At 41.8% G+C, this 286,722-nt stretch overlaps 10 protein-coding genes across 22 annotated transcripts; 5 read left to right on the top strand and 5 right to left on the bottom strand.

The window, feature by feature from the left end:
- Positions 1-91,882: 91,882 nt before the first annotated feature.
- LOC130610257 (deoxycytidine kinase) lies at positions 91,883-102,650 on the bottom strand. The gene is made up of 7 exons (XM_057429960.1): positions 102,483-102,650; positions 101,100-101,218; positions 98,911-99,104; positions 98,208-98,355; positions 97,006-97,121; positions 96,427-96,526; positions 91,883-93,180 (listed from the first exon to the last, which is right to left on the bottom strand). The coding sequence occupies exons 1-7, from the start codon at positions 102,550-102,552 to the stop codon at positions 93,154-93,156; spliced, it is 774 nt and encodes a 257-aa protein (XP_057285943.1). The 5' UTR covers positions 102,553-102,650; the 3' UTR covers positions 91,883-93,153.
- A 1,232-nt stretch (positions 102,651-103,882) lies between these two features.
- MOB1B (MOB kinase activator 1B) lies at positions 103,883-145,328 on the bottom strand. Of its 3 annotated transcripts, none has more exons than XM_057429977.1 (6): positions 145,188-145,328; positions 122,317-122,483; positions 118,109-118,202; positions 111,950-112,083; positions 109,748-109,911; positions 103,883-109,155 (listed from the first exon to the last, which is right to left on the bottom strand). In XM_057429977.1, exons 1-6 carry the CDS (start codon positions 145,199-145,201, stop codon positions 109,078-109,080), a joined length of 651 nt encoding a protein of 216 aa, XP_057285960.1. In that variant the 5' UTR covers positions 145,202-145,328; the 3' UTR covers positions 103,883-109,077. The 3 variants fall into 3 exon arrangements, with proteins under 3 accessions (XP_057285960.1, XP_057285961.1, XP_057285962.1); XM_057429978.1 differs by lacking the exon at positions 145,188-145,328 and adding an exon at positions 144,683-144,925; XM_057429979.1 differs by lacking the exon at positions 145,188-145,328 and adding an exon at positions 144,436-144,552.
- On the top strand, positions 144,834-159,744 carry GRSF1 (G-rich RNA sequence binding factor 1). 2 transcript variants are annotated; one of them, XM_057429976.1, is made up of 13 exons: positions 144,834-144,980; positions 146,731-146,847; positions 148,918-149,012; positions 150,312-150,469; positions 151,247-151,391; positions 152,147-152,302; positions 152,595-152,735; positions 154,145-154,274; positions 156,602-156,762; positions 156,914-157,038; positions 157,775-157,910; positions 158,144-158,226; positions 159,611-159,744. In XM_057429976.1, the coding sequence occupies exons 3-12, from the start codon at positions 148,985-148,987 to the stop codon at positions 158,200-158,202; spliced, it is 1,239 nt and encodes a 412-aa protein (XP_057285959.1). In that variant the 5' UTR covers positions 144,834-144,980; positions 146,731-146,847; positions 148,918-148,984; the 3' UTR covers positions 158,203-158,226; positions 159,611-159,744. The 2 variants fall into 2 exon arrangements, with proteins under 2 accessions (XP_057285959.1, XP_057285958.1); XM_057429975.1 differs by lacking the exons at positions 144,834-144,980; positions 146,731-146,847; positions 148,918-149,012; positions 150,312-150,469 and adding an exon at positions 150,651-150,848.
- Positions 159,745-161,480: 1,736 nt separating this feature from the next.
- Positions 161,481-207,372, bottom strand: RUFY3 (RUN and FYVE domain containing 3). 9 transcript variants are annotated; one of them, XM_057429969.1, is made up of 20 exons: positions 200,749-201,370; positions 200,490-200,677; positions 189,335-189,388; positions 181,880-182,053; positions 181,039-181,156; positions 179,050-179,151; positions 177,925-178,048; positions 177,201-177,262; positions 176,041-176,106; positions 175,867-175,936; positions 173,772-173,864; positions 172,987-173,067; positions 172,329-172,496; positions 171,514-171,611; positions 168,153-168,272; positions 165,747-165,849; positions 164,478-164,554; positions 163,535-163,562; positions 162,946-163,020; positions 161,481-162,386 (listed from the first exon to the last, which is right to left on the bottom strand). In XM_057429969.1, exons 2-20 carry the CDS (start codon positions 200,665-200,667, stop codon positions 162,243-162,245), a joined length of 1,935 nt encoding a protein of 644 aa, XP_057285952.1. In that variant the 5' UTR covers positions 200,668-200,677; positions 200,749-201,370; the 3' UTR covers positions 161,481-162,242. The 9 variants fall into 9 exon arrangements, 8 of the variants coding, with proteins under 8 accessions (XP_057285952.1, XP_057285949.1, XP_057285951.1 ...); XM_057429966.1 differs by lacking the exons at positions 200,490-200,677; positions 200,749-201,370 and adding an exon at positions 207,075-207,372; XM_057429968.1 differs by having other exon boundaries at positions 200,490-201,370.
- A 4,234-nt stretch (positions 207,373-211,606) lies between these two features.
- Positions 211,607-213,329, bottom strand: UTP3 (UTP3 small subunit processome component). Of its 2 annotated transcripts, XM_057429962.1 has the most exons (2): positions 212,930-213,329; positions 211,607-212,887 (listed from the first exon to the last, which is right to left on the bottom strand). In XM_057429962.1, the coding sequence occupies exons 1-2, from the start codon at positions 213,288-213,290 to the stop codon at positions 211,677-211,679; spliced, it is 1,572 nt and encodes a 523-aa protein (XP_057285945.1). In that variant the 5' UTR covers positions 213,291-213,329; the 3' UTR covers positions 211,607-211,676. The 2 variants fall into 2 exon arrangements, with proteins under 2 accessions (XP_057285945.1, XP_057285944.1); XM_057429961.1 differs by having other exon boundaries at positions 211,607-213,329.
- A 3,909-nt stretch (positions 213,330-217,238) lies between these two features.
- Positions 217,239-222,976, top strand: JCHAIN (joining chain of multimeric IgA and IgM). Its single transcript, XM_057429964.1, has 4 exons — positions 217,239-217,423; positions 221,008-221,143; positions 221,986-222,066; positions 222,554-222,976. Exons 1-4 carry the CDS (start codon positions 217,360-217,362, stop codon positions 222,753-222,755), a joined length of 483 nt encoding a protein of 160 aa, XP_057285947.1. The 5' UTR covers positions 217,239-217,359; the 3' UTR covers positions 222,756-222,976.
- Positions 222,977-226,331: 3,355 nt separating this feature from the next.
- FAM47E (family with sequence similarity 47 member E) lies at positions 226,332-232,040 on the bottom strand. The gene is given in 11 exon segments (XM_057429980.1): positions 226,332-226,372; positions 226,375-226,455; positions 226,458-226,476; positions 227,065-227,142; positions 228,287-228,438; positions 228,855-228,947; positions 228,950-229,068; positions 229,626-229,766; positions 230,219-230,253; positions 230,255-230,380; positions 231,533-232,040. Coding segments are annotated over 11 exon segments (1,248 nt in total). The 5' UTR covers positions 231,896-232,040.
- Positions 232,041-236,612: 4,572 nt separating this feature from the next.
- Positions 236,613-249,844, top strand: SDAD1 (SDA1 domain containing 1). The gene is made up of 22 exons (XM_057429953.1): positions 236,613-236,715; positions 236,817-236,921; positions 237,246-237,344; positions 237,505-237,615; positions 238,238-238,309; positions 238,403-238,503; positions 239,092-239,149; positions 239,481-239,555; positions 239,823-239,924; positions 240,263-240,332; positions 241,074-241,177; positions 241,810-241,867; positions 242,456-242,514; positions 242,882-242,958; positions 243,708-243,805; positions 244,196-244,272; positions 244,586-244,718; positions 245,225-245,322; positions 245,781-245,974; positions 246,498-246,582; positions 246,962-247,123; positions 249,573-249,844. The coding sequence occupies exons 1-22, from the start codon at positions 236,626-236,628 to the stop codon at positions 249,621-249,623; spliced, it is 2,079 nt and encodes a 692-aa protein (XP_057285936.1). The 5' UTR covers positions 236,613-236,625; the 3' UTR covers positions 249,624-249,844.
- A 1,496-nt stretch (positions 249,845-251,340) lies between these two features.
- On the top strand, positions 251,341-266,116 carry NAAA (N-acylethanolamine acid amidase). The gene is made up of 11 exons (XM_057429935.1): positions 251,341-251,555; positions 252,056-252,220; positions 253,946-254,072; positions 254,577-254,667; positions 255,843-255,919; positions 257,335-257,507; positions 258,368-258,430; positions 263,270-263,336; positions 263,875-263,903; positions 264,852-264,933; positions 265,753-266,116. The coding sequence occupies exons 1-10, from the start codon at positions 251,341-251,343 to the stop codon at positions 264,925-264,927; spliced, it is 1,083 nt and encodes a 360-aa protein (XP_057285918.1). The 3' UTR covers positions 264,928-264,933; positions 265,753-266,116.
- Positions 266,117-266,223: 107 nt separating this feature from the next.
- PPEF2 (protein phosphatase with EF-hand domain 2) lies at positions 266,224-286,241 on the top strand. Its single transcript, XM_057429936.1, has 17 exons — positions 266,224-266,354; positions 271,739-271,926; positions 275,273-275,400; positions 275,860-275,917; positions 276,961-277,136; positions 278,144-278,258; positions 279,034-279,080; positions 279,481-279,647; positions 279,732-279,768; positions 279,864-280,013; positions 280,548-280,883; positions 281,885-282,070; positions 282,753-282,895; positions 283,361-283,467; positions 284,227-284,390; positions 284,941-285,028; positions 285,638-286,241. The coding sequence occupies exons 2-17, from the start codon at positions 271,866-271,868 to the stop codon at positions 285,814-285,816; spliced, it is 2,142 nt and encodes a 713-aa protein (XP_057285919.1). The 5' UTR covers positions 266,224-266,354; positions 271,739-271,865; the 3' UTR covers positions 285,817-286,241.
- Positions 286,242-286,722: the final 481 nt, after the last annotated feature.

The following is a 286,722-nucleotide window of genomic DNA, read 5'->3' as shown; positions in this document are numbered from 1 at the left end:
ACACATCACCATCCGAGCAGGACCTGCGCTCTACTATTGCCATCTGTCTACCAAGTTACTCCAATGCTTCCCGCTTCCCGCGGCGGGCGATGCCCCCGGGATTCTCCCCCCCGGAGCAGCCCGAGGCCGGCGCCTCAGTTGGCCGCAGCACCTCGGGAGCTGCGCGGTCCTCGCCTGCGGCGGCGGAACAAAAAACCCAGCCGCCGGTGCCGGCACCGGCGCAGCCTCCCCGCCCTGTTCCCACCGCCCCGTCCCTCCCGCCCGCCCCGGCCCGGCACAAGTTGCTTGTGGGATAGCGGAGCCGCAAGTCGGCCGCCTCCCCTCGCCCCGCACCGAGCCGCGCGGCTCTTGGCGCCATGTTAATGACGTACTATCTTATTTCCACTAGGCAGCGACCTTCGGCACCGAACTGCTCTCCCGCCGCCTCCGGAGCGACAAAAAAAAAACATCAAATATGGCTGTGCTGGCGGCGTTAACTGTTGGCGGGCCGGGCCCGTCTCGCAGCCGCCACCCGCCCGGCAGCTCGCCGGCGAGGTGCTCCGCAGCCGGTTATGCCCACTTGGCCGGAGACCGGGGAGGCGGGGGCGCGGGCGCCTGGCGCCAAACGCGTCCGGGCTGGTAATGGAGCGAGCTCGCAGAGGACGAGAGGAGCCGACGGCGCAGGGCTGGCAGCTGGGAAACGAATGGTGTCTGCACCCAGGTCCCGCCCGTGGCACTGCTGGCGTTACCCTGCGACCATTGCTGCTTCTCTCCCCAAAATTCCAGGCTATTTCACAAGCAGGAACTACAGTGCTGCACAGGCTCCCTGTGAGTAACACAGAGTGTGCTGGGTTTGAGGCAGAGAAACTGAGGCACCCAGGAGTTAAATGGCGCGGCCGCATACACAGCGAGTAATTGCCAGGGCAAGAATAAAACTGCAGGATCCCCATTTCAACCCCAGCGCTACCCCTCCAGCTCCCAACTTTGACACTTAGCAAGGACCAGAAAGAGCTAAAGAGCTAACACATGCTGCGGTTCAGTTCGTATCTGTCTAGCAGGAAACCAAATTATCTTAAATGGGCACCCAATTACATGCTAAAGTTCCCATTATTAAAAACAAAAAGTATGCGTATTTATTTTTCACATAAATCACTTTACCTCATGCCATGCACCTGTGCTCCCCGACTGAAGAACTCCCCCTTTTGAGCAGAGTTCCTGAGCAAATGCAGTGTGAGGTAATGAACACCATGGAGAAGATTCGGCATAATCTCAGAATTAAGGCAATCTGTGGAACATGATCCCCGTAACTGCAAATACAAATTAACGCAGCCTCCACAGCAGTCTGCCAGAGAATCCCACCTTAGCTCAATAGAGGAACTGGGTCATTACTCATCCACGCAAACGGAGTCATTCATCTTGCCATCTCACCCACCTACCTACCCAAGAATGAAACAGGACTTGCATTGCTACGCATCCCAAGAAGTTGTACTTCACTACAAAAATATCCTTTCCCTGCCCCAAGATATTTTTTTACTGTGAAAATAGGACAGTTGTGGGTTTATACGTAGAACAGCCTGAAGCATCTTCAGGTTGTAGAGCCTAAAAGCCTTTGATTCTCTTTGTTTTCATCTCCATGAAAAGCAGAAAACACACCAATTTGCTATAATCTCCTGTACTTCCCTGGGTGTCCAGACCAGCACTCCAGTTAAAGTCTTTCATATTCACAGGATCAAGGCCTCAGCTCTTTGCTATTCAGGGCACCTGTGATCATCTCTGTGACAGACCAGGCCAAACTATCTGATAAATAATCTCCTTATTGCCAGACTTATCCACATACCCATCATCTCACTCCTGAGCTCCCAGGAACCTCCCCATGCATGCGCTGATTGTCAGTACTGCCAAGGAGATCGGGGACTAGAACTTTGTTGATCTGTATTATCTGAAGAGCATGTGCCATGCTGTGCTATGAACCCTGGGACAGGTTAGATCAGAGGATTTTTTCACTCGGTGGTCTGCAGGCCTCTTGGGGGCTCATGGACTACTTCTTACTTTGTTATAATAAATAATGTCATTTGACTGTGTGCCTCCTTCAGTCATCTTTGTCTCAGTATTAATACCCATTCCAGGAGCATTCTAAGAATATGTATAAGGCTTGGAGTCAGGCTTTGTACTACCACACAGAACTTCTGGTCCCTTCTCCAAGTTGTTTCATCAGATATAGTCGCTCATATTTTTCTTTTTTCCTTGATTTTTTATATAGTTTCTTGATTTCTCTTGCTTGACTTATTTCTAAGCAAATTCACAAAGACAAGGAAAGAATATTTGCCTTTTCAGCACTTTTTTTCCCAGCCTTTCATGGAAATCTGTTGCTGCAGCAGTGTCTGATAAAATACTTCAGCTTCTTCCCCCCTTCCGCTCTGCCCACCCCCCCCACCCCCTTTTGAGGGGGAATCTTTTCCACTAATTCTTGCAGTCTCCACACAGGAAGATGGAGCTAATGATGTTGAGTTCTTTCCCACTGTTAAACTTAGCCCAAGTATTACTCAGAGCCCAAAACTACTCTTCTGCTCTTTTAGTTCCAGTTCTTAGGAACTTCTACTTCCATTTTCTTCTTCTTTATTTGGAAGATTAGAAACTTGAGGGGAACAACACAGTTCTGATCCAAACCAGCACTGCCAAGACTTTAGCTCACACTTAATCTTCAAGTGTGAGAACTTACAGAGAACTTTAGCATCTTCTGTGAGATGTGTGTGTATTGCAGTGAGATAAGGTGGATACATAATTGAGCCAAATCCTATTGAGATCCATTTTGTCTCTAGTTGGTCTACTCACATGAGCGGGGGGGACACATCATTTTGAATCATGCATATGTGAATCTATACTGCTTACAAATTGCCTAAGCACAATATTTTTTACTCCTGCAGAAATAAAACTTGCTCACACAGCTCATGTATGGGCTGTAGAGGAACACAGTTATCACAGTTCTGTCTAATCCAAATACAGCATTTATGGCAACACAGCACGTGGCCATTTCACAAAAATTAATCGGTTCTCTGGCTTTTTCTTCCTTCTCTTTATCTAGAAGCACTGAATTTTGGTGTGTCTGGATTAGGGAGGCCAAAAAGACTAAGACTAACTAAGTATGTTATTGCCTTTTACTCTGAAGCTGAGGTTTACAGCTCCCAGGATTGCTTGTAGGAGTGATTTGCATATTCACAGGCCGTACTCCAAAGATGTGCTTTCTCCTGTGCACATGAGCCTCATTTTTCTGTTTTATAGTTCCTTTGTTTTATTGAAATATAATTGTTGTGACAGGTTACTAACTGGGTGTATGAGCCAGCACCCCAGTAAGGAGAAGTTGTACCATTAAGGGATGAGGATGGAGAGGGATGAAAATGAATCTTTACAGCGGAACATTATAGTTAACATACTATCAAACATGGTGCTTGTAACAGGGAGACTAGTCTAGTCTCTTTAATGACAATATTTGAGAAATAGAGATTATAATATTCATTTTATGTTTTGGTAGGCAGGGCATACAAAGGTTAAGTCATTTGCACAAGTCACATGTTAAGTCAGCATTAAAACCAAGAATAGAAACCTAAAGTCATGCTCCCCTTCCAAGGTTTCTAATGATTAAACTATACCCTCTCCTTTGGCCTGGTCTGTAGCACATAACACAGTACAAAGTATCCCTCCATGACATTTGGCACATAGATGTCTTAAAATATTCTTGCAAACACAGTCATTACATGGATATGCATCTGCTGACATTGTGTATTCATCTGAAAGTGAACTGGTAATGGGTAAGTCCAATAGGTAAAATTTACTAAATTCCCAAATCTAAAAGAACAGCTACTGAAACAAAGTGTTTCTAAATTACTTGAATTGAAAAGCGGAAGCTGACAGGAAAACAGTAGAACAAGAACCTCAAGGGAACAACTAGAAGCAGGCGGTTAACTTGCAGATCTGTGAGTTAAGCAGGATGAAGCTGATGCATCACCTTTAAGGTAAACACCACCATTTTGTACATGATGAGAAAAGTAATTAGCAGGCAGGGTAATGCCCTAAGTACAGGAAGAATGGATTGTGAAAACCTGAGGCAAGTGCGAGTTTAGCAGTAGCAGATCAAATCTCAGTTGATGTATATACATGTGCCTATCTGGCAGCTCATCAAGAGCCATTACACTGGCTAATCTAGATGAACTTCAATATTAAATTGTGTTTGTGCAGGCATAAATCATGCAGGGAAAGAAAGGTGCTGTGACAAGACTCATAGAAGGGTTCAAAAGAATCTGATTACAGATTTTCTGATTGCAGAGTGCATCCTGATAGCTGCTTGCTAAAAGTGGAGTAGTGGTACCAGTTTATTGGGGAAACACAAAAATACCAATTTCTTTTTTCAGTAACAACCTGGTGCCAAAATGACCTAAAGAAAAAGGCAGCTTCAGCTCTGATCCTTAGGAGTCAGAAAAAGATTTAACTTGAAAAAAAAAAAAAAAAGTCAGCTGTTGAAATTGCTCTGAGCAATTTGTGGTAACATTTCTGGAAAGAGCAGAAACCTTTGAAGTATCTTCCCATGTGGCCCTTTTGGGTTCCACTTGGTACTTCATGGAATTGCCCCAGAGTAGTTTCTATTTGTGGTCTCCTCCGGGACAGCCTCTTCCAAACGTGATGACTCGCAGTTCATTGAATTTAAAGCTGTTTCCAGACCACAAAACTGAGGTGTGCCACGAGGGCCAAGAGATCATGCACTCCATGGCAGAAAACATGCCTAGGACAATTAGGCATAAGTTACAATGCAGAAGAGATTCTCTCTTCAACTTCAATAGCTGTAGCTCCCTCTCCTCAGTTTACCAGCTTAGCAGTTTCCATCCTTGAAATCCCCCTTAAGGAATGTGTCAATCATAGTTTTGACAAAGGGAAAATTTTCTTATAGTGTCATAGAATCACAGACCGGTTTGTGTTGAAAGGGACCTTAAAGCTCATCCAGTTCCAACCCGCGGCCACAGGCAGGGACACTTCCGCTAGACCAGGTGGTTGCTCAAAGCCTTGTCCAGCCTGGTCTTGAACACTATTTTCTGGTTAGCAGTCCAGTAATTTCAGATGCAGTTGTCCTGAAATCTACTTCAAATATTAGTAACTTTAGCTCAATAGTACACAGATGTAAGGCCACAAGGGTGTAAAGAAGCCGTTACTTGTAAATAAAGAAAACTTAAGTCAAACAAATAGGCAACTGTTGTTTACTTCAGTTATTTTACTTTACCAATTACAGGTTTAGAAATTAAGTTATTCAGGGTTTAACACATAGGAAAACTAAATTGAATGTCTGTGGCAATATTGATTGCTGAGCTTTTCTACAGTTTCACTGCATAAGTAAGGACAAAAGAAAAACAGTTCAGAAAGTTGTAATTGGCATAAACGTAATAAAAGCTGCCTCACATACTTCTTTTTCACTATTACGTATATTCAGAGGTTCAACACTAGCAAACAGGACTTGCAACAAGAGGCTCAGAATATCCAGCACAAAAGAACCCCTACACAACAGAGGGAGTTGAGCCTTTCTCTAACCTTCCTCCCAAAAAAGTGGGGAGAGTATTGGGATACACAAGGCAGTTTATCCCATAGATCAGCGAGCCACATAACCTTGCAGCAGATGGCCTTAGCTGCCTCTCTGATCCAGCCAGCGTTAATACATACCCAACGCAACACAGTCTCATGCTGTTACTCTTCCTCTTTGCTAAGAGCTTTTCAGAAATAAACAGGAGGAAATGCACAAACATCAGAAAATCCGCAGTACCCTTATCAGGTAGAGAATTATTATCTGTTTTGCACATAAGACATTGAGACATAATGGCAGAGAGAGAAAAATAAAAGCTGCACCTGGCAAAGCAAAGAGACTCAATCTCATAATCCAACCCTAACTTACTGCAATAAGTTACTCCTTCAGAGCTGTTTGAAACTAAACAGTGTAAAAGGTCAGCTACCCTTAATGTTGCATTTGAACACTGGATGTGTCTTAAGCCCAAATTTCTGCTTCAGACTCCAGGAGAGCAAGGAGAGTCACAGGAGGTAGCAGAGTTTTTGCACATGAAGATGTTCATCGGCAGAATCTCAAACAGCTGCACAGTAAATTTTCACTGCACATACTGCAAGCACTCAGGATGTAAACGGCCCTCAAGTCATTTTGTACCATCTATAACAGCAATTCTGAAGTTACTTTTTTTTTAATGGACAAAGGACAGTATAGCTTATTTAGAAGTTTCATCTCCTTTGCTACTGCATAGCTGAGACTGCCACAGATGTATATCACTAAGCACACAGTGAAGAATGAAGAAAAGTCGGACATCAAATCATTACTCTGGCTCCTGTGAACTTTGCTTCACTAAGCAAAAAAACCTGCAGCAAACAAAATAGGCTCTGACCTTCCAGAACAACATGAAAAAAAAAAAGTCTGATCTGCTTATGTGGGCAGATTTTGGCACCAGGTAAACATCTATGTTTGCTCCTCAAATTACACAACTCGGAAAAGACTCCCTCTTTTATCGAGGACATGCTTCTACACCATCACCCATGTATGTTGTATGTTTCTTTGACAATATGAGGCAGATTACTTTCCTTGCATGGAAGTGCGAGCACTGGGGCAAAGTGCCAAGTGCCTGTAACCTGGTATCTCTAAAGGAGGAATGGGCACATCCTACATTGAGCACACGTATCCTTTACGTAACTGTCAAAACCACAGTTCCAGCCTACTCTGCTTCTCAAATACTCAGCCAACCGTAGCAGCATCTCTGCCCTTGGCCAAAGCTAAAGGTGACCCCACAGTGTCTCAGATCTCTCCTGGAAAAGGGCCTAACTACTTAAGGGAGCCAGGCAGAGCCTTCAGCCCCAGCACACTGGGGGGGGGGGGGGGGGAAGGTTATAGAAGATAAAGTCAGGAAAGCCTGAAAGAGCTCCAGGACCGTAGTACAGTCCCATGCCAGAGTACAACTTGTACTGGCACTCTGCTGTAGTGCTCTGGATTGACAACATCTGTAATAAAGCACATATTAACTGACAGGCTGGACAGATGCGCAGCAGGAGCTAGGGATTGCTCCTCTCACACATGCTGGCGCTGGAGCCTAGAGCTCTGCCTAGGCTCTACCTTTCCATGTTTATTTCATGCTTTACAAAGAGCTCCTCCTGTGGGTTCTTTGGGGTCCCCCCCCTTTAGAATGAAATTAAGCATCTTTCATGACTGCCTTAATGAACTGCTGCAGGTGTTGTGCACTCAGTAGTGCCTGACACACACCTCAAATATTCTAGTTAGCTTGTTTGCAGGAGTTTGATTGCAGTGAAGGAAACCAGTGACAGCAAAAAGGGCTCAAACCTCAGGTAAAGTAATGAGAATCCAAGATCACTGACTGCATAAGCCCGGTTACTTTGTGTGAACAGGATGATTAAGTATTGAAATGTGTACATCATCTGTCATATGCTGTCCCCAGCAAGGGAGCCCCAGTGACTGAGCTGGTTACCCTTCACAATACAATGAACATCAGCTGGTTAAGTGTTTTAAATCCTTTAAAGGTTGCCAAAGATACACTAATACTCAAAATTCTGTATTTTTCCATGAAAAATAGCAGTCCAGAAAATCAAGCTGCAGCATACACACAAAATCTTTCTCTGCTACATACACACATGCATACTTTGTTTTTGCAAGTATCTCAAAGTCTGGATATCTCCAAGCCTAGCTAAGGGAAGAAGACATCAATACTTGTCTTACTTTAAAAATTCCTTGCGTGTACCTACAGTTTGTAAGCATCCATTGGAACCAAAAGCAGGAGTTGAAAGACTCTTCTCACCAGGAATGAGTGTTTATGCCACTTACACCTGTGGAGCCAGGATTCTTCCTGAGCCTATGTTTTATAATTGCAGAGAATTCTATGTAGCCATTGCCGTTCAAACTTTGTGATGTTTTAATAAACTGATTTTTCCAACACAACACACTACCCTGATTGAAGACCAACATCTCAACTTGAACATCCAACAAGGATTTAATTGACAGAGGGTGTAAAAGCTGCATGTCATTTCTAGCACATGCACCAAATGAAATCATACTGCTACACTAACCCAGTTTACACTTCCTGGCACAAAACCAGACACATTTAACTCTGAAAATTTAGTCCAGGTCCAGGAGTATTAAGCACAAGTAAAGTGAAAAATGTTCTAGGTTATGGAGACTAGGTTCAAAGGACTTTGATGTCCGAGGCTAAAAATGTAGTTCAGCAAATTCTTGCTCCTTTGTCTGACTCTGGAGTACTCTAAACTTACATAGTACCTCCCTGCATGATTGCAACATTCCTTGAAGATCTGCAGCTCTTATTTGTTTGGCATGATCTGAACTGCTTGAGTTTGCATAATGAGGTCATAGCTCCAGCCTCAGCCCAGTGAAGCCAGATGCGATGGTCTAGGGCTACCTATTGGTTAGATGCTTCCACTTGCTCCACGCTGAATTTCGCAACCCAGTGCCACAGAGCCAAAGGGCCTGCTTGTTCTCATCCTGCTTCGTGACTTGTATGCACTCTGTTGCACAATGCCTCAACTTTAATAAAAGGGATGGAGAACACACATCTCTGCCTAAGTTTGGGGGTAAAACATTATATCTCATATCTTTGTACTTACTTATTCTGTTCTGGCTACACTGCTTTTTTACAGGAAGAAACTTAATGCTTTATTCATTTTTTTGAAACAACACTACTATTTAAGGTCTGAAACTTGCATAACACTTTTGCTAGCTATGCTACAGACACAGGACACCAATTAGGATATCACAACTCTTTTGTATTTTTAACCTATATTAATAGTACCAGTAATTCAGCTCACACTTCCCTATTGAGCAATCATTTTGTTCCCTGTACAGGAAAGTCTCTGGCATATGGAGGCCACAGCTTGCAGGAATAAACAAATAAGACATTTTGTAAGAGATGAAGTTCATAAGGATGACACAGTGCTTCACAATGACAGCAAACCACATGAATTTCTTTTAGAAACAAAAAAAAAAATAAAAAAAACCTTTTGAGAGAAACAAGTGAAGTTGCAATTTTTTTTTTCTTTGCACTGAGGTTACGTCACTTATCTCTTGGGTACAGATGACACCAACAGCCACTTGCCTGGACTCCAGTTAAAGTATCAGTTTCCTTTAAAGAGGTTGAGGGAAGAAAAACAGCAAGAAGGCTGCATAGGGGAGGAGTAAGGCCTGGTCTTGAGCCTAATTTTGAAAATTCTGTCAGTTTGGCCTCCGTGTGTTGTTCTAAAGGTTTTCATATACAAATATTTCTCATTTGTGCATGCAGACTCGGTAGCTGCATATGTAAGTACCCAAACTGCACAGAATGCAGGCACAGCACCTGCACACACTAAAGCTGTCTCTAGACAACTTGTAGCTTTTCAGCCCAAGCATTTTAAATGATCTCCACCCATCAGGAGACCACTCTTTACCTTTATTTAAGATTCTTATTTTAACCCTGAAGTCACTGGTCCTCATGAGTAGCGTTAGGTTTTCCAATGACATTACACAGAAATGTGCACACCCAGCTGTTTTTAAGTCAAGGTCTGAAGAGGACACCTTAATCCCTAGACTCCCATAAAATGCATCACACTTCAATTGTCTCGTATAGCTGATATACAGAAGACTTGAGAAATATCAGGGAGGTAAGGCTTCCAAAAAAAAAGAAACTGAACAAAAAGAAACACCAAAAAAGAGTAATTCTGTCAAATTTCAGGTTGCAGAATGACCTGCATCCCTAAATTAACTGCTGATGCTTCAACTGAATCCACCATGTCTCTGCAAACACTACCAAAACTAAGGGAGTATGCATAACTCAAGGTCCTATTCATGATCAGAAATTCACAGCCAAATACAGGTAGTACCAGGAGCATTCCAAGATTTCTACAGCAAAATTTAATGACTTCATGTTAATAGGTAAAGATGATGAGCTTTACAAATGACTGCTGAGGCATTAGAGATCATTAGTCCCACAGAGAAAGCACTAGCATCCTGCAGTATCAAATGGTTTATCGCTAATTCACAGAGACTGAATCCACAAACACATTTCTTTCACTTTGTAGTTGCTTGATTAATTACATATATTAAGCAAATTAAACTGAAGGATGCACCGGGTACTCTCAAGGCAACCAATGGCTCTGTCACCAGCAGTTTGCTTCTTTTCTGTTCAGAGAAGTCCTCCCAGTTTTCTTTTTCTTTTAGCAGCAAAGAGAATCATGAAAGCATGAAAGCTGTGATCTCACTAGCACAACAGAAATCAAGAGAGACTGCTGTTGCATTGAGATCAGGAAGATGACTCTGAGAGAAGAACTTCATAAACATGTGCATGAGTGAACAAGCAACCAAAACTTTGGGGGAATCTTCAGGTGGCAGTCAGTACATCCCAGTGCAGCTTTTCATCATGATAAGACCAGAAGCAGACCACAGATAGCAATAAAGGACATAGGTATTTGCAAATTAATTCTAAACTTCCTAAGTGGAGTCTTCTAGAGCAGTATGATTTATAAAAGCTAACATTTAGATAGTTTTTTAACATGTCAGATTAACACTAATCACTGTAATATTTACTGATTTGTTATCTTTATATAAAATATAAATATAAATATATAAAAAAAAAGTAGTAAGCTGGTAGTTAACTTTTTGGATAAAGCTGTTCTGCTAATTCAGTTTCCTCTTGTATAAAATAATGCAAATTAAAAATCAATGCTCAGATCTCATGTGATTAAAAACATAGAATGTTATTTTGCATGAAAATAAAGCAAAAGCAACAAGAAGAAAATGTTTGTCCAGTATTTTCAGTACCATACAAGCTACTATGAAGAAAGTTAACTGCCTGCCAGACAGACTCAGTACCTCCACAGACACATTTACACATTTATGTCCAGAAGCATCAACTAGACTATTATACCTAAAATTAAACAACTTCCTAAGTTCTTGGCAGACGGAGTGCTAAAGTGCCCCAGGCAATTAAGAACTTAGTTTTTAAAAGAAGAGAAAACAGTTTAGTGATACTTCAACTTAAATGTTTAGGAGGTAGTTCTCCTTTTGATAGTATTCCTTAACACACGTTCAGTCCTTGTACCATGTTATCCCTGTTGTGTGTACATACGTATTTTTGGTCACACAGACAAGAGAACCTATACGTGAAATATTACCACAGTTCATTTTAAATGCACACCCATTTTTGTAACTTCAAAGATACAGATCTTTCCTGATAATCCAAAATCATCTTAGAAAAGCAATTGCTGATATATGTGGAGCTCTATTTGGATTTTGAAAAAAAAACCCAGATTATTGGCATTAATTTTTCTTGTACTGTGAGGGTAGGGGATATTTGAGCATCATGTCTTCCCCTCTCATACAAAAAAATCACCTCAGAAAACACAAACAAACAACCAAAACAACAACCCACCAAGAAATCAAACCAAAAAACAAGCGACCCCACCTCCTAGCCCCCCCAAACTGAAAGTAACACACATGAAGGGCAATTCCACAGCTATATTGTGGTAAATTCTAAAACCCAAAATGTCCCTTAGTGGATGTGCAGAATGTGTGATTCAGAATTCAGAATATCCTCATTTCCTGACACTTTTCTGGCTTTTCCTCTAGATAAGAACTGCTGACTGTTACACTTAATAGGGAGGGGCACCCTTATTCTGCACTGGTTTAGGTTCCAGACTTCAGAATGACTAATTCTTCTCTTCTAGTATTCCAGACACAGTTCTGAAAGGAAAATGCCATAAAATATAAAACTTGAGGGTTAATGGCTTTCCCCCCCTTTTTTTTTTTTAAACCCAGATTTTGGGACATAATTTCTAGAATGTTCTTGGAATACTCCATTAAATGTTAAACTTATTCCATGGTACAAGATCAAAACACTTATTCTATACTCATTGATATCAGCCTTCATACTTTGAATTAAAGGTCAAATGAATCAAGTGACTTAAATCCTACACAACTAAAAGGAAAACAGAAGAGAAGTTGATGACTAGAACAGCAGAACATTCAAACTCTTTCACTCCAGACCTTTGTAGTGGTTTTACTTTAATGTCCACATATATGCCATGATTACACCAAACCCTTCTGTCCTTTGATAAACAGCAAAACCAGCAGATGAATTAAAGATTTTAATTTGTATAGACCACAGCAATAACATTTTCAGGAGAAAGTTGCTCATTAGGTATACCAAGCTCCAAATGCCTAAGAAAACAATCTGCAATTTGGTTTCTTTCTTCAAAGTACGAGCTGGCTATAAAATTTTCCTAGCTTGAACCCAAAATCTGATGAGCCATCCCTTCCTGTGAATAGGTAACTAAAGCCTAACAGCATTTTACTAATATAATCTACATGGTCAAAGTAAATAGCTCTTCCAAAGTATCTCTTCACCAGAAATCACAGGCTAGATCTGGCTGCCAAAACACAAATTACGTGTTCCCTCAAAGGTTACTCTGCTTCAGTCAATATAAAATTTCCTCATAAAAATTCTTCCATTAATCGAGGAGAATCTGTCTTGTGTCTTTTCTTTCATTTTAATGCTTCTTATTTCCTGTTCCTCATGCTTATTCTTTATGTAGTCTTCATTCCTGGCAGTTGATCCTCCCAGCAGCTGCAACAGCAGCAAGACAGGAGTCACTTGGACTCTGCTGGCCATGCAGAGTCGCACTGGCGGCCCCCTGGTTACTAAATGCAGTATGGTTAGTTGATCAAGAGCACCCTCTTTCTGAAGCAATTTTTGTGCCGGGGACCTTGCTGGTATCCACAGTGAGTGAGTATCCTGTGACTGAATTGGATTTGGACTTCTCCAGCCAACTTGGTGTCATAAACACGTCACAGTCTGAAAGTGCTGTCAAGACATTCATCAAGCTGTTAGGTTTCAGCCCTCCTTATTTAGTCTACATGTGTCTAGGCTGACTTGGATTGAACAGGCTTAAGTATTCGCTCTTTCTTTGGCATCTCTGGTACATTTCCAGGGCACTCACAACCTCTCTCTCAGTCACTCTTTTCGTGAGACTTCCTAGTCCAGCCGCTGTCTGAATCAACAAATACTGACCTTCCTCGAAACAGGCCCTTTGCTATATCTTTGCCTCGGGATACTCAGATTTTCAGCACATTCAAGGGACACATGGCTACTGAAGCAAACTGATCCTTAACCCTGTGTGCAACATAATGCCTGCAGATCTCCATTTTAGAAATCAACAAGCGGTTTGTAGAGTTAGCTTTTAAAAACATCCTATATTCTGAATACACCCATGTACATACCTACCCAATTCTCTAAATAGCCTAAAAAGTGTCCAAGACTAATCTTAAAGTCCTCTAAGAAGCATATAGTTGTCTACATAGAGCTGCTCCTCTGAAACTGAAGGCCCAGCAAACATTAGCTTTACGTAATCATTTCTGTAGGAAAGGCCATACGCTGATCTCAGCGAAGCTACTCAGGAAAAAAAGTTGCATAAGACTTGTGGAACTCTTCATAGAAATAATGCAGAAGTGTCCTTATTCTTTGTACCATAAATCTGACATTTCTCTGAGTGCATTTTCTCAATTATCGTCCACTTTGTAAGAATTGAGGAGAATTCAGAAAGTAAATGGAGTTTACTAACCAGCAAATACTGAGGTTTATACCCCATAATAAAAACAATCTGCAGAATCAGACAAAAATTGGCAGAATACTTTTGTTTAGTTTGAGTGGTTTCAGTAATGAAAGTTCAGAGAAAAATCACAATGGCAATCTTTTAAAAAGCATCCATGCCATGGTTTGAGCTGTGGCAGGAGTTCTGCTATCTGTATTCTTACAGTTTAGAAGGAAAGCCACCATGTAAACACAAACAGCCCAAGATTTTAAACCAGAAAGTTTTTCTCTGGAGCTCTACAGTGCCAATGGGTAAAATTCAGATCTGCAAGTCCAGTTCCATTGAAGTCACCATCCTTAAGAAGCGGCTCTCCTGCACTTCAGAAATGTGTTCCCTTGACACAGAAAAGAGTCCTTTGCATTTATTTTAGTGGTGAAAATAAGACCCACTACTCCTTGAATTCAGCAAAGAATGTCTGTGAAAGAACTGAATTATATTTCACTCTGGTAACCATCCACAGAACTCTCTACTAGCATCTGATAACATCAGGATGAAACAGATGCTAAATATTAAGCATCTGCTTTAAAGACTTAAGATTCCAAACTGCTGTGCTGATGACCTATATTTTTCAGTAGGCTTTATTGATGATGGTAAGGTCTAAAACAAGCTTGTAGGCTATCGCTGATTAAAAATGCTATTCCGTTGAAATTACCAACAAAATGCCAATATTTAAGCTTAATTTTAGGATTCACACCTGACTTGAGGTAGACAAAAATATAGCATAATTGTGGCTACCCTTTCATTAGCAAGTTGTGCAGCACAATCAGAGCAAGTCTGAAGAGCATAGCAGGTGTTACTGGAAGCCAAACCCCCATGCTACAGACGTTTCTGGAGGGAAGGGGAAATGCTTTATACTAGCTGTACCCCAGGCTCCTGCACTGAATGACCATTAGCAGTTAAAGCACTTTAAATACGCTTCTGTAGCCTGCCTCTTGTTTTAATCGAAAAGGAACTCAGTTTGTGTTCTCCAGGACAATTTGACAAGACAAACCAACACGAGGTGAGGAAGGAGGATGGAAAGATTCATGTCACTAGGACAAGCCCTCTCTGAAGTAACACATTAACATATATGCACCTGGTGATGATCAGCAGAAGTACTTGAGGCAGAAAACATTTAATATAGAATAAAACGATAGAGAAATGACATATTTTCCATGAGGGTTCCATTCTTAAAAGCTTTCCCTCATTTAGTAACCTAGTACCTTTTCAGGAACATCACAAAGCCTGCTAACTTTGGAGTAAAGATTTAGGAAGGGCAAAAAAAGGTTAGAGCCAAGATGTCTGTTTAGTATTAGGGTACACTAGGGAAATTTAAATGGGACTATGGTGGGAAAAGTAAAATTAGAAGAAAAAGTTGTATTTCTCAGACATTTTTCCTTTGAAAGAAAAGCAATTGTCTGTAGCAATATGGACACAGATGTTTTCAGATATAGAAATAAAATACAGATGCTAGAGACTAAGTGAACTTCATAGATGTATATGGGTATAGACTGCCTGAAGAAGAAGAATCAGATTCTGCTCTTCACCTCATGTGTGCACCATCACTAAAACATCAAGGTGCTCCCCAAGTTTTAAATTCATTCATCATTACATTCAAGCAAGGGACATCTCGTAGGTCTGACCATCCAACATTCATCTCCACTAAACTTAAAGGATATAACAAGTCAGTGCAGCTAAACAGGAATTCTAACATATTCCTGAGAGCCATTATCGTCTTTTCATTGTAAAGTGAACCCAGACCCATGGCCCAGGAGTTCAGATTTCTGTGGTCTGAGGCTGAGTTCTGCAAAGCACAGAGGTGACTTTGGCTCAGCACTACTGAAAGATTATTGTTGAGCTGTGGGAGAGTATGCAAGATAAGAAGTAGTAATAAGTAAAAACAAAGATTAAAGTGATTTTTTTTTTTTTTTTAGTTGGAAGCAGTAGCTGAAGGGCTCGAGAGCCAAATACAGCCATGAAAAGGTATAAAAGTCCAAAGAAGTAACAGTAAAAAGTCAGCCAGATCAAGGAACAGTTTGTTCCAAGAAGCCACAGAGGCCAATGCACCTCCACCTGACTAGTGAGAAGAGACTTACCAGTTGTTTGCATTTGGGGTGGTGAACACATTTCCGGTTGGCCTAATAGACTGTTGTTCCAGCCAATGTACTAGCCAATAAATAATTACTGGTAGCACACTGGTTGTATATATTCCCACTTGCAAGTCTTTAGGCATAGTAAAGATATTGATGCTATCAGTTTTGATACCTATATTGCTATCAGTGGCATTGCTACTAACTGATTTCAATACTCAGTGGCATTGCTACTCATTGATACCTATTGGTTTCACAACTTTGGTATCAACAGGACCTGATGAAATCCATCCATGGGTCCTGAAGCTGCTGGTGAATGAAGCTGCTAAGCCACTGTCCATCATATTTGGAAAATCATGGCAGTCAGGTGAAGGTCCCAATGACTGGAAAAAGGGGAATATAACCCCCATTTTCAAGAAGGGAAAATGGATGACCCAGGGAATTACAGACCAGTCAGTCTCACCTCTGTGCCTGGCAAAATCTTGGAGCAGATTCTCCTGGAAGGCATGCTAAGGCACATGAAAAACAACAAGGTGCTTGGTGACAGCCAGCATGGCTTCACTAAGGGGAAATCCTGCCTGACCAATTTGGTGGCTTTCTATGATGGGCCTATGGAACTGATGGACAGGGGTAGAGCAGTTGATGTCATCTACCTGGACTTGTGCAAAGCATTCGACACTGTCCCACACGACATCCTTGTCTCTAAACTGGAGAGACGTCAATTTGATAGGTGGACCACTCAGTGGATAGAGAACTGGCTGGATGGCCGCACACAAAGAGTTGTGGTCAATGGCTCAATGTCCGGCTGGAGACCAGTAACGAGTGGTGTCCCTCAGGGATCGGCGTTGGGACCGGTCTTCTTCGGCATCTTCATCGCTGACATGGACAGTGGGATTGAGTGCACCCTCAGCAAGTTTGCTGATGACACCAAGCTGTGTGGTTCAGTTGATACGCTAGAGGGAAGGAATGCCATCCAGAGGGACCTTGACACACTTGGTGAGGTGGGCTGATGCCAACCTTATGAAGTTTAACCATGCCAAGTGCAAGGTCCTACACCTGGGTCGGAGCAATCCCAGGCACAGCTACAGGTTGGGCAGAGAAGAGATTCAGAGCAGCCCCGTGGAGAAACACTTGGGGGTGTTGGTTGATGAGAAAATAAACATGAGCCGGCTTCAGTGTGTGCTCGCAGCCCAGAAAGCCAACCGTATCCTGGGCTGCATCAAAAGGACCATGACCAGCAGGTTGAAGGAGGTGATCCTGCCCCTCTGCTCTCATGTGACCTCACCTGGAGCATTGTGTGCAGTTCTGGTGTCCTCAACATAAAAAGGACATGGAACTGTTGGAACAAGTCCAGAGGAGGGCCACGAGGATGATCAGGGCACTGGAGCACCTCCCATATGAAGAGAGGCTGAGCAAGTTGGGGCTGTTCAGCCTGGAGAAGAGAAGGCTGCGTGGAGACCTCATAGCAGCCTTCCAGTATCTGAAGGGGGCCTATAGGGATGCTGGGGACAGACTCTTCATTAGGGACTGTAGTGACAGGACAAGGGGTAACAGGTTAAAACTTAAACAGGGGAAGCTTAGACTGGATATAAGGAAGAAGTTCTTTCCTGTGAGGGTGGTGAGGCACTGGAATGGGTTGCCCAGGGAAGCTGTGAATGCTCCATCCCTGGTGGTGTTCAAGGCCAGGTTGGACAGAGCCTTGGGTGACATGGTTTAGTGTGAGGTGTCCCTGCCCATGGCAGGGGGGTTGGAACTTGATGATCTTAAGGTCCTTTCAAACTCTAAATATTCTATGATTCTAAGATTCCATAATAGGCATTGATACCTATATGCATCATCACATTTTGATATCAATAGGGATCAACAGGCACCAATGCCTGTCAGTACTCATCAGTACCTATCAATACCAACACCTTTCAATTCTGATGGGCATCAATATCTCTCCATATACCTCCTGGAGCAAAATATTGAAGAAAACTCATTTTATCCTATGAGATATTTTCCATTCAGTCAAAATCCTGCACTGTAAAAGTCAGTGAGCATCTGCAAACGCACAGATGAAGGGGTCATTTGTTAGTAACTGGTCCTTGATATTTAGATGGAGAACAAAAATATAACAGCTTGTTATTTCATTATTTCCAGGAATTCTGAGTACTTATATGTTGCTCAAATTCATTTGGTTTTTCTTGGAAGTCAGTTATCTTTGAAACTGGTAAGTTTCCATTAAGCATCTCTCAAAATAGCTGAGTTTCAGCCTCTTAGAGGTGCACTTCCTCCTCTCAGGTCTTGCAGAGTTATTAGTTCTATTTACATTTCTCTCTACAGTGCTGCCACAGTTTTATTTCTGAAAGTTGACAACACAGACAGCTTTTTCACTTTCAGCTGCAGAAATCATTTCTCAGTCCCACACACACACCTTCAAACCCAGCAGGGCAAGACAGACCTGCTCTCACATAGCTGCCCAAGAAGCTACTGTGCCATGTGGAAAGACAGTTGGATTTACTGGCATTGCTTCTCACTTTCAATGTTTTGTCAACTCTGGATTTTGGGTTTAAATTTGCTTATGTGACTAAAGGAAAACTGATAGCTACAAAAGATACTGCTCGCTCATGTTAACTTATAACAGATCAGTGTTGCAACTAGAGTAGCAGCATATGTGGTGTCACTGGCACCCCCAGAAGAGGCAAGTTTTCAAAGTTCACCTCTTGCCTGCTGGAGAAGGCTGGGATCCTCAGACTAATGCTTCTTGCTGAAGGTAAATGTCACCATGATATCACATTACTACAACTAGTTTAAAAAAGTCTGACATTTAAAAGATACCAACTTAGAAACCACCTCCCAGCCACACCACTGGTGAAGTACTGAATAGTAGCACGGAAAAAAAACTATCTAGCAATTCAGACAAACTTCCCTTAGTACTTTCATTTGGTTTTTTTTTCACCAAAGGCATTTCCCATGCAAATAGTGACTCTGCCCTAATCCTGTTACCTTCAAAACATTAACAAGATCGCAACCTTAAGGAGCCCAATAAGTATTGGCCCTTAAGGGCCAGTACTGAATCAGGTCAATCAGGATGGATATGATACACTATAGCAGCACCTGCCACACCAAAGCTGAGAATGAAAAACAAGATTGGTCTTCTCCCTTAGGTAGCATACACCAATATAAATGGTATCCCGACAGCTGTGCAGTTGCTTCATTAAGAAAACAGTCAGAAAGCGTGACACAGGTTTTTAATAAAAACTGGCATCGTTTTTACAAGTTATAATGGAACCCTTTATGAGTATTTAGGTACAGAACCAGGGTGATGTACTTTGCAACAAAATGAGTTAAGAGTACAAGATTAAGTGGCTAAAAGGACTGATGGCAAGGACCATAGCTTTTCATAGTCATAGTATTTCACATCAGAAAATAACTGAGCCCAAAGCAAGCTGTTCAGCAGATCTATGAGGCTGTGGCTGAAAGGCCTCTTATCGCCATTGTATTTTGGTTTAGGAGGGCTACTTTGGATCAGAGCCTGGCCAAGGGCCAAAACGTCTTCACAAAGCTGTTCAAAACTTCCTGAAGGGGTGTTATCCTCCAGGGCTTCACAACCTAAACTACAGGTCTGCAAGAGGCACTGCACCGTCTTCCCGTTTCTTACAAATATTTCAGCACCACATAAAGATCACTCATGAACACAGAAAGCCACAGAGATAACAGATGATCATTTGCAGCTTTTGGGTGTCCATTTACACCACAGGACATGCTACAGATGCACTATGACATGAGCTCTTGTGCTGGGTATGTCTGGGATGGAGTTAACTTCTGCCATAGCAGCACACATGGTGCTGTGCTTCAGATTTGCAACTGAACCAGGGTTGATAACAAAGCAATGATTTGGCTATGGCTGAAGAGTGCTTGCAGAATATCAAGGCCACCTTTCTTTCTTCACTTTACACTTGAGAACAGACTGGGGGTGGGCAAGAAACTGGGAGGGGGCACGGCCAGGACAGGTGACCCAGCTACTCCAAAGTGATATCCTATACAACATATAAAAATTAGGAGATTTTGTATACAAAGGTAGCTGCATCTCAGAGGCTAGTTGGGCACTGGCGTGATGATGGGAAGAGGCGACTATTTCAGTTTCTTGGGGCCACAAGTTGCAGGCTTCCAAGTTCTATGAAGTAAAACAGGTAACTAGAAATTTGTCAGAAAATGGTGAACAAGGTAGAAGAGCACTACAGAAGTGGAAACTAAAAGAAATAGGAATTCAGCAAGGGAAGATGGCAAAAGATGGTCAGGTTCAGGAGGGAAAGGATTTCAAATCCAAATAGGTACAGATGAATGAGGAAAGAGTACCAGAAGTGCAAGAGCAGAGGGCTGGCAGTCAGCAGCAAATCAGAAAGCATTCATGGCATTTAGCCCCTTGTAGAGGCAGAACTAATTCAGGGTGCTGTGAGAGCCTTTTAGATCCTCATATTGACCCTTGTGTATCAGGTCTTCCCAGATGACCTCATGATGGCAAAACCCAAACATGGGGATAAAGCGTAATGAACTAAACCAAAAATCCATCACTGTAAATCCTAAGGACTGTGAAATCCTCAGTTTCATGGTGTTAAAATAGGAAGGGTCACATGCAGTGTCTGACCTACACAGTCACACCACATACGCATTTATGAAAATGCTCCAAAGCTTTCCAAAGGCACAAGGTTCTAGAAAAAGAGCAAGGAGGGGGCAATCCCAAAGTACAAATCTCCCCAAAACCATGTTGGCCACAGCTCTTGTGTATACTTCATCTGAGAAAGCCTTTAATTGCAAAGCAGTCCTGATCTACTCCTTATTTGGGAGCCTCTAGAAAATGAAAGCAGCAAGCTACTATTCAGCAGCTACTAAGAACATACAATTATTTCCCTGAATAGAGCTGAAAAGCTCACATAAATTTCAGTGTCCTTGAGATACTGTAACTGCACTTAAGGTTGTTTCCAACTGATGCTGGTCCCACAGGGAATTTCTTTACTGTTCACAAGGCTGTAGTCATTCCTACTTTTTGTGTGAATAAATCATGGTATTCACACAGCCGGTCGGAAGTAGTTGTGGCCTGACAGGCAAGTCTCATCATCATACTGGGATCTAATATAATTTAGATAACCGGCACAGAAGAGACCAAACCATGCTAAATGAGTATTTTGTCCAGGATTTAGACATGTTCACTCAAATCCAGTAAGTTAATTTTTGATAGATTCTATGCTAGCTACAATTACATTCAACCCAGTATTTTCAGTCTTGTTGAAAACCAAGGAGAGATTGGATGCAGAGTTCTAATACCTTTTTCCAATAGCTCGCTTTAAATAATACATCTTCTCCATTGATCTAAGCAAGTCCCTGGAATCTCAAAAGCAGATTGAAGAATCAGTGAAATTAACCTATTGGCCTTCCTGGACTCTATCTGCTTACCAACTCCTAACTTAGGATCTATACATATCTTTGCAAATACATTGATACCGGCACTGCTTGGGATTTTACTATTACTATTGCACTCACCCATTCAACTGCATCAGGACTGTTTGTCCTGTTGAATAATTACTTTAAAGGGAAAGTTTAGATTTGTGATTGATACTTACAAAGACTATCTATCTGGCAGAATGCAGTTTATATCTTAAGATACTGCACTTCTATCAGGCTCTTTCTGTGAAATGTTTAGGTATGATAATGTAAGAAATCCTAGATACACACCAAGACAAACCTGTATCATTTACAAACATCAGAATTGTGGCGATTCTTCCTGTGATGAGTTCACCACAAGAGCACAGCTTAAAGATAAGACCTGGTTTATTTTGAAACCTGCCAAACTTTTGGTGTGAAGTGGCACATTTTTTGCAATGCTTTCTTTTTCTTCAACAATAGACTTTCTCAAATATCTTCAAGTTAAAAAAAGAGAGGGAGAAAAGAAAAAAACCTACAAGGCAATTCTAGCTTTTGAAACACACTGTTTCATATTAGAGTTACTTCAAATACTGTGAGCCATCTGGAACATTATGGCTCTGTCTTGACTGCCAGAAATGGGTTTCTTTTGTTTTTGCCACTAGTAGAGACAGCTTCTAGTCTACAGAGAGTCTTTAGTCTTATCACAAAACAAAACAGGTAGTCAGCCATGAGGAAATGAGTAGAGTGAACCCTGTCCTTAAATTTCTTTTCTTTTTTGTTCATCTACCGTAGGTGGGCAAAGCCTGAAAATCGCATTATTATATGTTAGAATTGGGGTTTCCTTTATTTGATTTTTCTGCAGAGGCAAAGCCCAGTACTTGAAAACGTGCCATTTCTTATGAATTTCCTGGAGAAAATAAAGACTCTATATAGAAGGATATCATAATGCCTATGTACTTCAGTGTTAAAATATGCAATGCGATCAAGATCTTTTGTTTTAGCTCTCAAGGAGGTATCGAAAAATCTATGCTAATATAATACATGATGCAAATACTTTAGTGTATGTGGTATGGATCTAACATCTATGTTACTCAAATCTAAAGCAAGCTAAAGAGCCCCAAAACTCCATGGTTTGTAAACTTACCACTTTTTTCATTATTAGAAAGCAACACACATTAAAATAAAGCTCTTTGAAAAGGAAAAAAACCCACCCAAACGCACCACCTCAAAACCAGTCAACAAAGAACCAAAACCACACAACTGAGACAGAACATTTTTGGTACCCTCAGCCAGACACAAAATGGAGGTGCCATGTTTTACAAAGTGAGGTGTTTGACTCAGACAAGCCTGTCCTGCCCCGGTGTGTTCTCATGTAACCTGAGGCTAGCAACATACTCAAGGCCAAGTGTGATAACTACCAGACCCCAGAGGAAATCTTCCTCTACTGGAAATCATGCCATTTTAAAGATTATGTATGTTCTTATCATTGTTTGCTTGTAAAGCAATAAACTTAATTTTGCCTAATCAATCTCAGCTCTTAAGAGTAAATATATTTGCTTTAAACATGATCTTTGATGTTAAGCTACTTCAGCACCTCTCCCTCTTTCTCCCCCCTCCTTATTTTTTGAGGATATAAGAACATTACTTTATTCTCACCCTGTGAGGAAGCTTCTGCTGGGAAAGATGGGAGAAAAGACTAAACAAAACCAGAAATCAAAGCAATTCCTTTTTCCTTTTTCATTCACTCCTGTCCAGTAATAGCCACAGACAGTAGGTCTTTGCAAATCTATTTCCTTTTCTCTTTAATCCTTACAACTTTGTACACAGAAACTTAATAAATTACTATACCTGAAAAACTGTGATGTCCTACTGAATTTTAATCTTGCATCTGCAGGACAAAAAAGCAGCAGCCAATGCATTTCTGCCACAAACCAGCAAGAGGTTAACAGCTCCAACCTAACCAACTTTTTCCTCTGCCATTAGATTACCAGAGGTTACATTAGATTATCAGAGGTTACAACTCAGCTACAGTTTTTCCCTTCCAGATGAACTGCTATGTGTCTGATTCAATAGCCACTTACAGCATCAGCATCCCATTTGTTATCAAAAAACACTTTTGATCCTTTTCTTGATCTCTTGTGGCCATGGCATTTAAGGAGCTTATTATTGCCAATTAAATTACTAAATTACTACTAAAGTACTAAATTAAATTACTAAAGTATTCAGGAAATTTGCCTTCAAGTGTTTAGGAAAAGCATGTATCTATAAAAAAACAAGCCAACAAAAAACAATTTCTTTGTACCAGACTGCCAGCAGCTGAGAACCACGGCAGGAATGCCACTAAAAGGAGGCAGATGTGCACTCTCTGCTGGGGCCCCCCAGTTTGGGCACTTGCACCCTCGGCCCCTCCAAACTAGTTCTAGTCTATTGACTTTCAGGGTACACTAAAAGGCCCATTTGTTTTCCCTAGCTGTGAGAAGACTGGGAGGACCCTGGTGAGAGATCATAAAATTGGTTCCATTCTCACTTACAACGGTAGTGATTTGTATGTTAATAATAGAAAAACCAAGGGAGAGGAGTCTCCAGAGAAGCCTGTGTGTAAAACTGTTCCCAAAGTGTGCCACAAACAAAGCCAGACACTTAATTTCTAAGCATTTTGTTAGAAAGAAATACATCTTGATGCCTAAATAAAAAAAAGCCCTCTAGTCCTCTTATTTTCAGAGGTGCAAAGCAGATACAAAATGACATTAGCCCAACTGCCATTTGTAGAAAACATAATATTTTGCTCATCTTTTTGGATTTGTCCAGGCAGGAAGATAAAATTATGCCAACCATTAAACTAATTTAGTACATGTGCTCAATGTAAGAGTACCGTAGGTCTGCATTTGCCTACACAAAATTTTCCAGTGCTCCAGTCTCACTTCACTCCTTCAGCCACATGAGGTTTCAAATGTGGCAGCATGACTTGATTTAGTTATTTTGGTCAAATTAGAGATCTTTTCTCCACTACAAGCTGCATGTGGATCAAATTTAAGCTGGGGAGGGAGGAAGATGAAGGAAGACATTCTATTTTAAAGCATTTCTCTGTATGTCTACCTGAACATGAGAAGTCTTGAATGATGTGCCAAATCAGTGAAAACTCTTGCTAGTGTTCAAGCCATAAATGGGCAGAACCCAAATAATTTTGGTGAGAAACAAAAGTGGAATGCAAAGCATTAGTAAGTGTTGCATTACTGGAGGAGTGAGTAAAAACAGGTAGTGACAAACACAGTACAGGGACCACCTGCAGTTACCACTGGAAGGTAGGAGCTACTAGAGGCATCATGGCAGACAACCTAACCTACAACACACAAGAACCCTACACCTTTGTGAAATGGAAAATAAAATGAAGAAAAAAGATTTTCAAAGCAGCAGCATTGAGGAAAGAACCTGTGGGAAGTGAAAGTGCAATGAAAGAAAGGAATATGACTAACACTGAAATAAATTTTGGGTTTGAAAACAAAGACTTCTCAGAAGCTAAACTGTATACATTTTATTTTTCTCTAGTCCTTGCGACACATTATTTTAAATATGCTTATTAGCTAGTATGTATTTGAAAAAGTTATGCACATATTATGCTCTAGAGAAAGAAGAGAATGAGAGGTAATTGCTGCAAACTTTCATCACAGATGAAGGTACAATAAAGACCTTCCCTCAAGGAGGCACATCAATGAGAGCCCAGGATAAAAGGTGTGGTAGTAAGACAGCAAAAACGGATACTTGTTCTGTTGGAAGAAATGGCTAGAACAATTTGCAAAGCTAGTTGTACAGCCTTATTTTCCACATTTAAAATAAAATCGCTGTAGAAAGTCCTTTTTCAGTTAAATCAGAATATAAAAATATCTCACTGAACAATACAGATCCTCAGTGGTTTTCTGTTTAGATATGAATGTAGATTCTCTCTCCTAGGTCATTACCAAACAGAAAGCAACTGCATCATTGGAGAACAAGAATATTGTATAATTACAAATGCTCAATTGACAGTGCTTAACTATAAGAACAGGAGGGTTTCATTATTAAAGTAGACCAGCAAAATAGATTTCTGTTATGAACTAAACCTTTCCAAAGGGTCAAAACCATGACTGCATGCTGATAAGAGGTCAATGTGGAATTAGCCATAGCTACAATGGCAGTATCAACATTTATCTTCAAGAGATGATGGCTGAAGTTATCAAATAACAACCAGCAAAGATTTCTTTACTGAGGGTAGATAAGTTCCACCTCTCAAACTGCATATTTTATAATCTGCTTATACAGCAGCTCATCAGTACAGCTGTCCCTTCATGTTAAATCCACCTGCTGTTTTAGCTGCTCCTAGTGTGATAGCCAGTATGCAATAAAGTGCTGAACTGGGTTTTCAGGATAAAGAAAAATACACAAGCCCTAACAATTCTAAAATTACAGGTAAAGCAAGCTGTTTGCTTTTCTTTTAACTAAATGCTTTTACTTCATACCTTCAGAAAACTTGTGGCAGGAGAGAGGCAAATTGTAGTCTACTACATGATGCAATGCTCTGCATGATGTAACTTAAACGCTATTATAAGTATGATGCTGCTTGCACTCATCTCCATGTTCACAGGCCCCACCAAGATGCAGCTGGGCACAAAGGTCAGGCTGAGAACATCGCATTGTAGGATCCATTGTTTTCCTATGAACTGTGCCTTGTCTTTCAAATTAGTCACTTAAAGAAATGAAACAGTTACTTGGTTAAATGACTGTTTCCCCCAGCTATTAGACAAAATGTATTACATCTCCAGGCCTGTGATCAAATGATTTAGAGTTTGACCTAAATTTACTTACTGTGCTAAACAACCAAAGGAACAAAAAGAATTACGCCTCACTGCCTGCCTACTGTCAGCTATAAAGAATATTGAACAGTCTGTAACTACAGATAAAATGCAATTCTATAGTTTTCTGGGCCAGCTTCTTGGAGCAATTGCAGATCAGGTGAAAAAAGAAGATGTTTCAAGGAGTTTAGGGCTTTTTTTTGTTGCTTGGTCATTGTTCGGTTTGGTTTGTTGGGTTTGGGGATTTTCGGCTGGAAGCTTTATCGCAACTGTTTTTGCACTTTGGGGACCCTAAAATGAAATTTTTAGAGGTGCCTTGACATCAACATAGCTAAGCTTATATGGAATTTCCACTTAAGACAGATGCAATTTGAATCCTTCCAAAATACCAATCTCGAAACAGCAGAAGTACAAACAGATCATAGTCTCACACATTTGATAAACCAGACTAAAAACACATGCACTTTTACGAAACAAGCTTTATTTATGGGGAGGGCACATTCTGAAATTTCATAGACTCCCTTGATTTGAGCACCTGCTAGAAGCTATTTACATGCAGCCATTTGAAAACAGGTTGAGTTCTTTTATCATGATATCATTTAAAAGAAAGCTGGCAAAATAATACGTTCAGTTAACAAGGCTGAATATTTCCAATTGAAATTCAAATGTTTTGGGCACCCAATTCCCTTTAATTCTTTTATAAATAGATTTTCACATTCTGGTAACAATAGTTTTTCAGTCCATAACACCTCTGAATGTGTGGCTCGTGGCCATTTTGAGAAACAGCAGGGAATGAGAAATAGGGCTAAGGGAGTGATCTACACCAACAAAATAGTACTTATGTGCCAAGCAGAAAATGTACGTGTGTGCAGTCAGTCTCCTTCAACACAAAGGCAACCTGCAGTTTTACAGAGAAAAAGAAGGAGAACTATGAAGTAAACACTAGTGTGTAACAAACCTGGATGCCACAGTTCAGAGAAGCCCAGGGTCTAACATGAGTGGGGAGTGATTCTGCCAGCAGGAACTGGTTCCAGTCTATGAGATTAAAGGGTCAGGTCCATTTTGATAGAAGCATCAGTGCCATGCTATGGGCAAAGCCTGTCAAAGAAGAGATTGCTACAGGACTAGAGGCTGTATCAGGGTGATACTATCAGCAGAACACGGGAAAACAGAGCATGAAGAGGGTTCATGACCATGCAGCCCATACTGACACACTTGGATAACTATGTATACGAAGTCTAAAACCTGTGAGCTTAAGTGACTCTATTTGCAAAGGTCATTTTGTATAGTTTTTCCCACATGTAGCTTTGCTGTTTGGTCTGTTACAACATCTAAATTTATGAGTCACATTCAGCATTGAAGGTGTTTTAACTTGACAGAAATATAATACAAAGTAAGTTTTATACACATTCTTCCCTTCATTTGCTCAACATCTCTCAGCTGAGGCTTCCTCTTGACACCTCTTACCATGCTGATAAAAAGTGGCTAAAGGAATAACCAAGAATAAACTCTTTTCTTCCACAAAAAATGCTATCCAAAGCTTAACATCAGCTCTTAAAGGTTTGTAGGATTTATTTTTTTTTAAGGGTTTTTTCTCCATTTTTCTGTGCATATACATTTTTACAAATACATACGTCTTTTTTCCCCAAGATGCAAAGGGATAGGATTGACAAAGGACCAAGTTTATTCCCAGTCCTTGGCACAGCTTGGCTTTTTTCCACAATATGAAACAGGAGGATAGTCAATAAAAAGCAGGGTAAGGGGACGAGGTACATGTCCTGACACACTGACAGTATGTTGACAAACTTCTTTCAGCAACAAAAGGCTTCCTTCTTTTTGCAACTCATTTAAAGCTCCTGCTGAAGGTTTTTGAACAAATGGGTCATTGGTGGTCCCTCAAGGATTAATTTTCAAAAATTGTAGGCCTCAAAAAAGCAGTGCTTCCAGATAAACATTTACTTCTGTGAGTCAAACCAGTGCCCCTCCTCCACACACGCATAGACATACATTTCAGATTCTGGAGAAGATAAGCATCCAAGCCAACATTTTATAGGCACTTTGACTATACCTCTGGTGGCTCAAAAATGTCTCAATCAAATCAAATGTTCACATTTATCTGATGTTTCAGATTATTAAGCCTGGATAATAATTCCTTCCTTCTGGCAGAGTGAAATTCTCTCCACCTGCCCCAAGCCCCCCATGCTCCCATCCACCTCATAATGCAAATCTGTGCTCTTCGTATACAAATAAAGATCTGCAATCAGAGACAATGGAGTTTGCCTGCAGCTCAGCTGACAGTGACAACTTCAGGTTTTGCAAAAGATCTCCTTACAAGCCATGCCAAGCAGTATTGCAAGCAAAACCAGCAATCTGAAGCAGCAGCCATCTAATTCTCACTGCCTGTGCTATATTCCTACCTTCAGCAAAAAAAAATCCTTCAGGGCAGCAAGAACAGCAGTAAACCTGTCATTAACAGCCACAGTACTGTCACATCAGCGACTCTTCCATGTCAGCTACAATGTTTAACTGAGCTGTTTGCCTCTTTGGGGAGAACTTTCCTTGACTGTCAGGAAATAGAACATGCATGTTGGTCCTTCATAAGCATATACAAGCACTCCAGGGCACAAATAAACAAAACAACCCTATTCTTTGGGAAAATATGTTGATTTTTAAAAACAAGCCCAAAAGATGCCTCTGTGAATAGTCCTATATACAAACTAGCAAGGTAGAACTTACATGTAAATATGTCAGGTAAAATAAACTGCTGTCACTTGTTTTCTTTCCCTGCACCAGCACTGGAAAAGAGATTGTTTTTACCACATGCTTGCTACAGAACTGTGTTTCCAAAACACATAGCTGAAGTCCTTGAATCACAGCCAAACAATTGGCTAAAACCCTAGAAACCTACAGATCATTACCTTGGGCACGGTCATCCAGAAGCACACAAAAAACCAATCTTTCTCATCAGCCTTTGTGCCTCTGTCAACATCAGTTGGAAACTATGACCACATAAATGGGAGCCTCTCTGTTCAACAGACAATCCAGGGTTCTATCCATTAGATAACAGCATCTGAAGAGAAAGAAAATGTGTGAAAGTAACTTTTCGGTACAGCCAAAGCATTTACACCCCAGCTGAGTTGTTGCAGTGGCAAACTAACAGCATTCTGGTAAAGTAACATAAGCTTCAGAGAAACTTGGAGCATTAAGACAAGAGTTTTGAGACCACAAAAATTGCTGGACCTTATTCATATCTCTGCCCACCTAAAATACAGCTGCGAAGACAAATCACATGGGAGTGAGCAGAGAAGTAAAGATGGTATCAGAATGTACTTGGTAGAGCAGTTAAGAGGCAGAATAAACAAGAAGTATAAACATCTTCAAATTACAATCCTCCACAGTACTGAAGACTGTAGGAAATAATTTCAGAGCATACGTTGGAAGGCTTGATTACCTAAGTACACTCAGAAATCCAAATTAATCTAACAGAATACTTAAACTATTAAATCCTTGTATGGGTACTCTCATTTAGAATTATGGTGGATTTAACATTGTTCATCTGGAATTAATTTTCACGATTAGCTGCTTGGACAAGTAGACTTCTCATCATCTACAAGGCCCATTCTTACAATGATTTACATAGTACGCCCAAGAGGAACCAAGGTGTGACTGAGTCTGTTAACAGCACAGTGTACCTGAATATAAGGCCCTTAAGAAACAGTAGATGCATATGTGTGCCCCCCCACTATGCATGCTGGCTTTCCACAGTGTAGCAAACCAAATTCAAAGCTTCAATACTCAAAAGCAATCAATGATCTAAGCCCAGTGAATACAAATAAGTGATGCACTGGAGACTATGAAAGAAAAGAATTTCCTTCCCAACAGCAGCTCATCTGCGCTGGAGACACAGGAGTCTGTGGAAGTAGCTTCTCATGGGTACCAAAGTCCATGACAAGTCCAGAGGTCTAACAGCAACAAACCAAGACAGGATTTATATCCAAGTATATGCCAAGCAAGGCATTCCACCTCCTGCCTGCAGGAAAGAAAGAAGGAAGATGATAGCTGTAAACTAACACCCTGTATTAGGATACTCAGGTAATTAATGCAGACCCTGCAGTGAGTAGAGCCACTTAAAAGGGCTTTGTCAGCCCAGTCATGATAGATGGCTGATTTCTTTTATGTCTCTCAGCAGAAGAGGCTCAGGTAGTAAAAGAGGAAACAAAAACAAAAACAAAAACAAAAACAAAAACAAACAAAGCAAAAAACCCCCCACCAAACAAAAAACAACCCCAACAGAAAATTATAAAACTGTTCAGGGCCTTATAAAAAAAAAAACTAATGACACGATGGGAGTCAGGGTACGAAGATGGAGAAGATGCAGTTCAGACAGAGATAAACTAAGCTATATAAAAGGGGAGTTTCCACAATCAAAAAATGAAGATACCGTTACATATCTGGTGCTGGCAAAACACAAATGTTGACTGCAGAGTAAGTGTCACAAGCTCTACAACACAGCAGTGCTCTCAGCCACTCATTGTACCTTTTTTTGCGATGATGTACGTCTGCATTAGTGTGACAAATAGATATTATAATCCACAAATAATGTATACACACAATGTGGTTTTCAAGCATTACACGTTTTAAAGAAGGTTTTAGCTTTGTCTGTTCCTTAAATTAGAACTACTTTAAAATAATTTATTTAGCAAAGCTTAAGTAGTCATGAGTTGAGCAGAAGACGGAGGACCACAAAAAACTCTAGAAGGATCTAAGATAGCTTTCCTGCTAACATAATTACAAGAAATCCTACAGAAATTCTGAATGTCTTCTAGGAAGTTCTTTTCATTAGATTCACTCAGCTTTACTTCATTTTGGTTAAATGGCTGAAAAGGAACCTTCTCCCTTCACATTCCTGTTGTTCCCTCAACACTGTTTGCAGCAACCTTCTCTCTAGTCATAACCGAAAACCAGAACCCCAAGTCTGTACATAGATACACCATAAGATTCCCCTATCTGTCAGCAACTAAAACACATTTGAAAGAAAGTTCAAAAATCATACATAATTTAACAAGGATTGCAACTCTCATTTTCTTCCCATTTTGTCCTCCAAACACACTGCAAAGTACTTAGATATCTAACCACCTTATTTCTGAGGCATCTCACCTACCACTGGATTATGTTTTGCCAAGAGAGCCTGAACTTCTAGGATCTTGCTAAAAACATGCTTGCTAAAGACTGCCTCTTCCACAATGTGCATTTTACCTGTGAATGAACTTGATGGTGCTAGCAGCAGGTGTTGTGGGAGAAGTAAAAAGTCTAGAAGATCCCCTGCTGTCCTTTGTATTCTTAAGGTCTCACTCGAGCATACATCTGAAACAGCTTCAACCTACACAAGCTGAACAATATACCACGTTATTTGTTTGCTTTACACATATTTCAAGACTGAGAACAAACAGTTGCCGCAATGAGCAGCTTTATATAAGGGAGTTTGCCAAGTTTTCTGCCCCCTCCCCTGATTATACTTGAGACAATGATGTTTGCTTAAATAAAATCTTGGGTTTGAATCCCCTGTGGAGAAGTTCTCCACTTTTCCTCTCTCAAGAAAAATTTCTGAGATCCTTCTATGATGAAACAGGCATGACATGATTATAGCAGGAATACTTATATGCAAAAGAATACAGAAATTAATAAGCAGGAGTGGGGCCTCTCCTTCTGAAAGATCCATCAAGCTGTCCTGCCTGGCTGCATCATCGGACAGGAACAAGCATCTCTGCAGGACCATCCAAGCCCACCTCTAGGTCAATAGAAAAGCTGTAAGAAAACTGACTTTTTTCCTTCACTGCATGACTTGGAGTGAGGGGATGCAGGAGGAGTCTAAATTAGTACATTGGTTTCTGTTGTAAGAATTTAGTTCCCTCAAGAGAATGCAAAAAAATCTAAAAAAAAAGGGATCTTCTGGATGAGTCTTTTTCAGAATTTTTTGAAGTTTCTCTCTGAACATTGATACGTCTCAATGTGCCAGACACAAATTTATGAAATGGTTCTGTTGGCCCAAAATAGAGCATTTTGGTTAAAAGTAAATCCAATGAAGAATTCACTTAGCTCTACTCAGCTGTAGAAAGTAGTTGATGCATGTCTGAAAAACAATTATATGAGGATCTTGCCTTCTTTGTTAGATGGAAGCAAGAACCAAACCCTGAACTAACAGAAATTCTCTTTGAAGACATTCACCATGTGAAAGCCCTGCATCTGGAGTTCCTCAACAACTAAATGAAAATAAGCGTTTTGAATTCAAAGAGTATAGTAAGGATACTACAGGTCAAATACACGGTTACCTACTGCCAGAAACAGCTGCTCTTACACTATATTAAAAGGTTTTAAAAGCTGACAGAACTGAGGATTCTACCAAAGTACATTTGGAACATGACAAGCATCCAAGACAAAATTACCTGGAGATGAATGTAGCTTATTTTCTTTTAATTGTGAGGCATGAGTCTGAATCTATAATTTTTAGAGTAGGCCATTTCTCCAGAGGAAAAAAAATTCAGATGATAGCTTGTGTCTCATTGCATGCCAGGTTTTGGCCTCTTACAGTACACACTGGATGAACTGTAAATACTTTCTTTTATTTGTCTGTCAACAACTCCCACTGCTTTTATTTTCAGTCCCCTGATTTTCATTTCACATGGTTTGACTTGTACAAAAATGCAGTATATATTGATCCAAGATGTTCACATCTGTAACATGATATTAATAGGATTATGCCAACATGGAGAATATGTAGAAAACACGGCAACCTAAAAAATACATTTTGATACCAAGTAAAAAAAAAAGCAGCCTGACTCATTGGGTTTTGTGATGTAAAAATATTTTACAATCTCATTCATGGACCGGTCATAATAAGCAGTAATGAGAGAGACCTCAACTTTGTTTAAAAATGGTATTCTTAGATAAAAAGACACTGAAAAAGCTATCACCTGTGATGTATAATTCCACAGAGACTCATATTTGCTAATATACCTATGAAGGAATTCAGAGTCAATTCTATAATAAGAAACAAACTGACAGATCTGGAGGAAAAGGTATAGACAGCATATAGACAAAAATAGATGTAAAGCAGAAACAAAATTAATACAGGCTCTCATATATGTTGTTGGGGCCTGAAGAAAGCCTTTAATATATATAATTATAGTGTAGATTCTCAGACACTTCTACTGATCTTGTACCCTGTCAGGAAAGTGAGCAAGACTGCCCACTTACCTATTTCTATGTTGTGGAAACATGTTACATCGTAAATAATTACATTAATGTGCATCGAAGAGTAAATATGCTTAGGTCTACATAAAATACTGATCTAATGCATGCTGCTTTGTTATTTAAATAATCTGGCCTTTCTTATGTTAACTGGGTCAGAAACACTTTTATATCTGAAGTCATATATACTTCTTATCTTCATGGAAATATAAGTAACTTCCCTCTTTCTCTCTTCCCAAAGAAAACTCTCCAGCTTTTAAAATTTTGTTTAACACCACCACCACCCCAGCCTAAGGAAATTCTGAGTTCCAGTTCTCAGCTCCAGCATCGCAGAGAAAAGAAGTTGAGTCTTTGACCCCAAAAGCCAGATTCTTAATTAGTACAAACCTTAAAGTTACAAATTCAATTAACATGAACCACTGCTTCCAACTGCTGACGTAAATTTAGTATACATCAGCAGCACAGGATCTCTTTCTACAAATGAAGGGAGAACAAAGGGAAGCCAGATTTTGAATAAGGTGCTGCACTATCATTTTTTGCTCATAGTCTTCAAAAGTAGAAACATTAGCATTGATTGACACAATCCACATCTAGACAGGTTTTTCTGCTGCAAGGTAAACTAGGTTGTTTCAATACACTTCTTGATGGAGAACTTGGATTTGGCTGACATTAGGCTCTTACATGACAACTAACTTTAGCAGTGTTAAGAATGCCTTTAGTTATTCATATTATTGATATTTAAGCGGGGTTTGTGGCATCATTGTTGCTGTTCCAAATACATTGTAACTAAAAGCAAAGTGTTTTCTATTCTTTCTTCTTAAAGGAGTCACTGAAGCGAAATTTCAGTAAAAGAGAAGATAAATTTCTAACAAACAAGAAAAATGTAGTGTTAATTATCAGCATGAACTGAAAGTTCTTCTTTAGAACGTTTCTATCCTGAGTTTCCAGTGTAAAAGGGAAGAATTTGCCTTTCATTATCTCGCATACTAAGCTAATTAATTTACTTAAAACAGGAGATGATGGTATTTCCCCAGCTTTTCCTCTCCTTGTTGTATGTTTCATTTCACAGATTTTAATCCAGAGCTACAGGTTCTAGGAAACATTTGGAAAGGAAGGTATGATTTGGCTTTGAGGTACAGGCTTTGTTTTGCAGCGATATGTCACTGATTCAGTAGCACACTTCAATTATGATTCTTCGAGTATTTACTAAAAAAAGCAGAAAATGCTCAAGAGTGGTAAGGACAAAGCTCTCCAAAGCAACAGGCAAGGAGAAATACATATGTCACCTTTACAGAAAGAAAAGCCATTTTAGGTTTCATAGTTCCTCACTGCACAGAGGCAGAACAGTCTTTTACTTGCACTTCAGTTGTGTTTTGTAAAAAAAAAACACAATGAGGGAATGCTACACTGTAAATAAGTATTAAAGCATGAGTGCCTTAACATGCCATTTTTTTCTGAACACCACAATTGTTTGGCATATCCCCCTTCTTTTACCCACCCTTCAGAGATTGCTGTAACTGTATTCCATGAATACAAATCTTTTCCTTCACCTTATGAGCTAATTTTCTAGTTTTCCTTCCTTCCTCTTCTATGTGCTTAATTTTCTGTTTATCTTTATAGATATACATCTCCATCTTGTATTCTCTCCCTCTCTCAGAAGAATATGTGCTGGCTGAAACATCCAGCAGAGGCTGCACAGGTCTGAGCCTCACCTATAGCCAAACCTTATGAAAAGAATGTAAGCACACAGTTTTCACACTAGAAGCATATCCTGAGCTATGTTACTGCTTCCTGTGTATGCAAAGCAATGTATTTTAAAGGCAGTTTACAAAGAAAAAGACCAGAACAGAAACCTAGTACAAAAAAAGCAAGCCCAAATAGCCTTAATCCTTTTTTACTTCCTTATGAAGGAATGACCGAAACCAGAATTCTCATGTAAGACTGCATTAAAAATAATTACCTTGATACTGACCTTCACTGCCTTATAACTTATTATGCCAAGGTTTACCACAGAAATAATCCTTACATGCTTGCTCTCTCACACCAGGAATTTCTGAATCAATAGACTAATTTCCTCAAAGATTATTATTTTCATTAAACTTTATGATATTAAGTAGTTAAGCTAAGGAAGGAGAATATCAACACCTCAGCAGAGAGAGAGGCTGTAACTTGCGTTCCAGCCTTGTTCAGCTCCAGAAAATGCATGCGTAGCAGAGGTGTTGAAATCGCCCTATCTGCAAAAAACCTTCAGCTGGATCTCACATCTTCCTAGACACCAAAAACTCCAGCTACTTGGGCAAATCTGTAAGAAACCAGGGTTTATTTACTGTGCTGCTGGTAGCGTGACTTGATTGAGAAGTGCTTTCACAGTTTTTATAAAGGCAGTTCAATTAATTTACACCTGATTAGCTGGTCTAATCATCTGATTTAGTTTATCTAAATTCTTTTTATTCCTCATATTACCCTACTGCAGCATTTGTCCATGCTTTGAAAACACACGCATCATTCATCACATCTGTAAGACAACCGGGACAGAAATAGTTCTTCCTGTGGAAAGCTTATGAAACATTCCTCAAAACCATCCACGCATCATAACATAAAATTTCGTGGGGGAAAAAAAAAAAAAGCCCATGTAATTTAAGCACATGACAGTTTTGATAGAGTGTATAAGGTGACGCAGATGTCTCCATTCAGGTTATCTTCTGCCAGATGTCTCAGCTAGCAGACTGAAGTGATAAAAGTGGAAACTCTTATAAGTACCTTCAGCACTCACAGTCATTTTGTCCTTGTCTGTTATTTCATTACTAATATTGGTAGAACTAAACAAACACAAGACATTTTTAGAATGGCAAGAAAAATTTACAATAACCAAAGTATTTGCTTGTCACCCTCACTGATCTAGTTTTGGCAGCCAGAGAAGTTGTCTAAGAAACTGTTTATTGTCTTATTTGAAAACTAAGTTTAACGGTAGAGCTGGACAAAACCAAAACTGACAAGTTGTTGCATGAATGACAGTGTGATTCTGTATGCCTTATCCAGCGCTGGGAAATTTGTCAGTGTGCAGAGTGTGGAACCAGAGTTATTCTTGGGGTAAATAATTCATACTACATACTGCTTTAAGGGACTTGCGTGCAGCCCACTTTCCCCTGTAACAAAGAGTATAGTTTAGCAAATGAATAAAAGCTTTCAATCCTTACTTGCAATTGTGCAAGGAAACAATGAATTCACAATTAGGTGAACAGGTTTTTCTCACCTTTCCCTGCTCCCCTCCCCCATATATGAGCAAGTGTAACCCTTTTGTTCAGCTTTGTTTGATTTATGAACAGCTTTGATGATTCAAGTAATAGTCAACACAAATTAGCAGCACAGAGTCTCTTACCCAGCCTTGCTGAACTACAAATTTAACATAGTATTAGCAAACAGTAATATGCCGAAATCATCAGTCTGCTAAGTGTCAACTCTTGTATGAAACACCTTAAACAGTTTTCCTGTTATTTACTACTTATTTATCCCTACAATCAAGCTGTGGAACCAGCCCACTCTAGAAGGTCTTTCTTTTATTTATGAGTAATTCTGATAAAGCTTGTCTTAAAATTAGGGTATGAATTAAAGCTGCCCTACCAGATTTGACAAGAACGAAGCATTAGCCTCTTGCGTAGCTGAAGCATACAGTATCTGTTGACAAAGTTCAGAAGTACAATTTGTCAACATTTGTGAAAAGAACACAAACACTGGTTACATTTAAAGGTCAGCTGGTCACTTTTTAACTTTCAAGCACTTAATTGTGCAACCCTGTCTGTGCTAGCAGACATACTAAATAATATCAAAGTTTTGATAGAGGCTTTGGGAAACACAGTCACCCCATGTCTTGGGGATTTACCATGTCTGCTTTAAAAATAACCTTCTTTAAAGTGTTTGTTGTCCAGTAACAGGTGTGCACTTGCAACCTCAGGTTTCCTTTGGGAGGTCATCTGGGGCAGGAGAATTAACAGTGTATGCCTATGAGACATCCTCTCTTAAAATAATGATTCTAATTGTCATGATCACTGGAAAGATACTAATTGACAAAACCCAGTATAATTTTTGATATCTCCAAAAGGAAAAACTGAAAAGACAGACAAGGCTCTACACTGGCTTGGCACGTGTGAGCATTTAATGGCTCTCAGGTTCAACTAATGGGAGACTGCCTTTACCTTGTAAATTGATCAAATATTTTCTTCTCCTTTGCTACTTACTACTATTGCATTTCCATTGTGCCAGGCTAAGCAATTGCAGCTAGCAATCACTTCAGAATTAACCTGACTCTCTCTATTGAGGAGTAAAATGTGATAAACATGCATTGAATTGCAGGAAACACCTACAATCTAGAAGTGACTGTAAAGTGCTTGGAAAATATATGGAAGGAAGAAACTTGCCACAAACCCCAATTCCTTTCCTAACTCAAATACTATAAAAATGAAGACACATCCACAGCAGGCTACAAGGTTACACCTTATTCCCATGATACATGTATATAATGCCATATAGTCACAGAGGATCGCTCTCTCACTGCTCCTACACTTTTATTCTGCTCCTGCCCCAGAAACCCACAACCCTCACATGTGGTGTCCTGGGTTCAGCAGTAGCAGTCATGTTTCTCCTTCTTGGTAGCTGGTGCAGTGCAGTGTTTTGACTTTCAGCTTGGGAACAGAGCTGATAACAATGATGTTTTGGTTTGGCCAAGGACTTTGTGAGCCTCATGCTCTGCCAGGGAGGAGGGGAAGCCAGGAGGAAGCAGAGACAGGACACCTGACCCAAACTGACCAAAGAGGTATTCCATACCACAGCACGTCATGCCCAGGATGTAACTGGGAGTGAGCCGGAAGGGCTGGGAGACTGCAGGGTTGGAGGAGGTATGGGTCGGAGCTTGGTCGGGCCTGGGGGGTGAGTTATCGGTTGGCTGGTGGTGAGGTGTTGTATTCTCTTCCCTTGTTATTTCCTTTATCATTATTATTATTGGTGGTAGCAGTAGTGATTTGTGTTATACCTTAGTTACTAAACTGTTCTTATCTCAACCCGTGGGAGTTGCATTCTTTTCAACTCTCCTCTCCGTCCCTCCGGGAGCAGGGAGAGGGCAAGAAGGGGGGGAAGTGAGTGAATGAATTGCCTGACTGGGTATAAACCACAACATGTGGTCACCCTCAGAACATGCATGGATATGACCCACAACTTGGCACATGTAACAGATTTGTGTGCTCTTGTTTCTTGGACTCTTTCATGCTCTTCCTCTTTGACATTTAAAAGCAGACAAACAAATAAACAACATGTTCCTCTTCAGCCTCTACCTGAAATTCCCATGGCTGCTAGCGGCATAGGTATTAGGATAATAGATTTGAAGATTTAACACTGCAAACATTTCACAAACCCTAGGTTTCCAAGGATTTATTCTGCACCCTTTTTCTTACTTTATAGCAACCAACCACTGTTTGTGTTGCTTGTTTTGTTTAAACACACACAAAAACAGAGGAGCTACTTGTTTTGAATTCTTCAGGTAGCTCACATAGAGAGGAGTATATATCACAGTTTAGCAAAACACCAGCCTGGATTACCATGGTATCATGCTTTTGCCATGTGCTGACCTGCGCTCTGTCACAGAGCAGAATGTCCTCTTCCAAAATACAATTGGAATACCTCTTTTTCTGTACTGATACCAAGCCTTCCCATAGTAGGTGGTGAACTATATGCCTTCTGAAGCTATGTTTGTCCTTACTGTTGCCTTCAGACAAGGCATTCTCTGAAGTTCCAGAAGTGGAAATAAATCTGCAAATATTTATACACTATGGACACATCCAAGTGCCACTATTCAGACTGCTTAGTGCTTCAAATTTTGTTCCATGTCTTTCATATTCTCTCTCCCCTCCCTCTGGCTTGTAGGGTTTTAATTTTAGATTCAGATAATTTAAGTGGTTTAGGTTGTTTTCCTCCTCTCCTCCCATTAAGCAAAACAGGAAACACTTACACTATACACATTTCCAATTCTGTGCACTAAATGCGAATGTTAGCTGAACTATGGTGCAGAATTGCAATCTGCTACAATGGTGCATTTTTTAGTTAGAATAGTAAGATTTTCATTGAAAACGTCTAATTACCATATAGTTTTCTACTAGTTGGGATTTTAACATTCATTTTTAAGGAATGAAGGATTTTGTGATATTCCTGCAGAGATGCACATAGATGTAGGAGTCCAAGTAACTTCTGTAGCCATTGGGCTGTTCAGTTTGGGGAAGCCACAGGGGAGAGACACATTATGAATAATGCTAACCCAATAGAAGCTTTAGATGGAGTTTACACCATGTCAGATGGCAGAGGACTTAACCACTGAAAGCTGTTGCCATAAGTAAGTCTTCCTGTGGCTTACAGAATAAATTCTGTGTCACAGCACTGCAATGAGCAGAGAAAAAACAAAGGGTCAAGATCCCTGGGGGCTAATTTTCTTTTCTCCTGGTTATATCCACTCCCAGGTAGCTGCTGAGAGTAAGGGAAGGAAGAATAGGTAGAAGCAGGGAAGGGAGGCTATTCAAATCTAATGCTGAAAGTTAGAGTAGATGCATCCTTACACCAAAGACTCTCCTCTGAAAGATGGTTCACAGTGCAAAATCACAGGAATCTCTCTCCTCACCAGCCTGAAGGAAAAGTAATTCCTGAAATTAAGTGGCTGACGTGACCATCATGATCTACATTTAAAGAAATAATTTTTATCCAAGTCCAATCACAGAATATAAATATGGGCACAGTCAAGTACTTCAGTGTTAACTATGTCAGCAAAAACAAAATCAAGTCCAGAGGTGAAAACATACTCCATGGTCCTATTTTATGTTCAAATCTTATGGACGTGAAGCCAAATAACAAGATTTTAAAAATAAAAAATAGAAATTGAACTTCCAAAGTAGCCCAGAACCCAGAGTAACTATGTCTGCCATTTCTTTGAATGACAGAATATAAGCTGTAAGGGAGACTCCAGCTTCTCCTGCAACTACTCTACAGTCAAATTTCAGGGCAACACAGCTTGCCACTGTTAGAACTAAACATGAATTAGGCAAAATACATATCCAGTATGTTTAAGCAACAGTTAAAGCTTGGTATTAACTTGTTTGAGTCTCTGCCAGCATCTTAAAATTTGGGTACATATTTGAAACTTACTTTAGACACCAAATCAAACATGTACTAAGCAGATTTTCATGCATAACCTTCTTTTCAGCAATGATGTTTTGTCTGAATTGCCTCAGATTTTGGTAATTACTCTCTTCCAGCTTAAAAGCACGAAAGCTATGAGAAAAAGAGGCAAAACCACTTTGCTATTCAACTGAAATCAATAGCATCCAAAGTATTTACACACTTTAAGAGATTCTACGAGTAAATCTATACTGTCCCAAAGTGATTATTTCATATCATATTTACTGCATGTGACCTGCTGTTCTGTAAGAGTGGCTACCCTGAGCCAGACTTCCTGCAATAACAGCCAGTGGCAGGTATGTGGAGAAAGAGCCCAAGAGTAGGGCAAGCATGAAGTGATGCTGTACCGGTTTATTCCTTTGTTTTTCAGGAACATTCTGAGCCCAAGAGGACATCTTTGCGCTCACAAGGCCCTCATGGGCTGTCATTTGTCTCATTATTTCTGAACCTGAGCATACTTAAAGGTATTCGTATTACTGCATGGCAATGACCTCCTCAGAACTATCTTCTTTCTTGTATGTTTCCAGTGCACCACCTGACCAGTATCATATGAGGCTACTCCAATCCTTGTGTTATGAGAAAGTGCAGTTACTTGTACCTTAGTCACTTTTTCCATGTCACCCAAGGATTTTATAGTCTTCTGTTATGTTCTGTTGACAACACTTTTTCCAGCTTCAGGGAGGCCAGATTAATCAGCAGGGGTTTGTGCAGAAGTTATTCCACATCTCTAAGTATCCTTGCCCCTTTTCATTGTGCCTGCTGTAATGTGAAATGAGGAAGTGGGCTGAGTTTTAGATGGGGGAGGCACAGGTGTTTTAAATAGGCATGAGCCTCTTAACTCAGTTTCTCAGTCAAGACTAGAAACTTTGCAATCTCTGCCTGGAACTGGCTGATTCTAAATCAACTAGCCCAAAGACAGGAAGTGATCCAGCATATTAGAGTAGCATTTTGCAAGCGCTAATTAACCTAGTTTCACATTTTTAAGAAGCAGTCTGAGCTAAGTAAAACAAACATGTTTCATGCACATTCTTCTGGCCATCTTTTCTCCTCATTTCCACTCTCCCAGAAAGCTGTCATAAAAGGCTCCCTCCTTGGAGTGGTGCCCTGTTTTAACTCTACTTGTCTTTCCTCCCCCGGAATTGCAACACACAGAGAAACAACTTCTGCAATTCCTCTTCTCTAGCTCTCATGCGCCTGGCTTCTGCCCAATAATTTTACAGCAAGGAAAAACCCTACTTAACTCTTTTCTAAGCCTCCAATTTCAGCTTTCTTCCTCTTGGAATATTTTTCCCTCTGTCCTGAAGTTGTTCTCAATTTTGAGATCTCAAAAATGAAGAATAACATGTGAGAAGGAAAACAGAATTGGGGAATATAATAGTCAAAAATATCAGGGAACAATTTTTATGACCCCACAAGTGAAAAATAACTGGGGGTAAAGGAGAGGAAATCAAGGTCTATATCATATGGTGATATTCTGAAGAACATATATCACTCCTAAGTGGTATGAAAAACAGGAACTGTGTCTGAAGGAAGCTAATGAAGTCAACACTATCACTTCCTAGGTTCAGAATTCATGTCTAGAAAAATTAGTCTTATCTATTGGTAGTCGAGAATTTCTTAACCAAAGTTTTAGAGGCCATAAAATTGCTTTTCAGACTGCAATTCTAATGTACAACTAACTTTATATTAAAGGAAGAATAAATTTCAGTCGGTATTTAATTGTACAAAGTGGGAAGACTACAGTGCATAGTTCACAAACAGAACAGTATTTGTAAAATGCTAGGAAAATAAGTAATTGTTCTGTAACTTCACAACCTTAAAGCAGACTTATGAAAATGCTTCTGAAATGGTCTTATCTCATTAGCAAGGAAATTATTTCATTTTCTCTCATTCTCATGTTAAATTCACTCTGTGCTGCTCAACATGAAGACACAGGAATAAACAGTTGAAACAGTAAAGCTAAGCATGTTTCTGAGCTCTGCTACAGCAGCTACCTACAAAAGCAAACCCCAACTCTGTTCATATATTGGAATTTTCTGGAAAAAAAAAAATCTAAATTCTAGCTGTAAGCCTGTGTCATGGTTTAAGCCCAGGTAATATGCACTAATCTCTGCATGCTTGGGTCATATGGAGAAAGAAAAGAACATGCAATCAATTTACAAAGCTAAGAAAATTCAAGTGCTTTCAGACATGAAGGAATTTGACCTATACAATGTCATAGTGATGTTAGACTTTTCTGAAGATACTGCCCATATGATCTTGAGCTAAACCAAATCAGTTTAAAGAACTCCTTAATTATTCCTAAATATTGATGTTTTGGTTGTAGCAAAAATGCCTCCAACTCCTCTCAGTGCCTATTACCTAGATACCCAGTTACCTAAATATAGTTCCTCTATACTGACCAAGGAATGATTTCTTGTACAGCTGAATGAAATAAGCAGAGACTGCTGCCTTCAGACCTCTCCACAGCACGCAGGTCACAGACACACCCAGCCAGTCTTCACTGAGGACTGCATATGCTTCAGGCTTCCAAAAGTCCTCTTGTTTAACAGAATATGGTTTGGGCATAAATAAGACCACTGGCCTTGCTGACCTGGAGGTAGGTTAAATCAGCATTAGAGGGCCTGGTGATCCATTACCTGTTCTCTCACTTGCTACCTGACTGCACATCACTTAAACATGTTTCTCCTCTTTACATGTGCAGTTAGCAAGAAGTGGAGAATAGTCCATACTACAGCTGCTGTAAGCTATATGCACTGGACACCGAATGGTATAGCCAGAAATCTTGCAGGATTTAATTTACAATCATGCATGTTGTAAGCCCCTCAGGACAGGAAACTCTCATGTTTTATATATCTATAAAACAACATGCATACCTATGAAACTGTATAAATAACAGAGGATCAGATTAAAAACATCTGTGGACACTCTGGCTGATCTATCATCTTGCTGCCTGCTGTCTTCATAATTTTTGATGGCAGATGAGCCATTTCAAGCAATAGGATTGCTAGAAGTGCTGATGCAGCTACCTATACATCTGTAGCAACATGTTAACAAGAGACTGGATGAAGAGAGAAATTAAAAGATAATAATAATCTGTCCTTCAGGCGTGATGTTCTGACAGATTTCTGTGTGATTTTTGTTTACTTTCTGTCAAGAAAAGATAGAAAACATGGATGACTCAAGCAAAACAGCTTTTGAAACATGGTAGAAAGGAGTAAGGACAACATTTCTTTGATTCAGAGCTAAGTCTGTTGTGATACAACTTTTCTCTCACTGCCCAGAACTGTCAACATCTATTCATCTATTGTAAATTGCTTCTGTGAAAGCAAAAATAATGTATGTCCGCAACATGGTGATAGTCACAGAAGATATAAAGAGATTCACACACTGTGCAAGTATTGACTGCAAAAATAATGCTAAAAAGGAGGCAGACTGTTACTGATACCAAGCAGGAAAGGGAACAACTACATTTCCAAGAGAGAGGCAAAGAGGAATCCTAAATTTAGAACAAAATTCAGAACTGAAGCCAAGATACTGTCACCACCAGAGCTGCGTGAACATCTCACAGAAGATCCTTCAACAGTGTTAAACCCGGATCCCTTAGGTTTAGAAGGGGGGGGGAAGAAAAATCAATTCCCTTCATGTGAACCTTCCCTGTGTCCTTCAAATCACTATCTAAAAATTAGTATTGAAACACCTTTCTCTGTGCCCAGCTACATACTTTTCAAAATTGATTACAAGGCTTTCACTTTGACTATGTGTTCAAACTTTTGGCAGCTGGTCACACGGTAGGTCTGCTGAATTGAATGAGCCTGGTACTTTTGCAGAACACCTCAGGCTGCTTTCGCAGAAGACAAACATTAATTAAAAGTCATTCCATCTAATAAGAAACTTCACTTTTCAGTGAGAAATTAAGAGCAGTTTGAAAGATAGAGAAAAATGTCAGAAGTGTGAAAGTGTATGAAAAATGTTTTCTTCGAAATGAGATGATCCAAAAATATCCAGGCAGATCATTTCACATGCGAGTGCTTCCCTCCACCTTTCCACATTAGTCTTTCAGACCTATCCATACTTATTCTTGCCCAGTTTCCTCTCTCCTTCCAGCAAATAAGTGATCTAGTGATGATATCTTCTACAGTTGGAGAAGGTGTTTTCTATTCGACTTTTGTCACTCTTTTTCAAACACTTTGAAACCTAACATAAGTAAAACATTACAGAGCAGAACACTTCTGCCCTCAGAGAAGGGGAAGAGAGTGGCGGACACATATGTTCATATGTGCATACAGAATCCATATAGCTTTCAAACGTAAAGCATGTGAAGTGTTTACAGTAATAAGATTTTTGTCTTTCATGCCACAAGTCTGGATACCAGAGATTTGTGTTCTGCAAAGACGATTGGACGCTCAGTTTTGGTCAGGACACTCACTTAGTAAACAACCTCCATAAAACCTGAGATTGTCTAAAACTGAAATTAGAATGTGATCAAACTGTACTGCCTGCTGTATAACCAGAGCGTGACAGATCAACTTGCAAGCAAGGGCTTGGCAGGTGTACAGTATATCTGATGCACCTGGCAGCATTTTATGAGCTGCTGCATGACTGCAGGTATACTTAAACTCCTCCTCCTCACCCTCTTCCCTGTGCCCAGGAAGGGACTGACAAGAAAAGTAAGTCAGAATCTTAGACAGTATATTGCTTACCATAAGAGATTTTTATTAAAACACATGAACTGCAACAGTGAAGTGTCTTAATGATTAAGGACAGAATCAGGTTACTACTTGCACCAGCAAAAAGGGTAGAAGCTTTGTCATGTTGCTTGTGCTGCAGTAGCAACCAGTAACTGAGGAGGAAAGAGCTAATGAAGGCAACTGAGTAGCTCTGAAAGCATCAAAATGTAAGACAATCCTAGATTCTAATCCCACAGCATAACACGACCTTTCCAGCTTTACACAGTGCTGCAGCATTTACTAAAATCCAATAATGCTTTTAAAATGTAGTTCATATTGGGAGTACCACATATTTGAAAGAATTGCAAGTCATTAACTCAAGGCCTACTAGTCTCTCTGGAGTCATCCTAGATGAGCTGCTGATTTGCTCATATACCACTTTGTTTCTTTTTCAAACCCTAGAGAAAAGAAAGCTTACAATTTACAATAAAATTCTGCATAATGCCAGAAAGAGTTCACAAGGACAGTTCGGAGAGGAGAATCGAAAGAATGCAACTCCCACGGGTTGAGATAAGAACAGTTTCATAACTAAGGTATGACACAGATCACTACTGCTACCACCAATAATAACAGTGATAAAGGAAATAACAAGGGAAGAGAATACAACACCTCACCACCAGCCAACCGATAACTCGCCCCCCCCAGCCTGACCAAGCACCGACCGATACCTCCTCCAACCCTGCAGTCTCCCAGCCCTTCCGGCTAACTCCCAGTTACATCCTGGGCATGACGTGCTGTGGTATGGAATACCTCTTTGGCTGGTTTGGGTCAGGTGTCCTGTCTCTGCTTCCTCCCGGCTTCCCCTCCTCCCTGGCAGAGCATGAGGCTCACAAAGTCCTTGGCCAAACCAAAACATCATTGTTATCAGCTCTGTTCCCAAGCCGAAAGTCAAAACACTGCACTGCACCAGCTACCAAGAAGGAGAAAAATGACTGCTACTGCTGAACCCAGGACACTATGTTATCACAGAGGCACTACCACTGTCACTGATGGGCTTGGCCTTGGCCAGCAGCATGTCCACCTTGGAGCCAGCTGGCATTGGCTCCATCAGACATGAGGGAAGCTTCTAGCAGATTCTTAGAGAAGACACTCCGTAGGCCCCACACTACCAAAACTTTACCATGCAAGGCCAATACACTTGTTATTTGTCTTCTGATTGCATTATTAATCCAGGAATGCAAAGCAAAAAGTGTAACTAGTGAAAAGTTTCTACCTTTTTCTAGAACAGTAGAAGGCTGTTGCATAAGCAGAGAAAACAAACTAAAAAGTATCTCAAGGATGAGTTTCATTTCCCTCAGACAAAATACATAATCATTTCCATTCTACATTTGTAGTGTTTAAACATACAAAATACCACAAAAATGCATAGAAAACTAAAGCACATACTCACTATTAGCAAAAAATGATGAAAAACATCTGCATATGAGGATACATGACATGAAACACAAGGAGTCATGTAAACAATGCTCTATGATTTATCCTAATACTGGGAATTGCAGGATGAAGGCTTTTAATCAGATGGCCTCTAACAACAGCCCTGTTGTCTGGGAAGTAAACGCACATGTCAGTGTTTTTTTATAAAGGCATGATACAGCCTGTATTATAAAATGAGCCTTCTTTTTGCATCTCTTTATGTCTCAAACTGTGTTTACATTCATCACAACTATATGCATGTAAAGATACAAAGGTTTTGACAGCTTCAGTCCTGCTTGTACTGGTAATTTACTTGGGCCATTTGTGTGTGTAAATTCACCTACCAACTTCCAGAACACAGAGAAAGGCAAATGACAAAACTTTAGTGAGAATATAAGGATTTCCCAATGAATCATTTCTACAAAAGAAGTATAATAAGCTCTTTAAGATACAAATCTGTCTTTATTTTCATGTGATATGCACCATGAAGCTATCAACAATAAATCTTAAGAGGGGAAAATAAGTAAACATAGTTGATTCAATCTCAGATCTACTCTATACTTTTAGCAAAGGAAGAGGGAATCCTCGGATGCAGAGTGGCAACATTTGAGGGAGATATAACAGTACTACAGCGTAACAGTTGAACAAGAGCAAAGCTGGATGCCACCCAGTTCCTTTGCACTTCACTGTTACAGAGATTTTAACTGCTCAACAGCAATTTGCCCAGGGAGCAGAGACTGGTAGACTTATAGTGGTAATTGCTGGGATTTTTTAATGGCAAGCTGCCACATAAACCATAGGACAACACAAACTAACATATCACATAAACTAACAAGGAAGTACTACAGATGAATAGCCAGCCCACTAGTGTGAAAACTAATTGGAGAGATGAAAAGATATTCACATGTACTGTAAGCACGTGAGAAGGAGAGGTGAGTATGACTGTCTGAGTTCATACATCTACAGCATCCTGATAAGCCATATTGTATCATTGCTTTTGATGTGACACGTTGTTTAACCCCAGTCTAATCCCAATTTTGCACCTTCTAGATCCCAGAACAGTTTTAAGTCATCACCTTTAAAGGTAAGGAAGATGCCCCAACTTCTGCAAATTCTTTTCCACTGATCCAAATGATCACGGATTCTCAGGATTTCTAAGCATGCTTGATTTTCTTAATCAAGTACCATAAAAATCCAGAGGCATTTTGAAGAATTTTCTTCTGTAAATGTTTACATAATTATAACCTCTAAACAAGCCCCTGTTCAGCAGCTTAGGCACTCTGGAAGTGTTCTGCACATTATCAGACCAGATACAGTCAGTGATTCTACTAGATGAGCCCAGGGCAAGCCTTTCACTGATCATGTCATTTGTCCCTTAAACAAACAAACCAATAAAAATTGCTATGCTTTATAGCAGTGTCCCAAATCCCTCTGTGACAAACTATCCCTCAATATCAAACACAGCTTTATAAGGACTCCAAGAAACTGCAAAATTTGCAATTGCAAAAGCTTAGTCCTTTGTATTTAGGAATGTTATGTTCCTGAGGATAATTTTGGAAATTATTCATAATAAAATAGCAAAATATAAACTTGAACATGAATTCATCCTTGTATGAATAAAGGATGTACATATAAAAATAGCAGTAGAAAGCATGGGAAGTAGAAAATTAAATGTCATGGGGAAGTGACCAAGCACATGGCAACTGGGACAGTCTGATCTTATGCTTTGCCTTAGTACCTGGGGTAAGGGTCAAGAGAAGCATAACCCAGAGAGGAGGGTTTCAGGATGACAGCTGAAAACAAGTACTAGTCAATAGGGCACAGAGATTTAGAGTCATTTCAGCATGAGAGCACAGAGACCCAAGGTATTTGAACAATACAGGAAGCCAAATTACACTTAAGAACCACCACACCTTCAGCTGTAGTAGGTTACTCATCCCAGTTACAAATTAAGAAAACACTGTGCAGTCTCTTCTACCAAAGAAAGTGTCTGTACCTGGTGTGACAAACCAGTATTATACACTGCACCATCACTCAGTTTCTTTGCTTAGATGTTTAGGAATCTTACCTAGGTTGACTGACATACACAAAGTAATTTGTACAAGAATAACGATGAATTTTTAACAATAGGGTGCAGATTCAAGAATAAAATCAATATAATATTTAAAATAACAGAAAACAAATTTATTAACCACTGCCAAAGCTACTCAGAACAAAATATTCATGTAGGTCAAGACCTGCTAGTTGTTGCTTATTTTTTTAATGGTTTTGTATATTTTTGCATGGTTCCTTTACCAGACAGCTAGTGGTTGCCTAGAAGAACTGTAACATCCTCCACTGATTTTGTCAGAAAGCACCACTCCTGAATGCTGATCTTTCTGGATATGGTCATTGGAAAGGACGAACAAGCAGTTTGGAAGATATGAAAATTTCTTTCACACTCTATCAAGAGCTGAAATGGTGGACTTCAGAACCAGACTTCTTCACTAGATCAGGATGATCATCAGTACCTCCTGTGGCACTACTTCTTCCTAAAACAAGGACATATGAGCTTTGATGTTGAATTTTGGTGTGGATATGAGTCTCTACCCAAAAAGTTTTACCTGGAAGGAAATAGCTCAGAAGCCACATTAAGAAAACCATGCCTGAATTACTGACCCATTCTAGTGAAGAACAAGAGGATTCTTGAAATGAGTTATTTATCAAAAGAGTTTCAAAGCTCCAAATTGTGAAATTGTCTGTGTTCATGTGCTGTGTTGAAGAAAGTCAGACTTGGCACACGTTTCTCATTAACTGTACTAAAGCATCTTAGTTCCCCTAGAAATCCCCAGTTTCTCCTCTGCAATAGGGTAATCTAGAAGGCCCCTAATTTTTCCTCTTCAGTCTGAAAGGGTAGCACATACAGAAGTAGTGCTGAGTGAATGCTGCAGAAATGTTTATCATTATGTGGAATGCTAAAGCAAGTTGGCTTTCTTGGCATATATAACATCATTAAAATCTTCAGACTAAAGTCTAAAAGCAAGGAAGTCTCATAGATATTTGTATGATATATTTCACACATGAAGCTTTCACACAGCCATCTTTAATATCTGTCAGTGCACAAGTGACACTGTGTTCCAGGATCCCACTCACACAACTTGTTCCAGACTGGTAACAGCAAAAAGCTAGCTACTCCACAGCCCAACAAGTCACCTATGCCCAAAGTATAAACCAACTTTTGCACATTTGCAGAATCATCATGGAACCTGGACAAAAACAAACTCCTAAATTTGTTACTACTTCTGAACAGGAAAAAGTAGAATGGGCCAACTACATTACATAGTTCGTCTAGCACTCATTATAACAAAAGTAATATCTAGAAAAGTAGCGCTCTATGCTTTCCTCTGATTTTCTCATTTTCAGGCAGATTAAACCACTTTTGAACTATTTGTTGAGAACAGCTTTCACGATGAGGTAATTAAAGGAAATCTATCAATTTAGTATATATTTTCAAGTTAATAATGTTAACATACTGTTCAAATAAAGCTCCAATTTACTACAATCTGGTTTTAGACAAGCCCTCCATTTTAACCTCCAAATGGAAAGAAAATGAAGTGACTTTCCTCATCTCACTTAATAGAGAACATATGTTCAAAGATAATACTGTACACTTGTTCTGAGAAGCTGTTCTTCCTCTGACAGAGATGCAGTGAGCTTGCATAGTAACACTGATACAGAGAAAGCGCATGTTGCCATAAATCTTATGCACTGCAGAGGTCACTTCAGAAAAAAAAGACTACTGAGTAGAGAAACACATACACATGCACAACCTAAAGCACCCTGGTCGCAGGTGATAAAAGAACTAGTTATGCTTCCTATCAGCCGGAAGGATCAGAACTAAGAGCCACATCAATCTTAATTTAGGGAGGGAGGGGCTAGGAGTGGTAGTGAAGGGACAGAAAGAAGATGGAAATCAAGGGATCTCTACCATCACAAAGCACAAGCAACAGCTCTGAAAAAAAAACTGCTTTAAATTTTTGCATCACAAATTTTCTGGAATAATTTCAGATGGAAATGCTACAGCAGTATCAACAATAACTTTTTTTTTTGAAAAATAAATATGGTCTACATAAACAATTACAACTTGCACAAATAATGTAACTGTCACTTGCTTCTTCAGGTCTCAACTTTTTAACCTGCAGGTTAATTCACCTGCAGGTTAACCTGGCAAGTTAATTCACCTGCCAAAGCGTCTGTACTTGATGTTGTAATAAAACTCACATTCCTTGAATCCCAATCAATTTGTGATTCATTAGCTCATGCCTATACACAAGCCAACATTTTACCTGTATCCAGAAACAAATCAAAACTACTTCATTCTATCGTACTCAATGCCATGCCACTAAGATGAGGGCCAAGTACCACCACTTACATCCAGTAATAAAAGCAAAGATCCATCACCAGACACTATTAACACTTAGTTGCAGATTTATCTGATCCTACAAAGCCATGCCATGTCAAACCTTTTAAGTTCGTATCACTAAATCAAACAATAACAAGAATCACTGAACAATTCTTCAGCATGCTTTGGCTCACCCCATGTTACAAGCACTTGTCTAAAAACTAGAAAGTGTAAGTTGTCTTAGCACCAAGAAGCAACAAAACTCCATGTTTAGCAACTGGCCATGTGAGAAACCTGAAAGCTACATCCTCTGTTCATCCTACACAAATCAATCATTCAGCTCAGATCATTTTAGATCAGAAGAATTCTACCCTGAAGGGTACAGCTAACATAGCCTAGACCATCCACTCAAAGTCACCGCTTAGAGCCAAACATACCAGTTCAGGATCAGTCCTTATATCTTTAGCAGATAGCCAGCACCAACTGCACAATTATCCCAAATCTTGAACAACTGGAACAACTAAAGGTAAGTAGGCTCATGACAGAGTCACAGGCTGAACAATGTAACATTCACCTAGACATTCAGAGGGACAAAAACCAACCAAGAAACAAGAAACCCCATATACACACAACACAAACAAAAGTCTGTACAAAAAGATTTTGCACATCTAACAGTGAAGCTTCCAATGGTGAATGGTGAAGCTAGCCTTAAATCTCGGGATTCTTGAGCATAAATCTACATTGACACATAGCCATGGCCCTGCTTTTACCTCAAGAACAAAATTAAATACTAGCAGAAGTAGTGAGAAGCCATCCTTTGGTAAGCCCTTGATACCATTCAACTTACCAGGGGGTGAGGTATTAGTTCTGTAACAGGCACTGTCACTTCTTCTCTTCTTCATTAATTGTTTCTATCAAAACATTGTTCCATCTGTGACAGAGTTGTGGTGGAGAAGAACTTACTTTTTGTTTATTTTTAAAAGATCATCATCCATTTCCTTACTAATAAGCACAAACAAGGTCTTGAGTTTGGGTGGGAGTTTTTTGTTGATTTTGTTGTTGTTGTTGTTTTAAATTTGGAGACTATCTCAGGCAGTGTTGCACACGTTGCTGACAGAAACCCCACTTAAAATGCCAATAGCACTGCAGCTTGTGTTAGGAGTGACCACAGTTCAGATTTCAAAGGTGGCACTTCAACCTGTGGTGTCTAAGCCTACACTTAGACACCAAAATTTGGACATAAATGTCTATGTAAATAGTTTGTTTTACAAAAGACCCGAATCTGTTCTGGTCAAGGAACTTCCTAACACGTGCACCCCCAGGCAGATACTTTAAATGGTTCAATTAGCAGAAGTGCTTGTGCAAACCACTTCCATTTAACGTAGTGGTAGCTGCTGTACATCACTAACTAATAAGCCTCAATAGTTACCAGGGGACTGCCTTTAAATCACAAGGCATTCACTGGAAGAAGTCGTTTTCTGCACAGCCTACCAGTCTGAAAACAATAGGAAAAGAATGCAATTTAAGTCAACCATGAGAAGTATTTTTGTTTTTAATTGTTTGGGATGAAAAATAAATGGTACCACAGAAAAAAAACAAGTTCCTTGCAAGAAAGAATTTAGTTTACAAAACAGTATCAGGAGAAATAGGCTTTCACACAATAGTTTAGTAATTTAGATATTCATAGAGGTTCAAGCCTTTCTTCAGCCAAGATCTTAACCCCAAGCCCCTGGTCTTCTGTTGCTGCTGTTGCCATGTGTGTCCTAAATATTTATCAAGACACAAAGAACAAGAAGTACATCATTACAGAACCCTCAGCATGGACACCGCGAGAAAGGGGGCATTTAACTTGTGTTTGAAACACTAGCCTGAGCCAGAGCCTGAAATTTATACTGTATTTATACACAATCTCTTGCTCCAGTACAGACTTGGTGCTCATTACAGATCATGTCAAAGGAGAAAACTTAACCTTTTGCCAAACCTTTGCACAGGGATAACCAACGCTGAAGTCTATATATAGACTGTACCTACTCAGACCAATTCCCCAGCCACACAGATTTTGATGTTGCAAGTGGTAGCATATGACAGACAAGCAATCCCGAGCTCCCTCTGGGTAAAACAGAGGTTCAGATACGAAATGGGTGGAATGTTTCATTCCACATTCCTAGGTAAACATTTTATACAGTTTCCCGGAAGGTTACAAACTAAAAGGTAGAAACTGGACCACAGTTTCTACACACAGAAATGAAAGCTTGATGAACAGCAGTTCACAAAAAAAAATCTCATCTGCATATTCCAAAAGGAACTTGCATTTTTTAAAAAAAGTCTTGCAATACTTTTATGTCATGGGTTTTTTTCATGCGCTGGTATATTACAAAATGTTTTAAAATATAAGGTGGTTTGGACTGCCTTGCTGCTAGGAAATCATCGCAGATCGGTGTACACTGAGTTGTCTGGGCTCAAAAAACCAAGCTTGGAATATCACTGTGAGGAGGAGATTAACTGTAGCGGAGGAATATACACAGAAATTTCTCTAATCAATCAGGATGACTTACTAAAGAATAAATTTGTAAGCCCCAGCTGGTTTGTCACGGTCATTTTTTCAAAAATACAAAATTACATATTGTTAAGCCACAGCCCAAAGAGTTCAACAAACACAAAACCTTGATGAATGCAGAAGTTAGAATAATTTTTAAATTTTGTATAAATGACACAAAAAAAAAAAAAAAAGACAAGCCAGCTTGAAAGAAAATTGCCATAAAGCACTTTAGATTTTATAAAAGACAATTTAAAAGATTTTTTTGTTTTGCATTTGGGAGAGATTTGTTTTAGCAGAATGTTTGCAGTGTGTCCCTACACAATGAATCAGTCTGGCATCAGTAGATTTTACTCAGCTCAAAGCAAACAAAGCTAAGAGTAAGAGCAGCTTCAGCTGCCACTGTATGCAAGTTGAAAAGCTATTTATCCTGTTATTCTAGTTCTGAAGTAATATTTTAAGGTTCATAGAGCATAAGATCCTGGGCACTCAACAAATTAGCTGTACATGTTTTATGTATGAGTCCTTGTCTGTATTCTACCCCTACAAAAAGTGAGCAACAGAAGCACCAAGTGAGCTGTAAATCAACAATAATCTGACTACAGAGTTCACATGCAGAAAAGCACCATCACCATTATCAGGAGCACTAAACACGTTTTCTTGAGTTCTCTATATTTCCAGAGAGGTTCCAGATCACTCTTATTGCAGAAGTCAAATGTTCCCAGGATCCAGAAGCTTCCCATTCTAGAGACTGCTCTCCTTAGCCCCTGGTCATATACTAAATCCAGGAAATTTCAGACAGCCATTGAAAATAGGGTTTTTGCAAAATGGTACACTGTAACTTCAGAAACTGGAAAAGTACTTTAGAGAGACACAAGAGTGCCTATGTTTCACAAAGCATTCATTACATTGTTTTCTGGATACCTGATCATATCATAATTACAATCTGAAGCTTAAATAATAAAATCAGGTGTTAAGAATGTTTATTGCCACTTATAATAGTAAAAATTGTGAAATTTAAAAAATACGTATCTTTGAAGATCTGGGGTCCAATGCTTACAGATAGGTGCTCAAGCTTATTTTATAACTGGTTGTTAAAATGAAAATTAAGATACACCAGAAGATAAGTGAAGTAAACATACAGCTGGCATTAAGATGCGATTTTTTTAAAAGTGCCAGCATAATGTGAAGCAGAACATTTTCCATATGCTGTTTACATCTTAGTATCATCATCTTTTAGCTGACCATTAGGAAATACTCAAACACATCAAAGTTTGCAATATTCTTTTGAAAACTGAATGTAGGTCATTATTAGAAATCATCCATATAGATAATTCCAACCATTTGCCAAAAAAAAAAACCACCAAAACCAACAACAACAAAAAAACCCAACCCTTTACAACATTTTAATTTTAAAAACTAACAACATCAGGAATAAATCATAAGCTTTAGCTCAAGAGACCTTTATCTTTCATTGCTGCACAATACCAGAACAGGCCTGATTCTCCCCGTCTGCACATTCTCCATTCTGCACTGTCTATTAAAGCAAAGCTGCTGGGTCAGCCAGCTGCAGGCTCCTCTGATTTGGAGACTTTGCAAAAACTCACTTCCTTTTGGAATGAGTCCCTCTTGCCTTTCTCATTTTAACAGTCTCAATGTAGCTGCAAGGCTATTCTCCACTCTCAAATCAAGCTTTGACCCTTTGACATTTGGAGTCATGCTAAGTAGTCCATTTGTCTTTAACAAGATTACCCCTTGATTATCCCTTTGGAAGGCAACTGATCAATCAATACTAACAAATTCATTTAGACAAAAGATCTAGTATCCAAATGCATGTATTCAAAATTGAATGTCACATTTACCTTCAAGTTCTTAAATATTTTTAGTAAGGAGTCTATAGAAGTGAATACCTTATTAGGTGCCAATGGCTTCATTATAAAATATTAATCATCTTTATGGTTTCTTCATACCAGTGCCTCAAGTAAAACTGCTTTGAAATATGGACAGCAGAATTAGGAAAGACTGATTTCCGATAGATTTAGCACTCACAACTGGATTCTACCATGTCTACAAAAGCACTAATCTGACAGAAGTAATGAGGGCATTCATACCACTGCTGCAACCTACAGATTAGTTGATGGCAAATGGAGATTGAACTGACACTGCCACATTTTCCTATGAAGACCACTGACTAGGATAGATGGATTGTATTTTTATGAAGCTCATAAAAATCAAGTAGCTTGATGTCCATTGTCAGCTTTGGCTGAAATTAATCAATAGCATAAAAAGTTGTTAGGGGACATCAAGAGATTACTTTCTTAGCCTCCTTTCCTAAACAAGGCTTACAATGGTTAGTTTACTATCACATACACACCTTTCAAATGGGTTTCATCTGTTAGATTATTATAATGTCATACTGCAAAATTTTTCAGATTGTACTTCCTTTAGGAGAAACTTAGAACCCTGTCAAATGAATGTGACCTAATAACTCCAGAAATCTTACTGGGCCCTGTTCAGAAAAAAAAAGCCAGCTGTTGAATTCTTTACTCTAAAGGATGTCATTCTCCTCAATAAGACAGCTCAAGACACTGCAGACTGAGTGTTCTACAAATACTTGCATTTTCCCCCTCAGCTGACAGAAACTACAGAGATTATCAGTTGGTTGTTATCCTAGAGCAAATCTTATTCCAGGCACTCAAACTGGCTTTTTCAGATGTCTCAATTTCAAACACCATTAAAAAAAAAGAAAAACCCCAAAATAATAAAGAAAATCACAAGTTGTGTGGAAGCGTTACTAGTATGAAAACAGCATATGACTAATTAACCAGAGTAAAATGAGCCAGGCTCTCACTATAGCTGAGCAATATTGCAGAAGGAATGGTAGAAGGTAGGCAGCAGTGACACCTGACTTAAATCTTTCTCAGGTACTGAACACAGTTCTTTTTAAAGACAGTAAAATATTCTTTTCTGATATTTACTTCATTTTCTGAAGTTCCTTGTCTCAATTTCCTGTCTTTAGAATTTGAACACATCGGTAAGCATTTCTTTCTATCCTAAGCCCAGATCACTCTGCCATGTTGTACTTGCAGCCATTATCAGTAGAAGTAGCATTATCCCATTTCTGAAGACTGTCCACATTCACTTAGCGCAGTTTTAAATTAATAAACGAGAATCAAGTACTGAGTCTGCAAAACATCCTTTTTAATTTCATTTAGGACTCCCAGCTGTAGTAGTCCCACACACTTTTCTTCTTGTTATACGCATTTTCAACACATCCATGGTATTTCTCTGAACCACAGAAGGCTGCCTTCTCTTGCAAGCTGCAAGGTGACTTTTAGCTCTGCAGAAATCTGTAAAGCTTCCTGGCATCAGTGTCCACTGTCCCCAGGCCAGACCATTCTGTACCCTGAAGCACACAGCATGTGAGTCTCAGAGAGCCTTTTCACCAAGTTTCCCCTCCACTACTTTGAAGTGTGTGACCAGACCCATTTTAGCACCTTTCTGAGGGATGCTTGGGAAGTCTGACACTTACCAAGCTGCTGGTACACTGAGATTTCAATCAGTTTATTTCCCTTTCTTCAGCTGACAGCATCTAATCTTCCAGCTAATCAGTTTCAGAATCTCAGGTAAACTTCATCCAGCCCCGTCCTAAAAATTCTTTGCCATAAAAGGAAGCTTCAACAGACTAGGATTTAAATTATGATATATTTCATGAGGTCAGCATAACTCAGCATAATGTACTCCTAAATATATTTAACATTGATTTCCTCCACTTCACTAGCAAAGTAATGTTGGACAGACCGCCAAAATATTCATTCATTTTCTAGGCATTTTTGTCCTCCTAAGATTGATTCCAACAGGAAGATCAAGCAAATTTAATCTATCATCTCTAAAAATGTATTCTACATTCAGGTGTTTTTACTGTTTCCTTCTCCTAGTATCCTCTGTCACTTTCATCACCTCAAGTATAAAACCTGGCTCTGAGCTCCTTACAGCTATTAGCTTCAGCATTAAACTGTCTATTCAGTGTTTGCCTTGCCTTCCAGGTGTTGCCAACGAAGAATCCGCTTCTCCTTGGTGGCAGGCCAAATCGGTCCTTATCTAATTGACTGTGAGGACATTTTAAGCCCAGAACTGTTTTCCTCAAATACTTGCAGAAGTGTTTTTCCCAGGAAAGCTTATCATTAACTTCACAGGTTCTGGCTAAAACATGTCAGCTAGCATCTGTTCACAAGCTTGCACAAAACACACTTCCCATTTTGTACAGATAGTATTGTATTCTTTTGATCAGCTTTTGTATAAGATTACACATTTTCAACAAAACACTGAAGTAGGTGACCTGACCAATGCATTTCAGCATCTCCTAGACACAACAGCAGCTGTGAAGAATCTTTCGTTGAAAACATCTTGATTTGCACATGCCCCTTACAAGCCAGCTTAAGGTTTGCTACCTTTCCATAAGGCTACATGAAACAGTACCAAAAGATAAAATGAAAAACCAACCAAACTTATCCAAAAGCACATCTTATTTCTTTCATTCCACAGAGGAACTCAAAAAGGGAAGGGTATCATTTGGAAACAGTAATACTAGCATGCAAAGTTTTCTTGAAATACAACCACAAACATTACTTATTTGTGAGCAGTGAAGATAACATTCAGGGAATTCAGGAAACTCAGATGATACCAAACCAGCAGTAATTTCAGTTTTGATGCTCTTCATGCATGTAATGTTTTCTATACCATTTAGTGTGTTAACATAACACATAAATTAGAAATACACAGTCAGTGCAACCAAATCAGGTTTCTGAAATGTTCTCTTTTACTTTTTCAAGTATACATCACTTATTACATGTTAAATTATGTATTTTTAATATAAACTAGCTTTCTCTTCTTCATTACTAATTCCAGTGTATTTAATTAGTTGCACTGCTAAAAGTTTGCCTGCATAGAATCTGTTTTTAATGAGAACAGAATAAGCTTCCAAAGCTCTGTAATAAATTGCTCTGAAAGTACACTGCTTTTCCCCAAATGTCTATCATTTACCTCTTCCCAGCCTCTTTTAACTGGCCTCTCCTTCCGTCTTGTAGCTTACTCTTAAATATGTCTAACATGATCTCCTAGTAAAAAAGCACAGTTTAATATTTCACAGGTGCATTTATGCTCTCTAGGGTAAATGTATCACCCTGTCATCACCATGGTCAACACATTCCTCACAATCACATTATCAGCTGCTTGTGTTGTTTCTGTCCTTATGGGGTGGTTGGGAATGCACAGAACTGCTGTGTGAAAGATTTCCAGGTGCAAGGTTATAGCTTTGCATCTGTTTTTCTTCTCATGAGAATTTTTTTCCCTCCAATCTTTATAAGATTTCCATGCACTCTTATTATGTTATCACTAGCATATGAAATAGACATAGCCTTTTAAAAGCAGGCTAAATATTATGCAGAGTGAAAACAACACTGAACTGCCAAATAAGGGTGATTTTCCCAGGGTTTCATTGATACAAACACTTTAGTTAAATTAGTCCAGTCCTATTCTTCACTATGATTATGGTATCCACCTTTGTCTGCTGTCTTTCCCCGTCTTTTAAATTTCTGTTACTTATCTCCAAACTTCCTTTCACTCAAAACCTTACAGAACATCAGTGTAAAAGGCAATCATCACTTAAGAAAACTCTATACGGGAATCACCAAATAATTTCTAACAACACTGCCAATTCTAGGTTTTTTTTATGAACTTTAGTGGCAGTTGGGTCCACATCTGGGCTTTGCACCTTTACACAAGATGGGAAACAAAAGATCTATTCATTACTGAACTTAAGGAAGGCACATCTGCATTGAAATGTGTGTTGCCTCGCAAATGTCAGACTGGAAAACTGGAAACACGCTAGAAACACGGTTACACTCTCATGGAAGACATGACCTTGCAAATGGTTGGTTCTTATTTTCTGTAGCTACATACTTGGGTACATTAGGGTTTTTGCTTTGGCTACCAAATTGGTAAGAATTTATATTAAATTTATCATCTCAGGAGACATGGTGCCTAAAAGATGTCCTTTGGTCCACCCTGTCTATGCAGATGCACAGCTCTTCTGCATCTGACTTCAAGACTGCATGTTTCCTGGTTTGAACCATGAAAGCACACTACCAGCAGTAGATTACAGAATCACAGAATCATTAAGGGTTGGAAGGGACCTCTGGAAACCATCTAGTCCGAATCCCCTGCCAAGGCAGGGCCACCTAAAGCAGGTTATACACTAACCCAGGTGGGTTTTGAATGTCGCCAGAGGGATTAATAATATTCTAGATTACAACTGAGTAACGGAGAATGACACCACAAGTACAGATGCAATCCTAGGTTAAATCTGTTTATACAGTAAGGGCAGTTGTCACAGAAGGTTAAGACTTGAAGGTTTTAGGAGAGGAAAAACTGATTCTAAATTATTAATTCTTCTATTTTCAAGGCCTATGCATTTCACTTGTTGCAAATGAAAGGGATTTTTGTTCCATCTAAACCTACTTTTAAAGGGTTCCTTCTCATCAATTTCATTCACATCTGAAGAGCACTAACTGCAAATTTCCATGGCTAAATAGATAAATGGAAATTTTATGATAAATTATTAGGGTCTGTCTTTGAGTTTTTCTAGAACATCTCAGTCTCATCTATAAAATGATTTGTTTAATGCAATTTTCTTCACTATGTGTGGTAAGCAACTAGAGTGCATTAGCCTTCCTTAATATCTCCAAGTACTTTCATTTTCCAGAATTCATTCACATACTGAAGTTGAAAGGTGAAGATTCTGAAATTATCTCATAAGCAGACCAGAATTTCTACTGCATGTCAGGAAAAAAAAAAAAAAAAATCAAATTATTTTTTAAAGTCAGTGTATACTTTAAACTCTCTCCAGTGAATATAGTAGACATGCCTATGATTTATTTGTAGGTAGCAATCTTTGCATCTCTTGTCACGCAACTAAACAGCACACACATTTTTAGTAGACATTGTGTTAACAAAACAAGACTCAATTAGATCATGCCAAAATTGGAAGTCCAGAAGATTTACACTCTGCCAGATTGCATATAATACTCTTGTTACAGCTAATGTACAAGCCAAATTCCAGTGAATACATTCTTATAAAATGTCTTGAAACTCTATAACATTAATCCTGCTTTGGATTGCAGACTTTGCTAGTGCCCCATGACAAATAACTTGCTGTCACAATATCAATATGCTGCTTTTAGCATAGACTATACAATCATATTTTCACTACAGTTTAGAGGAAAACTCATAGGAAGGCCACAGCCACAGAGGAGAAAAAGGAAAGATATGCCCAAAGAGGCCTATTTTGTTCCAGGGTTGATACAGCTTGATCAATACTCAGCATCACCGAAGAAGGTAATTTTACTTATGAAAAATAGTAGATATGAATTACTTAAATGCAACTATTTAAATGTGACTGTTCAAAGTTTTATACTTTGAATTTTGAAGAGTCCTCAATATTACAATCAATTGAAACAGCAAAAAGGAAAAAGGAAAAAGGACTACATTCTTATGGAAAATATTTTTAAGAATAAACTTTACTAATTTAATTGTAAATTAAGAAAATTGTGAAATAAAAGTACTTTAAACTTAGGAAGAATGCGTTCTACATATAAGAAGAATATTACAATAAAGTAGTTAACATTTACATGCAAAATAGAAATTCACTTCAGCAAGGGACTTTTAAATAGCTTTACAAAGCATGTGTAAGCAATATTAAAATCCACTTTCTATCTTCTGTGGATACAAGCCATTAGAGAACAACTTGTAATATATTTACAAACTAAATCCCTGGGAGAATAATTTTGTTCATTGTGCCTACATTTCACCATCAGATTTACAGTGTTGGGATTTAACAAGAAGAAAAGTAACAGCTAGGTATTACTACTTTAGTTCTTCTCCTTTTTAAAGAGGTCAATCATGTAACACATTACTTTCTTGCTCAGAACAATTTTAATTTTACACACAAAATAATATTCCACCCTCTGAAAAAAAAAAAAAAAAAAAAAAAGAAAAGAAGACCTTCACATTGCACTGTTTTATACTGAAATAACCTACACTGGTGTCCTGGGTTCAGCAGTAGCAGTCATTTTTCTCCTTCTTGATGGCTGGTGCAATGCAGTGTTTTGACTTTCGGCTCGGGAACAGAGCTGAGAACAATGATGTTTTGGTTTGGGCAAGGACTTTGTGAGCCTCATGCTCTGCCAAGGAGGAGGGAAAGCCAGGAGTAAGCAGAGACAGGACACCTGACCCAAACTAGCCAAAGAGGTATTCCATACCACAGCACATCATGCTCAGGATGTAACTGAGAGTTACCTGGAAGGGCTGAGACAGCAGGGTTGGAGGAAGTATCGGGCAGAGCTTGGTTGGGCTGGGGGGGCGAGTTATCGGTCGGCTGGTGGTGAGATGTCGTATTCTCTTCCCTTGTTATTTCCTTTATCATTGTTATTATTGGTGGTAGCAGTAGTGATTTGTGTTATACCTTAGTTACTAAACTGTTCTTATCTCAACCTGTGGGATTTGCATTCTTTCCAATTCTCCTCTCTGTCCCTCTGGGAGTAGGGGAAGGGAAAGAAGGGGGGGGGTGAGTGAACGAGTTGCCTGACTGGGTTTAAACCATGACAACTGGTTTTTAAGTTGTTCAGGGAATACTCCCATTTCTGTAACACATCCTTTGGAGATCCTACTGAGTAGATTAGAGAGTCTGAAAAAGCCACCGAAGACTAAGCCTAAAAACATTAAGCAAAGGTAGCCAAAACACTAACGATGGAGAGAAAAAGAAGGAGAGCTAGCCAAATGGCCTCTGATGCCACCTAGTAACACAAAGACACAGAAGCTGCTGGACCATCAGGACTTAGATATTTGCCACCTGCTGGGGTGGAACTGGGGGCATTCTTTGAGAAATGCTGCAGGTTTAGGGAAAAGTCTATGCTAGGTTAGAAGTAGCTTCTAGATAAGGTATCTAGATAAGGTTGTTCTGTTTGGCTGAGAGCAGGTTGAGACTTAGTGAACAGGCTCCTTGGGTTAATTAGATTGAAAGACGACACATTTTCTAAGCATGGAATAGGGTTTCAGCAGGCACATATGATCCCCTACAGAAGGTTTGAGCTCAGTTAGGAGCTTGCTTTAGGAGTATAAGCTTTTCAGACCCAAAGCTTATACTTTGCTCTCTGCGGTCCCAAAGTTCAGTTGGAATTTTGCTGGGTTATAGGAAAGGACATGGTAAGGGGTATTTCAAAATGGGATACATTGTCACTTTACAGAATCTGAAGGTCCATGTGCTAGGTTTAAAAGTGATGACTAGAAGGATGTTTCTGCTAGGAAGCTGACAGACTACTTTGGAGGCAAAGGACTAGGTGACAGTGGAGGTATTTCATAAGGCAAATCAAAACATCCATTGTAACCTTTGTTCCAGTCCTCATGGGGAGTATGGGCCGGAGTACTTAGGCTCTTTCTGAGTTGATATAAGATAATCCACACATGCTTCTAAAACTACATAGTCTTGGTAGGAAAGCAGTACAAATCATAGCAGGATTCCTATGACAATGAAAAAAGCAAAACCAAAGCTCATCCACATTTCACTGAAGAGAAATAACTGAAGAGTTTGTGGGGTAGTACAACAAAGAAAACAACAGTAACGATTCAAACCTCTGCATATACAATATCCTTTATCTGGCACACAGCAACATCAACCAGTCTCTGATGCTGTGTCCCAGTAGTTAAAGCTGAGACCTTGAAAAAAATCACAGAGCTTCTTCATCCATGACACAGTGCAAAGGGCAAAATTACAGTGTGGTTTCTGGCCATTTTTTTTTTTTTTCAGCTCAAAGGAAAATTAATGTTTCAAGGGAAAATAAAAGGAAAACTGTTTCCCAGGGGAAAAAAAAGCATCCTTCTTTCATCTTTTGACTAAATTCTATAGTTGTAATAAAATAAAATCTTACTTTTATAAGAGTTTATGTAGTTTTGGTACCTGCTAAATATTTGAATGATAATGATCTATTTGCGATTTTAAACTCATTCCCATTATGTAGGATATTAAGAAATAAAATGTTTCATGGCTTTGAATTGGAAATTCATATACTGATATAGAGCACACACTGCTCTGTATTACATTGAGTATTATTTAGTATCCGTTTTTCGTATGCAAATCCAAAGTGTTAAAGCGCAATGAGAAACTGAAAGCTTAGATTTTTACCACCAATCCAAGGAAAACTAGGCTAAAAAGTTGATACATAAACAAAGGCAACAAGATGGATAGAAGGATTGATAGTAGGATATTCAGATGGATAGATGGAAAATGGTATTTTGCTTTTCTGTTGAAGATTGTCAGTGGTTCAGCACTGTACAAAACAAAAGGAACAGAAGAGAATATTCTAGATTGCAGGATGGTTTGGGGATTTTTTAAGTGTGCAACAGTCATGGTAAATCGGACGTACTAGCAATGACAAGCTTGGCAGAAACTGTGCTTTAAGGAATAATTTGAATTAAGGTAGATTAGTAATTTGCTTATAAAAGGTGAGAGAGAGACCTTCAGAAATATAATATACACGTTATAAATCCATTGCTTTTCCCTGGGAGCTCTGAGATTTATGTAGAAAATGGAAGAGCCACTAGGGATCAGGGCTCTCAGTAGTGGACTCTGTACCTCTAATCAGTCATTGAGATGTGGTTTTTGGGGACATGGCAGGAAAATTGTGCTGTTCACATCTATTTCCAGCCATTGCAGAACTCTCAGCTTCCTTCTTTCAGGCTTTCTGCTTCATCCCTCCAATACCTACCACCCCTTTGAGAAATTCATGCTGTACTGTGAAAAGCTATTCAAACAATATATTGACATAAAGCACCTTGAACCCACAGAAATTCCTGATGACCATAGGCAGGACATGGTAGTGTTGAAACAGCCAAAAAGGCTGGTTTTTACAAAGGGAGGAAGACTTTAAAGGCGTAATAGACTTGTAGCACCCTATTGTAATGATCCTACGTAACTAATGAACTGGGGCATGTACAAGAAATCTATCTTTTCAGAATGTTGGAGGGCTTGTGACAGGCCTGATCTCTGCAGCCTGAGAGTGCAGGGTCTTGGCCACAAACTGCAAGTCACAAAAAAAAAAAGGAAGCAGAAGGCGGCATTGTCAGTCATTTCTGTTTTCAAAGCAAGGTTGAAGAATGAGAAAGGGAAGAAATCTACTTCATCCTTACTATATGATAGAGTATGCCTCAGAGAAGTGCAGACACTTCTACAGATATATTAGGCACAATCTCTTTGCTACAGATGTATTAGGCACAATCTCTTTGCTACAGAGATTTCCTTTTCAAGGAAGTGCAGCTCTTCATTGCCTCCTGTGAAATATTATTAGAAAAAATTCTCAGGAGAGATCATAAAATCTTTCACAAAAGAGAAATCACAATGTGAAAGCACAAAGCTTCCTCAGTTGTCAAGTATTTGCTGTTAACAGAGACAACACCAAGCACTGTGTGGTAAAATTAGTTGTAATGAAGAAGTATATGAAACTGTATCCCTTAGGAATTGATATCCGGTATTTTATTGAAATAAGACATGTCATCTATAAATTTGAGATTACTTATACTAATGGCAAAATCATGTCGGACCTGTAAAGGTGAAAAGTCTCAATGTTTGGAATAAGTCCTGTTTTAATTCTCAGGACTTACAAGTCATACATGCAGGTGAGCAGACAGATTCTGAGCTGGTACCTGAGAGTATCTCTGTAGCTTTTGTCAAAGTTAGGCTAAACTTTAATATTGAGATATCCATGGGAATACACAACACCAAAGCTCTAATACCACAAAGCCCTGAAGTACATGCTCAAAATCAAATACAAGTTTTGCACAGTGGAATAAATCTATACATGTGTTTACAATTAGGAGTGTACTTTGGGGCTTTGTTGAATATAAGCCTAAACATTTTAGGTTATCAAAGGTGCTTTTTATTTCATAAGATTACTAATAAGAACTTTATCTGAACAGATGCTTTAAACTTTTCTATATGTGAGATACACTTGGTACACAAATAGAAATACATACATACAGATACGTAGATATTTTTCCCCTAAGTATGACAGATATATGAAATATTGTCCTGCCAAGCTAAATTCTAAATTAATTTCTTCTGACTGCCATAAAAATATTCATTGAAGTAGAAGATGATCTTTAAAAGAGCAAAACATGTGTTAGAATTCTAGATAGAAAATATGAGGAAATTCTTATCCTTCAATTAAAGATTATGAAATATTAATCTCCTGAAGAGAATATCAAGATTTAGTGACTCAAAAGGTATGTATTAATGAAAGAAAACTACCTAATGCAAATTACTGACTGATCACACATATAACAATGACCTACATAAACAACTTGGTAATTATTGCAGGGAGCACCATTAAAGCAGAAATCTGTAAAAATAGTCTGTCTGAAGCATTTCACTGCATTTGCATATTTACTGTCTCTTAATGATCTTTGAATAATGTGTTTAGTTAGCACCTAAAAAATTATGTCCCCATATCTACAAATATAATTCCTATATTTCACGTCCTGTATTAGCTACATAGAAAAATGGAAAATCACCATGGAAAATATATATGGATAGATTAATTTCATTGTACTTGCTGTTAAGACCTGTAGGCTAGTTTCTCCACTGAGACAAATTGGTGTAGTTCCACTAATTTCAACTGAGGTATATTTCCTGCCAGCTGAGCAGCTAGCCTTGTTCTTTTTGGTTTGTTTTCTTTCAATAACCAGATGGAGGCAATTTAAAACACAGATATGAGACTTCTCAGAGAAATTACTAACAATGACGTATTATAACATATCTGCGTTTTAAACTAAATTGGAAAATCAGGCATGAGAATAGTTAAGATTTCAGATGTAGAGTTAACTTGCCAGTTTGTGACATTGTAACAGATAGCCCTTTCCACATAAATTCCCCTTTCACCTTAGCCATTCAGAAATTCCCTGTACATACTTTTGTTGTCATAGCTTAGTTTTTGTTCCTCCCCAGCTGAAGTAACAGTTGACGTCTGGATCATACTATGGCTGCATTTCCCCCACAAGATACAAATTCTTGGATCAAGTAGGAAAAGCTCAAAACTATCCTCAATAGGGATAGGAACTAATAACTGAGGGAGGAACTAATAACTCAAGGAACATGACGTTTTTATTAAGCACCATGGTCTAGGATTCTTCAGGAACCAGATTTAATAATTTGGTTGTACATTGCTCTGAAGGGATTAATATTATTTACTTATAAGCATGGCTTGAAGGAGGACTGCTAACACATCCCGTACTCTTTCATCAGCTCTGCATCTGATTTGGGCTACACATAATTCAGAAGAATCATCACAGACTGACTTCCCAACTATCTTTGTGCCTCCAAGCACACACAGGGGAAAACTCTACCAAGCATAAAAAATGGTCTTTAATATCACAGTATACCTTTTGAGATGCCTCCCTAAACTAATTCAGAAAAGCAGATGAGCATTTCAGTCTGTTTGTTCAGAATAATAAAGCAAATTCTACACTGTCATATATGAGAAGATCAAACTGGGACCACCTTCAGTATTAATCACTGCTGTCCATATAGATTTTACTTGTTATTCTCCGTGTTTTATTAAATAGACTGTTCACTACTGGTAGTCAGAGAATGGTAGACTTTTAAGAAAACAGCATAGTTGTAATACTTTTAAATAGTGCATTAAAATAGAAATAATACACTCAAATGTAAGTGTTCTTAAAATGCCATTGATATGACTAATCTAATTTATCATCATTCCAAAATGCCTTATAACTAATTTTAACGGCACATCAGCATCAAACTCTTCCAGAATCTTTTAACATACTGTTATTGAACATCCAAAGTTATGGCAACTGAGTAGAAGCACTACTTCTCCCCATTTAAAATTTGTTTAGCTTTTTATTTGATTAACAGAAGGATTCATGCCTACTGGAGTTCAACAACAGGTTTAAGAATACACACTTTTAGTCTCTCAGGGCATATGAGAACTAACTGATCTCCCATTATCACAGTGGAAATTCAAGAAGGAACTTTACATTTAAATGACATAATATAAACTAAAAATACTTCTCATCCAGCTGTGTGTGTTTGACACTTCATGTAACTTCACAAGCACAAAATCTGAATGTATATGTGCTGCATGGCTTCAGTGCAGAGCAGTACAATAAAACAACAAATCACCCTTCAAGAGTTTCACTTGAACAGCAAAGTACATACGAAAGAAAAAACGGGAGTATAGACAGGACTAAAGCTTGCAGTAAGGAAAGTAAAACAGTACATGCAGAAGACAATAAGGATATATCAAAAGGTTCCCTCATAAAAAAAGGGAAGAGGAGAAAGTTTGCTGAATGAATAACTCCAAGCATGAGGAAAAGGAAGTCACTGTCTCAGCCAGGAATGAGGAAATCAGCTGTGGATGATTAGCAAACTACTGCCTCACTTACATGAACTCAATGTACTTCAGAGAGTCACTCTGATGATTAATTAGTTTGGGTCTGCTGCTGATCATAAAAAGGCTTTCCCTGATACCTGGTAAGATAGATAAGTATGGTTTAGAGATTATAATTTTGTGGAATTTTCCATACTGGATAGTCAGAAATGAAAGCGATACTTGTCAGGTCAAAACTAATGGCTGGTGACAAGTGCTGGGTCTCTGTATTTACACTGCAGACACACCCAGAGCAGCCTCCCTCAGGGCTGCAGCCTGATGCTGTAGAAAGTACTTTACAAATAAAGGGCTTGCCCCGTTCCTGCCTGAGCACATATCACTAACAGAGTTCAGAATACGTCATGATGTTACAAATAAATAAATCGATATACAGTTATAATAACACCAAAACACTGTTAGTGCACAGCATGTGGAAAATAGGAAAAAAATACAGAAAAATAGGCCTCCAGATTTAGTACATGTATTAATGTAGCTAATTCTACTTTGTCAATTAAACATTTTGAGACAGACGTGAAGGTAAAAATACTTGGTTTGGCTTGAGCCAATACGAGAGCTTAATACTACCAAACGGTAAGATCCTGCTTTTTTTCCCTCCCTTTCACTCCCAGTCACAGGCTCTTCACTTTGCACTGAGGCCCGCTTCAGATCCCATGTGCATGTATACATGCATGGATGCAAACACAAAGAGCTGATTCAACTCACAAATCTGACAGAAGGCTGCTTGCATATTTTTTCTGTGTCAGCAGGGAGAAATTCCTGTCTTTCAGTAATGATGTCCCACTAGATTACTAATTTGAACTGAGCCATATAATTTAATTTCATCCCAAAGATGTATTATTATAAGACACTTCACTGAAATGATCTGGGATTAAAAAAGAAAAAAAAGATAAAAAAAAAAAAAATACTAAACACCAGACCCCAAAAAGCGGATTTTTAAGCCAGATCATTTTGGTAATCCAAAATTCCTAAAAAATACTGTATTGGCAGAACTAAGGAAGCAGACAATCTGAACACATGACTGGAAACAAGCCATCAAGGGAAGGAGACAGTCTCTTACATTGGCTTTCTTGGGAAAACCAATGGCTGGCAAGCCCACACCTTTAGGTGCATGTATCTTAAGAGAACAGTTACTTCACTGCTGCATACTTCTGTCCCCATTATCTATTCTTAAAAGTGAACTTTTTTAGTGACTCTTCTTTTTTCCAACTTTGCTTATAGTGTAGGTTTTCACAGAATGGCTGAGCCAATGTAACATCATTCTGCTACATGAAGCAGCCATCTTACTTCATCCATTCACCTTCTCTTTCCTTGAACCAGTTACAGCACTGGTGTGAGCCTTCTGAGAGGTGTTTCAGCTCCCACCATATCACAGAGAACGATTCACTTGTTTTGCTGGATTAGTTTTTTCTGTTTTAGTGAGTGGAACTGGCTTATGGTAGGATCAGAAAAACACAATAGCCAGCATCAGGGAAGCAGCAGGAATGTGTGGCCAGGAGAAGGGGGAAACTGAATTGACCCTTTCAGCAGTGGCAAGCTACTAAAGCAGTTCAACCTCAGAACAAGAAAAACAAAGCCTCACCCTGACTGAGGATAATAACCAATGGCTCAGTTACTATGGGCTGTAATATTTGGCACAATAGCTGAATTCAGCTGTTTTTCAAAGAAAGTCCTGTTACCTTCCATGTTTCTGGTCATGAAGGGTATAACCAAAGAGAAATTGCAGTTCTCTCAGTGAGAGAAGCCCACGTTCTTGGCAATGAAAAAAATACTCCTGCGTCATTACAGGCAGTAGTAGTGAAGAATATAATTTGTCTATTTTGTAACACTGTCCGTAGTAAGTGCGGTGATACAGGTATGTGATTTTTGGAGTAGAATCAATGCAAATGACTTTATCAGATAAGGGACTTTATCAGAAGAGGGACTTCTCTTCCTGTCCTTCTGTCCCCTCTCTGCGTTACTTATCATCCTTAACTGCCTGCTAGGATTCATGTTCACTCACACCAAATGTGAGGTGGCTCAGTTCTCTTTGGGCCCTTTCCTTGCTAAAAGCAACAATGCTCCTGGCCATGGGAAAGGTGGGGTGAACATTTCCATTGAAGGAAGACAATCACTGATATGATACAGACCCAACCCTCTGTAGAGGCCAAAGGAAAAGGGAACGGAGAAAAGGCAATAGACAGGGGCAGAGGCACAGCTATGCTCAGAGCCAGATCCTGCACACTGTGACAGAGCACAGCAAAATCTAGTGCCACAGATACAATCCTGGCATTGCAGGAACTCGTAAGTGTATCATGTACATTTAGAACTGCAGTTATTACTGTACATCACCATATGCTGTAACCACCCACTGCTAATAGCAAGGATCCTTGTTTCTTTCAAGCATGAAAAAGGGATTCATTATTGGCTGGATTCTGCCTGAAGGTTGTGGGAGAATAATGGCCACATGAAATAAAACATAGCTATTGCCATCTTAACACCTGCAGTTTTACTTCCATTAGAGCATGACTCCTCTACACATAAAAATCTACATGTTTGAATTGTACCCTTCTCTAAATACAAGATGATTTTACATGAGCCGTTTCCTGTATTTTTCTTAAGTAGAAGGATTAAGCAAGTCTCAGTCCTGTTATATTTTGCTATGGATCCTGACTGATGCCAATTAAGCCACAAGCATAACTGTCTGACTTTGGTGATGCAGCAACATGCCATGTGAGACTACAGCAAGAGATACAGCCCACAGCCCAGAATGCAGGACTGTCTGTGAGTAGAGAGGGAACTGGTGAAACAAGTGCTTTTCAGACTTATTAGAATATTTTATTTCATGTAGTCTTGTGTACTTATAGAAAAGCCAAATGTAGCCAAAAAGGGATTTATTTTCTTTTAAGGACACCGTTTCCTTGGGTGTATTTGAAGAAAAAGTGGATGTTAAGCACTTCAGAATGAGTACTGGATGGTTCTGAGGGCTCCAGGCACCCAGTAGCGCGTGGAGTACTGCCATCTTTTGGTCATTTTCTGCAAAAAAACCTTTTACTTTTTTTAGAATCTCACCAGTGTATAACATTCTTTTCCCATAAAGTCCTTCTGTCTTGGAAATTCTCTCTCCCTTCTTTTAGCTGAGAGGTATGGAGAGATATTTGGAAGGATATTTAATATCCCTTGTTGTACATGATTATTAGGTAATTTTCTTGGTTTGCAAGTAGTCTTTTTTACAATACTGAGAAGGCTTTGCATTTGATCAATGTGAAATAAAAACATACTGTTACCGTTTTATTCAGACTCACACCAATATTGCTATATGTGACTGCAATCTTTAGATAATGTTATCCCAGAGAGAGTTATTAAAGAGATCCTTCTTTAAAACAGGTGTCACAAGTAATAATAACCAAGAGCCCTGCTCTAAAACGACAACACTGGGAACCAATATCCTAAGAAATTTACAACTTTCAGTGTGATACAAAAAGCAGCCCACATCCATTCACTCCAAGAGATACTTAATGCAGGGGATTGTTTTTCTGTTACAAAAAAGAGCCACATATTGCATTCCTCCGAAGCCAACAGGAATTCTGAATAAGATGACCCAGGTTGAAACTTTCCAGGTTGTACTTGCTACCTGCATGAATTACTGGATTTCACTTAACTTTCTATCCAGATTTACATACAATTCCTTCTCTAGGGAGAAGAGTAAAATAACAGTTCCTAAAATTTCCAAAGGTCCTACTCTTTGGACTGAAGGAAATAGGAATGGAAGGAGAACAGACTCTACCTTGGATGGTCAGGCAACAGGAGAGTAAATTAGCACATTTATTATTACCAGTTTAAATTGTAAAGTACTCAAAGTGACCATTCTTCTTCATCTCAGGAGCTATAATCTTTTTAGGTAGGGTCTGTTGCAACAGGACAAGGGGTAATGGTTTTAAACGAAAAGAAGGGAGATTCAGATTAGACATAGGAAGAAATATTTTATGATGAGGGTGGTGAGACACTGGAACAGGTTGCCCAGAAAGGAGGTAGATGCCCCATTCCTAAAAACATTTCAAACTCAGGATGGATGGAGCTCTGAGCAACCTTGAAGATGTCCCTGCTCATTGCAGGGAAGTTGGACTAGATGGCTCTTACAGGTCTCTTCCAACCCAAACCATTCTATGATAACATTTAGGGGGGCACAAAGGGGAACTGGTATTTTCAGACAGGTAAGAAGTAGACTTGGGTTCTTTCAATAATTGCTCTTTCTCCTGCATTTAGTTATGATCTTATATCCCTGAAGCCAGAAAGAGGATTCCCCAGGTACAGGACATTTTTTTAGTTTAGTGACAAATATTTTTACAAAATTATTCTCTTTTCTCAGAGGGTAAAAAAGTCAGTGCTTACTTTGACTGCTGCATTAGACCTTTATGGTTACATTTTCAAAGCAATCCTTGTGTTGGAAACAAAATCCTTTTATTGTTACAGGATTAGAGCACATAACTTTCCAAATGGTGCTTTGAAAATGGAGCCAAGAAATATTATTTGTGTGTACCTTCTGGAAATAATCTAGGCTGTGGTTATGTGCCAGTCTCACAACAGCACTGTTCCATACATGTCTTTTAATGTACTATCTATAGACACTCATTTAGACCTGTCTGAATTTCTTTAGTAGTTGGATGTCTATTTTAAAAAAGAACTGCTAAGACACCAGTTTCAACCTACCTCTTTCGTAGATTAGCACAATTTGTCTTGCCTCTGCTAACACTTTTTCTTGCCTTTTTTCCAATTGTCTCACAGAAATAAAGCTAAAGAAAAACTCTTAAAACTAATAACTTAATCTTTGTTTTGCTTAGTTCCACTAGAAACTTAAAACCTGCACTGCAGTGATGGAATCAACCTGGTGCTGGCATTGTCAATTCCCCAGTTCCTCAAGTCTGATTAGAATTTTTCTCTTGCTCTGAATTAAAATAGATTTAGAATCTTATTACATTGGACAATTGCCTCAGGTGAGAATTAGTTGTCTCCTTCTGTTACTGTACACCACCTACTGCAATCAGTGTTAATTTCTAACCATAAATGTTTAAAATTGTCCTCCGCTTGTATCAACTTTTAAACGAGAATGGGCCTTCTAAACTTTGTTTTAACCACCAAAATAATCAGTAATGGTCTTGAAAAAGAAATAGAGGAAAAGAACGTGTCTTGTAGCGGACAGAACATGTAGTTTCTGTGCCTTGATTACACCAAAGCATGACATGCATCACCTATCCAGCACCACCAAATCTAAAGAAGTTCCTGACATGCCTGGTGACATATCACTAAGCACCTCAGGCAGTTTGAGAGAGCTAGAAAGCCTAGAATTTGGGTGCCACATAAGTAGGCATTTTTAGGATTAGAATTTTAGCCTTAAGTGCCCAGTTGTGCATTCGGCATACTACAGGCTTATATATTTATCCTGATTTGAATTTAATTCCTGTCTTTTTTTTTTTCTGTTTATACAATAAAGTAGGAAGCAGGGTAAGAAGGTGTCATCTGGAGAGTAATTCAGTTACCTGTGATGAATTTTTCCTCTGATTGGCCTTTGAGTGGTAGAAACCTCTTTGCCCAACAGAGGCACTTCCTTTGGAGTGCCTTAAATTCAGCTGTGTGAAAAGCACCCAGAGTTACAAAATAATGCCTCCCTTGCCTGAGTAACCCAGCAACTTAGAGTCATAGAATCACAGAATCATAGAATGGTTAGGGTTGGAAAGGACCTTAAGATCATCAAGTTACAACCCCCTGCCATGGGCAGGGACATCTCAGACTAAATCATGTCACTCAAGGCTCTGTCCAACCTGGCCTTGAACACCACCAGGGATGGAGCATTCAAAACTTCCCTGGGCAACCCATTCCAGTGCCTCACCACCCTCACAGGAAAGAACTTCTTCCTTATATCCAATCTAAACTTCCCCTGTTTAAGTTTTAACCCATTACCCCTTGTCCTGTCACTACAGTCCCTAATGAAGAGTCCTTCCCCAGCATCCTTATAGGCCCCCTTCAGATACTGGAAGGCTGCTATGAGGTCACTACACAGCTTCTTTTCTCCAGGCTGAACAGCCCCAACTTTCTCAGCCTGTCTTCATATGGAAGGGGTTTATAAAAACAAGTAAATTATGGTCTTCTTCTTTGATATTGTCATGCTCACATCTTATGCAGAACTAACATGCAGTCAATATAAAATACCATTTATCCCACAAGCCACATTTCAACTATTTCAAGACTTAATCTATCACTGACCTTAGCTTTCATCTTCCTCTTTTGTCAAAATTTTCTAGGATTTAAATATAAGCCAACTAGAAAGAACAGAGATTATTTATTCAGTAAGTAATGATAATTTCTCTTATGTTGGTGTGAATACAGACAGCATCCAAAAGTCTTACCACCACTGGTGTAATAAAGTTCTTTTTTGGTGTGATTAAAAATCAAATAGTTTTAAAGAACCTGGTGTGGTATGAATACAGACAGCACCCAAAAGTCTTACCACCATTGGTGTAATAAAGTTCTTTTTTGGTGTGATTAAAAATAAAACAGTTTTAAAGAACCCATTTATAAAACTTGAATTTCGAATGCTTACTTCACTGCTGAAAATCTTGTATTATGTTCAGACAGCTGATCTGTAAATCCTCCCAATCCTTAAACTCCAAAGCACTATCATTCATTAGATAAGGATAGTGACTACCTCATTTAAAATGAATCCTAGTAGATGACAGGCAGTGGAGGGAATATTTTCTTGTGTAACATGAGCCAGAAATAGAGTTACCTAAAGGAAATAGGTAGTATTGAGAGGTAGTAGATATTAAACAGGGAAAAAGCCTGCACGATGATGACTGTGAAGGAGGCCATTCAAAGCTTCTACACAAGCAATATTTCTTACACAGTCTTGGCTACAATCCAAGGCTATACACTCACACACACACACACATATATATGTATAAAAAATATACAGGCCATCCTGGTGAATAATTTAAAACCTAAATTATAAATCCTGACATAGATTAATCCAACAGTTGTGGGCTACTTACTATGAAGGTCCACTGTCAAATGTTACAAGGAACAATATTATTTTACTGTATTGTTCAAATGTATTTGGTCTTGGGATATATAGAAAACTGATGGTGCAAATCTGGGTCTTAAGTCTCATTTGGCAAGAAGTAGACATATCTAAGGGTTTAATCCTCTGAGGACAGAGTAATAATTCAGTTCCAATTCTTGCAAGTTATACTCATGCCTAAGTTCTTGCATGCGATATAAAAAATCAATGAGAATGTTCATGTGGCTAGATTTCAGGCATACCCATAAAGTTGAAAGAACTATGGCCTTAGCATGTATGGATAGAGGTAGTTTCATAACAAAGTGGAGAAGAAGGGTCTGTAACAGACATGATCTCCATAAAACCTGGAGTAAGGTTTAATGACCTTAAATTAAACATATGCTTCAAAGTGATAGTGAAGTACAAATAACAACAGCCTTCAAGATTGCTTCAGTCTGGTATTTAATTAAGGTTTCACTTTCTCTACGTTTGCAGCTGATTTTCACCTAAAAAAAAACGAAACTAAAAGAGCAAACTTGCTATATATATTTTAGGTAAGTAAAACCTTTTGGAGATGAAGTATGCATTTTGAAATTACTGTTTCTCCTTTAGCGCTAGTGCATAACAGAACAAGTTTGCAACAACTTAATGGATATACGCAAGCACATCATAGATACCTACCTGTATAAATGCCATAACACACAGATGTGTTGGGATGGAATGCTGGTGTGTTTTGCAGCCAAGCCACTCATCTGTACAGCCTGACTTAAAAAAGGACTCTGTCAAGTGTGTGACAGCAATCCTAGATAAAGATTCTGGAAGGGAATGGGCTCAGAAATATTGTAACAGTTTTGCTCTGAGAAGGTGGAACCACCCTCTCTGGCCAGTTAGTATGGAGTATATTAGTGCTTATGTAAAGACAAGCCTGTGCAGGATACCCAAAGGCCTACCTGCATGTGATTGATAACACTTTTGACAACAACTACTTTTACAACAGCAAGTTGGATGGAGAAAAGCAAAGGATAATATATTTCCATAGAGCAAAAAGTGAAGTCTTCAGACTTTCCAAGTAAAAGTTTGAAAGTTATTTTTCCCCTTCATCAATCCCCAAAAATAAAAAAAAAAAACAGAAACCAAAAAAACCCCCAACATCCCAAACCAACCAATCAACCAACCAAAAAAAAAAAAGTTAAACTACTTAAATAATACAAAGCAAAAGAAAAAAAAAGACCCTCACAGTTTAATACAGAAAAATGACAGCTATTTCTATCACACGAACCTAAAGTGACACCATGAGTGGTGTGACATGTTCTCCCAGTGCACGGCTCAGGCAGGAATAAAAAGCTTAGCTCAAATGCAGTCTGGAAACAGGAGGAAATTTCTTTCAGTTGTGTTTTGGTCTTGTCCAGAACAGTTCTGTTGGCATTCAGGATGTATTCACAGTTTTAAAGATATGGGGTACCTCCTGTCAATGTTTTGGATGCGTTTCAGCCTGGATTGCAGCAGTAAGGTCAAGAGAAGTTTGGAATTTATTACACAGAAAAGACTGCTGCTGTGGGACCTCTCTGGCATCAAGCCCCGGTGAGCAGAAAGCAGCTCCCCCCCTTTAACTGCTGGTCGACACAATCTCCATTGTTCTCTCAGGTTTCACAGCTGCAAAGGTTGCTTCCTCTTCCAGAAAGCAAGAGCTCTCCTCTCTGCAAAGCTGCATAGCAACTCCATGACAGGAAGGATTTTTCTCTTTCTGTCTCATTTGTGGGGACTGAGGGTGCTGACCTTATACACTCTTTACTGCTTAATTCGCCCTGCCCCAGAACCAATTAACCTAGCCTTAATAGCCCAGTGGGCCTCAGGTGGCTGCGGCTTGATAAGGCATTTCCTCCCTGGTAGTCGTGATAAAAATTACTTGAAGGATACACCTCCTAAATTATTTTTTTATTTTTTTTATTTAATCAAAAAACAACTTTTGTCTTACATATAGGAGTTTCAAGATAGACCAAGAACATATGAATTAAATATTTTAAAGCCCTGTTTAATTGATTGTGCTCCTCAGAGACATTCTTGCTACTTCCTAACAGGATCCTTCACCTAACGTTTTCCTTTAATGAAGGGAGTTTAGGCTAAACATGTTTCCCAAACATTTTAGTAACTTGATCCCTTTCTATACTGGAATTCCCCCAAGCCTCCTAGCAGGAATCACCGGCAATTCCCATCTGATGACAGTCTGAAACGCAGGGTATTTGTGCCATAAGGTAAATACAGTTTGAACAAATCTCTGGAGTTTAAAAATGGATATTGGCATGCTGTAAAACCGGAACTTTAGACCTAGTATCCTAAACCCCTGCTATGGCGTAGTGCCATCTCGTGGACACTAGGAGAAAGCAGATAGGCGAAAGTGGAGAGGAAGATGGAGGGAGAGCAGGTCGTGTCAGGAAAGAAACTAAAACCCATTTTCTCTGCTGTGTTCCTGATGTAATAGCGCAACTTACAGGCATCTGATTACCTAATTGCCATTGCATATGTTTATCCTCGAGTGCCTTCATGGTCTTTGCGCAGGCAACATATTTGTGAAATCTGTGTGTGACCACTCCAGAAAGCTCAAACGTAAAGTGAAGATATGGCCCAAAATCTGAAATTTAATCGTGAGTAACTCTAAGTAACAAAGGCAATAAAAAAATACTAAAATAAAAAAGATCAAGACGTTATCATAGTCCTTATATATAATTACTATTGTGTATTAATATCTATGCATAATTTTTCATATTTAATACAACTAAAAGAAATTTACCCACAAAACATTTCTGTGAACTAGGTACCAGGAAAACCTAGAGGAAAAATGATTTGGTTTACTTCACTAATTTGGTGGTCTCAGAAAGACAGTATGTCATTGGGTTTTTTTCTGATGAAGTGATTTCACATTATTTCCAAATGATCCTATTCCACATGAAAAGGACATGAAATAGTTTTGATCTATAATGATTTAAAATCAGACTTCCAGTGGAAAGCTAAGCTGTCATGCTTCCGAATTCTCACTTCAGCTACGCCTAGGTATTTTTTTCTCAGTCCAGTAAGCTTTTAGTGACTCCCACAAATAAATGCAACTCTAATCAGCAACTAATAAAACAGCATCAGGTCTGAACCTAACCTTTTGCTATAAAGTAATAAATATTTTTCATATTAAGAACTACTTTGTTTTCCTAGGTAGATCACAGTCTCCTCCACTGCTTTAGTTAAAGCATGACTGGAAACTTTTACTAAAGGAAATGTATCTGCCTTTATTAGATTAGGATTTGGCAGCAAAATCTGAAATATTAGTCTCTCCGATCAGATGGCACCAGGGCTTAAAACTTTCCACATTCTTTTAGTTATACTTTCTAGTAGAGCCCTACAAAAATTCTCACATTTGAATTTTTAAAAAACCTCATTTTTGGTTTTTGCAAATGAGCACAAAGAACTCTGGCGTTTTATCTTCTTGTGAAAATGCAGTTGTTTTTAGACTAGAAAAAAAATAAATTGGCTTATTTCCAACATGGATGTATGTGTTGCAATAAAATTTACTTTCTTGAGAGAAGGTGCCCACACACATTAAGTGCAGGGACTTTAGGCATTCAAACTAGCAAATTTAATGGATTGATGCTTATGCCACCAATAAAAGATGACAAAAAAAAAAACAAACAAAAAACAAACAAACACCAAAAACCCACAAAGAAAAAAAAAACAAAAAAAAAAAAAACAAAAAAAAAACAAAACAGGAGAGGATCTAATATTTGCCAACCATAAGCTGTTAGAGGCCTGTCTTTATTCAGCATTCACAGATACTGGCTCTCTTCTAGAGCTGTGTCTATGTCCCATCAGCCCCTACTCATAAAAAATAAGAGACAGAATACAAAGTATTTTTCCCACTTTGCAATACTTGGTAACTTAATGGTTAAAACATTTGCTTTTGTCAGGGGAACTCCATGTTTGAATTCTTCTGGATAAACTGAAACATTGATTTTTGTTCTTCCATGACTGATCTGAGTTACCAGCTTTTCAGGATACACAATCAGTATTATTTTCTCCTTTCGTTCTGGCTCCAAACCAGAGAACAAGAAATTCAAACCCTCTGCTCTAGGAAAGAGCTCTGATTACTGTGTTTGCAGGGAGGAGGCATACATAGAAACTTTTCATGTCTTGTTCCTACTTATTTTTGCATAGATGGATCTAAACTCAGTTGCCATTAAAAACAAAACAAAACCAAAAAAACCCCACTAAAAACCACAGTCCTTCATGTAACATTTCCAAGATTCCTTAAACTAGTGATAGTGTTTGATTTTATGCTGGTTTTGTGAACATTCCTTAAAATAAACTAAGTTCTTTAAATTCTGACAAAAGGACAGACTTGAAAAGGTTTTTTTTTCACTTTTTTAAAATGGAAAGACTTGTTGGTCAGGCACAGAAAGATTTTAGAATGCTACCCCAGTCTTTGCATATATAGCTGACACTGTCAGAATGTTTTATGATGTGATCTCTCTCCCCTACTTCCATATAAGATTAATAAAGTTCTTACCTCCCCTTTGGCCTCCAGATCATATTCCAGCAGGAAATCACACTTTAAGCTATCCTGCCAGATGCTTCATTGAGTCTCATTATCAGTGAAAGTGGCAGGCATGTTCCATCACAGATCTTCCCAAATGTATTGAAGTGAAACAGGAAAAAATAAATTAGATGTGTGTTGTAAGTATTGGTTGTCGTTATAATTAGTATCCTTTATTTCTAGGCAATACACACATAAGAATTTGGTTTACCCTGAAGTTTTTAGGAGTTTCATTTTGTATGCTTACGCCTGTATTACTGCAGCCAAGTAAATTATTTCATTAAGACCTATATTTTAAAATATCATCTTAATATATACAATGAAATACTGTACACAGATACATTTCTGAGCATCGTTATGCTGCCCGGTACAATGTAGAGTGTATTTCTCTGAAACGCACCTAACTGCAGAAATATTAACAGCATTATGTCTTCAAAAAGCAATCCACTGGGAGGAAAAAAAACGCCCGAGTAAACCAGAATAATTTTAGCAGAGATGAGCCAAAGTACATGAGGGACTCTGTTAACCAGTTATTACCTATTCAGGCTGGGCTGAGTGACGGGACTGGGTTCAATGCATGACTGTCACTTTTAAACATGCTAAGACAATGCAGCCATGTGTTCAATCAAGTTTTTGCATTACTCTGGAAAGTGATATTAAATCTGTATTTTGTAAGCTTTTTTCCCTTCTTCAAAAAGTAACATTTCCAGGATATAACTGATTTATTGTTCTGTATAATGAGTTATTGTTCTAGATTTCCAAGGGGAAAGGACTGGTATCTTTGCCTTCAAGAATGCTCTAAGAAAACACCTGCATTTAGAATAAAAAATTTTATAGACTTATGAGATATTATCCAGGATACAAGTGGAAATACTAAGAGTTATATCCCATCTGAGGCTGAAATTAATATATTTCAAATTTCTGTTTCACTCTTGCACACATGGAATATGTTTAATATAATTCTCAATGCCCTTAGACTTCTTTAAAGCCTAACTGAAATAAATTTACTGTCAGAAGAAAGAACTGTGTATTCACACAGGAGTAATTATTTTTAGTCTTTTAACACGTTTTAGCCTGAAACCTAGTGAGTGTTTTCGTTGCCACTACGGAGAATCTGACATGAAGAAAACACCTCTAATTGTAATCCTATAACCCCTAACTTACTTGGAACTTAACTCTAGCTGTTATTATGACCGAACTATAAAAAGAACTACTGGAAGATCAATTGTGAATGGCACCGGAAAAATAAACTTCTTTTACTTCTCAATTCATATACTATAGCAACATAGATGAGATTTGACCAACTAGCCAAGTTCAGCAAAAGATGTGGATATCTGATAGACTATCAACCAAAACTGTCTAGCATGTTTCCTCAAGCCAAATTTAGTACTAGGTAGCAATGTGCAACAACATGCTGGTTCAGTCCTTGTCCTGGGTTTAGCAGTAGCAGCCAATTTTTCTCCTTCTTGGTAGCTGGTGCAGCATTGTGTTTTGATTTTCAGCCTAGCAACAGTGCTGATAACACTGATGTTTTTAGTTGTTGCTAAGTAATGTTTACCCTGACCAAGGACTTTGTGAGTCTCATGCTCTGCCAGGGAGGAGGGGAAGCCGGGAGGAAGCAGAGACAGGACACCTGACCCAAGCTAGCCAAAGAGGTATTCCATACCACAGCACGTCATGCCTAGGGGGGTAACTGGGAGTTACCCGGAAGGACACAGAGTCTTCTGGGTCAGACTCATTTTTCGGCAGGCGGTATCATATTCTCTTCCCTTGTTATTCTCTCTTATCATTGTTGCTGTTGGTGGTAGCAGTGGTGATTTGTGTTGCACATTGGTTGCTGGACTGGTCTTGTCTCAGCTGTGGGAGTTGCATTCTTTTGATTCTCCTCCCTATCCGTCTGGGAGCGGGGAAGGGGTGGAGGGGGGAAGGAAAGAAAGAGGGATGAAAAGGGGGGGGAGTGAGTGAATGAGCTGTCTGGCTGGGTTTAAACCACAACAGTCCTGCTCCCATGACAGGACTTTTTTCAGGCAAAAATGCATGTGAGGTGCAAGAGGCTGCCTAGAGTCATTCAGGTTCCAGCATAACAGAGTCACATAGCCAGTCCTATACTGTCACATGCACCTAGAAATCACAGCTAAGCCATAGTGCACTTGATTTTTGCGAGGGCAACATATTTTACTAACAGTACTACAAAATATTCATGTAACATAACAGTGTTACAAAGGTAATTCTGACTGGAGGTCTTCACTGTTTTATAGATTCCACCCATACTTAAATGTCAGAAGTTCTTCTCCCTACCTTTCAATCCAGGCAGATACTGCCTTTTTGGTCTAGACCTTTAACCTCTGTTTACATGCTTAAAACTCCTTCAGACTAACTATAGTAAATATGCAACATCCTTCAACATGATCACAAATCGTTTCTTATTACTACTATGCTGCACAATATGAAAAATAGATATTTTATAGAAATATTATTTGCTGGACTGAGTTCAAGCCTGCTATCTTTGGCCAATACACAAAATATGCTGTTATTTTGTCTTTTTCATTCAGACCAGAACTCTTCCTCCTCTGGGTCAAAGCAAATACGGTTGGACATTGTCACTCCAGGTCTGCTTACAGATTTTAGAGTAATCTGCAGAGCAATTTGCAAAGGATAACATTTTATTACTGAAGACCATGGATTATTTTTCAGGAGCAATTTTGTTCAATACCCTCTTTTCTTGAATGTCACTGACTGAGGTTATTCCTCCTTTCTTACTAACGACTGTCACTGTATGGAATCTTGAATTCTTAGTCTTAAAAATTGCCATGAAAATAGATCATCCCGTTAGTCTGCAGTGCATAATATATATTCATGATCTTCCTAACTTGCTTGCTTAAATATGTACTGCTTTAACATATTTTCTTGGTTTATGCTTCAATTTATATACTAACAGTATTTTAAAACCCAAGATTGTTCTTTGTAACATCCAATTACTATAGTGTTACAGCCAGGAAATATAGCCAATTATATTGAATAAGCTCAGAATTCCTATTTGAGCTACATCCATGAAACACCATTATATGCACCTGTCTGTGACAATGACAGAATATGTGTTGTAAATGTTTACAGTTATCATTTTAGTGTCTAAATTTGATTTCTCTAGGAAACACCATTGGCTTTCTCTTGTTATTTATAAAGGAGCCCTGCTTCAGAGAGACTAGAAAACCAGCAAAACCAAGCAAGACACTAAATTCATCTCAGGATTCTGCTAACATCAGAAACCACACAAGATTACTCAAGAGGCTCTTCATGTATTTATCACCCCATAGCTTACAGTTTCCATTCCATTCCTTCAATTTCCCTCCATTTACTCTATGCATGGGTGACCTATATGCATATATACGTGACAGTCAATATGGATCTCTAAGATGCCAATAGTGAGCTGCCTCATGTTAGGACACATATGTCAATCAGGTTTGAAAATGTCCTGGACAAAAACACTTACCATGTTCCAGAAACTATAGGAGCTGCCTGCTAAATACTGTCCATAAAAACAAAACAACTAGAAAGTGAGGATGATAAGATAAAAGTAACTTTAAAAGCATGTTAGAGATGAGAAGAACATTTGGGTTTTGCACAAACAGTACTGTTTTTCTTTATTAGTACGTTTCTTGGTTAATAGCTCCTGGTGAGCCCCAAGGCAGGAACTTGTGACCACATATTCAGCCTTTCTTCAAAGCCAAACACAGCTGTCCCCTAATAAAATAAATAAATAAAAATCAAAGCAAACAAACAAAAACAAAACCTGAAGCTTTACAGTAAGAGGGTAAGATGTAGATGGCATGTAGTATCAAAATTCCAAAATTCAAGATCCAAAATTCAGGTTCCAAAATTCAAGTTCTGAAAATCCTGTCCCAACAAAGGAGCTACTGGGCTATTGTGTTTTGTTTGGGTTTTTTTTTCCTTTTGTGTAAGTTGTGGTTTATACCCTGTGAAGATGAAGTAGCACTACCTGCAAGTGACAGTTGGAATGACTGAGCCTACACCACTCTTCATGTGTGCCCTGAAGCACATACTCTGCCACACTTCCTTCAACTGTAAAATGAGCATATTGTAGTACCTTCCTCAGAGCAGGGGTGAAAAGATAACCAGTAATGTAAACATGTAAAAATTTTGTGATCCCGAACTACTTCTAAAATGAGAAAGATGGTGGGACTGGCAGCCTTTGGTATACTGATTTTTGTCTGGCAGAAAAATTACCAGAACATGAAGATCATTTGTTGTTTAATCTTTCATTAAATATTTGTCAGTTATCAGTTCCTGGAGGCAGGATTATGGGAGACCGAGCAGCTCCTAATGAGCAGTACCCAAAAGTCCGCCAGCTTTGTCAAGAGATGATTCAAAGGAAGACCAGGTGCCTACACCTCCAGCTGCCAGACTGTATGCAAGCCAACAGGAGCAAGCAAGCCACTAGATACCGCCTCCAAACTGAAATAATTAAGAACCAGTTTATGACTCATCTATAATATGCTGTCTCTTCAGTCTGTACTTCATTCATAAACAGATGGACTGTAAATATGCATGAAACAGATTTTTCAAAACCGACTTGTAACTTCATAACCAAACACCGGTTTGGTTAAAAAATCAAACTGGATAAACTGGATAAAAGAAACTGGATAAACCTCTATGAAAACAGAACTGAAACAGATCTCTGAGTTAAGTGTAAGAAATACAGAACATAACATCAGGTTTCTGTAAGCCATGGCTGGACTGCCTTTAAGAACAATGTCAACACCAATTAAAGCACCTATTTCAATCCAGTCAGGGGAACAGAGGCTTAGGCTACGGCAACACATTTCCTTGCACCAGGGAGGTTGATTTGGGGAATTTAAGACCCTGAGAGGATGCTTTCTGTGACTTTACATGGCACATGGGAGATTCAAGATGCTAACCCATCATGATTTCTGAGGTACAGCCAAAGAGTCTATGGATTTTCCATAATTCTTTCCTGTGGGAGAAGCAGCAAAGCAGTAACCAGCTGCTGACACTGATGCTGCTGGGTCACCCAGGACCCACTCACACATAGGTCCTTCCACCAGGCTGGCATCCTTATGGTACTCAGACCTGCAAATCCATCACCTCAGCTCTCCTACATAGATGGCATCTGCCCTATGTTCCTCATCATTACAGATTCAATGGCGAGGGTGTCTTGGCAGCTCTGGTCCTTTGGAACAGCAACACTAAAAATTTACCTTTCTTCAAGTAAGCTTATAAACTTTACTGGTTAAAACAACGTGGACCACACCGACAGGCCAAAAGTTACTGAATCCTGATGCCAGATAACCCAGAGATATGAACACCCCCAGAGTCACAGAGCTGAAGCTGCTTACCAACGTTTCTTCTTCAAAGATCAACTGCTTGTCTGTAAACCTGACACACTGGTATTCAACCACTGCAGAACAGCTAGTAAGGAGCTGTTTGCTCCCTTATGTATAACGTATCCTACTCATTCTTGTGTTCTCAGATACTGCTGGCAGAACACACGGAAATAATTCTAAAGAACTGGGAAAAAAGCCCTGTGATTTCAGAATTCAATTTTACAATCCCATAGTTAAAACTGAAGAAACCTCTAAATCGCTATAACTGTACAAGAATAAAAATACAATAATAATAATAATAATAGTAATAATAATAATATAATAATTCAGGGATAGATACAGTATCATAAACCACAGCGGTCACTATGCATTTTTTTAATTACTCTGCAATTTTCCCATTTCCCACCCAAGCTTGCAGGAACCAGAAGCACAGAAACAAGAGCTGTTCTCACAGAGCTTCTGACCATCAACATACCCGGGAAGACAGAAAACATTTAAGAAAAAAAAATGGCCCTGAGGCATTTCACAACTTTTGCTATGTTTTGAGATAACATTGATTAAACTTAAGCTTTGATATTTACATCAAAATGAAGGTCAAAAACAAGGAGTGGGAAGAAACCAATCGGGACTCTCAGAGTTGGGTTTTCTTTACAATATACTTAGCATTTGTGGAGGTAGACTTAAAGCATCCTTTCTTATGAGCCACTTGGAATCATGATATACCTGCTGCATGTTACTGCCACATCCCGCAACCTCAACACAGCAGAAGCCAAGCACAGTTAAGTAAGTTAGATACTCCAAAAGGAGGATCCCCAGCTTTTCCTCTTGCTGCTGTTATTACAAGCCAGGTTTAAGACCCCACTTACCTCTACAAAGTTCTTACCAATGTGTTTACTCATAGAGTGAGGAATGCAATTCAGAAGACTCATTAAAGCTACATGTATTAGTAACCATTCTCCTAATTAACTATTAGCAAGCCAGACTTAGAAACATCTACAAATTCTGACTGAATGCTTGACAGGAATCTATATGCAGGAGGTAAACACATTGACAAAACAGGACAGAAGTGATCAAACTTGCTCACATACATAGTATCTGCTATGTGGTGAAGACATTACTTTGTTCATAACTCCCTCCTTGATATGAATATTTAATAAGTATTTCTATTTGGAAAAGGCAAAGCTGGACCCAAAAAAAAAAAAAACCAAAATCAACCCAGGTTATTGTAATCCTGAAGCCCATTACCAAAACCCAGAGTTCCTTTGTCTTGTATGATGCACTTACCTAGCTTTTAAAGGTTGCACAGACACTGCTAGCTCTGGGAAAACTTTGACAAGCTTATCATGTACCCATAAATGAAAAGACTGAAACATGACACAGAGATGCACATGGCTGCTTTGCAAATCTGAGCCAATAATACCAAATGAAGAATCAGAGAAGCACTTGAATAACTGGTGTCATGCAGCTCAGTGAGGCAAAGCAAAGCTCCTGTCAGTTTCTATCACCTATGGGTTACAGAGTGCGAGAGATTAAACATCTCCAGCAGAGTTACACCGATCTGGACAGGTTCATCAGCTTGTGAAGATGGGAATACTGGTGGGCTGCTCTCAGAACTGGGTGTCCCACCCTGGATATCCCACTCAGACCAGCCCATGGGTTTGGGCGAGCTGCCGTTCCACCCTGGATAGCAAGACAGCATGGAAGAGATGGATTTCCACTTGTTCAAGCCTTACCATAGAAAAGCTAAGTCCTGGCATGGCTAATGACCAAGAAGGAACTAAGTGTGGCTTCCATAAAGCTTTGAGCAAGGGTAGAAAATACTAATTCTATTTCATTTTTTAAATGCAGTTTCAATGTGTTTTATTCAGAAGAGCTACATTATGCAGCTGTAGAGAAAGGCAACTGCTGAAGGTATCCTTTTGTTTTCTGCAGACTGTTCTAGTGGTCTTCCAAATTTCCAGTTCTGGAGTAGACAGACTAAAATCAGGGCCCACAGCTTTCAGAAAGGTAGGTAGGGTCTTAAACTTGGCTTGTAATAACAGCAGCAAGAGGAAAAGCTGGGGATCCCGCTTTTGGAGTATCTAATTTATTTAACTGCTTGGCTTCTGTTGTGTTGAGGTTGCGGGATGTGGCAGTAACACACAGCATGTATATCGTGATTCCAAGTGGCTCATAAGAAAGAATTTTTCCAGATTACATTTGTTTGCTTTGTTTATTAGATGTCCAAGGCTGGATATTTCTAGGAGATAATTACCCTTCTTCCCAGAGGAAGCAGCTGATGACTTCACTACCTCTTGCTAGCAGCCTCTTACCCACATTGTGATCAACACAACCACATCATCACACCAGCTCTTCTTGAGACATCTCATATTTATTCCCGACCTGGACAGATCCATGTGCCAAAACTTATCTGTCTTTTCCAGTTTCACCCCTTGATTTCATAAACACACTTCCCAACAAACGCAACTTGGAAATGAGGAACTAATTAAACCACTCTCAGAACTGAAGTAAAATAATGGCAACTACAAAAGTTAGAACTTGCTCCACTTGTCACAGCATGCATTATGTGGCTTTGCCTTGAACTGAATCATGAGGGAAAAAGGCTTCCAGGCCCCTGCAAAACCACTCTCTTCCCATCAATTCTCTCCTTTCTGTTCCCTTATCCCAATGTAGAAACAAAAAATAAGGTAGCCAAATTTATTATGAATCCCTATTGCACGGTACATCTCCCATTAAGATGTTCTCTTGATTACTTCAGTCGACTTGCTGATCCCCAACGGCAAGTGGCAGCTCCAATTTGTCTACTGGTAACTTTCATCTGTGCTAATAATAAAAGTTACAGGGAAAGGGAGGCAGAAGACACATCGCGTTTGCCTCCTCAGTAAGTCAGGATGTCATCCTCTCTGCACTCCCCAAGAACTAATGCCTCTTCAGATCACAGGTGGGGAAAGCCTAATTCTTCCACCCAGACTCAGAAACTAATGATTATATGCACATAGGTATTGTTACACAAAATGTTTGGCAAGTGGTTTATTTCTCTAAATTGACAATTTTCTGTAAGTCATTTTTTTTTAGTATTTTTGGAATACTTCCTTCAGAACAACATGTCTTTCTTCATTCAGTTTAACCTCTCCATCCAGCAAGTATTTCTTCCCTTCCATGTTTCTGATAGAACACAAATCAACAAAGAGAGCTCTTGCAGTTTTTCTTTCCTGTGTGTCACTACAGGACATCAACCAAGTCATGATGATTAAATAATTCTGGAAACCAAGTCTGCAGGCTTCTTGAAGATCCCCATCTGTCTGACTAAGGCTCTGGCCCACCAAAACTACCACACTCGGAGCAGTGTTACAGCAACAGCAGCCACTGAGATCACCTGGAAATTAGATTTGAGTGTTGTAGAAAGATATTGAAGGTGACACCTCAAAATGACTTCAAAAAGAAATTTAATGTTTGAGGGTTAAAGTTTTGGACCACTGACATCATTTGAAATCTTGTGCTGAAGCTGGATGTATTTCAGAAGGGAGGGTTTTTTTTCAGGGGAGGGGGGTGGGGGGGTTCTTGTATTTCTAACCTTTGCAAAGCTGTGCATGTGGATACACAGGCACACAAATAAAGGAAGATCAATGCCACCATAAGCACCTACACAACTAAGTTCAAAGCGTGCAGAGAACATCAGAGGCAGCTTTTGTAATTCTATGCCTTACAAACTAGTGCAACACCTGACACTGGATAATTTCATGCTAAAATAATTTTGAGCCTGCTTCCTGAGATTATAATTCTAAGCATTGAGTGTTGTGGGCAGTTTATTTCATTTTGTTTTAAAAACCTCTTCACACGATGGTCTCGAAATTCTATGTTTTGGTCATATGCACCTCCACTAGATGGCGCACTTTTAAAAGACATTTCCCTGTTTCTTTCCTTCTTGTGCATCACCAGGAATACGGAACAGCTTTCAGCAATGTCACCAAGAGTCATCCCAGGCCACAGCTCTTCGACTGAAAAAAAGCTGCCATCTCCTTCAGTAGGGTGAAGCAGCAGCAGGTACTGCGGCTGCTCGTCACCCTCCTTCACTGCAGGGAGGGCCCCAAACCAAACAGAGCCTCCAGTGGGCTACCACCCCGGGACCTCATCCAAAGCAGCCTATGTGTTGATTATATGGCTGAAACTGCAGTTGTCCTGCACTTGCCAGGTATCCCTGTCCTGAGAGAGGTGGCCTTTCACATGATATGTTTCTGATAAGGAACGTAAATTCAGTCAGTGTGTGCTATTCCTTTCACACACACCTAATGAGATCTTAGGATATCTACTTCAGGATCCAAATGATTCTATAAAATCACCGAAAGCAGTTCAAAGTAAGCATTGGTTAGCACTGAAGTTGACTTTTACTCTTCTTCCTGAACTGAGAGCTCCTTACATTTGTCATCATTCTCCATGTACTTTCTAGTTGTCCCTGTTACTCCTTGGAGAATTACTTATTTATGTTTCCTCTTTTATTGAAAAAGCAGTGCTTTTTCATTAAAACCATCCTCAGGGTTAATAGAAACTTGTAGGAAAAAGCTGAGGGAAAGAGCTAAGGCGGTTTTACTTACCCACCACCTGAGGGAGAAAAGAAGCCTTCATAACCCGCATTATCGAGCTTTTCTCAATACATGTCCACAACTGAAATAAGCTGTGCAGGGATAAGGTGGCCACATGATGTTTGCTCCATCACTCCTCACCTTGTTCTACCTTCTCCTCAAACTTCATCCACCTACAAGAGGGCAGAGCAATGAGTGCAAACATTCAAGAACTTGGCCATCCTCACCAGGTAAATCAATTATGAACATCAACAAAATGAACAAGGAACACCCAGTGATCCAAATCTTCAGGTTACCTTTTAACAGCAATAAACCTTCTCTTTTACTGCTCTATTTCTGATGTGTTGACTGGGCTTTGCTGTGACACTTTGCGCACACTAAGTACATTTCTCCAAGACAGCCCTTTATTGTGAACCATGGCTCAACATCATGATGAGCTAAGAGACAACAGGACCACTCAAAGGAATCCTCGAGCCCTGGTCATGGGCTGATCTTACCTACCACCAGAAATGTCACCGTGTGCGGGGGAAAAACTCCAGCCTGTTTATATGGGGGATGTAACACAGGCAGCTGAACTCAGATGAGTCAAGGACCATGATGACAATGAATCAAGAACCAACTCAAGGTCCCCTCTGGAAATACCTTTTAAACAGTATCTTTAAGGTTCTGGCTAGAAATTTTCTATGACATGTATCAGTTATTTTTCTATTGACCCAAACAGCTTTGCAAGGGATAAAATAATTTGCTAAAGCCTTTTAATACAAATACTCTTCCTTAACAGCTTCCATGCCCCCCAGGTCTTCAATCCAAGGCCTGCAGCTAACTCCCCTGCCCTTGTACATCTAGCAGCAGAAGGCTCTTTCAGCAAAATTCAGTCATTTCAGGAAGATACTGAGAAATCCTGAGCAACCATACACCATGCAGGATCACTATCAGCAAGCAGGATGCAAGTCAAGAGGTTTGGGCTGAGTGTAGGAACTGCACCTCAATGGGATGCTTAGAGCATGTAATGTACACATGTATCTTCAAAGATGAAGCATGTATCCAGCTCCATCTAGCACTTCTACCAGAGACATGTGGAAGCACATAAACCCAGAAATCTTTTGCCAGAGAAGAAAGAAACCTCCCGTTTTCCCTACAGCCACCTGACAGTATGAGGAGTGAAGGCATATCCCACTGGAAGGTCCTTTAGATGTAAGAGTGAAGGGCTCCTGACCAATGTCCCTCAAGAAACAGCAGAGCTTTGTGACCTGCCATGCAAGACACAGGGCATCTTTCTTCCAATGGCTGGCATTTGTGGACTTATGAAAAACAGAGCTTTCCAATATTCTTACTATAAAGGAGACTGAAGGAACTGCTCAATACAAGGTATCACACTAAGATCTGAATTGTGAAAAAGCTTTAACAATTTGCCATTAAAACCCCTTCCCAAAGACCTACACATGGACAGAGGAAAGAATCTTTTGCTATAAAAGCAGAGCTGGGCAGTACAGATGACAAAATGCAAGTACCAAACTAATGACAAGAGGGGGGAAAAACAATAAAGGGAGAAAAGCATGACCAACAAGCAAGAAGTTAAAGAGTAAAAAGCCTTTAAACAGGTTCTCCAGGTGACTGAGAAGTAAAAATAAAAGATAAGGGGGCAAAGGGGTAAGTGGTGGAACAGCTCATTATATCACAGGTAAAGAAAAGGTAAAGATAACCTGCCACAGAATTTCTGTGCGCTCTATGATGGGTTCAGAAAGAAGTCTCTGTTAGAGCTCAGGCTTGTTTACGCCTGTCAATGAGCACTGTCATTCCAGTTCTGTAATTAAATCCACAATTTTGACAGCTGAAACTGTAGGAATAGTTGCAGTTAGTCAAAGTAAGTTGCTACTGTTCAAACTGTTGCCAAGAATGTTTTAAAAGCTTCTGCTTTGTACTTCAAAGAAAATCTGAACTCAATCTTCAACCATTCCACCTCACTTCATTTCTGGAGCAAAGATCTGAAAAGCTGTCCTTTTCTTAGGCAATCTGGAAGTCCAAACCAAGACTTTCTACCATATTATTGATACATTCCGCAGTAACATAAATACTATACAACCATTTTCACTGATCAGTAAATTATACATATGACACGTTTTATATAATCCTGTATTTTTATCCCATAAACACATTTTCCAGACGTGAAAAAAAAAATCTGAAGCCAGTCAGTGTTTCAGAAATCTTACAGGACTTGGGACAGCCAATACACTGAGAACAAGTACTCCTAAATTCCTTTGCTGTAACCACTACAACATTCCAATCTACAACATCATTTCTTTTATGAGACAAGAGAGCCAACACTATCAAACACTGAAAAAGTCTTTTCAACCACCTTTATTTTTCAGTCAAGGGTTAGAGCACACCAGCACAATACCAACCACAAAGGAATTTGAGATTGCATCTCAAATTCACAGGTAACGCAGGCATCACAGCAAACAATAAAATGCTTTACAATCAACTTTGGCATTCAAAAGCCAACTGTGCAATCATCCAGAAATGTTTAAAGCAGAACAAAGCAGCTCATAAAACACCATGTTGAGATGTGTACCCTGTACCCTTTTCTGCACCTGAAACAAAAGTGTCTCAGTCAATAAAACACAATGCACTAGAGCAACAGCTACTCCACAAAAGTCTCTCCTTACTACACGAGGATGAGAAACGAGAGGGACAGCCTACTGCCAGTATCGCTGGATCTCATGTAGGCACTTAGAAGGCCCAGTGAACAAATGGAGAAGCTGGAAGAAATGCAGGAAGCCACCCCTGACATCCAAAATGTGATTAATGGAAGGGTTAGAAACATGGCATTTACAAATAGAGGCCTTTTGTAAAATGTTCTTCCTTTTATGGTACTCATCAAGCAAACATAATCCTCCACAGGAGAAGACGACTTAGCAACAACAAAAGCATCTCTGTTGTATTAAGAGCTTGGGAAAACAGACTAAACATGCTGAACAATGGAAAGCCTCTCAATAGCCTCATCTGCATCACACAATCAAAACCTCATTTGATACCTGCAGCATTTCAGCCACATTTGGATTTGGTTTATTTCAGTATATTCTGGGCAGAACTTCATCTATCAAAACTGTCAAATGAAACTTTCTTATAGCTTACAATTTAAAACTCCAGGTTATATTAAAATTCCCTCAGCAGCAAAAATGGGGTTTACTTTTTCCTTTCTCAGAACAATGAGACATCCATTACAAGTCAATTCCACTAAAAAAAGTCAAGAGATCTAAAACCCCACTACCTTCTTGAACATTAAACAGCTATTGGGCACAAAATAAATTTAAAAAAATAAAATTAAATACTCCAGAACTTAATGGTCTGATTAGAAACAGGCAAAACATTTGGGAACTCTCGGAATTTGAGTATCTTCAGAATTTGTGTGTATTACTTCATAAAATATTGAACAGACCTAGTGATTTATTAAATAATTTCCTATTCACAAAGCTTGTTTGTTCCTCACAATTAAATCAACAGTATTGAGTCCTGCCTCTCCAGAGGCCTTCTATAAAAGCAGAAGCTGCACTTCAGGCTTTGGTCGTGCAGATGTTTGGAACAGTTTGACTCTGCCTGCGCTTCAAAGAGGATTATAACATGCTCAAAAATTCTTTGACCTGCAAAAAAGAAACAAATATGGTCAATCAAACTAAGTATTTATCAACAGAAATACACAGCAACTACATTTACCTCCCCATTGCCTTATGCTTTACTACAACCTACAGAAACAGGAACTGGGAAAAAGAATCTTAGGCTCAACTATGCCATTTCTTGTCTGTTGCAGAATGACTCTAAGAGCAGGACCATAGAGGTCTGGAGGACTGTGCAAGCAAGGCAGGGGGTGGCCCCCACAGGTGGCCGGAGACTGGACCTGGGAGGAGAATGTGGAGGAAGCTCTGTGGGGGCTAACCAATACTGTTGTGCCAAGAAGGAGTGGCTGAATACCACTCCTATATGTGTGTGAACTGCATCACAAATAAAGTAGAAGTTGCTTATCACCCATATTGGGTTGGCCTGTCTGCTTCTCCTCGCCGCTTACACTTGTCCATCAAGAACTTTTTCAGCCATGATACCTGTAATTTAGCAAGTGCAGAGACACACTCAGTGGAATGATGCTCGCTCCTCCCATGGTCCTAAACTATGGCCCTATGTCGCAATTGATTTATCTTAAAAGCAAGTCTAACCTAAACATGAGTAAGATAATGAGCACCTCAAAACACGAGCATTTGGAAAACTCCAAGTCACACCCACTGCCAGAACACTGCTCACATTTCACGTCAATGAACAACCCAATGTATGTAATTACTGTGTTCCTTGGAATTTGAGGGTAGCAAATAACACTACCCAGCAAAACCACAGTTCCTGAAAAAAAATCTGATACTGTAGAACAGTTCCATAAAGAGCTCAGGTACTGTTGAACTCCACTTCCAGTACTTGAAGAGTGGTTCAAATGGCTACAGCTACCTAAAAATTAATAGTGGCCCACAGAAAGCTATCTAGAACCCTGGGTCAGAAATCCCTGATCCCACAGAGAGCACCAAAAAAACAGCAAAGCACGTTAAATAATCCATGCAATGGCATGAGAACAGGATCCAAACCAGGCAGTGTGCTACCATTACACTCTTAAGTGTGTGGTCACTTCAGACAACATCTTAAATTCAGGTCACTATCAAAGGTGGCAGGAAGAAAACATGCAGAGAACTTGCTTCTTCCCATAGATACGTGTGCTGTCTTGTCATGCCCCCTTCCCAAAAGGGTAACTATCCCTCCCTTTACAGTCTTGGGGTAGGAATATATGGCAGCAAGGGTAAGATCACCTTTTCTAAAATATAACAAGACCCAAGAAACATACAACTCCTATCTCCCAGTTTCAAGAACATCCTAGCAACTAGCTGCAATACAGCCTGAACTGGGAGCATTTTCTTCTCTGTCCCCTCAAGCTAGACTACTGCCTGAAAAGGAGTCGACAACGTACTAAAGAACATGGTATTAATCCTTTGGCAGAGCTCTCATACACCGAGCGCATCTGTAAGCATTTAGTCCGAATTCTTGATGTGAAATGGAAACAGATCTTGGATCACATTCTCCACCTGTGACCCTTCCTTTCCTAGCTGAGGGTTCAAGGAGGCAATAAAAATAAGAGGTCAGAATGATTTCCTGGAGAGAAGGGAACACATAACTGTGCCAGCTCTCTAACTGGGAAGGTATTATGAGAAAGCCCCCTCCACTTCAGGAAGGACCAAAAGCAGTAGGTACACTATGAAGCTTATCACTAGGCACAGTTTCAGGACAGGTCTCTGCATGTCAGCATCACAGGAGAGGTAAGAAGGAAGCAGACAGGTTTTAGGTCCCCACAGGACATGAGCGTACACTGAAGTCCCAAGCACTCAGCCTCATGAAGAGAGTAACTGTTCTGGGACTCCATTTGGAATCTGAAAACTTAGAAATGCCAAAAAAAAAAAAAAAGGCCAACACAAGGCTTAGGCTGCTCCCAGATAACCTGACAGCCCTGCACAAGTAAAATCCTCTGAAACCCCTGCACAGGTGCCTGGGCTTGGCCTTATCTCATGGTGCAGGTGGGAAGCATATTCACTCCACAGCTGTGATGTCCAATCATTCCATCAAGTATCAAACTTTAAAAGAGCAAATACTGTTAAGACTGGTTTTAATCAGATGAGCAGCTCTACTTCTCAGAGGATCAACGAAGATCAAAGCTGGTCTTCTTGTGAGGTAAACAATTTATTTCCAAAGAGCAGAAATATGTGCACGTACCATCACTAAGATCTGTAACTCATTGCAACTACTCAAATAAAAGTCAAGTTGTCCTCATCTGAACCCCACCAAGCTTCAAATATCAAATACCTGAACAGCTAAAATGCTGATGGTTTGGCCTAGCTTTAAAATATATATTACATCTTTTTGTGCTAAGGATTAGATCTTAATGCAAACACAAACCTCACCTTGAATTCTTTGTATATCAAATAGTCCGCATTTTTTCCATGCCTTCAAATAAAACTAAAAAATGCTTCTGATGAATATTCTGCATTACATCCCAAACAAAGTTAGAAAACTACATTTGAAAAGTACTGCCTCAAGTTTCAGACCCTGCTTTTGAGGATTTTGACTAACACTTTCATGAGCACAACTGAAGGAAAAAACTTTCATGATAGTTCCAATTTAATTAAGAAGGCTAAAAATACTGCAGCAGGTTGTAAGACTGTTCATTATCTGAATGCAACCCCAGGACTATTTTAGAATTGATGGCTATACACTGAAGTGCATTTTTAGAGCAAAGGATCCCTGCCTGCATCAGCTGTACTGCCCTTTGCTGTGACACAGGAACCAGAACAGGGGGCAGCCTGTACTTTCCTTCCTTTAGCTAGAGGCACCTACAAAACCTAAAATCATTTGCCACTGGCTCATTGCTTAAGATCAGAATTCAGCTGTGAGTTCAGAAAACTCACCCTTCAGTTTCCCCTTGTACTGGTTTTGTACTGTATTTTCACAGTACCTGGAACCAAAGTTCTTTTATTCACTAGTCCTGTAGGTGAGAACTTTCACACTTAAGACAAGGAAGACTTTCCAACAGTTGATGGATATTTAAATTGGAAATTCTATTTACAAACAAAGCTACTAGTGTCAAAGTCTTCTCAAATATGCCTGAAACATTTCCTCCCCTTTTTTTTTTCCTTTTTTTTTTAATGGAAATTTTATGTAGGAAATACTATAAAGAACCACAGGTTCTAAGCCTAGTTTGACTTCAAACAGTGCTACACTTCAGGATGCAAGAAGTGTACTGAGTTCCTTTTGACATGCTGGCAACAAACCTCACTCATCAGTTTGTTCTGCTTATTAAATCCTACCTTTTCAGTCATGTGATCATATCTGTCCTTTTTGCCTTTGAAGTCTTCATTAACATCTAACGTTAAAATAGGTATTTCCTGGAGATACTCAAAATCCGTTCTGTATTAGGATAGGAACATAGAAAATGTTAGCAGCTGAAAACAAGTACCCATCATTCAAGTCTCTGTCAGCATTTTCCTTGCTAAGAATCCCATGAGAACTGCACATATAAACTACAGGCACAAACTCTGAATATAAAGCAGCTTGAAATTACAGTGGCACCTAAGATACATGATTGATTCTCAAACATCCTCTTCCCCCAGCACCTAAAGTTAAATTTAATTGCGTATTAAATTAGCTCAGCTGAATCCTCTGCTATTCAGGACTCTATGTAAAGAGAACTCAAGGCACATTGCGCATCCTAGTGATAATTAACATGTTGTCAAGCCAGTACTACTAAAGAACTACAGATAGAAACATTCCTAGAGTTTAACTTTACATATTGTAGGAAAAGCTGAAGTTTCACTGGTGGAAAAAGTATTATGGAACATCCTTACAAAGATGTATCCATCCTTAAGTAACCATTAAACAAACCCTACCGCAGTGTCCTATGCTGAAGCCAACTTTCATGTTTATAGTGAAGCTTCTCCAGATATTCAATGGGAATTTCTTGCTCTTCATCTCTTCCACGCAAGTAAATCCTATTTAAGCATTTCTAAAGGCAAAAGATAATAATTTAAAAAACTATTGTTTTTGCAGAGGAAGTCTAGTTTGTGAAAGTTTCTTTTGCCAACCCATCCTACTATGTTCGATATGCCACTCTCTGCCAGAGATGAATATTCAACTTGCTACCTATCTTACTAGCATAGAAACACTATTCCATGTTCAGCTGATGAAGCCCAGACTACAGTCAAAAATCAAAGGGGGACTCAAGGAAATGTATCATGTTATTTCTTCACTACAAGGAAAGTCTCCAGTAAGCTTTTTATTAAAAGAAGGGGTACCTGTGTATTGCATGAAAAGAGCACAGACTGGCATTACAAAATCTCATTATATATTTCACACTCTTAGGAAACCAGTTTTCCCATGTAGTATATATATCATTTGTTTCTGTCCTGAACACATCCAGAGCTTCAGTAAGAAGCAAATCAAAACTGTTTAAAACTGTTGTATTTTCCTGTTTATATACATGTTCTTTACTTAAAAGAAAAAAAAAAAAAGCTCTCAATAGCAAGCCTAACAGGAAAGCTCTCAGAGAAACTGTAGTTTCCAGTTCCAGTGGTATTTTCTGGTTTACTCTTGTCATATGTTCTGGTTTTATAATTAGAAAACCATTATCATTACATTTTATTTAAAAATACACAGGCTACATTTGAAAGAATATTCTTTTAAGTATTTCCAGACTGATTAGTCATACTCAAGCACTGTAGCTGTCAGGGGAATACTGCAACCAGAACTACACTGGAATCAGTAGGACTGTTACAGCGAAAGATAAGGGTAGCTCAAGATTTTAAGAATATCACATTTCAACAAGCATTTTTCAACTGTTTCTTTGCCTGAGACAACTGAAGCAATCCCTAAAACAAAGACACAGTGACATGCAGTGACACTCAACTGTGACCTTACTGGAACTGACTGCAAGCACATTATTCTGTTATCATAAAAAAAGTCTAAATCATAGTTAAACACTATACTTAAAAAGCCAAACAAACAAACAAAAAATCCTATGGAAGCATAAACAAAGATCAAATTTTACAGGCAAGGCACAGAACATGCACTCTCATTTTCTGTAAGGTCACACCTCGGGAGTGGCTCTGAGATAAATGATGCCATCCAGCATCAACCTCTGACCAAAATGCTGATTCATCCAGTAGTGCCAGTCTTGGTAAATAGTCCACTCAGTTTCATTCATGCAATCAGACTCATATAAATTGGCTGCAAAGATGTACCTGTGAACACATAATAGTTATGGAAACAGAAGTTAGCTTGAACACAGTTCTTGCTTTGTTTGCCTGAAGTACTGTACTGTAAGTAAATAAGAAGCTGAGCATAGTAATTTTGCAACTTCCTTGAGGTAGGCTTGGAGTGGAAATAAACAGCTGGTATCCTCATCCTCTATGTCCATTAGAGCTGGCCAGAGATGTGCCCACGAGAATCAGTAACACTGGCATCTCGGATATAAAATCTAACCTTCTTAATTATCAAATCTAACCTTCCAAACCCAGAAGCACATGGTACAGCACTACAAAATAGCTACATCTGTAATCAAGGACCATAAAAGAAAACAAGGGTAAGTGACAAAGGAAGAAATTGTTTATGACTTTTCTTGATGCCTGCTCCTCTCCTTTCTCTGAAGAGAAACATGCATGCACAAAGCATAAAAAAACCTACCCTCAAAGAATGAAGGTTAATTGAGGGTATACAACAAAATTACAAACCCCCTAACCAGTAGTTTTACTTAGGAGAATTCTGATCTTCACTTGAAGGACTCCAGTCCAAAGTACCTGTCACTGTAGACAGATCGCTCGAAGAAAACAACAGGATTCTCTGCCTCCCTGAGCTTGCCATCAAGGGACCTGAGCTGAGCCCGGATCCTGCTCAGGCACGCATATGTTTGGAAAGTGAAAGACCACCTCTCTGGTTTTTCATACATCATCTGAAGCACATTTCCACCACTCTTCTGTGATGTGGTCAGCTCCTGGTTGTTAACAAATACAGAAACACCTTAAGTGAAGAAGGTGGACAGTTACGGTGAAACAGAATTTCTCTACAACATTAAAGCTGTTCAGCATTTACTTCAGGTTTACAACTGCTTCATTTACCTCTCAACCCTTTTTGTAATATAAGGCATAAATGCCAGAGCAACTCCCATGACACTGAGCTGAATGAGCAATTCTCTGCAATCCACAATGCCAAAATGCCCAAGTACCAGAACACTTTAATCAGTCTTTACAAGGTAAAAAAAAAAAAATCCTATCAGTATAAAAAGTCAACAACACAGTAGAAAAATCCATGTTCCTCTTACTCTGGCAAGTGTGAGCTTAAAATTGGCCTTATTTTGGCTTCCATCTATTAATTACAGTTCTTCCTACGGTAACAGCTACTGACATAGCATCTTCAGACCTCTCACCTTACCTAGGAGGTTCGGAACAGACTTGAGAGCAAAGATCTTCCTCAGCCAACAATGGAGATCCAACACCTTGAGAGAACCACTGAAGCTCACGGAAACAGAAAGCTGTGTGACTCAGGATACCAAAACCCCAGTCTACCAAAGACAACTGCTTTTGTCTGAATATTTTTGTTACATTAACACTAAATCCAAATACTGACATATTTTCAAAAGATTCTGGAATTCCAGGTTTCATCCTTGCCTCTAATTCCCTGCAACAATACTTGCGGTAGTAAACCAAACATGCCCACCACCATGCTCTGACACTGGCCAAGCAGCATCCTAGAGCACTGTTCACAGCACACCACCTCCAAAGCCTCCAGAAGGACACAACTAAGTGCAGTGCGCTGTCAGCAGGGCCCTGTGCTATTCAACTGCCCAAACCTGCCTAGGAACTGCTTGGAAGAGTCCCAGCTGGCATAGGACAGAAGTCTGTTAGAATCAGGGGACACAGCCTGGTTCCACTAAGCAGGATATGCTCCTCAACTCTGTCATCAAGCAGAGAAGATACAGCTACAGCAACCTCTCACAAGTCAGAGGACCTTTGTCAGGAAGGGGAAGGAAAAGGGGAAAAAACAAAGGCCTGTTGTTTGGGCTGTACAGCAGTCATACAACCAAGCTGGTGTGCAGTCCTGTGCTGTTCTATGGCAGCTGCTGCTGGTACTGTGTGAATAAGACAACAGCAAGAACACTACAGGCTATTGACAGGGCAGAAAAGAGTGTAAGACACCCACAGACACATCCACAAACAGCTTAACACCGAGCATTGTCTTGTTCTTAGGAACCTTTTTGTGTCTCCTGTCTAATTTTAGGAGTCATAATGTCCTCAAGCCTTTCTCCCTTTCCCACTCTGCCCCCTAGCAAGCAGGCTGGGGTGGGCAGGAAGCTGGGAGGAACAGAGCCAGAAGAGCTGATCCCAGTTGCCAATGGGATATTCTACATCATAGAATGCCACACCTCCATTAAAAGCTTCCACTTAAGTTTACCAAAACACATTGTACTTTTTGACAGAGCTAAAAAAAGAAAATCATCTACAGTTCTTCAAAAGCTCCACACAGCCAGCAGAGTGGCAACTTGGTAGGAGCTGGATTGCCAACAAAATTACAGGTAGCTGACTAAAAAAAAAGCACCACTACAAACCATTTAGCAGTTAGTTATTTCCTAGACATTTTAAGGGACAACTTCGAGGTCACCTAGAGAACCCTCTGCTCAATCACAGTTGGTAAAAGTAACAAAAGTACTCTCTTTTTTCCATCCTTTGCTTTTATACATAGAACAGGCTTTTACAGCTTTTATCATTTATATCCTGACTATGAATAACATTTATTCTACAATTCACCAAGCTAACTGAAAAACAGGAACTCAAACACTGAAATAAGAATCAGGAAAAAAGTTGCTATCACATATGTTTTCTAACAGACTTCATCTATCACACGTACTGGTCTTCTGAAATTAGGAGAACATACAACTGGGGTTCGGGGTTTTTTTGTTTTTAAAAAGAAACCTCAGTTTATTGTGCCATACCTCACAATCCTCTTCAGAGCTGGGCTGGACATTGCACCATCTTGCTATAGGCTCAGGAACAACTTCCCACTCCTCATCAGCTTGTTTGAGAATCTCCACAAACGTCGATTTCCCTGCAGCTGTAGACAAAGCATGCAGGGAAAACAGCAGCTAAAATCCACATTTTTTTACCAGGAAGAGTGGCATTATTTAACCACTATACAACTCCAGCTTCAAGTCCCATAAGGAAGTCTCTGACACCCACATACGGTTGACTTGATGTCAAGCACCAGAGACCATCCAGTACCACAGATCACCAACTCAGTAAGCATTGGGTTTTCTTTTTTTGTTGTATACCACACCAATAGCCAACTCAACAACAAAACAACGACAAGATGTCTCAGGCCAGCTCAATTATCTACATTATAAAAAGTTATATTTGCAATTAGAAGTCTTACATTTCTAAGGATACCAAGTGGTCCCATCTCAGGCATGGAGTTACAGCCTTCCAAGTTTTATTAGGAATCTAAAACAAACCCCACAAAAAAGGCAAGTAACATTGAAAGAAACATAAAGCAGAAGTGATGATTTCTCAAATGGAGACACCAAGGTGTGCTACTAGTCACTTCCTCCAGCACGCAAGTCATTCATCTGTCATTAATCTGCCAATGAGCTCAGGAAAATTTAGAGAGAGACACTTGAAGCTGGCAGAGGCCAGCAGTTGGCGCTATCAATTGCCACAGCGTGGATCAGTAAATGAGCTGACAGCCCTCCAAGTCGGGTACTCGATTTTAAGCACATCCTCTTGCCAAAAATTAAAAAAAAAAAAAAACATAAAAACAAAAAATAAAAAATTTCTAAAACCCCAAGCACCAACAAAACCCAAAACAAAGATCCTCAAAACCACAACAAACAGAGGAGAGTGTCTTATGAACAGCCCCTCACTCCCGCTCTTCATAACAGACTTCTGCTGCTCATTAGGAGTCCTGAACATGACAAGTTTGACCCGACAGTCTGCACTGACACCGGTGTTCCACCCTGCAGTCAGAAAGGCTGTGAGAGAAGCCTCATCCAGGACTCCAACGCATCTTTAATGATGTGAATAAACCAAAACCTCAAGTAGAAAATTCCACCACCCCCCCCACCCCCATCCCGCCATTTTTATACATCGATTCATTAATTCCTACGGTGCCAACAAAGTTATCAACGTTACCGGCGGGCTTGGCGGCACAACACACCCCGCCGGCCTGACTCACACCTCATTACCTCACGAAGCGCCTTTTTCGCTGGGCAAAGGCGAGGAAGAGCTCGGCGAGGAGGGAGAAAGGAGGGAGGTCCCTCGGAGGGGGGAAAGAGGAAAGGAAGCAACGAGGGAAGGAGGGAGGGATGGCTGGCCCGACTCACCGATGTTTCCCTCAACCGCGATCTTCTTGATCCTGCCCTCCAGCCGCCCGCGCTTAGGAGGAGTAGCCATGGCGGGCAGCAGCCGCGGCGTGAGGGGACAGTAGCTCCGGAGGCCGCCAACGGAAATAACGGCCGCCGCGCTTGCGCCTGCGTTCGAATCTGGCGCGCGGCGGGCTCGAGAGGCGTCATGAGGCGCTGCGTACGGGTGGCCGCGAGGTCCGGGGCGTGCGGCGGGGCGGTCGGTCGAACCCAGCGCTGCAGAGCCGCGGCAGGAACGGAGCGCTTCGATGGGCGGGCAGCGGCCACCGGGGCGCTGCCCGAGGGCGACGCTTCGCTCAGACCCAACTGGCCGCAGCCAGAGTGGGAGGCGCAGGGAGGAGACCGTACGGTGCCACGAATTCAGTATCGCGGAAACATTAAAAGTCACAAGCAGGTTGGTTTTAAGAGGGACTGAAGCACTTGTTTACAGTTCAAAACCCCCCAAAACCCGCTGAACCCGCACTTGACTGCTTCCCAAAATACCATACCAACATAGCGCTATCTTGGTTCCTGGGGGTCCAACAGGGGAAAAACCCTCCTATCAATAGAAGGGAGTAGTGACCAGCACACACGCTGGGGTAAAACTCTGTATGAGCCGCTGCTGGCACGGTCCGTCAAACATCCCCAACCCCAAAACATGGGGATTAACATAAAATGTGAGATTTTCCACCACCTTTTCAAGCCAATGGCACAAACCACTCGTCAGGTGCTGGCAAGAGGTGACTTAGCACAGGTACGGGCATGAGTAGAGAAGGCAGAGGGAATCGGATGGTGGTAGGAAACCTGGAGTGCTGGGACTGGCAGAGTCGTAAGAGGCTTTGGGGAGAAAGAAAGAAGGGGAAAGAATAAAAAAAGGTGCCTGTGCTGCAAAGCATGGCCAAAAGCAGTCTGGATTTGGGGAGAAAGGGTGACCTGAGGCAGCGCACTGCAAACCTTTCTAGTGGCCCCGGGGGTCAGTGCCGAGGTAAAGCCATGGCAGACCCCTGATCTGGCATCCCAGACCAACTCCATCCAAACTGGGTCGAAAGGGTGACCTGAGGCAGCGCACTGCAAACCTTTCTAGTGGCCCCGGGGGTCAGTGCCGAGGTAAAGCCATGGCAGACCCCTGATCTGGCATCCCAGACCAACTCCATCCACACTGGGTCGACTCACGTCATGAAACACGGCACTGTCTCCGGTTGGTTTATTGCTATGGTGTCTGCCTGCAATACAAATATTCACAGATTCCAACAATGCAATTACAAATATCTGATTTGTAGGTGTAATAATGTTCATATGTGGACAACATATAGGAAAAAAAAAACAGCTATCTACAAGGAGAAGATAATTTAGAAACAGGCTCAAGAAGGAAATCAAGACAATCATGGTCAAACATAGCTATTTATTTTCTCTTATAAACAGCCTTGAGCTTGTCATTGAAAAAAAGCTAGAATTTAAATATTCTGTCCCATCACATACAACAATCTGTATACAATATTTACAACTCTCAAATAAACATGGTGCAGATTTTCAGACATTCAACTTTTTTCCTTTGTAATTAAAAGCTGTTCTTATTTAAAACTAAAATATTGATCAGTGACTACCAGCGGAAGCGGTATTGGCACAGTTAGCTCACAGTAAGGGTTCTCATCTTGCACTCTATAATTTACAACACATTTTATCCCAACTATGTTCAGGATTCTAAAGGAGGAGAAAAGGTTAGTGTTGCTTTCATCATCTCCAATTTCTTTTCTGCCTTCAAAAATGGCCTTTTATTGAAACTTCATTCAATTTATTGCCTTCTTCCTCTCTCATGCATGGCACATCAAGGCATGTGCCTCTAGGTACATAAGTAACACCACCACAGGGTAGCCAAGTAGTACCACAAGCCTTGGAAATAAATGTTTCCTCAACAACACATCTCTGGAAAATGTTCTAAGTTGCAAATGTACAAAAATAATGAGTATAGTTTAGTGGCTATAAAAATTAATTTCCCCTAAAAATACAATACTCTATGAACACTTTAAGGAGCTGGAAAACAGGAAAATCAAAAGATTTTACACTTAAAATAACCAGTATTAGTCTCATCCTAGAAGAGAAGATGTCCAGGGCATAATGAGGCATCCATAAAACTGCTAGTGGTTTTAATAGTGCAGCTTGGAAAAAAACAACTGGTATCAACAGTGAAGGAAACTGGACCTGTCATAACAGGGAATCTTTTAGTGAAAGGAAAGCAAGGAGCCTGTGTTCGAGCCACAGCTTTTTAATAGCTCAATGGAAAGGGGGTGGTTTATATACAGTAACAGAGCACTCCAGCAGGTAGGAGGGGTGAGAGGGCAGTGAGATAAGGCCAAACTATCCAAAAGGGATGTGTTTATAGAGTGAAACTGTGTCTGGTGGTTCCAGATAAAGGGAAGGTGATAAATTTGGAAGGTAAGTAAAGTCCATAGCAGCAAATAAATATCCTTACCTGTTAACATGCATGTCAGGGAGACTGGGAGAGTATTCAGTTCCTAAATACTGAGTAAGGAGCGTGCTCCTCTCTATCTTAAAGTAAAAGCAAAAGTCCAAAGCTCTACATTGCATAGTAAGCAATAAAGGAAACTTGATACTTGCAGATGGGCCACCTGCCCATGGAAACCTGTTTTCTCCCTTCCTCTAGCATTCAGCTACCTGCAATGGCGGGTTTATTTTCTATGTGCATGATTAACTTGAATCCCTGCCTTGAGTTTGAAAGACTAGAACATGATGTATCCACACCACCTCAGCAGTGCCACCACTGGCAGTGGTGGCTCAACTTGACCCGCTTGGCAGCACCTTCCCCATCCCATCTCGAGGTAGATGAACCTCCTGAAGTTACCACTAAAGTCACTGATGTGCTCCAAGATGCCGGTGGCCAGAAACCACCACAAACCATAGGATTTATGGACCCGCTTACACAGGAAGGCCTCAGGCAACACTAGCAGCCCAGCCTCGCTCAACCCCACCAGCACCTTCCACTCCCAGTGACAGCAAAGCTCAGTTTTAGTTTGACGACACCACAGTCCGCTTTAACGTGGCCTGGAGCAGCGCAGGGTTTGTTCAGGATTCGTTTCTCTGGGGTTTATTTGGGAGTGAGAGGGTGCTCTCTCCTTTCCCCCCAATAAATGCACTATTTTATCAACACATTCACTTCACCCAGACTCCATCTGTACATCATGGCAACTTTTGTGTACCATTTCTATGTGCCCTTGCTTCAAGAGTGTAAACATGCATCAGCTTCTGGTCCCACACCTTTCTGAAGCAAAAAGCTGCAAACATAAACAGCATAGGGATACTAAATCCCAAATGCTGCATACATGTCTTCAATATTGTTATTTTCAAGTGTTGTTGTATAATTAAACAATGTGTTCATACAGCTGTCAGGCAAATCATGATCTCCAAGCTTTTATTACAGTCCTAGGCACTAGTCTGTAACAGGGTTTTCTACTGCCAGATTCTAAATCCAAAGAACACACTATAAACATGAGACTCATTTTTTGCATAAGAAATTCTAATTCTGACTGGCTGAACTGCACCAGATGCCTCTAAATTTCTAGAGCTGGCTATTTAAAAGAGAAAAAACACTTTCCAGAGCTTAAGTATGCCAAAAATGAGAGCTACTGCATTGGTATCACTCCAAGCAAATCCTAACACTTCTAAATATTTTTCTTTCAAGTTTCTTGCTGGTACATGACACCAAACCAATGAGACAACTTGACAGCTTCAAATCTAATGGAGGTTATCTCCTATTTAGCACCTTGGAGCAGGCTTCCGCCATTCTCCTGTGTCTTGCTGTGATAACTTGAGCTCTAGGCATGGGTCAGAAGGCTCCCCTCAAGTGCCACCAGCACAGGGAACATGCACATACAGCCTGTCCAGCAGCACTGACTCAACTCAGCAAAGCAGTTTTCATAGGTAAATTTACAGGACTTTTTAATATCAAACTGCATCTGCAGCACTCTTCATGCCTCTGTAGCAGGGAATTTCAGTCATTAGTCACTCCTCAGACAGAAGCACACTCTTAAATTCAGCTTCCTGCATGACCGGAGTCCTGCACACTGGAGAGACAAGATCCTCACTGGCTGAGAAAGGATAAGACCTTACTCAGCCTTTTTTAAATTAGCAGTTTGTTAGAATACTTGAGGGAAAGCTGTTTTTGCACCACCAGCTTAACTCAGTGTGGACTGTGGTAACTCCAGTCCAATCCCAAAACTCAAGGAAACCACCATATAAAAGCTCCTTCCTTTGACATCTGCATATTAAGAAAACTTGGTAATGCTGTATGATATCAAAAAATTAAACATAAGGACAACTGAACATTTCACTTGTCCTTTGAGGAGATTATAATGGGCAATGACATTGATCTGCCAAGGAGCCAAACGCAATACGTCTCCTTGAATGAGTCGTTCTGAATTAAACCAAGGGCTGTCTTCATGACAAATGCTGAACTGCAGGTGGTTTGCAAGCAGCCTCGCTGTCTAGTATTAGTGTAGCCAAACCTGAATGCAGTGAAACAAGCACAGAATGCCAGTTTCTAGCTCAGTACTCTCTGTTCTCAATTGTTCTCATGTCTGTCCAGGGAGGAAAGAAAAGAGAGACAGAAGAGGTAACAAACCATTAAATTGCTTCTCCAGGAAGCAGCTTAAGGAGACCAGGAATTTAACTGTTGAAGATACCATAGTTCTTAAAATACCCTTCTGAAATATATCGTGTTAACACACAAGTAGTGATTCTAGTCTCCCAAATGACTACATGTTTATTATGTGCTTAGATGTTTGTCAGAGGGCTGTACTCATGGCCACCTGCATATTTTGCAGGCTGCTGAACAGTATTTTTCCCTTTATTCAGCATTTTCAGTCAAACAAAGGTGTACAAAAGGTAAGCTCAGCTTCTCTTGCATACTAACTGTGGCTTCACCTGTAAAGTTTAGAGGTTCAAGGTCAGTCGATCATATGCCAGTCAGTTAAGGTCTTTGTAACTGAAGTCTAAAACTCGTGTTATGTGTAGTCACAATCTAGCAAAAGCCTGGCACCATTAACCACAACCTCACGTACTCTGGCAACCACCGGTACTACTGGAGAGCACACTGAAGAACCTAGCACAGATTTCTTTGAATCCAAAACACAATGGCTTAGACGATACATAAATGAACAAGAGCTACTCATACAGGCTTCGGCAATGGGAAACCTGACTGATGACAGACCTCCAGCAGAAATCCCCAAGTCACTGACTGCGGATCATTCCGGAAGTCAACTTCTCCCAGGCCGTTCCCGTATCTGGTTTGAGAAAACATAAGGCTGGAGAGGCAAAGACATGAACCAAGTGGGGGAAGGCCACATTTTGATTTGGTTTTCTCAGAACCAGAAGATGCACTTACTAAATGACAAAGCACTGACAATTCACCAGTACATTCCTATTACTTTTCCCAACTGCTGTTCTTCCTTGGAGACAGGCTGCAATTTTAAGTGGAGGAGAACACCATTATGCCAATGTAAATCCAAAGTGGTCCACGGAATTGTATTTCCTCCAAGACACATCTCCTACCACAGAAAACACTGGCCACCAGAGCTCCTCCATGGAGCTTTATATTCTTAACTTACAGGTTTTTATCTTAACCAAGCTTTTTATTCTTAACTTAAAAACATTATTTCACTAATTATTTTTCAAGCTGTATCTTTCTTACTATTACCCCAGTGCACTTTTTGTTTAATATTAACTATTTTTCCTAACCATATTTGTGCAAACTAACTGTTCCTTTGGCAAATGCGAGGAAACTTCACCAAAGTGACAGACCCCAGTGGATGCTTCCCTGTTAAAAAAATAAAAGCAACTATGAAAAGCCCAAAGCAATGGCAACAGACATGCAACTACTTGCTAAGCACAAGTTGTCATTTTGACACACCTTCATCACTCTGCTTTAGCAACGAGAACTCCACCATTGCTCTTCTTTATAAGAAATATCTACTTTTGAAAAATTTTATATTAATCTCTACAAAAATAAGACAGGTATTTGTATTAAAAGCTGGAGATCACTGATTTCAGCAAGTTATGGCTTTTTTTTAGTGTAAGCATATATATTTTTTTCCTAAAACAAGTAAGTGTCCTGGGTGTTAGTTTGTATTTTCTGTTTCCAGCAATGTTCAGTATTGTATGTGCTTTGCACCTCAGAAGTGAGTCTGCCAAGGCACTTAGAGAATGTAAGCAAGTCTTTCAGGGACTTCATAAGAATGGGCTACCACTGACACAATACAGAACCCATCCACCAGCAGAGTCAATCCCCTAACCAAGCACATTTCCTTTACAAACACTCAGCACCTGCTAAAATTCCACAATGAATAATAATGATGAAAAATAAGATTTTTTAAAAAAAGCTATTTACCACGTGTCACTAACAGAGAAAATATTTCCCGAATAAAAGCACAGAAAGTGGATTTGGCTGTTTGAAGTAACAGCTCAGGGGGTTGTTTTGTTTTTTTTTTTAAAAAACAAATGAACAAAAACCAAATACCACACGGTTGCTTAAAGAAACAAGTGAGTTCAAGAAATCCTTTTCCTTTTATCTGTCCTTAGAGGTGAGTTTTTCAATCAGTTCTTGAAGAGGTGCAAGTTCTCTTCTATCAATAAGGTTGAATTCCTGCAACAAGCATGAGGAGAAAGACAGGGTTTTATATGTACAGCTCTGGTGAGAAGTTTTATTCAGACAGAAATTATTTGATAGGAGGCTTTTAGAGCCCAGGCTTCGCCACTACAGTATTTTCTGCCTGCCTGCCATTACCTGAATAGCAGTGCTCAACTGCCTGAAGTGTTTTTTTTCCACTTAAAGGAAGGAAATTTAAGAAGATGCTCTTTTTCTTTTAAAGGGAGAGGGGGAAAGGGGAGAGGGGAAAAAAGAGAGAGAAAAATGTAGCTTTGAAGCTTTGTAGCTTTTCAGTCTGGCTTCTGATGCCATCCTCCCTCTTTCTTTTGTTACGAATTCCTGTTCTATTGTATCATTTGATAGGGAACACTTTTCAGTATTCAATTTTATAGGAAACAGAACTTTTACGCTCCTTGAAAGCTTCTACCAGTAAATATACATAAACATGGGATAAGATACTAGCTTAGGGTCCTGGAGGTATCAAGTCTCCTATGAACATACCAGCTGTTACAAAACTGAAGGGGCATTACTTTGGAACTTCACTTCTTCCACAATATTCCTGTAACCATAATGCTCCTGCCACACGTACCTGAACAAAAAATATAAAGTGCTTGAAAGAAGTGTTGAGGTGTGCCTCTTCTTGTAGTTGGATCACTGGATCAAAGTGCTGGTGATAAATGTGAGCATAAACTCTGAAGAGCCGCTTTAAAATTGTCTTTGCCACTGACATGAAATTCTTTGGGAATGGTACACCTAGAAGTAAGAAAACAGATGGCTTATTTTTCAACTCCCATACCATGGTCATGTCTTTTGAAAGCCACTCTAACCCAACCGCATGTCTTGCACAAGAAGGGCTGTTCCGTTTCACTCAGCAATTAATTTGGAAATTACACCATGTACTTGGGCTGAAGCACAGCCACAAGCTCACTGAAAGACCACAGGGGAGGTTTCCCTCCCTTCAGCAGACCAGTAGCTCCTGAACTTTTACCAAGACAAATCTGACTATGTTTCTACACTGAAGCCTTCTCGCTTCAGCTTCCAGCTACTAAACCTTGTTATGCCTCAGTTGAGTTCCCTGAAGAGCCTCCTCTGAGAGAGGATCTTCCTCCCATTCTGGCAGGATTCAGATACCAGAACAAAGGTATCTAATGTGCTTGTAGGTGCTCTCCAAGTATCTACCTGGCCTCTGAGTGCCAGTGCTGAAAAAGGGAAGCCTCCTGCAGGCTCTCAGCCTCATCAGTGGCCCTGTGCATGTGTCCAGGATACCACTCCAAGGGACACCAGATATCTTCGAGCTGGTAACTGAAATCACCTTTGGTATCAGCCACTGAGTTTTAACGCTTCTCTTGGCTGAATTGGAATCAGAAATAGGTTCTCTTCCACCTGTCTTGTGCCCAGCAAAAGAGTCCTGTTTCCACCCTGCTAACCACCATCCCTTAGCCAGAGGCTACTGAATGCTTTCGTAACTGCCTAAGTACTCTGAAACATGCTTTTTTCAGTCATCTCTATGAAAGGACCTAACAGCAGATCTTTGTCAGTGCACAAGTTTTATTAAAATTGGTTAGGAAACAGCAACCAGCTCCTGGGAGCAATGATCTCTTTAGTTGACACATCCACAGGCTAAAAACGGTATGTAGCAACCATCTAAAAAGATTAAACCTGTCTAGCTTCTCATCAGGGAACAGTTTCCCCAGTCAGCTCAGTTCTTCTGCAGTCTTTCCAACTGCTGAAGTCCTGTCTGAAGGCCAGAGGTCCAAGCTGGTGCTCTATGCCAATCATTATCCTACCAACACTTTAAAACCCTAGCAGTAAAATTTTCATACTCCTATTTAAGCTTACTCTGCTTACATGGACATTACACTTCCTTCACCCGCTGCTGCATCACTTGGGAAGTTCATACTTAGTTGGTTACCCACTGCTGGCCTTTAAGTCTCTTTCTGAATTGTGACCGTGCAGAAAGGCATCTTCTTAAAGCCTTCTCTGCTTATCTGCTTAACTACAGGTAAAAACAATTGCCCCTTGATCATGACAGGTGACCCCGTTTTTCTGAAGAGGCTTACTGACAGTGTGTCAAATGCTTCAGAAACTCTCCACAAAATAAAAGCAATTAAGAGATCTCTGTTCCTTTTTTCACAATGATCATAAGCCTAAGAGTAATGGTGGACTGGAAACCTGCCAGTTAGGAGCTTTAGAACAGTCCTTCACGCCTCTAGAAGCAGGGTTTCATTCTTGTTACTGTTTCCAAACTGGTGGCAGATCATTATTTCCCTCCTGCTTTTCTGAAAGAAACCCCTCAAAAATGTACATCTTTCATTTTCACTTGAAAATATATTGTTAAGATCAAAGAAGCCATTCAGCTTCTTTGGAGGTAAAGCCTAGGAGAAGTTCTTCCTGAGGACCAAACATCTTCCCTGCATCAGAAAGCTGCCAGTTTGTACCAATTACTGCTTATGTAGTTATTTCTAAGGTAAAAACCTACCGTTCAAAATGTAAAATCAACAGATTTGATTAACAGGGTTATTAAATGGAAACAGTACTTCCCACATTGAGAACTGTTACAGATAGTTAATAACATGTTATGTATGCAAGTATTAACACATGGTTCAGAGTTCATGTACTACAACATCAATTTTACCTTTAGTGATACAAGTGCTTTCATAATATGTAATGTAAATTTTTAAACTTGCTCTATTTGTCAGTCATTCAGAAGATCTTTCAATGCTCTAAGACTTGAATAATCCTGTACAACTGTAATCCAAACACATTGTTCAATTTTACTTATTTACCTTACCTATTTTAGAAGGAAATAGCGTTTCATCATCCAGCTGATCCTGGACCCAAGTCATCAGGTAATCAATGTACTTTGGTGCAGAGCACTTAATTGGTTTCTTTATGTTGGTCCCATCTGCCCAGTGGTACTCATATCTGGGTTGGGTCAACAACAAGAAGGTATTTCTTAACACATGTGAATCATGCACATGAAGCCTGGAAGGCTGCCCTCCCTGGTCCTCATTACCCAGCACCCTCCCACAGCCCTTCCTTGAAACTACAGTCCAGGTGCTCCGAGTCATCTGCAGCTGCTCTGTGCCCCACCTTCCCCACTGTAATCCTGCCTTAGCCAGGTCCTCTTCGCAGTCTGTGAAGGCCTTCAAAAACTTTGTCCTTTACAGCACAATTCATTCACCTTGGGTGCAAATCTCCTGCCAATATGCACATGACAGCCTGAGGTCAAACTTGCATTCCTGTATGCCAAAAGGTGCTGTATGAGTAGGTTTCCAAGTCCTGAATGGCCAATAGCTACTTAGTCTTTTTTAACGCTTCCCCTCCTCTGAGGGTCTAGAGAAGAGGAAGCTCAGGGTGGACCTTACCACCTCAAAGGAGGTTGTAGTTTGGGGGTCAGTCTCTTCTCCCAGGTAGCAAGCTATAGGTAACAGCCTCAAGCTGCACCAAGGGAAGTTTAGACTGAATAATAGGAAAAATTTCTTCACAGAGAGGATAAATCAGGTATCAGAACAGGCTGCCCAGGGAAGTGGTGGAATCACCGTCCCTGCAAGTGTTCAACACCTGTGTAGATGACGCCCTCAGTGACATGGTTTAGTGGTGGTCTTGGCAGTCCTGAGGGAACGGTCGGATTTGATGATCTTCAAGGTCTTTTCCAACCTACTTGATTCTATGACTCTAAGAAAAAAACATTACAGCCTGTTGAAGTGAAACATCCACTAGTTACATGAGATTCTCACTCTCCAGGGCTCAGATTGGTCAAGGCACCTGACTGATTTCTAATGTGAAACTTCACCCGCTCCCTAGCACTGAGCTCTTTACCTCCCCTGGCAGAGAGGAACTGCAAAGTGAGTGGCAATGCCCAACCATAATACACTCCTAAAATTTACCTAATTTCTTTATATTTCAAAATATTCTTACAGATTTTTTTCATAACTAAAGTCCAAGCTACATCAGTTCTTGCAGAGATCTCAAATTATGTTTGTATTAGAGACAGGGAAGAGATTCAGAGGTAGGTTAATATCTAGGAGTACTCTTGCACAACTGGAAGCTGGTATAAAATGCCTTTCAGCTAACAGTTAGAAAAAAGCTTCTAGTCTAACCAGCCCTCCTTAGGAAAGGTTCATATCTGAAGATCTTTTGCAGATTCTTCTTGCAGCAAACCAAGCTTCAGAAGAATCTCAGTAACTGGAATCTCAGTTTCAAGTTACACCACTGGCCCACTTGATGGTTGCAGGCCAGTAACTGACTTGTAAATTAACTCTTCCATCTGCAGATAAGCTGATATCACCCCTTTACACACCACTGACATGACTCTGGAACAGTCAAACATGTGCTCTCTTTACCCTTTTCCATCCACAGAGCTAGTAATGTTCACATCTCATGCTCTATTTGATTGTTATTTCTTAGGACAGCAGTAGCACACCACAATGTCTGGGCTGCAACCACCTTCCCTTGCTATTTCCAGTTAATACTGTGTGGACAGTGCAGAAGGTGTTCTATTTTAAAGATCACACACCTCATTTTATGCAAAGCCTCACCCTATCTGATAAATCTGGCTCTTGGTTTTGTTTAATAAATTCAGTTTTGTCAGAACAGTACCTGGGAGAACATTGTCACAATAAACAATTTTACAAGTGATCACGAGCACACTACTCACAATGGTATAAAAAGTTCCCATTTTTCTAACAGCAACAAATCACGAAGCTCTGGAAACGTTTTCACATTGCATCTCAAACACATGCAGAATTTCCATAGACACTAAGCAGACCACAACATGTCTGGATTTCTGAAAAATGAGTATTTCTCACTACCCAGCACTACCTACCACTGAGGTTTAAGTGGTATTAACATAGGACAGGTATCAACACTCAGCTGAGGTGCCAGTTTCGGCCTGGAGACAAAGACAACAAATGAAATTGGACACTAAAAATCTCATCCAAATAACATATATCCCTAAGAAGCCTCCTTCTCTCCCCACCCCCCAATACTATGGCTTAACTGTGTATATTTTAGAGGAAGAAATGCCAGGGAAGGACCCTTTGAGAAGCTCTAAAGTAAAAAAAAAAAAAAAAAAAAACACCCTGGGTTCAGCAGTAGCAGTCAAGCAGTCATTTTTTCTCCTTCTTGGTAGCTGGTGCAGTGCAGTGTTTTGACTTTCAGCTCGGGAACAGAGCTGATAACAATGATGTTTTGGTTTGGCCAAGGACTTTGTGAGCCTCATGCTCTGCCAGGGAGGAGGGGAAGCCAGGAGGAAGCAGAGACAGGACACCTGACCCAAACTGACCAAAGAGGTATTCCATACCACAGCACGTCATGCCCAGGATGTAACTGGGAGTTAGCCGGAAGGGCTGGGAGACTGCAGGGTTGGAGGAGGTATCGGTCGGAGCTTGGTCGGGCTTGGGGGCCGAGTTATTGGCCAGCTGGTGCTGAGGTGTTATATTCTCTTCCCTTGTTATTTCCTTTATCATTATTATCATTGGTGGTAGCAGTAGCGATTTGTGTTATACCTTAGTTACTAAACTGTTCTTATCTCAACCCGTGGGAGTTGCATTCTTTTCAATTCTCCTCTCCATCCCTCCGAGAGCAGGGGGAGGGCAAGAAAGGGGGGGAAGTGAGCGAACGAGTTACCTGACTGGGTTTAAACCACGACACCCACAAAGAGAAATATTCCCCCCGGGTTAGAACCATCTGAACTGCTACAGGAAATGACGGGTAAAAATCACGTTTCTAGCTCAAGCTTGTGGTAAGACGACTACAGTTCTGGTGATAGAAACTAATAAACTTTATCGTGATAGGCAGCTTCCCTACAGAAAATACATTTTTAGAAACCTCTAACAGCTCAGTAAGAGGTTCTTAAGGACAATGAAAACACTGTGTCGAGGATAGAGAAAAAAAAATACACAGTTCACTCCAGCAAGTGCAAGGGAAAAGCTAAGAATTCACAGTGACTGGTGGAATTCTCTCATGCTAACAAGTTATTTGCCATCTATAAATAGAAAACCCAACTGTGCTTCTCAAACTAGAAAATATCCCTATGTATAAACCAGCACAGGACCAGCACCTCCACCACACAGCCCCAGTTTTGACATCCAGCTTTGCAAAATGCAGTAGCCACGTCCCTCCTTTGGGCTCTCACTGAACACTTGTAACTAAGGAGGAAAATAAAGAAAATCACCATCACCCTATGCTGGTTAATAAGCAAAATACTTCTATGCATGTTCTTAACTTATCATCATGCCTGCTGCACCGATGGTGATCCTGCAACTGACATAAGAATAGCACAAACCAAAAAGGTTCCAAAAACCAACTAGGTTTGATTGGGTAAGAAATGGTTGTTCTTTACTGAAGTGAAAAGAATGGACCATTACCCTGAATAATCATGTTTTGGGACAAATTAAACCATTACTTTATTCAAACTGTTAGACAAGGCGCTGTACAGCAGGAGAGGGAGAGATGTTCTTGATCTTTATGTCAATCCTGAACTAACTCAATGTCCTGCCCCCTGATAAAAGCTAAGTGAGCACTCCTTACAACAGTCAAGTCCCTCTTAAAGGGGTTTCGAAGGCAAACCCCTCTTAAAGGGGTTTCGAAGATAAAAGTTAAGTGAGCACTCCTTACAACAGTCAAGTCCCTCTTCAAGGGGTTTTGAAGGCAAAACACCAGCACCTGGCAATGGATACAGGAACGTTACACTTCCACTCTGCTACCCTCTCACTTCAAACATCTGGTTTAACTTCTCCATAGACTGCTACGAGTTTGTCAGTTGTACCTTGAAAACTGTGATTGAGCCATAACTTTGAACAGTTACCTCTGAATGCACCAACACCTTACAACCCTTTCTCAAGACATCAGCCATAAATATTTCTCCAATGGAACACAAAAATCAGACTTTAAAGCCACAGAATGCTTGCTGTTTTTGTTCTCCCCAGCTACTCATGCTATGGCCACCTAACCTGATTCAAACAACCCCATTTAAGCTGTTTCAGCTAACTCATACCCTTTCTCTGAAAGAGGTGAAAACGGAGCCATGGATGTGAGCAGACAGCAACCTTCAGCCTAGAAGCACTAATGAGTACCTAAGGCTCAATGCCTTTTCAATTAACACAGATTGAGCCAGAAGAGAACAGGACAGAGGTGTAAGAACCAGAAGAAAAAAACCATACATCTCAGTGTTTTCATGCTGACAGGTTCTCCAGCAGTACTTCCCTGAAAACAATGTTTTAAGCAAAAGCAAGCCACACTCACTCCAACTAAAGAACAAGATCACCTAATAAAAATCTTGTCAGAATGCATCTTCAAGCATCAAGCATCTCTTTTCTACCCTGCTTCATAACTACTTGAGTAGGTTATACATTTCTGGCAATGGTTATCAGCCTCTTTGGAGAGAAACTCTTTAGCTTGGCAACCAGACAGCTAAACCTTTAATAATTAACCTCCACCCCCAAATAACTACTTCACAGCAGGCAAACAATAAAGCAAAGAAATATTTTCATGCTCTTATCTAACAATTGAAGAGTCCACTCTGCATGCCGAAGCACAAAGCAGACAATAGGCTATGGTACTGCACAAGTTCTTTTGTATACTGGTGAACTTGCTCTCCCTTTCATACTTCACCCCTTCCCATGCTGCAGCAGCGGGTCTGGTTTGGCATCTGGCATCTTCTGGTTTTAGTTCAGGATTGTAGTGCCAAGGCCTTTTCTGGTCCTTCAAGCTATTTCCAACTAGAAGAGCTCCTGCCCTCTCCATCTTGCCTTCCCAGCAGCAGCCTTGGTCCATCCTCAGCTCTCCACCAGAAATTCCTGGCTTCACACACTAACAGGAGGAAGTGGAGGAGAGGACTTGGTTTCACTTTTGTTTATTTAAAAGGAAGCAGAGCCCTCCCTTGCCACTTACTGAGAAAGGCAGGTATTTTCCTCTGAAAGAGGCAGCTGGAGACCAAGAAAAAACAGACATGTTGGATGTCTGTACAAAAAAGCATAAGCAAGAATTAAAGAAGTGAAACCTCACTGAGGAACAGGGTAGGGGATTCTTATTCAGACTACTAAAATCTGTAGCCGATTTATTTCTACAATACCTACTCAAACACCTAAAGGAAATATTTTGGTAATCCCCAAGTGAGTGCTTGCCAATAAAAACTTCAGATCTTAAATTTAAAAGCCCTCATTAACATTTCAGTAAAAAATAAAAGGAAAAAAAATAGTTTGATAATGAGTTTACTTTCCAGGACTAAGAAATATAAACAAAAAACCCTTACCCTAAGAAAACCCCACCTTTTCATTCCCAATTCCCTTAAAATCTTCCAATTTCTCATCCCTTCATGGGTAACAGGAACCACAGAATCACAGACTGGTTTAGGTTGGAAAGGACCTTAAGATCATCCAGTTCCAACCCCTGCCATGGGGAGGGACACCTTCCACTAGACCAGGTTGCTCAAAGCCATGTCCAACCTGGCCTTGAACACTGCCAGGGATGGGGCAATCTGTTCCATTTCCTCACCACCCTCACAATAAAGAACTTCTTTCCTACATATAACTTGAACTCCTGTTTAAGTTTTAACCCATTACCCCTTGTCCTGTCACTACAGTCCCTAATGAAGAGTCTGTCCCCAGCATCTTTGTAGGCCCCCTTTCAGATACTGGAAGGCTGCTCTGAGGTCTCCACATAGCCTTCTCTTCTCCAGGCAAACTTTCTCAGCCTGTCTTCATACATGAGGTGCTTCAGCCCCCTTGATCATCCTCGTGGCCCTCCTCTGGACTTGCTCCAACAGTTCCACATCCTTCTTACACTGGGGACACCAGAACTGTATACAGTACTCCAAGAGGACACCCTTTCCACCCACAAAAGTTACTTTATCTCTGGCACTTGGCTGAGGCAGTATCAAGTTCTCAAATGCAAAAATCGTCTAAAAATTTGCATTTTCTCAATAACACATGAAAGAAGACCTTACTTTGGGCCAGCAGACATCACTGGACAGCTCTCCTCCGTGCAGAAGTCTGTAATGGTTCCGTACAGCATATTGATCTGGTTGAAGAAGTCAACAGCTGTAAAAGCATTTAAACCATCAGTTAACAATCTGCACTGTAACAGCAACACCAGCTTTCTGCAACCTTAACAGCACACATTGCTCAGAGGGTCCTGGAATGCTTTCTGTGAAAAAACTTCACTGTTACCGCTTTTTAAAATGTATCATAAAGGAGATGCAGAATGCAACCACCAATGTCCTACACCACCCTCCAGCAATGACTATTTAATTGTTCACTGCTGCAAAATCTTCCTTTAAAAGAAGGGAAAGAGAAAGCAGAGTTATTTCCTTTTCTGAAAGTTTGGTGCAGTTTATTACCATCCCAAATTCTACTGGCTAGTCTGGAATAAAACCGAGACTTTCAGTGTAAAGTTTCCAGCAAAAGAGAGCTGTTACTCATTAGGTGACACTGACTTCCCTCAGGCTTTGCATTTCAAGACACTGTCTTTTCAAAGAACATTTCATAGAATCACAGACTTGTTTGGGGTGGAAGGGACCTTAGAGCTCATCCAGTTCCAAACCCCTGCACCACAGGCGGCAACACCTTCCATGAGACCAGGTTGCTCCAAGCCCTGTCCAACGTGGCCTTGAACACTGCCAGGGATGGGGCAGCCACAGCTTCTCTGGACGCCCTGTGCCAGTGCCTCACCACCCTCACAGGGAAGAACTTCTTCCTCATGTCTAATATAAATCCACCCTCTCTTAGTTATGGTATGGTCAAACACTGCAGGTATGGGAGGTCTTCTGGGGGGTGGTTGGTTATTGCTTCAGTTTTGTTACATGTTTGAGAAAGCAGTTCTCTTAGCCAAAACTTTGTTTTTAAAGGGTCTACAGTTGAATTCCCAAAAGACTAAAACTTACTGTATCTAAATATTCCCATAGTTCTTACTACTTTAAAGAGGTGCTTGATTACTTGGTACTCTTTGAAATCAAGGCTCTTCTTCAGTAACCTAACAGCAGGTCCTGCTTTTCAGAACTGCAGACATTGTAATCACTTATAAAATGCACTTTATCTCTCCTCAATTAATGTCCTCTGCCCTTGCATCTCTTGGGGAGCACAGCATGTTACCACAGCATCAATATATAAGTTTGTTTTTCCAAAATGTCTTTCAGACAATGGAAATTGTAAATTCTGCTTTAGGATGAACCCATGTAATACAAGCCTACAGGAACCCAAGACTTGTGGGACTAGTTCTGGTGTCCTTTGGTGTCCTTATGCATCCTTTCTGATGCATGGATGACACTCAGCAATCATATGAAAACGCAAACCAAGTGTGGTGGAGCTCCACTCCTGTTTAACCACAGCGCTTTGCAAATTCAACTGACATAGGTTTACCCTGAAAGGAACCATGTATAACACAGATAAAGATTTAATGCCCCAGTGCCCAGTCCAGGCTACATTGCTTCTGCTGCTAAAAGTATTGTGCCTGCCTACCCAAATGTGCGTTCCTTGCTTAACTCTGTTACAGAAACATACAGGTTTGCTGTGAGGTGGAAACTGGCATCCCAAATGTAAGCACTAGCAGATACCAGGTACTGTGAAAGGAACTAACAGCTGACGGAAAGCAAGTGTTAAATACTGCAGCTCCTTAAACTTCAAAGATTACATGAACATCATGGTAGCAAGTTACAGCAGATGCAAGATACGAGCTACAACTGTGTCATGCAACTTCCCAGGTATTAAAAAAGGGAAGCAAATAAAAACTGGTACGCCGTGCTCCTAGCACAGCTCATCTCTAGCAACAAAATTTGGGTGGGTTTTCTCCCCCCAGCACAGCTAAGGCAGAAAACAGCAAAACAACATTGGGAAAGGTAGACAGCAGTTACAGAGGCCCAGGAGGACTCCTACAGCTTGTTTGGGCAGAGGGAGGAGGCAGTTAACACAGGAAGAAGCGGTTATAGACAGCTCTTGTTCCTTAAGTGTACACAAGAACTGTTAATTAATTTTCCATTCCCTGATCCCAGTGGAAACCACAGACCAGGGTTTGCTTCAGGCAAGCATGTTCGCAAAACCCACACAGACATCCACAAGATGACTGATTGTTGCAAATCCCATACGCCAAGTCTCAAAAGGCCAGGAGACACACCACCCATTCACCACCAACAGCCAGCAGTTTGCAACAACCAAGAAAAACCAAGAACCTCCTTTCCAGCATGTGTAAAGCTGTACAGTGTCTCTGCCTATTTTCATTTCCTCTTTTTACCCATTGCTCTGAAGTTTTGAGGGCTTAGACTATTTTTTCCAAGTGCTTTTCTATTGGAAAAAGTGCACGCTGCCTGGCGCTCTATTATAAAGGTATGAGCAGGATGTTATTACGGAATTAATTTTTGGTATTTTCAAATCAAGGAGATTTCAAATTAAATTCAAACCAAACTGATTATAGGACTTTTTACCTTTATATTTTTTAAACTTATTTCAAAAATCTACTTGTACACCAACTCACTGCCAGAAAACATGAGTAAGGCTAAGAGCTGAGCACGAAGCAGAAGAGCAGAGCCATGCTTTCCTGTGCTTTCACTATTGCAAAGGTCAAACCCAAGGACATTAAGTCCCACATTTCCTTATTAGATATCTCAATCAACAGAAGGGGGTTCACTGCTACCATTAGCTGGTACTAGGTGTGGTAGAGAGATGCTGTAAATGAAGGGAGAATGTAATCAGTTAACCACTTGTAAACAAATAAAAGCAAACAAAAAAAAAACCCACACCAACAACGTTAGAACTCGGCTGCAAGAAGGCACGACCAAGGACCATTTCATTACAGAATGCAGCTGTTACCCAAAGGCAGCTCCCACTCTTTCTGTCATCCAGCTCATTTAGCATTTGGGAAGGGAAAAATGCCACTGCCACAGACAGAGAAGAAGAGGCAGGTGGGGAGTGAAGAAAGCACCAAACGGGAAGAATGCCAGCAATATCAGAAGCCTCTTTAGTAATGCTTACTCAGAAAAATGGGATGGCTTTTTTTTTTTCTAGATAGCTTTGCAATACCATACAAATAGACTCTCCTAAAGAATGGTGTCAGCAATTTCATCGTTCCCTGGAAACAGTGGCAGGTCACATACCAGCACACTGTGTGGCTCATTCAGAACTGAAGGTTGAAACCAGTACGACAGTTTCACTTCCTGAACATGTCAAAGAGCAAGAGGAAACAGAACCACAATTAGAAGACATTTCTCTTGAGCATAATTTATACTGCATTGCAATGCACAATCAATACTATGCAATCACAGAAAAAGGCCAAGCCAAAGACCTGAAAGATAACGAAATAACCAGAGAGGGCACAGAGTCTAGCAGCCAGAACTCCACATAGGCTACTGAGCATGACAGAACTTGGGTTAATCCGCTCTTTAAGAGTGGAAGGCAGGCAGCAAATTCACGCAGCAGGGAGAGGAAGGAGGAAACATGGTCAGGCAATCAGAAAACACTAATTTGGGCCTCATTGTTTGGCCTGACCTAGCATGAAGCGCAGGGTTAGGACAAACAGCTTTAGAGGAAGCAAAAATAATGACATCAGACACTTACCAGGGCAAAGGCTCACAACTTGGTAGAAAAAAAAAGGAAGGAACTAACATTAGAAACACTGTAAAGATGGATCTCTGGGTTTGTTATAGGCAAAAGAAAAGCCAGGCCATACACACGACCGTAGTCTTTAGCATCATTCAAGGTCTTCGCGCTTAACTAAATTAAGGGTTTATGCTTAGCTCAGAGAGGGTTGACTATACTATTGGGTAAGAACCCCAGCTGGAGAAGAGCTAGATTAAACATATTAAGATGGCACTGACAGGCTACTTTCTAAAAACAGCAGTGAAACTTCTACTTCAGCACTTGTTTGTGATCAAGTGCTCAGAGTTTAAGCACCAAGAGGAAGAACTGTTTTGTTAACGGGAACATATTTTTTTTACACAAGGAGATTTAAGAGTTTTTGTCTCTGAAAGACACACTGCATCTGTCAGCTCTACACAGTACTACATTCACCTCTCCCAATCACAGCAAGTGGTGCACACAGGATAGAAGAAGACACGCTACTAGAAAGGAGTACAGAGTTGTCCTCCCACAAGTGTCTACCCATATTCAACAATTCCCCCACACACACACATTTAATTAAAAAAAAAAAAAAAAAAAGCCCACTTACTGTTCACTGCAACCCATTCATTTAAGTCTTCACCCTCTGGAAGCATAACGGCCATCCGGAGATTACCACTTCCCAACGTAGCTTCCGCATGCTTTAGCAGCTCGTACTGGTGAGAGCCCTCTGGAATATTCTTCTTTGGTTTGAACGTTTTGGAAGAGCGACTACCACTGTGTTAGAAGAGGAGATGTTTAGAGAACTCATGGAAAGGAAAAAGAAAGAAGCAAACAAGGCACGCATAAGCACAGGATTAATACTAAACACTTTCCCAATCCCGTATTTTCATGTGGGAAAAGGATATTTGACACAGACTGGGATGCAAAAGTACAGATGCTTTGACTTGTTTAAACAGTTAAATGATTCTCCACTGCCCTGTCCTCCCACCTGCTCACTCTGCTGTTAAGCCAGTCAGACAAGTGGGAATGCTCAGGCTCCCTTCCCTCTCTGGGCAAACTGGATCACAGGGAAGGTGAGACCAGAAATACTTCCTTCCCCAGAATTCGGACAGCTGCTTATCAAGGATAGCACCCAAGCCAAACAGAAGCCTTCTTTACTCTGAACACTGAGGAAGCTTACCCTGGTAAATCAAACATACTATTTAACAGAAAATTCCATGTTCTAATATCCACCTTCAGACATGAAATGTCATCACACCTACTAAAGTGTTGTAAGGAGGTACGGGCCTGTTCAGAGCTCTGACTTTCCAAATGAGGTATAAGTAATTACTATTAACCCCTCAAAACCAAGCTGCTAGTATTTAGGAAAGCATACTTTCTGCAGGCCTAGCCGATCCAGAATATTATCTTACCTACCAACGTAAAGTAACTTTTCCACTATCAGGTATTGTTTACGAACTTGGCTTTGAAAACACAGTTGCTCAAAAATACATTAACGCTTTAGCTGTTGCTGATACATTTCCACATTTCCCCTGAACTATCCCTGCCATTTTCCCCTGCTGTCATAGCATACAGACCTTTCAGTCCCCCGGTTAGTAAAGAACTAAGGATGACAACTTTTAAAACTTTCATATAAATAATTTTCTTGCCTGTAATTTTGTTTGGAAAACATGGACTGACTTAGAAAAAAAACTCAGACATTTGAATTTTAAATGGTGGCAGCGAGCCTGGATGTACATTATCCCTAACGTGACAGAAACACGTTGTGTAAAATTACATATTTGCAAAAAAAGTGTCAAATCAGCCAGTATTTTTGAGTGGTTTAGTGTATGAGCTGAGAAGATTTCAGTCAGAAAAGGAAAACTGAGCTCCAAATTCCAATGGAAGAAAGTGGAAAGCTATGAAACCCAGACCGCAGAGTTTTCACAGCAAGTATTATCCAGTTCTCATTTCTTTCTATAAAAGACTTGGATGATTTTTCACCATCTCTCTACAGGACTAAACAGAAATTTTTATTAGTGAGGCATCATGTTCTCTCTCCAGCTCACTAAATACTTAAACCACATGCTGAACATACAATGGTTGTACCTTCTCCTTGGGCAATGCCAGCATAGCTATGCTGTCACACAGAAGCACTTTAAAACTTAATTCTGCATGTCATTCCCCCCACCACGCCACACTACAGCCATCAACAGAAAATTAATGAGGATCTCGTTTCTAGAATCCTGGACACAAACAGCTCTAGCAGAGACACAATGTGTAACAAAGAACACAACAAAAATTGTTCTTTCAAAAATACGTGACAGGTGATTGCAAACATCTCATTTGCCAAGCATATTGACAAAACTGTCCAACAGCTCATCAAGTTCAGTTTAGACCTTAACAAGAGCAATGAGGAAGAAAACATACTGAAACTGGAGATAGAATAATGAGCTTTGCCCAGGTAACAACACCTTTTTGCCAGGTAACAGCATCTTTGCAGGTGCATCTTTGGGAATTGAAGAGATTCTACAAATCCATTTGGTTGAAGATTTACACGGTCCTGGTGCTACCCTGACTGCAGCAGCATCCTCCCCCTTCCAGCCTCCAGAGTTTCTTCCTGTTTTCTAACCTGATAAGGAAGCACTTGGCTGGACTAATAGGGATCTTGGAATGATACAGTACAACAGGCCACATACATTCACACAAACCCCAAAACAATACTAATGCAGTCAGATACTAAATACAACTGAGCCCAAAGTCAGAAGAGGAAACATATGGCTCCCATATATATTCTGTTAAAGGACCTTGCTAACATGCACCCAGTCATTTGCATTTCACCCTACGCGAAGATACCAGATCCAAATCTTAAATAAAATAATTGCCTCCCAGTGGGAGTATGAAGCTTCTACGGCTCAGGGAGTTCCCTTCACTTCTCACCCCTCCAGCCACCTGCATTTGCTGCCAGGCCAGGCTCAAACCAGCTCTGAAGAGAAAGCAAACAAAAAAGAAACTCCACCAAGCAAAAAAAACCTCCAGATCTTTCAACTAATAACTTAAGAGATACAAATTTTTATCTTTAGGAACATATCCAGTTCACAGCCACCATGCCAGTATGTATCTAATACAAATCTAAACATCTGACAACTGCCTTAGTGTATGATTGCACAGACAGGACTGACACAAGGTAATACAGCAACTGAAGAGCTAGAGAAACTGGTATTGTTATCTTTCCACATGTATCAGTGTAGGCAGAAGAAAACCAGCACATGCTAAGCAAAAGCACAGCACTTCCTACCTTGCTAACTAGACAATGGGGAAACCAGCTCCTAATACTTTCATAAAAAGTAAACTGAAGGTTAATACAGACTTACCCCCACTCCAAGGCTCTCAAGACATTCATTTATCAGAAATAAGAAAGAGATCCTTCCTTGCTGCTTACACAGAACCCCTAGTTCCTAAAACTTAAGTCCTCCTTTCACCATGTTTCAAAACTTAACATACATCAGCCTCTCTTCTGCAACACTACCTTTTTCATACAATGATCAAGAATGAAAAACTTCACCGCTGTAACTGGTCTGGTGAAGCTGCCCCATGAAAAGTCTGCAAGTTCATCATACAAACTACTACTGGGCATGTGCAGCTCCCCAAGCTGATGAAGAAAGCTCTACCCAGATACGGGGAACACTTACCACTTAATCCCTGCTACCCCCTTTCCAGAATCACTGGTTTCTTCCCATGACCTGGCAAAAGCTGTAACAACAGAATACACAATGATTTGCTCCCATCAACCATTTTAAATAAGTCATTTCATATCTGCCTACACTACTTCTCTGATCACTACGTCTCAAATTCAGCATGGCAATGCTAAGACAGCAGGAAATGGTTTCACACAAAAGGCAGGCAGGCATCCAAAAGGAAAAGCAATTAGGATAAACGCAGACTGCATTTATCATCACGTGCTATGGAAATACCAGCAATTTTGGCAATAACTTACAAGAATTCCATGCATTTACGCAGTTCACCATATGTGAAGCTGGTTAACAGCATGCACTGCTGTACCTTGATACAAACAAAAACTCAACAACCTAATACAGCTTCTCTAAGACAAAACCCTTACAGGAAACATTTGCTCCTGGGAGGTCTACTTGTAAATGTTGCTGCAAATATTATTTCAACCACCTTACTAGTTCATAAACTCTATTATTTAACCAAAATCCATCGTCATTTATTAACAACTTAGCACCATCAGTTAACTAACCTTTCAAATGGTTATTTTACTGAGTAGTCCTGCTTCCTCCCGAAACCCTGCCCACAGCAGCATCTTATTCCTGCTGTCCTACAGTAGGATTCCCAGTGCTGAGCTTAAGGTATCTTAAAACCAAAATAAATAATGCCTTTCTTCTTTTTTTTTTTCCTATTATGCAAATCTGTTACATGTGACAGATTTCAAAGTCTTTTTGTTCCAGGTCTATTTCCTCAACTCCTTGAGCATTCAATGAAAAAGTTAACTTTAAAGAGATGTCTTGATTAAGTGTGACACTTAATTTTCACCTACATTCCATAACAGAATTAGCTGTATCTGTGTGCTTTTTCTCTCAAGACTGAAATGCTCCAAGCTTGCGTGCAGCACCTGCTGCCTTTCTTTCCCAGATAGTTATTTGAATCCTCCCTCAGTTCTGAAACATCACATTAATGCAGAAGCAAAAGGGGACAAAGAAATCCTCAGAAATACCACACTGAAGATCCTATTTTCCTTGGGCATAAAAAGGTCATAAAATGGGGAACATGATGCATCACCTCCGCTATTTGTCACTACCAGTTTCTGGCCTGCCAAGGACAACTGGCTTCTCAAAAGATTCTTGCAACTCCAAGGACATTTTGCTCCCTTCACTCCCACATCCACCATTTCTAGCAAATTATGCCCTTCTATTTTTATAGGTAAGTGCAGCTACAGCAGAGCGAGATGCAGCTTGACCTAACACTAAATCAGGAAACAAGTTTGAAGTGACTGACTCCCTGTGTCAGGACAACCACTGAAGCTGGCTCAGAAGCCACACCTCCGAGCCACAAGAAGCCCACACACTGCTTGGCTTCACACAGACGTCACAACTTGCTTGTAAGCAAGAACATAACACTTCCTCCAAAGCTGTAATATTATCTAGTCATCTGCTGACAAGGAGGGTTATTAATGCGCATTCTGCAGGCTGCTCTTAGGTTAGCAAGATGCTGTTTCCAGAAGAAAGACAAATTTTCAGGCATCCTGCTGACACTTCACTTCCTGGGCTGCCTCAGCAGTCCACTTCAGTTTCAAACACAGCCCTGGCAAATCTTTTACAATCAAAGCCATTAAATATCCAGCTTAAATTCTTGATAATTGTAGGCTTGTTAATTGCAGGAAAGGAGCTACTTAAACTTTCATGTTCCTAGGAGAAGCATCTCGGCCAGCCTGGCTTAGACCACCTCATCCCCAACTATTTGTGCACTCAAGTCTCTTAATGGAGCTTTTAGGTATTTCTGTGAAGTCTGCTGCATACCCAGGGAAGCCTGAATTAAAACTAGAAAGTTTAGGCTCCTTATGCCTAGCACTTAAGGCTTTACAGCTTGTTCTTACCACAGAACTAACCTCAAGCTCTTACTGTTGTGTCTAACACTGCTCAAGCTGACAAGCAAATAAACCAAGCATGCTTCACAATCAACCATACGGATGCAGATCAAAGCCCAAATCCTGCCTCCACCCAGGCTGCCAATCTATTTCTTCTGCAGTAGCACCACAGCCTAAACAACCGAAATACCCAAAGTGCTCCAAGGTCTTCCTCAAATTTCTTTTGAGGGAACAAAACCAGACCAAGTTATCCCATAATTCAGTAACAATTCATTACAACACCTTAAATTAATGCAGTACTTAGACAGTATGTGATTACTATGCCATTGGCAAAATGGAAGAAGTAGAAGAGACGCCACCCTGGAGAAGACAGGAGCATCTGAAAGCCTTTTTTTTTTTTCCCTGCACACAGAGTTGCACATCACACACCAAACTGACATGTTTTACAAGAAATTTAAAGATATTATTTTATAGTACCATAAGCACTCAACTTCCATGGCAGGTATAGAGAACACTGCTCCTCCAACCTGTTTCAGGCTGCCTGTAGGCTCAAGAAGACACTGCTGCAAATTCCATCAATCATTTCTTACAGGGCTCATCATTTCTTACATTTCTCAATCATTTCTCAATCATTTCTTACAGGGCTGGATAGTTTTATCAAACACTGGAAAGGATAGAAATTTGCACTGGGGAAAAATAAATAGAAAATGCTGCAGTGGCACCATTTTCAGGATATACCTGACACCTATATTCTCCTAACTGGCATATAACGCTGAAGCTATGGGATATCATCTTTCTTGCACCACCACACTCCAAGTGAAATATTTGGAAGTGCTCAAGAGATTCTCAAAAAGATGAACTCAAGACAGCATGCAGAACATTCACTTGGGGCATGGAAACTTTTTCACCTTTCTACCCCTGCTTTTTCATCTTCAAAGGCCTTTGCAAGCATTAATTAATCCTCACAACGTATCTTTGAAGTCGGCATCATTAGGAACCTGCTAGCCATAGGGAAACCAAGGCAGCGACTCATTGCCAAAGGCCAAGGAGTAGATTTATCAGAGAAGTCCTATGTTTTAGTTCTGTACCTCGTTTTTCTCCTGCCGCTTCTCTTTTTAAACCCTGATACATAGGAACGCTGGAAGGCCAGAACCAAATTCCAGAAAAGCAAACACTTCAAGCCTTCAAACAATAATATGGAGCTTCAAATGATAACAGCCTGCTAAGAATAGACACACAAGAGTATGACCATGTTAGTTTCCAAGAGCCAACACATCAACATAGAAATTAAAATGAAAACGCAAGCTACTTTTTGGTAATTGAGACCCTAGTGACAGCATTTAAATGCATTTTCCCTGTGACAATCACAGCACCAGAAGGATAAATAAAGCAGGTAAAATAAAGTGGTACACATTCAAGAAATGCACTGACAAGATTTGAGCATTTCTAAACTGAGTAGTCACAACATTTCTGTTCTGAAGAAAGACAGTGTGTGAGCTGAGCATTGTTTTCTTTGCCTCATACAATACCAAGTTGTCAACTGTTTTCCAGACAAATTCCCACTCATTAATATGCCTGTCTCAGCCCTCAGTCGGTTCACTTTAATTTGGAAGTAACAAACCCAATATAAGACTACAGGAAGTGAGCATTCCACAGCCCTGCGTTCCTTTGACATACCACTATGCAGCAGGTCTGAAGTCAAATGAAGTGACCACCACCTTAGGACAGTGAAAGATAGCAAAGAATGAGAAACCCCAGAGGCGAGCTACTCAAGGGCTACAGACAGTTCTGCAATTGCTGTTCTATTCCCTGATGTTGCTTCTCATGAAGGAGAATCTGAGACCCCCTGCACAGAGAAGGTTAACGGTTTGAAATGAGACATGATGCTGTCAATCCTGCCAAAGAGAACTGAGAAGCCTGAAGTGCTCCAGGACAGTACAATACTGGGATTCAACTCAGCATTAAGAGGTATCTGAAGACTGTTCAACACTGTTGAGTTAAAAGTGAGCATCCATACTGGTAAGTGAAGATTCTAAATGCATAAGGGCTCACCCTGAAAAAATGTCCCTGTCTAAATTCTTCAGATACAGTCACTGTATTATCCTGAATACTAATGAAAGCAACACGCTTCTAAAGAGCACTCCCATCTGACAAAAATAACTCACAAACATCAAGCTGTAAAAAGTGTAATTCCCTTCACATGGAAGGAAACACAAACTCTGCCAAGTTAAATAAGCAAATCAAAGTAGCCTGTGCAGGGAAAAAATCAGGAGCTGCCAACTCCTTACACAACATAGCTACTCTCCCAAAAGGTAAGGCATTGGTTAGAAAGCAATTCCAGGCCCAAGGGTTTTGTGTTGCTTTGTTTCTTTGGAGGCTTTTTTTAAGAAATAATTAGTTGGACTTGAAAAATTTCCATAGACACATGGTCATTCCTAGAGAAACAGAATACATGTTGTTGATTGCTTATACACTCTACTGTAGAAAACAGTAACCAAAAATACTCAGATCAATGGCACACAACTGAAGTTTCCCAGAGTAGCTAGGATGACAGAGAACAACTATATAAATTGTTTACTACACCTAGAGGAAGTCACTGATATTAGAAACATGATAGTTATGAATGGTGAAAACTAAGAGTTGTTCAGAAACAGCTCTTCCCAAAGCTAGCACTGCCCCTGGTAACACAGGGCCTCCACTTTATAAGGAATGTCTTTGTTCGATTCACTTACCTACTGCCTGCCCAAGCCAAAGCCAGTTGCCACGGCTACAACAGACCATACCACTACCACGCTTTATAACCCAAGGGCTCAGAGCCAAGTTACTTCTTGACAGACCAGGGGAATTTAAAACAGCGTCTTTATCTTTCAGCACATGGACTTGACAATGATGGCAATACAGCACAGATTATTCCTAAAAGAAGATCTTCGTCAGATGTCTGGAAATGGAATAAATACAAACCCAGACAAAACTCCAGATCCCGCTTTTTTTCTTTTCAGTGAAACACCGTTATCCAGCCTTTCTCATCCCACCCATTTTTTTTTTTTCTACACCATGGAGTAAATTCAATTTTCTGTAGGCTTTTCAAGTTGTGTTTCTCAAGGTGTACAGTGACTGTTATCACTGTAACCGATTTGAAATAGTGCCTTCTTCTACCAGAGTACTGACAGTGAAGCAGGTATTGTTACAAACTTTTTGATTCTCTAGCCATTGAGATGGGAATAAAAATCTGGCTTCCCCTTCTTGGAAAACAGCTGTTTTCATACACTGAAGTTCTACATAGGATGGTTTGAGAGGGAACAGATGAAAAAGCCATCATTTCATCAATAGCTCGTAAAAAATACAAATATCTTTATACACAAGACTCCACATGTTAAAACAGCAGACGTTTATCAGATGATTCACATACAGTGAGGAGAAAGTTATTTAAGGTAGCCTTATGGAACAGTTTTGCTTTTGGTTGTCCCAACCATCACATCACCACCCAGTGTTGAAAGCTGTCCTAACACATCCACATTCTTAAAGTACAATTTTTTTTCTTCTATATATACAGAGTCAGTCAAATCAAGCGAACGTGGGATTCGACCAGAAGTCACCACTTCAGCACACAGATGAAGACCAGCTCTTGCTGGCTTAGCTGTGACTCAGGGACAGGAAACTGGCCCTTGGGAGCCGGCCATTTACCTCTTCCCTCTGATACATGGCCTCATCTGCCCTGCAGCAGGACACTGTGCCAAATCCACAGAGATGTCAGATGGCCACAGTCTCTTTTCCAGCCAGGTACCTACACTTCTCCACGTCTCTCCACCTCCGTTTTTCTGTCTGCAAGCTCAGAATGTGTCTGTAAACAAGGGGGAGGTGTTATGCTACAACCCTCCAGTCTACTACAACCCCACCCATGTAGGTGGCAATGGTGTTCCTGCTGTTCACCCAGTTGGATGCAACTGTTCTCCCAAGTAATCACAATTTCTAATGCAAGGAGCGAGCAAGCATCCAGAACACCATCCTGTAACCAGGAAATCATCATCAGTTTGCTATGCTCACACACAAAATAAATTCCCTTGTTTCATTTGCAACATGTTAATACATTTTCATCTCCTGGAAAATCATCAAAATGAACAAAGCAAGTCACAGCTGACCTCCCAGGATACTACCAGAGCTGTGCCTGTGCTCTCAGAAACACAATTCAACTAATTCCCAGAGCAGCCAATGGCTGTGGAAGTGACTCAACTTCTCAAGCCTTGGACACAGCCCTGCTGGGCACTGCAAGGATAGGGCAGGCCATAGTCACAAAAGCAGCATGCAAGAGTAGCCAGCAGAGAAAAACTTGGGTGAAAAAAGGAAGAAGTACATACTCAGCCAGGGATGCCCTAGTCACTTGCAGAGACAAGCAGGCAGACAGCAGAGAACAGGAACGTGTCTGTGATATAAAACATGGCTTACTCTGCATGTTTTATCCATGTCTCTGTTCTGCTGCTCCCAACTTCCACCATGGATTTTTTCCAAGAGCTTTAAGATCAACAACCACCACTTGAAACAAGTTTTCATACCAGTTCACAAGGAGGAGGTTTTTAGCAGAGACACAAGGAACCCCACATATTCTCCTCTGATACCCATGTGAAATTCTATCAAGTGAGAAGAACCACAATTATCCAGAAGGTTTTGCTGGATGCTCCCAGGTAGCCACTGACCACCTCAAGGCAAACACAGTGCTGTCTTCACTCACAAAACTTCTGTCCGATTACAAACAGAATGACATTTCTAAGAAAGCTGAGGACTAGTCTTGGCTGTTTTGTTAGGTTCTTTCCATCAGATCCAGATTCCTTGACTGTTTCAATACTAACATTTACTGTGTACATACAGACATCATGGAACCGGCATAATCAAAACCAGATTTATTTCTGCAGATTCTAATATCCTAGTATTTGTGTACTGCACTTTACAAGAGCAGGCTACTAGCAGCTTTGCAGAACCCCAAAGTATTCCTTTCTCTCCAGTGGCTTTGTTTTTCCTGCAGACCCCTGAGACAGAGTTCAGTATCTTTATCATTTCAGTCACTAATTAAGCTCTCAGCAAACTCGAGTGCTATTTTCTCATTAATGTTCCCCTCTTTTCTCAGGAAAACCTTTTTTCTGTCAATTAGCATTAGCTCACTTAAAAGGGATAGCACAGCATGAATTCAAACAAAATTCAGAACTTCATCCACTTATGCTTCAAAGTTTAGTTTCCACAAATGTTCAAACCTCACTTTACTGCACAAATGTGCCTACCAAATCATCCAGTAGACATAACCACACTTCTTTTATAAAAGTTACCTTTTCCTACAAATAAAAATTGGCACTAAAACATCATCTGAACACTGTTTTATGCTGTGCATGAGCGTAGGGTGCACTTTCCTCTGGAAAAAGAGGACTCAATCAAGCTGTAAACAGCAAGGCTACACAAAGCAGCAGAAAGGTTGCTGAAAACAATGCAGTATGTACCCTGCAGCAAGGGCTGCTGTAGGAGAACTAAGTCTATCCCAGAGAGAATGCAGTTCTGCCCTGTGGCAAGCAAATCCAGAAACAAAGTCAAATGCCTGTGACGGAAGATGATGTGCTTCATACCCACTGAAACCTGCAGAAAAACTCAACCCTGTGCTGCCTGCAGTCCAAACTATTTCAGATGTTCTCCCTCTAACTTGTGATCATAGAATCACAAGTGGTTTGATTTGGAAGGGACCAAGCTCATCTAGTTTTAATTCCCCTGCAGGGACACCTTCCACCACACCAGGCTGCTCCAAGCTTCATCCAACCTGACCTTGAACACTGCCAGGAATGGGGCAGCCACAGCTTCTCAAGGCAAATACAGAAAGAAAAAACAAAATTTATTTTTGAGAAATTCTTAAACCCTGTCACTCATGCTTCCAAGGAAATTCTGTGTTCTAAAGGAAAACAACTACACAGACGGAAAACGCTTGGTAACACATGTGGGAGTGAGGATGACATAGCACATGTTATGCAGATACATAGAAACATGAAAAGCAGTATTCAACAACTCAAACATCACGCAGAACATAAGGGAATGGAACAATTTTAGGGCTGGGTTTGGTCTTTTTTTAAGAGAGAAGCAGTAACACTCAAGTCCTGTCCAGGCAGTCAAATACCAACAAGAGAAGGAAACCTATCAAACACAGAATATGAGTACCCACAGATGATCAGAAATCGAAACTACAAAAGTACCATCATGGACACAACTAAACAAATTATAAAAGAAATATTAGGAAATACATAAAGCTACGAGTCTAGGTTATTTCTTTCAATAACACATCTGATTGTGTTTAAAGATACTGGAAACTTTAACAAAGCTTTACTTAGCCATTTAGGAAGACATGAGGGAGTTGAAGACCTTCATATATCATGAAGTAGAATACCATGAAGTGGCTTGGAGAGATCCATCTTGCCTTGGGCCACCTTGCCTACTGCCAATCCCATACAGTACCATCTACCAAGGGCAGGAGGAAAGGGGCAGCAGGTCAGCTAAATAAAGCAGGTGATTAACAGTATTTGCCTACCTGTGATTTCTTTACTATAGTACTTTTTCAGTTTGATAAAACAGAAACATCCATACAAAACGTATACACCACTTTCCATAGCAAATTGTTCCTCCTGACACAGAGATTTCCTTAGATTCAGCTAAGTTCTCTTTCTGTCTTTACATTACTAATGCTCTCTGCATTCTAAACCAGATCTGCTGGTAACATTCACACCCTTTAAATACATTTAAGCAAGTAGGAAGCACAGCTTTCCAGAAAGCAATCTGCAAGCCACTGAGGATGATAAACTGCAGCAGTAAAAGCTTGGCTCTAGTATCAAATTAGATCTTCACTTATATACCAAATATAGTGCTTGGAGAACATGCTTCGGAACATGGACGGTTTCCCAAAATGCTGATCAGTGGTTTTAAAAACCAGTGCTTTATGAATGACTAAAGCAAATCTAGTCAATACAACCTAAGAAATCACAGCAGGGAACTGGAAAAAAAAAATGTAAAACTGAACATCTTAAGGAAGTCTTCAATCCTTTTAAACACACAAAAAAAAAAGGACTGTCAATGCTTTTAGGAAAAAGACAAAGAAAGGAGACACTTAATTAAATTTTAGTGGGGGAGGAGTCACTTCAGCACTTTACCAAAGTTAAGTGTTTTAACCTCAACACAAAACAGGCTGATGATACCAACACAGCAAATGAGAAATACTCTACAACTTCCCCAAAGAAAACCTCAAAGCACATACATAAGATTACACTTACATGTTGATTAATAGGTAAAACGTGGGTCTGAATTCAGAAACTAACAGAACAATCATTAGAGGCAAGAAATAACACAGAGAACAGGAAGAAGAAACGGACAGAAGGCAGTAATGAATAATCTAACAGCTTTCCAAAAATACACTGAATTATCTCATCTCTAAGTATTTCCTACACTACCCCCATTTTTAATACGATCTTGTGTAAGCTGTGTGGAACTATCTTCAGTAACATTTGCTTACACCTTGCAAAGTATCACATCAGGAAAATCCACCTGCGCAAAGCATCTGAAAGGGAACAATAGCTCCTACATACACAGGAGAACTTTTCTTTTGACATCATTTAAGCTTGCGCATTTGACAGTTGAGTGCACAGTCAGTTTAACTGTTCTATATTGAGTTTAAATATAAAGATTTTTCCTCATTTCCACTAACACTGCAACAAGAAATTTTAAGAGCTGTCAAACAAAGAAGGTAATAATAGGACATTAAAAAGACACTTGATTTTTTCTAAAAGTTACACGTCAGCATTAGAAAAAGCAGTATTTTGGTGCCACTATGTATGACAAGACACAGTAATACCATTTGATTCCTGGATCTGAGGAAGGGATTAAGATTCCATATGTCAAGAGTGCCCACATCTCTAGGACACAAGCAGTCAACTCTGGAGGTAAGCTACCTTTAAAGATAAGTGCAAGGCTACAACAACAAAAAAAACAACCCTCAAGTATGTGGAAAAGAGGCAAACTTTAACTAAACCTCAAATGAAATATGGGTAGGATCACAGAAGGTATGTAAGACTAACAAAAGGAGTAGATTCCTGCCAAGGAACAGCTGTGAACTGGAAAGGGAAGAGAGGAGAGAGTGAGCAAGATAGAAACTTGTCTTCACAAAAAAAAAAGAAAAGAAAAAAAAAATCCCCACAGAAGGGAGGTTGGGACAAGAAGCTGACGTCACAGTTGGAGTTCAAAATGAACGGGAACAAAGGAAGAAAGATCATTTACATTTGCAAGTTATATCAGAGCAACAGAAGTCAATGTTGTGAAGGGCAATGCCTAAACAGACAAAAGCTGCACCTAATCCTTAGCCTTCCCCTGAACAAAAAAAAAAAAAACAGAAAACACAAGAAAAGAGCAAATGAATTCAAGTACTCCTTTTAAAAGTCTCAAAATACATTTACATAGGGAAAAAAAAAAAAAAAAAAACCACAAAACCACCACAACCAAAAAACCCACACTGTTACCTTAATGAATTCATGGGGGGGGGGGGGGGGGGGGGGGCTCCCTTTTTATTAACACAAAATTACCATCTCATAAACATGAATTCTCTGTCTGCTGAGTCAGGCTACAGATCTGAAACCAGCAGCAGAGACTTGAATTAAACAGAACACATCTGAGATATATAGTACATGGTACTACATTGAACAAAACTGCGTATTAGGTCCTGGAAGGCATACACTTACTGAGCTTACTAAGAAACAGAAGTTATTTCAGACTTACAAACAAAGAAAACAATTTAAGCTGCATGGATATGTGCCAGTCCAGCTCCCATTAACCACCTTTCAATCCCCTTCTCAAAATACTGACCCAAGCAGCAGTGCCCTAGGAAAGCATCTGACATATCCACAAGCAGACTAACCGCCTTGCTGGCTCAGAGAGAAATTGTAAAATTAACTTTGTGGGTACCTCTTTATGATGTGCTTTAAAGTGATCCAGACAAGCTGCACACATGTGGTTTTAGATAACCTAGTCAGGACTGATTAGGAGAAAACTCCAGGAACAAACCTGCCAGCAGAGTTTCAAGTTGACAAGCAGGTATTCTTTATTGCGGCGCCGGGAGACACGGGGGATAGTTCCTAACGTGTGTCCCCGAATTGCTATACAGGTCATCCTTATATGGTCACTGAGCACATTACATCATTTTCCAAAAAGTTTCCGGCATGCGTACAAAAATGTGGTCGTTTAAGGGTCGTTTACTTTTCCCAACAAGCTTAATTAATATTACAGACATTGCAATCATCCTGGCCTTCTACTTCTCAGTTAGTTTAACTGCTCTCATCCTGGACATCTGCTAGTCCGGGATACTCCCTAGTAGATGCTTACACCAGATTAATCGGTTTATTAACACCCCAAGCATAGCAATCATCCTGTCCTTTTACTTATCAGTTAGTTTATCTGTGCCCACCCTGGACATCTGCTAGTCCCAGATACTCCCCAGCTCCTGTCCTTCTATTCTGCTTTTTTCACACCTTTTGTACTGAGGTCCTGAGGGTCTGAAACTATGTCAACTACCTTCAAGAACCGCAGTTATTTTCCATTACAAAGCCATAAAACTTAACATTACTTAGAACTGATTACATTTTGTACTTTTGTGCCTCTTTGTTTCTGGACATACCATAACTCTGAAAGGAAATTTATAGCACCCTGGTCCATTATAAAATTCAGTGTATTTCCTTCTATAAGAGTTAAACAGATGTCTTCCACTGGAAGAGAGCCCCCTGAAAATTTAAAGAAAAGTCATTTTCTTGCATCGAGTTGTCTCATAGAGACTCCAAACAAGACTTTTCAAGTTTTATCTCCCGAATGCTTTCAACATCATTCACCTATGGTGACCTCCCTACATCACACACACAGTACACACACAGTATGCTAGAGATTGGAAGGGACCTCCAAAGATCATCTATTCCAATCCCCCTGCCGGAGCAGGAACACCTAGATAAGGTTACACAGGAATGTGTCCAGGCGGGTTTTGAATGTCTCCAGGGAAGGAGACTCCACAACCTCCCTGGGCAGCCTGTTCCAGTGTTCCGTCACCCTCACTGAGAAGAAGTTTCTTCTCAAGTTTAAGTGGAACTTCTTGTGTTCCAGTTTGTACCCATTACCCCTTGTCCTATCATTGTTTGCCACTGAGTAGAGCCTGGCTCCATCCTCGTGACACTCCCCCTTTATGTATTTATATACACTAATAAGGTCACCCCTCAGTCTCCTCCTCCAAACTATAGAGACCCAGCTCCCTCAGTCTTTCCTCATAAGGGAGATGCTCCACTCCCTTAATCATCTTCGTTGCCCTGTGCTGGACTCTCTCCAGCAGCTCCCTGTCCTTCTTGAACTGAGGGGCCCAGAACTGGACACAATATTCCAGATGGGGTCTCACCAGGGCAGAGGCCTCCAACTAGACTCCACCCCATAGACTACAACTCTCTGGCTTCTCTCCTTCAGCCAGTTCACAGTCCACCTCACTACCTGATCATCCAGACCACACTTCCTCACAACATAGTCCTTCACACCAGTATAAACACATCCATCACTCTCCTCAGTAACATTCACATATGATACAGCAGGGGAAGGTACAACACCGACAGCCAACATGACACTAGAGCCACAGAAGTGCTCTGAAGTGAAAGGAAAAGAAATGCCATGTTTAAAAAAGCAACACATGCAGAGACGACAAAGCAAAGCACTGGATCCTAATAATCCCACATGATGGAATCTACAGGCTAGAAAGAGTTCAAGAAGTCTGTGCAAAGCAATGAAGTTCTATTCACTTATAGCTGAAAACATTCTACAGTGTTTGAATACACAACCCACAATCTCCCTGTGTGCTTTAAAAAGAAATTGAAAAGAAAAAAAAAGGGACAAAAAACAAACAGCAAGTTCATTGTAGCTTAGCTCTAGAGGGAAGTGGCTTAGTTTACAACTCCTAAAAGCATAACAAAGCTTATCCTGTGGTTTAGGTTGATTTGTGGGTCAAAGGCTTATTGATAGCTTTGGCAGCAATATCCTTCTGATTGCTTACTATGGAAGACTTCAAGTGGCCTAATTAAATGCAGTGATTTGCTTCTCTAAGAAAAACAAGCAGCTTCATTCTGTCAGCCTTCTGCAACTCATAAGCCACCCCTCGGTGGCTTTTTCGAGCAAGACAAGAAAGACTACATAACTCTCAGGACACAAACAGGGTAAGACGCAACTTGACCACTTGAGGACCCCCTGTCTTCACCGTGGCTGGCTGTTGCCATGTCGAGGTCCTAAATCCAAAGACTTGCCAGAAAAGTATCACCTGCTTTTCAGGGGGAAAAAAAACAAGCCACTGTCCATGTGCACCAACCCTTCCCTGAAAGTGATCCTAGTTCCACCGGTGTTCTTGCCTGAGGAATGTAAACAGCTAATTGCATAGGTTCACTTACACTGCAAACACAAGGAGAGAAGGACAAACAAGAGAAAACAATTGTTGCATAAAAGCAAACAATTAGGAAGCAATTAAGACAGGGCATCACTGTGATGTCGTAAACACAACTTTCACACTGAACAATGCCTTTCTTCCTATGTTGGGTTGGGTTTTTTTTCATTCCAAACTAACGCTTCTATACTAAGGAGGAAGCATCCAAGAACACTTAAAAGTGTCAGTCGCTCAGTTCTTCAATTACATGTTGCCCAAACCAAAGTATTAGCAACAAAAGTGGGGCTTTTTTTTCCAATACAATTCCAAGCTCAGATACCTTTCAGCCTGAATTACTTGTGCACAGCCCTGTTACTCCAAGAGCCATGCACAGGGTGAAAACAGCTTCATAGCTAATTCCCACCACCCTGACAAGGCAGCAGCACTCACACACTGCTGGACACAATTAATTTCTACTTCATCATACACAAATTTGATCACGTACTTTTTGAAAAAGTTTAGCTTACAAGCAGACATTTCATCCAACTCATCAAGAACAAAGTAATTGATAAAGGAATGGCAAGAACTCAACTACCTAAACGGGTAGTAAGGCACACACAAGTTGGAGTTGGAAGAACAGGGTTGGCGACACAGCTAAGTAATCAGCAAAACACTAATCACACCAAAAAGGAATTAATAGTTCTCTGCTGCTTTACCTTCTTCAACAAGCTCATTAGAAGGATAAGAAGTGCCTCAGTAAGTTTAACCCTATCAGCAAGCTGCACCCTAACAAACTGGTTTGGGAGCTTTGGGGAAGATAAAGAAGGGAAGCAGAGTGACAGATGATTGAGTACAGGCAGTACAAGGGGCAACGCAAACACTGTGGAACCTTTTCATCGCCATGGTTTTCGGAAAACTTTCTTGATGCTCTCTTTCTTAAAAGCAAACCCAGCTGCCAGCCAAGGGACAAATCTTTTGACAGCCGGTATTTCAAAACAGGAATGAAACACAGAGTTCACACAGCAAGTGAAGTGATGGGCTTCAATAACATGAAACACAATTTTCAGGTAAGAGCATGTTTTTTGACAGTCACTAATTCAATGAATCCTAGAATCACTTAGATTGGAAAAGACCCTTAAGATCACTGAGCCCAACTGTAAGGCTAGTACTACCAATGAAAGCTAGAGACAGCTACCAAAATAAAAAATAAAAAGAGAAAAAAAATAATTTCTGCTTTCTGTGAAGTTCACTGTCAGAGCTGATTCCACAGGAACTCTACTCTCTTAAGGAATCCTTTTGCTTCCCTCAAAGCTACTGTAACCAAGACTTACAGAAAAAAGAAAAAAATCTTTAAAAAGTTGGCAATAACTCTGCAATTATCTCTGCAATTTACTCATAGGCAAACTCAAGAGACTTCTGACTCTCAATGCTCTTCAAAAAAAGAAACTAGAAGTATCACTAATGCTACTGGTTAAACAACAGATTTTACAGTAAGGTAACAGAGTCATGTGTCAGGAGCCTCTACCCTGATCTCTACTCTAGGAACACAGCCTGCACAGTAGGATTACATTCATGAAGCCAAATCTGAAGAAAAACAGTACATGAAAATACAGGGAGAAAGACATCTGAATGTTCAGCAAGCATAAATTTCCCATTTCTAACAGTCTCTAAGTGCCTACACATTGATTTTCAATGACCAAAATTCCAGTTTAGAAGTGCCTAACAGTCTTCTGTGGGAGGCCTTGATAAAGAGGAGATAAATACCACATCTCCAGCTTTAATCAGAAGAAGGCGCACTCATGAAGCATTTGGTTGCTCTCCAGCTAGAGTAAGATCAAAAACAGTGCCTACTTTAGAAATGGCTTTCATTTGTTAAGCAGTAGAATCAAGCCAAGCTGAGGAAGGGGAAACAACAAATATCCATGATGTTCTTCAAGAGCAGGAGGAGACTGGGAAATTAGGAAGGCCACAATGCTTCTCAATCTGAAAACAAACACATCAGCTCTGACTTTGGTATTACTCTGTAAGAGATGCAAGGAAAAAAAACGACATCCCATTGTACCTTCTGCACACATATATATATATACACACACAAAGCGTGATATTAATTAAATTTATGAAAAAATAACCCACATTGTCATGGTTTAAGTCCAGCAGGCAATGAGAACCACGCAGCCACTTGTTCACTCTGTCTCTTCCTCGCTCACTCCATTCCTTCCTCCACCCACTCCCGGAGGGATGGGGAGGAGAACTGAAAGAATGCAACTCCCATGGGTTGAGATAAGAACAGTCCAGTAACTAAGGTATAACACAAAACCACTACTGCTGCCACCAATAATAATAATGATAAAGGAAATAACAAGGGAAAAGAATACAACCGCTCACCACCCGCCAACTGATACCCAGCCCAACCGGAGCAGTGATCTAGCCCTTCCGGGTAACTCCCCCTAGTTTATATACTGGGCATGACGTGGTGTGGTCTGGAATACCTCTTTGGCTAGTTTGGGTCAGGTATCCTGTCTCTGCTTCCTTTCAGCTTCCCCTCCTCCCTGGCAGAGCATGAGACTCACAAAGTCCTTGGTCAGAGTAAACATTACTTAGCACCAACTAAAAACATTAGTGTTATCAGCGCTGTTCCCGGGCTGAAAGTCAAAACACAATGCTGCACCAGCTACTAAGAAGGAGAAAAATGACTGCTACTGCTGAACCGAAGGCACACATGCATCATCAGAAAAAGCTGCTAGGCTCTGACATGCTATATGATGAGACAGAGAAGGAAGAGCAGGACATCTTTCCCCCAGTTTGGGGTACAAGTTAACTTTGCATTGATTCATCAACACATGCACCCTGAACAGCTACTTATCCTAACCCCTATTTGCTGTCTCCATTAGCTCCTAGTCTTCCCAAAGTATATATAACTTCCTACTCAAAGGAATCTCATTTTAAGAATACTATACACTAGAATTTTCTGAGAGGGATTTACTAATACATAAATGGTTTGGGGTTTGTTTGTGGGTTTTTTTTAAGGAGAGTTTCACAACTTCGATAATAAAAGTTAATCGTTTCCTTTTAAAAATAAAAGCTTTTCATACAACTTCTTTTTTATGTAAGTTTTGCCAGTGTAGGATAACACAAGCATGCAACCATATGGCACACCTACTAGAACTATCTTTAATTTCTTCCTTGGAGATGGAAGCCCAAGTACCTGCAACTATGCTCTAATTTCCTTTTAGAGAGAACTTATCAAACTGGGGGTTTAGGGGGAACTGAAAGTAGTTTCTAGTCAAATTGTTTTTACTTTAAGGAAAAAAAAAAGAAAGAAATTGGACTACAAAAGATTTAGGATAACCTATTCAACCATTAAAGAGGTTTATAAAGTCTTTTCAGAAAGGAATAAACAGAAAGAGAATATAACAATGCTGAAAATAACTGCTGTCAAAAACGAGTGGTATTAATTCAGTGACTTGTCTGAAAAGACAGTCTTTCTGTAATGTTATCCATAACAAGAGAAGACAATGGTTTGCCTTGATTTTATTCCACACACACCCCCCCCGCCCTTGTAGCTTTATATGTCCCTGTCCCTAGCAACAGCAAAGAATAGCAATGGGTTTGTCAGTGGACAAGGACTGTGCAGTCAGTGGGCTGCAAGGGGGGCCCCAAGCACCTTGTGTTATCCAAGGACAATCACCCTGTTATTTGACAACAAGCAAACCTCCAAGCAGAGCAGGGCTTTGGATATCATATTTGAGTGTCAAACTGACAAACTACAGCCCAGCTACTGATGATAATAAACCTGTGTGACAGGTTCACTGCAGTTCAGAAAACGTTTCTGGTCTGAAGTGCAGAAGGACAGTCTTATTCTGCCACATCTTTATTTTTTGCTCGAAATTGGGAGTCAGTTCACAAAAAGACAACAGCACCACCAACACAGAGAAAACAGCATGGACAATCAACTCTACCACCTCCATACCAAGGAAGCTCTTGGTGAAAAAAGAGGTGAAAAAAGTACTATGAAAAAGGATGTAAAAGGTACTGTGAAAATGTAGGGGATTTGCAGCTCAAAATACAAGCTTTCGCTACTAAATCTGTAAACTGTTAAGATATTGAATCACTATCTTTGAATAACTCTACCAAGTTAACACGAAATTCAAGTTTGTCAAAAGGTGATGCTAACTTTGTGGATACATTAAAAAACAAAACAACAATAACAAACACCAAAAAAAAAAAAAAAAAAAGCCAAAAAGCATACCAACAACAAACACTACTTCCCAGTAACAGAAAGTTGCCCTGATCTCCCTGAGGCCTACCAGGCGTATTTTAAAATTAAACTTTAAAAATCCATTTCTAGACTGCAGATGAGCAAATTAGGTGCCATCTAAAACACCCTACCAACAGCTGAGGCAGCCTGGCTAGCATTTCTAGTTTTGCCATGCAGTAACTTCAGTTTCCATTCCTGTATTTTATCCAGCAGGGCCACTTCAAACAATGAAAGTGGGGGGCAAGGTTTGCTTTCCTGGGTTTCAGAAGGGTCTGGAAAAAGAAACAAGCATCTCATTACTGCCTGTGACAGAGGGTGGAGCGTTTCTTGCTCTTCTGTTACCAGTTAGACAAATGCCACAGAGATTGAGGCTCTCTGATTTGTAAACCAGACTCCCAGGACACCACTGTACTTGAAATCCTGTGTGTTGTTCCCCCCCCCCCACCTTCTCCGTTGAAACAGCTGAGAATTATGAAGGAGAGGGACAGCTGGGGTTCTCATTAGGAGAATTCACAGACTGAATTCATGGACAGTCATTTGTAACCACCTCCCATTTGCAGCTTCCACCCTGCAGTTGATCGGTGTCTTTCAAAACCCTTCTTGGGGTAACACAACAGGCGAGCTGGTTTGGTACAGCAGAGTTAAAAGATACACGCAGTGGAGAGATTCAGAAGGAAGCCAGCGTCAGTGTTATTTGTCTCCATAAGAACACAACTTACCAGAACACTCCGGTTCCCAAGATAAAGTATCTTCTCCAAAAGCAAGCTACATATACATCTGTTGGTTATCAGTATAAGCCTTTAACAACTGTCAGATATTATGGCAACGGTCCCACGAACTGCTCGCACGTAACTCCAACTGTGCAAGAACTCTCAGCAGGGCGAAGGCCTTAATGGAGCTCAGTTCTGCGAGGGTGCCTTTTTCAGCTGGTTGGATTTCCCTTCTTTCCCTAGAGCATATCTTCAGTTTAATTAATAGGTCACTGAACCGGTTTATGTTAATTGTCGCAAGTACCACGTCTTTGTTCCCAAGGGGCGGGACCAAAGTTCATTCAGTTACTGTCCACGAAGCAAAACTGCAAAATGTAAGGCTCTTCGCACACCTAAATCACCACCAACTCCTAAGGGAGCTTTCTTTATGCCGCAGTAAACAATTGCCTTATTAGCAACACACACCCTACCAGCGACTCCTCGCTCGCTGGGTTTGTACCAGATCATTGTGTTCATACCAGATCCCCCTGTTTGTTACAGACCCCCTATGGCCATAATAGATCGCTCTGTCCACACCAGATCCTTTATGTCCGTAACAGATTGCTCTGTCTGTACCACATCTCACCCTGTCCGCTGCAGACTCCCCCGTCCCTACCAGAATTCATCCCTTGTCCCTACCAGAATTACCCCCTTGTCCCTGCCAGATCCCCATCACTCATCAGCACGACCATTACCTGAACCTGGAATTAACTTTTCAACGCTGCTCCTCACCAGAGCTGCATTAATGCAATCCAGTTTTAACTTATCTACCGCAGGTAACACTACGGGCAGCACCTTCTGCCCACACCGGCCTTGATATGAGCGAAAATATTTTTTTTTTTTTTAAATAAAAAGGGAGACCCCTGCAGACGGGTGCTCTCCCCTGAAGGCTGCTCTCGCCTTCCCCATGACATCCCTTTCGGCTTGCAGCACAGCGCTCACCGGGAGGGTCCCTCCGGCCTTCAGCTAAAAGCTTCATAAATTCACGTCCCCGCTGTCGGAGGCGCCCGGCCCGTGAGGAAAGTCGCGGCCCCGCTCCACCGCCAACCACCGCCCTCCAAACGCCCGAGCGGCGCCGGCTGGCCCCGAGCGGCCGTTAACTCACAGCCCCCGCGGCTGAAGGGACGTGGCCGTTACAGCAGTTAGCGCGGCCGGGTTCCTCCGGGGGACTGGGACACAAACGGAGAGAGCGGGCAGGGCGCTGCTCCGCCGCCGGAACGGGACGGAGAGAGGAGGAGAGGTGCGGAAAGGGACGCCATGCCGGCGGGGGCGACCACCCGCTCCCTCAGGGCGGCAGGGAGGGCTGGCGGGCGGCGGCCGCGTCCCCTCGGCGGCCGGGCTGCCCTGCCGGGCGGGACAGAGCAGCAAAGGAGGAAGGGAACCTTTTCTCCTTCTCAGGCAGCCCCTTCCCCATGCGCCGCCGTGACCCCCCTCCACAATTACTCACAACAAGAAGCTCATGGCGATGGCGGCGGAGCGGGACCGGCGACTGCCTGGGCTGGACTCGGTGCGATTCGGCTCCCAATGGCAGCGGCAGCAGACGGCAGGCGTGTGCGGAGAGAACGCTGCGGGGCGGGGACACAGCCCCGCCGCCTCTCGCTGCCGCCACCCGCGGCCAGCCCGGCAGCCATCGCCCCCAGCAGGCTCCGCGACCCGCACCGCCCCTCCGCCGATCTACCTTCACGCCAGGCCTCAGGCAGAGGTCTCCTGCTGAGGCGTCTCCGCGGGAATGCCCGCGTCGTCGTCCCCCCGCCGCAGATCACTCAGACACCCTCGTCTTACCGTTGCAGGCACCCTGCCCTCCCTTCAAATAGACCCTTCTCGTCAGGCGTCGCCCTTCTACCCTCACTCTCTTCTGCGCCCTGGGGCAGCACAGGGCTCCCTGGAAACATTTCCCCCAGCCCTGGGTGACCCAAAGGCCACTTTCCTTAGGTAAACCTCTACACTGCTCCAGGTCGCAGTGTCCCAGTATCACTGGGCAATACTTTTTGGGCACTGGTGTAACATGCCTCTGACAGCTTTTAGGTAGACGTGGCGCTAAAATCCCCGTGGTTGCCTACCAAATGCTGCAGGGGAACCACAAAAAGTGCCTGAACAATAGTGCAGCTTGCCATTATTCACCCCTCTTCTATCTCAAACTGCTTCCTGTGGAGCAAGCCTGGGGTGTACAAGAACAGGGCAGTTTGCTTCAACACGTCAAGCCAGGGACTCAAAACACATTACAATTTCATTATTTATGCCATCCAGGCTTCTTCAGGCTCTCTATCCACTTTCTTCAGGTACATGGCAAAGGGGTTAAGGTACCCAACCCAGAGATAACCACCACGGTCATTAACAAATATTTTAACGAGTGTTTCTGCCCTCCTCACTCAATAGCCTGACCATTTTTATAAGCAACATGTCAAAATGGCTTCTGATATTTCAACACAAATGTTTGGTTTGTGAGCAACTTTTAACGCAGCTGGCTAGGGCAAGCAGTCAGCTAAGGACCCACCCCCAAAGTGAGGATATGGGCAAACTACTGAGGTTAAAAAGAAAAATAAAACCAATTTTTCTTACAAACACTGGCCAGTCCTTCACCCTGAACCACCTCACCTTGCGTGAGCATGGTTAAAAATTCCATGTCCTCCCACTGAAGCACAAACAGAGGGTGTGCAGTGCCTCACAAAAGATGTCTGGCAGCCCACCTGACACTAGATGACAGATACCTGTTATGTTTTGGGGGTTTCGGGATTGTCCTCTGGGAATCCCCACCTCCCATTCCCAAACCAGGCACAAAGCTCTTAATTTTGAGGTTTGTCTTGCTCAGTTTATACATTCCAGGGAAAAGACAGGCAGCAGCACCTGGAATGCTTCAAAATACAATGTATTTGTATCAAATGAGGACCACACATTCCACTGTAGCCTTAGCCATATCCAAGTGCTTTGTCTTTATGGCAAAAATTACAATCCCAGGGTGTAATTTCACATAAAGATCTGCCTCTGTTTAGGTCAATAAAAAGCCAGCTGGATTTTGGATAAGGGACAGAACAGGCAGGACAACCCGCAGAGATTCCCTCGTGCCCCAAGGGGATTCTGTGAGGCCCAGCAACCCCACAAAGCTGCAGGTAGGCCAGAGGAAAACACGCAAAATCCCACGCACAGCATTAAGTTTCTGCGTGGCTCCTAAGGGGTTTCAGCTGTAATGCCTTATGTGGCAAATGACAGTCATCTTCTTGTCTCATGTTTTTAAATGCTGAAACTGCATTTGCTACTTTTCTGGCTCTGTCCTTCAGACCAAGTCAGAATGCCAGGTCACTGCATTTCTAAGCAAATTAAAATTATATGACTGGTTTTAGGACACTTTTAAAATCAAGTGTTTCAACTAGGCAGCGAAGGTGTAATTAAAAAGCATTTCATGACGTTTGCAATTTTCCTTTTGGCTATATTAGTAAAAGCAGGCATGAAATATGTCTTGGCATACTTTTTAACAGAGGCTGTCAGACTAAGTTGGCCACGTAAATCTAATTCAAAAAAAAAAAACAAAATTGCTGATTTCTCTGGCACATTCATGTTGGAACATGAATAACCTCCGTTCTCTGTTCCCACCCATACACTTCCTTCTACCCACAGAATGTTTTATTTTAGTGGCAAGTTAAAATTAAATGTCTGTTGCTGCATCAGTCAGTAGGAAATACTTGGTCTGGGCAACTGTCAGAAGGAAGGGTTAAATAATGTGGACATTTTATGTCTGACATTAATATTGGTCTCTTCGGGATGGATCAGGGTCACACAGAGCGCTTGCTTCGGACACTGCTCATAGAAGGGACAAGCAGCATGCTGCCGACTTACGTAAAACCATTTGGTTGCTCCAGTGAAGGCACTGTGAATGCACCCGTGGCCTCACGTCTGCCACTTTGGTTTATCCATTACACTAGAGCTAAACAGAATTACACTGAAAGGGCCCTCCAGCTGACAAAGTGCTTTGGTCTTGAAGTTTCCAGCTTTTGCAGCACAGCTCGGTAAGCACAGAACATTCCAGCTGAAAAAAAGTTCAAAAATTAAGGTCACAAAACTTAATACATATGTTACCAAGAGTAAAAAAAAACAAAAAAAAACCCAACAACAAAAAAAAACAAACAAAAATGTTTACAAAATGTAAATAATACAGTATCTAATTATTAAGCTCTCTAAATATTCTCTCCACATTCTAGATTAAACTGATAGCATCCATCAATATCTTAATTCTTGTTTTTGCATTAAGGATTTATGACCAAGTGAAACATTTAAGTATTAATATGATGTCAAAATTGTGGTATGTACTTGTAATTATTCTCTACAAAAAGTGCAGAGCATGAAGAAATTACAGGAACTATGAGGTTATTATACAGTGGTCCTGAGTCATTTCAGTTCTGGAGCAGGGATGGAGCAACTCAGCAGCCCTGTGATTGCTGGACTGTACAAAGAGTAATAAATTTGTCCTCTGTTACCTTCACAGCTGTTACGGTGCTCAGATGTTATCATTCCTGCTACAATTTTCATACACATTAGGGATAATGTCTCAGAAATATATTATTGGTGTAGGACCTGCTCCACAAATCTCTGCAGTGTTTATAGTGCAGACAAATTCTGCTCTCCTTTCTGTTTCCCAGAGTTTGTGGGCTCACTCAAGCTAAGCATGCTATTTCCTGCTGAATGCTGAGCTAGCAGCAGATGAGCAGTTGTGTAACAAGCTCATCTTTCATAGAAAATTATGGAAGGCTCATTGCTCAAGTGGCTTAAAGCTAAATGAGCAATTTTAGAAATACTACAACAAAAAATATTAAGTCAATTTTTCTTGATGACAGATTAAACAAAGTGATAAGTAATGTTTCCCAATATAAGATCAGTAATTGCTTTAGTATCAACTCAGATGCTTTTTCTTTTTCCTCTGATCAAACTAAAGCACAGACAGTATTATTTTTAACAATAACCAGTTTAACGTTAGATAGTGAAGGCATCTCCCAAGGCAGATAAATCCAGCTTCCTGGTCAGCAGCAGAATGGAGGGACATCTCCTGAGGTTTTTTATTTCTACTTATATTAACAAATTTCCTCTCATAAGTAGACTTAATTTAATACCAGTTCTGTTGAGAAAATAAATGCAAATTCTATTGTCCCTGGATGATTTTTTTAATTTCTTTTTTCCCCTGATCATAGGTGTAGAGACTTTGATCCCTCATATTTGCCAAGGAAGCGCTGAGATTACTGGAAAACTTCAGTGCAGATGCCCAACAAAATGCTGCTCTCTAAAGGTAAATTCACACACACTGACAAGGCGCAAGACAAACAGCAGTGGGATATATTTTACTGTACTTGGGAAGCAAATATATTGAATGAAAAATGGGTGGAAGAAAGCATCTCTTCCTTGCACCCTGCTTTGTTTACGAGCTGAACGCACATTAACATTCCCTCAGTCCGTAAGATTCAGGGATCTGTTTATTAAACTTACAGTGTGAAAGCCAACCTAGATAAAGTGCTCAAGGTGAATTCCTATAGTTATCTCAGTTTTTGCTCTACAAAATTTTCTGGCTTATTTAAAGAGGTTTTGAAGAGAAATCTGACATGTAGACTATGAAAAACTGGAATGTGAACTGCTTGAGCACTGAGGTCAACATTCCTTTGAAAATGTGTGTAAAAACTGATTTACCTTGAAAATTCATGAGTTCAGACTGCTATTCTCAAGAGACTGTGCTGTTTTCAAGGCAATAATCTGTCATATGGAACTTTGTTACAAGCAATAGTTTATAAAAGCTAAAGCCAGCAACAAGGTGACAAAATAGCTTGTTAACATTTTCAAAACACTGATAAGAAAGAAACATTCCAGGTTTCTGATAAACTAATGGACTAGCACTACTACAGGCTGAAAGACTTCTGCTCAAAAACCCAAGACCATATTTTGAGTGATAATCTGCAGTGGTTTAAGATGGTAACTCTCTCTTGGTGATCCCAAGATAAGAACGACAGAAGAGGAAAATCGCCCCTGTCGTGACTGTCACCTGCCTGTCACCTCGGATCTGAGCCTCCATATTCTCCCTTGGTTTCCTCCAGTGTTGTTTTGGCGTGGGTCTTATGGGGGATGGCTGTCTTTTCTCTTCCTGCTCATTTTGCTTCATCCTAAATATTCTTCCGGGTTCAACATGGCGTACCTTCCCTGGTAAGCTGGCGTTGGCTCTTCCCTCTTCATCCCTCTTCAGTGCAGCAGTACAACAGGACTCTGTTTTCCAGATCATATGGAAGGCATGCGTTTCTCACAAACAGGTTTAGCCAGTACTGCCTCACAGACTGCTAAGCTAGGATGGGAGCAAGGGGTAGAAAATCAATTATATTAAAGTCTACAGGGAAGAGGTGCAAAAGGTTTATCGTAGTTAAGTCTGACTTGAAACTTTACATTGCACAATTAGCGAGGATTTTTTTTTTTCCCCCTTCGTGTTTGGTTTCACAAAGATACATTTATATCAAACAATGTCAGTGGTGACAGAGACTCTACCTGAGCATAAGCCAGTAGTAATTTGTGAATCCCTGAACCACGTTTCTCTATTCACCCGTGTCAGAGAAGGAGCATCCCACTGAACGCCCGCCGCCGCACGCCACAAGGCAGAAGACTACCCCATCGCCTCCCCCCGCGCTGGGGGCACGGTTTCGCTCCCTCCTTTCACGCCTGAAGCTCTCCGAGTCGAGCAACAACAGCCGCCGCGGCCTGCCCAGACAGGTGAGTGGCGGCCGCCGGCACGAAGGACGCGAGCCACGGGCAGCGGCAGGACACTCTCCCCCTCAAGCTGCTGGGAAGCGAAACGAGGCGAGAAGGCAGGCCACCCCCCACCACAAGGCCCCCTGCTCCGCCCGGCACCACCGGCGCCTCCTGGGAAGGGGAGGCGGAGCCCCCGAGCCCCCGCTCGTCGGCCATGGCCGCCGCCGCAGCCCGCCGCGGCCTGGCCGCCCTGGTGCTGGGCCGCTGCCCGCCGCTGCTGCCCTGCCTGCTCTCGTCGCCCCCCCGCAGACTCCCCAGCGGCGCTGCCGCTCTTGCCCTGGGACTGGGCGCGCCGCGGGCTCCCGCTGCGCTCCGTGCTGCCGTCCGCACTTGCAGTCAGGTACAGCCCGCGAGGATCGGGACTAAAATGGCGGCGGCCGGCGGGAGCCCCGCCGGGACGGAGCGCGGGACGAAGCTGGGGGGACTGCGGCGTTCGCGGCAGTCGGAGTGGCCCCGCCGAACCTGGGGTAGCCCCCGCCGCTCTGGCATGTCCGCGGCCCGGCAGTGAGGCCGTGGACAGGAGCGAGAGCGCTGGCGCACTGATTCCTCTTAAACGGGAGGCGGTGGCTGCGTGCGCCATGTGCGTCGCGGGCTTATCCTTTCGCCTTCCTGCCCCTTCCCTCCCACCTCATTGCCCCATTGCCGTACACCAGCTAAACGGGAGCGGAGCCGGGTACCGCTGCTGACAGCTGCCCGTTCCTCCTTCTTAATTTGGGATTTGTTTCTTTTTGGTGACAGGTTACAGATGCACCGTCCCACCAAGGTCACCTTTCAGAGGAAGAACAAGAGTCACCCAAGGCAGAAAACGACAATGTCTTTCTCATCAGGGCACAAGGATTCCCGTTCTCTTGCACCGAGGAAGACGTGCTCACCTTTTTTGATAGTATGGGACTTAATTCTCCTTGTAACTGTTCACTGTAGTGCACTCAGTGGTTAATTAAGTTGACTGAAAAAAAATTTGAAGATCATTATCCAGAGAAAGAGGAGGTTTTATTATTGCTGCCAAATTATTCATGATTACGTATATAAAACAATCAACTTCAAAACTCATCCTTGTGGCATTTTATATTTAATTGGCAAGTCTTTCCTTCTTAATCGATGTCTCCACAGTAAAGGCAATCCAGTTTGATGTGGTTCCTTTAAAGGCAGGTGTAGTTGGCTTCACCCCTCAACTTTCCTCTTGTAAACAAGCTGGAGTGGGTTTTACATACTAGTTTAAACTTCAGTGTTGCTTTCCAGTTCTAATTAATAGGCTTGTGCATACCCTTGCAGGACTGATCCGTCCATACTATTTTGTGATGCATCCTTCCGGAGAGCAGATGCAAGTTTTTCCAATGGTTTCATAATCTGCCTAACTAAATTAGGTCCATTTAAGGTCTTGGGGATAGGAACATAGAGCAGGCAGAGCATAGCTGTATACAGCTGTAGAAGCTAATAGATATCACTTTCTTATCCATGATAAGCATGGTGCATTAGAGTTAAGATTAAGAGTGTTCTAATCTTTGTTTCAAGACAGTGTTTTGCACTGCTGAGGGGGGATAGCCTTATGCAGAATATTCAGTTTTCATCTGTGATCAAAAGGCTCCGTGTTTGATGCAGTTGTATATGTTCCTGTATCATGTGTTCCTTGATTTCTAGGCTGTAGAATTCGAAATGGTGAGAACGGCATACACTTCCTCTTAAACAGGGATGGGAGACGCAGAGGGGATGCCTTGATCGAGCTGGAGTCAAAAGCAGATGTCCAGAGAGCCTTGCAAAAGCACCTGAGGTACATGGGCCCCCGCTATGTGAAAGGTGGGTTTGCAACAGCACAAGTTACATTGTAAACTCATGATAAAGTGACTAAGAACTGCTTGAATAATAAAGTGGGCTGGGGTGAGTGTGGAGAGATGCAGGATGTGAAACAGAGCAGCAAATTAGCCAGCATGGCACCATTTATACCTAAATTCCTGGGCTGGATGGGAAAAACAAAGTGGCACCATTTTAGGACCATAGGATATGGGGTGGAGGAAGAAACAGGAAGTTTTGCAGAATGCCACCTGAGTACTGTGAGGGAAAACATGTTTTGTGCCTGTGTTCCTTGTAGTTTTTGAAGTACACGATAGTGATGTAGAGAGCTTACTACAGAATCTGCGGGATGAGTCACAAGCCATTAATGATGGAGTTGTACTACTCAGAGGCCTTCCCTTCAACTCCACTGAGGATGATATCGTGTATTTTTTCTCAGGTAATGCAGCCTACTCTGTGATAATTTGTTGTGAGGTGTTTACTTCTCTAAATTGATGCTGTTGTTCCTCTAAGTGAGAAAAGCAAAAGCACACACAAGCTTCAACAGCTTAAACACTATGAGGAGTTGCTGTCCTCCCGCAGCTAGAAGTAACTAAATCTTTCTGAACAGCTTGTGGCTAACCTAAGATCAGTACTTGCAGCACTCTTCTGAATCCAGGGGAAGGAAAGAGAGGAACCTAGATCCTATTGTCTGCAATTGTATTTATGCCAGCAGATAATTTAGCAACATCAAGAGCAGCAAAAAATGCCTGTATTATCATTATAGTACAAGTGAATACAACATGGAGTATTCACAGCTGTATAATCATGACAGCTAGGTCACATATGCCATGTTAACAGCAGTGTTTTGAGTTTTTAGTATTAGTGGCTTGATGGCGATTGTGGAAGGTGACTGCACCAGTTGTCAACTGAGCAAGTGTCGCACAGCATGTCTACACATGGTCATGTACCACACTTGGTGTGTGAGCAATCCAGGTGGTTGCTGCCTGCATTCATCTAGCAAGTATCCTTTCTAGATTTTGCAAAATAGATGGACATTTCTTTAGGTAAACTTCTAAGTTGTAGACTAAACCAAAGCCAGTTCTTCCCTGACCACTTCCTACTCCAAGTAGGCATGCACATAGAGTCATGTAGCACTAAGGTTCATAGTAACCATGATCATACCAAATGCAGAGGCCACCGATAGAAAATTTGTCAGCTGATAACAGGTAGTTCAATATGTTTGGAGGCATATAGTAGCAGAGTGATCACAATGACGAGGGCAGCATTGTGAAGCAGGTATTTCCATTTCTTCAGGATCTTGGAGAGACCCTTTGAGAAAAGAACAAGCTGCAGTGAGGTACACAAAAGCATTCCTGAAGAAAATAAGTGTAATAGCCTAGCCCAGCGTGTGCTCTGTATCATGTCAGATACAGTTACCTACTGGATTACAGGCTTCCCAAGACGTTTTACAAAAGCACAGAAGTTGAAGTTCAGTGAATTTGAGCTCAGTTTTGAAGACATGGGGGAAAAAAACACCATACGAAGCTATTCCAGGAACTTTTGCGCTGTGGATGTCTCTGTTGTCTAGAAATTGGATTCACTTGGTATTTTCATTGCTATTTGAAGCCTGAAGTCAGTTCACTATTGGCAATCAAGCTTATGTGATAACTAGCAAACCAAGCAAATAAACTTCAGTAACTAGAAGTTTAAAAAAAACTATGTAGGCCAGCATGAGCATTCTTTTCACACCTATGTAACTGCCTTATTAGCTTCTCAAAAACTTGTAGAAGAGTAAGGAAAAAAGATGCCTCCATGAGCACAAGTTCCTAACAAGGTAAATGCCTTTTTCTCCCCATCCTTCTATAGGTTTGAAAATAACTGACATAGTTTTCGTTTACCGGGGAGAAAGAAGAACAGGAGAAGCTTTTGTGCAGTTTGCAGCTCCTGATATGGCAGCTAAAGCCCTGCTACGACACAGGGAATATATGGGAAATAGGTAGGTACCTCACTGGGGTTTGTGAGGGTACAAGAGCATGGTATGAAGCATGCTGTATGACTTACAGCTTGTTTGTTACCAGGTGCAACAGGTAATCTTCAGCTACCTCATATTTATTAAGAAAGCTTCTGCCTTTATTACTCTTAAAATGAACTCAACTTTAGGTTCATCTTTCAATAGAAATCATAACTAAACCTTTGTCATAGTTGTGTCAGACTGTTACTTTGTGCCTTATTTAAAAAGAAATGTTTTAGGACCTCTGAAATACTCAAGTATTCAAAATACTCAGTATTTACCTTCGGATAACCCAAGTGGTCATGTGTTCTTTAGAACTGTGGGAAAATTGAAGAAAAGAGCCTTTTGCAGGCCTCTGTGTGCTGCAGATGTCCCTTCAGCACTTGTAGCTTGGGGGAATTTGGGGCCTCTGAGAAAACATTTGTTCAAGTATTCCTGAAGGCAGCCTCATCCCAACAATGGTTTGACAGCACTCAGAGCTGCGAACACTAACCCACCTGCCCAGTCACAAGTGCACGGGGATCCTGCCCCTTCTACAGACATTTGCTCTCACCAGATTTCCACCAGATTCCCTAGCTTTCAGCACTTTTGGCAACCCTTGTCTCTAGTACCAAGCACAGTCAGTGTCTCCATTTGGAGAGTATGTTGTATGAAGCACAGTTTACCACTTACCTAGCTTGAATCCATTCCCAACCTTGACTGCTGCCTAACACCATACAGTCGTTGGCCTCTATGGTGACCACATTCACCTAGGCTGTTCTTCCTCAAGAATCCGTATTTAATAATTTTCTTCCAGAGCACTGAGCCCTGTGCCAAACACCTCCCAAGAGCCCCTCTTTTCTCAAGGAGAACTGTATATCACTTTTCCCCAGAACAACAATCATTTAGGTTGGAGAAGACTTTAAAGAACATTGGCTCTAGCTGTTAACCTAAACACTGCCAAGTCCACCAGTAAATTGTGTTCTTGAGCACCACATTTTTACTTCCTTTAAGTACCTCCACAGCTGCACTCAGAGGAAAAAAAATAAAACCTCAACAAGATTGTTTTTACCCTGCTGAATCTTCCTTAAGCCACTAAGTTCTGTCTCTTAACAAAAAACCTCTCAACTTTCTCACTTCAACACAACACTTATTTCCTTTCTTCTGTTTCCCTGCTTCCTGTTCCAGGCTGCACTTCTGTGTGTTTGTGCCTCCCCTCCATATTAAAAGAGAACAGCTGCTCTGTAGGTGTGCTCAGTAATTGAATTAACTACAGTACTTCCCTGCTCTCCACTAGAAATTAATGAATTCTCAGTCTGCCATTTTTTTTTGTCACGCTCAAATGAGCTGATGTTACTCACCCACCCGAGCTTATACATCTCTGGTGCTAGGGGATTAGCCAAGAAATTGAGTGGTTGCCAAAACTGCTGTCAACTTGAACTTACTCATTCTTCCTGAGCTAACAATTTTATCCAGAAATGGCCTTCAGCTGCACACAGTGCTGAGCTGGGGCCTCTGTCAGCCTGCACGTGGGGTTACTTTCCTTACTCAAGGCAGGGAGGGAAGCCTCCTCACCTGGATGCCCATATTCTCCTCTGCATCACGTTATTCCTTCAATGTTGTAGAAATCACTTCAGAATAGCAGTTAAATATTTTGTACAGTCTGGCTGGTACTGCCACCAGCTCTGAAAGATGAGCACAGGCAGCTCCAAGTTCAGGGGTTCTGGGATAGGTAGCTGGAAACATAGATAACTAATTTTATACTTTGACGAAACCTATGAATAAGAGTTGGTTGGCTGTTTTTTTAATCTGTTTTCCTTTCTGTGGTGTAAGTGGGTCCCTTAATGTTGCATTACACATTGGTGTATTATACCCAGGACTTTCACGTACATTAGATTTTATCCCATCAATTTCAGAGCGATCTGTAAAATCTTAAGAGTTCCACTGAAGCATTTAATATGACCCTGTGCATCTTCTGTGCCTACCTGTTGCCTCGTTTGGAGTTGGGTGGGGTTTTAATTAGGGGTTTGTAGAAATTGGAAAGTGCAGTTTGCAGATGTGCAGTGAGGGGAAAATAGGCTCACATAAAAGGATGCATACTACTGAAAGAAAATACCTTTCAGAGGAAGTAAGCCTGTGACTGTCACTGCAAGTTGAAAAGGGCTTTCATAAACACAAATTCCTCAAACCCATTGCTTGCCATACTATGGCTTTCACACCTCATACGTGAGCAGAGTTGGGATGGGATAACATCCTGAAGGTGCTTTCTCAAAACCTTGGGTTCTCTGCGGAGGTGCAAGATGTGCCATGTAATCTTTTCCTTTGCATTCCAGATACATAGAAGTGTATGTGAGTAGGAAGCATCAAATGCAAAAGCATTTGCCTTATGACAGGCAGCCAGTGACCTACCACAGAGTGAAAAGAGAACATGAATACATTTCTGAAGAAAGGGAATCGAGTGACATGGGCGGCTCCGATGCTGAAAGAGGAAATAGTGAGTCCCCCCACTGTTGTGTGTGTTCTCTGAGGCCCATTTCTTACCCTGTTTGTCTGCTGTGAGCATGACCCCACATGTTTACAGCTTTCACGTGAGGTTGGTCATCATTGCCAGCATTTATGATGGGTTTTTTTCCTCCATTCCACAGAATTGTGCAGGGAAGGAATGGAAAGCTCTAGGCATGTTGTACAATCTGGGAGTGTCTCATCACCACTGCACTTTGTTCATATGAAGGGTTTCCCTAACCAAGCTAGTGCCCAAGACATTATAAGTGTAAGTAACAGCAAAGCTATGAATGACATTTGGTAGTCATTACCAATGGAAACCCTTGATTAATTGTCACAGATGGCCATGCCCCTGGCAGGGGGTTGGAACTAAATGAGCTTTAAGGTCCCTTCCGGCCCAAACTATCCTGTGATTCCTATGATCCTATAAGTGGTATAAAATGTTCAATTTATCCATGTTGTTCTTAGTCCTCAGTGCTGCGTGGCTTCAGGCTGAATGTGTTTGAGAACTGGACTTCACTGTAGGTTACAGACTCCAGTGTAGCCGTCTCTCTAAATACCAGTGGATTAAAGCTTGTGGGGCTGTCCTAATGTCTGTCACTTTGGCTCGAGTAGCCATTTATCATCTTATCTATGTTTCAGAGTAGCTGATTGTACAAAAATGAATTTCAGAATTATTTTTTCTCGGTTTTATAGATTTTAATAGCAAAGCAGTGTCTCAGAGTGAATGTACCTTCACTTTATGACATTGTGTCTACAGAACATGTGTGCTGTGTGAGGAGTTTTGTTTCTGTCAAGCATTACTCTGCCAGGAGCTTACAGAGGGTGGGACAGGTGACTTGGGTTTGCCCCAGCTTCACCTGGATGGAGAAGGGGGGGGCCTTCTGCTACTCGAGAGCTCAGGCTGCCCCACAGCCAGACAGGCTTTATAAGTAGAAACAGCACTTTTTTTTGTAATGGGGCATGTTCTTGTTCTCTTTCTTCCTTACAAAACTCCTTTTCAGTTTTTTGCTCCTCTGAAGCCCACAAGGATCCTGATAGAATACAACTCCCATGGAGATGCCACAGGAGAAGCGGACGTGCATTTTGAGAGCCATGAGGACGCAGTGGCTGCAATGGCCAAGGAGGGGTCCCAGCTGCGTAAGTGAAGACAAGGGATGTTACAGACCTTGGGTAATTTGGCATATGGGCACAACTTGTCAAGCTGCTGTTAACTGCCCTTGTAAAGGGATCATCTTAAATGTAGATTTCAAAATTACCCTGTAACCAGACATTGGATTTGTGCGAAAATGAAAAAAAGAGAAACAGGAGAAACACTAAACTCGTCAAGTCACTGAACCCAAACCCAGCCTGCCTCTCTCTTTGTTCTCCAGAGTGCAGTGCCATTGAATTGTTCCTGAATAAACATCCGACGGCAAAAGAAAACTGCTAGTGACAGTGGCACAGTCTGAGATTGGTAAGTGCATCCTTCTCTCTCAGTCCTCTCTGTTCCATTCTTACCAACGTGTGCCTCACATTTACTGGTTTTGACACTTCTGTTGATGGGATTTCAACCAGCTTAAAGGCTAAAATTTAGAGTAACTGAAGGGGCTTACCTGAGGTCAGGCATTGAGCCTACACCCTCCACCCAGTGAGGCTGCTTCCACAGTATAGCAGTCTTGAGGTGACAGGGCAGCAGCTCCTTCTGGGGTTACAGCCAGAGCTGGCAGTGGTTGCTGTGGTGCCCAGGCACGGTTTGGCTCCAACAGCAGCTTCCCCCTTGCAGCTGAGGCCTGCTGCAGGGAGTGGGAGAGCTTTGTTTCCCTCCTCCCTTTAAAAGTCTGCTAGCATGATTGATGTAAGGTTCTGATGGGGTTGTATTCCCTGATGTGGAAGAGGAAATGTGGCTAAACCTTTCCCATGGATTTAACAGCAGTTGGCCTTTAGGCTGGGGGGATGTTGCTTACAATTACAGTGGAATCTGACACAGTAACATTTTTCAGGTTATTTCTTAATGTTTTAATCCACCCACTCTGACAAGCACCCTTGCTTGTGGTAGCCAGCCTGTTCTCAGTGCAAAGGGCGTGCAGTGCTTTTCATAATGTTAACCACAGGCTGGTGGGGGTAGTATCCTGTAGCAGAACAGTTCTTGCTTGCTTTGTTGCACAGGAACAGTGTCTCTTGCCATTTACAAAAGAAAACTTGCAAGCTGTGTTGGGTGCATGAGGGACGTGGCCCTTCCGTGGAGGAGGTCGCAGTGTGGCCTGGCAGTTCTTGCTGCCAGAACATCATCAGGTCATGCTCCTTCCTCAAAACACACCAGCCCTCCCTGCGGCAGAAGGGTTTCCCAGCTCCACTGCTGTGAGACTGAGTGTTTGTTCCAGGAAAGCAGCTTTCCTGTGTCCTTAAGTAAGGCCCTGGCTTACTTGTAATGCTTCTTTCAGTTCCCCTGGGAAAGGTGGGGTGCCGGTTGCTGCTGCCCACTGCAGCAGGGAGGCCTGGCACCCCCCAGTGCCCCACCACCCCTGCAACTCTGGATTGCTGTTGCACCAGGGAGCAGCTCTTGCCGGGGATTCAAGGCACACACCTGGCTGTTCCCTCCACCCCAGTGGCACCAGCACAGCCAGAACCATTTCTGACCCTGAGCTGGGATCCAGCAGCAGTGGAATTTAACACTTCCAAACCTATGTGTGTGGACTGCCACCCCCATGGAAACATCTCCCTGTTAGAGGTGTTTGTGTAATGCCAAAGTCTACTATTCTGTTATCGGAGGGAGTAATTCAGAATAAAATGCAGTGGGGCATTTGAAAAAAGGAAAGCAATAAGCCACAGCAAGGCAGTGACTTTTCTTCTCCTTTTAGGCCAAGCGAACATTCCGGAGATACGAGCATAAAGATGGAGGACAAGTGTCACTGCACACTAACTACGATAAAATGTATAAAATCTAGGTTAGCGTGGTGTAAAAGCATGTAATAAATTGTATTGCCATACTGTGGACAGATTGTGTGCTGAAAAGCAGAAGCAGCTGCACTGGAGGGATGGCAGGTGCTGCAGGATGGAGCCCTTCTAGTCTCCAGCTGCATTATAGAGTACAAAGGTTAATAAACCACCAGTATCCACAGTTAACAAACCAGTGCAATTTCAGATCTTCACACACAGGTCAGTGGGTGTGGAGCAGGACAGCCAACACCTCACCCCTCCTATGTGTAATCATGGCAGAAGGGTATGGAAAGACCACTCAGGACATGGGATATAGATGATCAAGTTTTTACTATTGTGTGGAACAAAATGAACATCAGAAAAACTGCCCTCTGCACCCCCAGGCTTGACGGCCAGTGTCAGCCCACACACACTCCAGCATTACAAGCTGTACCTGAGCAAACACACCCTGAACATCTGCAGCATCCAGTATGTCCCAGCAGAGACCTTCACTGAGGCTGATACACAAGGGAAGAGGCAAGTGCTGACACAGAGCACCCACTCGCTCTAACCTTCCAAAATGCCTGTTTCCATGCTAGTTGCCATCTACTCCCTGCTTGTGTGTAGGGATCTTGTGTGACTTCAGGGGACCTGCTCACAAGCTGTCCTATTTTTCACACCAATAGTCACAGCCTTCACCTTGAGCAAGCATAGTGGCAGCCGCTCCAGCTGGAATGGTCAAAAACTGGGCACAGGGCACACAACCCTTGGGAGCTGCAGTGTGCTGGTCATACCAGCATTAAAGTGATTGACAGGGAGGGCCCAGGTTCTAGTTTAACCCTCTCACGTGGAAATTGTGTGGGTCTCACTTTCTCCGTGGGGGTGAGTCACACTGGGTTTGGGTGCAGGGATTTGACATCTTTTCAACATGTACAGCACATACACAAAACTATAACACTGCACTCGGTGTCTTCCCCATCCATCTCTGGTGTCTCACCCCCCTGAAGGAGGGTACCCACACTCAAATTCTAGGCTTTTCGTATTTAACATTGTTTACAACTACTAATCTACTGTAAGGGACAGCAGCAAGGAAATGGATCTGGTAACTGCCACAAGGGGAGAAAAAGAGTAGAAAAACTACATTAAGTTCCCCCCCCCCCCCCCCCGTGAAGGGCAATAAGAGAAGTTGGAGAACTTGCGTGGCTCAACACACCAAGGCCTAGAGGGATCTAGAAGAGTAATTCATGATCCAAACTAGCGCCAGCCAGAAAATCTCAGCTCTGAAACACTTTTTAATGCAGTCCCAGAAAATCCAGAACAGAAAATCCCCTCTGAGGAATTAAACCACTACCCACTAATAGTATTTGTACAAACCCAAATGCATTTTTTGTTACATGAATACATCAAGTTTTCTATGGACTACAAAACATTCTGTGGTCTTCAAGACTGACATAAGCTTCCAATACAACTCTGACCTGCTGTGTGTTTGTGAGGAGGCCACCACCGCTTTTTGGAGTAACAAGAAATTCCATGAGATGACAGCAACAAAGAATGATTCAGCATAAACTGTGAAACCTCTTTAAACTGTGTTTCAAACTACCACTTCTAGTAGGTGCAAAGCATTCCGATTTCATCTTGCCTTCATTGTGATCTAGCAGAAAGTGAAACACCAGGTTTTCCATGGTGACTCTCAGGTGTGCAAGGGGACAAGGTGAGGTGGCCCTAAACCACTTTCTGTGTCTAAATACTTGGGACTCCAATTCCTCTGTTACCACACCGAGGTAGGAGGTACAATTTACACCCTTGCGTAGTCACAAAGTCAGTGAGGGTCTCTGAGAGGGAGGTCGGAGATGCCATAAGGCACTTACATGCCAGATCAGTGCAGGCCATCAGTTCTCATACTGTGCATCCATCAAAACCACCAACACCCTCACCCCTTACAATACAGAAGGGGAATTTTCACAGCTTTGATTGGTTTTGGTAGAGATATGAATACTAAGCCCATGGCCAGAGGGCTGAGCCAAAGAAATGAAGCTAGGAAGGGATTACTGGCATCTCACCCACCTCCTGACGCCTGGCACTGATGTAGCAGGTAGAGCCAGATTGTCAAAGGCAACTGGGAAAGGAGAAATGGGATTTCAAGTGCAACCAGACATGAGGATTAAAAAGCTCCTGTTCTGCTTTCAGTGAGCCTCTGCTTCACAGCAGCATGCTTTCACACCACATGCTTCATGATGAGAACATTCTCAAATTGCACACACACAGCTCTTTTTTTGGGGTCTGTTCTCACTGTGTCCTGAGGCTACTCAGGCACATCCTGGGCTACTTCCCATGACATTCACAAAGCAGTTCTCCCGCACAAGCTCAGGCCTCAGAGCAGGCAGATTTTTGTACAGGGAAGGCTCAGAATGTTTTGTTTTTTTTTGTCACAAGAGACTAAACACCATGAAGCTGCTTCCCCTTTGACGTCCAAAGAACACAGGCAAGAGTCTTCTCTTCACATTCCCCCAAACAACCCCAGAAACCATCATCAGCTACAACCATTTCTTGTCACCTCTCTCTGCAGCCCATCCCCTACAAGGGACTTGTTGAGTACTGTTGCATGAGCTGCTCATGGCAGGGATTGCAGACATGCTCGGGGTTGATACTAGATGGGAGGGGCAGCTCATTCACTGAGCAGGCTTCACAGAAGATGCCACCACAGTTCTTGCAGATGTTCTGGAAGGCAGGAAGAGAATAGAGGAATAGAGATGCTCAAGACATGACCAACAAAAAAAAACCTTACATTTCCTCTCATGAATATTCAGTCAACCCAAATCTTCTGCTGGGTTAGAGAAACGCTTCACAGCTCCACCGTGGAGTGGAGCACTCCCACTGAACACCCTTTTTGGTAACTCCTGTAATCCCTCTAGATTCGCACTAAAGCAGTGAGGAAAGCAAGAGGGGCTTAGCCACAAAAAAAGAGACTAAAAATAAGAATAAGGCAAGGTGGCAAGTGGAGAAATTAGAACTGTACCACTGCCTATTCTCACTTCCCATTGGTCCCCGAGGACCCCACTTAGCTGAAAAGGGAAGAAGGAAAAACAAACCACTGAACACCAAGCAGACTGAGGAGCCCTCAATCAAGCACTGTTCAACAACTTTAAGTGTAAAGTGGAGCTCACAACAGGGCTCATTTCCTTGTCCCAGGTCACCAGCAGGAAAACTGCACTACTGAAATGAAAATCGGAGGAAACAGTGTCACCATACGACAGGGACCACGAGTCCTTGAAGTTACCTTTCTTTTACTCCGGCTGCTTTCCTCCTGGCAGAGCTGGCAAATCTCAGCATTTCCAGGTCCTGAGAGCTGCTCCTAAACCCCAAGTAAAAACCAAGACATTCTGCTTTATGTGCTACTTTACACAGCACCTGTGTTAAAGCTCTGCAGCTGATCCACATCGTAGAACAGGGAGGAAGGTTTCACGTACTCATGTGTTTAACCCCCTCTATTCACAGCACATCATGCATTGGCAGGATCATCTACAGTCACACTGGCTACACCACACGGCAGACAGGGAATCACAGCACGGCTGTGGGAACCAAGGACCATGCAGCTCTGTTTTCAGGCCAGTGTCAGGCTGCTGGCCCAGCATCAAGGTGGGAAATCAACACCTTTTTCATTGTGAACAAGAGCTGACACGCACAGCAATGTTTTTTCTACTAGGGAACAATAGCTTCTATGGACTCTAAAGCCAAATTCTCATCAAGGCAAAACCCAAGGGCAAACTTCGGGGTATTTGGGGAGGGAAGATGCTGCAGTGACCCAGGAGCTCCCTCAGCACCCTTGTCCCTTCAAGTATTTCAGTGCAAGAAAAAGAATCACCAACCTGCTCTTCCTGCATGCTGCTCAGTAACCTGCAAGAGAAGAACATCATCACCTGGAGCTGGTACTTCACTCATTGCATCATTTCAGAAAAACATCTGGACCATCAGAGAATTCCTCATCCTTTTTTTTTTACATCCTACCCACACAGAACTTTGGGTTTGTCTCTTCAAAACCACACTGCCATGGCTGCTTGAACAAGAGATGAGGCCTTTATAAGCTTTGTCAAACAGCAAGGCAGAGCGGCAGGATGTGACTGGTGCTGTTTAGACATCCAGCACACCTGGCTAAATGGGAAGAGCTGTAGAAAAACTAGTAAAATACCTTCAGAAAGGGAGAAGTTTATAGAAAAGACTGTTTCGATGGTATAAACACAGTTTAAACCTAGTTTTAAACTTGTTGCTGCAAAATGTTTGAGCCTCTCTAGCTGCTGCAAACAGGCAGTGGTAATGGATTTAGATCCAGGTACAGCTAAGAATCATGCTATCTGAACTTGATCTTCATACAACCATCTTCTTGAAAATTATTTTGATTCTCTTTCTCCAGCAGCTTCTCTTCTGTTCCAGAAGCCACAGCTTATTACCTACAAACACCACTGACCCACCAACCCTTCTCCTTTCCCTCACCAACAGAAAGGCTTACAAAACGCTCATTGAGTAAGAACAATTGATCAAGAGCAGGTTTATAGACACAAATTGAAATAGAACTGGGAGAGAGACCGAGCTTTTCAGATCCAGAAGGGCTGAGGGCAAGCAGTAGAACCTCCTCCTTCCCTTTGAGTGTTATGAAAAAGCAGCAGAGACCTCAACAAAGGGCATGAGGTTGAAAATCTTTTTAAGAAAGGGGAGCCGCACTATTACAAACTTCCCATTAGCACAGAAATCAGCGAAGGGGAAGCAGGACTTAAAAAAGGAGAAGGCAAAAAGGAGATTTCCTTTCTTTCATACTTGTGTGTCAGGACACTGTTCCCTCTTAGCGACTGTTTCAGTTTAGCATTTTCTTCCTGGATTTTGAGCTTCCCATCCTGCCAAAAGGAAACATTTACCCATCAGTTGAACTGTGTGATGATTCCAGTTTCACCCCTGCCATACTGCAAAGGGAGACTTTACCTTGCTATTTTGGGAATACCGATCCGCCCCTCCTTGGCACAGAAGTGTCTTTGGACACTATGAGAAGGCACATACACACCCATCCACCCTACATAGTTTACTTTCTTTTGCTGTGATCAAAAAGCTGACTTCATATTTTAGAGATGGACTCTTCAACAGGTCCAATGACCTCCTTTTGCTAGAAGGTACAAGAAACTTCACAGTCACTATTGCTTATGTTAACAGCAGAGGCAGAAGAGGCAGATGGGCTGAACAGGCTTTTTAAAGACACTTCCACTGCATCAAGCACCGCCTACAAGTTTTGTGGCAACAGGGGCATCCATTCTGCAATCACTTTTTTTGTACCTTGGCTCACTGAAGCAGCCCAGGGGAGCCCAGTGAAGGCAACTCTCAAGGGCAGCAGCACACATGGGAATTGCTGATACAGCCTCTGTTATTACTTCACAGTTCTCACAGTTACAAGTTTTGTTCTCCAGAACAACTGTTTTACTGCCAGTCCCCAGCAGAAAAGCCTGATTTGCTCTGCAGAAAAAGCTCCAGAGCGGATTTTAGCTTTCAAAGGCAAACTTCCTACTAAAAAGGGAGTTTCACTTGGGAACTATGAGGTCTGCTCTCGAGATGAACACTGCCCTTTGTTTTAAAACCACCAAATTCACTAATGGGCAGCACTAAAAGAACAGTGAAAAGTAATCTGTGATGCCCTTGAGAGAATTTTGCCTTCTAAATTTTACTATCCATTTCTTTTGGGAGAATTTCCCTTCTAAAACAAAAAATAGAAGCATGGAAACTTGCTTTTCATCAGATGTAAGGTGTACAGCATCTCTCCTGCTGTATTACCCTTGGTTTTATTCATCTAGTGAAGACAAACCGCAATTACTACCAAAACCTTGCCAGGTACCCAGCCTGGAAGAGGAAACCAGTGTTCTTGCAATTTTTTTGGTGAGGCTCAACTCAGGAACAGCCTATTTAGTGTGTGTAAACAAATGTTCCAAAGCTCCCTTTGTTGTACTATATTAATATTACGTACTTATTGCCCAACAAAGCTCAGGAACAGCAAACGAGCAAAATGGAACTCCAAACACAAGCCAAAAATACAAGTTATCTTACCTGCCTGAGCCAAGACTTTGTGCCTTTTTTGTTTTCTTGGCTGCTTTGGTGACTGTGTGACCATCTGTCCCTTTCCCGCTTCAGTTCTAGTTCTAGGTGGCTCCTAGAATATCGAGGTGGAATTGTGAACAAAGGCTATGGTTTTCTAACGCTTGACATTGAAACATAATGAACTATTTAACCCTCTCTTCACATTAAAGAAACTGAACCCCAACTCAGGAGCTGAAAACTGCCTCTGAATAACAACTTGTCTGTGTGTTAAGTGTGTTAAGCCATAATATGTCAGGATGGATAATCTAGACGTTCGTCATCTAATTCCAGTTTTGAGGGAAATAAACCTCTTGACTACGTCTGGAAGTCCTGAAACAATACTTACTTCTTCATCTGTTACAGAGCTGTCAATATGCACCTTTTTTCAAAAAGACGTTCTTCAGCACATCAGCTGCTACAGGATGAAAGCCAACATCTTTAACCATTTCCCAAAGCTATCCACATGGGATTGATGGACTGTTACCCCCTAAGAGCTGTGGCAATTCTTCTGACACCTCACCTGAAAATGGAGCTTAGTCCTCACGGAACAACTGTAGGCTCCTCACCAGAAGTGCTCTGCAGCCTCTGGTCTAGCCTAACCTGTACTAAGGGATGACACGTGCTGCTTCAAGACTGCCAAGCAGCCTAGGCTTTGGTGTCAGTCCCATGCACCATGTGCAGTGGTGCATCAAGCCAGAGGGAAGAAAAATGTGTCTGAGTGCAGCACATTCATATTTGGGAAAACAACTCATCAGTGGTCAAGAACATCTGAGGTCCCTGACGCAGTCTGAAGGAGGCTCAAGAAGAGCACAACTCTAAATCTATCTGTGGATCATAGAATCACAGTTTGGTTTGGGTTAGAAGGGACCTTAAAGCTCATCTAGTTCCAACTTCCTGCCATGGACAGGGACAGCTTCCACAAGACCAGGTTGCTCCAAGCCCTGTCCAACCTTCCCTTGAACACTGCCAGATCAAGGAGGAGCCTTCACTCTGGGCCACCAGAAAGCTCAGAACCTCCATGACTGCCTGCGTGGAACACCAACAAAGCTCTCTGTGCACATAGACCGTAAGGGACCAAAGCACTAGAAACTCTGTTTTCTGAAATCATTCCAAGTGAAACACAGTAGCTGCCATAGGGAATGATCCCTGCTCTGAAATCAGATCCTAGAAACTGAGTATCTGCTGGTAAAAGTAGCAGCAAGACTTGTACTACAAAACGTTCAGAATCCTCTTTGATATTTAAACCAGCATTATCCATTATTACCCTTGTTCATCTCCATACCACTCCGACAGTTGCTGAAATAACTCGTTATGACTACAGCTGCATTAATTCCATAGCCCAACTGAACTGAGTTAAGCTGGTGGAGACTTAGACCCAGCAACGAACACTTGCCTATGTTGATGCTTAAACCAACTGAGGAAGTTCTTGTTTATAACTGGATTTACAACCAACACTACCACAAAAAGCCCCATCTCCTCTTAAAGGAATGTAATTCAAGCAAGACTGCCCACATCCCACTGCAGCACCCTCCAGCAACTCCCTGCTGTAGAACCTCAGCTAAATAAAGCAGTACAGCCTCCTGGTAAAGGAGGCTCAATCATTTTCATACTTTCTTTGCCACTTAGCTTGAGAAAAAGTCCAGCTGATGTAAAAATAGACCAGTTTGCATATGCAGAGAAGATGCCTTCCCCCTTTATAACCAAGAACACTGCTAAGCTCACCCACACACACCCAGGACCTCACACAAATCTGTGATAAAAGCCATTTGCTGGTTTTCTGGGGAGCCTCTGTATCTTTTTGAACAAGGAAACAAAAAGCTGTGCCAGGAGGGGAGCAGGGGATGAAAATAAAATGAAAGCACACAGCAATGCTTTTCCACAATTCATCCCAGTAACCTTGCAACAAACTAAAGATGTGTCATGGCTGCAGAAGGAGACACTCTTCTATTTTAAGATAGATAAGAGGATTTAGCTGTTTTCCCAATACTCGTAAATGGATGACACTGCAGGGGAAAATAGGACCCTAAAGCTCATCCAGTTCCAATTCCCTGCCATGGGCAGGGACACCTTCCACTAGACCAGGTTGCTCCAAGCCCTGTCAAGCCTGGCCTTGAGCACTGCCAAGGATGGGGCAGCCACAGCTTCTCTGGGCAACCTGTGACAGTGCCTCAGCACCCCCACAGGGAAAAACTTCTTCCTGAGATCTCAATTTCCCCTCTGTCAGTTTAAAGCATTTCACCTCCTCATAGTTAACACCTGCTTGGCATCTAACACACCATGTGTCTTTCTCCACCTCAACCCCCTCTCTTTGCCATCACTCTGCCTGCTTTCTACTAAGGACAGCCCAAAAAAGAGGTTGGAAAATGGTCTCTTCACCGCTGCCTGGAGAGCTCTTCCACTTCGAGCTGGAGGCTGTTGATTTTGTCCCCAAACTCCTGCTTGAAGAGGCGGTTGTCTTGCTCGGCCAACTGACGGTCCTTCTCTGACTGTCGCAATCTGGATTTGAGCCACATGAACTTGTGATAAAAAACAAAAGCCATGGTGGGGAGGAAGACTGAGTTTAACCAACAAATAAAACACCCAGTGAAAAGGTAAAGCCAAAAAAAAAAAGAAAAAAAAAAAAGGAATGATAAAATCAATGGGAAGGAGGAAAATATTTTAAAGAAAAGTAAAACGTAGGTGAATCAGGCAGAAGCTCTGATTTTCAATAGTTTTTATTCTATTACTACAGTTTACAGCCATTAGATGAAAAACATAAAACAACACTTTTATCCAGATTCAAAGCAAACCTCAAGTACACAGAATTTTAAGTCCAATTTGATTTTAATGTACGTTACATTTCAGCTCTACACGTGTAACTGGAACTTGCAACATAGGTTAGCTACTCTATTGAGAATTAGTGCATTTTCCTGGTCTCTTCCATGGACTGACACAAGGCATTAGTATACCAAAGCATTTCCACTCTGGGCCTGACAACAGAAAAGGCCAGATCCTTAATTCTGCCTTATTTTAGCATTATTGTGACAACAAACCCAGCACAACCCCTTAATTCCACAGAAATCTGAGGAAGAGCAGGTGAGTTAACTGTTCTAATCAGCAACTTGGATACCTTGATGAAAGCCTCCACCTTTTAATTATTATTTTATTATCCTCCAGGTAGTTAAAATGAGTTTCTAGTTAAAGGTTATTAAAGGTTAACTTTATATTTCCAAGCACACTACTTGGGCATAACAGAGAGATTTCAAATGGGGTCTCCAAGTCTGCTTGTGTCCCTTAAATAAGCCAAGTGATGGTACACATTTATGTACAGTAGGACTGGGCTGAGCCTCACTGATTTTAAACATACCTAGTGAGGATCAATAGGGCTTCTTTCTCCTGTTGCGTTTCAGTTACATCTGCCACCTAGTACCCCAAAGAGCGCTATCCCACAGAAAAAAGGGAGAACTGGCATCAAAGAATTTTTACAGTCATCTCACCACAGCAAAAAACCCTTATTCAATACAGAAACCACCCAGATATGATCTTCTTGAAAGCAAAGAATAATCTCAAGGAGCACTTATAGCATAAGGCCTGTGGCAGGCCAGCATGGTGAACTTCTGTGGCCCCAGGCATGAGAATTATTAGTTTCTAATAGTCCCAGCTACAGTTATTTAAAGTTTTACACTGGGGTGTTAAATTGGCAATTATTTTTCCTATCAAGAGCTGATTCCCAAGCTTTAGCTGTTTTTCCATTAGCAAATTCCATTTGTATTGAGCAAGAAAATCTCCCCAAGCAAATGAAAGAAGTGCGATAGTAAAATGTAACTCTTCCTTTTTAACCACTAGCTACTCAGACAAGGAATGGTCAAGTACCAAATTACCATTTCCGCTCCCCACCATTGCGCATTTTGTTCCTTTCTTCTATTTTTATTTTATGCTTTTGTTTCTTTTAAATTCTAGAGTAAGAAGATCAGATTTTTGTTTTTAAAAATGTAACTTCCCTTCCTAGGAAGAGGAAAGACCTATCAAAACACCTCTCCTCAGCTTCCTTCAGTTGGGAAGAACCTCAATGCACATCTAGCAGGATTCATGGCAGAGGTAGAAGGCAAGGCAATGCAAAGATAAGGAGGTTTCCACTGAACTTACCACTCTATCATGTTACTCTAAGACACCTAGCTACTAATCCTGGACACATGGAGTTTAAAGGAATAAGGAGAAGTCCCCACCCTCCCACCAAGTCACTAAGGCAAAATTGTTGCAAGCAGTCTTGTTTACAAGAGGGCTGGTCTTCACGGTGATGATCTATCGCATCTCGGACTTGGGGCTGAACCCACACAACAGAAGTGAACAGGGAACGGCTTGGGCTACGCACACAACTACTTTCAACAACTTCCAGGGATGCATTTTTTTCATCTACTGCACAAAAAGGGGAACACAGAAAACTATTTGATTTCCCAGAGCTGGCCAATCTGACAGCGGCTTGACCAACGCGCCTAGAATCCGTAACGGTTGAAGACTTGTGCTGCTGTATACGGTGTGCATCACCAGGGTGTACAGAGCCACAGATCTCCCATTCCTTATGCTTTCCTGGTGTGTTTACTGGCCAACTCATTGGTACTTTAACATGGTTTAAAGGGCAAAGTTAGGGATTTTTATACCTGACTCTAAATCTCTGAAAAAAAAACTCACTGATTTTAAAAATTCAGCAAATTCCAAACCAACTTTAGGTGACAATTAACATTTTAACAGTTGCTTTTAGCAATTTGCAAGTTCTCCCCTCATAAAGGAGTTCTGATGTCAGAGCTGTGAGGTGACCAGACATAAAAATGTCTAATGATGCTTCTGGATCAGTTTGTTTGCTGCACTATTTAAGGTTTTTGCCTGTTTCACCAAATCCTTTTCACTGTTTAAGTAAGTCAGAAGGAGGGTGATGATAAAAAAAGGAAAATAAGAACAGCAAGAGAAAGAGAGTAGATAAATTAGCTGAGTAGGTATAATAAAACATTTCAAAATACACATTTTCTACAAACAAAATGACTTTTTTTATAAACAACCACTCAAAATATAATCCTTAAAATGAGAACATTAATTTAGTGCAACGACATACTCATTAACTAAGTCCCAGGCACCACATGCTCCTGAGAGCTATGCTTTTCTTGGAGCTAGCACAACAGTCAACAAAATTCCCAGAGACTGAAGTTCTGAACCTCTGGCCAAAGCTCTGCAAAGCTTGGCTTTGAGAACAGGACAAAAAGGAAAAAGGAGCATTGCTTCTTCTCAAATCAATCTGATTTCTCATAAAGAGAATGCTTCTGTTGGGGGTATTTTTTCCGAAGAGCACCAGAGAGATGTGGAATAACCAAGGTACCTCCAAGCCTGGCTTCTGCTGCTCCTCCTTCCTCCTCCCTCTCTAATATTGTCATTAACAGTCAAGAACTTCTCTAAGTTCCTATTTCTATTTTTTATCAGTGCTATCAGAGACAGTGATTGACTTGTAATGACTGAACAACATACAAAAGAGCAGCTGATGTAGATAAACAAAGCTGCTGTGTTCATTACTGGTTTAGTCATATATTCTTTTCTCCTGCAAGCCCTCCAGAGCATGCAAGACACTCTGAACAACATCTCAAAAATCAGAGCTCTCCTCATGTAGCTTTGCTCATCAGTGTCGGAGCAGAGCACTTCCATTCAGGGTCTGCAGGACATTACCATTAGAATATACACATGCTTTTGTAATTGTCAAAGCTTCATTTTTTACCTTTGTTCAAGCTGTTTGATGGTGGCAGCCATCTGATTTGTTTTTTCTTCCAAACGACTGTTTAATTCACTCTTCTGTTTCACTCCCATGTCTGAACTCTGCAAAAAGTAGCATTGTGGAGCTTTTGTAAGTAGCAGTAAAACCAAAATAAGCCACCATAAATCATGTGGCCAATGAAACCAAAGGAATAGAAGCCTAAGAGGTAGGAAAAGGTGCTCAAAAAGCAAAGGCCAGATCAATACTGGAAGGACAAATATCTTGCCATGCCGGTGCAGGCCACATCTGGGCCCTACAAAAAGGCAATACCACCATCAGTGAAGCTTCCTGTACAACAAATATTAATGTGGTTCCAGCTAATATCATTCAACTGCTTTGCAGAGAATGACTGGCTCAAGGAAAGCAGAAGCAACTCTTTCCTGTTCTAAAGTTTATTTTGGGATTTTTTTCTGAGCATTTTGTGTTGCTCTTTGTCTTAAGAGGCTGCTTTTCCATTACTCAGTAATGTATGTAACTACACCATACACCTTCAACACCAGATTGTACTGGAACAGCAGCTACCATGGCTCAGTTTTTATACCACAGAAGGTACTTTTCCCAGTGACACACACATATTTCTGGATAACGATGTGTCTTTCTTCAGAAGAAACTCTATCTTCCCTCAACCTCCACCTCAAATACTAGAGCTTTCTTGCATCAAGACAGAAGTGTGCTGTCCAGCCTGTAACCCACACACTGCACCTTTTAAATAGAGAGGGGCAAAAAGAAGAAGAAAAGACATCACTTTTATCCAGAATTTGACTGAATTATTTTCCTACCTGCAGCTTGAAAGACAGTTCATGCTTTAGGGCCCTGAGATCATCCAGCTGCTGCCTGAGCGCGACCAGCGCATCCTGCTTCTCGCAAACATCTTTCTCCAGCATCTTCATGGCTAGCTCCATCTCCTGCCGCATCCCAATCTGTGCCTCCAGCTCTTTCTCCACATCCTGGAACACACAGATCAGGCAGCATCAAGCTGGAAAACGTTAACTCCTAAAAGCATCCTGCTCAGGCATTTTTCTCCCCACTAGCTGAACATACGATATGGAGTAACAGTTCAGATAATGGCAATATTCTTATAATCACAGAATGGTTTGGGTTGGAAGTGACCTTAAAGCTCATCCAGTTCCAAACCCCTGCCATGGGCAGGGACACCTTCCACTAGACCAGGTTGCTCAAAGCCCTGTCCAACCTGGCCTTGGACACTCCCAGGGATGGGGCAAGGCAGATGCATCAGTCCCAGAAACACAACTGCACTGCTCATTTTGAGAAACAGTCCTGAAACTGATCAACAGAGCCACAAAATGAAGCAGGAAGATGAGAATGAAAAAAAAAAAAAAAAAATCTGGTCAAGCACTGTCAAAAGTGATTGTCTGACATGGAGTTATTAGGTGAAAAAGCCATTTACCAGGAGCTCCCAGCTCACACAGCCCTTACCAGCCGCAGCTGAGTCTCCTCCTTTAACTGTTTTCGTGCCTCAGTCAGTGCATGTCCATCAGCAGTTCTGTCTTTAGTGACCTAAATTAATCAAGACACCCAATTAGCTTGTCATTATATACTACTAACCCTCATATTTGCTGATTATTTGCTTTTCCCACCACTTGGAAAACAAATTCTGCAACTATCAAAAATCAGAGCTCCATTCAGCATGCAGCTTCCATGGGAATTTATTCTACTTCCCTGTCTCACCAAGTGCTCCATACACTTCAATGGGTATGAATTATACAGACAGTGTCAGTTTTCAGGACTTTCACAGTATATTATGGATGGTTACAAATCCTCAGGAAAAGATCTTGGGGGTTTTAAAATTAAAACCTGATTTTGCCATAGTTACTAGAGATCCTGCCCCTTGATTTCTGAAGAGGGTAGTGTTTCAGGCCAAAAAAGCACAACTCCTACATCCAAACTGTTCTGCTAGCCTCTCAGTAAATTATTCTTCCTCCTGTCGCCTCTGACACCTTGCCATGCAAGCCATGAACATGTTGTGTGAGCTCTCAGCTCTGCACATGCTCATGGTTTCATCATCTATGGCCAGACAGGATTTACTGTAGCCAGGATCCATCTGTTACCCTCCATGAGGATCCATCTGCAGTCACTCTTACCTATTGCATTTTTGTGTGAGATACATAAGGAAATAAAGTCTCTTTCAAACATGGACTGCAAGTTCAATCTAGGTGGAAGCTGCCCCAAAGGGCCAGTAAATCATTCACACATACACCAACCTTACGACTGGACTCTAAGATGTAAGAGCTTTCTTCTTTAACCCGTTCCATCTCCTCTTGCAGTGTAATAATCCTGTTGTTTGCAACTGCAAGCTGTGAACAAAACAGAACAACAGTAACATCACAAACATACTTGGCCTTTTCCCCCCCCCCCTTTAGACCCATCTTCTTCCATATTTGGAGTGGCTAAAGACAACTTGGCCTCTAAAAACAGAGAAGGGCTACTAGAAAAACCAAAAGCATCAGTTAGTGCCAGTGTGATGGATTTTTAATATTAGCCAAAACAGAGACTTCCTAACCTATTTTGGTTCCTGTCTTTCAGTAAAATTACTGACTTGTTGAGGACTCTACCTGCTAGACTTGGTGTAACATGTGGTTAGCGCAACTCAACCGAAATCCTCACTCCCTTCCCTTCCCTTGCCAAAGATAACAAGATGGAAAAACGTGAGCACACAGCAGCTAAATTTTGCTATTTCTAGCAACTGAAATCTGCTACCAAGAAGAAATGCTTGTGTGGGTTTGCTAAAGCTTCAGTGGTTTGGGTACACTGCTAGGCAGAGCGCCTGAGATGTAAGATGCTCAAGTATTTGGGCAGGAGAAGCACAGTGAGAATCTCACCAGAGGAGGATTTGACTGGAAATGGAGCATGAACAGCACAGGCCACCCTTAGGAGACAGCACATCTCCCTCAAATGAGTTCCCAAAGAAGACGTCACTGCAGACTCACATCATGTGTCAAAGGCCAAAATAACTTCAGAAAACTCCTCCTGGCTTTGTAAATCGTAACTTACATAAGCCTTGCACACTAGAAAAACTCAGTGACATTCCAAGACATCAGCCATTTTATTAAGTGACAAACCCAAACAGAAATCACCCTGATAGAAGCCTGAGCTTTGGTACAGCTCAAGCCAAATGCACAAATTGATGTCACATGTGACACAGTTCATTAACTACATCCTGCAAACACCCCGGGCTGGCACAGTGCGTTCCAGTGTCACTCATATTCTTACTTTGAACAGCGTGCAGACTTCACTGAGATGCAAACAAGTAAATCATTAAAAATCAAAAACCACTTCAGTCAGCACTGAAATTACTCTCATGGGTACACTCCTTAACTGGCATAGCACCCATACTCTGCAGGTGATAAATCAGTAGCACTGAGAAAGCCAGCCTCTATGCAGACCACTTATTTAGAACTAAAAAAACATTTTAATTGTAAAAAGCATTTTTTGCTCCTTAATTGCAAGAGTGGATACGGTAATTTCCATCACTAAAGCTTCTCATTGTCTGGAATAGATCCATTAGAGTAATAGTTCAATAACCAGACACACTCTTAATGAGGATGAACAAGCAAAAAAGAATTTCTATTTCCTATTTGTTCTGCAAGAGCACTGAGACATCCCAATCAAAGTCATTCTATTCAGCTAAGTGACATGGGGACAGAAATACTCTGTACAACCATTAGGATGAGACCTCCTATCACCCATTTGTCAGGGAACTGACCCCAAAAGATTTTATTACATTTATGCCATTACTAATGAACTGCAAGACCAATTTAAAAATACAGGTTAGACCTCTGACTCATGTACCAACCATTTCTCATACTCAGACTGAAAAATGTTTCATCCATAATAGTAATTTTTCCTTTATTTCTTGCAAATTGTGACAGGCTAGAGAAAGTTATTGAAACATTTCAATTGCTATCTTTACACTGTAGTGAATTTCTGCACCATCAAAAATGTCTTTGTCATGGCCGGACCTCCCATAACCTGCATCAGCTGTAGGGCATTTGAAACTACAAGTACCATACAACTTATTCTAAGATATTTTCCAAATATCAGAAAGCATGCAAAGACTTCAGAATGATCAAGTGCATTCAGCAGCTTTTGGGTTTTTTAACACCAACATTCAGTTGATTTTCCACCTCACACTTCGTAGCAACAGCCAGTGTAATTCTTCAGCAGGTCAGTTATTCCAGGTTCATCATTAAACACTCACCATTACATACAACAGACATCCAAAAATAACTCCTCCATTACCTTTTTAAACCCAATTCCAAAAGGCTAAAACATCAAATTATTTCCTATTACACTTACCTCCTCAGTCAGTTTAGTGTTGGACTTTTCTAAGGCATCCACCTTGGCCTGCAGGTTGTTTACTGTAGCACTGTTGAAGAGAAAAAAAAGCCCTACAGTAATTCCTGCTTTTTAAAAATCCTGGTTTCTATCTTGTAACACTAGATAATAAAGAATAAATAAACCACATCTTACCTTAAATGCCTATTGAGTTCTTCTACATAGTTTTTCTGATCCAAAATAGCAGTTATCTGACCATCTCTGGAAAGAAGAAATACCATTCAGCTCAATCATTTGGATTCAAGGAACTAAGAGACTCTACTAAAGGTCAAAGAGGAAATGTTGTCATCTATATATCTCTCCAGCATAGCACCAAGACCCTAGGTCTCAACGGACTATAGGATGCATACGAAACAGAAAAGTCAAGTTACAGTCTATGCCTTTATCATCAGTCACTGTTCCCTGACTTCTCAGAAGCTGCAACTGCTACGCTCACCTGGACTACACTGAGGTGACACACCAACCAGAATGATTAAAGCAGACGGCATTTCAAAGAGCACAGCATTATTTCAAAAGATCAAAAAAAAGGGTTCTGAACTACTGTGATACTGGACAGGAGTCCAAGAGTCATCCCACCAAAATCCAACTGTCAACAAACACATTTTGCATGCACTTGTAGCAGGAAATCTTGACTAAAGAAAAACATGTTCTAAAAACTACAGCTAAAATAAAGGCAAACAAAACACATGATCCTGAAGGATAATTATTAAATACATACCTGAATTTAAGGACTTCCTTAGAAGGAAGAAGTACTCTTAAAGAAGCTCAGAAAACCCCAACACCTGATGCATATGTCAATGTGCCTGCACTTTATTTTCCAACTACTTGCTCTGAATGTTGCACAGCCCATTTGAATATGGTGGCACAAGTACTTTAGGCTATTATTAGTTATGGGAATTATTATTAGTTATGGGAATTAGTTATGAGAATTACTATTTTTTTTCTAAGGATATTCTGGTACCAAAAATCACCTACCTGCTAGCCATACAAGGGGCAAAGGCTACTAAGCTGCCTACCAAAAAGGCTTTAAAGAAGGGCAGTCCTAACTCACTCTTAGAACATTTTTATCTTCAATTGCTAGTTGAGGAAGAACACAGAATTCCTACAAGAATTTACTTTTCCTCTGTCCCCTCTCAGCATTTCCAGTATCTTATTAATGTTATGGTTTATCATAGAACAGCAATTCAGCCTAAGTAGCTTTTTAATTAAAAACATAACAGCTTGCAGGGCAACCTGGAATACTTGAATACAAGTTACCAAGAGGTAAGAAGCAGGACAATTGTGTATGTACCTACCCTTCGCTGCCTTTTGTGCTGTTCCCATCTTTCAAATACATTGAGAAATCAATAACCCCAACCTAAAGGTAAAAAAAAATGCATTTAACATTAAACACTTTTTCTAAGACTAAACACTGTCTGTAGTTGTGAAAGTTTGAAGTCATTCAGTTAGGACATCGATACATGATGTATTACAACAAAGACTCATTATACCAGTTATCTATCCAAAATTAATGAAAATATGGCTTATTTCAAGCAAAACTATCCTAGGATAAGCTGCAAGTAATAGGCTGTAAGAATAAGCTGTTACCATCACCCTACCTGTACGTTCACTGCTTATGCAAGCTTGAACATAAGGGCACACAGGCTGATTTTCTTTTAACAGCTACAATGACTTCATCACACAGCATGAGTGAATTAACAGTTCTATCCATTTCTCCCCTTATTTTAGCCAAGTCCTTGCCCATTTTCACCTCCTTTTTCATTTACTACATTTCACTCCACAGTGACCTGTGTGCAGACCACAGCAAACTGTAACAGCAATGAGCAAACAAAAACCTTGAGTCTCTGATCTCAGTGCCACCAGCTAACCAAAGACCACACTCACAGTAACAAGCTTATATTAGCCTTGCATTGCATTTAGTAGCAAACTTACATCTCAGTTGATTAAAGTCCTCTACAATGCAAAATTCTTTCAATTCAAATGAGCAGAAAAACCCCACATTAACTGAATACCAAATACCTGTGAGTCCAGGTCTTCACCCTTCATGCAGAAGTTGGCATCGATGACATTCAAACCTACTAGGAGGCCAGCAATGATTGCACCTTCTTCTTCCATCATCAGTGCATTAGGCTCATAAAATTCACTGCATGATGTACAGCAAGAGAAGACAAGTGTTGAATCTTTAAAAGTCAACTAAAAATATGTCAATTAGCATGGGATGGATCCCCTCTATTTCAGACATACAGCAAGCTCAGCCTCAACAAAACCCTAGGCTGTGGCATGCTGTCCACACAGAAATGTACTTCTGTGTACTGTCCATGTAATTTTGCTCTGACTGAACATATCTCTCAGCAGATTAAGTTTTTAGGCAAAGCAAAAACCCAGGGAGTTGAAGACCTGGTTACTCACCACTGAAATGTGCTGGAAAGTAAGCACAGCTGTGGAGTAATGGCACAGCACACTGAAGATTTAAGAGTGGGCTTAATATCAGAGTTTAAGTAGCACCCTTCTATTCCTCTATTACCACTGTGATTAACACAAGCCACTGCCACATTTTCCAGCAGACAATACCAAGTTGTCCTTTCTAACCTCAAGTCAGGTATGGATTTACATGGACAGCCAACAAACACCTACTGGTTTGAGTCAAGGAGCACCCAACATGTTTATTAAATCCTACTGCTATACACAGACATAGCAGTTCAAATCCATGGGTTTTCAATTAAACTACAAAATCATTGCTGGTTTATGAGCAGGAAGCAGAGATATGTGGAAGTGAAATTATTTGTTCCAAGACAGACAGTAATGGAGTGACAAGGTCATAAATTTTCCCAGGGCCAAGACTGCAGATGGAGAACACTGTATCTCTTCTGTATCTGTACCTCACCTAAATAATCTCTTTGTAGCCAAAATTTGTGTTTATTCTAATGAATATTTGAGACAAAGTGGAGAATTAATAGCTTCTGAATTAAGAAAGAATACCGAGCTTTTTTTAATCCCCCAGAAGATGGTCTGCATTTCACAAACATTAACATTTCTCACAAAAAGTACACACATACTTTAACACTTGGGTGTAGAAGTTCATAAAGATCTTACAAGAAGACAGAGGCGAACATAATCTAATCTGAGGATGAGCTCAGCACTCACCTGAGAAGATCCTTTCTGTTAATCAAGGCTTTCATGTATTCAGAAAGCTTCTTCTGCATTAGAGCCAAGCGAAGCCAAGCTCTTCCTCTACCCACAGGTGTCCTACAAACGCCAGAAACAAAACGGTTACAGACATACTTCAATGTACATTCACAAACAGCTCCAATAATCCCCTTCTATCTGAAGGATCCACGTCTCAAAGAGAGTTGGCACTGATGAACGGATGGGGCTTTGAGCAACCTGGTCTACTGAAAGGTGTCCCTGCCCATGGCAGGGGCTTGGAACTGGATGAGCTTCAAGGTCCCTTCCAACCAAAATAGCCTGGGAGTCCATGAAAACCAGGAAATACAAGGTATTTAAGTGCAAATAGTTACAAAATACTTTAAGCAATCACTGTTTCTCTCATAAGTAATTCTGCATTTTTTGTTATACTAAAAATATTTCCCTGACTTAACATTGCTGGATGTTACTACACAGAGAGAGATCAACTGCTTCAACACATCACGTTTTAATTCAAAATCAGCTTTGCACAAGGCAAGTCAGAATAACATGTATACTTGAGTTCATCACAGATGCCCAAGTGTCACTCCTTCAGGGAGGTATTCAGCTGAGTGAGAATCCACAAAGACAATGGAAAACACAACTTCAGTATTGTTCTCTTCAACTAGTTTGCTTATTAACATGCTCATAGGATGCAATGGGTTACAGCCACAGTCCTTTCCTCTGTTTCTTCCGGCAATCTGAAGCACACAGCTTTAAAGATACAACTGATACGCTGCATCACAGCTCTGGCTCATCTACCCTGGCCAGAAGCCAGCACCAGTTGCTCCAAAGGAAGATGTAAACCCACCACATTGAGCAAGATACTGATCAGAAGGAAATTTCTTCTCCACCTCCAGCAGTCAGTCAACTGTCTTATACAAAGAGCACATGGGGCACTTCTTTTTCTAGCCTTAACTGGAATAAGCAGCAACTGCCCATGAAAGCCATCTTCACTACTCCCCATTCTTGACCTCACTAAAACATGACATGACATTTCCCAAGGGTTAGTATGAATCCAAGGTTTCAACACTTAATTCTAAAACTGCTCTTTCTTTCAATTTATTTCATATTTTAATATTCTTTTACAATAGGAAAGGGTACAGGAGCTCTGCCACAACATTGCTGGCACTGTACACTGGTCCTGTTAGCTGTGCCAGGAAGAGTCTTGCACAGATCTCCAGTAAAAGCACTTGTCCATACACACATCACTAAATACAAACCTGAAAGAAGCTGTTACTAAATCTATTAATCTCCTCTTTCAGCAAAAAAGATTCAACCTTAGTCCTGCTGCTCATACAAAAGCTTCCTTGCATCTTTTTTCTATTCCCAGGCTGAAAGCCTCTTACAGTTTCTTTTTTAGCATGGGAATAATCAAACCTGAATCTGATGTCTGAAATAACTATGGAATTTTTAAAAGCAATATATGGTTTAGGTGATTTTTTTCCTCCCCTCTTTAACACAAGCTAGAATCTTGTCCAACTTCGTGCTGAGCTTCCATTTCACACAAACTTTACAAGTTTACGTGAATTTATTTAGAAGGAAAATCACCTCTGTCTATCAGCCTCAGAACTATTTAACCTGTAATCACCCTCCTCCTAATTCCCTTCCTCTTCAGTCTGACTTAAGAAAAAGTCAGTAAAGGCTGTTCCAAGCCCTAAGACTCATGGTCACTGGTTTAGAGCTAGTAATAAATGCACTGTAATAAATGTCCATAAATGCAATACTGTCCATAAATGCACTACTGCCCATAAGAACCCATTGAAGGAGTATATCCTATGCTCTCCTTCTGCAAGTCCTTGATTAAGAAAAAGAGAGTAACGATCTATTTTTATCAGCCCAAGGTAGCAGGATTATTCCTGAAGGTTATCTTTACCCTTCCTTCTCCAGGATCCCACATACAATAAAAAAAACATATTATGTACTTGTGCAGTAAAAGACTGTACTTACTTCAGCCCTGGGAGATCCTTAACGCTTGCTGTAATCTCTGCAGCCTCAGGAACAAGTTTTTCTACTAGTTCTAGAGGTCCCCAAAATGACTTGTTTTGCCCAAGAAAAGTCTTTTTGGCTAGAAGAGAAGATGATGTAAAAAGAACCCATTAGGCATGGTCAGAAGTAAAGAAATAGTAGACAAAGACTGCCAGAAAGGTTCTTCTAGGCCTGCTGCTGTAGGCAGCAAGTACCGAAGATAACTTCTTTTGCCTAAGTGTGACAGTTACTGGTGTCATTCAAATAAGGCAACAGGAGCTCGAGACAGATGCCAGAAAACAGTCCACACATCCCAACATGAAAAAAACAACATCCAGTGAAACCCAGCAACTCAGCCTCACTGCCAGAGGTCAGAATTTCTACTAAGATGCTGTCACTCTCTCTACATTACACCTGATGTGTGCACAGTCATTTTCTCTCACTGGCCACCACCTTACAGGGAGGAGGACCACACCACCACTTGGAACCTGCTCCTTCTCCACAGACAAAAAGGGAGTCAGGAGGTTGCTGAGGAGCTAATTTTATCACTGATAACTTAGCTGTACTCAAATCACAGGTAAAGCTGGTTTAAAAATGGCAAGCTCCAGCAACAACTGTGAACTTTTCACCTGCAGTGTTATACCTTGGGTGAGATTTTTCTCCCTTCCTATGGCCTCACAAGTCAACTGTGACCACAGAGGTGACTCTGGTCCACCCCTCTTTAGCCTACTGCAGATTCCAAAATTAGATTTTAGAAGAAGATTTCTCTTCTCACTCCTACACTCTGACAAACAGCCTGGAGGACCCCTCTCAAGCATCTTACCTTTCAGGCCATGTTTAAGGCAATGTTCCATCACAACGAAAAACTGCTGGAGAGGTGCGTAGTCGGAGTCCAGTGTCCTGCCCAGATTAAGCGCCGATTCAATCAACCCCTTGATACTCAGTTTCGCCATGTTCATCAGGTTCATGCGTTCATTCGCCATGAGATAGTTAGGATCTATTAAAAAAAAAAAAAAGGAAGAAAAATACTGTCAAGTAACAAAAGCCATTTTTAATACAATAACATATCCCATCTCTCTCTTTCTGTTCCTCAATTTTGAAGACATTTTTAGGGGGAGTGAGAGTTTCACATGAGGCACTTTCTTCAGGCCTTTTGTAGAAAAAAAATCAAATTTAACTAGCATTTTTTGGCCAAAGCCACAATGACACGGGAATAGGTAATATACCACATTAAGGGTGCCTCAATACTTCAAATAACTACCAAAGCTTTACATTTTCAAGACAGAAAAGCTTGAAGGCTGCTGTTAACATTGTGCTTTAAGTCTTGATGACATGTTACTGAATGTTATGCCTATCACTTGTTCCAACTCATATCCCCAAACGTCGGGGATATGAGTTGGAACAAGTGATAGGCGTGACGACGCCAAGTGAGTTCAACGTTGTTCCCTACGTCGAACAACTACAAACTCATAAGAATTTGCAACTCGGTATTTGTTCTTCCACCTAAAGGTAACCATTAATCAACTCACACTTAATCCAGTAATGTGTCTTTACCCAGTGTTGCATCTTTCCTTCTCATTATTTCTTTTTTCCAACTTGGATGTAAAATGGAGCAAATCCCCTCCTCTCTTCATTTTATCAAGACTACTGAGTTTTACCCCTGACAATTAGGAGCTGATGTTCATGGCTCCTCTGCCAGCTCACTCTATATCCCAACAAAGACAGATCCTCTAAGACTATATTCTTCCTTTACCACATTACAAATATTTTGGACTTCATACTTGCTAGTTGCTTTTCATCACATGAAATAAATACAGACATCCATTTTCCAATCTACTCCAGGCCTTCAGGCCTCCTGCTCCAGGACTTGTACAGCATGCCCATACCAACACCTATCCTCTCCTCCCAAACACCATCAGTGCATTTCCAACACCTCAAGAAAGATACTAATTTACAACAGTGCTGACCCCTGGTTCCTAAAATGATGTTGCGTTGGTTAAGTTTTCTGTTTCTTTCTTTTCCCTGATAATTGCACAACCAATTTTTGCACTGAAATTCTTCAGTGCAAGCAGCTTCATCCCTGTAAGGTACATTTATTCTGTAAACAGCCATGGACCCTTGCTTGAGCCAACTTGCCACCTTCATGAGTGTGAATTTACCACACTTACCAGCAAAAACATGACAAGAGGACATCTAAGACTACGTATCTAAGCACAGGGTACACATTTTATCTGCTGTACTGACAAAGTATGCTTGCATGTAGCAAACAAGTAAAGCAAATAAACACTGGAGACCTAAGAACTAGATACAATTCCCTAGGGGATGTCTTGCAGAAGTTTGGGGTTGCTTTCAGCAGGTCTGCCACTGAGTATACATCAAATCTCTACTAGGTAGGTAGACTTGAGCCATGTGGATTGTTAACATTTCTCATCCTCTTGTCAATACAACTGTGAAGAACTACAGCTTGCAATTTTAAAAGCAACAACCTAGGCAGAAGAGGCCAAGGTGTATATTCTGAGATTACTGCAAACTCCTACAGGACTTGTCCTGATGATGGAAAGTCATCATTCTACTTCATCATGATGCTGCTACTAAGTCCAGTTGCTGAAACACAAACTTCTCGTCCTCTCAAACCTAGTGCCACTGCAGAGAGGAATCTCTGCAGCACCCATCAGCCATAAGGAGAGCAAGGAGCAACACTTCATAGAACCATGAAAATTCACATTGTTCCCAACTCCAACCTTCACTATCTCCTGCAGGTTGAAAAGCACTGTAGGCCCAGCAATCTGTAGCTGACAGGAGTAACATTTTGATTTCAGTAACCTATGTCTGAATCCAAAACAGGCAAGAAGAGCAACCAGACTGATTCTGCTTATGCCAGACAGAAGGAGACACCAAAAGGCACTTCAGGGTTGGGAGACAAGAAGCAACTACTGAAGCAGAAATGGAAACATCCTCAAAGAACCTGAGAAATTATGAAAGGGAATGGAAAGACAGCATTTGTGAAACCTTGGAACAACAGGGGATGTGCTGAATCTGCCTTTGAATCATGGTCAGGTACCCAAAGCTCCACAGCAGGCAAGGTCTCATTATTGCCACTTAGTTTTTGGGTGGCCTGTCTGCCAGAGGACAGACTGTTTTATTGGGGATGCTGATGATGACGTGGAAAAATACTCAGACCAAGCACTGTGGCAACAGCACTAACACCCGTGTACACACTATTGAAGCTGAGGGCTGTGAAGAAATCCATAGTGTAGAGGTGAGATGGACCCCATTCTTCTCCAGGATAAAGCAGGACCTGAAGTTTCCTGCTCTAAATTCCACTAGAAGTGCACTAAGCAGAGATGTTTGTTGGAGAAGGGGAAAGTACATATGGCACTAAGCAATGCCAGCTGGAATTGCCACCAGTTGACAGCCCCAAGTCTAGCTGTGTGCCAGGACAAACCTGCTGCCATGGACAAACACCTCCTTGTCCAGGGAACTGGCAAATAAGTCCAGTTGCTCCTTTATCTCCATCCAATCTTCCATTGCTGAGGGATAAAGTGATCAAAACCCCTCGAGAGTTTTGTTCTACTAGGACTACGCTCTTCAAGCACTGATTGCCTCGGCTCGCATCTTATCAAAAGGCTGAGATTAGGCAATTCCAATTTATTTTCATCATTTAGGAAGCTTCAAAGTACTCAGTTAAGAATGAAATTCTCACAGAAGCAATAGACTGCAGAAAGATTTCATTTAGTAGGTGATTTTTATTGCCTTTGCAGAGCTACCACTATTTTAAGCAAACAGATCTGGCACGTACATTAAGCAGATCACCTGTTCTATGATTTGCAATCCATATTATGATTTCCAGCAAGGCTAACAGTCACCATTACCAGGAACACAGACTCAAGAAAAGCAAGTCAGATGTAGTATTTGCAAAAACTATTAACTATTATTAATTGTGCATGCAATTAAAACACTCTTCTGGATAAAACTAATGACGAACACCTCCAACAGCATCTATCACAGCTGCCCTTTCAGAGTACATGAACATAACTGTGGCGTTTGTTTCTACTGCAGACAAATACTGTCACAAAATAATGCTCTGCTTGTTTAGAAATATTACTTTGGCTTCAGTTATTAGCTAATCTGAATTATGGCAGAGTCCAAGGATACTGCTCAGGATCAGTGTCCTACTCCATTACATACTCACAGGAAACCATACACATTTCTTAAGAGTATGGAGAGCTGCTGCCTCACACAAACCTACACACTGAGGTCGAAGGCATGCTTTTAAGGGTAAGGCACATAAATTTCCCTGAGTCTGAGAGGTCTGTGACTGCTGCATAAAACATAGGGCTATGCTTTCATCTAAGACTAAAATGTGCAATCACAGTCTAAAGAATCATTACATTCACTAATTAAAGATTTCTACTTCATTAGTCTGTTGTGAACAGCGGTGCTCTGTGTAGGCAGCTCATCCAAGATTGTCATCTTGCAAACCAAATAACTGTTATATAGTATGAAACAAGATAAAATCACAAAGATTTATTCCAAAAATTAAATCCTAATTTATACTATTGTTATGTGCACTGCAACATATACAGCTTTAAAGCAGTAAGCAAAGATGACTTTTACACAGTAACACTACCCAAAGAGCTTTAACTCAACTAGACACTTTTTGCTTTGACAAGTCTGACACTGATGCGCAATTGAGAATCTCTGTGTCAGGATCTTCCCCAACTCTCTCTTGCTGCCTTGAACTGCAAAACCTCTGCCTGTGTTTTACTATACATGCTATATTTGTAAAACATTAAAAAGTAAAACCTTGGCCCTTAAACTTTGCCTGTCAATGTGGTTTGGCTTTGAGAATCTTAAATTCTCAAGACACTTTGCTATTTAGATATTGTAGCTTCTACAGAACAGAATTTTTTTCTAACTACATGGGATATAAGTGATCATGACTGAACTGGACTTGCATCTCACCAAAATGACAGGGTAAACCAGCCAGCTCACCTATTTCCTTAAAACACTGAAGTCTTGGGTTTCTAAAATACTTAGGAACCTGAAACTCAAGGAAAAAGTCAATGCAAGTCAGATCTCAAAGGGTTCAGCTGCAACTGTGGTCTAAGTACTTCTCACCTACTCACAATAATTTGTCATTAAATTACTCTAAAAAAGTATAAAAAAAAACTAGAATAAAACCAGAACTTTGATCAAATGCTGAAAAGTCATGAAACACTGCAGATGTGAACAAATCTGCTCAAAGTAATGCCAGTGAATTAGTATTTGAGCAAGGTGCTCCATGTACTGAATCCATCCTCAGCCAAGAACAAAGCCATCTGAAATTTAGAAAGGCTGCTTCTGCCTGTGAAAGAGAAATGACATCCTGCAAGCTGTTCATACTGTTTTCAGATTAACTGAGATATGTTAATGGGCAAAGACTTGCTTTCAAAACAAACCAGACTGCTATCTACAGGGCACTGAGTTTCAGTTAGGCCAATTCACATCAGCAAAGACATTAGTTCCAGCTGCTCAGACTATGAAATCATGAACACATGTACAATTTCAAATAAATGTGGAAAGCAAATCCCTAGATAAATTAAGGATGGTCATCATTTAAACTGGAGTTCAACATCATTACGTATTTTTTAAGCTTCTTCTATTTCCTGACGTTCCCCTCAGATCCAAACGCTTCATTTGCCTTCCAGCAATGCAAGCCCCCAAGTACCACCTCAAGGATGGGGCGATGCACGTTCTGTGGGTCATGCAAACATTCTCTTGAAGGGTGATAAAAATAAAACTGACATGACTATTCACAAGTGAAAAGCAGAAGCATGTCTGTTTCTACACAAGTATGTTTAAGTTTACAATTTTTTTTGCTTCTATATTCAAAATTCTACCTGTCTACTCTGAGGGACTGTCAATAAAGAAGAAAGCAGTGGGACTAACATCTTACCAAACTGAAATTTCATTTCCTTAAGAGAAGATGCATTTTCATAGAATCATACCATAGAACAGTTTGGGTTGGAAGGGACCTTGAAGCTCATACAGTTCCAATGCCCTGCCACGGGCAAGGACACCCTTCCACTACAGCAGGTTTCTCCAAGCCCCATCCAACCTGGCCTTGAACACTGTCAGGGATGGGGCAGCCACAACTTCTCTGGGCAACCTGTGCCAGGACCTCACCACTGCTTCATCTGTCCTTGCTATTATGTCCTTACTATTGACTTTTGAGGAGGAAATCCCAGCCTATATCAAGCATCTACCAGTCCCTGATCAGTCACCAAGGAGGACAGTTACCCGCACACACCAGCATGTAGGGGTTTAAAAAAAACAGAATGGTCAAGGAAAATAAAGACAGAAGTGCAAACAGCCAAGACACACATTTCAAATACATTCCCCCATGCCCCCACCCCACGCACAGCAAAATAAATACAAAATAACTGCACAATGACTCATGGAAAACAGAAAAAAGTCTCAACCCTTTTTTTTTCTTTTCCCCATAAAGACTGCCTTGGAGGTGCCTTGTGCTGGATGTGCTGGGAATTAGCTGTTACGCCAGGAAAGAACATCTCCATGTGTCGTAGCTCTGTTGAGAAGTTTGCTGGGTTTACCAAGCCACCAGGCAGAAGCCCAGGAATTTAACTAAGCACAACGGTTAAGAAAGGCACCATCCACAGAATATGACCAGCCAAAGATGCAGTTAATGCATCAAAACTAATTTTTGTGCACAGCACACCCTCTTGTAAATGATCTAAACCATCCAAGTTTCCAAATATAAACAAATTTTGCTTTGTCATGATTGATTTTGCTTTTTTCGTAAGAAAGCCCTAAACCTAGCTGCATTACCTTCCTTAACTATCAGTTAACATTCTAGCAGTAATCACAACTACATATTTTAAGACAGATACATCCTTCATGGTGTTGCTCATACTTTATGCTCTGTTTATAACCCTGAATCTATAACATAAACCCACTCCATTTCACTATTTGGCTTTTCCATGTCTCATGTTTAAACTGCTTATCTGTGCTATAAAGAAACAAATGCATCTTTTGGTTATCATCCTACCAGTGAGAATTACATCAAACTGAGTAAAACACTGGTAAGAAGAGTAACTCCATGGGATCTGCAATCCACACCACCTCTGAAAACACTCCATGCACAAACTGGGAAAAAGAGCTGAAATGCACTGGCTGACTTTACTCCTTTAGGATTATTAGTGTGAGATTAACAGTAGTTCTGCTCATAAATCTTCTAGACATCAACAACACTATCTTTAGCTTCTAATTTGAGACTGCCATTTTAAATCATTTGGCCTGTATAAATACCCTAACCATCCTTCTACACACTCATCTATGTTCTTCCTAGTGATGAGCACTTAAACTTCCCAGCCACAAAAGAAGTCCTTTGCCTCTCAAAGGTGTATTAGCCTTTTGTGCTGCAAACACTTCCATTCCAGGCATGAACAGTTTTATCTTGTCATCAGATTACAAATTTACTTGAGTGAATGCTGAATTGGAGATTCAGCTATTTCATGAAATAGGGGGGTTTTCACCATTTTTATGAAACAAGAAGCACTATCAAAAAAATAATCTGAGTACTTGATAAGTTTTAATCAAAATTCGCAATGCCAAGTTTTCAAGTCACTATTGTAAAGTCTGGAGTTGATCAACAAAAACATTTCAGGAAATCTAAAGCTTTGTGGTGATTTCTGAGATATCTTTTTACAATTTAGCTTCCATATATTGCTGCAACCTTCTAAGTTGTGTTTATATCAGGATCAGAAAAATCACTGCCTTAGAAAGCATTCGACACAAGTAAATTAGCCCCTTGTTGAATCGCTTTTTCTGCCTCTACTTGAAGTCACAACACCCCAACATTTTTGAACATATTTTTAAGCAATATTACATGCACATATTTTCAAAAGAGAGATCAGTAAGAATTTAGCAGCCAAAACTGATCACATGGAACCCATGAAAGGGCTGATAAAAATAAGAAAAGCCTTCACAATATCCATTTTAAATGTAAATTGAGACAATTTCAAGAGCAATGCATAGCCTTGAGCAATCAAAGGCATTTTGTTTAATACTCTAACAGCAGAAACGAACTATCCACACAGAGTGCAACTAGTACAGCATGTTCTGGCTGGGAACCTGGTTCAACCAGACAAGCATGTTCAGAAAGCTCCAGCCACTGTCACTGGCAAACTGTACACTGCACTCAGGCTCAAAATCATAAGGCAAAAGCCAATCATCAGTGGAAATAATAGCTGAAAGACGCTGGCGTGGCACGCACCTTCAGTATCATCACGCAATTGCTCCACCACATCTGTCAAATCCTCCCAAGAGTCTTTGCAAACAGCCAAAAGAAAGGAAAAGAAAGAAAATGTCATGCAAGCCATGATCTAAAGGAAAGATTCAAAATCAAGGTATAAAAAAAGGATAACTGAAAGGGAGATTTGCATAATACAAGACTTAATTCATAGTGGCAAGAGATTTGCAAGTCAAAAGGGTTTTAGTCTGCACAAAGCAATACAGCAAGGTGTTTGAGAGTCAAATTAAGGTAAGCTTCAGTAAAGCTTTTATAGCTTTGTTTCTTTCTGCATTAAGACAAGCAATGTTTTTGTAAAGCACATCCTAAAAAGAGAAGCAAGAAAAGCATTATTTTTTTTGCAAGACCAAAGCACCAAAGTTGTTATATTTGTGCAAAGTCAGCATTTGCTTCAATTTCCTCCTACCCAGCCCCAAAATAATCCCCAAACACAGAAATACAGACACACATGAAAAGCAACCACCTTTTGGGAAAAGGACATAGTGAGGACATTGTAAAAGAAGCTTGAACTGAGCTTTATGTCTATTATGACTGTCACTTCAAATGAAAACTCCTGCTGAGACAATCCAGCTGAGCCTGGACTTGGGTCCCAGGTTTTGTGCTGTTTTCCTGATGATGATATAGTGAGTCCTAGGTCAGAAACACATTTATCTCCATGGCAGGAGCCTGCAGACACCGACAGGCCTGGGGAGGAGGAAGGTGTCCTGGCAGAGGAACAGGCAGGACAAGGAAAACTTGTTTCAGCATGCCCACTAATTCCCTGTTTTCCAACCCAGAAAGTGAAGCCAGATGAGGCCCTGGAAGGTCTGAACCCCTCGGGATTTTCAGCTTCCTACTTACGTGCCCGCTCTCCCCAGTGCTCATTTGCAATCAGTTGAATGTCCCTTCACAGCCCAACCTTGCCAAAGTCCTGAGCAAAGTACACATGGTACTGGGACCTCCCCCCTCCCACAGAAAAGCTATTGCCTGCTCCTCCTGCTGTCAGAGCCAGCAGTGCCCAAACAGCACAGCCACTATCACTGGATTTTAAGAAAAAAAAACTATAAACTTTACGCACCAGGACATCTTTCAGTTCAGCAGGGATTTCCCATTCTGTCGGGCACGCACAGTGAACACAATCTCCCTCTGCTTGCTAGGAACCACTAGAAGTTTCACCTAAGAAATTCCCAGCTATTGCAAGAACAAATCCTTGGTGATGTTCCCCAACACCACCAGCTTTCCCCACGTGCTACACCTCATAAAAGGATGTAATAGTTTGGATTGGAAAGGACCTTAAAGCTCATCCAATTCCAACCCACTGCTATAGAGCAGGGACACCTTCCACTAGACCAGGTTGCCCCAAGCTCCGTCCAACCTGGCCTTGAACACTGCCAGGGATGGGGCATCCACAGCTTCTCTGGGCAACCTGTGACAGTGCCTCAGCACCCCCACAGGGAAGAACTTCTTCCTGAGATCTCATCTCAATTTCCCCTCTGTCAGCTTATGGCTTTTGGTCTTACAAGGATGTTACAGCTTTGTGAGGGCTCAGGAGACTTGTAGCTCAGTGCAGCTCTTCCCTGGACCATACTCTTACCTTGTAAGGCTACAAATTGATCTCCCTCCATCGCAAGTCACTTCCACCCCTTTCCCTTTTTTTTTTTTAGGATTTAAAATACAGATGTTAGTGTGATTGAGAAGTTCAGTATTTGTAGAAAACGTTGCATGTAGCAACACTGCATAAGCATGCTACTGTTTGATATTGTCACTTCAAACTCCTTACATGCACCATGTAGCCTCCAATTATTTAAGCTTTCTACTCTCCAGAGCCTTTCTTTGCTCAGCTCCATATCCCCAAAACACCCAAAACCTATGATATACTATGACAAATGTTAACAACAGTGAAAGAGGAGACCTACACACAGTAGAACAGGTTTTGCTTTCTCATCACTTGGATACACAGCCCCTGTATACACAGAAGGCAGCAAAGAGCCTCACAGGACCATGGCTAGCTCTACCCTCTTCAGGGGAAAGGATTAAGGCATATTTATTTATTTATTTAACCCTTAGCAAGTGATTCATGTAAAGGTTACAGAAAAACATCCAGCAGAGTCACAAATATTTTCTATTACATCCCTACAGGCAATAACCCTTTTCTCCAGTGAGAAATGCTTGTAAAACCTGCATGAATTCACACTGGCACACAGACACTGTGAGATTTGTATAGATTTGGAGGCAAAAGCACACATTTAATTACCTACCACTTAGTTTCATGTTTTCATACATTTCTTCATGCATCTAACTGGCATTTGTATGCATTTAATTTCTTCTTTTGTACTGCAGTTTTCTCTACTTGTCTGGAATTTCCACCAAACAGCAGGGAAAAAGCCTTCACATACACACAAATCAGTAAATCAATAAATCACAAAGACCTGCAAATTGATAGTTTCCATGCTCCCTGTCATGCTACCTCTAAGACAATCTCGACAGTTTATTATGGAAAAATATTCAAGTCTCTAACTGATGCACACCAAGTTTAAGAAACAGTATGACCACAACTTCATAAAAAATTACCTCATTCCAACTAGGCTTCCAGGAAGTTCAGTATTAAGGAACTGAATATCCCACTGGAATAAATCTACAAGGAAGTTCTTAATGAAACTGGAGTACTTGTGATCACTAACATGTTAACCATGAAAATCCCACCCATTATTTTAACTGGCATAGCAGCCACAGTGTCTTTTAAAGCCAGTGTCAAAGGAAACAAACAAAACCACCCCATCCTAACTTTATCTTTCTGAATTTGCTCATATCTTCATTTTTGCTGTACGTACATATGCAATACCTAACAGTTACATTACAATCTGGAACAACTCATTTAGGAGTAGGGATATTGCCAGCGGATACGCTTTCCCATGCAAATAAAAGCTTTTAAAAATAAACCCTGGGAGAATGTACCAGCATAAAATTATTTCATGCTGTTATTAAACAGAAGAAGTGCTTCATTATTTAAGATTGAAGTTATTAGCCTAAAATAGTTGGGTAGTAGAAACCTTTATGAATATTCCAACCTACCACTGTACCTCTCCAGCTCCTATCTTGATGTGCTCCTACCCCTCCTGGCAGCCCTCAGCACGGCTGTGCATAAGTTCCAAGTCCATATGTAACACTGGTAAGCAGTGAGCTGCAATACTACTACAAAGTGCTGAGAAAACATGCTACATACAAAACCTGAGTTCCCAACACAGCTTCCAGGCCATCAATTTTTTTTGTCCACATCCTCTTTACTTTTATTAGTAAATACCTTGTTAGTACAACTAAGAGGATGGAATGCTCCAAACTACTTATATAGCTATATATATATTCAGAGCAAAGCAATAAATCCATTCATCCTTACTATAGTTTCCAAGCATCATGTGATTATCTAGCTCCTCCAAAGACAGATTAAATAGGTCAGGATTTGGCTTGGGTTTGGTTTGTTTTTTTTTTTAAGTACAGAAGTTCTTAACAAATGCGTAAGGAGAAGCTGAGAACTCAAAACAACTAGCACCGGCCTGGGGAAGTAAAAGCTGAGCTTGATACAGGAAGTACTCTAGCCATGGAGAAATACCAGTCATGCTGCTGTGGCTATGAAAGGCTTGACTCAAATCTGTTAGTTTCTGTACTAAGCTTACAGAAAACATGAACTCTGTTGAAAAGTTATAAACAAATAAAACTGCAGCAAGATCAGGGCCCCCATGTTCTGCTTACTGATAAGGAAAGGAGTGATTTTGGAGCTTGCCCACAACAGTCAAGATAAATACTGAACATGCCAGCAGCTGAACTCCATCAGCAGGAAAGACAACTGGAGTGCATTTTACCAACACACTAGTGTTAAAATTCCCTGTGCTCCCGCCTAGTCATTTGCCATGACTGAAATACGGTCTGAGGAAAGAAGGAAAAACAGCCAACAAGTTTAAAAAAAGACCTGCACAAGTGCAGACAACTTAGGACTGAACACTAAATGCAGGAATCAGGTGACGGTTGAGTGAACCCAATCCAACTGCAAACAGAAATGTCAAGTAATAAGGGTTGCTTTCTCCCAGTTGCCCTTTTTTGCTCAACATCTTTCTTTTATCTAAGCCCTAATATTCAAAGCACTCTTTTTCAGCCACAAGACCACTCTACCATGCCTCACTGCTGTGCCTGAATTAGAGCGCCAGGAGTGACAGCCGCAAGTCCCATGTTCACTCAAAGGCACTTTCAAGTTGAACTGAAAGTGACATTTTACAACAGCCATCAGTATAACCAGGTAGTTTCAATGCCAGTTATGCCTCATTATGCCCTACATAGGAAAAAGTATTCCAGAGAAGATGCTACTGGAAGGAATGCTGGCACATGTGCTCTTCAAAAGGTTCATTATAGGATAATTTGTCTGATTTTAACTTGTAGTCTGCTGCTCTAACCACTTGCTGTTCTTTTCGGGGCCACAGCACAGGAGAAAGTTGGAAGAGCTTTCTGGGAAATACTGAATATGCATGACAAATTGAATTCACATGGGTTTTTTTCCTAAGGCTAGCACATTCTCCTTCACTATATGGACAAATACTACTTCTATCATGAAACACAAACTTATAGTCAGATTGTTATATTTATTTAAATTGCATTAACTTGTATTTGTTGCCTTAGGACTTATGAATAATACATTTAATAAGAAATAATTGAAGTGGTCAAGAAAGAATCATAAAATCACAGACTGGTTTGGGTTGGAAGGGACCTTAAAGCTCATTCAGTTCCAAACCCCTGCCATGGGCAGGGATACCTTCCACTAGACCAGGCTGCTCGAAGGTGCTGTTAATATCAGAGGTATGAAATGATATTTTGCAGATTAGATTTGAAAATCAGGTGAATCATGAAATGTCAAGCAAGGACAAGGGACCAACAGAGAGTTTCGGTGTCATGTTCAAACACCTTGCAACCCAAAAACCTGGGAGGTGACTAGCCAGCCTGCAGCCTAGAAAGCCAGGAACAATCTGTTCCGAACTTAGACAGTAGCTTACAAAAAACCCCAGTTTTAAAAACTTGCTACATAAAAACCCCACTTCTAAACTTTGGCTATATGTGCAGGGCAGGAGAACAAAATGGAGAACACGCAGGCTTTGATACTGCTGCTGCCTTGGGCAGCTTCCATTATCCTCTGTTGTCTATAGCTGTCCTTCACCAATGCTCCTGACCTTGCTGTAGTATCAGCAAGGTAATATATACCTGCAGGTAACAGTTCATTTTATATATTGCCTCTGACCACATCAGTACATCCATGATCGCCTCGCTGCTGTCCTGTGCCCACCTTCTTTGTTCCCTCAGTTAATGCATCCTTATTCAGCATCCAGCTGCTCAGAACTGCTCCACCTCACGTTACAGCTTGTGCTTTCATTACAAATCGTGACAACCGACTGCAATATTTTTAGAGTGAAATTGTTAGGAGATTATATTTGTTCTTTTTTAAAGGCCGCTGTCATCACTTCTGTTTTAATGCACACTGTTCCTCATTTGGCAGCACCAGATCACCATTTGGCAGCACCAGACTGACATGACCATTTTTCTTGTGCCATGCACATCTTGACCTAAGCTCAGGCTTGTGCTGTGCCAAAAGAAATAGCAGTGACAGATCTGCAAACTGGGAGGAGATAAAAAGAAAGAAAAAAATCCTAGAGAACTCAGGAATTCCAACCCCACTCTCCACTATATGTACAGGACAAGGAAATAGCAATGCATGTCACATACACTAATGGTGTAATCCCACCCTAAGCTTTGGTCCTGTCTCCACATGTACCATTAGGCATTTCCATGTGTTGCAACTGCACGGATGTGCATGGAATGTTTCTCCGCAACTATCTTCTTTCCAGAGGTAAATACCTGAATAACTGTTCCAGGAAACTTCTCATTTTATTTTGGCACTTGATAGTTTGCACAAGGAAAAGAAAAAACAAAACCCTTCCCCCCCCCCCCCCCCTTTCCTCCCCCTCTTTCACTTCCCATCTTTGTTGACACCCAAGAGGTTTCTCTGCAACACTTCTGGTTCATTACTTCTGAGGGAAATAAGTCTGCTCCACATTTCCCAGATCTGACTTAATTTGGATTAAACAATCTTAAAAGAGCAAAGAAAAAAGCTCATGATTGTAATTTCTCAATTACAGCACTGAAAATACTTACAAAAAGTCTAAAATGTAAAACATAAACCTTAATTAGGCACTCAATCTCTTTTTCTCTAAATTGCTTCAGATCAGCTGGAGGGCTGGCACATTGTGCGTACTGTCCTTAGGAGCTTTCAGAAACTGAACTTTCCCTCTCCCTTGGTTCAGGGTCAAGTGTCCACCTTCTCTTGGACACTTCCTTTTCTGCCCAGATCACGATGGGATTCAGTGCAAATACAGTAAGGAGGATGTATCCCTCTCTGAGGAGATGATCATCTTTATCATATTACTTTTCAGTACATGCTTTCAGAGTTATAGGACCTAACTGCTATTTGAAAGATTTATGACCATTAACACATTGTATTTCATTTATCCTGCATACTATTGACTTTGTATTTATTCCATTAAATCTTAGCCCCCAGCTCCTTTTGACCCGTTCAGGGGTTTCTGCCACCATATGTATTTTAGGAGTACTTTTGTGATGACAAAAGCACAAAGACAAAAAAGGTAGAATCCAAAGGATGATTTAGTAAACAATGCAACAGTTTAATGGGTGAGAGCTATTTGTGTACTGAAAAGCGAATTTGCTTTTTTGGAAGAGCTATGCAACTTCTACTCAGGGCATTTTACACAAGCACGTGTCTGAAACTGAAACTTTTGAAGTCATGGTCAAAAAAGCAGAAAAAACGCCAAACTGACCTTAGCTACCAAAAATTGTAATATAGAAAAGATAATTTTTCCTTTTTAGTGCAAACAGAACAGGATTTTTAAAAAAATACAAAATGGGAATTCTGTAATTCCTGGCAGCTGCAACTCAGATCATAGTGTTATCATGTGTATTCCTTCTGTTCTCAATTACAAGCTGATCCCATGAGGATTAAAACTTCCATTGCTCTGATGTAAAGGGCCTCCTGATTATTCCAAGCAGAAATTTAACATTCAGTAAAACTGTGTAAAGCCTTTCTTGCATTTCATAGCTTCTCCCAAAGTTGAGATTAGGGTCCAACCCCACAGACACATGCACTCTTGAACGTGCAACAGAAAAACAATCAAGATGTTTTTCACACCTTGGTCCCTAAAGACGCCTCAATGATCACTACATCTTGCATGCAAACAAGAGCTCAATAGCCACTCCTGTCACATTTCATTTTGTGGTGCCTGCAGAGCACAGTGAAGTTCTGATTACCTAATGAAGAACCACTGCTTAAAAAAATGAAATAATTTCTCCAAACCAAGCAGATTTACAGTATGTAGCAAATTCATCATCTTTTCATACACATACAATTGTTCCAAACAGCTGGAAAAGCAAACTGTGCAACAATAACAAGCTTTTATTGTTAAATAGAGCATCCATGTTGGATGCTATATTGAATACATACAAGCAGCCAGAAACTCAGCAACTCTACTAATGGTACATGCTTCTCCTAACTTGACTAAAACTTGTTTGCTCAGAGTTACACTCGGAAACAACCAACTCTGTGTCAGGAATGGAATTACTCCAGATTTGCACTGTTCCAACTCAGCTCTGAATCCATCTCCCAGAGTATACTGCCTTTGGCTTAAAAAGCAAGGGCACTGGGCTTGGGCTTACCAGAAAACATCACAACCACAGGAGGATGCCTGTTGTTTTTAAACACCAGTGAGTAAGAGTGTGCTTACCACTATGCACTTAACATTACTGACTCTCATCCTGTCCCAGCCTCTAGCTCCCCTGGCACCCCAACTCTAAGATTAAAACTATTCTGATGCCTCTCTCTCACTGGAATTAAAATACAATATATCTGGATAGGGATATCAAACCAGAGCAGATTAGAATTGCTTATTTAGCCTCTTCCTGGATGTTTAAACTGTCATTTCCAAGTGATCTGCTTTAAATAAATAACCAAAACCAAAATATAATAAACCTAACCACTATTAACAAACTATTTCCATTGGAAAGAGAAAGAAGAAAGTATTGAAGCTTCTTGCTTATCACAACTCTGTTTTCTCAGATATTTTACTTTTTTGCCTTACCTTTGGTATAGGTTCAAGGAAAAAAAAACATCTTTAAAAATAGCAAAGTAGAAACTCGCACCACAGCCAATGGTATGAAGAAAAGCTTGAAGGTGCAAGGCCTGTAAGATAACTTGGCTGAAAAAGCCAGGGACCCATGAGAGGAGACACTTGGGACTACTCATCCTCCATATAACAACCAAGTCATTCACAGGATCCTACAGAAGAGCAGCCCAGCAGAAGCATACAGCTGTCGAACTCTTCAAGACTACCATCTTATTTTCCCATTGCATTTTTAACCTTCCCCATCCTGCCTGCTATTGTGTTCCTGCCCCTTTGTCTTCTTACTTCCCCACCGCCCACATCCATGATCTTCCTCTTCTCACTATGACACTATGGGCAGGCAGTTCTGGGATGCAAGGATGGGTGCAGACACCTACCATGCAAAACAAGGACCACACAATGGGTGCACAGGGAGGTGTAAGGCAGGATAGCTGCTTGTGGGCTGCGGCATAGCAGCTGACAGAGTGAAGAGAGTCCAGCGGCAAAAAACTGTCAGGAAGCAGCAAGAGCTGAAGGACAGCAACTGGAGACTTCAAACGCTGATGACAACAAACTGTTGGATTTGCTGCTGCAATATACTATTTTTACATGTCTTGATTTGTAAGGGGGAAAAAAAGGCAGCTTTTTGTTATGCTTTTGACAGAAATCTAGAACTTTTTTTCCCCTTCTTCATAATCCCCACTTTTTTACATTAGTTTTATGGAGATATTACAAGACACACCAGCCTCAGGTCTTACTTGTCCTGCTTTTCCTCTCAGACAAGCACTGGATGCCTGTTCCGCACATACAGTGAGGACACAGCAGCAGCGCTGATGCAGTACCACCAGTTCAAACACTAGGAATAAAGATGTGTCAGCTTTTCTACTATGCACACTTCTTCCTGACCTTCTACCTCTGTTAAAAAAAAATGACTTGGGTTCAACCACCCCTCACTTCCCCAAAATAACCAGTCTCACAGCCTTTCAACAAGCAACCTTAATTTATGAATGTATAAGCATCTCTGTAAAGGTCGTTATGATACAGCTTTCTTTATTCAGTTTTTTATATAGAATTAAATATAATGGCAATGAAATAAGCAAATACTAACCCTTTGCTGATTTCTAACCCTTTATGGTACTTGCAAGAGAGTGACTGTAATTAAAGCTTTAAAACCAATTATTTTTCTAGTTGGGGAATGGTTAGTCTAGTATTAGTGTTAGAATTGCTTACCTAGGCAACCCAGGGGGAAATCTGTACACTGAAGTGTACAGATATATTCAATACGCTGAATATTCAGCATACTTCAGTAAGGCAACCCAGAAAAGCTCCATTACAGACACTGGATTCAGCCAAGCCTGCTTTCCCCATGAATTTGCTCAGAGCAAGAAAGCAAACAGATAGGAAAGAGATGCATACAATAAACAAGGAGTTGCAGGACTGACTCACAGTGTGACTGCAAGGTTTTCCAGGCTATACTAAGAGAAGAGCCCTAGACTGCTTGGAAGGCCATTTACTGACTATAATGTGACGAGCCAAGAGAGTAGGTACCATTTATGAAAGAGGTAGAGAGAATATATAAAAATCATTCCACCTATACTAGAATGTACTGTTCAAAAACCCAAAACACTTCAGTCCAAAAACAGATGAGACCAAGCAAGGTCTGAAATGGTCTGCACCCCATACAAGAGTAAGACAGTTGAATTACTGCATCCTTGGCTCACCCTGTGCTCACTACTCTGGTTCTGCATTCCTGTGCCTACAGCACCCCCCTTGAAATCTCAGGACATGCTTCCAAGGGAGCACTAGGCTCTGCTTTTGAAACCTCTGTCTAGTATCCCACTGCGTGACTAAGAATCTGGCAAGCAAATCCAAAGCCAAGGGCTGCCACCACTGAAAGCAGCTGTCAAATAGGAATTAAATTATCACCTGGGAACTAATTTTAAAGCTCAGATCCTTACCACAATTTAAGTTACCTTATCCAGCAAGACAACAATATAAGACATTACTGACTTAACAAGCCAGCAAACGGGTCAAGCAAGACTACTTGGTGGAGTGACACTTCAGTAGTTACAGGAAAAGGGTCACACATAAAAAGATGAAGCCGTTTCACTGTAAGGCCCAAAGACACTCAGCATCCAGCAAAAGGGCACTTAGAACCTGACGGTGTTGGCGACAGCACTGGTTACTGGCCAAAATACCAGCAGAAATACACCAAACCTCCTTCTTCCCCACTTTTTTATTGGTAGAGCAATGCACGTATGACCTCTTGTGTTTTTAGTATCACAAAGCTTTCAAACCTCATTTTATATGACCTGGTGGTATTAAAGTGCTCTTACCCACAACCCAGATAACAAAGCCCTTTTCAAGGAGAAAGCAAGATACGTAACACTTTTCAGGCTTCCAAGCCAGTATAAACTTGGCACACTCAACAGAAGTGAGCGAGCAGATGTGTGATGGTATCATCACCTGACAACGGGCCGAACTACGTAATCACTTGGGGCTTTCCAAAAACTACCCACCAACCATATGCAGACACAGGGCTGTGTTTTGCCAATGTGCTCCATTTGTATAAGCTGGCAGCTAATAAAGCTATAAGCCCTGTTTTAAGAGTAAAATTGTGATGAAATGTATCACTAAGCACACATCACGGTCATCTTCTTTCCTGAGACCTACAAAGCTGATCTTTCCAGATACATCTTAAAAAATACTAACAGTTAAGCATGAATCTCTCTCCGGGGGGGGGAGGGGGACAACTGTGAAAGACACAGCAAAATCTAAAAGCAGTCTAAAGCACCAGTGTGGCTTTGTAACTTGTCAAACGGTGTCCAAGGTTCTCCAGGCAAGACGAGAGCATCTCATCCTGGAGACACACCTCCTACCTCGTCTGTAAGAATGCGATGGGTGCAGGGATCCCAAGGCAGGGAACCGGACCATACCTTCATGGGTAGGCTCTGGGTCAGGTGTCAGCGAGATGTCGTCCAGCTCGCGCAAACAGAGCCATTCTCCATCCATCGACACTCGGAATTTGCAAAGATAGATGGTCTCCATGGCAGCCTGAGTGATCTTGTCTGTGGTGGGGGTTGGCATGTCGCTTTGAGGCGTCAGAGCAGACATGATGACTCAGCTGGTACAACAACAGGAACAGGGGGAAAAATCAGGACTGAAAAGCCTTCCGAAGAAGAAAATGAGAAATACCTTGCTGTTAAAGAACAGATGTGCTCAGGGTCGCACAGGCTGCTCTGGCCTTTTCATACATAAAGCAAGGTAAAAAGGCTGCTCCTTCAGGCTCCTCTCTTCCTCCCTTCTTGTCACCAACTGTTGTCGTCTTCAGCTGTGCTAGAGGCTATTGATCCTAAGCAACCACAGGAGACCTGGCTGCTGCATCAAAGCCAGGGGGTGGGAAAAAACAAGGAAAAAAAAAATATATATTAAAAAAAAAAAAAAGCAAAGCAGAACAAGGAAAAAGAATGGCTTCCTCTGCTGATTACCCAAGCAAAAACAAAGGAAGAATGCAGAGATGGATATCCAGGTTTGCCAGAATCACACTGCTGGTCTCTTTCTCCCAGCAAAGCCGGAGTGCCGACAGGATTGGCTGTGCGCAGTGAACAGGGTGGTGACCAAAATGGCTGACTAATGAACTGAACTGAAAAATCAGGCTCATGTGATCAGCTGCTCCGAGCGGAGGGCAAGCGATTCCCAGGATGCTGATGCAGAGACAGCAATTAGGCTCTCTTCATGCACAGCACCTTCTCATCAGGCTGTGCTAGTCCATTTGGGAGCAAGCATAAAGCCGCATGCAGGTTTCTCATCCTTCATCTCCACACTACAAAAGAGGCACAGACTGGCAGCGTGAGGAATACAAAGACACATTTGTATTCCTTTCGCATGCCTGGATGCCACTACAGGAATTAAAGTACCACCTTTGTTTTCATAGTAGGTGTGGAAGTCACAATTTGTGTTTTAGTCGCCGTGCTACCTTCCCAAAGGGTACCATTGAGCCAAGATTTCCCACACACAGAACAATGTTCAGACGGATTTATTCTTTCAGGAAAACAATGAGGGGGGGCGGGAAAAGACCTGGCTCCAAGCACTTCAGTGCCAAGGATTAAGCTTTTTTAGGAGGGCACATGCACACAGAAGAACAATGAGGGTGAATACCACAAACATCTGTAAGATTCATGACAGAATTTCAGTGCTTCAAAACCTCATCTGAAAATTGGTACAGCTCAGGTGAGGCTGATGAAGTATTGCCCCTGCAGGCAGACAGGCAGACAAACAGGCTTTCAATGACTCAAAAACAGGTGACAGCACTGTGCTGCTGTCGCTTCAGAGCCAGCTCCATCACCTCCGTTTCCCCAAGCCACCGCTGAGGGACAAGGGGTCCCAGGTCACAGACACCCTCCTTATTTCGGAGGACACTGTTTAACCAGGGCACAGGACACAGTGTCACCACCCACCTGAACTGTGACATCAGGCAACACTAAATGAGTTTATCTTGATTCCTGTGTGGCTCTAGTATCCCTATGGAGAGCAGATACAGTGCATCTACCTGAAATGAACGCCTAGTCCCCCCAGCTAAATTTGGACAAGGCTGACTGTTCACCAGAACAGTATATTTATAGGAACACATGAATGATTAATGCATTGGACCTTATTCTCTGTACTTGCTCTTCCCTGAAGAAATACAAAGATGTACATCTATTGCTTAAGGTTGTGCAATACAAAACCTGATCATTTGACAGAGTTCAGCATACCAGTGCATCCAAATTTTTGAAGAAAAGCACCCATTACGTAATAACCTCCTAACACTGGCAAAAAGGGTTAAGAGCTGTCATTTCTGACAGGCAAGAGGAAGAATTTGCTTTTAGTGAAAGCCTCCTGCTCAGTGCATAACATTTTGACTCGGCAACTCTTCCCCCCCCCAGACTAAAGCAAACAAAGAGCCATGCAGTGTGTTATTAGTGATGCAAAGGAGAGTTATTTCATGAACGACAACAGCTACTATTGTTCCTCCTCCCTGAGAGAGAATGGGGCTTATAAACTGTGATGACAGCATTTTAACTCCTGTGATATTTATACATCCTGTCATAAATGACAACCTGTAGTTTCACTGCTCTTAAACCAGTGGAAATCGCCATATACAAACAGCTACAGGAGAACAGCTGGTCCCTCCTGCTAACCTTTTAAAAAAGCCTAAGCAAGCAGCAAATGATCAAGATAAACTCCTTAGAATCAACATAGTACCATAAGCCTTGTGTAAGGTGGTGTCCAACATACCTAATCCTCAGACAGTTTAATTCTTTTTTTGTTTGGATCAATTAGAAAAGCAAACAGCATTAGGTGTGACCCAGCAGTTCCCGTTTCACAACGCAGGTCTTCAACTGAACTCAGCACTGGCAAGCTGAATCACAGCATCACAGCAGAGCTCTGTTAAAAAGAAATAAGTAACTGTTCAACTTCCACTGGATTTCTTTTATACAGTTTACTTCTTAACATGAAGAAATAAATGAAGCCAGTCTGCCCTGTCCACCTCAGTTCTATTTTCAGGCTCTTCTACACCAACTTCCTGCTGCAAATACTCCACAAGGATACTTAAAGGACTTGGAAAATAATTTTCCAACTTCAAATAATTTCAGTTTATTAGTTTGATTTTTTTCTTAAAACAAAGCTTTGGACACAACATACCACTTAATAATTGCCACCTTAAAACAGAGCTACTTCACCTCTCTAAAACTGTACCTTCTAGTCCTGTAAGAAAAAAAAATATATGTAGCATGGATATACTTAGAAACACTGATGAAAAAAGAGAAAGGTATCAAATATTTGTATTTTCATAATTTCTTTGATAAAACTACTGTCCAGCTCAAGGCCTACTGATAAAACTCCATCAGGATTCAAGGGGTGGTCCACGGATGAAAGAAAACCAAATGCAGGTATATATGAAGAGGAGTTATTCACAAAGAACCACTTTCTCAAACGAGTCAGACAGCTTTGGCTGGTCTTACAAAACCCTCATGTTAGCCACACTTTGGCAAAAGCAGACGGAGGCTTTGGCTAGATGACAAAACAAGGCAGTTTTTGCAAAAACGTTTTCATGATTAAAGAATTAGAGATTGACTTTGTTGTAATTTTAAGAATAACCACCTGAGAGCAATGCACTGCATCAGCCACCAGGATTTGAAAGCTCAGCTGTACTGTGAAGTATTTTTAGTTTCAAAAGCTGAGTAACTTAGAATCATCTAAGCAATAAAACCCAAATTCCCAAACAGCCTTTTGGGCTCCAAGGGGCACCTCTGGGTGTACATTTACCTCCAGTGCCAGCAAGCTGAACTTCAGACATTACGATAAAACTTTCCCCATCACTGTGTATACCAAAGCAGCCGTACAGCAAAATGCCAGTGTTGGCAGATGAGACTATTACTTCAGACTATGAAGAAATACAAGTCTTTATATTGCAGCCTCTGACAAATATGAATCGTGAGCATATTCCTCCAAGTTCTCCTAATGCTTGTAACCTGTTTGTCACTGCTCTATCAGACCCAGAAGCCTGGCAGCCTGGTCCAGTAAGGTAGCTCCCAATTTCTAAGGGAAACAATTCTGATGTTCCTATTTTCTGCCCATGCTCTTGCCTGACATGTGAAAACCTCCTTCTAGCAAACCTATGAACATGACTTTTGCTCTTTCACTTCAGCTTCAACTTCGCATCAACGTGCCATCCAGCAATGGCATTACCAGTTGTGACAACTACAAACAGCATCAGGGCTGTGCCTGCTTCACGAACCAACAGAGCTGCTACTCCACAAATCATATGCTCTTCCAATAGCCTCTCTCCAGGCAATCTCTTAGGTGGAATATAATCTAAAATTAGTAACAAAGCATCTACACTGCAAAGCCCGTTTCTGACTCTTCTGTCAGCACAGATTCATGTATTACCTCAAATAACACCAGCACTTTGAACCCTCCGTGCTAAAAACGTAAGTGGGCAAAAGAAAGTTTAACAGCCTGAAAAGCAGTGACACAATTCCTTAATTTCTAGAATAAATGACAAACTGCTTTTTGTCTCCCTACTGTGAAATGCAGAGATATTATTTAAGGATTCAAGTAAACCCCCTAATTGAGGATACCATTAAAAAAGAGGAAGGAAAACTCTACTTGAAGTATCATGGTATCTGGTAGGCTTTCACTGGAAGCAAGGAATTATTTTGGCAGGATTTTTTTTTTTGTTTGGTTTTGTTTGTAAAGCCAGCATAATCAAGTTGCTTTCACTGTAGTTCCTGCAGCTCAGCATGTTTAAGTAAATCTTCTCGTTCCTTCTGTCTGTCTGGAAACACCTGTATCTAAAAAGCAGCTGAAAGTACCCTTCAATCCTGTCATAAGACCTCTTGAGAGACAAGAATTTAACCATTGGGTCAGATCAGGAAAAACCCCCAAGATTAAATAAGCTTCCAAAATATTCTCAAGTATTGACTTTTTGGTGTATTGGTCTCTACCTCCACTATAACACACAAATGCCAATATATAGTAATTATTTTTATTACTAATCATGGAAATAACAGCCTTCAGGTGCTGAAGGGAGGAACTTGGGATGTAGCAGGAAACACCCTTCACTTGCATTTGTTCTTTCATTTCACAGCTACATAGAGGGGAACTAGTATTCATGAAGTGTATCACTGGGATTTTTTAATACACACACAAGCTGCAAAAAGCCTTCTTTACACTCCTTGTTTTATCTTAACTCTTCAAGTAATTCCAGCACTGAAGGATCAAGGGAAGCAGACATGGAGAATCACTTCAGGTGCTACTGTGGAAAAAGGAGAAGCAGAGCATAGACATGACAGTCTTCATAACCCAGACCATGAGTAACACCACTGCACAGAATGACTGTCATTTATAGGAGATACAAGAAGGGATAATACCTGTAAGGCCACATTATTCTACAGGTAGCCAGGATTAGTGTCAACATTTAAGCACACAACATACTGTCTGCTCCTGAGCGAAGTTCAACCCACTGCTTTAAGGTCAACCCAAAGCAGCAAGTGAATGAGCAAGACAGCAGCAGAATCCATTGCTCCTGCTACTCAATGATAAATGCTCTTACAGACATGAGAACCAGGAAAGAAAACGCAACAAAAAAATCAAGACATGATGAAAAAAATTACTTACAGAGTCTGCCCTGGGAGAAATAGATTGATTCCAAAACACCATGCAAGCAGATCATGATCCGTGCTCCCTTCAGACACTGCTACCACCACATCAATCACTGATGCCTCCTGAGGAGGCTTTGACATAGGATATTGCACAGACATCTGTTACCTCAGGGTCAGCAAAGAACAAGGAAACGCGTACATTTATTTTATAAGGGTCTTCCACAAAGCGTACATGAACAGCCACTGAACAAGGCTCACACGAGGGATAAAGTGTTGCCCAACAAGTGAAGTTTTACACTAACTCCTTGTGAACCAATGCTGCTCACCTCAATGCCTCAGTTTTGCCACATCTCCACAGAAACCTTCTTACAATGAAGTTTGAACAGCAGAAGCATGATGGCTAAGGTTACATATTTTTCTTAAAAGCTTATTATCTGTCAGAAATAGCTCGGTACTTTGCACACACATCACAGGACTGCACTCAGTAAAGATTTCCTGACTGGAGGGAGAGAAGTAATAATGAAGGTTTTGACAGGACGCTGTCAGTTTAACCAACTCGTGGGGGGGGGGGGGGAGTTTTGGACTGCGAACAAAAGTTTGCTATCAGAGACAGCCCTTCATGTAGCTCAAAGCAAAGCTGGGTCATTTCACCTGCTACTGGCATTACAGAAATGGACTTTTCCTTCACAGGCTAGTGCTCTGCTGGAGTGTGGGGGGATGAAGAGGGAGGAGGAGGGTGAGAGAGAAGGAAAGATACCCTCCCCAAATAATCAGATAATACGTGAGTGAACACTCACCTGGGATATAGGCAGGAGCAGACACAACAAAGGCAAAGAGGTGGGTTACCCACACCCTGGCCCAAGCCCAGAAGCTGCAGCTATCCACTCAAGATGGATGGTCTGAAAGGGGGAGACCTCTTCTATATGCACCCATACACATAGTTTTTGTTTGGTTTTAAAACACACCACCTACTTCACAGTACTCCGGCTTACCCAAATACACCGCAAGAACATCACAAGCAATCATACAAAGCAGAAAACTCTTTGCCACCCATCCACCCCGCCCCACAGGCGGCAACACACTTCAGCCTCGCCAAGTACCCCGCCTTCGGCTTGCCCTCGATGCCAGCACCGGGCGGATGCCCCAGAGGGTGCTGCCCACCACATAACTACACCCCAAGCCAAAGGCAGGGTGCCTTCAAAACCTCATGGGCACCGCTCCATGCGCCAATCGCCGTCGGAGCCCCCGCCTCGCCCGGCGGCCCTCAGCCTTGCAGCGGCACCTCCACCCCACCCCCCCCCCCGGCACACACCACCCCGCCTCGAGGGAAGCTCCCGCCGCCAGGGGAGGAGCCGGAGCCCCGCTGCTACTCACGGGTTCCGGCCGGGCCCGGATAGCTCAGCACGAGCACTGGCAGGGGGTCTCCGCCGCGGGGCGCCGGGGGTCTCCACACACCGCGCGGCGCGGCGGCGGCGCCTCCATGGCCGGGGTAGAGGAGGAAGAACGGCGGCGAGACAGGCGACGCCTCCTCCTCCTCCAACGCTGCCGCCACCCCCTCTCCCGGCTCGTCCCGCCGCTCCATGGCGGGAGGTAGCTCCGCAAGGTCCCCGTCCCGGGAACTTTCAGCCAGCGGCGGCACAAGCGACGCCCGCTCCGCCTCCGCCATCGCCGCCAGGGCCCGGCCCGGCCCCGCCCCGCCCGGGAAGCAGGGCCGCGGCCCGCCTCGGTCCGCCTTCGCCCGCTGCGGGGAGGGGCGGCTGGTTCTCTTGCGGCGACCCCCTTACACCAGCCGCGCCGACCCGACCCGCGCCCACCTGCTGCCGCCTGGAGCCCGGCGGTGCCGTGACTGCAGCGGCCCGAGCCCGGCCCTGCTCCTGGCAGGAGCTCTCCCCTCGGCCCGGGGCAGCAGGCCTCCGCTCCCCGAAGGATGGCTCACCGTAGACTGACTAAAACCGGGCAACCGAACTCCACGCGGTATAGAGCTTTGTGTCCACCCTTCTTACCGAGAGGTTTTTTTTGCCTCCAGCCTCATACCCTAACACGTTCTTTGTCACTGCTGCCAATTCATCTTTCTCCCACTTTATCAAAACCAAGGTGAACCTACCTCAGCTTCTACCATAAGCCTTCCACCCTGCTACAACCACCACCCGCCCTGTTCCAATTAAATGTTATCACCCGTATTTCACTGTCTGTTTCTACATTGGCCCAGAAGGAAGGAAGCAGCAGCCTTGTACATGTAAAGATGCCTTCCCGGGACCAGAGCCTGCACAGGGAAACACAGATTTTAAGCGTAAGAAAACCCCTTCACACAGCAACAAGGAAGTTGGACTCACACATGCTTTAACTCGCCCACAAAGAAAAGCTATTGCACCACATCTTGCCTCCCCCTCACCTTCTCAAGGGCAAGATCCCATCAACAACGTTTTCACATTCTCTGACAAGAGGTGAAAATACAAGGTCCAAATATACTCCTTACTATCACAACTACCACATCGACCATGTCAATTGGAATTTCACTTAGGAGATTATTTCTCTGAAGACAGTAATAAAGACATCTCATTAAGGCAGGGCAGTTGCTGTGGACTGTAGTGCTGTCAATAAGAAGGGAGAACACGAATCTGCCCGTTTCTAAATAATATTCTGCATTCAGTGCCCTGTGGTGAAGCTGAAGCATGTTGCTGCTTTGCTGCAACTAATTTAACAGATGCTTTAACTCGTTTTCCAAATCTCAAAGCTGAATGTTTGAATTTCAATTTTCCAGTGTTAGCAAGAATGAAATAACGCCCAGACTGTGGTGGAGTATTATGGAAGACAATGAGGAAAGACTTGACAAAATTTAAGGCAGCAGCAGGAGTATTTTTGTATAAGCTACTCAATGTATTTTGCTTACCTTGCATCAATAGAAATTTCAGGTTGTGATGAAGAAAAAGCACTGTCCACCTCTCTGCCACTGTGCTTTTTCTGCCCATGCTTCCAAAGGCAACCCAGGCTTTCTCTAGATGCTGATCGCCCACCAAGGACTGTTTGCCATGTGTATAAAGACAACAGACCACCTTCTACCTCTCCTTAGAGCTTGCTGCACACTGCCTATGTGCTTTTTAAACACAAATAATTCACATTTAAGTGCACAAAGGACTGTCTCTTGAATTTCCATCTGCTTGCTTGAAGCATTGTAACAATGCAGGAGCAGGTATCTCCACAGCCACGTGGGGCAACTCATGTGAGATGTGACTGTTGCCCGAGTGTTTAAATGCTAACCTGTGTTAGGTGCTGTTGAGGCAGACCCCACCACCAACCCCTTCTGAGTAGAGCAGCCAGCACTCACTAAGCAGGAGCCTGGTGAGGACAAGTGCCATTCAGTGTCACTTGACAGTATCAGAACCTTATCCAGAAGCACTGCTGGAAGCAAAAAAAATCCCAACCCCAAAACACCATTAACCACAACCTTGCCCCACTTCTCACTTACTTTCCTGACCATCATCTGTGGTCCTCCCCTTATTTGCATGTGTCCATTTTCACAGGGATCTTCAAAACCTGTTTGGCACCAAGGATTTCCCTTCAGCTCAAAACATCCCTCTAAGAAGCATCTCTTAGGACATCACAATGCCTTCCCTCACATGGCCATACTCACAGCCTTCCCACAATCACTCATTCATAAAACCATACAGGAGTGAGCTATTCATGGCTTTGTCCAATCTCTGAACTAACCAACTGAACTTAATGCTGTGGTTAATCTTAATTACAGTGCTGGGCCATCTGCTGGCTTCCTGTGCCGGGTGTGCCAAAACACTGAGCTCCCTCTTCCGTATGGCCTCAATCACTATGTTCCTTGGGAGCGTGTCTGTGATGGTGCACTAATTCAGTATTTCTCTTATTTATCGCTCAGATGGAAGTTGCCAGAATTTTTCATGCCAGCTGCCTAAAGCTTTTCAAGGGACCACAAAGCTGCCATGGATACTTACAGCTTGACTGCAGATCTACAAACCATCATCAGCCTTTAATTTTTGTACAAAGTGTGAAACGTACATGGCCAAGTGCTGTACTGAGATCTGCTGGATCTTTTTCTCATCCCATGTGATGACTGTTACACACCATTCTTCACCAGAAAAAGCTGCTTTTTATCTAGCATGTTACCTTTTCACTGACGTCAGGAGCATAGCTTGACATTATCAGTGGTGGCCTCCATCATGATCCCAACACAGGGTTAATACAAAGTGCAGTTTTGGGAAGCTCTGTCTCCCTCCTTGCTAAGGCTGGAACCAGCTCTAAGCCTTGCATTTCTCTATGGGAAAAGCAAGACGCTAACTGTTGGTTGCTGCTCACAGTAAGGGAAGACAAGAAAGCACAGGTGAAGGATATCTTTATCTGCATAGCTAATATGTTTCACATCTCACCTAAGGCCATCAAGGTGCAGAGAGCATTGTCAAATGAGAAGACATATTCAGCAGCCTCTTGAAGAAAGCCTCAACTTTGTCTGCATGACCCAGGCAATTCTATGGCAGGGATTGATTCCCAATGCTTTGCAGTTTGTTTCTGTGGAGTAATCTTTTTTTTTTTTTTTTTTAATCATGGAGCATTTAGATGCCTTTTGGCCTGTAAGCAGCAGAGGGTAAACATGCAGATCAACAGAACTTGTCATTTCACTGTTTTGTCCTATACCCCTACCTACCATACCAGAATTCCCTCTGAAATCACCATGCATAGCTCTGCATCCCATGGATCCAGGACATAAAAGGACTACAAAAAGTCTCCTTATTTCTGTTCCCAGCTTAATTGTTTTTCTACCTCCCCCTTTAATAATCAGCTTTGAAATTCAACAGAATTGCTTCAGAATTGCAATTAACAGCACAATCCTGGCATAAACAGGCCTAGAGTGTAAAGGTTGACATAAAAACCTACGGAAGCACATTTTGCTTGGAGAAAATGAGCAGAGCACACAAAAATAACCCCTCAAAACAAAACATAACCTAAACCAAACCACCTAGATACAACTAGGGTGTCTGTAACATTCATTCCCCGTAAATGATTTCACAGGGAAAACTGACAGCAGTACCTTTCACATGCTACTGGAACACAAAGTAAGGATGGGCTCTCTGAAAACTGTCCCAGGCTCAAGTGCAGCTCTTACCTGAGACAGTGTTTGCAGCTTTTAAGAAAAATTCATCAGTCATTCCTCCTTTACAGCCTGAACCAGAGCTCCCAGTCAGAAATTCAGTGTGCAGTTAAATGAGTTTACCTTCAAACTGAAGACGATGTTAGATCTCATCCGTCTGTCCTGTATCAATGCTACTTTAGACCTACAACAGCAGACAACATATTTATCACAGATGCATTTAATGTATTTTATCACTGGCAAACAGCTATGAAATGCAGGAAGGTCTTTGCTTGGCTTCTCACTGAATTCAGGAGGAGGGGAAAAGAGTAATAGCTTTCTGCATAGTTAGAAAATTAGAGATTTAAGAGAGCCTCAGAGTAGTTAGTTCCGAAACATGAGGGCAAAGAGGAGATAATCAGAACAACTAAATACCATAACCATATGCAACTCATTCTGTAGTTCAACACAGAAAAAGGATGGACCAAACCAAGACAGTAAAAAGGAAAAGGTGGTGACAGCTGCATCAACCTTATTCACAACCTGCCCTCAGGTCACTCCATCCCATCTCCCCACTCTCCCACATTATTCCATTTGCTTGACACACCCCTTGCAGCCCCCCAAACCCAGCATTTACAGTATAGAAAGATGACAGTGTTCCAATGGAGGAAAACATCTTAACTCACAGGCTGGATGAGGAAGGGTCCTGTGCTACTTTTAGAGGTAGCACCTTCTCAGAAGCATCCTGTGAAAAAAAAACCAAACCCACATACTACCCCAACCCCAGTTTGCTTAAGAATAAAAAAAACACATAATCTTTTATAAAATCTTTATTGGATTCAGCAGTGCTGCTTGCAGCTCTCAGGAATGCAGAAAAAGAACTATCACTTGAGCTTCCTGCTTTTCTTAACACCTGCGCGGATGCCAGACACCTCCCCAGCATATCTGTCCAATTCCCTCCGGACTTCACGGACCTGGCCTTTGCGGCGGATCTTGGCTCGCCGGAATTTCTCCCGGTGCTTAACCCTGGGGTTCCGATCGATCTTCCTCCTTTTGGGTGTGAGGCCTTTGTTCTTGATCATCTGGTAAGTGACACCTCTCTTTTTATTTGGATCCTCTCCATCCAACACTGCTTCTTCTCCAAGCCTGTCTTCATCTTCAGTTCTCTTTCTCTTGAGCTTCAACTTCTTCTCCATCATCTGGTAGTATTTTAGAGCAGCCTCTTCATCCAGGTCTGACTCACTGGAGGGCTCACCAGCTGAAGCCCAGCCATTAGCAAGTACAGGAGCACGTTTGGATTTGGTTTTCTTAACATCCAGTGGTAGAAACACTGCAAATTTCTTCTCCTTCCGTAACTTGTCTTCCTTCTTATCATAGTAGTTTTTCAGAAGCATACGGACTTGTGAGGACAGCTTTTGATCTATAACAGCTAGGTCATTGATTATATTTCTATAAGCAACCAGCCGTTCGATAACAGGGTGATTATGAACTGGCATCCTCTTTGACTTCAAAACCAAATAGAAACTGATATTGGCACAGTAATTCAAGTAGAGATGACACTTGGTCTGCAAATAGCGGCTGCCTTTCCCTTGCGGGATAGTGCCATTTTTGACCATCTGCAGTAGTGGGTGCAGTTCATCCTTGAGCTCCATTAGCTTGACTTCAAAGTCTTCAATCAGATGCAGGAGCTCAGGGGACTCCTGCTTCAGCAGCTTGAGCTGCTCCTTCTTGGAAAGGGCCTGCAAATCCTTGTCAATCTTCTGCCCTTTGCTGTCGTGGGTTTTCTGTTGATCAGCCAGATAGCCCTGAAACACATCTAAACCATAATCATCTTCCCCCAAGTCCTGCACCAACCGCCTTTGAATGACCTGAGCTTCCTGCTCCTCTTCCTCCTCCTCAGCATCAACCTCTTGCTGGCTACGCTTGCCCTTGGCCTGGGCATCGCTCCCGTAGTCTGTGTCGTAGTAGAGCTGCTTGCGCTGGCCCCAGGAGAGCTCATGAGGCAGTTTGGTGTCCTGATGGTGCTCCTCCAAGTCGCTTTCCATGGACAAGTCCCCATCTTCATCTTCAACCTCGTTTTCTAACTCCTTTTCACCTTCCCCATTCTTATCTTCACCTTCCCTTTCCTTGTCTTCACCTTCCCCATCGTGCTCCTCCTCACCTCCATCCTCTTCTGCGCTGTGGTCCAGGAAAAGATCCACCCCTTGTGCTTCCTCCTCCTCCTCCTCTTCTTCCTCACCGTGTCCATCCTCCTCACTGTCCTCTGGCAGCTGCAGCCCCAGCACTTCCTCCTCCTCCTCCTCGCTGCCTCCGGTCTCCTCCCCGCTCTCCAGGGCCGCCATCACCGCTTGGAACTGTGCCTCATGAAATTCCTCCACCTCGTCGCGCAGGCCCTCGGAGCCCGCCTGCCCGCCGGCCGCCTGCTCCCCGACATCCTCGTCCTCTTCCTCGGCCGGCTCTGCCCGCGGCCGCAGGAGAGTGCCGCGGCGCGTCCTCATAGCTCCGCTCCGGCTCTTCCACCGTGCCGTGCCGTGTTTCCGCTTCCCCACGCTTCGGGTTCCGGTTCCGCCGTGCGCGGCCCAGGGCTGAGCTGCGAGGTGGGGCTGACTCGCGGTGGCCCGAGCGCAGGGAGGCGGGTTCTGAGCCGGGGTTTGGCCAGCCCTCACCGTGTGTCTCCTGGAAGTACTTGCTCATTCAAACCCCACCGCTTGCAGCTAAGCTTCTAGTTCATGGGCTGAACTCCAGTTCGTAGCCACTCCAAAGTCTGGAATATAACTGAGTTTATTTCTACTATTAGGTTTTTAATAGAGTAATAGCCCTGAGGAGCTGTGCCACGCGGGCAGCCCCAAGCAAGGAGTTAGTTCAGTCGTGGCAGGTATCAGCAACGAATAATGCCGCACAAAAATAAGAGTGCCTTTTTCCCTCCTCAGGGGGTCTTGTCTTCACCTAAAAGCACAGACACATACAAGTGCTGTCTGTATAGTCTTACAACAAGGGGGAGGTGGAAAGCAACATACAAAGTGCACCTGACATCTGTCCCCTTTCTTACTGAAACATCTTATTACCCCGCAATCGCATCAAACTTTCAGAGAGAAAAAGTATTTGAAAACCTTTCTGGACACATCTGAGATCATGAACTCTTCCAAGTGCTTCCCATCACCCAGTCTTTACAGAGCATTACTACTGGACCACCCAGAAGCGGTCTGTTCTTAAGATGCAGGTAGCTGTTCCACAAGAGCAGAGGGGGGCACAGTGCTGAGTTTAGTCTGAGCTCAGAAACCCAAAGCCTGATAAATTAGGCAGGCACACATGCCCACAAGAGGAGCTCTGTGTACAAGTGCAGATGCCTTTTTCTCACCACGGAACAGGTGCAGTGCTATTTATAAATACTCCTGCACACCTCCTTGTGGAAAAAGACCTGCCAAGCAAATATTAAAGTTAACTGAAACGGTGGGGGGATGGGGGTGTGTGCACAACTTTACTCACTTTTTAGTGATTCCTTTGAATGCTGGTAGGTCTGACAGCAGACAAGTCTCACTTAGGAGCCTTTCTTCTGACGTCTGCATCGTCACTTCTGGGTCTAAATTTTCCATGTATGCTCTTGTACCAAAGGTATGTTTCACTTCAGGCTAAGACACCCTTTCCAAATCCATCTGTGCCAGTTTTCAGATACCACCTCTCCTGGATACAGGCCTGCATAACAAAGAGCAACAAAAATCAGTTGGTTTTGGTGGGACATGGCATTAATTCAATTTCTTAGCCACACCTCAGTGGAAATCCTCACTTGGTACTAGTTGGCCACTAAAGCACAGCCATCTCTGCTAATGAGGCTTTGTAATCCTGCTGATTAATCCCACCCTCTTTTGTGTGAAGTCCACCCAGAGAAGTCTGCATCTGATTTTTGTGTCATTAAAATTCCAGGTAACTTTTGTAAGTGTGACCTACAGAAGCCCAGGCCTTCACTGTGTCCCTGACACTTGTCATGTAACTGCCCTCACCACATAGTGCCCTCATCTTATTTTATTTTTCTTTTTTTAAGTCTTGCCCTTTCAAAATTCAGAGCCTTAACATCAGACAAACTTCCACTTGGATTTAAATGGAATTGATGTGTTAACTCTCAGTCCAAGGTTAATGTCTAAAAGCAGAAATCACATCTGCAGACATGTGAACCTTCTCCAGGACTTGCTGAAAACATCACCCATTTCTGATGAAGCTGGAAACGATATCTGATGTGAGTCAGTTCATCCAGTTAGTGGGAACTGGTCAAGCCAAACCACAGGGGTTTGCTATAAGCATCAGTGGAATCACCACCACCAATACAATAATCAGTGACCACTGTAGGTCTGGTTTAACCCACCAGTTCCTTTGCTTCCAAATGAGAAATGAGGAGAGAAGCCAGCCGTAGGACAGACTGCTAGCAGGGGTGTGTTATCTGGAGATGGCCCATGCCATGGTACAGCTGTCCTCCTTCCCGCTCCTCACCCAGCATGGCAAGGACACCCACAGACACAAGTTTGTCTCACTTTATCCAGGCACCTGTCCAGCATCTGACCTAGAAAACTCATTCAGCAAGTCCAGGGGTGATGGGAGGCACAGGACAAGTGAAGGGAGATTGAGACTACAAGGCTGGTTCCCATTTCTTTTCAAATTCTCAATTACTCCTCCACTAGCCTCTGCCAGTGACGTTTGCCAGCCCCTTACCCAACAGCTGCAGTTCTTTAATGTTTGCTTCCCCAGATAATATTCTGGTGATTCAGAATGTCACACAGTAAAAAGGGGGTAGTCCATAAAAGTAACAGACCGTAAAAGATACCTTCCTCTAAAGAGCTTGCAAGCAAGATCAAAATGCTCAGAGACATGCAGGTGGCTGACCGGGACTAAAATAGCTCTTGTGCCACCATATAAAGCCCAAAGGGCCTGTATGCAGTCATATCGATTTAGCAACCGAAATTCAGGTGTGCTGAGCACCAGCAGTTGGGGAAACACATCAAAATCAACAGCATCACACTAAATATAATTCTGCTCAGTCTCTCCCTTTGGGCTTGAAAATGGTCATGGATGATTCTGCTTGGATCTTACCAGTGCTGTGTTTTATCAGTGCGGTTTGGCAAAACTGACCAGAACCAGCATCTTCTGCAAGTGCTTTATTTTGCTGCCTGCGTCCCACCATCTTGTATGTTTTTAATATGTTACCTATTTTGTTACAAAGGTGACTGAACCAAATAGTGCTTTAGACAGACACCCCTACCACCTTATAGTTAACCAGGCTCATTTTAACCTTATGCAAAATATGGGGCACATTGAACCTCTTGCTGCTGCTGCTTCAGAAGAGAGCTTCACATGAAACTGTTGGCAATATTTTCTGGGGAGGGAGAAAGGAAACAAAACCAAATTTTGCCCTCCTAAAGATGGAGCCCTAGTGAGAGAACAAGGTTTATAAAGAGCTATGCATAACCTGATGCCCTGCTGGGAGGTGGGCTTGCACCCATGTCATCGTGTCCCCCCCCCCGGGAAACCTTGCGTGTGAGCACTGCTGATGCAACACAACAGCTCATTGCATCATGCAGCTGCCATAGGAGATACTTGTGCTAGGAGAAAAAGCTCAGGGGACAGATCCCAGAGTATTTGAACACCTTTAGGGTCAGATACACAGCCTGCAAGGTCTGAACAAAGGAGGTGACAGGCTGCCCTTTCAGGAACTGGGTGCCTGGCAGCGTGGCCTAAGGACTTCAGTCTCCTGAGAGCAACCAGCCCTGGGTGAGCCCAAGGTGGCATGGGGTGGGTGAAAAGCCTGTATCTGGTCACTGGGCTGGTGCTCTGCTGCACAAGGAAAATCTGGAGGATGCAGGAAGATTTACCATGTGCTTCTCATGTTAATTGAGAGAAACACACATTGCAGGAGGAGAAATTCAGGAAACACTGAAGCAATAACCCTGGCTAAGAACAGGCCAGGGGTTTGTACTTTGCTCTGCCCCCCGCATTTGTCCCCCAGTGTAGGTGTTTGGAGGCCCTCGCTAAGACTGGGCTTCCCTTAAGAAGTGGGCTTTTCTGCACAAGTCACATAAACATCCTAAAGACAGCCTTCAGAGTTATACAAGTGATCCCAAATCTGGGAAAAAAGCCAAATCTCAGGTCCTCTCCAGTGTTCCCCTCCATCAGGAGAAGTCTGCTTGCCTAGTACCTCACAGAGTTTGCCCAGGACCTGACTCAGAACTTTCTGTTAACCAGCAAATCCATGGAGTTCCTTTTCAGCACCACTAGCCCTGAAGACAAGATGTCCCTTAAGGACCAGGGTGGGTTTGCACTAGCTTGCACTCAGCAGCTTTGTTACTTTGTGATTAATAAAAATGCACAGTAATATTGCAACCGTCTGCCCCTCTTCACCTCTGAAAGCCGGAAGTCTTCATGCAGTGAACTTGCCTGGTTTCAGTCCCCAGCCACATTTTCCACAGTGGCTGTGCTGGCCGGCTGGGCTTTTATTTTAGGAAACAGCTGTATCATTTCCACGCACCCTTATAGGCAGAGGGAGGCTGTCCACTAGTGTTCTTCAAAAGAAGGGAAGGCACGATGAAGAGCTCTTTGTTGCTGTGTGTGGCCTTGGCCATCTCCTTGGGACTCATCCTGGTGGCAGGTAGGTGAGAAATGAAGAGCATGGACAACTCTGCTTAAGAGATCAGTGATGGGGTTTGTGTAGTCAGTAATATTTCTATAAGCCAAAAAAACTACCTCAAGTCCTGCTCAAGCAGTCACGCTTCAGTGCCGCTTGGACACCTCAGAGTCTTTCTGCACCACAGAGCTGTGTGTTTTTAATTGCTGCCTTGAGGCTAAAAAAGCCAAGACTATCTGCAAATTTAAGACTCTAGCCATTTTTCATTGGGTTTCTGAAGCAACAAACAGCAAACATGCATGCTTGCTTTTCTGCAGTGGTAAGAAGCTTGCAAGACTGTTACCTGCCAGATTTAAAGGATTCCAAAGTTTTTCTGGTAATCCTGTATATTGCTACAGCAAATTTACTTCCAATTAAACTGTAATTTATTGTCTAACTCCACTGAATTTTCTGGATACTCTTGATTTAGACTGAGATCAGACTGTCATCGCACACACTTCTCAGTGTGGTTCACAAATAATGGGTGCTGACTGTACTAATACTATACAACAGTCATCCTCATTCACAAGGTGGGTCTGGTCCACAGGATTAAATCAATGCTCGAGGATAACCATCCCAACAGCACGGACAGCAGCATCCCTGCATTTCCTCCCACTTTTGGGAAAGGGCATCTTGTTCCCTACCCAGGCAGGTCCTTGTAAAGTACTGCTTCCTGTGAAAAGCATCCAGCTGTATAGTTTATTTGCTGAAAAGACAGAAAATGTTGAGTTCAGCAACTGTGTTGGTTCAACACAGAACCCAGTCTGGCTTTCCCCATTCATATGCATGGCTTGAAACATATATATACATGAGCGGTTTAGAGGGGAGGTCAATTTAAAGTTATGTGTAGCTATGGGATTGCTGTTTGGACTGTTTACCTTGAAATGAATGTATTTTTGGGCTATTTGAGCCTGTTCCTACTTTAATAAATTAGCCATTTGGACCTGCAGCAGGGTTTGAACAGATCTTTGGAATGCATTTGCTTCTTCACTGTGCTGAAGCTGGCTTCTGTTGGGCTTCATAGTGTGTTACAGGACCAGCCAATATTGAAATCTGCGTAACTGTTAAGGAGGGAGGGAACACCCATCTTGCAGTGAATCATGCAGCAGAAAATCTAACCTTAACACTTAAAAGGGCATGAGGAAATTTTTTATTTAACTACCATCTTCCCAAAGGGACTTTACTGGGTTGGTGCATGGAGATAGTGCTGATAAAGCCACCCTTTTTTGAGCTTTGTAATTTTAATTTGAAAACATTATATAGAATATATCTAATTTATGCTTACTGAAGCCAAGAGCATTACACAAGGAATTAAATAAGGACACTATTTTTAGAGTACAGTCAAAAAACCTCTGCATATTCATAAGAGTATGTTAATATGCTTTTAGAAGATGAATTAAAGCCTGTTCCCAAACTTTTTGGAGCAATTCCCAAAGCCATTAGAATCTGACTTGACTATTGGCTTTGAATTAAGGATTTATAAGGAATTGCATGCATGTCTGGCAGACACCAGAGGAAGGTCTGTATGAAGGACAAGAAGCAAGAGACTTTGTATAAGACAAAAGAAAGGCCAAGACTCGCAGAGGTCACAGTCACATTTCACAGTGGCATTTGTACTGCTGGGTTGTGCTGGGTGCAGTACAGAGAAATGCTAAAAGCCAGCCCTTGCTCCAGAGGGCTCAATGGGCACATGCTATAGCAGGACATGCTTTAGAGAAATAAAGAAAACTGGGGGAATATGCCCATGGTGGCTTGCTCCACTGCCCAAAGTAAGGAAGCAAAGTAATTTCCTTCCTGATCAAGAAACTCCGCAGTCAGTCCTATTCAGGAAAGTATTCTGCTGCTGCTTGTCACAGAAACCGCATTTGTAACCACCTGGGGAATTTTAGGGTCACTCTGAGTCATCATTTACAGTTTTGGTGGCTTTTTCACAAAACCAGCATCTGCAAGGATCACAGAAAATAACCCCGAGGAAAGGAAGCAGATGAGACCGACATATTGTGGAGCAGGAAGGAAGCTGTAAGAAACCTTAGGTAGAAAACCTGGAATGCAATTGGCATGACATTGCATGGACTAGATACCTGGAGGCTCTGCCAATCAACACTGCAGAGACCTGTCCTTGCATGGTCTGGCATACAGCTTTATGTAACAGTTAAGCTGCTGCCAACGGTGTCTGACAATCAGAAAACTTACAGCCCACCTGAGAGTCCATGCGCTGCTCCCACAGGCTTTGAGCACTATCCCTTTCACCCTGTAGCAACAGGCTCTGTTGCTAATAAAACCCAGCAGCTTTGGACATGGAGATTAAGAGAAAAACCAGACATGAGCTTATACAATGTGTGTTTCTGCTTCATTACTGATGTGTGCTTTGATAACTCAAACCCAGCTGCTGGGACCAAACCGTTTAAGTCAAAATGACTCTGAAATCCTTCACAGATATGAACACAGGCATCATCAGCCTGTTTTTTCTTTCCCTCCATGGTTAAGCCAAGGGACTAGCAGAGTAGGACAGTCCCCAGAACTGAGGTCCTGCTGAGCCCAATATAAACTACCCCATCTGACAAAGATCACTGGTTTTGGTACTTCTAAGCAGGCTGAAGATTCTGTAAGAAGAGCAATACCATACTGATGGCTGTGAACATTATTTCAGCAGCATTTAGAAATACAGAGGGAGGTAAAACAATCCCTTAAGAAGGGTATGACTGTGTGCATATAGAAGCAGGGCTGGCTTATTATGGGTTTGGGCAAAAACAACTAGCAAAGAACCAGCTACTTAAAATCCATCTACCTGCGCAGTAAGAAGGTATCGCACGCAACCAGGAACCTTCAAAAAGCCCCTGGGTGACAGATAGGATGTTTTACCCCATTTTAACTGGGTTTCATATTGAATAGTAATAGTTCATATTGAACCTAAGGTGGTTCTTCTCTATTTAAGAACATCAAAACTGCAGCCGTCCCTACAAACCACAAGCATGAGGGCCACCTGCCTTTCACTGCCAAGTCAGCAGGCTGCTGTATTGCTGGGTCGTCATGCTTTTTGGCATCTGTTCCCTGAAGGGCTTGAAGGACAACATATTACTTAAGGAAAACTGTTACATTGGCAAAATCAGGGACATTTATTTAGAGGCCAGATCCAAACTAGGATTTGGATTGCTGGACTAGTCCTGGTGCATGACAAAGGAATTGGGTAACCTCTCCCATTCAGGTAAAAGCAGGACTTCAGCTCTCAAGTGTAGCTTGAGGCTTGCAAGGGGATTTTCTTCCTATTTCATGAGAAACTGCTGCATGTTTGCCTCTGACCAGCCACACAGTGTCCAGGTCCATCATTTGCTCCTTCCCAGTCCCATCACCTCTGCATACAGAACCATACTGTAGATGAAGCAGAGAGGACAGCAGAACTCATCTTTGCCAAGAGGCTCATTTGTACCTGCAACCCAGGTTTTAATCAACCCAGATGCAGTAATGATATCTGTAATGCAGTTCTGGCATTTTCATCACTTGGCTTTCTGCTAAAGCAGGTTTCAGGGTTTGTCTTCTTGACTTTGGGATTGCATATCCTGTGCTCACAGGTTATCCACGTGACCCTGAGGACGAGGAGCACGTGCTGGTCAATAACAAGTGTCAGTGTGTAACAGTGACCTCAAAGTTCGTCCCCTCCAAAGAAAATCCTGATGCAGAAATTCTACAGAGAAACATACGCATCCTGTAAGTGGCAGACAAGTGTTACATGAAGTGTTACATGAAGTGTTACAAGAGTTCCTTTTTCTTTGCATTGTTTCCCATGTTCTTGCATTAAGGAACTGAACTTTTTTTCCTGTGGGCTGCTTTCTACGGTATCTTGGAATGTTCCCTTTGCTTCATGTTTTTATAGTTTACATGAACCGATGTGCATTTTGTTCCTTCAGATACAAAAAGCATTTTCATGTTTTAAGAAGTCCCGTTGTAGCTTTACATAATAGACTGGGGAAGTAGGGTGTAACATTTCTACAGCTGATTAAATCTGAACCCAAACTGGGCCGATGACACTGGACTCAAAGCGAGCCTGCTATTTATATAGGCTGAGAAAACTGGTTAATGCCTGAACTATCACAAAGGTTAATCCTATGAGGCATGTCTCAGTTGAAGAGTAAGATTTTGTCTTCTTTATTCACACAAACCTTACAGCAGTGTGTGTGTCTTTGAAACATGGACCAAGTTCAGGCTCAGAGCCACAGGAATTCTGGTAGAGCTCACAACACGGGAAACAGTAATTAAACATGTCCATGTCCTGCAAGTCTCTCAGGCATCTGAGAGCTCAGAGTTTAAACTAAAGGATTATCAGCACTGTCCCCTTCCAAGTGGCACTTTCAGAAATTGCTGCAGTCATCTTGGGGTTGCCTTTGAGGGCACTGAAGGGCCAAAATGCACTGCTCCTGGGCTTTGTTACAGAGAAAAGTTGGAATGCAAACAGTCTGAACAAGACAACGAAAACTCAGAATTGTTCCCAGCAGAGTAGTTCTGGTTAATAAGCAGTTTTCATGACAGCGATTCTCTTCCCTCCTTTGCAGAGTCCCCCTGAAGGCTCGAGAGAACATCTCTGACCCCCTGTCCCCACTCAGAACCACTTTTGTCTACCGCATGACTGACCTGTAAGTAATTGTTTACTAAAGTAATTTCCTAAGACTTCATCACCCCACCAGCATTGTCTACCCAAGCTCAAAAACATGCTCGAAGGCCAGTAGAGAAGGTGAGGCAGGGTCAGTGAGGAAAATTTTCCCCACAGTCCAGCTTTCATATTCTGTTCCAGGCCAAGAAATAGTTATCTCCATGATTAATTCACATGAAAAGGGCTCACACTTACAGGAAATGTTTCATTCTGACCCTTGTTCATCTCAAATGTCTTAAATATAAGCAGATTACACATAGCCTGCTTAACCCTCCCTTTCAGGGACCAGTCTTGACAATAGCAGTTTGACAACACTAAAAGCATCTGGCTGGGGGTTCCTTTGTAAAACCTAAAAAGGTCACAATACTCTCCTAGATCCATGTACAGATCAGCAAGGAAGATGGGGGTTTCACCAGGGGCATCTTCTCATCACAGCTCTGAACACTTGCTCTGTTCTCCATCTCTTCCAGCTGCAAAAAATGTGATCCTGTAGAGATTGAGCTGGGTGGTGAGATACACAAGGCCCAGCAAAGCACCTCCTGCGATGAACCTGAAACCTGCTACACCTACAACCGGGACAAGTGCTACACTACAAACTTCCCATTCCTCTACCACGGAGAGATGAAAAACTTGCAAGCAGTTCTGACACCAGCATCCTGCTATGCTGATTAGCTTAGTCCGCTGCCTCCTCACATTTAGTATTCCTATAAAAAAAAAATTGTATAGCACCATTAGCACCTGGACAAGAGTGTCCAAAATACCAGATCCCAGAGTAATGCCAACTTGCTTCTTCATACTGTTTTCAACAGCAGACTACTGCCATCTGCCAAGAGCAGGTACTGGTTGTCAGACTCTTCATCCCCGGCACATATCTACAATGCCATTATTGTATGCCCCAGATGTTATCACTATATAGACCAGATCCTAAGCAGATCTAAATCAGTAATTCTCTTTAAGGAAAGGGAACTACATAGATTTACAACACTGGAGAGCTCGTCTTTCTGGTGGTCTTCCAACAGTCTTCATCTGAGCAAGGCTGCTGGAACATCTGTGTATTTCTCTCCCTGAGCCATCTCGAGCAAGCCTCTGCACAACCTTAAAAAAAAAACCCTTTGACTGCATTAGCAGAATTTGTGTCATTATTAGAAGTACAACCAGATTTGAGAGAAAAGATGAGGGATAAGACCAAGGATTCCTATTTCAAATGTCATATTCATTTGGGCATTCTAAAGCACTTTGACTGTTGCAAGCTTCTAGCTTGCATGTACATTTGGAGAAGACCAACAGATAACTCTACCCTGAACTCTTCTGCAAAGTTGCCAGGAGCTCAGCTGTGCCAGGAATAGTATACCCCTCTAGAACATTAGGTATTTCACCTTCCATGCTTATTTACTGATACTGGTGCCTTCTTCCACTCCTGCTCCCAGTTCAGTCACAAGATAGTTCAAATATCTCCTCTTGTTCCTCACTTCGCATTTAAAACTTCAAGAAATCCCATGGTGACTCAATCGCTCAAGCAGTGCCTTAGCTAGGGATTTATTCCTTCTTTCACATCAGCAGACTTGCTCTTCATACAAAAAACCCCACCCAAATCAAGGAGCCGATTCTTTATTGCATCTGACATGTGTTTTACTCTCTATTGCCCATAGAGACATTGTGAATGAGTGCCCAAGGTGTCCAGCATTACGTTTGGGATGGCTGGTATGTTTTTCACTGTTGTCAGAAATTGATTGTTAAGCCTTAGGCTGATCTCTGGCTTCACACATAATTGAAATAAACCAGCAAAAGCCTTACTCCTCTAATTGTAGCTTTGTTAGTGAAACTTTGAATAAAATATTTTCTGCAGCAGCCTGTGTGTTATGTTCAATGAGAACTCAGAAAAAGCCAAGTCTATAATTGTATTCTTCCCTCCTTCACAGTGAGGAAGAAGTTCTCCCTAAATAACTGCCTATACTTACAGGCAAAGCCTTCTGAAATACTGGGATAGAAATATCATGATGTACTTGCAGAAGCTATAACAGATCAAGGCTGAACTGGTTTATGAGTTTAGGATCAGTTCCACCTGACTGAACTGCCTCAAGGCCCTGTCAGTCAGTGCAGGACCAGAGCTTGAACATCCAAAGATCACCTAAATCACTCTTGAAATTGCAAGGTGCAGATCAGAATCCTACCTCACCACTGATAAAAGTGCCTTCAAGACAGGTATGCCAGGGGCTAGTCATTTGTATACAAGGTGTCTTGTCCTCCAAGAAAAAACAGTCTTGAAAAGAGCAAAGAGGACAGACAGATTACCCTAACTACATTCTGTTACATCAGAGTTATGGACCATGCACTCAAAAATGAAAGACGGCAAAAAGATGCCAACTCAGAGAAATGCAAAGGGACCTCCCTGCAAATAGACTCCTGCCATCTGCTAACACAACTATACATATTTCAGGGGCTAGGTACTAAACTCACCAACATCTCAGACATTTTCTTCTTCAAATATGATATAAGAAATTAGTATGTCATGGTGAGGCTGCATTTCATCTCCCAGCACAGTTCTTGAGGTTACAACTAGTCAGTCCTTGGGGCTCTGCCTCTAACTCTAGAACCTTGTGCCTAAATACAAAGTTTCCATATCGATTTGTGCATCCTGTTGTAGAGACAATGGAAGGTTCACCTCCATAAGACTGGAAATCACCCTGCTGCAGATCTTGGAAGCCCAGCAACACCAGCACAACAGACTACTTATGAGAGGCATTCAGGAAGAAGGAAGTCAAAGCAGCTGTGAGTAACTACTTGCTTAGATCACCTTGGGCAGAGCAATCAGCCATTGGGAAACAAGAAAAAGGCATTCAGCAAACTCCCTATGTGCTTTTAAGCTTTATAATGCATCAGGATTCATTCCCTCCATGTTTTCTAAAAGGGAGAAGCCTACATCACTAACCTGGATTGTGTTAACCAGGTTTTAGGCAACTCAAAGCAACACAGCAAGTTAAACCAGGCTCTGAATCCTTACCTGAAAGGCCAAGACAGTAAAATAGGAGCAAGTGAGGTCTACTTACCTCTGAAAGCACCCTGGAGAGTGTCTGCAGCCTTCTAACCAGTGGAAGTGTTGATGGATGAGACAAATACCCCTTGCTGGAGGCTTAGTTGTGCCAACAAAACCACACCTTGCTTTGAAAGATCATGGTTCTCAGATTGTGCAGCTCCTACGTCAAGTGGGATTTTTTTTGGCGAGTCCTGATGTTGGGGGGAAGAATGCATGCCTTGGTGTGAACTCCTTCATTTCATTCTCTGACTAAGGTGGGACAAGGCTGCCCCCTTGGGCTTGCAATGCTTACCTACCAGGTCCTTGTTCTTCACAGGTCAGGGTGGTTTTTCAGCTGCATTTAATGTTTCTTGAATAATTAGTGCCTTTAAGCTTAATTCATTTTGCCTCAGACTTGTAGGATACATTTCTGTTTCATCTCCTCACAGACTGCTTTTAGACTTAACTCTTCCCAGGTCTGTCTTCCTTGCCTAAATCCTGTTCTGTTGCTTACACAGTGTGGGGTTAGAGGGATTTTTTTGCTAGTTGTTTCAGACATCCTTTTTAAACTATGGAAATTTATCCTCAAATCCTGTTTCTAGCTAGACCAAAAAGTATAATTAGCAGCATAAATTACAGCACATATACAGGCTGAGAGGAACAAATCCTTGAGCTCAAAGGCATTCTTTTACAGTAGGGAATTCAGCCATCAGGGCAGTTTATTATGATAACAAGGCAAAGCTGCAGTTTCACTCACAAATAGGCCAAAGAGTTATGGGACAGCCCAGCCCAGCACTGCAAAGGCTTCAGCTGTCTTTATTAGGCATTTCTTGTCTAGTTATAGCTAACTGCCTTATACACTTTGAGCTGGAAGGTTTCAATTTTCAGTAGGTGTGTAGATTGCAGCACCGGTTATACCTTAGAGAATTCAGAGATCACTTATTTCTGTTCTGTAAAGCAGTAAGCACAAAGTGAAAGCTTAAAAAAGCAGGAAGTTGTCTGTGGACCAGGATCTTTGTCTAGACAGCAGCTTACAGCACAACACATCATGACTGCCTTCTAGCCAAGCCCAAGCATTGCTAAGATAGCCAAGTGGTTTGTGCCTGGAATTTAGTACTCCAAATCCAATCTTCAAACTATTTGTCCATTTCAGAATTGACTCCAAACTACCTTAAGGCTTATTCCAATGTGAGAATATTCTTCTAGGAGCAACTCAGCTACTAGTTTTATTCCTTTTAAGAAAATTTAGAAATCTGTATTAATTCATGGTCATGAACAGCCTTCTCTTATTTTGTTGTATCTCTTCAGACACTTTCTTGCAAGCTTTGGTTGACTCCTCTGGAGCTCTATCATTTTCTCAGCCACCATTTTCCAAAGGAACTGAAACAAGAGATTAAACATAAACATGATTAGCAGCCTCAAATGATACTTAGAATTGAAGAACAAGGTAAAATACATGAAAAGAAAGGGTAAAATGTCTGGTGCACCTATGGCTGAGTTGCAGCTGTTGCCTGTGATGTGAGATCCAACTCAGTCTAGTCTCTTCTCCAGCACTGAGGTTTAAATCTGCTTACATAGCACAGGGTTTTGCACATGCTGATGGCATTTAATAATTCCAGCCACACAAGCTGCAGAGCTACACAAGTCCCAGGTGTACATCACAATACCTGTAGGCTTGTTCCCAGGATGGCACTTTGCACTGGTCCTTCACACTAAGTCTGAACAGGGGGAATCACAGCATTGCTTTCAAGACCCCCTGCTCAACAGAGCCCCAGCTGCTTTCTGAGCCCCCCCTTTGCTATTACAGCAGTTCCTCCCCTCCAAAAACTCCAATACATAGGAGAGAAGAACTCCAAGTCCCTGGTCTAGGCATTTTTACAACCAGGACATTAGGACAACACAGCAATAGCCACAAGCACATCAACCTGGGGACGCACACAACACCCTAAGCAGATTCTCATGACTCACCAAAGGCTGTCTGAGGCCCTTTCTTTCTAGGAATTCCTTAAAGGCCTGTGTGCTGTAGAGCTGTGTGACTTCTATCTCCTGAATTAATTTCCACAGTAGGTCAAATTAAAACATTCACATTTCATATTCATGTATGTTTCACATGCCTAAAGAAACCATGCAGTATGTGTCTGTCCAACTTTCATGAAAGCTTATCAACCAATACGTATTTCAACTGCTAACAGCTCTAACTAGTTCAGATTTCATTTTTGCTTCTAAAAGCAATGAGGTTGCTTTGTGAACATGAAATTGGTTTTATCGAATTATAACCTATGGTCCATAATCTGATGTCCTGTGTACTACACAAAGTCATTTCCCCCAGCAGCTTTGGCAAGCATCAAGGCAGGAAGAGTTATTCTTCATTTTCTAAGTAAGCACACCTACCCTCACTGATTTGCAGTCTATTTTCAGGAAAAGCTGAACAAAATGAGGTAGATTGTTGTTCAATTGTAAACTTTTCCTTTATTTTTAGCAGCATCAGCTATAACCTTTGCATTTATGTTCTTCTGAGCTCAGCTGTTCCCAGGCATCCTCCCTGCCAAAATTACTCGTTTGTCTTTTTTCTTCATAAACCAGGAGCAACACTTGTCATCAACTTACCAGCCTTTTGCATGTGGCATGGTTTTAGTCACAGCAGCTCCTCAGTTTGACCTTTGGAAGGACTGCCCTCTAGAGCATTAACAGCGTTTTCCCTTTGTACTGTGTCCTAAGTGTGAAGGTGGAGTAATTTTTTTTTTTTTTTTTTTTAATAAAGTGGAAACTAAACCTACATCTAAGACCAGCAACTGAAGAACCTGCCTACTCCTCAAACTCCTCCTAACAACACCTTGTGCCACAGATGAATCCAGCACCTTTGTCAAGGTGGGTATCGCAGGACAACTAAACCAAGATAAGCACACCCTAGAACATTCTTAAAATAACTAAATGTGCAACAGCTATTTAAGCTTGATTTGTGCTTATTTGCCTTCTGGGGCTATTGTCCACATATTAGTGCCATGAAGCCACAGGCTAATCCAAGTCAATGAGCCTGTTTGAACCACGGTGATCTCAGCTTGGATAACATGGTCTGTTCCACATCTGTTTGTGGCTGCCAATTACAATAAAGTGCCCAGATACATCCCTGTGAGAAAATCTCATAGCTATGTCACAGAAGAATGGATACTGCTTTTGACTTTCACAGTACCTTTTCAAACCAGTTCTTTGCACTCCCAAGGCTATTGATTGTGGCCTCTGGTTATTTTAATGGTTCATTTGCTTTCAGTTTTCTGCATGTTTTGGGATCAAGATACCATGCTCCATACCTGATCTTCTCCTATTTTGTTTGGGAAGGGACTTAGAAGAAAAAAAAAAAACCAAAACGAAATAACTATTGCAATGTTCTTTCATCATCTTGGCATTTGTCCCTCATACCATAGGCAGTACAGACCATCGCAGAACCTGAATGCCACCTCTGAAGAGTCTACCAGGGATGATCTTATATCCTACAACTGCACAATATTTAGGTTACAGCTGATGACAATGACTAGCAATTTTTTCCCTTCCCTCCTCACAACTCCCCTCAAAGGGAAACAGTATTTAAAGGTACTTCTGGAAATCTCTACCCTCAAGTCATCTAGCCATTTTTTAAACTCACTTTTGTAAGAACTTGGGAAGGAACCATGTGAGGTTCATACTTTGGGAGCCAGAGGCTCCACCACAAACCATCCAAACAATTAGATCTTTATCAAGTATAAATGTGGGGTCCCTTACATTAACCTGGCAGGGCAGGCTCCTTAGGTAGTGAGAACTCCTGACAGCTAACTGGGGAGGTGAAATGTCCTGGCTCTTGAGCTGCTTTGTTTCATGTTGATGAATTTCACAGCACTGGAAAGTGAAGGGACAGTGGCCTCCCTTTCACAGCTGGTGTTGAGCAAGCTCATGAGGGTATCTTCATCAATATTCCAATTCCCTCCACCCCAGAACATCCACCCCAGGAGAGCGAGAATGGGGAAGAAATCAACATCTCCTTAGTAGTAGTACTTTCTTGCTTCTGTTACCGCCTCCTTGCCATCTATACTATTGTTAAACTCAACTCAGTGTCATAGTTTCAGCTGATCTACAAGTATGCTTGCATTAGAATCATCACAGTGACAAGGCAAGCACAAAGTTCGGATCTAACACATGCATTGGTGTATTAATCTCATATGAAAGGGGATTGCTACAAGGTGAGGCAGTTAAATGGTCATTTGGACATGGATGGCTTTCCTGGGGAAAAAAAAAATATTCTGCAGCAAACTTAATTAGTAATTTTGTATAGCGATATTTATTCCTTGCTTTTCACTTTAGTGGGCTAAGCCCCATTAGTCCCAACAGGACAGAGCTGTGAGTCAAATGCTGGTTTTGACTTTGGCTCTCAGATTTGCACATCCAGAGTCACATTTTTACTTCTTGAGCCCAAACACATTTAGCCTAAAAAGTAGCAAATAAGTCTACAGAATCAAAGAAAGCAGGTAGTGGCAGTTTCGTTTTACTTACCGAAGACAAGCCAGTCACAAAAATGCTTGGTTGCTTGCTTTACATGTTTGTCACAGTGAACAAAGTCAGCCAGTGTGGCTTCCTTTATTCTTGCTGCTACCTTCTTGAGAAGCTGTATGCATGGGGTTTTGACTCAAGACTCTTTGCCACTGCAGGTATTAATGCAGTACAATGTGAAACACCCTTTATCTGCTGTGGCAGCTGTCACCAGTCAACCTGCCACCTTCAGAATAGAAAACTGTAACTGTATGCATCCATCACCACATCTGCCTGTCATTATCAGAAGTGCTTAGGAAAGAATCAAGTGATAGCACTTACTCTGACTCAGCTAATTCAGCCTGCAAAACTAACCACCAGCAAAGCTGTCTCCTTGTGATTTTGAATCACTCAGCACCAACCACGACTAGTCTCTGAACAAGGTGGGATGCCAGTTAATCAGGATCACTGAGGAAAGCAAAGGAACCTATCTTTTAATGATAACTACTCCCATGACATACTGATGTAACTTTTAATTAAGTGCCTTAATTTATTTTTCCACTCATCTCAGAATGGGGCATTCAGAGCCATTTCTGTTGCTGTCTTCATCTTGTACTGTACTCACTGTACCTGTGTCTTGGAAGCTGTTATTTTGCTTGCTTTGCATGTCCTCCATATGACCCAGCACCTCCTGACCAGGCTGGTTGTCCTGTTCATAGTCACTGTAGCCAGTTTTACTCTTTAGCATCATGTCAGGATCCAGGACACCTGCAACCTCTTTCAGGATCTGCAAGCCAAGCAAAAGGACATCCTGTGATCAAAAGCAATCTCATTGGAGGAAGTCTGCTTTGGGGGCTGTCAAGGACTGCCTGACATGCAAGTACCTACACATCTACTAGCAGTTAAGGCAGTTCATAGTCCAGAAGCCTCAATTTACAGACCTTTTCCAAAAAACTCTAAAGCATTAACTGCACCTCAGGCTGCTTGCTAGAACTGTGAATCATGCTTTAAGTCTAGTCTCTGACATCTTCTATGGCCATCTGCTATACCACATACGAAGCTTGCCTTCAACCACTTTTAAGTTTCCTTCCTGTCAGTACAACCCCTGGTTTCATGATCCCATTGTCCCAGTAATCATAGCCTAGGATCAGGGAGAGCCTGGTCTCATAGAACAGACACCCAATTTCCATCTCTGAAATATAAGGCTTCTCCCACTGGACCCATCTATCATCTTATTGCATCCAAGCCTTAGGGGAGTATATCCCTTTAGACAAGGCTAAAAAAATGCTAAGGCACTCCATTCAGTTCCCCATCTTCTTTAGCATAAAGCCTGTCTTTCCAAAAGTCTCCCAGCTTCCCCCTGTTCCTTTTGAGAGGTACTAGAAGCAAAATAACTTAGTTTTGCCATTGTATTTAGTCACTATCTACCCTCCACAACATCCAGACAAGAGCATTCCGGAAGTTCCCAGCTGCACAGAAGGTAACTTGCTACCTTTTGCTTGCATGAAGCAGAGCAATATCAAGAACTGGAAACAAGGAAGGAAAGGAAGATTCTGTAAACATGCTGAGAAATAAAGCTAATGAGATATACTTTGCTATCTTGGGTATATTCTTAACAATTATGATTAGAGTTGTTTCCTGCTCTATAACATCTATTTGTATCACTGCCTGTTGATAACTTAGCAGATAGCACATTTTCCTTGATCTGTTGATTCCTCAATTAGCCATTTACAATACTGCTCCACAATTAACTTGCCAGCAATTTGGACTGACCATCTAAATATAAGTTAACATTAATATTATTTGCCTTGTTTTTAGTTTGGAAAGAAACAGAACTAGGTGTGTGGTTTGAATTGACGATAGTAGCTGCCTTCTATGTTGGTTTCCGGTTCCCACTCTCCAAAGAAACAATGTTTAACCAAGGTTACAATATGATTACCTTTGGGGAGGTGCTCTTTTCCAAGCATGGGTAGCACACTGAAGGCTGCTGGCTCAGATAGCACTCTTTCTGTGCAACATAATCCTTCCTGGCTTGCTGTAGCAGGCTGAGCTTGCAAAGACAGACCTCTGCTCTGCTGCACTGGTTCCTTTTCTTCCATGGAGCTCTGGACAAAGATTTTGGTGTGCTGTTCTCAAGGGTAATTGAGACAGGCTGCTTCCTGCCATTAACAAGCATGTTATCAGGTGAAGGAGGAAAGCCATCTCTGAAGTCATCTAGACCTTTCTTCAGAAATATCCAGCACTGACCAGTAAGCAAGTTGGAGAATCTTGGTCTGCTTTCTTGAAAGCCCTTATAAGACATTCTCCCTTCTGTAAGCAAATTACATCATGCAGAGCTTAAAGGCTCTATTCTAATGAAAAATACGGGAGTACTTCCAGAGCACAAGTGGATATTCAGGTCCAGGTGTGCTCACCCACACTGGCCAGCATCTTGCTGCTGTACAGCTGTTGAGAAAAGCTGATAAAACACTGACAACTTGCTTGAAGGACATCATACACTGAAAAACGGCATTTCAAGCACACAAAATACTGGCATTAAATTTTTTTTTTTAATAAAAAAATAATTAATGTTATAGAGCTTCTGTTTCAAGACATTTTTTATATATGCCTATTGCTTTACTGAGAAAAATATTGTGAAATTGTATGTTCAAGATGACAAATATTCCTAACACCTCATTTCAGTTAACCATAACTTGTCCAGCTTTCGGTCACTCCACAGTTTTTAGCTATACTGGCTTAAACAGTCAAATGGCAACTGACAGATGTTTTAAATTGGTACTTTCAGTGCAATACAATAAGGTACTTGCTTGCTAAAGCATAGCAAAAATTAATAGCCTAAGAGGTTGGCTTTAGAGATCATTAACGTACTTGCAATATCAAATAGTGCAGTATCACGCATTTTATGCAGATGTATAATGCATATTTTATCCAGATATATACTCAGGAATTGCTTAATCCAGAGGTAAAATACATTTTAAGAATGTATTAAGAATTAGAAATATACATACCTGATAATTTTACAGCTCTGACAGTAAAAGTACCTTGAGAGAAAAATAGTATCTTATTCTATTTTTACTGACGTATAGAAAGTTACCTCCAAGGCACTCCACAAGAAAACTCCCAGAAAATCTGAAAAAGGTGTGTAAGAAAACCTGCAGAAGCTAACACTACAGCCATGTTGTTTAGACAAGGAAGGCACTAGCTTTAAGTCCCTGCTGGCATAATAACACTAAGCATGTTTGTAGCTGGTTGTTGTGGAAACCAGATTCACAACTCCTTTCCTGCCTAGAGCAAAAGCTTTCTTCACAAACAGAAACATGGAGAACTCCTGGGAACTGCAGAGAAAAATACTGGAATTAGACCAGAATTTTCTTCTGCCACAGCAGATATCCTTATCTTTTCAACACCCACACTTATTTATGACTGAACAAGCAAAGGCTTTGCTGCTGCTGGAAGATTGTGCCTTTATGACTTGTTCTTTACCATCACGCTTTAAGAAAAATACAAGCAGCAAACATGGGTCAGGTCTGGTGTTACCTCTTCTTGTGGGTTTGAATCATGACACAGAGTGGTGGATAAATTCAAAAGGAATGACTTGGGACAACTGGAGTAGCTCTCTTTAACAGTTCGTGGAATAAATTCTGCTAATTCCTCAATCAGTTCTCATTGCGCTGCCGAAGCCTATCAGAAAATTTACGTACCTACTGGAAGCTCAAATAAAACAAATTCAAATACGTGGCATCGCAGTGCCAGCAGACACTAGGTTGATACTCTTTCTAACATTAAAGTCTATTTGTGTACCCCAACATTCAATTACTGTCAGAATATCAAGCAGCAGGGGACCTCTGTCTTGAGCTGTAACCCAGCGAAGGCAAAATCCAAGTGTGACAGGAATGACTTTTCCCAGAATTGGAAGGATGGGGGGAATAGAAGCTTACAAATCTACAATGCAAGACTGAGGAACTATGAATGGTTTGCCCTTAGACCATCAAGTGATCATTTGTTTGGCCTGAGAAAACACTCAAGAAAAAGACTAAATAAATCAAGTTAATAACATTGTATTAAATGTAGCCCACAAAAAAATTTCAACTCAGAATCCTCAAAAAGAAAAGCCAAAGCTTACTAACATCCATATACAGATCAGAAAGTAATCACGCATAAATTAAACAAATCATACTTTGCACCCACCCTTTAACACTGCCTAATGATTCTTCCAGCAAAGTTCCCTATTATATTAAATAACACTACTCACAGCACAAGTGATATACTCCATAGATTCCAATCCTAAAACAACCCAGAGTAAACAAAATCTCCAATTCTCACCCCAAAGAAAACACCTGCCAAAAAAAAAAAAAAAAACCAACCAAACAAAAACCCACCAACAAAACAAAGGAAGTGGCCCTTTCCCCCCTCTGAATTTAAGCATTCCTGGCTTGATGAGCTCATGGAAATTAGACTAATGAGTGTGCAGGAGAGAAGGGGGTTGGGATATAAATACTCACATGGAGCTCCTCACTAGATTAATGTTTGCTTTTCCTTTGTAGTAGCTGGGAAAGCCATAGCAGCAGCAAAGAAACCATCCTGTTTTGTTTCTTAATGAGCAGATTTTTTTATGTTTAAATAGTTGCTTTCTTAAAATTAAGGTAAGCTTATGCAATGGTTTTTGGGCATTTGCTCTGTTTATAGAAAAAAAGGAGAAGCTTTTCAGTAGCTTGTTTCCTTGCTTTAGTTAAGAAATTAGAATCTTTTTAAAAGGCTACGAAGTTAATTTTTACTGAAAAGGCTATAAAAACTTTTACGCTAAGTGTTTTCTTATTTGCAGTAGTTAAGATGCAAATAATAATTTTATTAAACAAGCTGTATGATAGTTATGCTTACTCTATTCACTGGGTTTTAAGTAAAAAAAAATAGTTCAGTCTTTAGACTTTTTCTAACCTTAAACAAAATCTTTAATTTCTGTAGAAGCAAAAGCTATAATGTTGTTTTTACCAACCTACTAGGAAAAAAATCCAGTAGATTGCTATGGATATTTTCAATGGTGTGAGTAAAGTTTGTTTCTAACATGGTTGCTTCCAAAATTACTAGTCTTCAAAGCTGATTAAAGTGTTATATTTCATCAAGTTCATAATTGATTGCTGTATTAGATCAGTTTACTCTTAAACTGATCTGCTTTTCTGATTCAGTTTAAGTAACAGCTGTATAGTTCTACATTCTCTTTACCAAAACTAGTTTGTGATAATACATGACTGAAGGGTACTGAGTGAAAGCTCACAATCACATGAAATACTACTTCTGTTTCTTTGAATACTATGCTGAAGTCTTCAATAGAGCAGAGATGCCTGAAAGCAGAAACTAAGCATGCCAAGATGCTGATTAAATTAATCAATTTAAAGATCATTATGTGAAATACTAATTCTTTTTTCTTAGCCCTATTGTTCTGGCTTATGTTTTAAAATGAGCTCTATTTAGTTTAGAAAGCACAGCAGGTGACAGAAGGCAGATGTTTTTTTCTTTATTCTTTAAATAACTAAATTCCTTCATCTTTAGGTTCTAATGCCAACCATCAATGGTGGTATCCAGCCCATCAGGCTTAAGCTGTGCTCTTGCAGGTGTCTGTACTTGAAGTGAGTGAAAATGTGTGTATTTCCCTGAAAAGAAGTCACATGTGACCCTGAAAAGGAAGCTTTAAATGTATATGGGTGTGTATATATATATATATATATTCCCCCTGTCCCAGACTTGCTGAGTGAGTGACCAGGAGATGTGTTAGACCTCAGTTAGAAGTCTACAGTGTCCCTGCCAGTAGGAAGTGGTCCATCAGCTTTGCACAGCTTCCTGTTCAAATTGTGAAACTGTACTTGATTTTCAGTACCTGCAGCATTGGCAGCGTCTGACAGCTAGAGCACATCTCAGCAGGCGCTGTGCCTGGATGTGCTTCTTATGCAGGAACCCAATTGTTTTAAGGGTTTGGGGAAAGCCAGAACTAATCTGAACCAATATTTTCAGGTTGTTACAGGCAGGCAGGCAGTGAATGTGCTCAAGTGGTTATAGCTGGCTGTGACTTTCTTACTGTCATAATAATAGTCTTTTAGTGGGAAAAGCCTTGTCTCACTTGAAATGAGAAGTAATAATAACTTTGGACCTGTAACAATGCCATGTTTAATCCTTAATTTTATGTTGATATATAAGACAACTATGCTCTGTAAAATAATAATGTAAATCTGTTCTACAGTGTAAATAATCAGTTACCTAAAGGGAATAAAAGCTATACAAAGTAAGAGGTAAGCATTCTATTGCCTTGTTTTAGAGATAAATTAATAAGACAACTGAATTAGAAAGAACTTTCTAAGTTTCTTGTTATCCTTGTTGAGTGTTCACGTTTAATGCTCACCACTGCTATACACTCATCTGAAATGTGTTGTGACATTGTCTGGAAAATGGGAGGTGGAAGGAGTGTCACCTCTGAGGAGCTTTGTATCTACAGCTACTAAAAATCTAAACGTACCGTTCTCCTGTACCACCCAATCTGTCCTCAATTCCCCTGCCTCATAAGGGCTGTACTTATCAATGGTAAGGCTCTTTTTTTAAAGCTCTCTTCTTGGTCTTGGTCTGACTTGAAGAGCTCACTTTATGTCCTGAAGATGATCTCAAGGCTGCAAGCCCCTTGGGCACCCCAGCTGGAAATCACAGTGTGAATAAAAACCTACCCACTCTGCTACCATATCTACATTCCTTAACAGTTAAGGGCCAGACCTAGCTCCACGGCAGTGTTGCTGCACTAACTGGTAGCACTTAACACTCAAAAGCTGACTTTACGCACCAGATGAAGCTACGTCATCCAGCCGAGACGAGCGTAGGGCCGCTGCCGGGCAGGGACGTACTTCAAATAACGGGGCACTGCGGGAAGGATGTACTGCTCGATAAAGTTTGTCCCTCGGCGGCGCCGGTTGGAAGGGGCGGGCTAAGATGGCGACGCGCAGTTGATATCCCACGTGTTTGCGGCCGGGCTGGGCCGGGCGCGGCGTTGCCAGCATGTCGGGCCGGCAGGGGAACAAGCTGCCCAGCAACCTGCCGCAGCTGCAGAACCTCATCAAGCGCGACCCGACCTCCTACACCGAGGAGGTGCGGGGCCGAGCGGGGGGGCTGGGGTGGGATGTAGGGCTGGGGGTGTCAAGTGTTGCTTGCACCGCTCAGCAGCTGACGGCCCTGTTGTGTGTGCTCAGTTCCTCCAGCAGTACCACCACTACCAGTCCCATGTGGAGATCTTCACCTTCCAACCGGACAAGCCTAGCAAGGAGCTGGCCGAGTTGGTCATGTTCCTGGCACAGGTAAGCCGCTGCACCTCTGAAGGGCCGCCGTGACGCCGGCCTGGAGCCCTCCACCAGCCGCAGAGCCTTTGCCCTTAGCGTGGTGGCTGTGGCAGGTTTGGCTGTTAATGTTGCCAGAGCTGCTGTAAAACTGTGCCTTGACTGAGGTTCCTCCAGCAGTGTTGTGTGTTCCCAGCAACATAGGTCTTGTGCTTGAGCACTTGGTACAAGTTTTTGAAAGCAATTTTTTATTTGCATTGTACCTCTTATATCTGTGCATTATGAACTTAGTTTTGTGTGTATTAAAAGGTTATGATAGGATGGTAACGACCTGTCTCCATGCAGGTTGCCCACTGCTACCCAGAGCACATGGCCAGTTTTCCTCAACAGCTGAAGGAGCTGTTGTCCTACCACCACACAGTCCTGGATGTGGACTTGCGTATGGTAAGACTTACACTGAAAGGTGTTTTGAGTCCTTCTGTGGCTAAAATATGCCCTTTAGATGTGAGCCAAGAGCTTACAGTTCACTTTTTAATTTTTTAAGAAAAATGGAAACTGGTGAGTATTATGAAGCTCTGGATCCGAATCCCTGTTTCTCTTACAGACATTCTGTAAGGCTTTGATTTTGTTAAGAAACAAGAATTTAATAAACCCAACGAGTTTGCTGGAGCTCTTCTTCCAACTGCTACGATGTCATGATAAGCTTCTACGAAAGGTAAGCTGTGCTTAAAAAAAAAAAATCTTGATTTCCACTGGGATTTGCCTGACTTGCTGAAAGTCACAGAGCACTGGCAGGCAGCTCTTCTCCTGTTCTTGATAATAAAATAGGAAAGTTGAAGTTAGTTCTGCTTGTTCAGTAGTTGACAGAGGCAAACTCAAGCTGTGTGTTGGGTTAACAATGGGATGTGCAGCTGTAAATATCTTTACCAGGTTCTGTGTTTGGAATGGAGCGGCCTGGATGTGGCTGCAGGTGAAAAGCCTAAAGAGGCCGCTGTCAGAGTAGGCCTTGCTGAATTCTTTGTGAGGACTTTGGAGGAAAACAACTAAAACCACACTAGCTGCTGGTTAAAGCTGTATTTTGGGGTGGTTTTTGCCACAGAAGTGGCAATACTTGCTTTTTGCCACCAGAATTGTTAAACTGGCCACTGGAACATGCCTGAGTGGAGTAGGAGTTGGGAATTTTTAAGTAATACTTCATGGGGTTCATTTTCCTGCCTTAGTGTAAGTATGCTTTTCAAATACATGAAAATAAAGCATATGTGAGACTTGACAGGATAACTTCTTGTAGTTTTTCCATCTGTTAACTTAAACCTTAACTTGAGTCTCTCTCTTCACAGACTTTATATACTCACATTGTGTCGGACATCAAGAATGTCAATGCTAAACACAAAAACAACAAAGTAAACACAGTGAGTGTTTTGGTTTTCAAACGTAGTTCAGTTGAATCTCTTGATACTGTGAAAGACTTGTAGCAATAAATTGTTTCCAAACTTGTTTCTTAGACTCTGCAGAACTTCATGTACACCATGTTGAGAGACAGCAACCCCACTGCTGCCAAGATATCTCTGGATGTGATGATTGAGCTTTACAGAAGGAATATTTGGTAGGCTTGGCAGGCTCGTATTGATTCCCTGGTTTAGCATACGCAACCGCTCTGACATCACTTGCATCATGTAATGCAAAATGTAATGAAAGGGACAGTGACTTCGCTATATTTTTGTTCGTTCCAGAGGGGCTGTATTATGTGGAATGGGGTTTAGATGGGAAGAAACACTCTTGAGTGAAGTCTTGGTGTTAGTCAGGTGGAATACTTGATATTTTAGTTGAAAATGGTATGTAAATTGTGTGTATTGCATCTGAAACTGAAGCTGTGTGCAGCTGACTTCTTGGGGCTCTTGCACATAAAAGCTGCTAATATCAGGATACAGCTTGTGAGGTACAGTGGGAAGAGGAATTTTTGTGTGTTTTTCTTGTTAGGTATGTAAATTCATTCTAGATGACTGATCAAATGGGTGCTTTGAGGTTTGGTTTGGTTTTGTGAAGCTGTACTACTTTGCAAATCTAGTTGGAACATTGAAAGGTTTGATTCTAAGGGAGATTCCTGCTTGTTAGGAGTCACATGGGAGTTTTTCTGGGAATAACTTGAAGTTGCCAAACTTAAAGTGAAAGGTGATGTTTTATTTTATACCAGGAATGATGCCAAAACAGTCAATGTCATCACAACTGCCTGCTTTTCAAAAGTGACAAAGGTGAGAACAGAAATCACTTGATGAAATTGGATGTTACAATTTTTCCTGCAGATGCAATTTATTTTGTAATTGCTAACAAGCTTCACTGATGATTGGTCTTTGTTTTATTTTCAAATACCACTTGTGTTGTGGGAAGAGGTGGTAACTGGTCAGCAAAAGTTGACTCTCAGTAAACCACCCTGGGTTACTCTGATTTGTTTTGCTTTCTGTTCATATCCATGCCTATAAAAAATTAGGGGAGTCTTGGTATAACCTCAGATGTAGATGTAGGGGTATTTGAAATACTCTTGTCAGTTTGTCCTGTCCTACATAAACTTACTTTGCTTTTCAGGTGTTAGTTGCTGCTTTGAAGTTCTTTCTGGGGAAAGATGAAGATGAGAAACAAGACAGTGACTCAGAATCTGAGGTGGGTGTTGTGATTAAATCTCTTCCTCTGTGTTCTTCAAACTCATCATAGGCCTGTCATCCTAGTAACCCTGGCTCTGTCAGTGTGTCTGCTTTGTCAGTTTTCTGTCTTGTTTCCTCTAGATGTTTCTGTGCTTCACAAAAAAGTTCAGTGTTTCTGACAGCTGGCCCCAGCTTACAGCAGGATGCCTTTGCTGTGTGTCTGAAGACTAATCCTAAGCAATCCTTTGCTTTCCTAAGTTGTGTTTTCCTTGCATTCTTTCTCAAGGATGATCTTCCCACGGCCAGAGATCTGATGATGCGCTATGCAACCAACAAGAAAACCACCAAGCGCAAGAAGAAACTGGAGAAAGCGATGAAGGTTCTCAAGGTGAGGTGTGCCTGCTTTGCAGTATTTTAGCTTAGTCCTTCAAGTTCAGAGACCTTGTTGTCCCTGTTGACTTAGCTACCTTCTGTCATTTCTTCTAGGTAAAGGTCTTTAAGTGTTCTAGTGTCCACTGGCCAGGCATATGCTGTGCTTACCTGGAAGACAGCTGTTTTGAAACAGCCTTAAAATCCAAGTTGTGGATTATTTCTGCTCTGGGTACCCTTTGTGTGGTCCCCTACTTTATCAAGTGTGTGGTGTCTTAATATAACTCTTTAATATAGTTCCTGTTGCCTCTTAGGTCAGGTGGAAAGAAAAAAATGTGTGTCTCTCTTTGTATGCAGAAACAGAAAAAGAAGAGCAAGCCAGAGGTGTTCAACTTCTCTGCTATTCACTTGATTCATGATCCCCAAGGTAAACCTGCATTGTGTATTGTCATTTTCAAGATCAGTCTTAATCCTGGACTCTGTAGCTTGGACACAAGTCAGCAAGGACAGTGAGTGACAAGTAGACACAAATGTGAAAACGTGATAGTTGCTGTTTGCTTTATCCTAGAACTTCGTACCACTTGAAGAGAATGTCTTCTGCTTGTTGTAGTGCAACACTTGTAGATAGTCAGACAAGGAAGGAACAATATTACATCATCTGCTTGGGGTTGTTACAGATCAGGATGCGGCTCTCCACCTCTTTGTTCTATGTTTGAAGCCCATAAATTGGTGATTGGAGAGTAGTTTACTACAGCTTCCTTGGCTTACCCCCTTCAGAAGTGTATCTCTTCTTCTAGTCTGTTTGTCTAATAGTCCTTGACCTGGTCTTAGGCTCACCTAGTGAACTTCTAGGGATTTTGTTTTTCAGATGAACCCAAAATATATCTAAACCCCCCTAGCTTTAAATACTGACCCTATGCTTATGATGCTGTGGAACTTCTGCTAGTTTTCTTCTGCTGAACTTGTGCACATTTTTGGACCTTTTAGGCATATGAGAAGAACTTCTCCACTGGGAGAAGTACTCTGGCCACCTTTAATTTCTTGTGTGTGAGGGCACTGGGGCTTAAAAACCCAAATGGAACTGACAGCCTTTATTAAAGGCTAATCCTGGCTGATTTCTGCCTTATGCTTTTTAAGTCTACCACAAATCTGTTATTCCTTCTTCTAGACTTTGCAGAGAAATTGCTGAAGCAGCTGGAGAGCTCTAAGGAACGATTTGAAGTGAAGATGATGTTCATGGACCTAATATCTAGGCTAGTTGGAATACACGAGGTAGATACTCTGTTACTATTACAATGGTCTGATGGTAGCCAGCCTGGTTTGGGTGGTGGCATGCTCTGGCTTTGTGCCTCTGGAGTATGAGGCTTAATTTTCCTGTATGTTGAAAAGTGCAGATGTTGCCAATGGGCCTCATGGAAGGATGCAGTGGGATGGACTTGTGTGGGACTAAGTGACCTCTGTTACAGAAAGCTTGTTGGTCTGAAATAGCTGAGTTGTCCCTAACAAATACAGGAGAGCATGTCTTTGCTCATGTACAGCACTCTGAGGTACAACCGAAGTGTCAGTGACGTTACTGGAGTCTTTCTGTTTTGAGAGAGAAGATTGTGTCCCTGAGGCAAACTGGTACACTGTAGGGTTGTGCAGCAGAGTGCCCTAGTTTGAATTATGCATAGGCTAACAAGAGCTGCTCTGGATTTCACAGAGTTTGGGATTGAGCCTTCAGTTTCCTTTGTGTAAGTCTCTTCCTCATCTCCATGTTTATCAAACTCGGGATGTTAGAATGCACCATGCAATAAAATCAGAGGCATTTGGGGAGCATGCTGGGTTGTTTCACAGCATACCGGCTTAGGAAGGTGATCTCAAACTAGGAGACAAGAAGCTAACCTGTTACATCTTTCTTGCAGCTTTTTATTTTTAACTTCTACCCCTTTGTTCAGAGATTTCTACAGCCCCATCAGAGAGGTAAGTAGCTACCAATAGATAATGCTGCTGGTCCATTCATCTCACATGTACAGTGACTTCTTAGAAGCAGTACTGTAAACAAATAGGCAGCAGCAGGTTAGTAGGAAGTACGAATACTCCACAGAGTTTTGGATGAAGGAAGTAAAAGGCTATGACTGCCAGAAGTGCAAAGAACTTTGGACTTTTATGGAAGCTGTGTGCACTCTGCTCCTGACTGTGAGTGTTTGAGAAACTTAAGCAATGGAATAAAGTGCATCTATTGAGTCCCTGGTTCCTTGCAAACCTTGACTAGTTAGCAAAGCTTGACTGCCTTTTGCTGCTTTGTTTTACTAGAGTTTTTCACTGGAGCTGTAGAGCATTTCTGTGTGTCTTAATTGGCTATTAAGGGCTTGCAGTGCTGCTGGGGTGGAGACCAGGTGAGTTCCCTTGGTGGGAAAGGAGAAATAGTTATCCTGAGTATCTTCAGGCTGAAATGGCTTTGAGACTTAGGCTGAGTGGTCTGAGTTGGCTGTTTTGGTGGATGCCTCTATTAGCCAGGGTGAGCTGCAGCAATATACATTTGGCATCTTCTTCCCTCTTTTCTTCCAGAAGTGACAAAGATTCTTCTGTTTGCTGCACAGGCTTCACATCAGCTAGTACCGCCTGAGGTCAGTACTCCGCATGTGCTTGGTGATGTTAAAAAAGGACAGCAGACCAGAATGGAACTGAGTGCATTCATGGGGAGGGGTAAAAGGGAATCTGGTCAGATCCTTAGTCTTTAAAAGCTTACTGTAATTTTGGCTACTTCAGCAAGTTCCAAGGGATTTTTTTCTATAAAAGGGAAGAAGACCCAAACCCATGTCTTATGCCTTCATTTCTGCAAGAGGGAACTTGTCACTAGAACCTGCAAATATTTTCTAGACAAGTCCTGTGCTCTTTCTGTGAAGATGTTCTGTTGTGTGTTAATAAAATTGGCAAAATGATTATATATTAAATATGCATTGTTAATTTAACCTTTTTTTTTCTTATTTTTAGATTATCCAGTCAGTGCTAATGACCATTGCCAACAACTTTGTTACTGACAAGAATTCTGGGGAGGTCATGACTGTAGGGTAGGTACAGAATAGTAAAAACCTGTAAAACTCTGAATGTAGACAAATATTTATTTTTTGAATGACCTGCAACTTTTTCCTGTCATTTGTACTACTCTTTACAGAACCTGCTTGATTAAAAATAAGTTAGGACAGTCTCTCAGCAGAAACTTCCCTTATTGTTCTTGTTGGCAGTGGTTTAAATTCCTCAGAATGATGGGTTTCTGGGCTTGCTGTGGCTTAACTTTTCTGGATTTTATGATGGTGTGGGTTTTCTGCTTTCTGGTTTGATCTTCTATTTTTCTTGTTTCCTGGATACTGTTATTTCTACTTTGGGGGCAGAGCTTTTGTCTGTGAATCAATATATTGGTATATACCTATATATATTATAGATATATGTATACACACACATATAGTGGTATATACTCAGTGAGTGGCTAGTGTCCTAGTTCAGGATTCTGAATTTTGTTCTGTGGATCAAATGTCACTACTGACAAGTGTAAATGTTGCTGTTAGTGAAACTGTTACATACTTTCTAGAAAGAAATAACCTCTCTGACCTTCTAGTCAATGGCTGGAGAGTAGAGTAGGGGCCAAAGATGGGTGGTTTTGGAGAACTGTGGCACAGAGCTCCTTGTCCTGTTCTCTTACGCTTTTGTATAAATGCTGTATAAGGTTTTTCAAGTTCCAGATCACTCGGTCTGTTTGGTGGCCAGTGGGAGCCTCTCCCAACTGTGGTGTTGACAAAATAAATCACTTGCCATTTTTCAGAATCAATGCAATAAAAGAAATCACTGCAAGATGTCCATTGGCCATGACTGAAGATCTGCTCCAAGACCTCGTTCAGTACAAGACTCACAAAAATAAAAGTGAGTGTTTTACTTGGATATGATTTAAAAACTCTTTTCCTGTATCAACTGGTTCTCCATAGGTACAGCCTTCACAATAGTGATGTCTTAATTTTTTTTATTTTTTTGGTGGGCTGAGAGGTACAGTTTTCTATGTTAATTGCATTTCTCTGTATTTTATGTGTATAAATGTAGGAGATAAAATAATCAAGGGTAGTTGTGCCAGGGTAACTAAGTGACAAAGCCAAAGAAGGGAAACAGCTTGTTAATAAAGATTTAGTCCTAAGGAAGAGCTGGATCCTGCACTGGTGAAATTAGAGGGAGTTTATAACTTCAGAGGAGGCATGAGCGGCTTTCAGCTCAGAAGTCTGCTTTTCTGTATTTAATCCTGATTCCCTATTTTCTGGATAGATGTGATGATGTCTGCAAGATGTCTGATACACCTGTTCCGTTCCCTAAATCCAGAGATGCTGCAGAAGAAATTCAGGGTAAGTGTTATTTTATGTGCATTCCACTAGCCATGAACATAGGCTCATGTTATTCCCCTGCCTTTCTGACTTGGTGTCAACTTATTTCAAGATTCCGTTAGTTCAGATTTATCAAACTCATGGACAGAAGCCTGTAACTCGTGTTACAGAAGCCTGACCATCTTCCTAGAATTCATTCAACTTCCTAGTAACTAAAGATCTTGTCTTAGTTTATCAGGTAGAATTTCTTTTGCACCTTCCTCCCCAGACTTTTTGATATATGTGTGGACATTAAAATATTAGCCTGTTTAACATGTGTTTTGTTAACTTGTAGGGTAAACCTACTGAGGCTTCATTGGAAGCCAGGATCCATGAATACGGAGAACTGGATGCCAAAGATTATATTCCAGGAGCAGAAGTACTGGATGTTGAGAGTCAACAGGAAAAGGGAGGAACCCACGAGGAAGGTTGGTCTTTTTTTCTTTACTACTTCTATAGTGAGCATTGTTATCACTAAGATTTTATTTGGACATAAAACTTGGTGTGTGTTGACTTTATCTGCTGCTGTCACATGCTGTATGGCTTGCATATAGAATCACAGAATGGTTTGGATTGGAAGGGACCTTAAAGATCATCTAGTTCCAGCCCCCCTGCCATGGGCATGTCTGTGTCTGTCCAAGAAGAAGCACTCATACTATCCTCGAATAAGTGCAGTTTACCCAGTGAAGTTTGATACTCTGTGTTGCTTGTTATGATAGATACTGAAGGACGGAAAAGCAGAGGGACAGATGTTTTACACCTGTGAAACTTCAGGCGTTAAGCTTCTCTTCCTAGAGGAAAGTTTTTGTGTATTATGAAACACTGGAAATGAACTTTGAAGTAGTATTTGGCAATCCAAGCTTAAATTATTTCCAATTCAAGCAGTTAAGCAGAATCTGTATTAACAGCTCTCTGTGCTTCTTCCCCTGAGCAGATGGATGGGAAAGTGCTAGTCTGAGTGAGGAAGAAGATAATGAAGATGGAGAATGGATTGATGTGCATCACTCTTCAGATGGGGAGCAAAAAGAAGTAGTGAGTTCTATGTGTCTTCTACCCCAAATATATATCTTGGTAATATCAGACCAGATTCTCTTGCTCTGCACCTTGACGCAGCTGCTCACAAATAACTATGCAGGGCTGTGGAGTAGCTTGACCAGGATCAGTGGGGTTGAAGTCCCCTTCAGCTCTTGTGCAGAAGTACCCATGTTGTTAGGTAAGGGAGAGAGGCTGGAAACTCTGTCCCAGGGCTAAACTCCTTCAGAGCCGTGATACTTACATGAGGTTCTTTTACTCACTCTGGAATGTGGGGTGGATCTTTATTCCAGTGCTACATGTTGGGTATAAGACTATAAAGAAACCTTATAGCTGGTTGTAGCATTTCCCAACAATATTGCTCCTACATAAGTATTTGGGAGGCAGAGGCCATGGATTGGGCATAACAATGGTTTGCAAAGCTCTGGATGATTCATGTTTTGTACTTCTTTGAAAAGGTAGAGAAGGTGAAAAGCATGCCCATAGATGAACGAAAAGCCAAAGCTGCAGCAGTCAGTACAAGCAGGCTGCTCACTCAAGAAGAGTTCCACAAAATACGTCTTGCCCAGCTTTCCAAAGAAGTGAATTCTGCACCTGGCAAAGCTGCAAAGAGGAAATACATTGAAATAGATGAAGAAGAGGAGGAGGGCAGGTGGGATATGGACTACTGATGAGTTCTTTCTCTTCCCTCTATCACTTATAATCTGGTGATACAGCTTTTAACTGCAGCAGGGCATGGAGCTCTGCTGTGGGTCAATATCTCCTGGTGACACAAGGCAAAGAGCCACACAGCTTAGAACAGATCTTAGCTGGAAGATTTGTTTATATCTGGGAGAGAAGACAAGAGGGGCTGTTGGAAACCATGAGTCTGTTTTGCTTGTTCAGACCAATGGGTGGGAGGGGATTTTATAGGAGTAGTTGCATGACTGTATTTCCAGAGTGCATAAACTTTATGTGTAAAGCAGGACTTGAAAACAGGAATGAGACTTATGTAAGGGTTGTCCCAAGCATGAGGATTAGACTGAGAACAAGAAGTGTTTGTGTGAAAGTTTGTGGAAGGACAATTATGTAAGAGCTGAGCGTGAGACAAAGGTTCAAGAGGGCATCTTGCTGTCCATGCCAGGTGAAGTTTTGTTTGTGATGGCCTTCTGTTGGGTTTTTGTGTGTGTGTGCAGGGGAGAGCTGCTTTCACTCAGAGATATTGAACATCTGCACAAGAAGCCTAAATCAGACAAGGAGACCAGGCTGGCAACTGCAAAGGTGAGGATCTAACAGGAGATTTCATGTCCTTTGTCTCTCTAGATCTAGGTTTGTGTTTGTCTCCTGTAGAAGGAGGAGGTGGTGGAGAGCATCTGTAAGAGAGGTGTCCACCTGCCGTCTGTGTTCTGAGAAATGTATAGTTTTTTTTCTGTTGTATCTTGGCTGTAACAAATAAACAGCCTCTTGCTGGTTAGAAGTGACAATGAAAATAGACACACCCAAATTTCACTGTGACTTAAATACAGTCAGCATGGAAAAATGCACGACGAAGTCATACTCAACCTCCATTTACTGTTACTGCCATAGAACCTCTCGCCTTAGTAGATGATGTTAACTGTATGGAATGAAAAATTATGTTAAATTATGTTGTCTATTTTAGGCTGGAAAAACAGACAGAAAAGAATTTGTGAAAAAGAAAACAAGAATTAACCCATTTGCCAGCTCTTCCAACAAAGAAAAGCAAAAACACAAGAACTTCATGATGATGAGATATAGCCATAGTGTCCGGACAAAAACCAAGCGGTCTTTCAGGGAAAAACAGGTAATGTTTAATGTTGAAAATAGATGGGCCATTCTGAGAGTAAACTTAAAATGCAGGCAAAGTGCTGTCTATCCTGTGCCCTCAGTCATTGCTGCTGATTTTGATGGTTTAATTGCTGGAAAGGCCTTTGGGTGAGATGGCTTCTTGTGAACCCTGTCATGAGGAGGTAATTCAGAGATGGTCGTAGTGAAGAATCCTTTTGTCAGTCTCTGCTTCAATATGCATTGAGAACTAAGCCCGGTTGCCAAGTCAGGTGTAGGTTAGGAAGGATGTGATATGGTTTGTTTTCCCTTATGTAAATTGAAGATCATATTAGAACCCTGAATATAATACTGTGATAGAAGTAGCTTCCCTGATATGGAGGAGTGTTTTTTGGGACAAGCTTTTAGTATGTTTCTTCACTCTATTATTTCTTTGACCTTTCTCCTGTTACTGCCATATTTTGGACTCATCTGACCTGGCCTGGCTTGGCTTTCAGGTCCTCTAATAGCTTGTCATAAATGTACTTAAAGCACAGACATAAATGTTACTTGCTATCTATCTGAAGCTGTTTAGGAAAACCAAAAAGGCTTCAGTTTAGCTTGCCATAGTATTTTCACCATGTGCCACTCTCATTAGCGAAGCCCTGCTCTCTGCTGCTTCCTTAGCTCTAAGCTTGGCTGTGGCCCTTGGGAAAGGCTATACAAATGTCTATTTGACGGTCCAGTTATGGTGTGTTTCTGTAGGCAGCCATACCAGGGGTGGCTAGAGGGGTATTGGAAAGGCAAGGCAGAAACTTGAGGGGATGACTTATCTAACCCCAGGCACATGGGACAGCACAGCTTCCAAGAGAGACATGTGGACAGGGAGCCCCCTTCTCTTGTGGTGCCCCTCAACTGGGCATCAGGCCTGAACTGTGTGTGGCAGCTGTTGCTGGAGCACTGGTGTAGGCATATTGCCTTGCCCTGCTGTGTTTCACCTTGGTAGAGTAAGTCAGTGCTAACAACAACAATATGCCTTAAAATCCTTTTATCTAACCTGGCAGATGGCCAGTCTAGGGCTTTATAGGGTGTTACGCATTTGGACTCTTTGAACATGTTCCAAGAAAAACTTCTAGAATAATGCAGTTGTGTGGTGATACTTTTTTGTATTGTTCTGTCTCGTGCTAGAGTGCATTCAGATGCTTCTTTTACAAAATCTCCTCTGTTTCCAGGATCATATCATTAGGGTAATGTATATTTGTCTGCAGTTCCTTGCCTTAAGAGTGGCAAGTGTGAAACAGGTTATAGACTCAATAGAGAAAGAACGTCTTGTGTGTTCCTGTTAAACAGGAAGACTTGGACTGATATCCCCTGTAGTCTTTTTATTTGCTATCATTCTGCCTTACCACAAATAAGGCTGACCATGTTCACCCAGCTCTCAAACACACAAAGTCACAAACCAACAATCCAGGCACTTAGAGGAAACTGCTGTTACAATGATTTTTTTTATGCTTGGCTCCCTTTTTCTAAAAAGCCATCTTGAATGGTTTCAGTACTCCCCCTAATGTTTCAAGTTTAAATGTAAAAGCCAAATGGTGAAAGAATAAATACTTCATTGTTTTCACAGAAAGTTAGGCCACAGCATCAGTTGTATGGGCCATGATATGGAAATAATTGTTTAAAGTGGATTAGAGTACTACAGTTATAGGACACTGTGCTCTGCTTCCCACTTTGGTGGTAGAATAAAACAGACTGTTGTCTATAGATTGGATACAAGGAAGAAGTTCTTTATTCTGAGGGTGGTGAGGCACTGGAATGGGTTGCCCAGGGAGGTTGTGAATGCTCCATCCCTGGCGGTGTTGAAGGCCAGGTTGGACGAAGCCTTGGGTGACATGGTTTAGTGTGAGGTGTACCTGCCCGTGGCAGGGGGATTGGAACTAGATGATCTTAAGGTCCTTTCCAACCCGAACTATTCTATGATTCTGTGATTCCGTAGCATAGTGTTAGAACCCCTAAAAACATGTCTGAAATACACACCAAATCTCTCTCTAGTCATATGGCACTTGTAGAGGTTTCTAGCATCCCTCCTTCCCACCTTGAAAAGAAGCTTTGTAATACTCTTTCAAAAAATGCCATTTAATCCTACTTACTGCTCAACTGAAGTTTTTTTCTTGATCTCATCTAACTGAACATGAGTCAGTAGAAGGACAGTTTATGTTAATCTAGTCTTCCTCATTATCTAGGGTTTTCTAATGATGTACAAAACTTCTTTTTTTTAAGCCCCACTCTTTTTTGAATTGTGCTACTGACTTTAGCTAAATAACCACAGCATTTCTACCACCTTGGCTGTTAGCATTGGTCAGTTATGCTCCCAGTTTTAGCTGATAAGCTGCTAGTGGTTTTTTTGGGGTGGAAAAAATCAAAGAGGGCTGTTGATGTGAGTGTTGCTGTCTCCTTACCTGAATATTCCCCTCTTGTTTTCTATTTAGCTGGCTCTTCGAGATGCACTTCTGAAAAAGAGAAAACGGCTGCTGAAGTAACAGAACAGTAAGGGAGAGGAATATTTCATCACCCTTGAAGAAACAGCCCTAGAAATGTTTATTTCCACCCACCACTCCCCGCAAAGGGATGAAGGGACTCAAATGCCTTAATGATTTATCTCTGTCTGTTACGAATTAAACTGAACATGTTCAAGCTGTTTGAACTGCATCTCTAGGACAGATGGAAGAGGCTTTAATCCTTACAGGATTTATTTTTTATTTTTTTTATTTTAATGATTGTTATCGCTTGTCTTTTATTGAATATGATTTCCTTACACCTGGTTTTGTATGTGTAAGTATGAAAACGTAAAACCTCATGGTAAAATTATTTTAAGCAATTCATGAATAGGTAATTGGAAGAAAAAATAATATTCTGTCTCAGTCTATAATGTGTGTGTATATATAATGCGTGCACCTGTCTTGGGGACATGATTCTGTGGACTGAGTAAGCCATTATAGAAGTGGCTGGGTTTTGCCAGTATAATAAAAGCAATTTTTTCTAATACAGGTAAGTTCAAGTGAAGAGCTAGGGCAAAGAACAATCTCATTATGGCTTATGGAGAAAGCAGGAATAAAATTAGCATACAGGAGGCAGTTTTTCTGTAGCCATTGAAATAAAACTGTAGGATTACACACAGGAGAACTAAGGAATCTTCCGTTGTCAGTACATCTTGTGGTAGCAGTTGCTCTTGTCTGATTTTTTTTTTGAGGTATGCATGAAAATAACATTGAACCTTTGGGTTCTTTGTCAAAAGTAACTCCTGCTTTAGCCAAACTTTGAGGGGGTTACTGGTACCACCATCCTTTCTCAAATGCTGTTTGAAATGGTTTCCTTATGGAGCAGAACCATGTGCCATATGCACAGTATAATGGAAAGCATTCAATAGGGTGTTTATTCCCTTTCATGGGAAAGCAAGTCAGTGCTTACCCACATGGGAATTCACTCAGCTATATTTACGTTTAATACTCAATTGTATTTAATTCCTATTAGCTGTTTTATTTGTGGGTTGTTGTCACATCTTGCCTCCTCAAGCCGAAAAGCTTATAAGAGGTGTGGGGGAGATAAAGAACAAAGTTTCTACAGCTTTGAAGGTTACTCTTATTAAATGCTCCTTCTGAGGACAAGGCAGGGGCTGTGACTTGGTGCTAACAGCAAGTGGAGGATGTGTAGCTGAGGTCTGGAGCTGCAAATGCAGAGGAGCAATCCTATGGGGCTGAAGAGACCACTGAAACAGGAGAAGCACTCACATAAAATGCACTTTCACTAATTCCATTTTCTGTTGAAGAACCGAAGCCCCCTTCCCTGGATGTGCAGCTGTCCTACAACTAAAGATTTGGAGGCTGAAAGGGGGAGGCAATTACTTTTTATACTCCTTAGCGCAAGTGTCTAGTCTCCTCCCTTTTCCCTCTTGTTTACAGCACTCGGAGAGCCATGGGCTGTGGCTGTCTCCCCTCCGCTACTCCATTGGACTGCCTCTTCCAAACTATTAGCCAAACACAGCCCCGGGCGCTGCAGTACAGAAACTCGCCGCTCGTTTACTCCTCCGTTCTTTCACTACCCCCCTTGTCCCGCACGTCCTTCCTCTGGCCCCGGCTGACCTGACACCACGAGCGCCGCCTCTGAGGCAAGGGGGGGCCGTCGCCATGTCCGGGCCCTTCCCCTCGGCCTGCCCCCTGCCGGCGGAGCTGCTCCGAGCGCCGCGGCCGGTCCGGCGCTATGTGGTGGGCGGCGGCGCGGGGGTCTTGGCTGTGGGGGCTGCTGGCGCTGCTGTGCGGGGCGGCGGCGGCCCCGGCCCCGGCCCCGGCTCTCCCCTTGGCTGCCCCGCTGCTGTGTAATGTGAGCCTGGACAGCCCCGCCGAGGAGCGGTGGCTGCCGGTGCTGCGGCACTTCGACCCCGCCTTCCTGCGCGCCGCCGTCGCACGGGTCATCGAGTGAGTGCGGGAATGGGCAGCCGGGGAGCGGGGCGTGAGGTGGCTGGGGCGGAGGGAGCAACCAGGGTTGCTTTTCTCCTCTCCCCACCGCCGCGGAGCCCTTGGGCCGCCAAGACCCGCTGCGTCGTGGCCTGAAGGAAGAGGGTGAAGGGATGCAGCGCAGCTGCTGAACTGCGCCGACCTAGGGAATTCAGGGGAGGTTTGGGCGTTAGCGTAGTACGTTTACATTATTCGTACACTTGGGAACCTGTCAGAGACACACGTCTTTTGCTTGGGTTGTGCAGGCTTCTTGGAGGATGTGCAGAAGCCAGTGGGATTTAGTGAGGGTAAGGGATGCAGGGATGTCTGATGCAGCGTGGGAGAGGCTGGGGATGAGCGGTCAGCACCGGCTGGGACCGGCTGCCAGAAAAGTGGCAGAATTCCCCGGTGTCAGGCTACTGAGTGTAAGTTGCAGACCTTTTTGTTTCTGTCTCTGCTCATGCCTTGAGTGTGTTTTGCAGTGAAAGCGTACCAAAATGGGTTCACGAAGTTATTCGACCCATAGCAGTGGAACTGGAGTTCCTTATGCCGCAGCCCTTTGCGGGGGAAATGATGGGACTGTGCAGAGCCTTGGGAATAAGTCTTGGAGATGGAGTCCTGCTTAACTTTGCCTACGAATCTACCGCGTAAGTGCTACTTAGAGGATCTGGTAGGAATGGATGCTGAGAGTCATTTTAGGTCGATCTGGGAGAATGCATTAAAAGGCAGGTGTAGACATGTGGCAGATTATTTGTGCTGTTAATTCTCATACTCTTTCCTGTGTCCAGCGGGAAGGTTTAATTCTTATTAGGCAGTTTGTATCCTGAATTGAAAGAGAAATACAAACAGTGTTTTTATCTGTTGATAAAGGTAATATATAGCTGTATAAATAAATACAGGTATGAGAATAATTTTTGCTAATCAGGAAGGACCACCAGTTCAAAGTATTTGTGTTAATTTGTCTTTGATCATGTAGTACAGTCTTTTGTAGTTTAAATTGTCCAATTTCACTAAAAAGGAACCTAGAAAAATTAGCTGCAATCTAGTTATTTTAACCTTTTGTCTGAGATCAGGTTGCTTCCCAGCCTGTTTCTGGATGAATGTTCTCAATGACTGCATAATGTAATCTTTTGATTTGCACAATGGAAAATGGATGTAGTATCTTTATGATAGAAAACAAAACATCAGTGAAAAGAATACTCGGTTTTGTTGTCTTTTTTCCACCTACAAGCACATGCAGGAGAGTAATAAAAACTTGGTGTTGCCTGTGAAGAGCCTAAGAATATTTCTGTATATAGAATCAATATAGGTTGTTCTAAAAACAAGGCACACACAGCTGCTTGTATTTATTTTTATTATGATTTTTCTTCTGGTATTTGGTTAAAGCAGTCTTTCTTTTAATAGGCATTAATATCACATGAGGCAGTCATTTAAATGTTGGCTCTCTTAGTACTTCACAAAGGATGGGTATCATTCTTAACCCTGGTAAAGCCCATGAGATTTTAAGTTTCTCAACCTTAACGTTACTAAAGAAAAACATCAGCTGGAAGCAAAGTACTTGTTTGGTGAATTTTTTACCTTTACAGTTCTGAAAGGCAGTGCTGGGTATCACTGGAAAGACATCAGAATTTTTGAATTCTCTGCTCATTCAGAATTTCAGCCCACTTCCTGCTCTAGAGAGGAGGTTAGGTTATTACTGAGATGGCTGACACTTTAACAACAACTGAAAGAACTTTGTTAGAACTTTTTATCTAGTTGTGATTAAAAATGTGAATGGACTCTGAACTGAGATGAAATAGTGTGCAGTTGTCAGAATGAAATCCAGAATGTTGTAGACTGATGTTTTGTGGACATTTTTAGATGTTGGCTTTTCTTCTCAATTTAGAAGTGAAATAATAGAACTGGAAATAATGAAATAATGAAGTAAAATGAAATAATGAATGTTTTCCAACTAGAATTGCTGCTTCCTACCTGGTCTGTAATATGTGACCTGATAAATAATGTACAGTTTTGTGTGTTAGACTGTGTGGAACAGGACTTTCCCTTATGAATATCGTGCATAAACCATATGGAGTGTTACGCAGTTATGCAGAGCTTCAGTCAAACCATTCTGACTCCCCTTTTGTTTTTTTCCAATTTTAAATTAAAGCCTGTCAGAAACCTTATCTGAAAGTACCGGATGAGACTGTTCTCTCAGGTTGGGAAACATAGGTGTTAATGCAAACTCCTAGTTGTATGCTTACATTAGTAAAATACTTTGCAGAAGATAAACTCAGTTATTCCTTCTGAAATGTTAGCTAGTTTAACTGTAATATTGCAAGTGTTGTCATAGCCTTTTCTGAAACCATTCTTTCTTCTTTTTGTTTGGGAAGGTTCTGTACTAGTATTGTCGCTCAGGATGACAAAGGAAACATTTATCACGGTCGGAACCTGGATTATGATTTTGTTGATATATTAAGCAAGATAACAATTGATGTGCAGTTTATAAAAAGCGGGCAGGTATGATCTGTGGTTGATGTGGCTGGGTGATATTCCACGAAGGAATGTGGTATGGTCATATGGCTGCATAGGCAGCTGGGATTTAATGTAGGAATGTGGTTCATTTCCCAGGTTTAATGGATTATTAGAGTGCTGCAGTCACTCTCTCCAGGACTCTGGGATGATTCCTGGGTTTCTTTGCTTTCTGGACATTCAGCTTGTGGTGATAAACTGGAACAAATAGAAGAACATGATCTAGTATCTCAAGATCATTGTTTGGAAGAAGATGTTGAAGGAAGGAAGTGTCAAGATAATAAAAAAGAAATACTAGAGAATAGAGAAAATAGATCAGCCTGGGCAGGGACTGATTCTAAGGCTTTTGTTTTCCCTAAGGCCTTGTTAATTTTTTATGACCGAAGTGTGTTTCTTAGAAAGAAGTAGAGTTTTCTGCTAGAGAATGTTGCTTGTATTTGAAGTAGTATTCTGTTCCAGCATGCGGACATCCTGCGTCTTTCCTGGTTTCAGATAGCGTATCAAGGCACCACATTTCTTGGTTACGTCGGGTTATGGACTGGACAAAGTCCACACAAGTTCACAATCTCCGGTGATGAACGAGGTGAATAAATCTGTCTTCGGCACTTGGTGTAACGTACACTGTTTTATTGATCATTGCCTCCTTTGGCCCTTTCTTTCATATTCTCCTAGAGGGAAAAATACGATTAAGGAGCTGAAATTGAATGTCTTATCTTGCCCTCGGGGAGTGAAAGCACGCATGCTGCCAGGTTTTGGCTGTTGCAAAGGAGAGAGGAGTTTGTTTGCCATCATAGTGTTATCTGAGCTTTAGAAGTGTCGCAGGAGGCAGAGGACCTTGGAGAAAGCTGGAAAAGGCAAATTAATGTGGTTTGTTCAAGAGAAGCAACTGGAGATGGCAGAGACTGGGAGAAAAAGTTCCAGTTGTGTAGAGCAAATAAATGCTTTCCTAGTTTCTATCCTTTGCTCTTTATTCCACATTTCTCTGTCCACGTAAGGCAGCTTGAAGGAGGATGGGAGGGTAACGCTGAGATCTAGGGTAGGGGCAGCAGGGTTTGAGAGAATGCAAGGAGGTGCTGGGAAGGCAGCTGAGGACAGATCCAGTAGTGGAGGAAAGTTGAAAGGTGTCAGTACTGGGAACTAAGACCTGTCAGTAGAAGGTCTTGTAACAGTCAGGAAGGCAGAGGAACTTCATTCAGGATAATGTTGTCTATTTATATTTGAGCTGTAGTTTCACCTGGATGTAATACACTTTGTTAGCCCTTCTGAAGTGTTGACATTTTATGCTGATAGCAGCTGCCCTGTTTCACTGATTTAACTGTCTGTGGTAGTTCAGTATCCAAATCTAAACATACAGGAAGCTGAGCATTTGAAATACAGATTTTGTAAACCAGGGGCTTTCCAGGGTATGTTAGCCTGATTCTGCAGCACATTTTATGTGTAAATATCAGTAAAGGAATACAGTAGCAAAGGAGTACTATTACTATTCAGTGTTATAAACAGTGAGCTTGAGATGGTACAGAGGCTCTGACTGTTTTCAGATGGTGTGTGCTTTGTTAGTCAATATGAGCTGCCTAAATTTGATGGGTTTATGATAGTGGTGTAGTTAGAGAATGAAAGAATTTATTGCACTGCTCTTTTTTAAGGCAGTAAGGGAGAGATTGCAGAGCTAGAGACGGGAGAAGAAGGCAGGAGGATAAATTTCACAGAGCATACGTAACATGCATGTACAGTAATTTTGTTTTCCTTCTGTTTTTCTAGCGGGTGGTACATGGTGGGAAAATGCAATAGCGGCTTTTCTGAATCGGAATTACCCTGTCAGCTGGCTTGTCCGAGATGTAAGTGCCCCAGGTTATTTTCTCATATTTCACAGTGATGTCATTTGTACTTACAAACCCTTGATAAATCTGATGTCACAACTTTTAGTTTCACGGAAAATTCAATAAATTGATAAGTAGATGCATTTTGTAAGAGGAGATATGTATTGTCCCCAAATCGTTAGTGATGTGTATGGGGTAAAGCAATTCCAGGCCTTCAGGGGGGCAATCTGTAATCAGTGCCAAAAGTCTTTGAGAAGCTGTTCAAAGGCTTAATTCCTAGGGCCTATTTCAGCTAGCTGTGATTTTTGTAATTTAACAAACTGAAGCACCTGCACTCTGACATGGTTAGTATCTCACCCCTTGGTTATTTTACATTGTGGTCAATATGTTACTGTATTAAGAATGTAGACCTCACTGATGAGCAGAAGGAGTTACACTGGTATTCTGTACAGTCTGTTTTATCAACACTGCATTAGGGTCCTACTAAGATAAAATGGGTCTGCTGCTTCTCAGATGCTTGACTTATGGTAAACATGAATGATATGGTATGCAGGTAAATAATATCCACTGGAGAGTTTGTGGTTCCTATTTTTTGGGTTTGAGATGTGACTTCAGGCTGTGACACGGTCACTGCAGCATTGCTGTCAGAGATAATTGTTTTCCAGAGCTTTCCCTACCTGTCTGAACAATTTTGTTTGATGCATGATCTACATATTTGGTTTTACTTCCTGCACAGCATTCATTTTTAAAGATGTACTTCCACAGGTTGTGGCCCTGTGAGTGAAAACAGTAGCTTCACTGGCTGTGGTGACTGTCCATTCATATTAAGTTGGCCACCTGCCTGTGGCAGGGCTAGCTGTGAGCAATGCCTCTGTTTTATTCACCATTGTTGCCTAAGTCCTCTTAAACCACTGGCTTTGGTGGTTTAAAACTCCATATTTCTCAAAATGGAGATATGCAGTGGGATTTTCCTCTCTTTCACCCCCATTCATCTGCCCCATTGATCACATTGAAAGGCTCTGATGAGGATAAAATTTGCAGAGTATGGACATGCCTCTGTCTTTTGAATGGCATGTCATTTGAATTTCATTTTGAATACTTCCATTTGAATTTCATGTGGTTTTTGCTTTTTAACCATATACATATGTGTACGTATGTGTGTGTATATGTGTCTGTGTATTTACTGTTTGAATATTTGCAAAGCTGGGATTAGTGACTTCATTCACAAATCACATGCATTTCATATTCATGCGCCAGTCAGTTTGGAAAACTGTTTTCAGAGAAATATTTTCAAGTAGCACTTCAGCCAATTTCAAAAAAGCTGGACGCGTTTTCCTTTTTAAGATGTCCCAGTGTTCATTTTTGTGCTTGACCTTGCTCTGTGATCTCTGGTTCACTGTGATCTCCTGTTCACTGTGATCTTTTTGTAATAGACCCTGAGCAGAGCAGAGGACTTTCAGTCAGCTGTTCTCAGACTAGCTGGCGTTCCCATCATTGCTGAAGTTTACTATATTGTAGGAGGTGTTTCACCCAAAGAAGGCATGGTCATAACGAGGAACAGGAGGGGACCAGCAGACCTCTGGCCTCTTGATCCCTTAGGTGGAGCGTAAGTAACAAAAACCATTTTGTTTTGTGTTCTTTTTCATATTCCCTCCTGGGTGATTGGTAAGGTTAGTGACACAGCTTTCTCAAGAGGTTCAGGGCATTGCTTATTAATGCTTACAGCTGGACAGGAAGGCTTGAAAGCCTCTTCAAGGAGCCCCAGCAACTTCTCTTGGAGAAGGAGTCGCACCACCTTATCAGGTTGGGGCAGTCTGGAGGGTTAAGGGTGGAAAAAGCATCTGTATGTGCTAATTTTTTTAGCCAAATTCTAAAGGAGGCAAGACTCGAGGGCCTTTCCTGTCTGTCTGCCAGGTATTGCACCAGGAACTTCAGCACTTCCCAGGTAGCTTTGACTTAATGTGGTAGAAGGGTTGAAGGCTCAAAAATAACTTTCTATAAATTTTGTTGACATCAGCAGTGTAATACACGAAGGAGATTCTAAATAGTTGCCCTGTGGTGAAAAGGGCACTTAGTGCATACAGTCAGTCAGTAAGTACTGGCTTACCCATGGCCAGATGTCTGTTGGCTTTGTGTACTCCCAATGGAATGCTGGAGGCTGCATCATACCCATGGTCTCTTCTCCAGTCATCTCTTTAAAGGTCTGATACTGCTCTTATAAGCAATCAGCAGTGCTTTTGTCACTGAGGCCACCAGAAGTTCAGAGGTTGCTCCTTTTTCATCTGTGTTCAGTGTTTTATGGTAAAGGCCGCTTGGTACTGGCCTACATTGGCATGAGGTGCAGGAAGGAGGCGTTTTAGGGAGGTTTTTTCCTTTTGGCAAGACAGAGACACCGAGTCTTGGCCTTGATTAGTTACCTGCTGATTTGCCTTTTGTTTGCTTTTATATTTGTTTGTTGTGTTATAGGTGGTTTCGTGTGGAGACAAACTATGACCATTGGACTACCCCTCCTCCTTTTGATGATCGAAGGTGAATTTAGTTTGGAGCTCTGTGGTGAGATAACACTGTTATTTTGAAAAGGCTTAGAGATTTGGGTGTTTTCCTTTCTGAGGAGGTGTTAGCTCCCTGAGCAGGCAGCTTACTCTGTTTCTGTAAAGCCACTCAAAAGGGAACAGATAAAGTAAGGAGTGATATTCACAGATGCTAGAGGAAAGTCTGTGTGGCATTGACTGGCATAAAAGATGAGAAATTGAATCACAGAATCCTAAGGGTTGGAAGGGACCTCAAAAGATCATCTAGTCCAACCCTCCTGCAAGAGCAGGGTAACCTAGAGTACATCACACAGGAACTTGTCCAGGCAGGCCTTGAATATCTCCAACGTGGGAGACTCCACAACCCCCCTGGGCAAAGTGTTCCAGTGATCTGTCACTCTCACAGTAAAGAAATTTTTCCTGATGTTCACATGAAACCTCCTATGCTCCAGTTTACACCCATTGCCCCTTGTCCTATCACTGGACATCACTGAAAAAATCCTAGCTCCATCATCCTGACACTCATCCTTTACATATTTGTAAACATTGATGAGGTCACCCCTCAGTCTCCTCTTCTCCAAGCTAAAGAGACCCAGCTCCCTCAGCCTCTCCTCATAAGAGAGATGTTCCATTCCCTTAATCATCTTTGTAGCTCTGCGCTGGACTCTTTCAAGCAATTCCCTGTCCTTCTTGAACTGAGGGGCCCAGAACTGGACACAATATTCCAGATGCAGCCTCACCAAGGCAGAGTAGAGGGGGAGGAGAACATCTCTTGACCTACTAACCACACCCTTTCTAATGCACCCTAGGATGCCATTGGCCTTCTTGGCCACAAGGGCACAGTGTTGGCTCATGGTCATCCTCCTATCCACCAGGACCCCCAGGTCCCTTTCCCCTTCACTACTGTCCAGCAGGTCAGCCCCCAACCTGTACTGGTACATGGGGTTGTTCTTCCCCAGATGCAAGACTCTACACTTGCCCTTGTTGAATTTCATCAAGTTCCTCTCCGCCCAACTCTCCAGCCTGTCCAGGTCTCACTGAATGGCAACACAGCCTTCTGGTGTGTCAGCCACTCCTCCCAGTTTAGTATCATCAGTGAACTTGCTGAGGGAACACTCAGTTCCCTCATCCAGGTCGTTGATGAAAATATTAAACAGCGCTGGTGCCAGCACCGACCGCTGAGGGACTCCACTGGTCACAGACCTCCAGCTAGATTCTGCCCCATTGACCACAACTCTCTGCCTTCTTCCTTTCAACCAGTTCTTGATCCACCTCACTACCTGATCATCAAGCCCACACTTCCTTAGCTTATCTATGAGGATGCTGTGGGAGACAGTATCAAATGCCTTACTGAAATCAAGAAAAAACTCATCTACCGCTCTACCATCATCCATCCACCTAGTTACTTGCTCATAGAAGGCTATAAGGTTGGTCGAACATGACTTCCCCTTGGTAAAGCCATGTTGGCTGCTCTCTAATGACCCCTTCATCCTTGATATGTCTAGAGATGGTGTCAAGAATAAGTTCTTCCATCACCTTTCCAGGGATGGAGGTAAGCCTGACCGGTCTATAATTACCCGGGTCCTCCTTCTTGCCCTTCTTATAGACTGGTGTGACATTTGCCATCCTCCAGTCCTCAGGCACCTCACCTGTTTCCCACGACTTACCAAAGATGATGGAGAGTGGCCCAGCAATGACCTCTGCCAGCTCCCTCAGCACCCATGGGTGTATTCCATCCAGACCCATTGATTTATAGATGTCCAGATTACTTAACTGATCCCTAACCCAATCCTCATCTACCAAAGCAAACTCCTCCTTTATCCTGACTCCTTCCGGGGCTATAGGAATCTGGGTCCCCCAGGGAGAGTCTGCTGGAGTAAAGACAGAGGCAAAGAAGGCATTCAACACCTCTGCCTTCTTTATATCCTCTGTCTCCAGGGCACCCACCTCATTCAGCAGTGGGCCTATACTGCTTCTTGTGTTAGTTTTATTTGCTATGTATTTGAAGAAGCCCTTTCTATTGTCCTTGACCCGACTTGCCAGATTAAGTTCCAAGGAGGCCTTAGCTGTCCTAATTGCTTCCCTACATCCTCTAACAGGTGTCCTATATTCCTCCCAAGTGGCCAGCCCCTCCTTCCATAATCCATAGATTCTCTTTTTCTGTATGAGTTTGCCCAGCAGTTCCTTGTTTAACCATGCTGGTCTCCTATGTCCCCTACTTGACTTCCTACTCATTGGGACACTCTGATCCTGAGCTTGGAAGAAGTGGTCCTTGAATGCTGACCAACTATCTTGAGCCCCTTTACCACCTAGTACCCTTTGCCATGAGACTTCCCTTAGCAATTGATTGAAGAAGCCAAAGTTTGCTCTTTGGAAATCCAGAAATGTGGCCTTGCTAGGTATTCTATTCCTCCCACACAAGATCCTAAACTCCACCATCTCATGGTCACTGCAGCCCAGGCTGCCATTGACCATCACTACTTCAACCAAACCCTCTCTGTTGGTGAGTACCAGATCCAGCAGCGCTCCTCTCCTAGTTGGTTCGTCCACCATTTGCATTAAGAAGTTATCATCAATGCACTGGAGGAACCTCCTAGACTGTGAGTGACTGGCTGTGTAAGTCTTCCAGCAAATATCGGGGTAGTTAAAATCCCCCATAAGGACCAAGGCATGTAGTCGTGAGGCTGCTTTCAATTGCCTGTAGAAAGCCTCATCAACTCCTTCGTCCTGATCAGGAGGTCTATAATAGACCCCCACAACTGTGCCACCCGTACCAGCCTGTCCCTTAATTCGCACCCACAGACTTTGCACTTGGTCCTCATCTGCCCCTGGACAGAACTCAATACATTCTAGTCGCTCTTTCACATAAAGAGCAAGTCCACCACCTCTCTTGGCTGATCTGTCTTTCCCTAAAAGGACATAGCCATCCATTACCACATTCCAGTCATGTGAGCTGTCCCACCATGTCTCTGTAATTGCCACCAGGTCATAACCATTAGACCGCACACAGACTCCTAACTCCTCCTGTTTATTCCCCATGCTGCGTGCATTGGTGTACAGGCATTTCAGGGAGCGAGCTGAGCATGCTAGTGGCACCCTTGGAAGGCGGGAGGTCTTCTGGTCTTCATTCATACTAGAACATTGCCCCACTAGTTCAAACCCAGCTACAGCCCCCTCGCACTTCAAATCTAACCTAGAGCTCTGTGAGTGAGCTCTACTAACTCTTGCCCAGGTACCCTTTTTCCCCTGCAGGACAGGGTTTAAACAACTACCCTTTCCCTCAAATGAAACAATAGATTGAGAGTTCTCCCTAGTCTGCCATTCTTCAAGCCCTAGCATGTTTCTCTTGGGCTTGTCCCCAGCAGGCCCAGTTATCTCCCCTTCCCCCTTCCTACCTAGTTTAAAGCCCTGTCAATGAGCCCTGCTAACTCCTGCCCCAGAAACCTTCTCCCCCTCTGGGACTGATGTATCCCACCTGCCACCAGCAAACCAGGTGTCTCATATAGCAGCCTATGATTGAAAAACCCAAACCCCTGCCTTTGGCACCAGTCATGTAGCCATACATTAATCTGCAGTCTCTTCCTATTTATCTCTTCACCTTTGCTTGTAACAGGTATGGAGGCAAACACCACTTGCACTCCAGACCCTCTAACCAGCCGTCCCAGGGCCCTGAAGTCTCTCTTCATTGCCCTTGCCCTGCTTGTAATAATTTCATCACTGCCACCCTGAAAAACCAGCAGCGGATAGTAGTCAGAGGGCTGCACCAGATCAGAGAGTTTCCTTTTAACATCTCCAATCTGAGCCCCAGGTAGGCAGCAGACTTCCCTGTGGGATGGATCAGGTCAACAAATGGGCCCTTCTGTTCCCCTCAGAAGGGAGTCACCCACCACAATTACTCTTCTTTTCTTCTTGAGGAAGTTCTAAGGCATGGGGGTGAGTGACAAGCCCTAGGTGACTCACTAGATGGATCTACCCCTCCATCTCCATTTACCTGGCCCTGTAGTTCCAAGACCTCATACCTGTTACTCAAAGGCAACTGGGAGGAAGGAAGGGATTGCGAGGGTTTTCGCTTACCTCTCCGAGGAGGGACCTCCCTCCATACTTCCTTGTCCCTTAAGTTTATTCCTTCTATCTGATGGTAGGAGGGAAGGGGATCTATCACTTGTTCAACCACTTCCCTCTGCCCTTGCCTTAGGGTGTGTCTCCACCAATCAATTTCACTTTCACACTCTCTGATAGCTCTCAACCTTTGTATGTCCTCCCTCAGTTCAACCACCTGCTTTAGCAGGTCATCTACTTGCTGACACCGCACACGAGTGGTGTCACTGGCTCTCTCCGATACAAGTGCCAGGCTCAGGCATTCACTGCAGCCAGAGACCTGCACAGCTGCATGTCTGCAGGAAGGCTCAGTCTGGGTACCCACGTTATTCCTAACTACAGGTTTTGATCGAGTGGTGCCCTATCATGGCATTGAAGTATAAGGCTTATACCAAAAATTGCTTTATAAAGCAAAGTTTAGTAAAAGTTAAAAGGATTTAGATTCACAGTGAAGAAGTATTTGGTGATGCTATGAAGGTGCTTGCAGACATCACAGTCTTCAGGCTGTGTAGTATGCAAAAAGCTGTTGGCCCATTCCTTGTTGGTCTGTACTCAGTGATGTGGTCAGAGTAGCTACAGTGATGTGAGTCTAGATTCAGTCACACAGAATTCTGAATTATTTTAGGCCAAGGAAGACTTTTCAGTGTAAAGGCATTTAGTGAGGAATTTTTCACATTGGTGCTTTGTAGCCTTTGGAACAGTAAAATGTGTTTAATAATACTGCATTGCTTTCCTCCAGAACTCCAGCTATCAAAGCTCTCAATGCTACTGGGCAGCACAACATCAATTTTGATACCCTCTTTAAGGTATTTCTTTTAAATTCTGCATTGTGACTTTGACTTAAAATTTCTTTCTTGAAGCGGCAGTGCAATTGCATTTTTGTCAGGGTTTTAAAGGCAGTACTGGCAAGGCATGGTGACAAAGGTGTGCTGTACAGCCATCTCTGGAGAGTTAAAGACTGAGAAAGTGTTTCTGAACTCGCTTGCCTGGGCATTTTGTAATAGCCTGCCAATCTAAGTGGAAAGAGGTGAATTCCATCAGCATCATCTTTGTGCAGTTCTTTACTTCAAGCACAATTATAAATATGACTGTAGGCAGATAAAGTGTTAGGCATGAGTGATATTTACCAGTGAGTTTGGAGAACTTAAATGTTGTGTAGTCAGAGGCTTTTTTAAAAATATTTTTGTAAGATGGTCTGATGGTAAAAAACCCCAACAGCCAGCAAGAGAAATCCCTGATTTTGCATTATTCCTTTTCATAACTTCACCCTATTGCTGTCTCTAAATAGCCTTTTAATTCCCTCTTCATTTACCAAAATGACAACTCTTCAAACTTTCTGTACAGGTGTTGTCAGTGAAGCCAGTCTTAAACAAGTAAGTATTGGATCCAGAGATGTTAATCAGTGCCTCCCGCCATACCTCTGGCCACTTACAAGTCAATCACAAACTTGCTTAGGATATTCCTATGTGTCTGCCTGATTATCTTGTGGTTTCCCAGCTTAGATTTTTGCTTGTGGATGTGATGCTGTGTTTTCACTTCCACAGCACTCTTCCTCTTTGGTCTGCCACCCCAGCCAAGAAACCACACTTCATTAGGCTCAGTCTGGTGAAGGGAAGTTCCTTTGCAGCGGTGAAACAAATGACTGCTTAGAGGAGGAACTGGACTTTCTGCTAAGTCATTTGTGCCTTGCACTGTTGGAACCTTAGGATTTGTGTTAATACTGAAAATAGCTTTCTCTGGAGTTTCTGATGTAGCTTTGCTTGATGTAGAAAAAGGAAAAAAAAATAAATGGGGACATAGCTTTCAGGTACCACATACTGGATTTTGAAGAGATTTATTTCAGTGTACCATTGTTGTTCTGTACCTTTGTGGGTTTTCCTGCTTTGTTTTGCTTTTATATGCAGCTCAGTACATTTTCTAGATCAGTCACTGGCGTGAGAGCTTGGTAATGGCTTCTTCAAGGTTAATACCAGGATTCCCTCTCCTCTGTCATATAAATGTGAGGAAATTTGAAAAGGAGAAGATTATAGCTGTGTCACTGCTAAGAGTAGAAGTACCGTTTTTTTAATACAGTGATAAAATGGATGTAGAAATACATTTCTAAAGTGGGGGGAAAAATACTAAAAACTTGTGCCAGCAGCCTTCATTTTTATCAATCTCCTTCTTTTGTTTGAACATTTGTTGTTTTTACTAAAAAACATTTGTTTTACTAAAAAACATTTGTTTCACTAAAAGTTGTTTTGCTGCTTTGCTAGTTTTAGAAATGAATCTGCTTGCCTTTGGAATGTCACTCACTCACTCCTTTCCTCTTTCCCTGCCAGTAACACGGTGTATACCACAGTAATGAGCGCTGCACTTCCAGATAAGTACCAGACATGGATCAGAACTGACACGTGAAGAGGTGTAAGTAGTGTGCTGGTACTCCCAGGTACTTGCACTTAAATAAAAATGTCAGCTGAAGAGTTGTTGAGGGACAAAGCACTACAGTAGAACTCAGGTGACTTAGTCTGAATTCCTGCTTCTCCCCTTGGTTTTCTTACCGACCTTGGGTAAATACCTTCCCTTGTTGTAATGATCCACAAGTATTGACGTTCCTTGCAAAACTCTTGGAGATTATCATAGGAAAAGTGCTTTGCTAAAGAGGAGGGGTTGGCTGTTGTTGTGACCTAAAGGGAGAGGTTCCCTCTGTGCATATTCTTGCTATTATTTTTGCCAGTCTCCCCACTCCTATGCTTGCATGCCTTCAGGTGGCTGACTGTGACAGGAGGCCCTGCCAGAGCCAGCCTAATCCCAGCAGGAGGGGTTGATGCACTTGGCAGCAAGAAAAATCAAGCTTAATTTGTGACAGCCCCTTGCAGATGACTAAACGTGAGCATCCTTTGAGGGGTTTGTCCTGTGAGCCTGCGGAAAAAGTCGAAGCACTTAAACGTACAGGGTGCCTCTCACAGCGGCTTTAATGTGTTCAGAGAAAGACATTAGGTTATGTTGTTTCTGTTCCAAGAAACTCTGGCTGTGTGGTCTTGGCAGGAGCATGAGAAGCTCCTGTTCCAGGTTAAATAGTTTTTAAGATTATGACTAGTATTGTATTTCTGGCAGTTACGTTGCACATGTGATTTTAGCAAGAGCAGTTCTGTTCTCTTAGGGATTCTGACAAGTTTGTTTCTTAATTCTACACAAACCTGTGCTCTCTTCTGAATCTTTGTTTTGTTTGGTTTTTTTTAGTTCAACAGACAAAATGAGTGAAAAGCTGAAGCTTTCCAAGACCAGAGTATGCTTTTAAAATCACTTTCACAAGCAGTACAGTTGTTCTGGCTTATTAAGTATGTGAACCTTTGAGGAAACAATGGCTTGTTAACTCTTTGAAGTGTTGCGGGTGGTACTCTTGGTGAACTGTTATGAATGTTTGATTGATTTTATTGTAATTACTTTGTAATTAATAATTGTAATTTACTAGCAGATGTTGATGGCTAAAAATTGCTTTTACTGTTTTGGGAAAGGGTTGTGAAATGTATTTATGTGCTGACTAATATACAAAAATCATGTATTTTGCATGGCCTTTAGGTTTGAATATAGTGAAATAAACATATGCAGCTGATCACTTTTTTGTTTGTTGGGCTGCACTGTGACTGCATATTGAATTTGGGTACTTCTTGGGAGCACTCCAGAAATACTGAAGGATTTAAAGAGTCAATACCAGTGGATAACTTTACATAAAGCTCAGAGGTCCCATTCTTCCCCTGACAAAATTCCTGCTAATGCCAGTTAGGATTTGCCCTGAGAGAAGGACGTGTGATCAGAAAGTTAGGTTGGAGCACCATTTCCAGGTATGTGAAATGTTGCCTTGTAGTACTTGTCCACTGGTTATGCAAACAGTTTCTGTTACAGCTTTATGGGGATGTGGGCCCTTTATCTCCTTGGGCTGAGTCTGGCTGAGTGTCGTAACCTACTTACCTGCATCCTCTACTTCTGCTGGGATAAATGTGCTGCCAGCTTTGCCTTGTCCTAGTTTGTACTGGAACATGTCCCAGTTTGTACATGTTAGGAGTCATGTGCTGGAATGGTACATTTGAAAGAGAGTGAATTTCAGGAGGAAGATATAAATAACAGTGGTCACAATGTCTCCGAGATTCCAGAATAACATTGCTGTAATTTACAGAGCAGGGACTCACTCTGATCCCAGCAGTTTATGTAACAGCCACCCACAAGTGAAGACAGAAGGATCTCTACAGGTGTAACATCGTCTTGACCTCAGGAGTGTTAGGCCGATTATCTTCTCAGTGGTATATAAACTTAATCAGGTGTATTTGTTTTGATGTGTACAAAAACCTCAGAGTGTGTGAATATTTGGTAGCCATGAATATTCAGGATGCAATTGGCTGCTCCTGTTGGGTTTTTGTTTCATCAGCTGTTTGGAATGTGCTCAGGCCCAGCCACAGCGCAGATTAGGGAAATGTGGGTTTTTCTAAGATTTAAAAAAAAAAAAAATCTAGATTTGAACAAGTGTAAATTTATTTTATTTTGGGTATTTTTCCTTTTATTTTAGAATCATGGAATCATAGAATAGTTAGGGTTGGAAAGGACCTTAAGATCATCTAGTTCCAATCCCCCTGCCACGGGCAGGGACACCTCACACTAAACCATGTCGCCCAAGGCTCTGTCCAACCTGGCCTTGAACACTGTCAGGGATGGAGCATTCACACCTTCCTTGGGCAACCCATTCCAGTGCCTCACCACCCTCACAGTAAAATAATTCCTCCTTATATCCAATCTAAACTTCCCCTGTTTAAGTTTTAACCTGTTACCCCTTGTCTTATCAACTACAGTCCCTAATGAAGAGTCCCTCCCCAGCATCCCTATAGCCCCCCTTCAGATACTGGAAGGCTGCTATGAGGTCTCCACGCAGCCTTCTCTTCTCCAGGCTGAACAACCCCAACTTCCTCAGCCTATCTTCATACGGGAGGTGCTCCAGTCCCCTTGATCATCCTCGTGGCCCTCCTCTGGACTTGTTCCAACAGTTCCATGTCCTTTTTATGTTGAGGACACCAGAACTGCACACAATACTCCAGGTGAGGTCTCACAAGAGCAGAGCAGAGGGGCAGGATCACCTCCTTCAACCTGCTGGTCACACTCCTTTTGATGCAGCCCAGGATACGGTTGGCTTTCTGGGCTGTGAGCACACACTGAAGCTGGCTCATGTTTATTTTCTCATCGACCAACACCCCCAAGTTCTTCTCTGCAGGGCTGCTCTGAATTTCTTCTCTGCCCAACCTGTAGCTGTGCCTGGGATTGCTCTGACCCAGGTATAGGACCTTGCACTTGGCATGGTTAAACATCATCAGCCGACCTCACAAGCGTGTCAACGTCCCTCTGGATGGCATTCCTTCCCTCCAGCGGATCAACCGAACCACACAGCTCGGTGTCATTGGCAAACCTGCTGAGGGCGCACTCAATCCCACTGTTCATGTCAGCGATGAAGATGTTGAACAAGACCGGTCCCGACACCGATCCCTGAGGGACACCACTTGTTACTGGTCTCCAGCCGGACATTGAGCCATTGACCACAACTCTTTGTGTGCGGCCATCCAGCCAGTTCTTTATCCACTGAGTGGTCCACCTATCAAATTGATGTCTCTCCAATTTAGAGGCAAGGATGACGTGTCGGACAGTGTCAAATGCTTTGCACAAGTCCAGGGAGATGACAGCAACTCCTCTACCCCTGTCCATCAGTTCCATAGCCCCATCATAGAAGGCCACCAAATTGGTCAGGCAGGATTTCCCCTTAGTGAAGCCATGCTGGCTGTCACCAAGCACCTTGTTGTTTTTCATGTGCCTTAGCATACCTTCCAGGAGAATCTGCTCCAAGATTTTGCCAGGCACAGAGGTGAGACTGACTGGTGTGTAATTCCCTGGGTCATCCATTTTCCCCTTCTTGAAAATGGGGGTTATATTGCCCTTTTTCCTGTCATTGGGAACTTCATCTGACTGCCATGATTTTCCAAATATGATGGACAGTGGCTTAGCAACTTCATTCACCAGCTAATTTTCTTAAAGCCTTGCTTTTAATCTATCTATAAACATCCAGACATTCTGACTGCTAACAGAATAAAGCCTTTATGCAAACTGGGATACTGTTTTTTTGCTAACCATAACTTTCTGGTCTTAGTTTAATGACAAACTGAAAATATCAACACTAAGAAAGTGGTAAATGACACATCTTAGAAACAAGGTGATTTAACCTGAGAAATGTATTGAGCTGTTTTTGCTTAAGAATTGAAATGTGATAAAAATGCAGAAAGAGAGAATTATTAATACTTTAAAATAAAACCATCTATACAATACTGGGACTGTTAAAAAGTAACACTGGTTTATGGAGGGATTGGGTGTTCTGTGGGATCTTTTCTTAAAAAAAAGGCTCATATGTAGTTAGTTGAATTTGCTTGGTGATCATCCTTCTGTGTGAGATTTCATCTGCCTTTTGGAGACTGAGAGGTAAAACAGCTTTTCTGCTTTCTCAAGCCTGGTCAGCTTCATGACTTAGAATTGTTAGGTAATTAAATGGAACTAAGTTAAATACATTTATCATTGCTTTTTCCATCCTTCTGTTTCTGCAGTACAGAGCTACAAAGCCCCATTTTTCATCCCAACATAGGTAACAGGTGAAACCTTTAATCCTTTTTCCTCCAGAAGTTTACATTTACCAAATGGCAAATTAAAAGCGTGTAAGAGCTGATTCTCGAGAGAGCCCAATGTACTGTATTTCTCATTCATAATCCTCTTCAGTAATCCTAATCCCTATCAGACCTCCAGCCTTTCTTAAGCATCACATGGGAGAGGATTCTTAAAGCTGCTGAGAAGAACCATGCGGTAAATAAATCGAAGGGTCTGTATGTATTGCTGAGCAAGCACACATGTTCTGCACTGCAGGTGCTGGAAGGTATGGCAGTCTGTGCTGTGTGCCCAAGGGAGCAGATTCCTTGATTATTTATGTTCTGAGGAGGAGTTTCTGAATCTCTAATCAAGTAAATCGCTTCAGAGTTTATTGGTCACTCAGGGGGCTGAATAGAAGCAAGAACTTAAAGAGTGGAGAGCTTCTATTGTGTCTACCTTAATAAAGCCATAAGCTAGAAACTGATGGCAAGGTAAGTTCCATTTTTCTTTCACTGTAACAACGCTTTGTGTTCAGAAGTAGTTACTCGTCACCCATAGTTTGAAGTGAAATACCCTTTTTATATGTCAAGCTGTATAAAACTGAAGTTCTGCTTTTTGGCACTGCAGTAAGTGTGCAGGTCCAGAGGTCAATGCATGTGTAAATAAAACAAAACAGGCTTCACCATCTTGTTTCCAGCTGCGAGATGTGCCAAGTCTGGTGTACACGTGGGATATATGCAGGCACTTCCTCTTAGGAGGGCAAGGCAGGACCATCACTTTCTCTAGTGCTAGTTGGCAGCTGTGTTCTTGGAGGAAGTATTTGATTCTTTTTTTCTTGATTAATTTGTAGCTGCGGAACCGCATGCTGCAGGTTTTCTTTTAGCAGACCTTAGGATTTCTCTTCCCCTCTGACATCTCTCAGTTTTTCCTAGTAAACTTTTTGTCAGGCTATTGTACTCTTTCCTTCCTATCTTGCTCATCTCTTCCCTCGATTGTTTGAATGCCTATGAAATTGTCAATTTAGTGGGGATTCAGTGATACGTGTTTTGGAGCGAGATGGTGTTCCTTGCAGGAAGCCTTCAATTCATGTGGCTGAAGCACCAAATTCTGCACAGATCTGTGATGTGGACAAGCTCAGGGGTGTGACAATCTGTAGCATTTGAACCAAAATGCTGTCAATTGCTTTGGTTTTGAAGGAGTTAAAGTAGTATTTACAGTAAGCCTGGAAATTTAGCCAGGTTTTTGTTGTTCTTGTTTTGGGGTGGTTGACACAAATGGATTTGTGCTAGTTTTCCTTTATTGAGTTTTATTTAGTATTATATGGTGTTATAAAAGAAGTCAGTAGCTTATGTCTTTGGAGTTGCAAAGAGAGTATATTGCCCTTTGGGTTTGGAGGTGTCCGTGAAGTCTGGCTGTTACGTGTTTCTCCCACCTATTAGAACGTGAACTCTGGTGAATGGGGAACGTGCATCTTTTCTATATGCCTGCAGTCTTCTGCTGAGGCACTGAACTCTGTTGCTCTGTTTGTTGTCTCTGATCACGTGTGACTCTTAAGTCCATGGGGTTTTTTTTGGCGATGCTGTACAAGGTGGTGTGTACCTCATGTGAATGTACTGCAGCTTCTCAGGGAGAAGCACCAGGGAAAATATAACTATCTCTGCAGGAGGCAGTGGTGGTGAAGAGTAAGATGAGGAAGGAAAGCAACTGGCATAATTTTGTCTCATGTAGCTGTTTAATACAGCCTGTATTTGAGGTGATGCTGCTGTTCAAATTCATCAAGCCTTCATCTCTGTGGGGAGTGGTGCCTCTGTCCTGACCCTTCAAAATCCTTGGAGCTATGGTCTCTGCATAGCACCAGGCTTAACGTTTTTACAGGTGTTTATTTCCTTCTCTCCCTTTCTCAACTTTCCCCTGCTCTGGTTCTGGGTTAGAATAAAAACCTGTGCAATTCTCATGCCAGACAGCCTGGGAGTACTCTAGCGGTACTATGTGATTGCTGGCTTTTTTTCCAGAGGAAACATACCTGACTGTGAGCGATATTCTGATTGTTCTCAAAGTGAGACATTTCAGAATTTGACCTAATCTTGGAATAGGGTCTGTTTGCTCTGACCAGAGATTTCCACAGCAGTGACGTTATAGAAGCCTGGCTGTCTGTCCTTTTATACAGGCAATTGGTGGGACCTGTGCAGCTGATGATACAATATACTCCCACACTGAAGCAGATCCACGAGGTGAAGGAAAGTAGTGTTTAACAAAACTGATTGATTACTTTCTTATGATAGCTAATTGTTATTTTAGACTTACCTCCCCTCTAGCTGTGGTACTGCAAATAGATTTTAATACCGTCTCTGTGTTCATCCATCATAATGAGAATTATCTTTCACGGATGGTTATGTGCGTGGAAATTTGTCTGCATATATTGATTGTTAATGAATCAGCTTAACGACTTCTATACAGAAGACAAGAAAGTAGCTGGAAAAACCTGGCAGTGGAAGATGTACTTGGGCACAACACAGGCCACCTGCTCGTTGATCTCAAGTGTTTATATATTTAATTATAGATTCTCAGCGCTGTGGGACATGTTGCAGCTGTCTTCATTCTGACTGAATGGTCTTTCCCTCATCTCTACGGTGGTTTTGAAGATACTGGACGAGACTGCAACATTCTTGGAGCATTGGTTGGAGAACATGGGATCTGGTAGTTCTGGAAATGCCAACTACAAGTACTCCCTGCAGAAGTCTGAAAATGGTGAGTGTCTCTTTGAAAAGTCTTTGAGTGTCTGCTCCTGCACCTGCTGTTGGGAGGTTGCAGTGGATCTGCTTCTTTTCTGAATTACCTGGTTTTCTTCATAGTCTTGAGTTTGAAGTCACATCTTTCAGTATCCTGTAACAAGGAGTCTCAGCTGTTGGCAGACCACCGACAGGCATGAGAAAATAACAGCTATTTAGACCAGGGTTAGATGAGAATCAACAAAACCTAAACAGAAATTAAGCAGCAAAAAGCAATTCAGTTAGAACTAACATTGAAGGGGTTTCAGTTGCTGGCTCTCAAAGCTGTAACGATTTATTTTTATGAAACCCTCTGTATGATAGTATCAACTTTGTGGGTGTGTGCTCAGGTCTGCTGTGGAACAAAGGGAGATTATGAGTGAAACTTTACATATAATGAAGTGTAAAGAAGTAAATGTTTGCTTCCTTTGTTGTTCGAATCATTTGGCATTGGCAGACCAGCAGAATGGTGAAAACTGTTTCAGGAGCCTTGGAAAGAAAAGTAGTGACTGCAGGTAGAAATCAAGGAAGTGGGGATACCATTGTGACTCAGTCTTTTTGATTGTAATTCTATTCTGTTGAAAATCTCCCTCCAACTTTAAGTAAGTTAAATCTGTCCATTGCCTATAGCACCAGAAAACCACAGACCTGCCCAACAACTTCAGGGCTGTTTTATGATAATGGCTTGTCTATAGCAAAGAAAGTATACTGTAAAACTAGTTACTTATTTGAAACGCTGCATGAGACCCGCTACCCCATCAGCAGCTTTGCATGGCAGTAAAACCTCTCTGAATTTCTTGTGTCTGGCTCTCCAAACCCTTCAGATCTGGTGATCTGCAGATATGGACTGCTTAGAAGTTTCCATCCATGTACAGAATGCCAGGTCTTGTCCTAACCCCTTGCATAAGGCCCAGAGGCTGTTCCCAATAGAAAGCATAGCCAGTAGATCTCTGATAAACTGGCCCTTGAGGGGCCTGAGGGAGTAAGGGGATGGGGAACCCAAGAGAGGGTTCCTCAAGCCCAGATCCTGTAGGCTGATGTGTGAACTGTACTGCTAGCATGAATAGTGGACTTTACTTTGAGTGCTGACACTTTGACATGCTTTCAGTAGCTTATGTGATGATGTATGATTCAGTTTACTGCTTGGATCCCCATAATAAATAAATGGATAAATCTCTTTCTCTTCCTTCTTTATTCTTTTTTTCTAAACTAGTACAAACACTGCCAGATGAAACTCACCCAGGTAAGATGGTGAATTACAATACCTGGCTTTTTCAGTTGCAGAGTCAGTCTCTGTAAAGTAGCATAAAAATCCAATGCCTTGCCCATCTGGAGTTTAAAATAATGTGCATGGTGGTAGATATGCTCACTGTGTGTTTGATAATGAGTCTTTCATAGATTTGGTTTTTAATATCCCAAAGGATTTAGCTTTTATTGGTGCATGTGGAGTCATAGCTATGAATTTCTGCTTGGTATTCACTTGAAATATATCTGACTCCTACCACAGTAATTAGGCACTTACCCACTGTTGGGGAATGCAAGATATTTAGAAGTTGTTTATTTTAGAGAATGATTGTTACTGTGATTTTGGTTATGTGCCAGCCAAATTACTGTACAGGGAGTGAGGTAGCTAGTGTCGTGTCTGTTAAAGAGCCTTGGAGTGGTAGCATCATGAGCACCAACCTGCAGGAAAAAAGTCAGCCTTTCTTTTCCCAAAGTGCAGCAACTCAGTAAGCATTTTTGTTTTCAAGATATAAGGCTCAGGCAGACTACATAAGTTATTCTTGAATTAAGGCTAGCCAAGTCTTACCTTCTTGCCCATGACTTCACCACAACTCAGTTCCCAAGCTGCACAATAGCGATAGCTCTTTGTGTTTTGTGCTCTGCAGCTCCTACTCCTGTAACAGTAACATTATTTAGAAGGATTATTATTTTCCATACGTAAGCCATCAGGACATCTTATTTAGGTAAAGGTCAATGTTTTCTGCTCAAGTACAGGTAGGGTGGTTTATATTACATAATTAATGCAAGCTAATTGAATTAATGTGATCTCTTTGTCTTATGCCAGCACGAAGCAGTCCTTGGGGTACAGGTGGGGTGTTGCTTTCTTTTTAAGCAGGTTTCCCCACCCCCCCCCCCCCCCCTCCCCACCCCCCCCCCATTGCTCTCCCTGCCTCGGTGAACGTGGCAGTGCTCTCTCACAAACTAGATACCAAAGGAACACAAGCTTCTGCAGCAGGGCTAACTCTGTCATCTCCATTTGATTCTGGGGCTAGCCTGTAGATGGAACAGTCATCCCTCCCCCCCTCAGCTAAAGATGCCACAGAGAAGCAGTGTTAGAAAATGTTTTAGATGTAGGGCTCGAGGGTAGGACTCCAGGAAGGTACACAGAGATTATCAAAAGAGAGGTAAGTTACAAAGCTGTTTGGCAGGGTGCTGTAAAGTAACCAGGCAGTCCATATGGAGTGAAGAGCAGCTAAGGAGGATGGAGTTGTTTCTAGAGGTACTAGATTGTGGCAGAACTTGAAAAAGCAGACAGGACCCTGCACCAATGTACTTCAAATATGCCCACACCCCATGTGAAATAATATAAAACACTGGAATGGGGAAAATGCAGAGGAAAGGTTATGATTTAAATATTAGGGCAAATAGTCATCATTTTCTGCATTTTATTCTTTCTGTGTCAGTAAGTGGCCAAAGATCTGTCTCTTTTCACTGTGGGTGTTAATTTTGTCTTTCTTTTACTCGAAGATAATGGTATGTTTACATTTATGCTAGAATAGATCCCTTCTGAAGTTTGTCCAGAACAGCAAAACCTGAGGAACTGATTTGGTTTAGAAAGAAGGTGGATAATCCCCCTATTTTTAAGGTGGAAGGGGACTCATTGTCTTGTTTTCCTTCAACTCCTTGTGCACCTCAGCCAAACCTCTAGTTTCCTGAAGCCACAGAACCTAGACTGTAAGACAGACATGAAAATGATCAGGGTAGATAGAAAGGGAAGAAATTGTCTATTAATACTGAATAGCACATTTAGGTGTGTGTCTTTAGGCCCTAATAAGCTGTTGTTAATGCTGGTGCTGAGGAGCCAGCAGTGATGGTTAGATGTGCTTCATCAGAGGTTCCTGGTCAGGCAGAGTCAGATCAACCTCTCAGACTATGCTGAAAAGATGCAGGTGTTCTGCTACCCTCGGTATTTAGGCATCAGAACACCTTTCCTGAAAAAGAGAGGTCCCTCTGCAATTTTCAGGGTCAGGAAAGGAGCTGTAGCAGGGTGCCTCAGCTGCAGCCAGCGCAGCGCAGCACGCTGGTTCTGGTTTTGTCCCCAGCTTTCAAGGCAGCTGTCTTGATCCAGCAGTGGTATCGGCGCTATGTTGCTCGCCTGGAAATGCGCCGACGTTGCACCTGGAGAATCTTTCAATCAATAGAGTATGCTTGTGAGCAGGATCAGATCAAGGTAAGGTGCCATGGAAAAAACCTCGTAGGAAAATATGCAGGAGGGTGGTTTCTGTGTCACAGGCTTGCTCATTTCTGGCTACTGGCTGGTAAATCTCTTAAGTACTTCAGTGGGCCAAGGACTGGGTTTTCTGCCCCTTCTTACGCTGTTGACTTCCTGCCTGCTTATGTCTGATGAGACCCTAAGTAACGAGTCTTGAAAGCAAGCTGTAAGGACCATTTAGTATTGTTTTTCCTGAGCTGGACACAACAGACAATGTTATTTGGTGAAGGTAAAGCTACTTTGGTGATTTGATCACAAGATAGTCAAACTAGAATTGGTATAGTACGCTTTGTTGTACGCACCGAACAATGTGAGAAGGGCTTAGACAATACTTCTAGAAAGAAGATCCTGTTAAGTTGCTACTCTGCAGGACTTCATTCCAGGGTGAATGATGATGGGCTTGCTCTCTTCTTGCAGCTTCACAACTTCTTCACTTACCTCATGGATCACTTCACACCAAGCAGCAGCAAAGAGAGTAAGTTTCTATGTGCCGCTTTTAGATGAGCATCAGCAACTCAGGTTGCACCCTGTATTGATTTGCTGTCCAGTGCTGCCCCTTCAGGATGGCAAGAGGAATCAAAAGAGTCTAAAGAGTGATGGCCTCAGGAATTTGGATAGGGAGTGAATTGTCTGGAGACTGTTAGAACTATGCAAGGGATGTGGGACAGTTCCAGCTCCTTAGGAGCTAGAAGGGGGCATAGAAGCTCAATATGTTTTCTATGAGTAGAATTAGAAATCTCAAGGGTATCTATATGATTTATACTTAATCTCCCACTTATAATTGGGGGGGGGGGAGTTCTATGGGAACCAGTACTGTATCTTCCTGAATCTGCAGAGAGCATTATCTTAGTGCTGGGAACTTATTGAAGGGCTTAGCTCTAAATCTCATGGTAGTAAGTCAAAACTAACCATTTACTTTGCTGACCATAACCTGCTGAAGCATTTGCTCCTTCCTTTCAAACTGCCACCCTTTTTCTTACAACCACCCCACATATTTTACAGCAAAACTGTTGAGGAAGACTTTTTTTTTCGGTGCCTGTATAAAAGGAGACAATAGTGTCCTGTTCCTAGAGTTGGGCTCTGAGATGTTACAGCACTAAAACCGGGTGTATGTGTATTTATACAGATTTTGTGCAGCACTGAGAATGTAGGTGCAAGCTTACAAAAACCAGTGGGATGTAGGAGATGGTTCATTATGATACAGCTTGCTTTTGCATGTCATGGAAAATAAGATTTCAGTTAGCCATGGCAACCAATGCCCGTCTGGCTCTACTGAAGTTTTGCTAGTGTAGCTGCCAGCACTGCCTGACACATAGCACATGGAAACTTGTCCCTGCAGCCTTTTCCCCTACTGCAAATTCTGTAGTGGTGTCAAACTGGAAGCTGTCTCCCACCCCTGCCACTAGCTCTAACCTCACCAAAAAACTTTTCTTTAGCAAATTGCTGGAATGGTGCATTGAGCCAACCTAACTTTTCCTTGTCTCTATTTTTAAAACAACTGACTCATCTGCTGTCCAGGGGATTTTATCAGTCGCATGTTCATTAGTGGGGAAAGCTTCAAAGAGGCAGAGCTGGAAAAGTACTGTGACTATGAATCCATAGAGGTGCCAGACTCCTACACCGGACCCCATCTCTCTTTCCCGCTCCTTCCTGACCATGCAACTGCCTTGCTGGACGCGTTCAAACAGAAACAAGTAAGGATTCCAAGAGGAACCATGCTTTCCCATCCTCTACACAAGGGTCTAGGATAGATAGTTTGGTTTTAGCCTTCCTAACCAGCTAAGCTGACCGGAGTATAACAAGCTGGCAGGCTGTGAAGGAAATGGGGCTGGCAATGGTTTGATGTTTCCCCCTACCACCTGCACTTTTTTCCTTTCTGAAAATGCAGTTCTGACAAACCCCAAAACTTTTCATAGGTATGTACCAATATTAACCTGAATTTCATTTTGAAAGGGAAAAAAACCCACCCCCACACCAGTCCATGTTGAAACAGTCTGTCATTTTTTGTTGCAACTCCTCAATTTGTTAAAAAGTTTCGGATGGCCCAGACGGAACCAGCTGATTGAAGTTATGTTTTTTGCCATGCAGCTTTGACTTATATTTAAAATGTAAAACGTGAGTTTTTTGCCGGGGAAGTCCAGTACCAGTTCAGCAGCATGAACAAGACAATTCCTTGTACAAATGCAGTGTTCTGTTGCCATCCCTCAGTCAAGGTGCTGAACTGCAAAACAGGCCACAAGGCCCCTTCTCCAAACAAAATGACTTTTAAAACAAAGGTCTCTAGTGCTTTGACTAATATTAAATGCCTACACCCTGAGAACACTTCTGCAGGACATGTGAGAGTTCACAGCCTGGTTTTATGCGGAAACGCTAAGAAAGATCTAGAGGTGCAGCTCCGTACCTGTGATGCCGGGCTGGAATTGCTGCTGCTCTAGGAAGCGGTGTTGCCTAGGGCTTTTGGATTCCCCTGCCAGCCCTGCCAGCGCTGAGACTGCTTTGGGTCAGTCTCTTCAGTCCTGCTGTTTCCCAGGATTGTCCTCACCTTGTTTACAAGCCCATAGGTCAGCACTGTTGTCCCAGTGAGAGCTTCTGCCATCCAGGCTGTCAATCACTGGTGGATCTTCGGGTCCTTCAACAGAGCTGTATTGGTGCTCAGAGGTCACTGATTTCCTGCTTTAATCCCTTCGCTTTCTCCTAGTAGCAGCTCCATGCTCGCTATGTCTTAAACCTCCTGCATGAGACCAGGAAGCACCTCAAGCAGTTGCCAAACATCAGCCATGTCTCCACATGCTACAGCGAGGAGGTCACCGTGTGTGGTAGGTCTGGGAGGGGGGGTACTGCACAGTCTCTGGAGCAGATATATCACTTGTGTGGAAGGAGTGGGAAAGATATCAAATGGTAGCAAGCACCTCTGCCCTCCTCTGTACTGAATGTGGAACATAAATGAGGCCTGTAAGCAAATGCCTGTTTGCACTGAGAGGCAACTGGTGCTGTCCAAAATATTCAGGTTTACCACATGATACTTTAATGTGAGCTGCTGTAAAGAGTAGCCTGGAGGGTGGAGGGAGCATGTCTGCATCTTGGTCCACTTTCTGCTTGGTCTAGAACAGGAAGGAGACAGGGCGTTGAGGGAACGTGGTTTGTCTGTTTGTATCTTGTGTTTGGCTTCCGGCACAGATTTTGGGATACACTATTGACAAACCCTGCCCCTAGATGGTAACTAGTTTGATTATTATTTCATATGCAAAGCTTTCTCCCATGTAATGATCAGTTTCTTGTGTCATGTTGCATCATCATCATAAGAGATAAATGAACAAAACTTCTGAATCAGAGGCTTCAGAAGCTAGTGTGGGTTTTTTGGTATTCCCAGGTGTCAGCCTTTACATCATGTCATTTTTCTTTGGGCACAAGCCTCAGTGTAAAGAAACTTGTACCTCGAACTTCCCAAATATTTCAGCTTATTTCAAATTTTTCATTTTAATATTTCAAATATTTCAGTTTCTAGAGGTGATACTTTATAGGAAGTTATTTATTGGTGCCTTTTTCAATTGAAGGTAAACATACCATGACTAGTCTTTTTGTGCCTGTTAGGAGACCTGCATGGCCAGCTGGATGACTTGTTCCTCATATTTTATAAGGTAGGCACCGAATCTGGAGAAGGAGGCTGGCCAGGCATGGGGAGAGGGATAGCATGGGTCATGCTGAGGAGTGTTTGCAAATCTGGGACCTTCACATGCAATTCTCCAGGTCAATTTGATCAGTTTGGCTTCACAAAGCAGCAGCTTATTCCCTTGCTGAAATCTGATATATGTGTACGTTTGGGAAGTGACAGTGGACATTTTTGTGAGTGCTGATACCAGTGGCCACTCTTCCTGACTGACAGCTTTCACTTGTCGGTGCATTTGCCACTGTGCTCCTACAGGATAAAAGTAGGAGTCAGGACCTACTGCATAAGGTAACCTGGGACAGGAGGGAGAGGTACATGAAGATTGTGTGGAGGCCTCTCTTGTGCCATCTTCCTGTTCCTTGCTTTTACAGAATGGCCTTCCTTCCCCTTCTAAGTCCTATGTGTTCAACGGGGACTTTGTAGACAGAGGCAAACAGTCCCTTGAGATCCTCATCATCCTCTTTACCTTCCTCTTGATCTATCCAAAGGAGGTTCACCTCAACCGTGGGAACCATGAGGACCACATGGTCAACTTACGGTATGGGCTCTGTGTGGGGCTGGTTGCAATGTCAAGGGTGTCACTGCGAAATCCAACTGAATTTCCTTTCTCCTGTTCCTTTAGCTATGGTTTCACCAAGGAAGTAATGCATAAATACAAGGTAGGTATACTTTTGTATCTCCTTTACCAGGTGAGAGGTGAACTTTAAAGCCTGATGCTTTTTAGCATCTTTTCCTTTCTGACCTGTCCTCCTAGGTGCATGGGAAGAAAATCTTGAAGATGATTCAGAACGTCTTTTGCTGGCTCCCTCTTGCCACCCTGATTGATCAGAAAGTCCTCATTATACATGGGGGCATCTCTGACACCACTGACCTGGATGTGCTTGAGAAAATTCAAAGGAACAAAGTAGGTTTCTTTTCCTAAACATTGCAAGAGACAACAGTGTTGCTGATCTGTGGTGAGGAGCTTATTTCTACAAGTCATCTTGGTTGTTGATGGTCTTCCTAGGCAAACTGTGTTTAGGTACAGGCTTGGAGAGGATCACTTTGGTTTAATAGTGTATGTGCAGGAGGTGTGAAGGGAAGAGGCATTCTTGGCTTCTGGAATGTGTAGGATTAGTCCTTTCCTCATTCTGCCAACACATTCCCATTGCAGATTAAATCTATGTACTCTATCTTTTGTGAAATTCCTGAGCAGCATAAAGCCAATGAAGATGAGTGATCTGTAGTCAGGATGGATGGGGGGCCCCAGCTGTAAACCTAGAATGGCATATATGAGAGGATGGCACTAGTAATCACTCACAGTTAATCATCATTTGATGGTAGCAAAGGGATTTGAGGCTTGGGTCACTTGACAGTCTGCCAGTGGAAGATGTTAGAGCTGAAGATACTGGTTTCCAAGTGATGTGATCAGGTCTCTTTTCTCTTTTACCTCTTTCAGTTTGTTTCTGTATTGAGAGGGAAGAAAAGAAAGAAGTCAAACAGAAATGTGGAAATACAGGAAACAAACGAGGAGAGCAAAGCAGAGGCTGACCCAGCAGGGAATGAGGCAGCTCACAGTTTACCTCCCTCACCCCAACCAGCCCAGGCTCCCGGAACGGCCAACAGGCAGGAGTTCTCCAGGTGGGTCCGGAAGACGGTGCAGGAGCAAATTGAGTGGTGCCGCCGGCTGGTGGACATCAGTGAGTCAGAAGAGGAGGAGCTCACCTACGCCAGCATGATCTCCTTGACAGATTTGGATGGGCTGTGCCAGACTCGCCAGGAGGACTGGAAGCAGGTGAGTAGTCATCTGGGGCCCTGAGCTTGGTGGGCTGTATGTGCCTCCTGCAGGTTTGCTCTCAGTGCAAAACATGTGGGTCAGTGCACATCTCTCTCTGCATGGCTGTATAATTGAAAGTACTGCTCTGACACAGAGCACAGCAACAGGTTTTCTTGAATCACGACAGGGAAGAGAAAGAATAGAACAGACAAGACTGACTGCAGAGCCCAGGGGTTGTATCGCTGGCTGTGTATGTGGGGTACCTGAAGTCAGTCTGTAGGTAATGAATGAGCATATCATTTGCTGACAAGTGAGTTGTGATGTTGTGTGCTAAGAGCAGACTGAAGGTTTTAGCTGGGTTGCCCTGTGAGTAGATTGTTAGGGAGTGTCAGAGCCTGGGAATTTGCTTACCTGTTTGTGTTAGACCAGTCTGTAAGCTCCTTCTGTGTGCTCTGAAACCATCGTTCCTTACTCCATGTTACTTGACAGCTCAGCACTGCACACCTTATCAGAATAAAGCTATAGACTGAGGTCAGGGTTAAAGAGATTAAACTTTAATCCAAATAGCAGTTACTGAGTCAGCACTTACATTTCTGGAGGCTGTGGAATGTCCCGGCTAGAGTACAAAGGAATTTAACACTAAGCCTGCTCACGGCCTCAGGATCTGCCAGGTGGCATTGCCCTGGGACTTGTGTTTTGGTGTGGAGGAGGACAGGCAAGGCTCCTTGAAATCTTAGAGGCAGCAAAAGGAAAGCTTGTATCAGGCCTGATTTATGGACAGCCCTCTTCCCCCAGGCCTACAATATTGTCACTTCTGTGGTGGACCAGATCTGTGACAGCCCTGCAGAGCAGAATGGCGGTTCAGCTAGGATGCAGCAAATACCTCTGTTTCTCTGCACTATGGTAATAGCAGCACTCCAGGGAGGGATTTGGAGGCAGAGCTGTATTTGCTTTGTAAACTTTGATGGGTGGTTTGTGTTGGGTACACTTCATTCAGTAAATGTTTCACACCCCTTCAGATCTTAGACATTCTCTGGAGTGACCCCATGCCTCAGGAAGGCTGCATAGTAAATACGGTGCGAGGTGGTGGCTGCTACTTTGGGCCTGATGTGACAAGGAAGATCCTTGAGAAATACAACTTGCAGTTCCTCATCCGCTCCCACGAGTGCAAGCAAGAAGGCTACGAGTTCTGTCACAACCGGAAGGTCGGTGAGGGGGATGGCATGAAGGATACTGGGGTTTCCATCCTGCTAGGGTGCGTGTTCTACGGTGGCTTCTTTCAGCTCTGCATTTCTTCCAATGGTGCTTTGTTAGGTACATACAAAATCGTTGAATGGCCTTATTGGGAGTTACTGAAGTGTGTTTCCAGCTGAGGTCTTAGGTCAGGACAGTCTGGAGCCACCTGCACTGTGAGGGGCATTTGATGTGCAGGCAGAGCATGTTCTTGTGCGTGGTAGCTGAGATTTGAACCCGTTTGTGCCATTGCCCCCACTTAACGCAGCTGTTTCTGAAGATGACATACAAAAGGTGTTACTAAGCTGCTGCAGCAGTTTTGCTCTTGGAAAATTCAGGGTCACTTCAGTGACTTCCACAGGGGCACTTTTGACTCCATTAACTGCAGCGGAGAGTGGAAGTTTGTCAGGAGAACACAGTGAAACCACGGAAGTTCAGTGTGTGGTCAGATCCACATTAGGAACTGCACTGCCCTCAAACTCCAACCTGTAAGGTTTCCAGGCCACCTTTACTCTTCCTTTTCCACATAAAACATGGTGCTTTCAGTCTGTTAACTCCAGATGGGATTGGTTGTGTTGTTTTCACAGATACACGTGTATGTTATAAGGGATGTATGTACTGATCTTAAATATCTCTTCTTTTTTTTTGGATTAGGTGCTGACCATATTTTCAGCCTCAAACTACTATGAGATTGGCAGCAACAGGGGAGCTTACGTGAAGCTGGGGCCAGACCTCGTCCCCCATTTTGTTCAGTACCAAGCCAACAAGGCAGCCCATACTCTCACTATGACCCAAAGGCAAGGCTTTCCTGTTGCGCTGTATTCACCAGGTCAAAATTCCACAAGGGAAAACCTGGGGAGCTTTGAGAATGTTTGACTTTGGAGCTGAACTTTCACAGCTTGATTTACTAAATAATAGCACTAGAGGAGGATTCCAGCTTTGTGCGGGCTCAAGGGTTGAGGAGGGAGCTGACAGGATCAGAAACTTACAGACTGCTGATTTTGCAGTTTCTCTTTTCAATGTCAAATTTAAGTTTTGACAGTTGCTGAGGTTCCCTTCTGCTTCACTTCACAAATCGATGCAGGGCTGTGCTTGTCCTGCGGTGCTTTGTCAGGAGCAGTTGGATGCAGCCGTAGCTGTGCAGAGCGGCTGTGAGAGGGGCTGGGCAATGCAGGGATAGGCCGGAGGATTGGGAGGGTGCAGCTTCTCTCATGCTTCTTGGCAAGCCCTTACTATGCTTCTCTCTTTTCTGCACCCTTTAGGATCAGCAGAGTAGAGGAGTCAGCCTTTCGAGCCCTGCGGGAAAAGCTGTTTGCTCACACTTCAGCCCTCATCAGCACGTTCAAGGCCTATGATACGGACAATACGGGTGAATTTGACCTGGAATATGTCTGTTGTGTCACTTGGGAAGGGCTGCTTGTCTCTAGATGCTCCTTCATCCCTGGAGTCTAAAATCGCAGGGAAGAGGGAAGTGGGGGATGTCCTTTGTAGCAGCTGTCTCTGTCAGAGCCTTGAGGAAGGAGCTGAGAGTTCATAATTATACATCTGCCAGGAGTGCTCTGCTGGTGCAGCTGCCAAGATGTGGTGTTGAGTTCTGTCCATTCGTGGGCTGGGGGACAAAGGGGACACAGTGGTTGGCTGCTTCTGGGTAGAACTACTTTCTTGCTTTCTTCTCCGGCAGACAAACTGTTGACAAAAGTCCAGTTCAGCTGTTCCAGCAGCTGCTAAACTGGAGGAATTGCCATGTTTCTGGGTCCCTGAGGAAATACTAGCGCAGCTGTGTAGGCCACAATCTGCAGGGTGACCCTGGCTGTAGGCCACAAATTTATAATGAAATATCCCAAGTTAGTGTCTTCCTGTTGTTCAGATGATTGCAGACTCATGGCCTGGACTTCTTGCAATGATCAAAAGCTCGCTGAGGCAGGGGGGAGCAGCAATGCACTTGTGCCTGATGCCTGTACAGCCATGTAGGGATTTTGCCTGTACCAAAGAGCTGAAGTGTGCCTTGGAGAAATAATGCTGTTGCTGTCACCAGCACAGCAGACTGTGTATGAGTACTGCTGTAGGCCTTTTATTTTGCCCTTATGTGCTTCCAGATGTCTGATTCTCGGAGGTCTTTTCCTTACAGGAAGGATCACACTGAGCAACTGGGCAACAGCAGTGGAGTCAGTCTTGCACTTGGGATTGCCCTGGCGAATGCTGAGGCCACAGCTGGTGCGCAGCACTGCAGATGGCATGCTGGAATACAAGTCCTGGCTGGACGACTTGGCCATGGAGCGGCGGAGCCAAGAGGTAAGGACTCACCCCCTTCCATCAAAGCAGGTCACCAGATCCCTTCAGCATGTGGAACCAAGACAGGTACTACAGGGGAATTGATAGTTCTTCTATCATACTGAAGTCGATGGAAAAGCTTGCGTAAACTGAATCAGTCCAGAAACATTCAGTCCATTGCAGAAATAGATGATGCATGTGTGATCAAAACCTAGAGGTAGTTTTGGATGCAGGCTTTTGAGTAGGAAAACTATATTCCATTCTCTGAGTCACAGGTTCTCTAATTACACCCAGCAAAACCAACTCTGCAATGGTTAAAAAGCATAATCCAAGTCACTGTCTTCTCTGTTAGCCTAGAAAAGCCATGTTTGGAAGCAGTAAGTTGCTACAATGCAGAGTTGTGCAGAGGATCCAGTCATCACCAACCTGTTTCATAAGGCACACGTGATGCTAAGTGCACTGCTGGCAAACTCTTGAGAGCAATAAATGTTTTATGTGATGGTAGCAGCAACTGCTCAAAGCAAGCAGACGGCTGTCAGAAGGGCAGGAGCATGAGTTTGTTGTCTTTCAGCACATCCAGACAAGCTTGCTGGAAGTCATTTATCGAAACAGATCCAACCTGGAGACTATATTCAGGATCATTGACAGAGACCATTCAGGTAAGCAGGTCTGCAAGGGGTAAGCAGGTCACTGCATTGTATTCTGTTCTACTTTTGGGCCCCTTTTAGTATGTACAAAGGCATTTTTATTCAGTGGTTTAAGGCTTGGGTCTTTCTCCTCCCCCAAGAACTTCTGAAATATCACTGTGTGATTCCACTAACTTGACGCATTTTGAAGGGCTCTGTGCAGTCCAGGTAGAGAATTAGTAATTCTTTGTTCTGAAGTTTAGCAGAACAAAAACTGTAATGAGTGCACTGACAGTAATGCAGCATACTCAGGATCTTGAGTGTTACCTGTTTTCAAGCAGTCATCTCCACCAAATTACTTTCGGCAAGAGAAAATACAAGTCTTTGGCTTCTTTTGTTCTCCCAGATTGCATTATGTCTCTTTGCTGCTTTAAGTTGTGTTTTAGTCAGTGTTCTCCATGATAGGAAATTTAGTTGTAGCATGTGAAATGTAGATGATGAGTGATTTCTTTCCTTCTTTTAAGGGTAATCAGGCAGCAGGGGTGGGATAAGAGTTCAAGCCTGAGCAGGGGTCCCTGCTTGCAGCAGTGCCTGTGGTGACCTTGTGCTGAGGTGGCTGTGGGCTTCCTTTCCTCTCCACAGGTCTCATCTCATTTGAGGAATTCCACCAAACCTGGAAGCTGTTCAGCTCCCACATGAACATTGAACTCACGGATGATGGCATCGACGACTTACTTCGCAGCATTGATTTCAATAAGGATGGAAACATTGACTTCAATGAGTTCCTAGAAGCCTTCCGCCTTGTCAAACAGTCACAGTAATGAGAACCTGGTGTGGGTTGCCACCTTCAATGCCTTGACTGCCCATGAAGCCAGGACTGCCCCCCACCTAACCGCAGAGCGTGCCTGCAAATGTGAAGTGGAGAAAGACAAGGCAGATACCTGGAGCACTTCGTGATTGAAAACAGTTACTGCTATAGCCAACAACAGTGATCCATTCTGGAAAGGGAACAGGTAAAAGATAAGCTGCACTTCAAATCTGGCCATTTTTAAGAAGGAGCTGTTTCAAGTAGAGCTTCCTGCTCAAAGGGAAGGTGGAACTTAGCTTATCTTGTCAATACATGTGATGAAATGTTACAGGTCTACTTCCAGTGTAGTAAGATGAAAGTATTTATTGTATGTAGTGTTTTAAGCTGGTAGCAACTGCTAGAGCACAACTTCCCATTTAATAAACATTTTTTTCTACATTGCTGGTTCTGGGCTGTTTTGTTTCTTTACTTTTTTTTTTTGTGGTTAATGAACAAAATTATTCTGTCTCTATCATAAGTCTCCTACTACAGAGAATAATGTATTTTTGTTTCAGTTATTCTGTGACTTTTGTAATAAGGAAAAAAAGGCAACTTGGGTGGGGAAGCTGTCTCTCCCATGCTTGTAGTAGCCCCTGCTCTGGAGAACTTAGTCTCAGGTAGGATCTATGGACTATGACCTTGTATTTTAGTTGAGGATAGAGGCTGCCAAGCAGCTCTGTGACCTTGGATTTGATACCTGTTACCTGCAGTGCCTGGAGGAGAGAGAATGCATTAACCTGGAGCTGCCAGTAGGTTCACTGGTTTGCTGATAGAGCTGAGCAAGATCCAACACCATTCACATGTTATTACAAAGTCAGACTGAATTTATTACCCTCCAGCAATTAAAAAAAGGCAGAAGACAACATCTAGAGATTGTGTT

This window comes from Pezoporus wallicus, unplaced genomic scaffold (genome assembly GCF_028554395.1).
Source record: "Pezoporus wallicus isolate ANWC-B61680 ecotype Strahan unplaced genomic scaffold, APGP_CSIRO_Pwel_v1 contig_7351, whole genome shotgun sequence".
NCBI lineage: Eukaryota > Metazoa > Chordata > Aves > Psittaciformes > Psittacidae > Pezoporus > Pezoporus wallicus.
The sequence above is the reverse complement of the archived record's forward strand: the minus strand, read 5'-3'. Positions and strand labels throughout refer to the sequence as shown.

Coding starts and splice junctions, on each gene's coding strand:
- MOB1B (XM_057429977.1), bottom strand. Junction 112,084..118,108: donor GTGATGTCTGCTGGCCCAAA/GTAAGGTCTTCT, acceptor GACCCAACCCAG/ATATGAGTACCACTGGGCAG. Junction 109,912..111,949: donor GCTATTTCCTTCTAAAATAG/GTAAGGTAAATA, acceptor TCTTACTTCTAG/GTGTACCATTCCCAAAGAAT.
- RUFY3 (XM_057429966.1), bottom strand. CDS start 207,366: ATGGCGGAGGCGGAGCGGGCGTCGCTTGTGCCGCCGCTGGCTGAAAGT. Junction 171,612..172,328: donor AACTGTCTTTCAAGCTGCAG/GTAGGAAAATAA, acceptor TACTTTTTGCAG/AGTTCAGACATGGGAGTGAA. Junction 164,555..165,746: donor CAAAGTCTTGGCTCAGGCAG/GTAAGATAACTT, acceptor TCCTTTTGGCAG/GATGGGAAGCTCAAAATCCA.
- LOC130610257 (XM_057429960.1), bottom strand. CDS start 102,552: ATGGCTACTCCTCCTAAGCGCGGGCGGCTGGAGGGCAGGATCAAGAAG. Junction 101,219..102,482: donor CGCGGTTGAGGGAAACATCG/GTGAGTCGGGCC, acceptor CTTTGTCTACAG/CTGCAGGGAAATCGACGTTT. Junction 96,527..97,005: donor CTTCAGCATAGGACACTGCG/GTAGGGTTTGTT, acceptor ATCCTAATACAG/AACGGATTTTGAGTATCTCC.
- UTP3 (XM_057429961.1), bottom strand. CDS start 213,290: ATGAGGACGCGCCGCGGCACTCTCCTGCGGCCGCGGGCAGAGCCGGCC.
- PPEF2 (XM_057429936.1), top strand. CDS start 271,866: ATGGGATCTGGTAGTTCTGGAAATGCCAACTACAAGTACTCCCTGCAG. Junction 275,918..276,960: donor ACCAAGCAGCAGCAAAGAGA/GTAAGTTTCTAT, acceptor TCTGCTGTCCAG/GGGATTTTATCAGTCGCATG. Junction 282,071..282,752: donor AGTTCTGTCACAACCGGAAG/GTCGGTGAGGGG, acceptor TTTTTGGATTAG/GTGCTGACCATATTTTCAGC.
- NAAA (XM_057429935.1), top strand. CDS start 251,341: ATGTGGTGGGCGGCGGCGCGGGGGTCTTGGCTGTGGGGGCTGCTGGCG. Junction 251,556..252,055: donor GCCGTCGCACGGGTCATCGA/GTGAGTGCGGGA, acceptor TGTGTTTTGCAG/TGAAAGCGTACCAAAATGGG. Junction 254,073..254,576: donor AGTTTATAAAAAGCGGGCAG/GTATGATCTGTG, acceptor TCCTGGTTTCAG/ATAGCGTATCAAGGCACCAC.
- JCHAIN (XM_057429964.1), top strand. CDS start 217,360: ATGAAGAGCTCTTTGTTGCTGTGTGTGGCCTTGGCCATCTCCTTGGGA. Junction 217,424..221,007: donor GGGACTCATCCTGGTGGCAG/GTAGGTGAGAAA, acceptor CTGTGCTCACAG/GTTATCCACGTGACCCTGAG. Junction 221,144..221,985: donor CAGAGAAACATACGCATCCT/GTAAGTGGCAGA, acceptor CCTCCTTTGCAG/AGTCCCCCTGAAGGCTCGAG.
- GRSF1 (XM_057429976.1), top strand. CDS start 148,985: ATGCCCAACAAAATGCTGCTCTCTAAAG. Junction 149,013..150,311: donor CAAAATGCTGCTCTCTAAAG/GTAAATTCACAC, acceptor CACCCGTGTCAG/AGAAGGAGCATCCCACTGAA. Junction 150,470..151,246: donor GCCGCGGCCTGCCCAGACAG/GTGAGTGGCGGC, acceptor TTTTGGTGACAG/GTTACAGATGCACCGTCCCA.
- SDAD1 (XM_057429953.1), top strand. CDS start 236,626: ATGTCGGGCCGGCAGGGGAACAAGCTGCCCAGCAACCTGCCGCAGCTG. Junction 245,323..245,780: donor ATGGGGAGCAAAAAGAAGTA/GTGAGTTCTATG, acceptor TTCTTTGAAAAG/GTAGAGAAGGTGAAAAGCAT. Junction 245,975..246,497: donor GAAGAAGAGGAGGAGGGCAG/GTGGGATATGGA, acceptor GTGTGTGTGCAG/GGGAGAGCTGCTTTCACTCA.